At 46.3% G+C, this 288,358-nt stretch overlaps 1 protein-coding gene and 1 long non-coding RNA gene across 4 annotated transcripts; one reads left to right on the forward strand and one right to left on the reverse strand.

The window, feature by feature from the left end:
• The first annotated feature begins 26,759 nt into the window (after positions 1 to 26,759).
• Sorl1 (sortilin related receptor 1) lies at positions 26,760 to 195,359 on the forward strand. 2 transcript variants are annotated; one of them, XM_028866304.2, is made up of 48 exons: positions 26,765 to 27,171; positions 44,284 to 44,400; positions 52,705 to 52,830; positions 59,320 to 59,481; positions 61,437 to 61,504; positions 68,073 to 68,253; positions 80,317 to 80,418; positions 81,405 to 81,574; positions 84,642 to 84,834; positions 88,251 to 88,368; positions 88,583 to 88,656; positions 94,911 to 94,999; positions 108,221 to 108,399; positions 110,555 to 110,741; positions 113,430 to 113,558; positions 114,024 to 114,109; positions 118,338 to 118,510; positions 119,973 to 120,104; positions 122,453 to 122,544; positions 124,176 to 124,422; positions 125,435 to 125,573; positions 131,953 to 132,126; positions 134,042 to 134,155; positions 137,446 to 137,568; positions 140,694 to 140,813; positions 146,514 to 146,639; positions 149,232 to 149,339; positions 150,868 to 150,999; positions 152,428 to 152,559; positions 153,883 to 154,017; positions 154,998 to 155,153; positions 159,157 to 159,306; positions 165,932 to 166,063; positions 166,594 to 166,720; positions 166,884 to 167,053; positions 171,178 to 171,290; positions 171,940 to 172,044; positions 172,778 to 172,850; positions 175,387 to 175,469; positions 176,480 to 176,576; positions 178,016 to 178,200; positions 180,488 to 180,607; positions 181,770 to 181,934; positions 183,674 to 183,848; positions 184,769 to 184,875; positions 187,083 to 187,275; positions 189,918 to 190,130; positions 191,301 to 195,359. In XM_028866304.2, exons 1-48 carry the CDS (start codon positions 26,887 to 26,889, stop codon positions 191,366 to 191,368), a joined length of 6,645 nt encoding a protein of 2,214 aa, XP_028722137.1. In that variant the 5' UTR covers positions 26,765 to 26,886; the 3' UTR covers positions 191,369 to 195,359. The 2 variants fall into 2 exon arrangements, with proteins under 2 accessions (XP_037063481.1, XP_028722137.1); XM_037207586.1 differs by lacking the exons at positions 178,016 to 178,200; positions 180,488 to 180,607; positions 181,770 to 181,934; ... (3 more) ...; positions 189,918 to 190,130; positions 191,301 to 195,359 and adding an exon at positions 176,773 to 176,873 and having other exon boundaries at positions 26,760 to 27,171.
• A 34,607-nt stretch (positions 195,360 to 229,966) lies between these two features.
• On the reverse strand, positions 229,967 to 231,751 carry LOC119088419. 2 transcript variants are annotated; one of them, XR_005092090.1, is made up of 4 exons: positions 231,653 to 231,751; positions 230,850 to 231,106; positions 230,610 to 230,714; positions 229,967 to 230,417 (listed from the first exon to the last, which is right to left on the reverse strand). It is a non-coding gene; the product is annotated as an uncharacterized LOC119088419 (long non-coding RNA). The 2 variants fall into 2 exon arrangements; XR_005092089.1 differs by having other exon boundaries at positions 230,850 to 231,751.
• Between the last annotated feature and the right edge of the window lie 56,607 nt (positions 231,752 to 288,358).

The raw sequence follows: 288,358 nt of genomic DNA on the forward strand, positions 1-288,358 counted from the left end.
ATTGGGAAGGATTAGGAGGTGTGGCCTTGCTAGAGTAGGTGTGTCCTTGTTGGAGGAGGTGTGATACTGGGGGTGGGCTTTGAGGTTTCAAAAGCCCACACCAGGCTTCGTTCCTCTCTCTGTCTGCAACGTAGGGGTCAGATGTGAGCGCTCAGCATCTGCTCCAGTGTCATGCCAGCCTGCCATCATGCTTCCCACCATGATGGTCATGGACTAATGCTCTGAAACCCTAAGCAAGCCTCCAGTTACCTTCTTCTTCTTCTTCTTCTTCTTCTTCTTCTTCTTCTTCTTCTTCTTCTTCTTCTTCATCATCATCATCATCATCATTATTATTTTTTTTTTGAGAGTTGCTTTGGTAATGGTGTCTCTTCACAGCAATAGAACAGTAACCAAGACAGCATCAGTTATGGTCTGAAAATGGAATGTCTCTGTTAAAATTTAAATATAAAATGCCCCTTACAGGTTCCCAGGTTCCCAGCTGGTAACACTACTTTTAGGAGATTTAGAAATTTCCGCAGGAAGTGATCACTATGGGGACACCTTTGAAGGTCATCCCTGGCCTCCAGTGTCTCCTCCTTTGCTTCCCTCCTGCAGGAAGGGAGGAAGTTTTGCTGTACCACCGTCCTTGCCGCCGTGATGTTCTGCCTAAGTGCATGGGGCCAACCAACAGTGAAATGGACCCTTCAGAACCAGGAGCTGAATGAGCCCCGCCCCTCTTTAGGTGGTCTGGGTTGGGTATTTGTCACTGTGACCAGAAATCTAAGAGAAGCATTCCATAACCTCTAGTGTAGCGTAGCTTCACCCTGCTCTTCCTTCCTTCTTTCCTTCCTTCTTTCCTTCCTTCCTTCCTTCCTTCCTTCCTTCCTTCCTTCCTTCCTTCCTTCCTCCCTCCCTCCCTCCCTCCCTCCCTCCCTCTCTTCCTTCCTTCCTTCATTCTTCCTTCCTCTTTTTATTCTTTCTTTCTTTCTTTCTTCTGTTTTTCTTCAAGACAGGGTTCCTCTGTATAGCCTTAGCTGTCCTGGAACTCAGTCTGTAGACCACACTGGCCTCGAACTCACAGAGATCGGCCTGCTTCTGCAGCCAAGTGCTGGGATTAAAGGTGTGCCCCACCAAACACCCAGCCCTCTTTATTCTCTCTGTTTTCCTCCCTTCTTTCAGTCTTTTTCTTTCTCTTTTCTTTTCCTTCCTTTGTTTTTATTTTCCTTATCAAAATTTATTTTATTTTCTGTCGTTGGGCATTTTTCTTTCACTAACGTGGCCATTTTAAATGATGTCTTTAGACAGCATCTACTGTGTGCCTCTTACTCTGGTATGATTGTTTCCCTAGGATGGCCCTAGAGAGAGAATTGCGAGTAGAGATGGCACATTTTTGTGGCTTTAAGGGGTTGTCCTTAATCCGCATCTATTTTTCATGTTTCTACACACATTGCTATGTGTCTGGGCTTTGGCATTCAGCACAGGTGAAGAAGTCAGTGGTCCCCAGTGAATCCCCCTCACAGGCTGCCAGGGAGTTCAGCCACTCAGGTACTACCCAGAATTCAGGTTCTCTTGGCATCCCGGGAGTGATCTGCAACATCCTCCCCTTGATGAATATTTTCACCAGGAATCCAGATGGGGCCAGTCCCTTGGCTGTTAGCTGAGAGTCTGTTCTGGTTCAAGGGCTATTTGATCTTTAAATTTCTAGAAAATTGGGTTTTACCTGGGTTCATATTTTATCCTCCTCAAGTGCCTTTGCTTACTGTGATCTCAGAGTACTCTTCCTTCTCCCCTTCAGGTATAATCTCTCACTCTATTTCTATTATGGCTTCATGCTCTGCAGAGAATGGTATGATCTACATTACCCAACTGTGCACAAGCTTGCTTCCAAACTCCCAGTGAGCCTCTGATGCCTCTCACTAGATAATGTACCTTGTGGTCCCTCAGCTCTGAACAGCCTCACACCATAGAGACTTAAGAGCAGACTTAAACTGGGGACATGTGGGATCTCATTTCTGGGAGAAAAAGTTGTCTAGAGGAGTGAAGCAGAATGGGTGCTGGTGCAAGGTGTGGGTGCAGCCTTTGTTGTGGGTGGGTGCTATGAACAAATGCAGCGGGAAGCAACCTGACACGTAGTCCATAGGCTGGGTCCTCACGAGCCACATCCCAGGGCCTGGGTCCTTCACTATGCTTGTTACCTGGCCACCTTGCTGGGAACTCCCATCAGCCTGGAGCCCTTGGCCCAGTTCCACACTGCAAGGGCCTTAGCGGGTGTTCCAGGACATGGGTTTGCAGACACCACCCTCCACAGTCTGTGTCTGCCTGCCATTTTCTACCCCACCACCCTGTTTGTGTCTTCAGGAACTTCACAACCAGTAATTAGCATACTTAGTTGCCTACCTGCCTACTGTCTGTTCCCACAAGGAGGGTGTAGGCCCCTAAAGTGGTGTTTACATCTCATTGTTTGTTAGGATAGGCTAAAATCTTAGATATTACTCATACTTATATGTTTATAAACAATAAAGTGAATAGGCAGACAGATTGATGGATGAATCAATGAGTGAAGAATTATTTGTGTGTATGCAGTCAACTCTATGTCTTATCTTGGTATGGGTTGAGTACTTCTTGTTCAAAAAACTTAGGGCCATCGTATTTGAGATTTTAGACTTTTTAATATAGGTAATGAGATTATTTTCGACACAAGTCTAAACAGAAGATTCATATGTAACTTTTACATAGAGCCAGAGGGTAATTTTACATAATAGTTTTAGTGATTTTTTTGGCATGAAACTTATTTTCATAATATGTAATTTTCCATTAACACTGTCATTTTGTCACTCAAAAAGTTTCAGATATTGGAGCATTTTGGGTTTCAGATTCTTGCATTAGGGTCACTCAACCTGTGGCATCTGCTGTTGAACCCGATAAGAATGAGGTGAAAACAAAAGGCAGGCATAACTATTGAGATCGGAAGCCCTGTACCACTTCACATGGTGCCCACTCCCCGGCATCTTGTTCATTCTTTCCAGAAAAGCACAGAATTAGCAGGGGCTGTGAAGATGATCTGCACTCCTTCAGTTTCTCTCCTTGTTCAGAACAGAAAAACAAGTCGAGCAGAGGACGTGTGCGCGTGGACACACACAGTTGAATGACAGGTAAGTTGTAACTGGACTGTAAGAACTTCCCCTAACCAGCAGCATCCCTAAAAGAGTTTGTGATGACATCACTGTGTTTAACTTACTGCTCCTTGAACAGCCTTTTCTAGGTTGGTAAACAAAACAAGGAGGCTCACAATTTTAGTCCGTGGGAGTCCCACTCCAGGCAGGCTGTGCTTCATATCCCCTTTGCCTGAGAACGTTTTATGAAACCCTGAATGTCCAGGTGTATAAAATAGGTATGCAAATTAAACATTTGCTGACAATAATGACAACAAATCACAACAAAGTGTATTTTAAAAACATTCTGTGATACATGATTTTATCATTAAAATCAAGATAATAATGAGATACATAGGCTTGCTTTATTTATACACAAAGAATGAAATCTTGGCTGAACATTTGACACTGCAGGATGCAGGACATCATCAACATTTGTCAGAGCTGATCAATATTGTGATATAATTATTGCCAGTGATGAGAACACCACTTTGAAAAATACATAGTACAAAAAACAGAAATGTGTTTAGGGCCACTTCAGAAACTGTCGGAAATTCCATCCTAATCTGAAGCTAAAATTCATTTAATATTTTTTCTTATGAAATTCATGTCATCAATTTTTAGTACCAAGCAATCTAACTCAAACAACCAGAGAGGTACCAATTTGATACATCTTGAGGAATGATCGTAGGAAAGTATTAAAAGTCTTTGTTTTCAGTAGTTAAGCCATTAGGTTTCTATGACAACAGAAAATCTGACATGTTCAGTAAAAAGATTGCCATTCACAACAGAAAATAATCTTGGATCTGAGCTTGGGTGTTTCGGGCATCATTCTTTGGTGTACACCATATGAGGGCCGGCACAGTGCAGAGTCAGTGTGTCGTGTGGGAACCAAGGCGACAGTGACATCATGTGATGCAGCCCAGCCAATGTAACACCCGGAAGCATTATAGATTGGATTTTGAATTAAATTTTTGTGTCTGAGCATAGCAAAACCTTTTACTGTTGCCAAAGTTTTACGACCCCCCACCTCTGTTCAATTTGTGACCCCATATAGGATTAAGGGCCTACAGTTTAAGAAGTGGGAGCCCACAGGATCAGTGCATAAGGAGGAAAGCTCCCAGGACTTCCCATGAGGTTACTCGGGCAACCAGTTGTGGGTAGTCAATCCAGAAGGGGGAACTGAGTGGAAGAAGAGAGGTTGATGTTAGGAGCATGAAGCCACAGAGTCTCAGAAGGTCTTGAACATGATTTAATTCCTTTCTCCTTTCCAAACTAGGAAATGCATGCACCTTGGGGGAGATAGACAGATTGACATCTACAAAGAAAGAAAGGAAGACATACAATTCAAGACTGGGTGAAGAAGCGTGCCTGTGGGTCAGTCATTTCAATCGGGACTGTGGAAGAATGAAAGCCTCTATGTGTAGTAGCAGTAGCTTATAAAAGAGGAGGCTAGGGAATTTGTCCTCTCTTCCACAGCCAGCAATAATTGCTTCTTGTTTCTCCTCCTCTAATCCTTCAATCTTATCCTTTAATCAGACTCTGTTCTTTGGGGACAAAAAAGTCAATGCCAGTCTGGGAATAGTGGTGGATATTTATAATCCCAGCACTCAAGAAGTTGAGGCAGGAGGATCATTGTGAGGTCAAGGCCAGCCTAGGATATTATATAGTGGGTACTAGGCCAGTCAGTACTGAATATCAAAATTCCATTTCACACACACACAAATTAGCCACAACATAATGAAATGATGGAAGGAAGGAGGGAAGGAAGGAAGGAAGGAAGGAAGGAAGGAAGGAAGGAAGGAAGGAAGGAAAGAAATATCTGTCCTGTATGTCTTAGCACAGACAGAACAAAAAGGACTTTATGCCACCTCTCACATCCCAGTTAATTTTCATTGTGTGTTTAGAGCCCTGTGTGGATAGTTCTGAAACATACCCCAGGCTGAGTGGGGATGACCAATTAACACTGTCAATCATGGATAAGGGATGCCTAGTTAGCACTGTCAATCACAGGTAAAGGCAGGAGCCATGACTAAATGGTGCACCAAATATCTATGGCATGAGGCAGAGTGAATCCATTTCAATTCTTCAGCACTTGCTTCAGTATCATTTGCAGCTTCAGTTTTATTTCTAATTTCGAATGGAGGGCTCTGTCTTCTGGAAAACAATTTCAGATGTCAACAAAATGAGAAAGATATTTCATAGACTCAATAGTTTCTACAATTATGTCACTCAGCAAACAAATATGCTTCAAAGGCTTGGCTAGCATCCTTAAGAGGTCTGAACACATATTTCTCTTCCTTCCATGGTTCCTTCCTTCTTTTATTTTCTTTTTGTTTTGTTCTTTGAATATTTTTTTAAAATAGGGTTTTGCTGGGCATGGTGGCTCATACTTTTAATACCAGGATTTTGGAGATGGTGGCTCATACTTTTAATACCAGGACTTTGGAGACAGAGGCATTAGGAGACAGAGGTATATGGGTCTTTCTGAGTTCAAGGCCAGCCTGGTGTAGATAGCAACATCTAGGACATCCAGGGCTACATAGAGAGAACCTGTCTCAAAAACCAAAGCAGTAAATAAATAAATAAAAACAGAGTCTTTTTAGGTATGATAGAATGACCTGCAAATTATGACCCTCCTGACTCCTCTTCTGAGTGCGGGGATAACCAGTGTGCATTATTACCATGCCCAGGAAGAATTCTCTGTTTATCTTTTACCCACAGATCCTGTTTATATGTAAGAGAAGCTAGGCTTTTAAAAGTGAACTTGCTCCCTGATAGCTAGTAAACAGTGGTACCAGAATTACGCAGTGACAAATTTCAGGAACTCGCAGTACACTAAGGATGCAGGGATGCATCCTTTGTGCCCTGCCCACTTTCTCTCATCTGTGATGCTAATGTACAGCCCACATGGTAACACATGCCAGATAAATGCTCACCACTGGAAAACACCTTTGGCCCATCTTTTGTCTTTTCTTTTGAGATAGAAGAATCTTGACATGAAAATCAAGGGTGCAGAGACACATTCATATCCTAAGACTCACGAAACTTCCATTTGTGAACCCGAGTGAAACTGTATCCACAGCTCTTGCGTATATGATGAAAAAATGCACAATCAGATCTAGGAGGGACTGGTCAAGAAAGACCTCCTGAAAGGACTAATTCCAAATTAGGTTCCTGAACGATCCAACGGGAGTTGGGGAAAGATTCTGAGAATAGGAACATGAGATTCTCATTCACAAGTGCAGTTGTTCTAGCTTTTCAGATGAACTGAGTATGTAAATGTCTTTGAACCTGAGAAGCCATATAAAGAAATCACTTTTCATTTCCTGAAGAAATTCTATTATGCTCTGTTTAAATGACCAAAACTCCAGGGGGCCTGCAAAAGATTATTAAAGAGAAATTGGTCATTAAATTGAAGCTCTCTCGTAGATGAATTTAAAAATCGAGCTGTCATACCCCTCACTGAAAACTAAAGGGTTGTCATAGAATCATCACAGAGGAATTCTGACTACTACAGTGCGGCTTCTTTTTCTTCTGTCTTTGTGGTTTTGCCCTCGAACAGATTGGGGAACTGAGAGTATGAACAAACACATATGGCAAACGCCACGATGTGACTTCTGGTGAAACACTGTGTCTCACAGGTGTCTCTTTAGCCACCAGCTGAGAAGGCAGAAAGGCAGGCTGGTGAGGCGCAATTGAGTTACCCATTTTTCAAAATAATTTTTCATTTATTCTTTGACATTTTTATACGTATATACAACATATTTTGATCTCACCCTCACCCCCTAGTATTCCCTTCAGCTCTCCCAGCAACTTCATTTTCTATTACTATTGCTGTTGCTAATTAACCCCCTGAGTTCAGTTAGTTCTGACCACATGTGCATGGGTATAGAACCACCATGGGGTCATGGGCAACCTCCCAAAGAAAAGTGACTTTCCCTCCCCCCAATAGCTACCAACTGCCAAGAGCTCCTCCAAAAGGGGTGGGGTCTTGGGACCTCCTTGTCCATTCATACTGGGATTTTGACCAACTTGATCTTGTCCAAGTCTTATTTAGGCAACTATACCTGCTGTGTGTTTATGCGTGCATCAGCCATACCACATCTGGAAGACAGCATTTTGCAGCTCTCCTCTCCATCTTCCATCCCTTCTATTCTTTCCATCAACTTTTCCTCCATGTTCCCTGAGCCTTGGATGGGAAGATGGGAGGAGATTGATACAGATGACTCATCTGGACTGAGCACTCGCTCACTTATTCTTAGTATTTTGACCAGTTATGATTCTGGATTAACCATTACTCACTGCAAAAAAGAGCTTCTCTGGCCAACTGGCCAAGGCTGAGATCAGACAAATCTATGAATATCAGACAAACATAAATATTAAGAATATAGTTTGGCGATGTGTCCATTTAGTAAAACAACATCAGGAGGCTTCTCCCTGGGACCTATGAGTCCCCCATGTCATGTGCGTTTGTCGTGGGTTTATGATACTAGGTATAAAATCCCTCCCTTTGGAGAAGACTTCAAGTCCCAGCAGAAAGCACTTGGTTGCTCTCCTAGCAGGCATGCCTCTGCTATCTCAGCAGGCTCCTCTTTCCTGGCAGATTGGTGTTGTAGCCTGCAGAGTCCAGTGCTGGTTAAGATCACTGCTGTTTTTCTCCCTCGGCGGTCTGCACAGCACCTTCCAGCACTATGAAAGCTAGACGTCAGGGAGAGAACTTCCCAGTCAGTTTGAGATTCCATCCTTAAACATTTAAATCTAGATTGCAGCATCTAGGTGGATCATCATCATTCACTATGAAGTGCAGAGAGTTTTGAAAGGATGATCCCCAACCTATCCATAATGCCCAAGATGATGTTGAACTCCTTTCCCAAACAGACCTATACCAGACTTCACAGATGTGAAAATGGTTCAGTTGAAGAGTTTAGAAAAGTACTCTGCTCAGACAGAGCTGTTTGTTAAGTCTTCCTGTTCGGGGGGTGGGGTGGGAAATGCCTTCTGCCCACACCCTGTGGTAGCCTGAGCATTGGTCTCCAGCTGACCAATCAGAACATGTCATCCTACTGGAAGTAGAAAGATGGACATGCAGCACCAGCAGAGTCTCCTTTGGGGGTTGATAAGTAGAGCAATGGCTGGGGATAGAAGGCTCTCTGTTTTTCTATTTCTCTAAAGATGCCACAAGCCAGGAATAACCTGGGATCATCCGTGATGGCATATGGAAAAAAATCTCTGTGGAGCAACAGAATTAGGTGTTTATGTGACCAAGAGGTGATAGTTTTGTGTTATACTTTGAACCTCTGGATGCAGCCGAGCCTGAAGTCAGTCACTTCTGAGGCCTCTTGATGATTTAAGCTGACAAACTCCCTTTATCCCTTAACCTAGTCTTAGTCCTAGTTTTCCTATCTGAAGGACTAATACCGAGGGAAGGGAATGGGAGAAATCAAGCCTTGTGCCTATTCAAGGTCATGTGTTTCTGAGGACCATCTAAACGCGGTTGGTAGATTGCTGAGGCATTCAGGGGGCATTGCTCATGGACACTCAGTCCTGTGTTTCTAGCCACTTATCTTCCATCTTATTTTTGTTAGACTTCTTCCTTTAACCTTGCCTTCTTCAGCTTCCTCATCCAATCCTTTTTTCTCTTGGAATCCATCATCCTCCCTAGAGAAATAATCCGACTTCAGTCCTGTGGTTTGCTCCTGTAGAGTAGACATCACACCACCAACCTTCATGGGATGGCAGGGGCTTTACTCAAACACCCAGAATGCTTCTCTGCAGCTCCAACAAAGGCCCTAGTATCGGGGTCTCTTGACTCCCCAGCATAGGAGGCAATTAGGTATCTCTTCTAAGGAACGGGAAGTGACTGGTAAGAGAGAAATCCTTCACTATGTACCACAGAAGCCCTCTGTTCTGTAACCAGCCACAGGCCTCAAAATCAAAGATTAATTCAGTCATGAAAACATTTATCTGATCTAAATAAGAAATTCATATTCTCTATTATCGTGAATTTGACACCAGAGAACAGTAATTCTGACTCATTTTTAAAAGAAAACATTTATGCCTTCACTGTCCTGAGTTATCATCCAATCAAATGGACATTAAATCTCTAAATTAACAGAGAATCAAGAGCTCCAGGCTCACTTCTGCTTTCTGTCTCTGAGGTGGGGCGAAGGGGAGAGGCTGGATTAGGAAGCATGGCTTCAGCTGCTCTTCCACTGTGCTTTAAAGATAGGGATGCTCCCATGTAAGAGTGTAAGAAATAAAATATTTAGGGAAAGTTACTTAAAATAGCGTCTGGTCATAAGCTGACCTGATGCTAAAAATCAGAAATTAAACCAGGCATGTACTCAGGAAGGTTTTCCCACAAAACATCCAAGAGGAAATCAGAAGGTAGTTTGAGAAGTGACTAAGAATCAAGAATCATTTTTTAATTAGGTAGAAATGGATCAAATTGGGTATTTATACTGACATATTACTTGTATATTAACTGACACCCATGCAGCTTGTAACTATGTGCCAGCAACTTTTTTAGATCCTTTAAAATATTAACCCACTAAATCTATGAGATAATTCAGAGTATGCTATTATTTTAAGCATTTTGCTAGTAGCAACACCATCAAGAGCATCAGATGCTGAGCCAAAGGGTAGACAGGAACATGTTATTTGTAAAGGACATATCTGATATCGTATGGTTGTCCAAACACTGCAAAGAATTTGTAGACTCGATAAAAATGTCAAGAGCTCAACTAAAAAATGGGCAAAAGATCTGAACAGACACCTTACCAAAGCTGATAAGCAGATGGCAGATGTGCTTGAAAAGGTGCCCATGTTACCAGGAGGCTGTAAATTAAAACTAACAGCAATAATGACAGGTAACACTTTTCAAACGCTTACTGTATTCACAGTGTATGAATCTCATTTAGCCTCCACAACACAGAAAACAAGGAGGTGCTATTGTACCACCTGAACAGTCTGTGTCTCCGATGTATTCAGTTGTTTGTTCCTGGATATTTATACTAAAACTAAAACCCAAAGTCAAAACATCATTGTTAGTTGTCATACATGTATGAAACTGACAAGAAACAAGTAAGTAATGGGGGAAGGGAATTGAGAGCCTTATTTAGAAATCAATTACACTAATAAACTCAGGCAAACGTGAGCTCAGCACATCTCATGGCCTCCTGTTCAGATCTTGCAATTTGTTTTACCCTGTGTTCCAATAAGACTTGGTGCTTGGGAAGTGCATGCCAAGAGGCAAATGCATTGCAAGCCAGGATCATCGCAGTTAACCCAAGCATGTTAGAAACTAAGAAGGGGCTGAACGTTATCTGGGGATTGTGCATTAGACAGGACAAACTGTTTGTTGCAAAGTAGTCATCAAAGCTTGGGCAGATATGACTAACAATTTCTAAATGATCACTTGCTGGATGATGGTTAGGATGTATGGTATCATAAGACCATAAATCCCTCCTGGGAGAACAATGTCAATCATCCTTGGTTTGGGGAGAATGGCCCTACTACCATGCTGTGTGCTGTTCAAAGCAATGCTTGTACACTGTATGACAGAAATCACAGGTACCAATCACAGCAGGGCCCAAATCCCAGTAGCAATAGTAATTGCTTTCCCTGTGACTTCTGAAGTCTGTAAGAACAGCAGACAGAAGAATCAATAGCAGCGACAAACTGTTCAGTTGATCCCAGGTACATGACTATTTTATGGAGAAGAAAAACCAAGACTTGAAGAGATTAAGTAACTTTCCAGGGCGCACAGTTAAGATTTGTGTCTCCATGTGTCTAAGCTAAAAGCCTGTGCTCTGAATTACTGCACTCTAATCTATTAATATTTAGTTACTTTCAATAATTCACTATTTCAATACAGCTTTCGTTTTACATTCTTACACAATGGAGCAAAAAAGCAAGTGTGTCTAATAGCTATGTATATTTAACAAGGGTATTATCCAGGTACCACCATCCATGTAAGAGAGCTTATTCACACTGGAGACAGAGAACCCAGGGACAACCAAAGAGCTTGTGAAAGTTCCCTTTGCAACAGTTCACACCGATGAAGCTGTGGGGCAAGGTCATAGCCAGGATAGAAACTTGTTTTTAGGGACAGTTACTCAGATTTTAACTTTAATGCTGTCAGTCTTGCAGGTGACTATTATTGAAGCGTTCTGAGGGCTGGTGACGTAGTTCAGTTGGTAGAGTGCTTGCCTACATAAAACTGGGTAGGGTTAGTGGCACATTCCTGGAATCTCAGCAATAAGGAGGTGGAGGTTAGAGGATCAGAAGTTCAAGGTCGTTCTTGGCTACATAGTAATTTGAGGCCAGTCATTGCTACATGAAATCCCACCTCAAAAAGAAGGTGTTCCTCAATCGCGTGTACAATCAGATATTTTAGGAAGCATTTGATGGGCATGGTGATGCACACTTGAAATCTCAGCATTTAGGAGGTAGAAGCAGGAAGATCAGGACTTCATTACTGCTTTTGGCTATGTTGGGAGTTTAAGGTCATCTTGGGCTACATGATACTCTGCATCCAAAGAACATAGAAAATATACAATGACCGGGCACTATTCAGAGCCAGTCATTAGAGCTAAGAGGGGATATTTGTCCAGAGGAGCATAACCCAAGAGAAGTTGAAGCCATTAGAAAGGGGACTTAGCTAATCTCTGACCATCTGAAAGGAAGGAAGCTAGGGAAAGAACCACCCTGCTCTCCTGGTCACACTATGGCTCCCTACCAGTGCCTCCAATAGACCACAGTCAACCAGAAGTCAGTGCTCCTGGGATCCCAGTGATGCAGCTGGTTCAGCCTCCTCCAACACAGGTGGTGACGGAAAAGGATAAAGACCATGTTACAGGCAAATGGGCAATGCCCATGGAATTGATGGTAGCTCAAGTAGTTAGATCTAGCTCATTGTTCTGGCAAGCCTCTCCAAGTGTAGTCCAGTACCAGCTTAAGCATTTGATCAGTGGGACTCTTGTAATTCTCTCTCAATCCCTCTCTGTCCATGATATTGAAAGAGGCCTCTTAAGCAAATGGACCAGCCCACAGGTTCGGTCTCCTCTATGTTCTTGCTTTGACGGCCTCTCCCAGTCCAAACTCAAGTTCAGCATTTGTACCTGGCCCTGACTTCTAGGGTTGTTCTGCTGTTTAAGCAGAACATTCTGCGGCAGGCTCACCGAAGTTACAGACAATGGCCATATGACAGGGTTCCTGTTTCTGGGCTTTTGCAAGCTTAGGTGGTTGTTGTGTAAGAAACGGGAAGAGATGATTGAGCCTGTGTGTTTATTCAGAGCACCAGGTGAGGAGAAGTGTCAGCATGTTGGCCAAGTTCACAGTTCTCTTTAATTCCTTCTAAAACCCTTGACACTTCAGTTAGGCACAAACGCCTTCACCTGCATAGAGTCGCATGGGTCTCACCTTGATTAAAACATGCCATGGCAATGCTTTGCCCATCCACGTGCTTCCAGAAAACAGCCCGTGAACCACTTCTTGACTCTAGCAAAATAAACTTCTCCCTGTTCTTCTTCTGTACCTGTGACTGTCTTACTGGACAACCACTAAATACAGAAACACGAAAACCCACAACACAGGCCCTTCTTGTCCAAAAGCCTGACCCTCATCCTAGAGAAGAGACAGGGAGAAAGGAGAAATGAGTTTCTGCAAGTTCTCAATATACTAGATGTGGTTTTCGTCTTTTTTAAAATCCAAAACGTTGGAGACTACTCTGAAAATTCAGCTAATGTTTCCAGCTCCTATTTCTCATGTTGTTCTGATCTGTCCCTTGGGTTTTCCTTGGCTAGGACCACAACTTCATGCTACGGTATGCCCTGTGGGCTGCTGTGTTGGCTCCTTAATGAGGATATATCTCTTTAAGGAACCATTGCTTCTTATCTTCTCCTCTCCCCTCATTAATATTCCACCAAACTACAGGCTATAGAGACCTGACTGACCTTGGACAATCAGAAGATGTGCTGGAATGTGTCAAATTTGTATGTGGTCATTTGGCATGCTCCTCCTGCCACTGAAATGGTTAGGTACCAAGGTTGAAGTTGATCACCAGTGATAACACAGGATTAAGCAGGAAGAATGCCCTTGCTGAAGATGTGAGAAACACTGGCAGGTCACTGCAAGGGCTATGGAAAGGAGTGTTGGAGCTTGGGCTGCTTGACCAACCTCAAACCAAGAGATAGGGCACAGTGCCTTTGCTAATTTCTTTTTGAGACAGGGAATAGCCTAGTGATTCTGGTTGTGGAGTTTGGAGTTAAACACACATGGAAATGGGACTCAGTTCTATCACTCACTAGGTAGGAAATACTGAGCACTCTAGTTAACCTCTTACAGAGTTCTAATGTAGATTAAGTAAGATTAATGAACACAAAGTATTTAGCATAGAATATGACGTGATAGGAAGCCTTCAGTAAATACATGCCTCTCCATTTAGTCCTGAGTTTTATCCACTCTATTCTTTCAAGCCTCATGTCCATGAAATCCACACAAATCCATTCTCTAGCAATGATTGACTGAGCAAAGTTCCATCCCATCCAGTCCCAGGGTTGCAAGATTCCAACTCTATACAAATTGGACAGTCTCAACTCTTTCTTCTTCTGTCTGCTGGAAATAGGATTTTCAACTTTATTCTAAGTAACAGGATTTCCACAGGAGAATGCCATAACTCAGACCCTGTCATTGGTTGCATCTTGTGTAGAAGTAGACGTAGATGCTACTACTGGTGGCTTGAATGTTTGCATTCCTTCTTCAAGCCTGGAGTTACTTGCTCAAAGAGCTAGCATCTCTGAGTTTGAGGGACTCTTAGCATCATTTAGCCGAAGATCAATGCTGGGCACACAGATAAACCTAGCATGGGGTAGAACTCCAATTTAACCAGAGGAGTATATAGGGAAATGTATGGGTGCCCATGACTTTTCCTTAGAGCCTTCAGGGAAGGGCAGAAATTAATGTAAAGTGGGGGTGAGAGGATGTTGACAATGGAAATGTGCAAACATCCTATGTTCTAAGATATGGGAACAAAGAAGGGCTAAGGGCCTGGGCTTCAGAGGGGAAATAATGTAATTTTAAACAAGAAAGCTTCAGATGGGGCTGGAGAGATGGCTCAGTGGTTAAGAGCATGCACTGCTCTTCCAAAGGGCCAGAGTTTGGTTCCTGGCACCCACATCAGGTGGCTCACAACTACCTGTAGCTTCAACTCCAGGGGATCCAGGTCCTCTAGCTCCAAGGACTTCTGCACATACCCCCACAACAGTCACACATAATTAAAAACAGTCCCCTCTATAAAAAAAGAAAACTTCAGGCGAAAAAAAGAAATATATTTTAAAATAGTTGTAAGTTTGTGTGTATGTATATATGAGTATGCATATGTGAGTATGTATGTATAATGAGGTGGGCACTTGTATGCAGGCACTTGGGTCAAAGTTACACATACATATTGATGTATGTGGTGGAAAGAGGTAAACTCTGATGTCTTCCTCAATCATTTCTGTAGGTGGACTCTTCTTTCCCGCCTAACAGTTCCCAAATAAACAAAAGGGGGACTTAATTATAAATGCTTGGCCAATAGCTCAGGCTTGTTACTAGCTAACTCTCATATTTTAAATTAACCCGTTTCTATTCATGTATGTGCTACCATGTGGCTCATGGCTTGTTAACTCATTTTGTACATGCCCTTCTCCCTCTGTATCTGGCTGGCAACTCCTGAGCCCTTCTTCTTCCCAGTGCCCTTCTAGACTGGCTCTCATGCCCAATCTCTTCCTGCCCAGCTATAGGCCAGTCAGCTCTTTATCAACCAATACATATTTACAGTGTATGAAGATCATTCCTCAGCACATTTATCGTCTTACTTATTTATCTATCCATCTCTCCATTTATCTATTTATTTATCTATGAGACAGGGTCTTTCACTGAATCAGGAGCTCACCAATTGGCAAGACAGGCTGGTCAGCAAGCCCCAGGGACCCTCCTGTCTTCGTGTCCCTGGTGCCATACGATAAACATGAGCTTCCACACCAGCTTTTGACATGGGAGCTGAAGAGCCAAGTTCAGGCTCTTTGGCTGCTCTAGCAAGCACTTTAACAACTGAGCCATCTCCCCATCTCCCATTTCAAGGGTTTGGTAACACAAAGTTCCCCCTGTGAGAGCTGAGTTCTCTGAAGCAGAAGGCAGCTTTGTTTTGTTAGTTCAGGATCCTGCATATTTAAAATCTCAAAAGTCCTGGTGTTTTCAGTTACTTAATGTGAACTTTCAATCTGAGCCTCCCAACAATATTTCTGAGAAGCATTAACTTAGTCCAGAAGCTTACGTGCTTAGGGACAAGATGGCATAAGCGGCCACTCCTTTTATTCTTTTATCTATTTTAAATTAACTTTTAGCTGAAATGTGATGACACACAGGGAGATACACAGACCTGAAGTATATCGTTCTTTGAGTTGAATGATAGACTAGTGTTTCCAATGGCATAATCAGAAGGTAGAAAATTGGGCTGGTGAAGTGACCAGGTCGGTAGAGACACCTGCTACCAAGCCTGAGGACCTGAGTTTGATCCCCAAGCCGCACGTGGTTGAAGGAGAGATCCAGCTCTTGCAAGCTATCTTTGGACCTTCACGTGCATACCATGCCTGCCCCCATACACATACTAGATAAATAAATAAATAAATGTTTTTAAAACTACATCATCCAGAAAATTCTTCCACAGCATTCTCTGGTTAGTAGGCCTCCCTCCACCCTCTGCCAGGCAGCTGTGATTCTGATTTTTCATTCCCATAGATGAGATCTGCATGTTGGATTTCACATAAATGAAGTGATTGGTATGTGTTCTCTTATGTGTCTGTTTTTTTAATTTTTTTTTTATAAATACACTAAACATAGTATTTCTGAGATTCATCTATGTTGCATATTTAAATAATTTGTTCCTTTTGTGGTTGGACAATGTCTCTTTGTATGAAAATACCTCAGTTTGTTTTTCCATTCTCCTCTTGTGAATGAACATTTGTCTTGTTTCCAAAGCTGAGCTTTGGGAAAGAGAGCTACAGTGGACATTCTTATGCAGGATTTTTGGTAGACATACGATTTCATTTATCGTATAAATCCTGAATCATAAAGTAGACTAATAATATTTATATGAAAATGCCGGTTTGGGCCTGGAGCTGCAGCTCAGTTGGTGGAGTGATTGCTTAATGCATGACAAGTTTTGATCCTCAGCTCTGCTTAAGTCAGAACGGTGGTCCAAGCCTGTGGTTCCCAGTCATCCTTGGCCACAGGAGACCCTGTCTCAAAAGAACCAAAAAGAAAAAAAGTTAAGTAAGAAAGAAAGGAAAGAAGGAAGGGAAAGGAAAAAAAAGAAAGGAAAAAAAGGAGGGCAGAAAATGCAAGCTTTCCAAGTGCCTGAACAATTCTGTGTTTTTCACCATCAGTGTATGAAGATCAGCTGCTCTTCGGCTCCTCCAACATTTGGCATTGTCGAGTTTTCAAGTTCTATTGTTACCCGTCCAGTGGGTGTGTAGCAACAGCCTTTGTGGTTTTAACTTGCATTTCCCTGATAACCAACAATGCTGAGCATCATTTTTATGCACTGTTTGGCTGAGTGAGCCTTCTCCTTTGTAAAGTGTTTACTTGGTTCTTTTGCCTATTAAAAAACACTTTGTAGGTTATTCAAACGTTCTGTTTGTGAGTATGCTGGTACTATGAAGACAGTTTCCAGCTTGAAGTCAGACATGTGGAGATGTGTGTATTGACTCTGTGTGTGCATGGGGTGTGTGCAAGCCAGAGGTCAGTGTAGGGTATTTCCCATAGTCATTCGACCTCATTTTTTTGAGACTGGGTTTTTCTCTTAATCCGGAACTCACTTACTGGCTAGACTGACTGGCTACTGAGTTTCAGAGATGCACTTGTCTCTTCCTCTCCAGTTTTCAGATGCCAACACACCTGCCTGGACTTTCCTGGGGGGCTGTGCTTTTGAACGCACAGCCTCATGCTTGCGTGGCAAGCACTTCCCTGAGTCTCTCCAGCCCTATCTGTATGTCTTTTACAAACAGCCCAATGTCTCTGATCTTCAGCAACTTTGCTCATGAATGAAAATAATTCCTATCACGCAGGCTTGCTTTGAGAGTCTAAGAGAACATATAGGAAGCACTGACCCCAATTCAGGTGTCTGCACGTTGTTGATATTTAAAAGAAACTTTCTTTTAAACTTAGAGTCAGTGGTTTTTATGAATGATTAAATGGGACAGTGGAGTTGTCTCTGCCTCCTCTACTCTTAGGTTAAAAGTCTCAAGTTCTTCAAGAGTGTCATACATTCTTATTTCTAGACATTGCTGCCATCTTATGTAGTATAGGCTGGTCTCAAACTCATTACGATCCTCCTACCTCATCCTTCCAAGTGCTGGGATGACAGGCAGGAGCCAGCATTTCCAGTCTAGTTCTTATCTCTGAGGCTAGGGGAGTTGTGCTATTTTACACATGTCCATGCAATAGAACAGTGTGTCTTCACTACGATTTTGACAGGCATTAAGCTTTGAATACTTCTGAATTTACTGAGAGCTCGTTTCTAATGTTCACCCAGCCAATTAGCTAGCCCCTAATGAAGATCATTCTCTATATTGTTATGCCGATTGTAAAAAAAAAAATCGCTTGTATTGATTGAGATTAGGATACCCAAAGCACTTGTAATAGCTACTTAGGAGTGTGGGCTGTCTTATCTAGCTGACCACAGTGGAGGCATGAATTCCTTATTTGGCTAAATGGCTCCTTTAGGGTGATGCCTAAACTAACACAATGTTATCTGACTGTCGGTGTTAAAGTAGATTCTGGGTATCAGAACTGAAGGCATGAATAATCCCATTCTGGGAACGCCCACTTTCCCACTCATTTTCCAGTTTCAGTGATGCTGGAAGCCTTTCCTTGTTCACAGTTGCCCTACTGTCTGTGATTGACTTTTAAATGCTTCGCTCTAAGCAGTACTGCGTGCATGTGTATAAATTCTCTGTAACCCACACTGAGGGCAGACAACTAACAAGTAAAGGCCCTCATGAGGAATGCATGTTCTTAGGTGTGATCAGCGTGTGAAGCATCTTGGACAGGAATCCGTGCTGGACAGGAGAACATCGGCTTTCACAAACCAAGCCTGAACTGTGATTAGTATAAAGGATACCAGGAATTTTCTTTCCATTGGTGAAATCAATGCTGTTTAAGAAGTGTGGCTACCAGGAATGGGTTTGCATGAGTGAAGCCCACGATTCTAAGGAGTAGGGCTGGAGGATGGGATGGCTCAGTGGTTAAGAGCACTGACTGCTTTTCTAGAGGACCTGGATTTGATTCCTAGCACCCACATGGCAGCTCACAGATATCTGTAACTCCAGTTCGAGGGGATCTGATACCCTCTTCCGGCCTCTGAAAATATCAGAAATGGATGTGACACACAGCCATACATTCAGGCAAAATGCCCATATATATATATAAAATAAATAAAATAAGAATAAACCAAATTTATTCAGCAGGCCTGGCAGGCTCAGTCCTTTAGAGCGTACTCACAGGGTAGAGTTCTTCCGGTCTTTTGTCCCATGCTTAATAAGAAACTGAGGCTGGTTTGTCTTAAAGTTCCAGGAATCCTGTTCTTGGAGCATTATTGCATCTGCCTGCAACCCAGGTTTTCCTAAGAAACATGAAGAAGAGAGTTAATCTGTTTTACACAGACTGTGGTGTTCATGCCTGTGTCTGTTTGCTGGTGTGTGTGTGTGTGTGTGTGTGTGTGCCCCTGTTTAAAACTAGTTTTCTCCTTTGTGTGTGTGTGTGTGGCCGGGGGCAGGGTGTTATTAAAGGAAGTGCTGGGAATCGAGCTCAGGGCCTTGTGAATGGATGTTAGGCATGTCTTCTACTACTGAATTGCACTCCTTTGCCCCTCCATTAGATTTCCTTTTTGTTCTTTTTGTTTACAGAAACCTAGTGCCTGGTATTGAGGTTGAAGAAAACACAAACAAACCCAACTAAAAATCTGCCAGTCACTGAATGGTCAAATTGATGTAACAACTATATCTAAACTGAACTTCGCAACCAACCCTAGGTATTATTTGTTGAACAAGTCGTCTATGCAAGGCTTAGATTTAAACCTCAAGGTGTCTAATCTCATGTAATCTTTTAAAACTGCAGAGGTAGTTTATTCGTTTTCCAGATGAAGAAAAGTAGGGTCCTGGGATGAGACAGCTGGTCCAGAGAGAACTGGGATAAAGTCCAGGTGACCTGCCTCCTGGATGTCAGGCCTCTAATATCCTGTAATACCATTGCTCTTACAGATTAAGTCCTCTCGACCTCTTGTTCTGTTTTCAGTGAGGAAATGATCCTTGGAAGATGAAATTATAAGGAGGAAGAGGGGAGGATGTGTGGATTATATCTGATTGACGTTAGTGGGCAAGAAAAAAAATGAGGACACAGTGGGTGTCCCCCTGCTGGGAGTCTCACAGGGCAGATGGGGGAGCAGGAACCACACACCGTGCTGTGCTCGGCAGACTGTGAAGTGTTCCATGGCGTCATTATCACAGAATAGCAGCCTTTTAGAATTAAGAATAGTCCTAATTTGCACTTCGTTGGGTTTTTCATTTACATAATGTTAGAATGCAAAGAAAATTCATACACAAAACCCACTGCTAATTTAGCACCGAAGTTCTTGTTTAAATACACGCTAAAAAGGAATGCATTTTTTTCACTTACCCATCAACGGAGAAGGCCGGCCAGTTTGCTCGTCCGGGTGTGGCAGTCAAACCCCAAATGAGATTATATATGCCTCTGAGCTGGACTGTTGGTACGATCCAAACCCTAATCGCTGTTTCAATAATTTATTTGGCATAGAGGACTTAATGTCATTTATTTAAGGGCTCTGAGGAAATGTATTCTTTTCTGCAGGTCCTCATTAGCGGCGCTTGCAGCTTTCAGTCTAGTGGGATGACGGGTCTTAACAGGTGTTAATTCAGCTGATGACACCGTGTAAAATTGCCAGCGTGATGGATTTGGAGATGGCAGATGTCTGATCAGTCTGCAGCACACTCTGGTAGATTATGTGCAAGGTAAACCGGTGACACCCTGTGTTCCAGCTGAGGAGGGACTGGAGCGGCATCATGGGGAGGGTGCTGGTGCCCCCGGCAGCAGGCCCCACTCTAGCTAATTTCTTTCTTCCCCTTCCTCACCCACACCCTCCACTCCTAAAAACTTTCCTTATTCTTTTCAGAAGCCAAAAATAGCTTCCTGTTTCCTCTTGGAGTATTGCAGGGCTCCCTCCCCGCCTCCCCGCCATGATACACCTGAAATCCCTACTCCAAGGTCGCATGCATCAGGGATAGGCATTGAATTCAGGGCTTTGCTTTGCACACACTGGACAAGCACCACGACCAATGAGATATGGCCCCAGCCCTTTGTATATCTTTTGTTTTGAGATGACACCTCACTAAAATTGCCCAGGCCGACCTTGAATTTGCAATCTAAGATCTTAGAGCTCTGGAACCTGGGGGTGTAACTCGGTCAGCTGAGAGCATTTGCCCATCATGCACCAGGCTCTAGATTTAATACTCAGTACTTCAAGACTCATAGTAGAGCTCTTTCTGGTTTCACATATTTCTGTTAGTCTTGTATTTATCTCTCTTTAAGTCCCTTGCAGGTGCTGTCTATATATATCTGTGTGGACATTTGTACCTTATCAAGTGGCAGATAATGTGTAGGACATACATGGAAGTATCTTGCAGCAAAAAAACTCATCTTTGACCAGGCTGACTCACTCTGCTCAGGAAAAAGCAAACGCTTCCTCTTTTTAAAAGGTCGAGAGGTTGCATGGTGGCACAAACACGCTTGTGATGCAGGGCTGGAGAGGCTGAGGCAGGAGGATCTCAAGTTCAAAGCCACACTGCAAGACCTTATCTCAGGAAAAAGAAAATTTTCAAAAATCTAGTTCTTGGATGAATAAGAACAAAGCGTAATGTCATATGTGTATGGAAATGTCAGAACCAAACCTGTCAATTAACTGAAAAAGTCAAGCCAAAAAAAAAAAAAAAAACAGTTGATTTTTCTAACTGAGCCATCTCTCTAGAGGAAGGCCAGCACTCAGTGGCAGCTTTCATAACCCGGGTACTCCCTCACAGGGCTTGAACACCGGAGAACAAATCCCCCCTTAAATGAGTCCTCTAGAAAGTTGGAGAAAACAGGATTGGACAGATGGATCTCTCAGGATTGAACATGGGAGCATGAGAGGGCCAAATGACTCAGCATTGCACCTGAGGTGACAGCTGGGATCTGCACAGGAGACCTTGCTGAGGACTGAGAGGACGGGGGATACTCACTGGCTCGTTCTGCCGTGGTGGTTTTGCTGCTACTGCAGTGGATGGTAAGGAAGGCAGTAGAGCTGATGGCCTCTGGCTCACGGTGCTCAATATCTTGTGACTCTCAGAGAAAGACTTCAGTTCTGGCTGGTGTCTCAGGAACCAACGTTAAGGGAGGGGAGGCTTACTCAAGTAAGGAGGGGAAAGGCAGGAAATCCTATGAATGGTAAGAATTTTCCTGGACTAGCATTGACTCCCATTTTCTGGCTTTTCTGGAGGTGTCGCATGCATCACACCCGCAGGCAATTTTGCAAGGCTAATGACATGGAAATGTTATTATAATGAAGCTGAGGGCAGTTAGCTGGCTTGACATGAGCTTGTGTCTTCACTGGCGAACAGTCACGTGACACTTCGCTGCAGTACAGCCCTGTGGTGGTGGCCTCAGCCCCTCGATACTGTGCTCTTAGCTTGAATTTTTCCCTGTGCCTATGTAGCCGCCCTCTGTTTCCTGTGTCCTTTTTTCTAGGACTTGAAATCCCAGCTCTTCCCTTGGTAAGGAGGCTCTCAGCCTTGTTTGTAAACCCCAGAGAACCTGGGTTTGAATCTGTTCCCTAGTACATGTGCGTTAATAGCCCCGTGTAATTGTAAATCAAGTGCTCTGTCCTCTCCTTTCTTTCTAAAATGGGAGTGGCCTTAATACCGGCTTTGACTCTGTTGAAAGAGTTACAGTGGGTTACAATGGACTGCATCCTCATGCCAATGTGAACTACTGCTATGCAAAGGCGAGTTACCTCTATTTCCAGAAGCCTCTTTATGAACTTAGTGTATTCAAAGATGAGAACTTAAGCTGCTCACTGTGTTCTAAGTGTTTCTGTATCCTAAACGTTGTCAATTATCCTGGGCTTCGCCTCTTTATGTGTTTGCGTCTTTATTTAATTTTGCTTGCTTATTTTGAGACAGGGTCTCCCTGCGTAGCTCAGGCTTGCCTCTGAAGCAGAGGTGCTGGGATTACAGGCATGTGCCATCAAGCCCAGCAACACTGGCCACATACCCCGCCATCACCACCAAAGGTGGACGGTGGTGTCATTTCTGCATGGGTCTGTTGGAGAGCAGAATAGGAAACTCTCAATATGGTAACCAGGCATGCCGAGTGCTTTGGACGGGAAGGCTGAAAAAGCCTGAGAAGCAGCCTGAGCACCAAGGTCTTGCTGACTTCTGTCCCCAGCCCCCACTTTATTTACAGAAGCTAGAAAGGAGCCTTCAGTGAAGTTCCCATATCTGACCGAGGGAAGTTACTCAATAAGAACTCAAGCACTTGTCTTTAGCACCCTTGCTGGAGTCTCACCAAGCAATAACCACACAAGAACAGTCCATCAGTCCATTGCACCAGTTCTGGGAAATGCTAGCTAGGGCTCTAGCGCTGCAGAACAAGAACTTCCTTGGCTGTCTGCTTCCTCCACCCCTCTTTCATATAACCTTGGCCATCACCTCCCAGAGTCTACAGGCCCCTGTTCTCTTCCGAAGCTCAGAAGCTCAGAGGGGTGGGCTAGACAGACATCGACTCCGCCCCTTCCTTGAGTCTTGGATTTTGTGTGGCTCCCATGGCAAGTGCACACTGTGAGTCTGTGTAGCTTTTCTCCTGCTACTTGGACCATTGTCAGTTCCTTTCTTAGGCCTTCAACACTGAACCTTCACAGGGTAAAAGGGCAGCTCTCTCTGCCTCCGTAAGTTCTAGGTCACTGAGCACATCCTTCCCACCATGTGCCAGGAGTTTGCTGGACGCCGACTGTAGACGTGATTAACATGGTCTGATGCCACACCTCCTGCTGCTTGAGTCTTAAGACAAAAATGGAGTAAAGTAACCTGACCAGAGAGAAAATGACAAAACCTACATACAGGAGAAGAGAATGGAGCCCTAGAGGCAGGGACACTACTCGCCTAGGCACAGAGGGGGGCTTCTCTGAAAAGTAAAGGATGGATAAAGCAGGCTAGCCTGGGTCCAGGGGGGGAGAGAGGGCACTCACAAAGGCCACCAGGTAGGAAAGGCATCAAATATATTTTCAGGGTTCCCACCCCCGCCTTTGTCTTTACAGCTGTCATTATTGCTGTTTTAAAATTCCTCCTTTCCTGTCTTCCTTCCCTTCTTCCTTTCCCCCCTGGGGAGTCTGGGTCTTGTGCATTTTAGTGAACTCTCAATCCACGTGGATATCAGAGAACAACTTGTCGGAGGAGTTTGGTTGTTTCTATCTGCCAGCTGGGTCCTAGGGATTGAACTCAGATCCCCAGGCTTGGCTGCAAGCACCTTTCCCTGCTGCACCATCTTGAAGGCCCCATGCACATTGATGCTGTCTAGCACCAGAGCAAGTCCATGGTTAGGGCAGAGGGCCTAGAATACTGCCTCCCCTCTATCCATCGTCCTGAAGGGATGGAGGACAGAGCAAGTCCATGGTTAGGGCAGAGGGCCTAGAATACTGCCTCCCTCAGCGATAGCCCTACAGGGATGGAGGAAGTGGAGGCTCATTTTCAACCTAGATCTGTTTCTGAAGTTAGGAGTAACACCCTCCTCATATTGCACAATTCAGCTCTGACTCCTGTTTTGGGTGAACTTGCTGTATGGCTGTTCCTGTCTCACATTCTCACAGGGGTCTGGAAGGTAGAGTGGTCAGGATTAGAGCGTCTCTTTGACTGGGACAAAAAAAAAAAAAAAAAATCCAAAAACCAAAACCATGTAGTAATTTTCTGCTATGCCAGAGCCCCAATGCAGGCCTCTCATGCTGCCTGAACAGTCTTTTCTCTGTGGGGATTTCACAGCTATTTAACACAGCCGATCTCATCTAGTACTGTAACTGTTTGGAGAGGTAGGTAAGAATTAAGATCTTTATTTTATAGAAGAGAAAAACGGAAGCTCCAGGGAGGGCGTTCAGCCCAGTTCCCATAGCTAGAAAGTTGGACCTTTGACTCGAAATTCAGTCTGCTTTCTCTCCGCGGTGCCCTGTGGCTCTGCCGCCCACAGTCTCTCAGGGTGCCGATTATCCACCTGAGAATGGCGAGGGATGTAGATAATGACTGGAGAGGAGGGCGTTCAAGGAGTAAATCAACTGTGCTTGAGCATTCTTGCCAGTTTTATAGCATTGAAATTACAAACCCAAATTACAACGAGCAAGTAGCTGGCCCTGCCTTACTAATCCTTCCATGCAAACGGCCACCTGAAGCTCAAAGCCAGCAGCAGTTCACAGGAACGGACCGTGTCTCCCTCTTCCACACAACACTGAGAAGACACCTGTCTTTGTTTTCTGTGGAGATGCTAGCTCACAGAAGACTCTTCTCATCAAATATAGGTTGGAAAACAGCTAGCAATGAAATCACACGCAGGGTGTTCTAACTGTAGGCCGTTCCCTTAGCTTTCTACCGGGAGTCAAAGGGGGCAGAAGTGCTGAAGACCCTTGGGTGGGTTCACATCTGGTGACGTGATACTGAGGAGGTAGGACTGGTTTTAATGGGCCATGGGAGGTGGCCATGGTTCAGTGGCTTTGTGGGGCAGGCTAGGTGGCTCAATGAAGATGTCAAGTTGTATAATAGAAGGACAAACATCTGACCAGGGGCGAGAGGGGAGAGCAGGTGATTGGAAGGCTGCAGAGCCTGAGCCGGAAGGTCTCAGCAAGTCTCCTATAGAATGCAGTAGGGCAGTGGAACGCTGGATTTATGGAGGTGAAGAAACGTTGGCCTTCTTTCATTTTTCTCTGCTCCTGTAACAGAGGCTAGGAGACATAGAAACAGCTGAGTTTGGGGCTCATGGTTATGGAGGCTGGCAAGACCATGAACATGGTGCTGGTACCTGTTCAGCTTCTGTGACTTTCTGCGCCTTTAACTCACATGGGAAGCAGGACTAGCCACTGCTTGGGGAAGAGCCCAAACAAGAAGCTGGCCTTGTTTTTTGAGGACTGACTTAAGCTTAAATCTCAACCGCTCTACCAACTGCTCTTGGGAGAATAAACTGAGTCCACTGAGAAGCGGCAAATCCCTCTCAGTGGGATAACCGACCCTTCAAGGCACCACCTCCTGCTGCCATCACCGTGCCAATACACTTCAACCTGGGGACAAACCCAGTTCATCTCGTGACAGGTTCTGGCAGGTTGTCAACGGAGGCTTTGGTAGGAGGAAGGGGCTAGACTAAGCTAACTAGAAGGAATTTGAGTGACAGGTGAATGAGCGACAGAGCCAAGCTGCTGGCTCGTTGAAGTTAGGAGTGGGAGCTGAGAGACCATTGGTTTCAGCCGCTCTGCTCTGCCTTCGGTCACCTCAATAACCAGAACCTGAGTCCAGAGAGACATGGGATGAAATACAGGGTAATACTTAGCTGCTCCCACCAAGTGGAAAACAAAAACAAAAACAAAACAAAACAAAACAAAAAAAAACAGTACAAAAGCAGTCACAGAAAATCCGGCTCTTGAAGCTGCTTTTAGGGTGCATTGAAAGGGGACCTCTTCTCCTCCTCGGGCATCTGCCCCCTCCTGAACAGGTATAATCTTTACAGCCTTTACAATTAGCAGTGTTGGCTGAAGGGACTGGTAGAGAGTGCCTCAGTGCTGGGACACCTTGGGGGACTCAGAGCAGGAGTCTGTGGTGGGGCCCTGGGCGATGCCTAGGCATCCATGCATGCAGGGCCATACTGCATAACTGTGTAATAGTTCAGCTGGGGCAAGTTCCTGGTGGGGTGCAGCCCAGGTTTCACTGCTGTGCAGGGTGTTTGTCTGTTATGCTCTGCTGGATGCAGGGACAGTTTAGCTTGATCAAGGGCGGTCTGAGCTGCGGCCACTTCAAGTACATTTCTGTGCCATAGTTGAAACCCTGTAAGTTTCACAACCGGGCAGGTTCATCTCGACTCTTGGTGGCGGTGTGCTCGGGGCTAATTCTGTGATTTGCTGCTCGCCATTGGAGGTGGGCATGGAGCCAAGGCCCAGGAAGGTGGTCCAGTGGCTGCACAGGGGGCGGAGACTGGAGGCGGTTTAGGGTGCTTAGGGTACCCCCAGGAATCCGTGGAGTAGCTAACTCACTCCGAGAAAATGGAGCACAGCGTCCACACAATTCTTCACTGCGGCAGGGAGGGCGAGGTGTGCTCGGGGACCACGGTGCCCGGAGGCCGGCGTTCCCTGCCTTGACTTCCCCATCCCAGGGGGCGGGGCCGCAGTCGCAGGGAGCGAAGAAAGTGCGCGAAGGGGACGCGCTGCGAGCGCACACGTGACGGCGCGGCGCCGAGCGAGCGGGACCCGGCGGCGGCGGTGGCCGTGGCAGCGGTGGCGGGCGCAGCAAAGCGGCCCGGGCGGCTTGGAGCCCCGGGAGCGGCGCGCGCGGCCCCGGCTCTGGCCCGGCGCTGTCCCGGCGCGCGCTGCACATTCTCTCCTGGCGGCGGCGCCACCTGCGGGAGCGTTCGCCTGAACATGGCGACACGGAGCAGCAGGAGGGAGTCGCGACTCCCTTTCCTATTTGCCCTGGTCGCGCTGCTGCCCCCCGGAGCTCTCGGCGGGGGCTGGACGCAGAGATTGTACGGTGGCCGCGTGCCCTTGCCCCAGGACCGGGGCTTCTTCGTGGTGCAGGGCGACCCGCGCGAGCTGCGGCTGGGGACGCACGGGGATGCCTGGGGGGCGAGCCCCGCGGCCGGGAAGCCACTCAGGACGCGGCGGAGCGCTGCTCAGCAGCCCCAGCCCATCCAGGTGTATGGACAGGTGAGCACTTCTGCAAGCCGCCTCCTTCCAGCCCTTTCCTCTCCCAGCACTTCCTCGCCCCCGCACCCATCCTTTGCAGCCGCTTCCCAGGTGCAGGCGCCGCTTGGGGACTTCCCGGCTGGCATGTGTTTCTTTCTCTCTCTCTCTCTTTCCTTTTTCTTCTCTTTCCCCCCTACATCACATGAGTACATCCGTCAACACTCGGGTCGCACAGACCTTTTCCTTCTTCCTGTCGATTTTCACAAACATATTCCAGGTAACTCGAAGAGTGCAGCGCCTCTTTCCCCCAGGCTGTATGCAGACAGAGCAGTGTAGTTTCCAGCAGGTATGGAAGGGGTACAGCATCGTTTTTACATCTGGTTAAAAACGGGCACCCCCCCTCCACACACACACACACACACACACACACACACACACACACACACACACACACACACCATCCTTTGGCAAGGGGGACGAGAACCTGCAGTTGTAAAGCACTTACACAGGATTGCAGAGGAGGGCTTTCCGTGTTTACCCGTGTGAACCCCAATAAAGGTGGGCAACTCTCAAAGCCCCACGATTGTTCCCTGTGTACCAGGTAGTTATGTGCGTGTGTGCTTGTGCATGTGTGTGTGTAAGGCTCGTGGGAGTGTGGCTTACCATCCTACCCCCTTTCTTTCCCACCACTAAAGGTTATGACTTTATTTTAGATAAGAATTATCCCTTACGACACTCGGGGATTTGAAAGGGCTGAAATTTGGTGGACTTTTTATTATTCGTTAAAGGATTAATTTCTGTCCAGTCAATGGGTTTGTTAGGTCATAAGTAACATACATTTCACTCTTACGGCCCCCACTGACTGCTAGGGATGGCAAGCCAAGAGTTTGTCCATTAGTATTAGCAGTGGCAGAATTAATTTGCCGGGCGTTATTGTCTCCCGAGAAATTCCCAGTCCTGCGGTTAAGATTGACATCAGCAAAACTAGAAGGTCGGTGGGAGAGAAAAGGTGGACCCAGTGGAGGTGATAAACACGGTCACTTCCCAGAGTGATTGTACCTTTCTAAAGTACGAATTAAAAGATTAGCCTGGGTTCTGTCCTTCTCCACTGATTTTTGGCCCTGGCAAAGTCTTCCTTCAGGCTATACGTAGAGTTAAACGATCAACTCCCGGAGCCAGAAAGCATCTCATAAAACATGCCACCCTATGGTGTCATGTTTTGGGTGAAGAAATCCAAGCTGGTAAAGGCACTGTGACTAATCCAAGGTCACACAGGCAAGGGCTGCTGGGTGCTTTAGTTCTTGCCTACATGGTCTCACTGACCTTTGGGTGTTGGGAGTCACCTTGCCAGTATTCAGTGCTTCCTAAACATCCTCCTTCCAAAATAAAAATGTATATGGCTCTGTGGATAGAGAGGTGGTGGTGTGTGGGTGGGAGCAGCAGACATCCACCCACCACCAGCCCCTGGGCAGGAATGTATACCAGATGACCTGTAACTGCTTGGGGGTGGGGGTGCCAGGCTCAGGCTACTGAAGTCCACCTGCCCTGTTCCTCTTGGGCCCAGATCCTTGTCCCCCCTCTTCAACCCCATCTAAACTTCCTTTTTTTTTTGTCAGCAAGATTGCTCTTAGCAGGCATGCATGCCAGCATGGAGCTGATGAGGATGGGTCTCCCCAGCCTGCCTAGCTAGCTAGCTCTACAGTGCTCTTGAGTCAGCAGGCTGAGGGTGGGGGCGGCTCTAGGGGACCGTCCCTCCAGGAGCTCGGGTCCTCGGCAGCCTAGTCTTCTTAGTTGAAAGAGGCACTTTCTGGTCGATATAATATTCATGTAGGTAGGTGCTGTTTATTTCTTCTTTTCTCTGGGTTTGGTGTGTGAAAATCTCCCCGGGATTTGGAGCAAGCTAGAGATGAATTCTGTTCTTGTTGGGAGCGACTCCAAAGTCCTCCTTTTCTTTCATGTCTCCAGGCCAGCCAGACTGGTTCCATTGAAGGGTGCAGATCCAGCCAGCCAGCAGTTGAACTCAGAGTGAGGAATTCCCACAGAGCGGCAGGGCAAGGATCCCTCACTGTGCTCCTCCTCTGCTGTGGCTGCCTTCCTATGCCCTTGTTCCCTGTTGCCCCAGGTTAATGAAATACAGCATTAACTTTAATTGTTGAGGAGTTGAGTCAGACAGAAGGAAGAACTTCATGGTGTGGGATTTCTTATCACAAGTTCTAACCTGGTTCAGGAGGCCCTTCGGACTGTAAGCACAGGAGACAGTGGTGGGTGGCTTGGGGCTCTTCTCTGGGTCTCTGGACTAACTCACATCTATGCGGACTCACCTTTGTAGCAAAGGTGGCTATGTGCCTCCTTTTTTTTTCTGGGGCAGATCCAGTTACAAATAGTACCTCTGCCACCCCCAAATGCATCAGGATGCAGCTGTGCTATTAATTCATAATGCTCTTTTTTTTTTTTTTTTTTTTTTTTTTGGTTGTTTGAGACAGGGTTTCTCTCTGTAGTTTTGGTTCCTGTCCTGGATCTTGCTCTATAGACCAGGCTGGCCTCAAACTCACAGAGATCCTCCTGGCTCTGCCTCCCAAGCGCTGGGATTGAAGGCATGGGCCACCACCGCCCGACCATATGCTCATTTTAACTCTTTCTCTGCACTAAGTTTTATAAATTCCCTTCAATTTTTAAACCCAAACAATTACAGTGAGCGGTTGTCTGAAGGGAGTGTGTTTCTCAAAAACAAACAAACAAACAAATAAACAAACAACAACAAATCCATCTGAAGGAGGCAGGAGAGAGCATTGTAAATGGACAGGTGGGGACCAGTACACCTGCACCAGCCTTGACCCTGTGGTTGCTGTGTGAGCGAGGCTCTGGAGGCGAAGTGTTAGCTGGGGCAGGGGGACTTAGATGCTCGGCAGCTCCTTGTCCTTGGACCTTGGTGAGGGTCCGGGGTTACCCAGGAACACTTGTCAGGATCGGAAAGCAGAAGCCAGAGAGGTGGCGGGAAGGCCACTAGCCTCAGGGAGGAGAGAAGGAAGGCCTTAGCCAGGCAAAGTTTGCCTGAGAAAGAGTTGCGTTGCCATATCACATTGGAGTGTCTCTCCCTTTGCCCTCCTGACTCAGGAACTAAAAGGATTTTGTAATTTTGACCATATTCCTTCTTCTTAGGAAGTGTTTCTAATATGGAGTACTGGTTCTGCCATGATCTCCCAGAAACACATTTGTAATACTGGAGACCAATGGACCAGATATTAGGGCTTCTCTACATGAATTCAAAATGTACAAGGAAAGCCTCCCCCCCCCCCCAGTGGCGCATGCCTTTAATCCCAGCACTTGGGAGGCAGAGGCAGGTGAATCTCTTGAGTTCGAGGCCAGCCTGGGCTACAGAGTGAGCACAACAAGGGCTTACACAGAGAAACCCTGTCTTGAAAAACAAAAACAAAAACAAAACAAAAACACAAAACAAAACAAAAAAGGTCAAATTAAAGGAGGAAACTATAGCTTTTAAATTTAAGAATATATAAAAATATATATTTAATTAATTAATTACTTAAAACATGTTTTGAGGAGAGTCTGGCCGTTTAGCCCCAGCTGGCCTGAAACTTACCATGAAGCTCAGGCTGGCCCTTAACTGGTGATCCTCCTGCCCCTGCCTCCAGAGTGCTGACATTGCAGGTGTGGGTTGCCAAGCCCAGCTTAGTCCATAGTTCTTGCCACACTGACTTCTTATTTATTTATTTATTTATTTATTTATTTATTTATTTATTTATTTATTTTCTTTCCCTGAGACAGAGTTTCTCTGTGTAGCCCAGGCTGTTCCAGAATTCACTCTGTAGACCAGGTGGAACTTGGAGATCCACCTGCCTCCTCTGCCTCCCAAGTGCTGGGATTAAAGGCATCTGACACCACTCATGTCTCCACCCCCTACGCCTCACCCCCCACCCCTGGTGCCCCGCTGCCTTCTTGCCTGCTCTTTGCCATCACGCTAGTTTTGCCCCCTTCCTCAAAAATCTTCCTCAACTCTTCTCTTTGCTCAGAGAATGCTTTTTCAGTTCCCCAATACTCCAGAGTCCCTAGTATTCCCAGCCCTGTGGGAACAGTTCTAAGCTTGCTCCCAGCCCTGCCTTGGGCTCTAATTAATGCTTCATCTTCCTGTGTGCTCCTTTTAAGGCCTGGAGTTGGTCCTTCTCTGTGTTTCACTGCATGGGAGCTCCTTAATAACTATCTGTGGATCAGCGTTCTACCCAGAAGAAGTGGCATAGAGGGTAGGGAGCACATTAAGTTATATAAAGTTGTGTGTAAGGAGGACCACGGGGATCCCACAGACAGACAAACTGCTTTGGTTCACTCCATGGTGCCTAAGCAAATGGCCCTCGGGAGTGTAGCCCTGGTTTTCCTGTGCTATCTGGGAGCTAGTTCGAATAAAGACTTAGGATTCTATTTTTATAGCATCCTCCCTTTTAGGACTCTCATATTGGTTTTTGCTACTGGTATTTTTATTTTTCAGAGGTGGGTGGTGGTGGTGGTGGTGGTGATCCTTTGGAATGAAGCACAAAGCCTAACAAGAGTTACAGGTTTATTTTGCTTGCAACAAGCTCTCTGTTCATACTTCTTGCATTTGAGAGGACAGAGAGGATACAGTGTCCTGATTTGAGACTAAAAACAAAGTGTCCATTACAAAGCAGGGACCTTGGACAAAGGGCCTCCTTTGGGGAGAGAATGCTGTTTGGCTTCAGATCACTCTGGTGTTGATTCTGACACGATGGGCTTCGCTTGGGAAAGAATTGGCTGGCTGATTCTGAAGTTAGGATGCTTGACCTGTGGATGCTTCCAGATAACGTTGAGAAGGGGGCAGCACGTTGGCTGTTACCAGCCGAGTTCTGCGCATGCGAAGACGCGGTTGGCCTCTCGGGTCGGTGAGGGATGTGACCTTGAAAAACCCCTCCTGGTTGTGCCTGTGTCTCTTGCGTCCAGTTCCGGGCTGTGTCTGGCACTGTTTGGCTATTAGTAGCTTGGAGCCTGGAACAGTAGAGGCTTTGAGATGGAAGGAATGGAGGGAAGGAGCCCATGAGGAGAGGCACTGAGGACTGAGGGATGAGACCTCACCGTTTCCTTAGCGTAATGCACGCTAACAGCGCCATTTATAAGAAGGAATGAGTGGTGTCAGGTGAATTCTTTCAAGTTCTCATGTGTCACGAGCGAGCCCCTTCTCAGTGGGTAACTATTGTCACCAGGTTTTTGTATATCCTTACAGCAACAGTCTATGTCTATATAACGTGGCTGTACACAGAATCAAGTTATCAGCAGCCTTTTGTTACCTGTAGCCCTTGGTGTCATGAATAATGGGACTAATTTAAACTCTAAAAATATTTGTGGTGTGGTGACCATGGGTAGTCAGATGTTTCCTGAAGTGTCACATATAAAACAGATTGTTATTCTTTTTCTAGGTCAGGTGTAAGGACAGCCCCACCCCCTTTCTCCAGTGTGGGCCAGGAGGGCAGCACTGGGGGGCCCCCTCCAAGCTGGCAGACCATTCTGCAGCCCCTAGAGAAGTGGAACCCCACTTTGTGAAGACATCAGAATATAGGGACCACATTCCAGATCCTAGCTTTGTACCATCTTTTCTCCATATTCTGTAAAATGCAGTTAATGGTATGCTTAATAAATTGAGTTAAAACCTGGATCCATGGGGCAGAGCCTAACAACACCGCGTATCCCAAGGCAAAGAGCAGATGCTGTAGGAACATTGCATCGTCAATTCGGGTCTCTCCCTCCTTAGAGATCTCAGGCATCTTTGTGGCGTCACTGTTTAATCCCAAGGCAGCTATAGATCAAGCCAGCCCTGTCCAGTCCATTGTAGAGGGATACGGGGCAGACCGGTATTCTGGAAATCACGAAACACCCGAACTAATTTATTTGCCTTTGTATATATTTATCTAGTCTCTCTCTTTCTCTTCCAAAGCATCAGTTTACCTTCTTAATTAAATTTTGCCCAGGTAAATATTAAATGACTTTGCATTTTTTGAGTTGCTGATAGGGGAAATGGATATATAAATGTATTCAGGGAAAGCCAGTGTGGAGTTTAGAATATTTGACAGTTATGGATAACTGATGGTTGACTACACAGAACTGTATTAAATCTGGGGTGTTATGTGGACCATTCCTTCATTTTTTTTTTTTCAGGCTTAAATAAATGGATGGACAGGAGAGTTCACTCTCTTTTGGTTTGAACATGTGGGGATTGATACTTCTCTGGAAATTGTCTGGGGTTTCGGGGAGGAGGTGTTTTCTTTGCTAATGAGAACAGGGCCTTCCTGTGTATTCTCCAGGTAGGCCAGGATCTGCTGGCAGATGGCATATTCAGTCCAGCCACGTACGTTCAGAAATCAATTTCCTCAGTTTAAAATGAGTCACAGTTAATTTCGACCTAATTTATTGGTTTATCGACTTGGGAACCTTAGGCCTTCGAAGAAGTGGCCTGGGTGGCCTTTTAGCATCAAAGCAGCTGATGACGCCAAAAAAGTAAGAAAAGCAGGGTGGGCTGCTGGTCAGGGTCAAGGTGTGGCCTGTCTCCTGTTACTGTAAGATGCTCGGAACAGAACTACAAAGACAGGAATTCTCCCTCAACAGTGGAGCAGACTCCGTGAGAGTGGGACTCGGTAACAGCCGTAACTACAATTGTGAATTAAAGAGTAATTACAAAACGCAGGTATCCACCGGGTGATTGGTAATCGTGTGTGTGTGTGTGTGTGTGTGTGTGTGTGTGTGTGTGTGTGCAGAGTGGTGCTGAGGATTGAACCCAGTGCCTTGTGCACGCCAAGCACATGCTTCTCCGTGAGCTACACCCGCAGCCCTGAGCAGCTGTGAAATACAGTGGTGACTCCCTGCCCGGTCAGTGCTGTCAGCAGAGAGCGGTCTGATCCGGTGTGCTGGCCTTGTAACCGATCTTCCAGTGGAACATTGCTGGATAGGCGATTCTGCGGTGCTGATCCTCATCTGTGTGTGCAGTACGTCTGCGAGGCGTGTGTGGCCACTGAACACTTGCACGGAGGCTGGTGTGACCCAAGCACTGAATGTCTTGTCACCTGATCCTAATGAATTGAAAGCTTAGGAGCCACATGTAGGTCCTGGTTGTGGCTGTCCTTCCTGCCAGCACACCTCTACTGAGTGGAAGGAGGCCTTAGATATCCCAGCGTCTGCTTCACCTGGGAGAGGCGTCGCATAAACAGGGGAAGTGAAAACCAGAACGGAGGCCTTTGAGCGAACCCTCAGTCTTGGAGTTGCAGTGGCTAGAGGGGGCTGCATGGGGCACTGTGGAGGACAGGTGGGTGCTGTGTTCATTTTGGGGGCTTGCCTCTGCACAGCTGCCTCCTGCGATCAGGCCCTTGGAAGGCTGGCCCTCCAGAAGGACTCCCCAGACGTGTGTTCCTTCTCTTGTGCTATGCTTATGCAAAGAGCCCGGGGCTGTCCAGGCTGTGCAGAGGTGTGCAGATCTGACACGTCCTACGTAGCAGTGAAATGTAAACAGTGCCTTAACAGTCAGGCTGTCTCTTCGCCCCGCCCTCTGCTTCCTGTACTCTTGTTGACTTACCTCAATGGATCCGGGCCTGTCTTTCATCCCTTCCGCCCTTCAGGCTGGCACAAAGACAAACAATAGAGGCGTGTGGTCTTCATCACTGCGTCTAAAGCTGGCCCTCCTTCCTCGCTGGCCCTTTAACTTAGCATGCCATTGCTGTTGCTGCCGCTGCAGGCTCTTGGCTTGGAAAATCGGGACCCTTCAGGATGATTTATCTCCAGGCCCCTGAATTAGATTAAAAACACAGCTACGAATTCTCAGAAAGGCAGGCTGATGTGATTATATCCCAAATCTGAGTGGCAGACAAGGGCAATAAAAAGATGTACAGATATCAAATACATTTTGTGCCATGTAGAGACCAATGCACTCTGTTACCCCTCTGTTTAAAAAACAAACAAACAAAATGAACAACAACAAAACAAACCCGAAGCTGACTACTAGGGCTTTATTTATTGTCAAAGAAGACTTATCTGGTGTGGAGAGCTTTCCTCCTCAGACTGCTGATGGGTGACTAGAGTAAATTTTTATGTGGAGTAAATGGCTAAGGACCAATGAGGGCTACAGGATGCTAAGGGTCCTGGTGTCTTTCATTTGTAAGCTGAGGAATAGCCCTGATAATGCACACACCCTCTCAGGAGCCTTTGAACAAAAGCCGCTTAGGAAAGAAATTGGCGCCAAGTCTCTGACTCTGGATGCTGTTTGGGCCCAGACCCCACAGAACCTGGTCTGTTCACTGAGGTGTTCATGGCAGCTCAGGCTTGACAATCCCGAGAACCGGGAAGGTCAAAGCTGACCTGCGGGGTCCAGGTCCTAGGATTTCAGAAGAAGAAGAAGAAGAAGAAGAAGAAGAAGAAGAAGAAGAAGAAGAAGAAGAAGAAGAAGAAGAAGAAGAAGAAGAAGAAGAAGAAGAAGAAGAAGAAGAAGGGAACCTTGATTCTAGGAAGTGGGGACAGAGCAGAGCTGGGCCAACTATCTGGAATCCAAGGCTGTTTAAAGGAAGCTGAATATTGGAAACCTGTGCCCAATTAATTGAGTAACGTGACACCATCCCTAAAATTTACCTCATTGGTGTATATTTAGTTTCCCGGAAGTCGTTATAAACATCTATCTTGGAGTTAACCGTGCATGGGGTTGAAGTTGGCAAGGTGTGCTAGGGTGGAGGTGACCAAGCTAGAGAAGCATTAGGTGTGGCTGGGCAAAGTTGGGGAGGGGTGACCAGGCTATTAGAACAGCATTAGTCAGGCAAGCAGGAGAGAGTTGCTGCTAGCTCCTGTCACCAGGCCGAGTCTTTGTTAGTGCCCAGGCCAGCTCCTGTTACTGAGAACTTGGCCTTCCTTGGCTTTCGGGGTTGAGATGCATGTGCCTTGTGGATGAACCATCTTGTTTTCAGTTCTTTTCCAGTGTGGAAAAGCAGCTGCTGGGGAGGCCTTAGGATCTGTTTTCTGCTCTGGGATGAAAGGTTTACATGCTGGTGCCTTTGGGGTGAGGACAGTGTTAGGGATTAGTGTCATCTTAGTGGGAACATCTTGGGACCTAGACTGTGGGCTTCCCCCAGCTTTCTGAGCACTGGTGTCAAGCATGGGGGAGGCTGCCTGAAGGTGTCATTGGCCATCCGTTCAAGGGTCAGTGAGGTGTGTGCTGTCTTCCTGCTTGACGTGTGTCATGTCTTGCTCTTGGGTTTCTCTTCCAAGCCTGGCGATGCCGATGTTAAGTGTCTACGTGGAGCCATGCTTGTGAAGAATGGCTGGTTTGGGCAGCAAGTCATTTGGACCTGAAAGTAAGTGAGGTTTATGGATGTTGAAGTTTATGAAACACATCCATGGTTTCTATCTTGTTTCTTGCAACAGTCCTGTGGACTTGGGGAGCGTTACTATTCATCTCCATTCCCAGATGAATATCTTGTAGCTCAGAAAGAGAAGCTGCTTCCCCCAGCTTAGACGGCCAGAAAATTGTGGAGGCAAGACCCACAGCAAGCCTCTGACTTGGTTCAAATTTATGGGTCACCGTTGCCCCTCATACATAGGTGGGGGTCTTCTTGGGTGGGGATCCTCAGCTTGCTTCCTCTCTCTTTCCCCCTCCTTCCCTTTGTCCCTCCCTCCCTCCCTCCCTCCCTCCCTCCTTTCCTCTTTTTCTCTCTTTCTATGAAATCCTTCTGCCTCCTTCCCTAGAACCCGTAGTTCTCATATATAAGCCTCCCTTCCCCTCGGCTTTTCTGGCTACCCTGCTGTTTTAACATTTCAGACACGGCGGAGTTTGGGGCTCTTCAATCCCTGGCTCTTATTCTTCCCTAGGTCTCCGTGTCTCTCTCCTGTCCAAGCCCTCCGTCCCTAATCGCTCCTGTGCCATCTCTGTTTTATTAGCTCTTCCAGGAGGTGCCATTCTCCTCTCCACATGAAGTCAGGGCCCGTGTGACAACTGAGGTTTAAGCACCCATTAAATTTGTTACATGGTGCTTCTTTCCTGGACTAATTTAAGAGAAGCGAGGGAAGACCAACAGGTCCTGCACTTTCCCCGCACCTAGAGTAGCATCTGGTTTACAGTAAATGCTCAATAAACATTTATTGAATGAACAAAGAAAGCAGCTGTTTATAGCAAAGCTGCAGAGTCAAACAGGAGAGTTGGGGAAAGTGGGTGCTGTGGAAGTCCCCCACCCCCCACCAGAGCAGTAGAAGAGTGTAGAAGTGCCTTTAGGGGAAGTGGAAGCAGCAGGATTGAGAGTTCAAGGTCAGCCTGAGCTTCATGGTAGGTTCTAGGGCAGCCTGGGTCTCACCGCTAGACTCTTATCTCTAAAGGAGTGACTGAATGGCTCTGGGTTTTACAGGGAAATCCTCACAGAAGGCAGGAGAGCATTAGCTTCTGCTCTATAATGCTGGGGACGCTTACCGTGTTTGTGTGCCTGACACAGGGGATCCTGTCAGGTCCAAAGGCAGTGTGGAATGTTCCCGTAAGTCTCTCAGAGCAGGGCTTCTCCAGTCAGCTGTTGTTAGATGTTCTCCAAGCTTCCTTCTGGTTTTGATGTTTCCGTTTTTTGTTTTTGTTTTTTTTTTTTTTCCTTACACACTATTAAAGAAAGGAACAGATTGTTTTCCCAGGCTCCTTTTACTCTGGAGCCCTCCTGGAACAAGACATGCCATTATCAGGTGACAGGGTTTGCCTGGAGGGTGTGGCATTTGGCAGTGAATGACAGGTAGGGCTGACCTGCAAGCCAGTGAGAATGTGGCTATTATCTTTCTGGCCTGGTAGGAAGAAAAGCTATCCTTTCTTCCCGCCTTCCCTTCCTCAATCTTCCCTTCCTCCCTCCCTCCATCGCTCCGTCCCATCCATCTATGGCAACCTCATGGCTCTAGTGAGGATGGTTATGAAATGCCAGATTTCAGTTCAAGGTCATTATTTGTTTCCTCATCTACAAAATGGGCAGCATGAATTTGTCAGCTGAGTGGTTAGCAAGTTCTCCTAGTACAGGCTGCATATGGAGCCAGCTTCAAGGTCAAGTGAGTGTGCTGAACCCATGACCGGGCTGTCTTCAGGGAGCACTCATAAACTGGATTTCAGTTCTCCTGAGGTAGGGAGTCCAGGGAGGGTAATAAGCTTTCTAAATATAGTGGGGACTTGGTCTGGAAAGGGGACACTGGGACCTGATTTGCATACCTCACATTTAGGTCGCCTGGTTGGAAAAGCTTGTTGTTGGACATGGGCTGTCCATCTTTGGTTTCCAAGCGCGCCCCCCCCCCCACATCAGGTACTCGGTGGGGGGAGTTTTAGCTGCTGACTCTATCCTCAGAGTTGAAGGATAAGGTATTTGTTTTATACGTCACTGTTGAATTTTTAAAAATGCTTCTCTGTATTTCACGGTCAGCGAGGCAGAGAACTGAACCAAGGTGCCTTGCTTGTAACACCTTGCAATGCGTTCTAGAAAGGAGCCGTGTAGGAGGCATGAGGATGTCAAGCTGGGGTGTCTAGGACATCTTGAGCTTTGTGTTTGGCCAGTGTGAAGGAGGTGATAATGGCGGCAGAAATGAGTGGAGAGAGGTGTGGGGCCGTTCCATGAAGGGGCCCCCACCCTCCCGAGGAAGCATCAAAGACCACACAGAATTTAGTGGCTTTCTTGGGAATTCCACATCCTCCCTTCAGACCTGCAACCCCAATTTCTCCCAGAAGCCCTTGGTATGCTCTCAGGTAAGACATGATTAAAGAGTCCACAGGGTGCCTGGCAGCTAACGACCTCAGTGTGTGCTTCCTGGGGATGCTCATCACTCCCTTCATGTAACAGGCCCTTTGCCTCCTCCCTTCTCTTTGTAACAACTCAGAGCCTGAGGAGTGGATAGCAGCAGATTCTCCCCCTACTCTGAATAGTAAGTGAATAATGCGAAGCGAGCCATTGCGTACCTCTGTGGATCACTAGGGCATGGTGGGGGACCAAGGGACAGCCAGAGGGGTGGTGATGTTTGGTAAAGACTTTGAGCTCTGTCAAGGGGTGGGTGGTGACGAGTGCTGGGTGGCTGCTGTGCCAGCCGGGGACGGCAAGGTGGATGAGGATGCTGTGACTCTGCAGATGCTCTTGTGCGGCTTTGAAGGATTGCTCTGGCCCGAGACCCAGACTCCAGCCTGCCTCCTTGATGCCTCATTCTAGCTGCATATTTTGGTAGCATGAGGGTTCACGGTGAGCTGAAAGGAAGTAAGTACTGCTTAGGAGCAGGAGCTCCAAGGTCTTGGATCTGCACTTGAGACTGGAATGTTCTACACAGGTCACAGAAATGCTTTCTTTCAAAAATGAGGTGGAATTTGCATGACAACCCCTGACAATGTAGTGGCCTTTGGTACATTCCATGCATTGTGTATCCACTGCCTCTGCTCAGGCCCATAACCTTCTCAGTAAGTCCCAGAGAAAAATCAGTTACTCCCTTTTCTCCTCTTCCTCGGCCCCCTGGCAGCCACCCATCTGCTTTCTGTCTTTGGGACTTTACCTGCCTAGGATATTTTATCTGACTTGAGTCATGCAGTATGTGACCTTTGTGTCTGGCATTGTTTTTAAGATTCATCTTTATTAAAGCCTCGAGTTAGCGTCACACGAAGTCCTCATTAACAACTATGCCAAATCCCCAAAGACAGCTCTCCCCCCATGTCCCTATCAAAGACTGTGTAGATCTCTCCTCAACTCCCTAAAAGCAGTATTTTCTTGGCCTCTTACTATCTGGAAGAAAGAGAATAGACCAGATTCATCATCTCCTAAATGAGCTATATGAGACTCTTAGGAGGTTTTCCAAATGCTCATTCATGGGTTACCTCCCGAGGACTTCTGAATAAGTATTTATGGGATGGGGCAGGTGCTTCTGATCTTGGGCCAGTGGATCTTTAGGTCTCTATTTTTCAACCAGGTGAGTTCTGGGGTCCTGATCTTGGGCCAGGTGGCCTCTGGGTTTAAATCCAACAGAGAGTGACCTCTGGAGGTCTAATTCTGTATGGGTGACCTCCAGGGCTCTCATCTTGGACCGGGTGGGCTCTGGGGCTCTCTTAACGCCTTGCCTGTGAGCCTAACAGAGGTCTGACAGGCCTACCTGCTTTTGTTTGTCACTTAAGATGCAGTTTTTTGTTCAGAGATCCCTGTAGCATGCAATTTTTCGCCCCTGCCTTCTGAGCAGAGGCATGGGGGGGGGGCGCTCCCTGCTGCCTTTACGGCCTCAATTAATTGTGTCTCATTTATCAGGCTCCAGCTACGGCCTGTGAGCCAGAGACAAGAGAAAAGGGAGGTTTGTTCATACCCTGGGGTTATGGTTATGACTGACTACATATCAAGGTTATGTTCCTGGAAAGGTCACACTCCCACCTCCTCCCACCCCCTGGCAGGCCAATGTCTCTCCGATCAGTGTGTGGAACTAAGTGGGAGAGACTGGTGGAACCAATCTGCCGGCCTGCAGCTGCCCTAGAGGGCTGCTGTTAGGGAGAGCTGGTTATAGAGAAGGGCAAAAGACCCAGAGAGAAACCACCACTAAGGGGATCCAGCCATGGCAATCTGTGGGTTCTTGATGTTGGGGGCTGTCGGTTTCTTGGTCACAGTCCTTGGAGGATGGCAAGAGAGTCTTTTGGGGACTGCTTCCTGCTTTTCCCTGTAGGGCTGGCATGGAGAGGAGGAAAATAGACCACGTGTCTTGACCTTAATAAAATTTATGGCTTGCTTACCTCGCTCTCCTGGCTTCCTTGTCCTTGGGCTGCATCGATTCCTGCTACTGATTCTGGTCCTAGGCTTTGGGGGGATGGGCATCTGGGCTGCCTTGAAGATTAGTAGTGACTCACCAGGGAGTTATTCTCATGACTGGATATGCGTGCCGGCTCTGCCAAGGCTAGGAGTGGAACTGTTTGTGTGAGTGCCAGGTGACCCTTGGGCAAGCCTTCGCTTGCCAGAGAGCTTTCTCCTTCCCTCCGCTGGGCTGCCCTTTTCCAGTCTGCTCTCAGACATAAAGGGGACATCAGATAGAAAAGGCTAAAAAAAAAAAAAAAAAAAAAAAAAGTCTACCACCAGGCTTGCCCTCCAGAGGCTTTCTTTAAAAGAACACCCTGGAATATTTTGATGCCTCCCTTTTGTGTCCATTTCATCCCTCATCCCTTAGGATCAGTTAACAAAACCTACGCCCTCTGCTACAAAGACCTCAGCGAGTGGTGTCAGACCTCTTCTCCACTCTGATCCCTTCCCACTTTGTAGCCTGTTCAAAGTGTCCTCTGATCATTAACCTGCCAGAGGGTTGGCTTTGAGGATGGCCAGGTTGAATATGGGAGGGTCTTTTCATCTCAGACCCCATGTGAACTTCAGGTGATGCTCCTGAGTTCCTCACCCCCTTCCCTAGTGCTGTTCACATAGTTCTTCTCCCTTTGTTCCCCTCTGGTTCCTAGGGTGCAGCTGGCTTTGTAGGAGAGAAGATTTCAGCCTGAATGCCTGAGGTGCCTGTGCTGGTGGGTCCCCGATCCATTAGTATTTCCAGTTTCTTCTTGGAAGCCTAGCTTGGAAGGGAGAAACGGAAGAGGAAGTTAGACGAAGGTCTGAGCTGCTGGGGAGAGTCCCTTAGCAGCTTTTTGAGTTAAATAATTTATTTCTAGTTTTTGATTTGCACGTTTCTGTTGATGCTTGCCTGGACCTATCTTCTGGGAGTGAAAAGTGGAGTTTTGGAATGACATATTTTTCTAAAACAATATCAAGGGTCCTTTTTATTTGAAGTGGTCTCACTTCAAATTCTTTTTTTTTTTTTTTTTAAACGGTTGGTTCTTGGATCAAATTAGATGCAGGTGCTTAAAACCCAAAGCAGGGCCGTTACAGATTAGCTCTTCTGTGGAGCTGGCTGCCAAGTCTGAGGCCCAGGTGTTTCTCTTCTCCCTGGTGACATCCGAGAGCACCCCCAAGGATTGGGCGGGGCACATCAAGATGGAGCAGGAAGGGACAGGAAGAGGGAGGGGCTGTGGAGGGGGGTGGGTTCGCTCAACTTGAAACTCTTTATTAAAGTCTAAGAGTTGGCGTTGGCCAGGTAGGGTGAGCTCTTCAGGCTCAGAGGCAGGTGCTCTGGGATGGGTTGGTCTTTAGATGGCTGGCCGAGCAGGCTTATTCCAGACACTACTCAGCAGGCACGGTGGGAGGGGACGGCTTTGGGTTTGGGGAGGCCTCATCTTGCTTCTCAGTGAGGCACCTGGAGCTTGTTGGTGTCCCCACAGGTCCAGTGTTCTGAAAAGTCAGTCTCGGAGCTGGTGCCTGGCCATGCATGGTGAACGAAGCTGAGAACACAGGCGTTCAGAATGCTCCAGCCAGAGGCAGAGAAGGAAAGGGGAAAACCAAAGCCACACGGCTAGTTTTTCTGGGAGGCAAAAGTGACCTGAAAGAATGGCTCCTTACTCAGGAGTTTATATCCTTCCTCAGCTTTAACAAACAAACCGGAAAGCTTAGTGTCAATCTCACTCGCTCGCAATTCTGAGAAGTTCAAAGTGAGTGTTCCTTATCAGCGTTAGGTCTGCCCATCAGGAACCCAGGCTCTTCCTATCCTGTTAACTCTGTTTGCCTGTAGGGCATTGAGATCTGAGTTGCCACCCATGGATAGGGAAAGAAAACAGGCCTGTGTGGTCTGGGGCTGGAATGGTCCTTAGGATGTCTTTCAGAGCCTCTGCCTGGAGTCGGTCACAGGGATATGCCTTGCTGTCTCAGTCAGGACAGGAGTCGATGGTGTCTTCAGGAAGCAGACAGAGACAGTAGCTGGTCACGCTGTGACCTGGTGGCTTATCTATGTCCTCACCAGACAACATAGACATGGCCACTCGGACCTCGACTGGCCTGTTTATTCTGGTTTTATTTTGCTAGTCTGCGAAACTGAAAGGCTGGGGGGTGGGGAGAACTTCTGCAGTAATCTAAGGGCTACTTCCTTTAGAACCGGGGAGCGTTTCCGTCTGTGAGACACTTCAAAAATAAACGTGAAGGCCAGGTGACACACTCGGCTGCCTCAGCTCTGAGGCTGGGGCAGGCGGAGCATGAGCGCTAAGGCTCCTTACTCAATGAGACCCTGTCTCAAAAGACCCCAAAGGGCAACCAAAAGTAGAGAAATTGCGTGAGGAAGCCGTCCTTTCGTCTTTCATCCTTACCTGAAGCCGAGTCACGATGTCCCTTCCCCGACACACTTGTTTAGAGGGAAGTTCAAAAAGCATGTGGCCTTTTGGCCTGTGGGTTTAAAAACACATTTTAAAAATAATTTTAACATACTGGTCCATGTTCCTGAGGCGCAGTCTGATGATGCTTCAGTGTGTGTGTGTGTGTGTCCTGGTCAGATAGCGACACATCCCGGTAATGGTCAGGGAACCGGGCGGTCCATCATCACCCTAGAGTATTTAAAATCTTCTCTGTTTTGAATACAACAGACTGTCGTTGTCAACCACCGTTAGTCTACGGTGCTGTAGAACATTAGAAGTTGTTCCTTCTGATTGGTGAGGTGACTCAGGGGGTAAAGGTACTCATGGCCAAGACACACAACCTAAGTTCAATTCCCGGAGCCCACGTGGTGAGGGGAGAGGCCTGACTCCAGAAAGCTGTCTGTTCTCTGACCTCCGCACATGCTCTGTAGTGCGCGCGCGCGCACACACACACACACACACACACACACACACTACATGTAAATATGAAAAAAGCTATTCCTTCCTTCCATCCATTCCCATTAGCTACCTCCTTTCCATGCCGCTATTCCTAGCCGATGGTGAATTTTTTTTGAATGAATGGGAAGTTTCCGGGTTTGGTTTACAGTCTCACAAGTGCACATCACACATACGGAGTGATGTCACCAGGCATGAAATGAAGCGAAGGAGTCGCTTGTGCAGTCACATCTCAGGGAGATACATCCACAGTGTAACTGAATGTGGGGAGGGTTGGTGTTTCTTCTTGGGGAAGGTGCTAATGGGCGAGTTTGTAGAGCAGTGAGAGGAGGCTGTCCTGACTCCCTACCCCATATCTCAGCCTCTGAGTGACAGAGGTGGACGAGGAGTCTTGGTTTGGAATGTGGGTGGCTCTCCCTCACCATGGGTCTTGATTTCCTTTTGCTCTCTTTTAGGTCAGCCTGAATGATTCCCACAATCAGATGGTGGTGCATTGGGCCGGGGAGAAGAGCAACGTGATCGTGGCATTAGCCCGAGACAGCCTGGCGCTGGCGAGGCCCAAGAGCAGTGATGTAAGTATCTCTGTAGTGCTGAGCCCTCCTGGGTGCCATTGACGTATCCTTCTGATCCTCCAGGTTGTCGTGCCAGAGGGGGAAAAATAGCGGGTAATTAGAGAATGGATGGTCTGAGCTCTATGACAGTGAAGAGATAAGGAAAATAATGCATGTGACCCTTGCATACCACACAGGGTGGAGCCGTCCAAACAGATGTGCACAGTGTGGGATGGCTTTTGTGATGTCACAGGTGGTCTGCATTGATAGCTACAAAACTCACAGGTAGTCTGCACTGATAGCTCCACAAAGTGCCAAAGAGCACTCCAGGGCAGAGCAACTTGGAGCTGGTCCAGATCCAGTTAAACTGGTCTGTCTTTTCCATTTGCCAACAAGGTTGATGAGCTGTTGACAAATTCAGTCTCTTTCTCCTTTACTTATATATTATCCCTTTATCAGTATGTATATTTATGCTCTACCTATATGTCTTCTATATATCTGTGTATCTATCAATCATCTATCTTATATCATCTATCTTCTCTTTATCATCCTCTATCATCTATCTATCTATCTATCTATCTATCTATCTATCTATCTATCTATCTATCTATCTATCTTCTATGTCTCTGTATCTATGTATCTGTCTATCTGTTGTGTGTGTGTTGTTGTTGTTGTTACAGGGTCACACTCTCCAGCATAATCTATAGTTTCTGTAGCTGTCTCTTGGCTGGCTTTGAACTCATAGCAGTCCTAAAGCCCCAGTCCCTTCAGTGCTGAGATTATGAGCATGAACTACCATGGCCAGCTGACACAAATTCTCTTACACTCTTAATTTCCACTGTTTCTGTTGATGATGTTGTTTTGGTTAGATGCTTTGAAGAACTGAAAGAACTCCAGATCCAGGATGAGAGGGAAGCCACCCCCAGGGTTTGTTTGTTTGTTTTTGAGACAGGTCTCACAATGTAGCTCTGGCTAGTCTGGAGCTTCCACTGTAGACCAGGCTGGCTTTGAACCCACAGAGATCTACCTTAAACCCACAGAGCTCCACCTGCCCCTGCCTCCCGAGCCTTGGTATTAAAGGCATGCACTATTATGTTGAGCACTTCCAAGTTCTTTATAAGGAAAATAATGTCTTTTCCATTTTTCTTAAGTCTGTGGCCTTGGGCAGTAGGCCATTTCTGCACCTTTGAAAGAGACAAAGGCTCAGGAAAGACCGTCTGTCTCTGACTGATGCTTGGTCAGGGGTAGAGAGGCACTAGGAAGCTGCAGAAATACTTCTCAGGGCTGTGGTGAACAGGTCCTTGTTCCTGGAGGTCATGCAGGTTACTGGACCAGTATAGCCAGATCTCCTGACTTCAGCAGAAGGTTATAGGTCTTCTGTTTTATGCTGTGATGCTGGGGATGGAACTCTGGGCTTGGCACATGCTAGGCAACCTCTCTACCATTGAGCCTTTACCCCTCAGCCCAGAGGTCTCTTTGTGTAAAGTTGCTAAGTCTTACCAGTTAGCAGCTAAAGTATAGTTCTTACAAATACCATGTGGCCAAATAAAAATCTAAGACTAGGGTCAGAGCTGGTCCTTGGCTTCAAAGTCTGTGGTCCAGGTATCTCTTTGTGGGTAAAGCAACAGCCTCGGAGTGGGTGTCTACCTTCTTCATAAGGGTGAGGCTATGGCTAGAACAAGCTGTATTCCGCTCCCCCCTTCCCCTGCATTCTGGTCAGAAGATCCCTATACACTTGTTTTAAAGGTACACTTATGATTCATGGATGTATATTTGGTGTTTGAGAGCCCCCTGTCTATGTATGTACTGCCTGGGTTGGATGTATTCAGAGGGAGTTTTGGGATGTTTTCTAGAGAAGTTGATTAGGGCAGCCATAGTCAGGGAGGCTTGAAGAAAGGCTGGCCATCCGCTGCAGAGCTCTGCCTAGGGAGCATTCTGAGCCATGGAGCATGAGATAATGCAGATAATGGCTAGTCTTGGTGTTTTGCTTTTGAACAAGGCTGGACTTGTTTGGGGCAACAACTTAGGCTGATTTATAAATAAATATATTCAAGGTTTGCAAGCAGTAGCTGTGGTCACACATGGGTGGCTGTGTGTGAATGCCTGCTGGCCTTGGGATGCTCTGTAGCTACCTGTGTACGTGTTTAGTCTAGTACTCGTTACTAGGAGTCCCTTTTAGACACAGAAGCCACCTCTGTGCTATTCTATGTTGAGAAATCTCTAGGATATTTATGCATAAAAATAATCCCTTTCCCAGGAAATATTTGTCATTGCAAAATAGGTAAACATATTTAAGCAATGTTTTGTATATTGAAGGACATGTGAAAGGGCTGAGGGGCACAAATGAATTCACAACAGGTCACTTAACATGTCAGTGATGGACTGGGGACGTGTAATGAAAATGCAGGCCCAATCATGACTTAGAATTACCAGAAGGACCCATTTTTTTCTGTGTTAAGCACTGAAAGGTCACATCTCAGACCCCCTCAGTCTTGTGTGAACCAGGAGCGTTGACCACCCAAGTACTACTGGCCTATCCAACTCAGCTCTCACTTTGTAGAAATGTTGGACTACGTGTTTTGAAGAGCTTGTTGGCCGTTTGAAACCATTATTCTGGAATGACGTATGTATGAGAGAAGACTAAATGGAAAGGAAACTTCATGTCCAGAGTTAATAAATAGAGATGGCAGAATTTTCCTCCATCCGTGTACAAACCGCATTAAAGAATTGGCAGCCGAAACTGAGATGTTCGGATGTGAAAAGTTAGTGCAAAAATAAACTGTGACTCAGAGGCAGAGTCAGTGTCGCTGGTGAGGGAACAATCCAAATGTTCCTTAAAGAGGACTGGAAGCGTGGTTCAGAAAGCCCCCGTCTGAAGGGAAAGAGCTTGCATACAGGTAAGGGCCTGTGTGAAGGGCAAAGAATGACTGAGGTCATGAGTATTCTGTATGTAAACAAGGGTGGGCCTGGACACTGAGATCCCAGATGGCTTGCTCTTAAGCCAAACCAAACCAAACCACCTGTCATCAGTAACCAGCAGCTGAGGACTGTCTCCTGCAAAGGCCATCTATTCCTGCCATGGGTTGATGAACCGCACCAGAGGATGTGGTTTATCTTGACTCGTCCCGGATCTCTATTTCTGCTTTCTGATGATGCCTTTTAGAAAGTACTCATGTGCCACCTAGTACGGCGGTGACACAGGCTTGTGATACTAGCACTCAAGAGGCTGAGGCAGGGAGATTGTGAGGTCAAGCCTAATGGGGGCTACAGAGTGAGTTCTGGTCTCAAAACTAGCCCCACCCCCAAAAGCCCCAGACAGTCAATCAACTACCTGCAGGAATAATGAAGTATTCAGGTGCAACATAATTAACCAAAAATGCTACCGAGGGACAATGTCCACCAGAGGATCAGAATCAATCAAGATGCCGCGAGTAAGAAGACTCATTCTTCTTGTCCCTACACTAGTGTGATATTGTGATTGGTTCTCTTCTGGATCAATGAGGTGGCAGGACTCCTATTCTTGCTAATAGCACAGAGAGCCTCTGACATCCCAATGCTTGGGTTCGAACCCTGGCTCTGCCCCTTTATAAATAATCTGACTTTGAGCTACATAATTTATATTATCTTAGTCATTTTTTTTTTGGTTACTATAACAAAATACTTGTGGCAATTAGCTTGTAAGGAGAAAAAAAATTACGTTGATTCACAGCTTTAGAGGTTCTAGTTCATGATTATTGATCCCAACTGATTCAATTCTCTGATTGGGGTACAGTGTGCAGCTCAGTTAGGTGTAGTGCAGTGGTTAATTAAACAATTGCTTGGGCGTACAAGGTCCTGGGTTTGATTCTCAGTACTGCAAAGCAAACACCCCCCTATTCCCAAACTTTGCTATCTGTGCTGGTTAGATTTTTCGGGAACTTGACATAAGCTAGAGTCATTTGGAAAGAGGGAACCTCAATTGAGAAAATGTTCCCGTCAGATTGGCTTGAAGGTTCATCTGTGGGTGCATTTTCTTGGTTAAAAATTGATGTGGGAGGGCCAGAACTCCGGGCTGGTGGTCCTAGGTTGTATGAAAGGCAGGCTGAGGGGAACCATGGGAAGCAAGCCAGTAAGCAGCATTCCTCCATGGCCTCTGCTTCAGTCTCTGCCTCCAGGTTCTTGCCTTAAATTCCTGCTTTGAAACCCTAACCCTAATTCTTCATCCCTAAGTTGCTTTTGGTCAGTGTTTTTCTCACGCCAACAGAAAGCAAAGGAGAATGGTGCCCAAAGTATGGTATGTAGGTCATCCACAGGAGTGTTTTCTGGGAGCTGCTTAGAAATTCAGAGCATCAGGTACCATCCCAGATTCTGTTTTTAATTTTTTAAATTTATTTTTTATTTTTTTCATTTCTTTTGCTTTTTTTTTCCTTTGGGGCATGCTCTCACATTGTGGTCCAGGCTGGCCTGGGACTTTCTATGCAGCCCAGGTTGGTCTTGAACATTTTCCTTCTTCTTGCCTCCGCCTCCCTAGTCCTGGGATTATAGTGTGAGCTACCATGCCAGGTTTAAACTTCTCTCAGAAACTGCGTTTGGCCCATGTCTTGCTTGGGCATTTGTTAAGCCTGCTAAGATTATAGGAATACTATAAAAGGCTTGAGACAGTGCCAGGGGAGGGGATGCCTTCTGACATTTCCCTGTTTTCTCCTCCTACCCTCCATCATTATTATATAATTTTGAACTACATGGAACTTCACTTCAAAGGACCGTCCTTATGGGTAAGGAAATGATCTAATTGGGACCCTGGGGCAGTTGAGTAACCCTCCCACATTAGATTTTTTTTTTTTTTTATTGTTGTTCTTTAAGGAATAGTGTCATATTGAGGTCAGAGAGGACTAATTAGTGGAGAAACCGAGGTCTGGAAGAAAGCAGACTGTGCAGGCAGCAGACATCGAGCTCAGAGTGTCTGCTCCAGTTTACCTGGGGATGACAGTGGGCAGTGAGTCAGCAGCAGCGTGCTGCTGAGAGCAACAGTCAGCCCCAAATAGAATTTGTAATTGGGGTGCAGAATAGAGACTGCAAAGCCAACAGCGCTCCTTAGAGTTAACTGAGCCCTCGGAGGCTTCCGGTGTGCCGTCAGTGTGGAGGGGTAACTGTGCCCCAGCCCTGAGCGTAGTCTGGGCCTGCCGAAGAGAAGTAAGAAATTGCAAGGACGGGATAAAAATAGCTTGTTGGAATTGTTCAACCTGGACAAGGCAAGGCAGGTCGATGAGTGATCCGTGAGATCTGTGATAGGCTTCAGGCATAGGATGGGTCCTTGTCAACCCCCTCTTAACCTCTATTAAGTGTCAGACCCATGAGACAGTCGGGCTTGTTTGCAGGTGTCATGAGGAAGAGGTTTTATTGCCACCTGCGCCGCGGCAGCCCCGCGGCTGAGACTCTCAGGAAGTCTGTGTATTCTGCCTGCCTAGGACTTTTCTCCCCGCTGGCTAGAACGCCCGACATTAAGTGTGGAGAAGTGGACCATCTCCGTGAGGTTTTCACGACTTGCAGAGTGAAAAGACCAGCAGGCTTGGAATCTCAAGAGACTGGCAAGGCCTGAGCACTTACTACCCATGTGACCCTGGACTAGTCATTTCCTGCTGTGAAGCGTAGCTTTTATTATCGCAAAAGGAAACGGTTGCAGCAGATCCTCTGTGTCTGCAAGCGCTACATCCACGATCCTACCAACTGTGAGCTGAAAATGGGAGGGCAGAAGGTTGCATCCATTCTGAACATGAACAGACATTTTTTTTCCCATTGTCATTGCTAAAACAATGCAGTACAAACAAGTATTCATCCACATATTATAAGACATGTTGTCTTAATTATTATAAGCCGTTTAGAGATAGCATAGAGCATATGGGAGAATGCATGTAGGTTCTATGCTATTTTTTTCTCAGAGACTTGAGTGTTCCTGGATTTTAGTATCCATGGGGACTCTGGAACCAATCCAGTGTAGCTACTGAGAACTGTCTTCTCCATGGCTCACCAATGAATTCAGTTCACTCTCTTTGTTCCTTGATTCGGCTCATTCATTTACTCGCTCTTTGGTTTATAATCCTATTTATTCATTACAGATGTCTTTGTTGACTAACTGGCATGCTCTAGGTACCCTGAAGCTGAGATTTCCTTACCAGATTTATAAGGAGGAAGAGGACCAGTGTGTAGGAGGTAATATTACATACCAAAAAATCCCACTTTGATGTAAATGTAGGATCCCATTTGTGCCTCTCACAGTGGATTATCACATCACAGGATTTGGGAGTTGGAAGAGGCCTTGCTTAGGTTCCTTTTAAAGAAGCCATTAGTTTGCACTGTACGACTCCTGAACTTTCCTGGGAAACTCGTGTCTATACTTGGCAAACAGAATGCAAGAAGTTCTACTTGGTCTTTAACCCACTCAGGATAACTATCAACCTGCTAGCTGGTCACAACCGCCTCTGTGGCAGCACCTTCCTGTGAATAGCTTTTTTCTGAGATGACCCAGTTAGAGGCAGAGACACCCTGCCTCCGTTAGCCTTGACATGTATTAAATGGTAGTGGCCCCTCCCTCTCTGTTCCCTGTGTACAGCCTCCTGTTCTTTACATTTTGCTCATGGCCTCATTAACAAGCAAGCATTCACACATTTACAGGCCCATCCTTGTCTGATGACCATGTCTTTTGTTAGTCTCTGGTGCCCAGTGCTCGACTTGGCTCCTGTTAAACCCTCAAGGCTTATTTGCAGTTGAACCAAATGGGTGGAGAGGGCAACTCAAAAGTCGAGATGGATTCAACTCTGGGTTGAGTCCAGCCAGTCTCTCCTTGGAAATTACCTGCTGTTTTTCTTCCATACTTTCCTCCATTATCTTTCCCATAAATAATTGGAAAAAAGTAGCAGTGTGATACTCACCTATCATGTTTGTTTTTCATCCTTTGATTATATTGATACTCCATATCTATCAGGTAGTAAAGTCTAGGTTGAAAATACCCTACAGTGTCCATCTTATGACGTGAGATAATAGTAGTTTTGAGATTGCTAGCTTGAGGGCAGGCAACCTGGGTCAGGGTCCTGCTCCTCAGGTTTCTTTTTGTATTTTTCATTTAGATTTATTTTATTACTTATTTATGTGTATGCACATGCATGTGCAGGTCCTTGTGGAGGCCAGAAGAGGGTGCTGGAGTTCCAAGGGGTTGAAAGTGAGCTCCCTGATGTGGATGCTGGGAACTGAACTTCCATTCCTCTGGAAGAGCAGCCAAGTGCTCTTGACCATTGTGCTCTCTTCAGCCCCTTCCCTTGATGACTTTCTAGGCGGTTTCCTTGGCAAGTCCCTAATCCAATGAGCCCCATGGTCTTCTTTGTGAAATGACTTTGCAATGGCGCTCTCCAGGTAGGGTTGATGTGCAGGTGACCCAAGCTCATTCCCGTGATGGGATCGGCATCATCTCTGTGCATATAGATGGAAGCTATTTTCACATGGTGTCTCTGTGGTCACTCTACCACCAGGAGCTAGGAGGCTGTGGAGAAGCAAATCCGCTGGCAGGGTCCAGGATCTTGCTGCTGCTGCTGCTGTGGTCTCACAATGCTGTAGAATCACAGAACCCTTGAGTAGGAATGGGCTTCTGCTACTGATTGTGTGCATATACATAAATATGTATGTGTATACACTTGTGCTCGGGGTTGAACTAGGACTAGTGTATACTAGACAAGCGCTGCACCACTGAGCCTCCCCCTCCCAGCCTGCTGGCATTTTAACCTCGCTGCACATTTTCTCACTCAGCACCTTCCCCTTTTCATCTCACCGGAGGCCGTGGATGGGTTGCACTCTTCAGGTACAGAATGCCATCTTCCTGGTGGAAGGAGGGAGAATTCAATTATCCTGATTACCTTTTGGGGGACATTTCAACAGATGCCGAAAACAGATTTTCAGCCCTTTCCTTCTCAGAGTGCATTCTGTCCGCGTCTGGACCAGACCACTCCAGCCAGCAGGAGGAGGATGTTTCAGTGCTGGCCAACTGCTCTGGGGCTTGCTCCTACCTCAGAAGTGAGCAGACTTTGTGCTCCAGGCGCAGGGGTGGCTGCCTGCAGAGTTCTCATGCTTTCTACCTCCCCGGCGTGCCCCAACTTTGAGGACAGTCACAGAAGTCCCCTGCTTCCTCTTGGTGGGTCATGTGATGTGAATCAGAAGTTCACGATAGCATGGACTCCTGGGGAACCATGGTCTTTCAGGATCAGGAGTGGGAAGCTGGGATGTGGAGGTGTGGTTAGAGGCCGTTCTGTTCAGCATCTCATTGACCCTTTTCTTCTCTTTTCCTTTTGTGTGTTCCAGGTGTACGTGTCTTATGACTACGGAAAATCATTCAGTAGGATTTCAGGGAAGCTGAACTTTGGCGTGGGAAACAACAGTGAGGCAGTGATCTCCCAGTTCTACCACAGCCCTGCCGACAACAAGCGGGTAAGGAGAGCCTCTGGCTTCTGGACACTGCATTCTGGGAAGATGGCGACACTGGAGGGGGCTGGGCCTTGGAGCCCTTTCCCCTGGCTGTAGCACACATGGGTTGCCAGCTACTGTTCTCTGTCTGACCTGGGACAGAATGCAGTTCTCAAGGTGGATCTTTTGCATAATCAGATCAAATTCTGGTCAGGCAGGATTTCTGGACAAACAAGGTCAGGTTCAACCATAGAAAATCTGCCAGCCAATAAATTGCCTGACACACTGGTGGCTGGAGCATTTCTCAGGTACATGGTGCTGATCCTGGGCCTCCAGGAGGGGCTGCTGACCTTTTGATTTTGTTGGCGTTATCAACGTCTTCCTGCCTTGGTGTGTGCATGTGCTCATGCACGGGCATTCCTCTTTCCCTCTTTTCTGAACCTGCATGGATCTAGAAAAGAAACTCCAGGAAGCAGGGATGGCTGTGCCTCTGTTGTCCTCCCAATTAGCTGTCTTGCTTCCTTGCTTCTCTGACCCGCGCCCCCAGACAGTTGTGTTTGGAGAGAGTGTTGACCTTACTCCTGGGCTACAGGCAGGTGGAGCTGGCAGAGCCTGAAGGGAGCCTGGCAGCCTGCTGGTCTTTCTTGCTGTTTGGTAGCTCTTTGCTCTGGGGCTTCGATTGGACCCTGTGTTTCCAGGGGTGGAGACCTCATAGGTAGAAAAACCCCTCAGCAGTAAGAGCTTCCCGAGGCGAGGGAAGCTGCAGCATTCTGCTTATTCGGAAAAGACCCACTGGGCCCAAACTGGATCTTCCCAAGGTCTTGGTGTTGGTTTCTCAGGTTGCCGTGGGTCTCCCAGCTGAGACTGCATTAAAAATATTAAGCAACCCATGTGGTTACCCTGACCAGTGGGGTGGTCTCTTTAGTTGCTGGATTTGTGGAGACGGTGTCCTGTCATTCTCTACCTTCCCAAGTCCCTCCCCTCCATGTCCCTTCCCCTCCTCCGTGAGGGCATAGCCACTAGTGCTTTAGGAGAAAGCACTTGGATGTTTCCAGGCAGTGGCTGTTTACCAGCTGGTACAGACCACTAAAACCAAAAACCCAAAGACTAGTAGAGTCGCTACTGCTACCTGCTGGGTAAATAATCAGTCCTATCTGATGACCTATATATACACTTCCCAAGGGCAAAGCAAGGAGAAACTGCAGGAACTGCACCCAGTCTCAACTTCCTCTGGCCTTTATTTCTCTCCTCCTACCGCTGCCTTGTGACCAGTCAGATTGGTCTTGAGGGCTCCCAGAGGTTCAGAGCAGCCACTTTCTTATGAGATTATAAGAGGAACTGGCCTGCTGGGGAGCTGGCTGCTTCTTCCAGCGAGTTCTCCGTGTTCCATGCTCCCTGAGAATCAAACTACGTTTAGAATTGCTCGTGTTACCAGGGTGTGCTTACCCGGTGGTGGCGATTGTCACCACGAGCTTTCCACCGCATCTCAGAGAGGACTCTGGCCCAAGTCTTGGCCTGGAAGCCTCCTTCACTGCCCTGGACTCTCTCATTTTTTCAGTCTTCCCCTTGCAGCTCAGGGCCCAGATGTAGGCAAGTTGTGCCTTCCTACCCTTTCCAGGTTATGTACAGCTGCGTAGACCAAAAGGCTGAAGACAGGAAGGGGGCTTTGGGCTCCTGTGAGCACAGTTAGAGCAGGCCGGAGACCTGAGCTTTGCAGCATTTGGGTCTGCAGAAGGTGTAGAGCACCTGCCACATTGGGGCAAGAAGGAGGGAGGGAGACCTGAATGACCACAATAAAGAGATTTAGGCATTGCCTGGAAGGGCGTGTTAACAGCTCAGGGGCATGGTGTACATCTTAGGTTTCTCGTGGTGAGCTGGCCATGCGGGCTCTGGAGTTGGCCAGGATATGGACCCAGGAAGTGAAGCAGCTGCCTTTTTGGAGAACGTAATGGCAGTTGGAGGTGAGGTTCATAACATGTCTACTCCCCCAGATGAAGCCGTCAACCTCCCCAGACATCTCCGGAAGGACATGATGACACTGATTGTGCTGGTGGCCCTGTGTACTTTTACCTTTGTTCTCTGGAAGGCAAATATCGCCCTGCAAGACTCACCACTTCCTGAGGAAAGTCATGCAAGGCTGGGCGTCTTGCTGTCAAGAGTGCCATGCTGGGCCCAGACTCATCGCTGGGCCACTGAAGCGCCCTTGGGCTTCACATCCTAATCTTAGCAGGAGTGCAGATGAATCCTGACCTTCTCCAGGCTGAGACGGGACCTAGAGAAATAGCCAACAGTTTGTTTCCCTTCTTTCCCTGTTTGCCTTCTCTGCTTCTAACTCATCCATCATACCTGGGCTCCTGCATCAAAGCTGGAGAAAGTCCGGTGTGTAGATAATTCTGTAACTGACTGTCTCAGCTAGGGTTTCTATGGCTGTGATGAAACCCCACGACCAAAGCTACTAGGGAGGAAAGGCTTTATTTCACTCACAGTTCCAGACAACAGCTCATCATCAAAAGCAGCGAGAGCAGCAACTCAAGCAGGGCAGGAACGTGGAGGCAGGAGCCGATGCAGAGCCCATGGAGGGGTACTGCGTACTGGCTTGCTTCCCATGGCTTGCTCAGCCTGCTTCCTTATAGAACCCAGGACCACCAGCCCAGGGATGGCACCACCCACCATGGGCCGGGCCCTCTCCCACCAATCACTAATTAAAAAGTGCCCTACAGGCTTGCCCACATCTTACGGAGGGAGACATTTTCTCAACTGAGGCTCCCTCCTCTCTGATGACTCCAGCTTGTGACAAGTTGACATAAAACTAGCCAGTACCCTTACTTTATCTTGCCGGAAGTACCCCTGGGATATCAAGTGATTACAAACAGGCTGCTGAAGGTAGTCAGGGATGCTCCTGAGACCTCGCTTTAGGAAGCACCTAGTAGGTCAGGCCTGGGAGCCAATCCATGGGGTTGGCCACCAGGTGCCACAACAGCCAGGCATTTAGAGCAAGGTAGTCTTTTTTTCCTACCTACGTGTGTGTGACGTGTGAGCTATCACATGTATGAGGTGCTGGGTGATGAGTGAACCCTGTCTCTAAACGGAGCAGAGGGATTAAGTGTTGTATGAGGCCCTTCTGAAGCACTGGGGTTTAGGGATGGGGTTCAAGGATGGATATTTGCTGTCAGCAGGGGAGTAGCGTTGGTAGGAGCCTGCAGACAGGAGGAAGGCCTGGGTAGGGGGAGACTCCAGGGAACTGGCTTATGGCATCTGTGCAGGACGGCTGCTCCGCATTGCCACCCTGACTGCCATCTGGAGGTGGAGGAGACTGACTTTGACCTTGAGGACTGTGGGGGGCCCCGAGAGAATCTTTGAGTTGGGGAGCAGTGAGCAGGAACGTTTTTGGGAAACGGAGCTCCTTCCAATATAGAGGAGAAAGAACAGAGAAAGGCCTGGAAAATGAAGCATTGTCAGGTCCCAATGGTGGGATTGGAGGGAGGAACCATGACACCTAGCTTTTTCTGTGGCTGCCGAGGATCTGAACTCAGTTCCTCATGCTTGCACAAGTCCTTTACTGACCGAGGCGTCTCTCCAGTCTCATCACTTAACTCAAGCTTCTAATTTGTAAACCTTTGAGGGACCAAGCACATCCAAACTGTAGCAGGCAGTGTTCATTCTTAAAGGCAGGGGCCGAGGCTGTGTGGAAGAAATACAACATTAGTAGAGGACACAAGACTAAGTTCCAAGGTGCATGTGTGTGTGTGTGTAGATGAGGAATCTGCACAGAATCAAGGTCTGAGATTGTCATGGGAGGAGAGCATGGAGGCCTCAGAGGGATGTTGCAGAAGGTGAAGGAAAACACATTTTCAGGGAGAGACTGAGAACCATCTGAGGAGAGGAGGCACACACGTGAGTTAAATCGCACCGTGCAAGGCTTTCAGATCAGGAAGTGCTGCCTTTGCTTTGGAGAGCACTGAGGATTGATGGGCTGTTAAAAATTGGACTCTGCACCAGCTGGATATGACTCTGCTCCTGCGTCATCTGGAGCATTTAACTGCCGTGAGCTTCAGTGTCCTCGTTATTAAAAGGGGGTGTGACAGGATGGCCCAAAACACTGAGTCACTGTGAATGAGGAACAGCCTGAACAAGACACAGCCTGAGAAACTTCTAGCTCCCTGCTAGTGTTCTTAAAATACAACCAAGCCAAGCCAACCAGACAAACACACCAACAAAAAACATTTGGCCTTATCATAATCATGGCTAGCTGTATGGTATTTTAGATTCACAACTGTGATCCCGTAGAAAGAAAGGCATGAAACAGATTTCCGGAGCAGTCCTTTCTAATGAAAGCACCACCTTCCCGAGGAGCCAAGATGGGTTGAGAGCAGGAAGGCAGGCTGTTTCTAAGGGAGACATCCATGGCGAAAATTATGATGCTCTTGCTAGGATCATAATTGTTTTTATTGCATTGAGTTTGCTTAGAGTAGTTCTTGCTTTCAAAACATTTACTACCTTTTCCTTAGACTTAATTAGGCTTCTGCAGAGTGTGAGATCTACATTAGATGCTGGGGGAGGAAGTACGGGAGGAACAACACAGGAGAGCCGTGCAAAGGAGAAGAAGGAGGGACAGCCGAGAGCCAGCTGGGAACCAGTGCAGGGGAGCGGCTCCCGTGCAGGCCGACGAGAAGGGTTTGGAGCAGGAAGCTCATCTGTCGTGTAGGAAAATGTCCTTGGACTGATTCCCTTGAATGGGCTGCCTTCTAGGACGTGAAGGATTGGTTGTGGGTGGTGCTGGGTCCCCGTTACTCTAGCTCTGATTCATTGCCTGGTTCCCTGGGCCACTCTTGTTCTTCGGGGAGCATGGCTTTCCCCACCCGCACCCCCGCACCCCAGGTCCCATCTCATTTGAGCTTCCTAGGCTTGTTCTTTTCTTAGGCCTCGGAGCCTGTCATCAAACCTGTATGGTCCCTAGTCCCCTACTTTCTGCCCAGAGTTGCATTTCCCTAGGCATGGGATGTTCTTTCCTTGTGGATGTTATGCCTGCTGTGCTGGGTAGTCGTTGGCAACTCGACACAAACTAGAGTTGTCTGGGAAGGGGGAACCTCAGCTGAGAAATCGCCTCTGTCAGACCGGCCAGTAGTCAACGTCTATGGGGACGTTTTCTTGATTAATAAATTGATATGGGAGGGCCCAGCCCACCGTGGGTGGTGCCACACCTAGGCAGGTGGTCCTGGGTTGTAGAAGAAAGCAAATGGAACAAGCCATGGGGAGCGAGCCAGCCGCCATGCTTCCTGCCTCTCATCCTGCTTGAGTTTCTGCCCTGACTTTCCTCAGTGATGAGCTAATAAATCCTTCCCTGCCTGAGTTGGTTTTGGTTGGTGTTTTATCACAGCAACAGAAAGCAAACCAATATACGCACCCTTCAGTGACCACCTCTTATATGAAGTAATCTCTGACACCTCGGACTGGACAGGTTCTCACAGGGCTCTGCCTGTGTCACTGGCCATTTACCTTCATCTGTGGCTGGCGGTGGGCATGCCTACCTCTCATACTAGGCTGCTGGGGGCATGCCTACCTCTCATACTAGGCTGCTGGAGGCATGCCGACCTCTCATACTAGGCTGCTCTGCCTAGGGGAGGATTCTTGCTGTGGTACTCCTTGCATATGACTGATGCTGTCTGCAGTATTCCATGTTAAACTGTACTACCTTGTCTGGTCCCCAAGAAACCTTGAGGTGGCTGCTGCTGCCGTCCCAGTGGAACTTGTTTGAAGTCAGTGGCCTATTAGGAAGTAAAATGAGGCATGGCCCCTGCTTCTCACAGCCACTTCCAGCTGTGTCTCAAGAGTTGCCTGGCATAATAGCAAAGAGGGGCCACCTATCTTAGATGTAGAGATTTGAATGATTTTCCAGGAAAGGCATGACCCGTGGCTGCTCGGAGGATGGATGGAGTGATGGTACCCCCATCTGGGTTCAGACAATCTGAAGGGCAGGATATCTCTGTCCTGGCTGCCGGGAGCCGCCTTCTGACTGTGATGGAATGGCCTGCCAGTGAGCAAAAATGGCCAAGTCAATTGGAAGGAATAAAAAAACACCAGAAAAGCTGGCCAGCCTTTTGACTTGGTAAACAAGCTCCCTTCGTGGCCTCACTGGACCTGTCTCTTCACTTGTTTCTTTGTGTGTGTGTCACGCGAGGACTAGAGAACCTCTGGTATTGGTCCTCAGGTGTGGCTCTACTTCTTTTTTTCAAGACCAGTCCTAATGTGTGCAAGGCAAAAACCTTCCAACTGAGCCCCACACCCCTGTCTTAATTGAACCTGGTTTGCTTTATATTTATTTATATATATTTATATTTAAATATATTTATATTTATATATTCAGCCTCTTTTGGTTGCCAGGAGATGTAGAGGAAGAGGATGAGACCCTGTTAGTGCCATGCCCCACAACCAGGGGCACTTGCACATGGTTTAGGGACCTGGCGGATGGCTCTGGCCAGACGGTGCTCTGAGCTTGCCTATTCTCTCTTGCAGTACATCTTTGTAGATGCTTATGCCCAGTACCTCTGGATCACGTTTGACTTCTGCAGCACTATCCATGGCTTCTCCATCCCATTCCGGGCTGCTGACCTCCTCCTCCATAGCAAGGCCTCCAACCTCCTCTTAGGCTTTGACAGATCTCACCCCAACAAGCAGGTAAGAGTTCTCTGGAGCACAGACGTGTGTGTGTGTGTGTGTGTGTGTGTGTGTGTGTGTGTGTGTGTGTGTGTGTGTGTGTTTCTTTTGGAATTTTCTGCTCTGCTTGGGTGGATGTGTGTCCTTTTCATGACCTCACCTCCTCCCTCTTCCTCCTCTTCCCTCAGGCTTAGCCTTTGTAGCTACTGTTTCACCTACCACAGCTAAGGAAAAGTATAGTCCTCTTGGCACCCTCTCCCTATCTCCCTGCCGTCACTTAGCACCCAACACTTGGCAGGTCCTGTGACTTCAACACTGGGCCTTTCTTGGTGCTCATGCATTTTTTTTTTTTTTTTTTTTTTTTTTTTTGCAAGCCTGTGGGGTAAGTTGAGGCCCTGAAATTTGACTAGAGAGAGCCACATGAGAAGTCTGGAGCCTGAACTCGGCAGTGACTTCGTGGCGTATGTCTGTGTGACTTCTCTATCCTCTACTATATTTATTTTGTTTGACTCTTGCCAAGCCGGGATCGAACCCAGGCCCTTGCGCCTGCTAGGCCAGAGTGCTTCCACTCAGCTTCATCCTGCCCCGCCGTAAGCACGTCGCACTTACACGTCTTCGCTGTTGTTGTAGAGGTGAATACTCTTCGTTTGTGTTTGTGCATGCCTCTGAGTTATAAAGCGCATGGTGTGCATACTTCCCATTTTGAATCAAGTTTGGAGGAAACTAAGAAGCGAGGGAGAGCCTGCAGAGGATTTCTGTCTCCAGGCTCAAATGTGTCAAGTTGTGAAGACTGCTAGGGCATAAACATGTGAACTCCGCAGGTCCTTCCATGAGTCCTGGCTGGGGAGACTTGAATGCTTTTGCTCAAAAGGGCCTTGAAACGATTCATCTGCTCTGTGGTTGTTTAACCAAAACAGAGATCTATCTGTTTACCCTGGCAAGCCCGAGGGAGTAACCTAAGCTGAGGAGCAGGGTCAGTTTACCAGGAGAGGTGGACTATTGTTAGTTTTGGTCTCAGGCTTCTTAATCTTTTTGGCTGGGGCCTGTGGAAGCCTCTGGTGTCTACAGGTTGTGGGGCTTTGGTAAAGAGCTGGGAAATCACTCACCAGCCAAGTTCATGCATTCAGTTGATCCCTTTTGCTCTGGGCTTAGGCAGTGCCCTCTGCAGCCAGCTGAAATGACCACTGTGTATTTCTTTATTTAGTGCTGGGTAGCAGACGTAGAGGGCAGATGAGCATTCTGCCACCACCCAGCTATTCCCACAGTCTGCAGATACTGTATTTTTATTCTCTTTTTAGTATACTTTTCTTTTTTAACAACATTTTACCACTGTAACGTTTTGTGTGTTTAGTTGATTGATATCGTTACGTTTAAATTGTCTAATATCACCACCATCCAGCTCCAGAACTTTCGTTCTGTCTTGTGGAACTGAAACCTTGTGTGTGTTAAACCCAGACTCCCCATCTCTCCCTCCCCAAACCCCTGCTGACACCATTGTGTTCAGCCTCTGATCTTGCCTCCGCTGGGTCCCTCCTGTAAGTATAATCACATGCTTTGTCTTTTTTCACGAAGAACAGTGTTTTCAGTGTCCTGGGCTTCAGTGTGTTCCAGGATCGCTTTCCTTTTGCAAGGGGATCATCCACTGTGGAATGGATGCCCTGCATTCTTTCCCCATTTTTGCTTTGTTTTTTTGCAGTGCTAGGGAGAGACCCTGGGTGCTGTACTTGCTAGGCAAATACTCTCTGCTGACACCTCCTCACTCAAGTGGTGAGACAGCCCACAGATGGAAGGCAGGTTGCCCTCATCTTTCTTCCAGTTGCTGTAGAGAGGTCTGTCCTGCCCTCTCTTTCTGTTTGCTATGGTGTGTCGGAGTGCCTGTCTCACAGTGCCCTGTGGAGGGCGGGGTTTCAGTCATATGCTGGCATACACATCTCTTCTCATGTCGTGGCTGGTTCTTGTCTTTTTGGTCTCTGCAGCTATGGAAGTCAGATGATTTTGGCCAGACCTGGATCATGATTCAGGAGCATGTCAAGTCCTTCTCTTGGTAAGTTGAGCCACAAGGCAAATCCTTGCAACAAAGAAAGCCTCCTGTCTCCCAGCTCCTTCAGCTTGGATTGGTGACTTTGGCATGACTGGGACCCAAACAGGAATGAGTTAAGTGAGGATCATTTTAGCTCATGGTGTCCTAGGCTTGTCATGCTGGGAAAAGGTGTTGGTCCAGCCCATGGCTGGATGAGGCTGTCCACATCACAGTAGACCAGGAAACAGAATGAGAAGGACCCAGGAGCAGGCTATGACTTTTGAAGACCTGACTCTCTTCACCTACTTCTGCTAGCCTGGCCCTACCTCCTATAGGTTCCACAGCTTCCAGCTGGGACCAGATGTTCAGACTATGACCCCACGGGGAAAATGGCAGACTCAAACAGTCATAATAGACAGTGGGTGGATATTTTTCTCTCATGTGGAATGTGAGCCATTTGGCTCAAGAAATATGCTGTCCTGATCTGAGAAGCAGAATTGCACAGGGAACATGCTCACCAGTTGGCGGGGAGAAAGGGAGTGTTTTTCTGTTGGTTAGAGGACCTGGGGGAACCTTAAAGCTCCTACATGTCCTCGAGCCCCGAATACCTCCATGTTCAGGGCATTGTATCACAAATGGGATTTCCCTTGGTATAGAAACTCTGGTACATCCATTACATGTTTTTCTTTCTTTCAATGCCAGCTAAACAAAATCTGTGGAGACTGTTACAGAGGAGAATGTAGTGTAGGGAGCCAGAAAAGACATTTTGTATACATGCCACACATGTTGTGGGAAATACGAAGTGCCAAAACAGCTTCTGCTGGCCCTTGATCCAGGCTGTGCATGGCAGGTGGGAACAGGAAATGGCATGCTGTAGAGAGTTGTAGAGGACAGGACTTCCCTACAGGACCTGGATGGCCAGAGGCAGCTGTGTATTATTGTGGTACCCGGGTGGGGAAAACTGAGTTTAATGTCTGGACAGTGTCGTGTTGGAAATTTGTGAAGGGAAATTGTGTAAGAATCTGCAGTGTCGAGGGACAGTGAGGTGACGCAGTTGGTACAGGCACTTGTCACCAAGTCTGTTGACCTGAGTTCAGTTGCCAGAAGCCACAGGTGGAGGGAGAAAACCATAAGTTGTCCTTTGACCTCCATACAGTGCTTGCATTGTGGTCTGCACATGAATGCATACACGTGTGCATACACACACACACACACACACACACACACACACACACACACACACACACATTTAAAGAATCTACAGTGTTTGTGGAAGGCATTTGGACTGAATTCTGAGAGCATTGGGGAGCCACTATAGGTTGGGAGGTTGATGCTGGCTGTCTTCTTCAATCAGGGGCCACTGTATTTTTAAGACAGGGTCTCTCAATGAACCTGGAGCTTATTAATCTGACTAGACTTGCTGGCCAGTGAGTCCCTGGGATCGACCGGTCTCCCTGCCCTCCATTAGCATTAGTATTCCAGACAGTAGTCTCCACTCCCATGTTTTACATGGGTCCTCAGTCTTGTATAGGAAGCACCTTACCCACTGCGCCGTCTCCCCAGCCCTCCTTTGAACCATTGAATGCATCATCGTTTACTCAGATGATGTGTATGTGGACCACAGGGCCCAGGGCCTTTGCGCTTGCTCTGTCCTCTGGCTAGAATATTTCTTAGCTTGCACTTACTACCTTCCCTCTTACCTCACTGGTCCTTGAGACTTGCCCGTCAGATCTTACTTATGTACTTCAATGTTATTGGAGTATACACTAGGTTGTTACAGGAGAGAGCTAGGAAAGTGGCACCCACAGTGAAGCTAGTTATGAGCATCGTCACACACGGCTCTCCTTGTGTGTGCGACAAGAGCAGCTGCAATCTATTCATTTAGCAAAAACCCCAAACACAAGCTACAATTATGATGTCTAATCCTGTTAGCTCTCGAGACTTCTTCATCCTCGACGCCCTCTACTTTTATTTCCTTTTGCTTTCCTCTCCTATACCCACTCCCCATTTGATTTTTTAAAATTGTAAATGGAAGTGAGAACATATGCTTTTTTGTGCGTCTGGCCTGTTTGACTTAACATAGTCTTCGAGGTGTCTCCATGTTGTCACACAATAGCTCCATTTCAAAGGTCGGTTAATATTTCATTGTATCTATGTGTCAGTTTCCGATGCATTTCGTTTTCTGTCAATGAACGCTTAGTTATCTCGGCTCTTGTAAATCGTGCCACAGTAAACATGGGAGCGCAGATCTCAGAGGCAATGATTTCATTTCCTTTGGGGTTTATATCCAGAAAAGAGACTGCTCAGTCATATGGTGGTTCTATTTTTAATTTCCTCAGGATCCTCCCCAGTTCTGGTTCACACAGCGTGCCACACACGGATTCTCCCTTTCTCCACATCCTCCCAACACCCCTGACTATTGTCTTTTAAGTAATAGCCAGTCTTCTGTGGGGAGCCATCCTTCTAAAGGTTCGACTTAGAATTACAGCTGTTACTCTGTTCGTTCAGCTATGTGCTGTCGTTTTTTGTGTGCAATCCTGTATTACCTTGTAGCATACTGTTGTTTGGTGTATTAACTGTTTGTCTTCAATAGGATGAAGGCATCAAAGGGAAGAGATTTTGTTAGTCTTGCACACTGCTGAGTCCCCAGGGAAACTGTAACGTGGGTAGACATTGCCAAATTTTCCATGGACATTGTCAAATTTGCTTTCATCTCAGTAGCACAGAATAGTGTCTTTCTCTACAGCTAAGGGCACATTGTCTCATTTAGCTTTAATTTGCATTTTCTCATTATGAATGAATATGACTGTCTTTAATCAAGAACTTTTTTTTTAAAGACAGGACTCATGTAAAGATGGATGGCCTGGAACTCTGTATATATTTGGCAATGATCTTGAACTCCTAGTCAAACATGATTTAAAAAAAAATGCTTTTCTTAGCAAGTCTGAGGACAGCTGTGGCTATACAGAGAAACCCTGTCTTAAAAAAATGCTCCTTTTTTTGGACATGTCTTCTAATGCCCCTTTCTTTTTTTTTGATTGTTAGTCTTCTTATTGATTTCTGGGAACTCTTTATATAGTTGAGATTGGTCCTTTTCAGTGTGATATAAGACAGGTTGTAAGTGTATGCTTGTTTGCCAGTTATTATTTGTCTGCTGAGTTTTATGTTTAGTTTTAGTCTACATTAAATATAGTGGGGCAGTAGGTTGTAGATACTGCCTGTGTTTATTTTAGCTGTTTGTGTGAACTGAATTTTTTTGAGTTGATATTACTTCCTTAGTAACGAAGGATGCTGAAGAAGGAGTAAGGGCAGTAAGGGGCCCTACAGCTAAACATCTTCTAAATCACATCCACTTCCTTTGCATAGCAAGCAGTTTTTCTGATCCTTTGATTATTTTCCTTGGGCAGAGGCTGTGGGTGTCTTAAGAAAATTGTAACCATACTATCGTGTAAGGACAGTCTCCATCCAGGTAGTACCATCATAACTTTCCTTTGCCTTATGGGGACAAATTGATTGTTTTTTTAAAGATTTATTTTATTTTGTATGTATGAGTGTTTTACCTGCATTGATATTTATGCATCACAAGTGTACCTGGTATGTACAGATGTCAGAAGAAGGCACTGGATTACTGGAGTTGCAGATGGTTGTGAGCTACCATGTGGGTGCTAGGAAATGGACCCTGGTCCTCTGCAAGAGCAGCCAGCACTCTTAACCACTGAGCCACCCCTCCAACCCCCAAATTGACCTTTTATTACTTTAATGAAGAGCATACTGAGAGGGCCAGCCAGCAGGACTTCTGAATGCAGGAGTGTTTAACTTAGAACTTTGTTCTGTAACTTCTGCAGGCACACAGGTGTGTTGGAGAGGTTGGCTCACTTTATTTCAGATGCTTGGACATTTAGGATTGATTGGGATTTTGTGTTGCTTGGGGGCGGGGGATTTCTCCCTAAATTTCCTCCATAGTAAGAGTACTAGCTGATCTTTCAGAGAGTAAATAAGACGGTCTTGATCCACCATGCCTGTCAACCTGGGAGCATCAGCAGGGGAAGTAGGGCCAAGGCAGAGAAAGCAAGAAAACACATGTCCAGAGCGAGAGACTGGCAAGGCAGGGCAGGGCAGGAAAAGACCTGTAAAGGGGGTGGGAGTATTCAAGGGTGTCCCACACAGCTTCTCTGCAGGGCTGTGGGTGAGGCAGGTGGGGCCTAGTGGATGACTATGATTAGACGGAACCAATGGATGGAATTTCTCCATGGAAGACAGAATACGAAGTGTCTAAGAGCCGGGTAGTGGTGGCGCATGCCTTTAATCCCAGCACTCAGGAGGCAGAAGCAGGTGGATCTCTGAGTTTGAGGCCAGCCTGGTCTACAAAGTGAGTTCCTGATCTACAGAGGCAGGTAGATCTCTGAGTTCAAGGGCTAAACAGAGAAACCCTGTCTTTTTTCTTTGAAAAAAAAAAAAAAGAAAAGAAAGGAAAAAAAAAAAAAAAAAAGGAAAAGCTGGAAGGTGAGGAGAGGAGATGCCAGAGTATAGGAGCCTGTAGATGGAGCCAATCCCAGGATGAGGAGGTCCAAATATGGATGAGGGAAGACAGAGGGTTGAGATGAGAGGTATGAGGTGTTCTGACTCTAGACCTTGGCTTCCTCTTTTGGCTGGAGAAAGGGATAATAGAAATGAGCTCATCTCAAAATATGTCAAGGAGGGTTTCTTCCTCTCTGCCTTTTAAAAATACCCAGCAGCCTTCTTTTCATTTGCATATCCTCTAGGCTAGAGGAAGTACTTTAATCAGTACTTCTAATTGTGGAGAAGAGAACATGTCACCAGCCGCCCCCACACGAGCATCTGATCAGGAAGAATGGATTTCTCCCACGCTGGGCCCAGGCTGCCGGCTTCTCCACCACTCTGCTCAGAGTCCAGATTGTAGGGTCGACACAAAGTCTTCCTGAAGTGTGAAATGAGACTCTCTCTTTTCTAGTTCTTGTCTTCTTTCTGTATGTGTTCACACAAGCATGTGTGTATGGAGGCCAGTGGTTGACGTGGGGTATCTTCCTCCGCCTCTGTCTTATGTTTTGGAGATAGGGTCTTTCATTGAACTTGGAACTCACTGGCTAGACTTCCCCTCCACCTTCCCCGAGCTGGTAAAAGAAGATACTGCGCCCCACTTTTCACATGGCCACTTCAGCTTCAGGTTCTCCTGCTTGTACTACACCCGCTTAATCAAGTGGACGTCTCCCGAGTTCTGTTTCTTCCTTTGAAAAGAACCTATTTTCTTTGATGAATGTGGCCTTGACACTCTATCTCAGGAGCAATTAGAAATGATCCTCACCTTCATTATGCTAAGTGCCACAGGGCATGTAGAACTGTGTACAGGCAGCCACATAAATGACACCCTCGGCTCAATGCCAGAGTCATCTCGGCATGGCTACCGTGGGGTTCTTTCTTGACTTCCCAATTAATTTTCCATTTGCGGATTCATCAGCTTTGGTGTTTATTTTTGAGCGTCAGGAAACTGGGGCAGATCAGTGGTCTTCTCAGCTTCTGAGTGGTGCTGCTGTATTTGAGGGCGCTAGCTCAGACCTTCTCCACTGCAATCTGATCTTACCCGGAATTGGCAATTGGGGTTAGTATCTAGAGTTGTGGTCCATGCATCCAATGCAGTGAGCATCTCTTCAGCCAGGGATTCTGTTATCTCAGCCTCCCCAGGCCAGTGTGACATGCCCAAGAAGATTGTACAAAACCATGTGATGCAGTGGATAAGAGGCACTATTCTAGTATAATGAGACTGACCCCAAAATTCACCTAGCCTCAGCATGTTCATACCTGAATTTAAATGAAAACTCCTACAAAAACGTTGATAATAAGTGTTGCAGAGATGTGTGGCTAACATTGGGAGAAGAGAGAGGAGCACCGGGGAAGGCATCTTGGGGGACAGTGATTTGAACTTGATCTCAGAGGAGAGTAGGATTTAGGTGGAATTTGTACAGAGAGATGTTCACAGAAGCATGGAGAGACAAGTGTGCCTACCCTCTCTGGAGGACGCCTAGCATGTCGGCAAAGCAGGTATCTCATGGGAGATGAAATGTCTTGCCAGGATGACTCCAGATGGCATGGGTTAGTGATGTCAGTGGGGACAGGCAGGGAAAGAGCTGAGGGATAGGCCACTTGTCTCAGAAGGTCCTAATGTGCCCTGTCTACTGCTGTACTTTGTAGGCTACAGCACCTGGGAAAAATGCCTCTCCCCTCTGAGGTTCTGAGCATGGGGCTAGGAACCTACCTAGTGTCTCTGGCTCTCATTTTATTCAGAACCACCCTGCCTTTTGCTTTTTCTGCTCTTTGAAAGTAGGACCAGAGATTGCCTTGAGTTAATCCCAGGATGCTTTGGAAACAGCCGTGGCCGAGTAAAACACTTGACAAGTGGCAGTTCCCCAGCTTCTGTCCCTAGCTAGGGAACAAGCAAAGCCGTATGCTTGAGGCAGGGTGCCATTTGTAACTGGCCCCATGGGGTCTTTAGATCCTGGGCAGTTGTCCACACCGCGAAATGTCCGTGACTCTAGTGATGAAATAGGAAATGGTAACAGTTGCTTCTTCTTTTCAGGGGAATCGACCCCTATGACCAGCCAAACACGATCTACATTGAGCGGCACGAACCCCTAGGGTTCTCCACAGTGTTCCGCAGTACGGACTTCTTCCAGTCCCGGGAAAACCAGGAAGTGATCCTGGAGGAAGTGAGGGACTTTCAGCTTCGGGACAAGTACATGTTTGCTACAAAGGTGGCGGTAAGTTGAGGATGCTCGGCAGTACACTGCTCCAGCGGTTCCTTTGCTCTGTCTGACATTCACCTGGGTGAGTTTGCGTGACGTCTACTTGAGGTAGCTTAACTGAAGGATCCTGGTTGTCAGTGGACATGCCTGAAGGGCATGGAAAGTGTTGGATCAGAATAGAGAAATCCAGAGGAAGCAGTCAATGTGTCAGAAGACCTAGGGATCTGCTTGTCTCCTGGTAACCAAGCATCCCAGACAAAGATTTCACTTTTGGTGTATGTGGTTGTATGTGTGTGTGTGTGTGTGTGTGTGTGTGTGTGTGCGCGCATGTGCATGTGTGTATAGGCCAAAGGTTGACCTCAGGAGGTTTTCTCCCTCTCTCCACCTTATTTTTTGAGACGGGCTGAGCCTGTAGCTTACCAATTCAGCTAGGCTTGCTGGCCAGTGAGCTACCTTCTGTCACAGCTGTCCCAGAGCCGCTGTGACTGGTTCCTCACCCCACAGTGGGTACTGGGGATTGAACTCAGGTCTGCATGCTTGCCCAGCAAGTGTTTTACCAACTGAGCCATCTCCCTAGCTCCTAAAACCAAATGTCTTCGTAATCTCAATAAAAAGAATACAGATGGGAACCGCTGCTCTTGGGAACTATTTTTCTTTGAATCCCATAGCCTGATTGGTTTCTTTTCATTTAGAATCATCTCTTTCTTTGAGATTTTGGGGCACTTTTCATTTACATGGCTAATAGGATGAGTAGTCATTGGCTAGTGGGAGTTGATGCTCAAAGACAAGCAGCAATTAAGCTTCCAGCTATCAGTAAGTCACTCAATGCTCAGCCTCCCCGAAGTTTGAGGTCCAAGAGCCAGGTGCTGAAATGGAGGCTTGCTCGTTTCAAACCAGAGCGGATCACTTAACAAGGACTCTGTGACCCTGTTCAAAGGGACAAAGCGGGCTCTGGGAAGAGCGTCCTGGATCCCTGCTCCTGGGAGCTGCAGCTTTGCTCACTGACTGTGGAAAGTCTCTGGTCCCCGGGAGGGAGATTGTCCTGCTTTCTGTCCCTGCTAAGTGAGGGACTGAAGCCAGATGGAGGGTTTGTCTCCAGGTTCTCATTTATTTCTGCAGTTGGTAGCAGATGGGGCAGACGCAGGCAGGCCAAGCTCCCCGATAGACTCCTAGGGTACTCGCCTGTGGGAAAAGCAGAGTGGAAGGGTGGAGGAAGACTACAGGAGGCCAATGGCTGTAGACGTCCCCATTATGGACTTTGCAAAACTGTGTTTTCTGATTTTATCAAGATTTGTATTACATTTATTTATTTAGTGTGTGTGTGTGTGTGTGTGTGTGTGTGTGTGTGTGTGTGTGTGTCTGTGGCGGGGTGGGGGAGGACGTGTATGGAGGTCAGAGGACAACTTGTGGGCACTGGTTCTTTCCTCCCACCGTTCCTGTCCCGGGGTTTGAACTTCTGTCATCTGGCTTGACCAGAAGCACCTTTACTCCTGAGCCATCTCACTGGCCCACACGTTTTATTTTTAAAGGTTGTTTTAGGACTAGAGAGATGGCTCTGCAGTTAAGAGCACTGGCTGCTCTTCTAGTTCAATTCCTGGACCTGGGTTCAATTCCCAGCACCCCCATGGCAGCTCACACTGTCTGTAATTCCAGTTCTAGGGGATCCGACACCCTCACACAGACACCCATGCAGGCAAAAACACCAATGCACGTAAATGAAAAAGATGTTTTAAAAAGTGTTTTTACATTTTTAATCTATCTGTGTCCCTGTGTGGGTATGTGCTCCTGAGTGCAGGTGCCGGTGGAGGCCAGAGCCGTTCAGGCCCCTGGAGCTGGAGTGCTGGGTTAGTGGTGAACTGCTGCTTGACATGAATACTGGCATCGAGCCTATGTCCTCTGAAAGAGCAGTGCACGCTCTTAACCTCAGAGCCATCTTTTCAGCCCCCACAAATAATCTTCTTCTTCTTCTTCTTCTTCTTCTTCTTCTTCTTCTTCTTCTTCTTCTTCTTCTTCTTCTTCTTCTTCTCCTTCTCCTTCTCCTTCTCCTTCTCCTTCTCCTTCTCCTTCTCCTTCTCCTTCTCCTTCTCCTTCTCCTTCTCCTTCTCCTTCTCCTTCTCCTTCTCCTTCTCCTTCTCCTTCTCCTTCTCCTTCTCCTTCTCCGTCTCCGTCTTTCTTCTTCTTCTTCCTTCTTCCTCCTCCTCCTCCTCCTCTTCTTCTTTTGCTTTTTCGAGACATAGTTTCTCTGTGTAGTTTTGGTGCCTGTCCTGGATCTCACTCTGTAGCCCAGGCTGGCCTCGAACTCACAGAGATCCACCTGGTTCTGTCTCCTGAGTGCTGGGATTAAAGGCCACCGCCTGGCTCCCACAAATGTTTTTTTTTAAAACCACTGAATTGTGGCCATTTTTTTTTCCGTGCTTGCATTAACCCCTAGATCATCCCTTTCTTGCTTTGCTTGGCTTTTTCTTATCCATACCCGTGTACACACCGGTACACACATACACATGTGCACACATGCACACACACACATGCTTTCAGGGTAGCTCAAGAACACACCTGCCCTAGTAGCCTTGCACATGAGTAGGGGGGTAGAAAACAGGTACAAATGACAATCAGGCCCCAGCATGGATGCTTTGCGACCCAAATTGGATAAGCCTGAGTTCTTTTGCAGCCTGCCACCTCATCTCTGGCTCCCCAGCGGCTGTGGGCCTTTTCAGTTCGAAGTCGTTGGCTTGGAGTTCCTGTGTGGCTTTAATTTCTCAATTCTCACACACACTGATGATGTCCTGGCTTGTCCTCGCTTTTGCCTCACTGGGGCCTGAGGTGGACGGCTGTTGTTCCTTCTCTGTCTGTAATTCCTGGATCTCGTGCCGGGGCGTTTAAGGGACAAGAGTGGGAACTGTCTGTGTTCCACTCCAGGCCAACAATAGGCGCAGCTACTCTCCAGAGCATCTGTGGAGTTTCTCTTACCCCTGGGGCCATGTCTGTTTTGATGGTCACGGATGTGACACCCTGTAGCGATATGGGGTAGAGTTGAATGTATGCTGCCGTGGACCCACCTGATTGAAAAAAGACCCAGACAAGTTCATTTTTAAATTTTGGAAGGATGTGTGATGGTTGCTCTTGCCATGTTGATTGCATGGAGAAGTACAGGGGGTTAGTGAAGCACACTTCTGGCTGTGTCTGGAAGGGTCTTTCCATAGCGGACTGATTAATTGGGGGAGAAGATACCCAGAAAGTGGGGGCCGCCATCCTACCCACAGGCTGGGGACCTGGAGGGAATAAAAGTGGAAGAAACATCAAGTTTGGCATTCTCTTTCCTTTTCTGTCCTCTGATGACGTGACCTGCTCTTCTCTGCCATGCTTTTCCTGCGGCTGTAGACCAGACCTCTAAAACTGTGAGCCAAAATTAGTTATTTCTTCCTTCAAGTGGTTGATCTTAGTATTTGCCACAGTGAGAGAAAGTCAAACTGATAACAGTTAGTATTGCTGTCTTGAGCCTCTCTCTACCCAAGATCCTAGTGAGAGGGTGCCTCCTAGTCAAATGGTATTCATACTTTCTCGTGCGCACGAGTACGTGCGTATGTGTGTGTGTGTGTGTGTGTGTGTGTGGTGTGTGTGTGTGTGTGTGTGTGTGTGTGTGTGTGTGTGTGTGTGTGTGTATGCGTGCGCGCACGTGTACAGGTCTCTGGGTTCCCAGGCCAGTGGATGTGGCTTGCATCTGTGGTTCTAGGTAAGCTGTGCCAGGCCCACACTCTTCTCTGAGGAGCATCTGCAGCATCATCGCTCCGGAGCAGATGTTACCAGTACACATTGCAGGGCCCAAGTGCCCTCTGCCCCCGAGCCCCAAAGAGACTCATCAGAAAGGGGCTAGAGAGATGGCTCAGCAGTTAGGGGTGTTTGCTGCTCTTCCGTAGGATTTCAGTTCCCAGCAACCTAAAGAGAGAACTCGCAACTCCCTGTAACTCCAGCTCTTAGGGAATCTGATGCTTTCCTTTGGCCTCTGTGGGCAGGGTACCTGCATGCTTGTGGCAAGAATGCACACATCTGAAAACTGAGCTATCAGTTATCTCATTGCTCTTGACTCCATTACTCTCTGCAGAGTCTCGATGTATAAGTCGTGGACCCTCTGCCATCCTGCCCGGCTGTCATTTCACTTCCCTATTTATGTCCTTTTCAGCAAAAGATATTTTAATGTTGATGAAAGCTAATATATCTACTGTTCACTTATTTCATTTGCTGCTGGTATTTCCTTCCTCTTTCTTCCTCTCCTCCATTTTTGTGCTCCTAGGGACTGAACCCAGGGTCTTGGGCATGGCAGGCGGTACCTTGCCATTGATCTTACAGTTACCTTAGTGCTTACAATTGATGCAGTCATTTTAAGAGATGACTGCTGCCTCTTTTCTGCCCGTGAAGATCCACGGTTAATGCCTGAACTGCAGTTTTCTTTTCAGTCGGAATACTTTTGTGGAGGTGTGCGCTGGTTTGAACGAGAAACGTTCCGGTAGTCTCGGGCATCTGAACGCTTGGTCCCCGGCTGGTATCATGACTTAGGTGGTGCAGCTTGCTGGAGGAAAGAAGTCCCTAGGGGGCGTGGGCTTTGAGATGGACAGCCCCATGGCATCTCCAGTTTTCACCCTCTGCTTCATGCTTGCAGTTGAGGATGTGCCCTCTCAGACTCCTGCTTCTGCAGGACTCCAGTCTGCTGTTGGCCTCCATGTCATGGTGGACTCTTGCCCTGCCTTGGTCATGGTATTTTATCACAGCAACTGGAAAGTGACTCCCAGGGTCACATGAATGCCCGCCTGTATGCTAAGGATGGAAGCCAGGGCTTCCTACAGGCCATGCAAGTCATCTTACCTGAGTTTTGACCGAAGAACACTGCTTGCTCGCTTCACTGTTCACAGGCTTGTGCTTAGCAGCTTTCTTATGTAGCCCAGGGGATGGTGCCACCCACAGTGGGCTGGGCCCTCCTGTGTCAGTTCACAGTCAAGACAGTTCCTCATAGACAGGCTCACAGGCCAGTGAGATTGAGGCTGTTCCACAACCTAGGCTTTCGGGTGACTCTAGAGGACACCAAGTTGACAGTTAAAGGTCACCAGGACATTTTGTTGTTGAAGATCACACAGTTGCTGTGAGGCAGTGGCTCTTGATCCCTACCCCTGGGTCTATGTTGTTCTTTGTTGTTGCTGTTTGCTCACCAAGTTTCGTGCGCTGTTTCCGTAAAGACTGTTCTTTATTGTGCATATACCGAATTGTCTGTGGTTTAGTTTAGCAGACAGCCAGTGATGGTTAGAAATTTCCTTGGGTGCTTTGAAGAGGCCAGTCTCTGCCCTTCCTGATGGACTCTGGTGTGGGGTGTGTTGGGGTAAAACTTCCTGTTCTCCGCCTGGTGAGTTGCAGAGCCGTCTTCACCCTCCACTCCTGCCTGATGCGGAGCCCTCCAGGTTAGTTGGAGGTGAGCCAGGCACTGTTTTATTCTTCCTAGGGTGCAGTCATAGCTATTATGTGCTCGGCCTTAAAGATTCCTAGAAATCCTTTCAGAGTTTTTCAAACAATGCCTCTTAGGGCAATTTTCTTTCTGGGTTTTTCTTTTGAAGCTTTGGTTAGCCCTGGCTGTGGATGCTGCCTCTGGCAATCTCGATGTTAAACAGCCTATTGTCAGTTGCTGTCCCTCAGGCACACCCTGACTGGCTATTGCTCTCTCTCTCTCTCTCTCTCTCTCTCTCTCTCTCTCTCTCTCTCTCTCTCTCTCTCTCTCTCTCGTGTGCGTGCGTGCGTGTGTGTGTGTGTGTGTGTGTGTGTGTGTGTGTGTGTGTGTGTGTGTAGGGTCAAGTGTAAGGAAGATAAGTCACCAGGCAGGTGAATTACAGACAGTTTTCTAACTGCATGTTTTTTATGGAGGGGTGGCCTGTTCTGTCCTGCCCAGTAGCCCCTCAGCTATCATGGCTGTGAGGTTGTGTGCTTCCAAGGCTACTTCAGAGTTAGAGAGCGAGGGGTGAAGCAGGGCGAGTGAAATGCAGCGAAGTCCGCCATGCTTGCTTGCCAAGGTCCAGCTGCTGTTCTTCAATAAATGTGCTTGGAGTTTTGCCAAACTTTCTGTGGTTCTCAGAAACCTGGGAAAGTTGGTTTTTGAGAGTGTTTGTGGTTTTTTGTTTTTTATTTTATTTTTTCTTTCATGGGGGAGTTCTAGAGCTCCTTACCTTGTCATTCTGGAAATGTCTCCAATTAACATTAACTTTGTAAACTTTATCCTGGTCTTTTTCTGATCTACACAAAGGAACGGTTTCTACTGATATGATCTCTGAATTGCCCTCATCGTCTTCAGCATCCCTTGTAGATGCCAGCCCCACTAACTGTCTATCTACCATTTGTTTAATTGATCTCCCCTAGGATAGTTTTTCACTTCTTAAAAATTGTATATTTTGCCGGGCGGTGGTGGCTCACGCCTTTAATCCCAGCACTTGGGAGGCAGAGGCAGGCGGATCTCTGTGAGTTCGAGGCCAGCCTGGGCTACCAAGTGAGTTCCAGGAAAGGCGCAAAGCTACACAGAGAAACCCTGTCTCGAAAAACAAACAAACAAAAAAAAATTGTATATTTTTGTTAATGCTCTTATATTTTATACATATAGACAATGTATTTTGATCATAGTCTCCCCCAACTCCTCCTGGATCCATCCGCCCACCTCCACACTCTTTATAACATCATGACCTTTTTTCGTATGTTTTGTTTTAATTTATAATCCGCTGAGACCAACCTGTGATACTCCTGGGTGTGGGATCATCTGCTGGAGCATGGTTGATCCACCAGGGACTGCACTCTTGGAGAAACCCAGCTCTCTCTTCCGGAAGCCATCCACCTCAGTAGCTGATCCACTAGAGGTGGAGGCTGTGAGCCCTCCACCCCGGTGCTGGAGTGTCGACTGACTTGTACAGCTCTTGTGCAGGCAGTCATAGCTAGGCGGGTTCGTGTTCTTTGGTCCTAGCATGTCCGGAAGCCATTGTTTTGCCCAGGTCCTTCCTGACTGCTGGCTCTTAGAATCTTTCTGCTCCTCCTCTGTGATGTTCCCTGAGCCTTGGGAGGATGGGTACGATCCAGATGTCCCAGTCATGACTGACATTTATTCTCTGCACTTGGACCGATTGCGAGTTTCTGCGTAGACCACTGTCTGCTCCATGCAGAAGCTGCTCTGGCGGAAGTCAGAGCTGCACTCATCTGTGGGTGTGGAAATGCCCATTTGGAGGACAGTTCGATACTCTGTCCACTTAGCAAAGCAATAGTGGCAGGTTTGTACCTGTGCCTACACCCCTGCTGTGGGTTCTCGGTCAGGTTTACAGTGCCAGGCAAGTGTTTCCTCTATGGTACAGTCTTCTTGAATCCAAACAGAAGCAATTGGTTACTCCCGTAACATTCATCCCACCATTTGGCATTTCTTGCCATGCTGGTCATTTTGTAGCTCACGGAGTTCACAGCTGGGTTAGTCTGTTGGTGACTTTTCCTCCTTCGTAGCCTGCATAGTTCCTCCCGGTACTGGGAAAGCTAGCCAGCTAGTCATAGTTTATCTGTGTTTTTATCATGGTCATTTGTTTTTTCTTAGATGAGGTGTTGCTCTGTCACCCAGATTGGTCTCTGATTCCTAGGCTCAAGTGAGTTGCTTGCCTCGGCCTCCTCAGTAGCTAGGATGTAATAATCAGATTAATGTTGTCACTGGGACAAAATATCTGAAGGAAGGAAGGAATTTAAAAGAGAAAGGTTTGTTTTATCCCACAATTTCAGAGTTTTCAGTGCAGAAGAGTGAGGAGGGGAGGGGTGGGCGTGGCAGCTCACTTCCCGGTGCCCAGAAGCAGAGAGAAGCCTACACCAGCTGCCTTGCTCCTTTCTCTCTTTTTTTTCCACCTAGCCAGCCTGGGGACAGTGCCTTCCTGTGCTCAGAGCAGGTCATTTCCCGTTTGTTAACCCTCTCTGGAAATGCTCCATAGATACGCCCAGAGCGTGCTTTCCTAATCCCTAGGTGTTTTCTTTTTTCTTTTTCATTCTTTTTGGCTTTTCAAGACAGGGTTTCTCTGTGTAGCCCTGGCTATCCTGTAACTCTGTCTGTAGACCAGGCTGACCTCAAACTCAACAGAGGTCCATCTGCTTCTGCCTCCTGAGTGCTAGGATTAAAGGTGTGCACCACCACCTCTGGCTCTAGGTGTTTCTTAGTGCCATCAAATTGTCAAGATTAATCATCCACAGCAGGAGATGCCTGGGCCGCTGGGTTAGGTTTCTGTGTTTTATGACTGATGCTCCGCGCAAGGAGCCGTACATAGTGAAGATTCGCTGAAGCATTGTCATCGTTCCAGAGGGGAATGTGACATTGACTGCTGCAGCTGAAACTCAGGAGCCTCTTAGCGCTTGTCCTCATGTCACCACACACCTTGGGAGGCCTCCTGCTGTCCAGCAGTCTTTTCCAGCTGAACTGCTAGAAATTTAGAGTTGAAGAGTGCACTGCCGCATCCTTTGGCCTTTGTGGCTAAGAATATGTCATTTCTTAGTTCCTCCTTGATTGTCCATTACTTTGCTTTGACATCATCTCAGATATAAGCTGAAACCCACACCATTTGATCATCAGAACTGAAAACACAAAATTAAAAAAAAAAGAGATAACACTCTTCATAAAGTATCAAATTCTGTACCATTCACCGAGATGAATGCATTTAAAGAATTCCTAGTTGTTGTATATGCTGGTGGGTCTAGTAATGGACACAGCCTTTCAGGATATCAATCCAAAATGAAAATTCTGCAAGCTGAGTATGGTGGCTCATGCCTGTAACTCTAGCACTTAGGAGGTAATAGCAGGAGGGTCAGGGGGGCTATCCTCAACTATACAGTATGTTCAAGGCCAGCCTGGGCTACATGAGATCTTGCTTCAGAAAAAAAAATCTGCTTTTTAAAAAAAACTTTTTAATTTTCTTAGAATGTACTCTACAGATGGTATACAATTGTAAAAGAGGTAGTATGTACTCATGTCTTTAATTAGAGAGTGCTCTGGAAATCACCTCAGTACCCACCATCAGCTGCGAAATGGAAAGATGTCTGAGATACATGATTAATGAAGAAAGACTAAATTGTGGCTTGGCGAGATTTACACCCTGTCTTTATGAATAAGTTGTTCAGTCATTTCTCAATTGTGACCCAGTTTGTGTGCAAAACACTGGACTGTACACATCATATTAGAATTGTATTGGGCCACTGATAAGAGACTAGAAATCGAAGTGACAGTCTCCCATGCTGCTTCAGGTAGACAAGCAAGCTAAGGCTAGGGTTCTAGCTAAGCTAAGGATCGTGTCTTTCCATTCCACTATCCTATGGAGTTATTCCTATTCTTTTGTTTTGTTTTGTTCTGTTTTATTTTTGTTTGTTTGTTTTTTGAGACAGGGTTTCTCTGTGTAGCTTTGGCGCCTTTCCTGGAACTCACTCTTTAGCCCAGGCTGGCCTTGAACTCACAGAGATCCATCTGGCTCTACCTCCCAAGTGCTTGCACCACCACCACCCAGCTCCTATTCTTAATTCAAATGCCTTCACTGGCCTTTGAGTCTTTACCCAGCTCAGAAGCTGAAGGAAAACCAGAATGGCCAAATGGTTGCAGTACCAGCTGATTTGTACCTTTAAAGTAACTTCCCCCGAAGCCAACATGGTATGTCTCTTTGCATCTCATTACCCAGAGCTTGACTATGTGACTACACATGACGAAGAAAACATAAAGAATTGAGGAGATCTTTCCTCTGGGCGGTAGTCAGGCCCTGTTATTCAGGAGGGAAGAGAGGCTGGGTATTGGGGGAAGGTAGTGCTGTCCTCACTGTATCAAGATGCTTGTGTGTGATAGTGCAGGTGCATAGAGCTGTCTGCCAGTGGACACCCTGGAAGGTGGAATGGGTGGTCAGGGCAGTGGTAGCAGAACTCTTCATTTTATCTTACACTGATTTGTACTGTTCAATCTTTCCATGGGGCTTACTAATAACAGTTAAAAAAAAAAAAAAGACCAACTCACAAAACCCTGTGGTTTATTAAGAAGAGCATCAGAGCCTGACAATGCCCTGCACAGTCAGTGGTGTGTCATGATTTAATTGCTAATATTTTTCTTGATGACCAAAAAACAATACAGTGGTCCTGTCAGAATACCTTAGGGTGAACCAGAATTATCTCACTTTAGGAATAATTCTCTCAGAAGCAGAGAAAGGGCACCTTTCGAGACTTTGAAGAAATTGATACAGTGGTCTGTGATGTTGTATTTATGGGGTAAGAGTGGCATGCATATATATGTGTGTATGTGTGTGTATTTGTATGTTTGTATGTATAATATATATGTCTATATTCCCCCAGATTCCTAGGCCACTTTGCAAATAATTGTTGAAAGTGTTTTCCAGCTTCTTTTTCTTTATTTTTTAAAGTTCAAGTGTCTTCCCCTCCCCAGTTCTTAAGCTCTCTTATCTTCTTTCTATTTTCATGACTACACACAGGTGCATGCATGTGTGTGCATGGGTGTGTGTGTATACACACACACACACACACACACACACACTTTACTTCAGACTGTACATATGAGAGAAAAACATGGTATTTGTCATTCTGAGTCAGGCTTATCTCCAGTTGTATGTATTTCCCTACAAATATGATGTCAATTGTTTTATAGGGCTGAATGAAATTCCATGTGTACATGTATAACATTTTCTGTATCTGTTCCTTTGCTGATGAGCATCTAGCCTGGTTCCATTTCTTAGCTATTGTGGTTTAAACTTGGTTGTGCAAGGATCGCTGTGGTATGCTGACTTAGAGTCCATTGAATATATCCCCAGGAGTGGCTTAGCTGGGCCAGAGCAGGTGTTATGTTCAGACCTCCACACTGACTTCCACAGGTGGCTGTCCAGTTGACATTTCTCCAGTTAGGTGAGCTCTTTCTCCACACACTCGCCAGCATTTGTTGTCATGGGTTTCCTTGGTGATAGCCATTTTGACTGGTGTGAGATGGAATCTCAAAGGTGTTTTAATTCTCACTTCCCTGATGGCTAAGGACATGGGGCACTTTTTAATATATTCTTTGGCCTTTGTATTTCTTCTGTTGAAACTTTTAGCTAATGTTGGGTCTTTGGTACTGCTGGGAAATATCTTCTTTTAGGGAACAGAGTTTGGAGCAGTGAAAAAAATATAACATGCAATGTATTTCATGGATGTTGTCTTCATTGGTAGTCATGAAGATCTTTGCATACATAGGATACCTTAACGTTTTCATGGCCCCAGCAATGGCTTAAAATCTCCCCAATGCAACATGGGATACTCAGCATTATGCTGAGTGTTCTGTTCTATCAGAGAGTATGTATTCTAGCAAAAAATCCTACTTGAAGGGAAGCAGCCAGAGATTGGCTCATGGAAAAACCGAGGAGTCTGTCGAGTCTTGCAAATTGAAGCCTTGAGACTGAATAGCTTTGTGAGCTTTGAATGATGGGCGGCTGGTCTAACCTGTGCTAGCTGAAAGCTGCAGGTTCTGCTCTGTCTATATTCCACAGCTTGCTTGCTTGCTTTCTTTCTTTCTTTCTTTCTTTCTTTCTTTCTTTCTTTCTTTCTTTCTTTCTTTCTCTTTTTCTTTCTTTCTCTCTTTCTCTCTCTCTTTCTTTCTCTCTTTCTTTCTTTCTTTCTTTCTTTCTTTCTTTCTTTCTTTCTTTCTTTCTTTCTTTCTTTCTTTCTTTCTTCCTTCCTTCCTTCCTTCCTTCCTTCCTTCCTTCCTTCCTTCCTTCCTTCCTTTCTTTCTTTCTTCGGCTCTTCTTTACGCATTGGTGGCCTCCACTGCCATCCCCATGTTCAAGCTCTCCTGTCACACCGCTGTCCCTCCTCATCTGACATCCACAGAGTGTCCGTAGGAGCTGTAGACCGGGTGTCCTGTACGAAGCAGCTCAGCTCAGGGCTGACACTGTCAATTAGGAACCGAGTCACAGTCTGCTTTCTGTTCTCAGTGGAATCAGACGGGTCCGACTTGTCTCCTTTCCCCGTGTGCTTTGAGGGACCGTCATCTGGCAGAGTTAATTTGTCTCTCCTTTTCCTTGGCAGCATCTTCCGGGCAGCCAGCAGCAGTCATCTGTCCAGCTCTGGGTCTCCTTTGGCCGGAAGCCTATGAGAGCAGCCCAGTTTGTCACAAAGCATCCTATTAATGTGAGTGAAGTCTGCTGGGAGGAGGGAGGGGCAGGGCGCTCGTCTCCAAGCATCATGGGAATGTCCTGCTGGCGTGAGCATTTCACATTCTCCCTTGTGGGCACCCTCCAGAGAGGCCTCTGAAGAGACCTGTTATACTCTGGGTCTGTTGGTCTGCTGCTGTGCACTTCACTGTTTGAAGTGGAGCTGAATGGGAGTCCTTTTTCCTGCTTTAAGTGGAGTAGGATTGGCAGAGGGGTTAGTGCCGGTCAGTGGCCTTGTATGCCAGTCCTCAAGCAGTGGGAAACTTGTGCATGGCACTTGCTTATTAACCACGTGCTATATTCCCTGGAGAGGGCTAAGGTCCCAAAAGGGGGTTGCATTCAGGCTCTACTTTGTAGAAACAGACAGGTTAGAAAGACCGAGAACTGAGTGGAGAAAGTGTACCTAGTCTGTGCTCCAATGCCTTCAATATCAGGGTACACAGACAGCTAGGGAGGAGCAGTCTGGGTCCCCAGCATAGCGCCTGCAGTGCGGAGGTCTCCTTGGAAGGCTTTGCCGTCAGCAGTTGGTTGATAGCTCAGTGGGGTATGTAACAGGAATGATGATCAGTTCTTTCTGGTTTCTAAAGGGTCTCGTAGTCTCCTTAGGGAAAAGATGAGGAAATGAAATACGTGTTAATCTATGTTGTGCCTTGTGCTAATAAAAGATCTGCTGGGGAAAATGGGGAAGCATCATTACCATAAAGAGGTTTTGGGGTCACTTATGGAGGTCAGAGGCCCGTTCTTTTCTTGTATCTTACCAGCAAGCTCCATGTGTAGACCAGCCATGGACACTTGGAAGGGAGAATCATTTCAGGTTCTTTGTTCAGGATGGGCCCTGGCTGCTGCCTTTCTGTGCCTTTTCATCACGGGGACACTTGGAGTCATTGCTTTCATGTGTGTGTAAGAAGCTCCCAGGGACAACTGTGATTTTGACTGTTTGTTTCCTGACTTTGGCTTCCAAAGGAGTATTACATCGCGGATGCCTCAGAGGACCAGGTGTTCGTGTGTGTGAGTCACAGCAACAACAGTACCAACTTATACATCTCGGAGGCGGAGGGACTGAAGTTCTCCTTGTCCCTGGAGAACGTGCTGTATTATAGCCCCGGAGGGGTCGGCAGTGACACTCTGGTGAGGTAAGGAGACCATGGGCTCCCCCCTCCCCCATCTTCCTGGGTCAGCAAAGGCCACCAGCCTCTCCCTACCTCAGTGGTGTGCAATGTCACTTTGCACACCCAGCCTTGCTTGGGGTGCTTTCCAAGTGTGCCCCACACCCACCCCTGGATCAGGTGTCCTCGGATTGCAATTGAATTGGCCTGGGGTGTGGTTCTGGCTGTCCCCAAGGGTTTTCGTGTGCAGCCATGGCTGAGTGCTGCTGTTCTAGGTGACATTTAGGACCTCAGGCACTCTGTTAACCACTCCCTTGGGTTTTCTGGGCCAATGGGCAAGGCCAGTTGGAAGATACCATCACTTCAGGGAACACAGGGGCCCTGCTTCCAAGTGACTGATGGACAGCCTCTTTTAGAGCTCATTATAAGGTGGCATGTGATAGCAAAGTCCCAGGGTCACTGCCCCTTTAACTGGTAGTCACAAGTGTAGGATGGTTTTGTACCCCTAGTACTGGGTGTTTTTTGAGTACTGCTTTCATTGAGGGCTTTGGGAGCAGCTGAGGACTCTGCATTTACCTTTTCTGGATATTTGCTATACATGGAATCATGCTGCAATGGTATTTGGCCTTCTGTGTCTGGCTTCTAACATGTATTCAAGGTTCATCCCCATGGGCTGTGTTAGTACCTCATTTCTTTTTGTGGGTGAATAGTAGAGTTTACTTGTTTTAATAATTAAAATTCATGAACCATGGTCCCTCATGTCTTTCACTGACTTTAACAGCAACCCCTCACCTCGCCGCCAACACCTTGGAGACCCCCATGGCTATGGAGTGAATAACATACAGCTTGCTAATGACTTTTCATCTTTCTCATTGGTCAGATACTAGATGAATTTCTTATGGTAAGACAGAGTGGGAACCCAACCTGGAGAGGACTACCAAGGAAGTGGTGACCTCGGTTATGTCACCACGGGGTCTTCACACACACATAGACTGCCTTTTCTGTGTGACAGTTTCCTATGGTGATGTCTGAGTGTCTCATATCCTGTGGAGACATTGAAAATAAATTCATGTTAAGAGGGGTAGGCCAGCATCCTGTTCAGCTTTCTTCTTATTCTCACATTTTTATCTCAGGGTGACAGGGCTTCAGATGTGCCCAGTTCAGTGACCTGTTGTCACCTGGGGCTCAGTCTCAGCCAGATGAAATGGGATAAGGGTGAGTTATCAGATGACGTGGGCAGGCTGGTTTAGAATAAACTTCTCTGAACTGAGTAAGTAGGGCAATGTGGTGTAGAGGAACCGGCTCTCATTTCCTTAAAGAAACCGTGTGAGCACTCTTAATAGGGGTCACTCTGGCATTTGGGGGTTGTGCTTGGAGGGATCTTATGGAAAGCCCAGCTAATTGTAGGACTTTCTTGTAGGAACTAACGTGCTAACCACGTGGCAGACCCATTGGGGCAACTAAAGAAGGAACACTTGGCTTAGTCCGTGGGGGTGGCTGCCAGGATGTAGATTTTTGCATGGGAAATGGCTGAAGGGGGAACCTGGTGAACTGCCTGGCAAGTTTCAGCCCAGGAAAGAAGGAAGGGGAGAAGTGCTTTGGAGTGGGCTGGTGAGGGTGAGATGGGAGAAAGTGGGTTCTCAGAAGAGAATACCAACATGAAATCTATTGTTCTTGTGCAAACCAAAGAGGGAAATGAGGCATGGATTGGACCTGGAGCGGAGGAATTGTGAGGTAAAAGCCGACAGGAACTAAATGCTAAAACTCTAGGAAGGTGGGCAGGGAAAAGAACCCGGGTTTGTCTGAGAGAAACCCAGGCCTCCCAGGTGAGCATCACAAGCAGTGAGCCTCAGGCCGGCAGCTTTCAGAGGCGAGAGAATGGAGGGAAGCAGCGGAGAAGGCCAGGGCCCATTCCCTAGTAGAGACCCAAAGAATCCCACGACCGAGGGTTTGGTCTATACTCCAGTATGGTTTGGGTGCCTTTGCTCATTCTGCCAACCAAGAACATCTTCACTAGTACTACTAATTTTTTTTTTAATCCTTTCCTGCAGCCGTGGTTGCTCTGTGTGTCTCCCTGTCTGAAGTGGCCCAATCAGCATCCAGTTCAGGGCCATACAATGGGGTAACATAATCAATCTTCCACTTTATTTGCAGCCCATAGCTAAGAACCCCTGCAGTAAAGGGCACACTTCAAATTTTAAAAGCCACTCATGAAGCACGGTGACCTTTCCTTCACAGATGTTACATTTGGAATGGGTGTGCCATGTTAGTGGAAAGCTCCCCTCCCGTGGGCTCTTAGCACAGCAGGTAAAACTTGGGAGATCCTTGTTCTCATGTTAACAAGTGTGGCCTCGGGCTTTGGAGAGCCATCCTGGCTGTCTGTGACGTTGTACTGCAAGGCTGCAATAGATGCTTCTGGAACTCCTGCCAGGTAACCCTGTGGGGTTTAATACTCACTCGTATTTCTTCATATCAGATCAGGCTGTGAGCCACACCCTTGTCACTAGTGTCTTGCATGTCTGGCTCAAGGCTTCCCACTTGTCCAGGCTTCTTAAAGGGTTTGGACCAGTGTTCATAGTGAAGAAATGGATGTAGCTCCGTCAACTTCTTCATGGCATCTTCTCCACCCTCCGTGTCTTTTTAGGAGTTGTTGGTTGGCTGAGCATCCTCACCCTTGAAAATACTTTTTATTTATTTTTTTAAGAGCAGGTTATTTAACTATAAAGAAATGAGGTATGGTACATGGTACATGGGTGAACCTTGTAAACATGTAGGCGAAAGTAACAAGATATAAAGGGTATTGCATGATTCAATTTGTAGGGAATAGCCAGACCAGGCAATCCATACAGGCAGATCCATAGAAACAGAAAGCAGATTTGTGGTTGCCAAGGCCTGGGAACTGAAGGGAAAACAGACAGTGCCTGCCAATAATGAAAATGCTCTGGAACTCACGTTGCCCAGCATCGTGGACATACTTAATGCTGCGGTATTGTGTACTTTACTACGGCGGTTCAATATTGTGCCGCACACAATGCGAAATGGCAAGCAAACCCCAGTCCTGGTGACGGCTGCTGCTGCTTTTCTCTGACTGCAGGTATTTTGCAAACGAGCCGTTTGCTGACTTTCACCGTGTGGAAGGCTTACAAGGAGTCTACATCGCCACCCTGATTAATGGTTCTATGAATGAGGAGAACATGAGGTCGGTCATCACCTTTGACAAAGGGGGAACCTGGGAATTTCTTCAGGCCCCGGCCTTCACAGGATATGGAGAGAAAATCAATTGTGAGGTACAGTTGCTTTAATCGTGTTTGGCTTTTTTTGATACAAAGCAGAGAGCTGTGCTCTGGAGCAGTTTCCTATATTCAATATTTACAGGGAGCATGCAAGATGATAGAACACCCTGGTAACGCCACACGGAACAAACTTCCATATGCACATCTGTCTTTGCAGGTCCCCCGCTCCACGCCTAGGCATGGTGGGGGCTGTGATACACGCAGAGAGGGGCACCATGGGATATTGAAGAATTTTTCTTGTGGTGTTTCAGAGATTGAACCCAGGGCCTCATACTGGCTAAACAGGTGTTTAACTACTGAACTACACCTTTAGCCCAGTATCTCAAGTTTTGTTGTGTTATGAGATGGACTCTTGCTATGTAGCCCAGGCTGGCCTGGAATTTATTTTGTGGCCCTGGTTGGTCTTGAACTTGCAGTCTTTCTATATTAGGCCCTTAAGTACTTAGAGTGCTGGGATTATGTCCTCTGCGGCCACACCCAGCTTCATTTAAAAGTTTTGAAGCAAGCACATGATCCATAACATCTGCTAGACATTACGTTAATTGCTTGAGTAATGAGCGTGGGTGAGTTCAGGGCTACAACACGAGGGTAGATCATATTTCTTTTGAGGACATCACATCTTTGGGAAGCTGGAGTTTTGTGAGTCAATTTGATGAAAGAGTCAGTGGGAAAATCAGGGTGGGACAGAAAATGCAAGTGACAGTGTCATATAGGTTTCCAAAATCTGAGAGGCCGTGCCGTGCCGGCAAAGGCAGTTATTCCATTAGTAGGGCTTGTGATTATTGAAACATGGGACCAGAACGGACATGTTTCCTTCCAGCTTACGTGTACTATTGTTTCTAAATGATGCTCTGTTGGTAGTGCACACACGCACATACACACACACACACACACGCACGCACGCACGCACGCACGCACGCACACACTCTTTAGACTTAACTCTAAAAGACACATGATGGTATTGTATTTCTTCTGGCCTGGAACTACTATAAAAATGACAATACCAATTTCATTTGAAGCCTGCAGGGTTTAAGAAGGAGTATAGTGTTCCCTGCCTCTGTGCCCATGTGAAAAGCTAAGCATTTTAAGCCATGTCTTGGTCCCAGTAAGAGTTCTCATGAGTTGATTCTTGTGCTCCGTGGTCTCCTGTGATGCCCCCCACACTTTTATTTCTTTTTTACCTGAGGGCTCCAGCAGGCAGAAAGAAACTAGAAAAAGAAATTAGGGTTAATTTTTGGTGCAACCATATTTAGTCAGTCACGTAATGTTTTGTATTTTTGAATTGCTTGTTCATGGTAAGCTATGGTGTCTCCCTGCGTTTCTTATCTGTATTCCTCCTTTTGGGAAAATTCTTTGGGAAACTCTTGACTTAGCATGTACTTCCAAATTTTTCTTCTTTTTTGGCCACAAGTCTTGATATACTATATGAAATCTAACTCTAGGAAGAGGACGGCTATGAACAGACATGATTAAACACCTAGCCAGTTGCCTCTTCCTCAGTATTTGGGGCCTCAGAAGCTTGGCCTATCTTGATTGGAATTTGTCTAGCAGTTTTGAACGCGCCATTGGAGGGGCGGGAGGGGAAGGAGCTTGGTTAAGCACATTCAGTGGCATTGTTATTTCTCAGACTTGTAACTGTAGGATTATCAATCCATCTTAGTTTCTGATTCTTAGTTTAGGTGTTGGTTGGGTCCCTCTCCCTTTGCTATGACCAAATAGCTAATAAGAAACAACGTAAGGAAGAAAGGGATTATAAATTGGCTCAAGAGTCTAAGGCTGCACTCATCGTGGTAGGAAAGGCTCACCGCTGGTGCTGAGTTTGCTTTCGCCTTTATCCCTTTTCTTTCAGACAGGGTTCTTAGACCATGGCGTGGTGTTGCCTCAGTCACGGTGGGTCCTCCCTCCTCATCTTCACCTCTCTGGGAACACCCTCACAGGCACACCCAGAGGGGTGTCTTCTAGGTGATTTTAGATCCAATCAAATTGACAATGAACATTCACCATCATAGATGGTAGATTAGCTTCCTGTCATCATTGCAAAGTGACTGAGGATATCAGTTTGTGAGACAGAAAGACTGACTTTTGGCCCACGGTTTCAGAGGTATCAGTGGTTTGTGTTGGAGCTAGCCTGATTCTGTTGTTTTGGGCCAGTGGTGAGGCTGAATGTCGTGGTGGGAGTGTGTGATGGAATAAGTTTGCTTGATCATAGCAGACAGGAAATGAAAAGGGACCCAAAGAGGAAGGGGCCAACATCCCCCTGTCCCCTTCAAAGGCACACCTAATGACATGATTTCCTTGCACTAGGTCTCACCTCCTAAAGATTCTACCACTTCCCAGAAGTACCAAAAGCCTGTGACCAAATCCTTAGAACAGGACCCCTGGGGGGACATTTCAATCCAAACCACTACAGGGGGAGAAAAGACTATGTAGTAATATATATGATTAAAATTTGGACACAAGGGTCCAGAAACACTTCTAAGGATCAACCTCCTTGTAGGCGAAGTAACAGGTGTGAGAAGAAGAATTAGGTAAGGAAAAACTCTTTGAGCCAACCTGATTTCCTCCTGATTTTAATTGACACCAAACTGGGAAGCTAGCAAGATTAGTTTTCTAGAAGGATCTTTTGTGTGTGTGTGTGTGTGTGTGTGTGTGTGTGTGTGTGTGTGTGTGTGTGATAAAAGGAGGTAGATTGAATATCCCTGTCATCAATTTCACCTGTGCTAGAACACAGAGGTCCCTTGTTTTGATCACTGATACATCTGAAATCTTTTCTGGCCTGGCGAGCGAGGGAGGCAGAGCATTGTGGTGGTCTGCAGCTCTGTCAGCATCTGTGCACAGCGAGGAAGCCAGCCTCCATGACATGAAGCCTGTATCTTTGTTCCAGTGTGGGAGGGGCCTTTAAAGATTCCATGTGACCTCTCGGCCATTCCTATCTCACATGCCATACATCTGGCCACGTGCCGAGGAAACTTTTCGATTACTGATTTTGCTTTTTCTTCTAATGGAACTTCCAGAGTCGTATTTGAGGCACATCTTCACTGACTCAGAAAGTCAAGGCATCATGATACTTCTCTTTGTTTCTGAGCCCCTGGGACGGGTCTCTGGGTGACAGCAGCAGTGGAATTGTCTTCCTTCTCTGTCTGAGTTGCCGTTGGTTTGTAACTGTTATTCCTGGGAGTCTTGGGGCTTTTAAGTTATTTTTCTCTTTCCTTCAGTGGTAGACATTTATGTTGGTTCAGAAGATGCGCTCTGTCTAGGGAGATTTGGAGACCACTGGGTTGTAAGTCCATTTTCTCCGGGGCCAGACCTTCTTCTGGGTCTTACTATGGGGTCCTCGGATAGACTTCTGCATTTGAGGGAGTCCTAGGCATGAGCTGTTGCTGATCCCCTCTGGAAATTTCCTTCTTAAGCTTTCCCAGGGCTGTTCCCTCCACCTGGCCCAGCGTCTGAGTCAGCTGCTCAACCTCCAGCTCCGGAGGATGCCTATCCTGTCCAAGGAGTCAGCCCCCGGCCTCATCATTGCCACCGGTAAGTGGACATTGCCTGCTGCCACAGGCGCTTTGGTAGGCTGGTTATGTACAACCAGATAAATGGTGATCCTCCACACCTCCAGCAGTGACTACTCCTCATGGCTTTAAGACATTATCTCGGTAATTAGCTACTACTTGGGATGTCTGGTGGGACCAGATGTATTTCTGGCGTGTTCTTGAATGTGTAGTGATTCTTCCCTTTTGTGTTTCAGGCTCAGTGGGAAAGAACTTGGCCAGCAAGACCAATGTGTACATCTCGAGCAGCGCTGGAGCCAGGTGGAGAGAGGTCAGTTCCTGGTCCCAGGGTTCTTCTAAGTGTGAGCATGTGGACTGTGCACCAACATTTCAGGAGCACACTGGTCCCTGGTAGAGGTCTGTGGTGCTGCATATGATCCGTACATTTATCCAGAAACCCAGGGCCCCACAGAAGAGCTAGCCACATTCCTGTGTATTCACACCCTATAATGTGCTCATGATTTTTTTTTGCCAAAATATCACTTTAAATAAAAAACAGTCTTTTTCAGATTTTATTAGAAACAACTGTGAATTTGACCAAGTTTTCCAGGATGGTGCATTCCATAGGAGGAAATACAGTATCTGTTTTGGTTACTACTTCAGCCCTGGGCGGTAACAGTGTCTGGCCTAGAGAGCATGCCCAGTAATATTTGGTGAATGTGTCAGAAATTACAATGCACATGTGGTGGATCTGACACTGCTGATTTCTGAGCCATGCTGGCTGCGTAATTTCATCTTCCCCATGCTCCGAGAGGAGACCATTTTCCTGTCTTAACGCTGTACAACCTGTTTGAATCTTGAGTGCTGACCATGCCCAATTCTCAATGGTCAGCTAGTTCTCCAGCACAAGTCACTACTTAAGCTCGGGCCTCGGGTGCTAGAGAGTTCTGAAACTTGGAAAAAAGTCTTTTGGCCTCCCATGACTTAGAGAGCCAGAGGGAGTCCATGTGGTCTTACTCTGTAGGGACAGGGAGTCCATGCTGACCCTGGGGATGGTTTCTGACCTCCTCAACAGATCACTGCACAGGAATTTGTGGAGCATCAGGTCAGAGTCGTATGGCTGGTTTCAAGAGTCAGCAGCAGCCAGCTTCCATCCTCACAGTGCTTCCTATGGAGAATGAAGTAGGCATGCTTCCACATTTAAATCTGCAAGATGCAAAGCAATAATGTTACATTCTGGCTCTGGGTCATTTGTAAACATTGCTCTATATGTTTGCTCATATGTGACCCAGGCTTTATCATCCCACTACATGAGAGATGGAGGGACATAGACACTCTGTGCGTGTGTGCATGCGTGCGTGCGTGCGTGCGTGCGTGCGTGCGTGTGTGTGTGTGTGTGTGTGTGTGTGTGTATGCATCCATGTGCACAATTTAAGGCTTCTACCCAGGATGATAGAAAATACAAGCCCCCACATTCAGATCAGGACATAGGGAGAGGTCAAACAAGCCTTCCAGGTTTGGAATTTTTGGGTCGTCCTTGTCTATCCCATGGGAAAGATGGAACAGCTGCTTCCTCGGGCCACAGAGCTGTTGCTTCCTTTGGAGTGGGATGTCCTCTCATCGGCAGAGAGGCCTGCAGGCTTTGAGTACCTTCTGCTGCTGGTGACAACAGGGACTGAACATCTGCAAGTGATTTCCTTGGGGTAGAGAGCCGGGCCTGGCTCCTCCTCCAGTGGAAGCGCGTTGCCTGGCTGTTGCCAGGGCAGCTGTCTGAGGCTCCAGGCATACGTCATACCTGCCAGGAAGTAGTCAGCACCCAAGGGACCTTGTTTTGGGAACTAGCAGAGGAGTAACCGGGGGCGGGAGGCAGAGACTACCTGTGAGGAAGCCTCAGAGTCCCTGTGGGTGACCTTCACTCCAGAGGCCCCATGTGGGATATGCATCCGTCATCCCCTACACAGGTGACAGATGGCTGCAGGGAACAGAGTGACCATGATCCTGATTGCCCTCCAACTAGCTGGTTATGCAAATTCTCTGATCCCCACAATTCCTTCTTACTGTCTTCTCTAACAGCTTCACCGAGAGCTGTGAACGACAGCAAATCTGTTAAAGTCTTCCGTTCGATAAGATCCATCCCTCATCTCTACAAATTCAAATATCAAACATCCCCCAAGTACTCTAGCATCTACTTGTAATATACATCCTCTCTCCACCCTCATCACCGTCTGCAACCACCGCTCCATACTGTTACCATGTCTAGAATTCTATCTAAGTGCTGTTCTATATCAATACAGTGTTTATCCCGTCTTCCTGGATTCTGTCACTCAGGAGAATGTGAAGCCCATCGGCTAGGCTTCCTTGCCTGTGGCCTGTTCCTGTTTTACTGTGGACTTTCGTCCCCACCCCAGGGATAACGGTGGCTTTTGTTTATCCAATCAGATCTTCATTGTTCGGCCCACTTGTCGAGCCGTTTTAATTTCCGACACTTTATTTTCCCGTATTGTGTGTGTGTGTTCTATAGTTTTAAGCTGTGTTTGCACATGTGATTCATTTAGAGCAAACTTCTAAATGTGTCATAAGAGAAAGGTTGCCGCCCCACTTTTTCATATTTTAATCTGGTTGAACGACTTTGTCATCTCCTTTACTATCCATTTTATGCATTTGTTGAGAAGACTGCTTTCTCCTGTTCAGTTGCCCTGGTCCCTCCTTGAAAATCAATTTGTCATGTGTACGTGGGTATATTTTAGGGCTTTCTGTTTTCTTCCATTGAGCTAAGTGTCTGTTTTTCACCACTACCATATTGTCTTGATTACCAAAGCCTTATAGCAAGTGTTGGAATCAATTAGGATAAGTCCTTTGCTTATTTTCAAAATTGCGCTCATTATTCAAAGTCCTTTGTGCTTCCGCATACCCTGTCAGTTCTGCTAGGACTTTCCCTGGGAGTGCATTAAATTTGTAGCTCGGTTTCAGGGTAAATAGACCTCTTAATAACATGGAATCTTTTGATCTATAATTGTAGTCTATTTCTCCATGTCTTCTTTAATTTCTCTTGGTATCTTTAAGTTTCTAATGTAAAAGTCTCGTATGTCATTTCTTTAGGTTGCTGAGGCTGGAACTCACGGTCTTACAGTCTCTGCCTCCTGAGTGCTGGGCTTATGAGCACATGCCACCACGCCTGACTTGAATTCCTTTTTTTTTTTTTCTTTCTTAATTCAATGGGGATTGAATCCAGGGTCTTATACATACTAAACAAGTGCTCCACTGAGCTACAGCCCCAGCAATATCAGTGTGTGTGTGTGTGTGTGTTATTCTTGGATATTTAAGCTTGGTATTACTACAAATAGAATTTTTCTTTAAGTTTATTCCTAGATTTTTGTTGTTGTTGATTTTTTTTTTCTTGAGGTAGGGTCTCTCTGTGTAGCCCTGGTGGTCCTGACTTGTTATATAGAACAGAGTGACTTTGAACTCAGAGATCCATTTGCCTCTGACTCCTGAGTGCTGGGATTAAAGGCATGTACCACCATACCTGGCTTCATTCCTAGATTTTTATACTAATGTATAACAATGCTTTCTGCCTTCTATGTATGGCTTTGCCAAAGGCATGAATTGATTTGAGTTAGTTATCTTGTATGTGGATTTATTATCAACAGTCATACCAGATGCAGAGGAAGGCAGTTATATTTCTCCCTTTCTGATCTTTTATTAAGTTATTTTCTTTTCCTCCCCTCTGTGCTGTGTTCATTCTTTCTCCTCCTCTCTCTCCTCTTATTATGGTGACTCTGACCTCCATGTAGTGTTAAATAGATGTAGGAGGAGTGAGTATTCCAGTTTGTTCTCTGTCTCGAGGAGAAACATTTTATCTACATTTTTTTTTTAAGGCAGAGTCTCTCTTTGTAATCCAGGCAAGCTAGTCTTTTTGTTCTCTGTCTCAGCCTCATGAATAGTGACATTACAGGTGTGCACCTGTTCAAACAATAGGACTTGATTGTATATGATGTATATGTTTATGTGGATATGTATTTTTTTCCACCAAAATGGAGAAAAATCCCTGTTGTTCATAGTCTATTTATAACTCTTAAAAAATCAGGAACAGGTATTGAATTTTTTCAAATGTCACTTTTATATCAATAGAATAATATGGATTTTCTTTGTTACTGTGGTGGATTATATTAATTGATGCTTGCATAGTCAGCTAACTTTTGGTTACAGAATAAATCCCACATGGCCATAATACATTATCCTATTCAAATAGAGCTAGGTTTGATGTGCTAAAAATGGAGAGGATCTCTTTCTGAGAAATACTAGTATGTAATATTCCATTTGCAGTGCCTTTGGCAAGTTTTGGTGTTGGTCTGGCTGGCCTCATAAAATAAGCTGATTGGCCGTCCTTCCTTCGTTTCTGGCTGCCTGTGTTAAGGTTGGTGTTACATCTTGTGCAGTTCACCACTGGGCTGGAATTTTCTTCTTAGAATATTTTTTGGCAAGAAACTCAATTTCTCCAGTTGGTGCCTAACTATTTAGATTTCCAAATCTAAATAGTTAGAACAAGAGTTTTTCTTGTTACCTTCTTAACATTTGTAGAGTCTGTGGTGATAATTTCATTCCTCATATCAATGATTTGTGTGTTTACTATATTATTAAAACTTTCCTTATTTATTGCTCTTTCTGTGTTTTGGTAGGCTATACATTTTAGACATTTAAAAAAATACAAACATGTAAGACTTCAGGTTTCCTCTGGATACATCTACTACTTTTCATTTACTTACTACTTACCTGTGGTTTTGTATTTAAAGAATTTCATGTAGACAACGTGTAGATTCTTGCTTTTTTTTTATAAAGTAATTTTTTAAAAAACTTTTGAGGAGCTTGGTAGGTGCTTGTGTAGAGGTCAGAGGACAGCTTGTCGGGGCTGGTTCTCTCCTCTGCCATGTGGGTCCTGAGGCGCAAACTCAAGTTGTCAGGCTTGGAGGTAAGCACCCTTCCCTCTGAGATATCTCACTGGCCCAGGTTTTGCTTGTTTAGTTATTTATTTAATGGAATTAAGACTTTAATGTAATATATTTTTGTTACTCATTTCTTTTATATTCGTTTGGCTCTTTTTTTCTCCCGTGTGTGTGTGTGTGTGTGTGTGTGTGTGTGTGTGTCTGTGTCTGTGTCTGTGTCTGTGTCTGTCTGTCTATCTTTTTGTGTTATTTTGATTTTTGTGTTTTGGCAGTGCTGAGGATTGAACTCAGGGCCTTTTGCATGCTTGTGAGGTGCTCTACCTTTAAGCTTTCTCCTCACCCACCAAATACGGTAGACTCTGTCTTTTGGTGTTTCTCTCTTATTTTATTTTCTTTCAGCGCTTTCCCTGAGGGTTAGAACATACATATCTAGTCTTTCATAGTCTTCACTGATTTCACACTGAACTGGTTTAGAAGAGAAAGTTTGCATCACGTGACCTCCCCCCCCATCTTTCTGCTTTTGTTATATGTGTCATGTCTATATACTTTGAAAACACTCATTTACTTTTGGTAAAATTCTATTTCTGATTTTAAATAACAGCAAAAAATTTTAAAAAAGCAGTTTTGGATTTACCCTCAGGTATTTGCCATTTCCTCTTGGTTGTCTATAGTTTCTGAAGATCTCAGTTTATTCCTGAGTTGATACCCCTCATTTCCTGTCTTTGAGGCGGCGATCCACTGGCTATGGGATCCCTTGGCCTTCCTTCATCTGGGAATCCTTCATTTCACCTTTATTCCCAGCATTGTGTTTGCTCTGTTGCTCAAATCTGGGCCGGTGGTCATCTGGGTTGACAGGACTTTGAATATGTTTTGTTGGCCTCTGTTTCCCCAGGTTCTGATGAGCAATCTGTGGTCACTTCACTTATATCATTTGTACATATAATAGCCCATTTTCACAAAGTGTATTTTTTTCATGTATGTATATAAAACTGTTTTTCTCAAGATGCTTTCAAGATCCCTTCATTTGAATGTAATTTGGGGGTTAGGGAGAGAGGTACATTCCAATTAAGTGATTTACACTCTTCGATTCCTCCCACACTATCCCCAGCCTGCAAGGGGCCATTTCCCAGTACCTTTTGTAGAAACAGTTTCTATGGATGTTTGAGTTCCCTGCCTGGAACTGAGGGGCTCCACGAATGGGGGCTTTCCTCTGGGGTGAGGCTGCATCAGGAAACTGTAACTGTGCGGGTTACAGGCATGAAGTCCCCTCCGACAGGCTTCAGGGAACTTACATGGTTCAAGTTGAGCAGGATCTCTGGTTGGCTGGCTGTTTATTTATTCCGCAGTGTGGGGATGAACCTAAGGCTTCATGCATCTTAGGCAGTGTTCCCTGTCTCTGAGATAATCTCAAGTCTGGAGTATGGGAGTTCAGCTCTGCTGGATTCTAGGATTGTGTCTGGCGTGAGTGAGAGCATGGAGAAGGACCTGTTCTGAAAACTGGAAGCTGCAGTCTAGTGGATGTCATTGCTGTGTGTGTGTGTGTGTGTGTGTGTGTGTGTGTGTGTGTGTGTGCACGTGCACATGGTTTCTACTTTCACCTCTGCAGCAGTGTGTCACTTTTGTTTTTCCTTTTCCTCTTCAGGCCCTTCCTGGACCCCATTACTATACGTGGGGGGACCATGGAGGCATCATCATGGCGATCGCCCAGGGCATGGAGACCAACGAACTGAAGTAAGTGCTTCTGATTTCCCCTCTCTCTCCTCTTCTTTTTTATAAAACAAAATCTTTCCTACCCTTCTCTCTACTCCTTCTTTCCCTCCCTCCCTCCTTTTTTTTTCAGATAAGTTCTCACCATGTAGATCTTGAAACGTACTTTGTAGCTCCGGTTGGTGTAGACCTCGAAATCCTCCTGCTTCAGCCTAAGTGCTGGGATTAGAGGCATAGTTACTGGGCCTGCCTCGTCCTTTTCTTTTGACATCAAACTGTTCTCTCAGGCTGGTGTCTATGTTGACCATTGGGTTCTCTCCGCAGCACAAGGTTCTTGACATAGAACTTGAGACCTCTGGACATCACTTCAATGTTTCATGTCTATGAAATAACTGGTCCCTTCTGTCAGGGGGGCAGGCTATGAGAAACAAGTGATATGATATTTATTCCTTTGAATGATGACTTAAAAACTGCCTACATTCCTTCTCTTAACAAATTGTTTTGGGTTAACATGCACAGTCAAGGGTCTCATTGTGGTTTTTTATTTATTGATCTATGTTTAACATATGTGACATTATTCCTTTTGCTCAACTCTTTCCTTCCTCCTGCCTTCTCTGCGGTTCCCTTCCCCTTTCTGGCTGCTTCTCTTCTTTCCCCCAGGTAGTTCCCTCTTCTGCATTCTCATCACATGTAACTAGGGAGTTTTGAACATGTCTTTGCTTTGTAGAAGTGGCGGATCCAAAGGTTTGTAGGAAGAATGACTGAGAGTTAGATGATAAAAAGCAGTAACAGGAGAATAGAAGTAGTAACAGGAGGACAGTGATTGCCAAATGCACGTCACGTGGTAACCAGGTAACTTCTGCTGTGCTGCATTTAGTCTTGGGGTTGTCATAGATGGAGCTGGGATGTTAGGGGTAAACTGCTTCATTTTACAGATGGGGAAACTGAGGCTCAGCAAGGTGAAATAACCGTTAGCTGATGATAGAGTCTTTGTTGATAGTCTTGGATCATGTCTAAGAAAAAAAAGCGAAGTGTCAGGAGTTTGTAACTTCTTCCCCCGTAAGGCTTGGTTTTACCCAGGATCATTTCTCTGCTTGCTTTCATGAAGCTATTGAACCAGAGTTCCCACTGGGAAGGACCGACTGGCCCTCATTTCTGCTTGTTTTTGACCTGAACCCTTTAGCTAGATGGTTGCAGGAGGCAGAGAGGGTTTCTGTAGTCACATTGTGCAGTGGAAGGAAGCAGACTTCCCTTGCCTTTGCTACTTTTAGAACTGGCCAGTAACAAGAAGTGGGTGCTTTGAAAAGGAGATTTTAACAGATGGTTTGCCCCTGGGCTTAAGTGGACATGTCCTGAGCCTCCAGGAATCAGAGAAACAGAGCTCTGGTCTTGGCTTTCCTCTTGGCTGCTCTTGGCCTTGGGTGGCATGGGGCAGCTGTTGCTCTATAGGAGAAGTTCTCAACCTGTGGGTCACGACCCCTTTGGGGGAATCGAATGACCCTTTCCCAGGGGTTACCTAAGACCATTGGAAAACACAGATATTTACATTATGATTTGTAACAGTAGCAAAATTACAGTTATGAAGTGGCAATGAAAATAATTTTATGGGTTTTTTTGGGGGGGGTCACCACAACTTGGGGAACTGTATTAAGAGTTGCAGCATTAGGAAGGTTGGGAACCACTGTTTTAGAGACTAGCGTCAAGGGGTGCTGTGCTTGTACATGACACCTCACATCCATGTTCAGATTCGCTTTTGCTCAGAGGATGACATCCACAGAGCACACATCCCACGTATCTGCTGGTGTTTGTGTGTCTAGTCATTTAACTCACACCTCACACACTGAGCAAGGGATAGCTGTGCCAGGTGCTGTACATCCAAAGATGAACAGGATGTTGTGGTTCCCCCCCCACCCCCACCCCCACCAGCATTTCCTCCTCTAGCTGTAAGGTAGGCGAGGAAGTTCATTGCCGTGGTTAGTAAACTGCTATGTGAGGAAGGCATGCCGGGGCCAGGGCATGGTTTCCTGGGCATAGATGGCATTCTTTGTATAGTTTTAGTGTTCAGGTTTTGGAGTCGGTTCTCAATTTCCCTTGTTTAACTTCTCCGCAGATCGCATTAGCATTCCAAGCTGGCTCCTCTGAAGGAGGAGCCAAGTGTGATTTTAGTCCTCTGACACCATCTGTCGGTGCATATGTGCCCAGGGAACGCAGTGTCATTCGGCACTAGCTGCAACAAAACATGGCCAGAAAAATAAACCTGCGGACAGAAAACCATCATGCCCTCCCCAGGCATCCCATAATGGCTTTGGGGTTTGTAGATGGTGGGCATCGTGGACACAATAGTGTTCTTCTATTGGTGCGGGTCATTTGGAAGTGTCTGCAACGCATGGTTCAGATAAAGCATATGCAAACCGGAAAATATGGACTGGCCTCCTTTTGACAGGTACATGCATTCCAAGTGCCAGCTCGAGCTTGGCCCAGATCTCTGTGGCCACGTGGCGTTTACTGGGTGCGTTGTTCTCAGAGGCGTTGGCTCCTCCTTGGGTGGTTCTGAAAAGCAGGGGATGATAGTGAAGGTTGTCTGCAGCCTCCAGAGACCACAGGGATTCCTTGTGCTGCAGACGAGAGTGAGGCCACATGCTAGTGAAAAAAATACCCCTAAGAAACAAGGTGAAGAAGGATGAGTTTGTTTTGGGTTCATGGTGGTGTCACAGGTTTCAGCCCCACTTGGCTGCTGCGTTGCCTTGGGGAGGCACATGGCTGAGCAGAGCTGCCCCACAGGAAGGGCATACCAACGAGGTATAGCTTCCCAGGGCGTGCCCTCAGGGGATCTCTTTCCTCCAACCAAGCTCCGTTCCCCACTTTCTGCAACCCCCCCATAAGGCTGTCATGGTCCGAACCCATCAAGGGATTACAGATAGATGGGTTCCATCCTCAGGGCACCGAGCCATCCCACCCACACTGACAAAACTGGCCTAGGGATCTAGGCCTCTGCTCAGCCTGAGCTCCTCAGCCATAGCAACCTCGCTGTCCTTTGAGCCTCAGAATTTCTAGGCTGTCCTGTTAATTTGGATTGATTGCGTCCCTGACTTGCTGTGTGTTTTAGTTCCTTTTCACTCTACGCCTGGATTCTTGAGCTCATTAGTGAGGCTTTTGAAGGCCTCTTTTCCTACTCTATACAAGTCAGTGGGCACTTCGCAAATATTTGATTGATCAATAAATAGGTCATGCAGACTTGGGCATCTGAGATTGCTTTCTTCTTTCTTTTTTTAAACACTGATGTACAAAATGGGAAGGGATCTGGGTAGGGTGCTATTTGCACAGCTCCCAGGGAGAACGCCGTTGCTGTGTTCTTTGTAAATGACAGCCCCTGAGCAGCAGCGGGGGCTTCCTGAAATGTGTGGAGCCTGGCAGCCAGAGAGAAGAGTCAATCCGCCCTCCTTATCTTCCACATGAGGACGTGGTATGATTTGTGGGAGTTAGCACCCACACTGGAACATGAACAGATTTCTGCGAGAAATCATTTCGGGTCAATTACACAAACATTTGTTGAACATCTACGGTGAACCAGATGTTGTGCTAGACACCAAGGATGGGAGGCGAGCGAGGCCTGGATCAGGATCGGCCTGTGCCCATGGGAGGATGTCTGAGTCAGTCGGAGGGAGCCTGGGAGGAGGGGCCTGTTTTGAGTTGAGGAAAGGAGGCACCATGTATCTAAAGATGAATAGGATGTGGTCCCTCACCTTTAAACATGCTCCTCTTTAGTTGTAATAGAGTGGAGTGGAGTCTGGAGCTCCAGTCAGAGGGCAGAGGTAGTGGAGATAGGAACACTGGTTAAAGACAGAAAGACGGTGTTGGGGGTATTTGTTGCCCTATCCTGGGTGGTTCATTTACTGCTTTCGTGGTGTTCTTTCTCGGGCCTGGCACAATAACGAAGGTTCTTCCACTTGCCTTCTGCCTCGCTTCTCCATCGAGACTCTTGCTTTTGTTGGTGTTAATTGAAATGGAGAGCAAGAAGTGGACCGCTTTGCTTGGCCATCGTGTCTGCGTGTCTGAAGGGAGCAGGTTAAGATTCCAGGGGCTGGGCATTCACTTAGGCAGCCAGCCGTTCACCACGCTTCCCCAGGAACCTGCCTGCAGGATGCCAAGGAGTGGTTTCCACTTCTTAAGGATGCACAGCCTCATGCAGAGAACGGGCTATTGGATTTTGTACCCCTAACCAGAGAAGATCCAAGCACAAGTTTGTTGGCTGGATCCCGAGGGACAAGATCGATTGCCGTTTCTTCTTGGCTGTTCGCCTGTCAGTGTGATGAGAGGTTGATAGTCATTAATATTTTGGACTTGCCCCAGAGCATCTTTTCCGTGAGGAGATCTCCAGTTTCACAGGGCTTCCCTCTGGGAATCCCCCAAACCTCTGCAGAGGCTACGTGCAGCAGCGGAGCTGACTTTTCTGGACCTGCGTTCTGGAGGCAGCCTCATGGCCGCAGAGCGTAGGAAGCTGCGGTGGCTTCTTCCTCGGCTTCTAACCTGATGGCTGAATAGTACCACTATGGTGCAGCTGCAGAGACCCACCCCCGCCTCATTCTCACCTTTCCCCCTGCTCCCCAGGCCTGGGTAACAGATGCCCCTGTCACTTTTTAACTCTTACAAAGCTGGGACAGGCAAAAAAAAAAAAAAAAAAAAAAAAAAAAAAAAAAAAAAAAAAAAAAAAAAAAAAAAAAAAGAAAGAAAGAAAGAAAAAAAGAAAAAGAAAATTCGGTGTGGGTTGTTTAATTTCCTGCAGCAGATGTTGACTACTCTTCTTTCTGGTGGTAGAAGAGGTGTGAGGTGCAGAGATAAGGGAGGTGGGTGGAGGTTTTATTATTGATGAACCTCGGTATAGAAGACACGGATCTGGTCATGTAAACACGGTAGGGGGAGGCGTGACATCTGAAGCAGGGCCTAGTCTGAGCTGGAGTAAGGCAGAACCCCTGGGAGGCTGGGAAAGGCTTCTCAGAGGAGATGAAACTTGAGGTGAGCTAAAGAGGGAGGTTGGTATACAGTCTCTGTGGTAGGAAGAGCTTAGGGGGCTGGAGAGATGGCTCAGTAGTAAAGAGCGCTTGCTGCTCTTCCAGAGGACCTGGGTTCAGTTCCCAGCATTGGGATCAGGTGGCTCACAACTGCCTACAACTCCAGCTCCAGGGGATCTGATGTCTTCATCTAGCTTTGGGGGCGGGGGGGGGGCGGGGTGTGTGTGTGTGGTGGCGCCCTTACACACCTGGCGTCCATTCACACATACACGTAAAAAAGAGAGATACAGCTTGAGCAAAGGTGGTAGTGTGAATCTGTGATCCCCCGGCCTCCGTGCGAGCAGAGTGTGTGTTAGAAGGTGTAGTGATGAGAAATGAGGGTTGGTTGAGGTGGGCATTTGGCAAGCACCAGTCCCCTGGGCCTTTCCTCACTCTCACTGAACAGACTTTTTTTTTTTTTTTTGATTTTTTGAGACAGGGTTTCTCTGTGTAGCTTTGCGCCTTTCCTGGGACTCACTTGGTAGCCCAGGCTGGCCTCGAACTCACAGAGATCCGCCTGCCTCTGCCTCCCGAGTGCTGGGATTAAAGGTGTGCACCGCCACCACCGCCCAGCTGAACAGACTTTTTTAAATAAAGTTTTATTTTTCTCTGACAATTTCATGTATATGTACACATACATATGTAATGACACTTGACTGTTTTTATCCCCATTACACTCCCACCCCCTCCCAACCCCACTAAATTGTTCTTTCCATCAAATTCTCCTATTCACCTGTCTTTTTGTTTCTTTGCTTTTTTTTTTTTTCCTGAGTTCCATTAAAGTTGATGACAGGAACAGAGGTGTGGGAGTTATCTGCTAGAGAATGGGCAGCCCAGTAGCGAAGACACCACTAAAGAGAAAAATGACATTGACTGCCAATAGCTCCTTCAGGAGGGGCGGGGCCTCACTAGTCCCACCCCCACTCGTGATGAGATATTGACAGGCCCAGTCTCGGGAAGGTAACCACAGCAGTGTGGAGTTCAAGTGAAATGGCCGAGTATGTCTAGAAGGTAGCTTTCACAGCAGTCCTCGTCATCTCTGGCTCCTACATTCTTTTGCCCCCTTCTTTGGTGGTGTTCCCTGGACCTTAGAGGGGGTGATAGAGATGCTGGACACTCTCAGCGATCTGACTACTTATTATTCATTATATTGATTGCTGCCCACAGCGAAGAGAAGCTTCTCTGCCCAAGGCTGAGAGCAGCACTAACCTATGGATGTGAGCATCGATATTTATAAAGCAGTTTTGACATCATGTCCATTTAGCAAGGCAACAACAGTAGGCTTCTTCCTAGTGCATGACCATGTTTGTAGTACCAGGCAGGAATCCCCTCCTGTGGAAGTGGCCTGGTACCTAATCAGAAGGCAACTGGTTCCTCTCCTAAGAGGCATGCCCTTACTGCACTGGTGGGCATATCTTGCCCTGTAGATCAGAACTTTAGCTTGAAGGGTTTCTAGTAGGGTAAGACTGAAACTTTGTTTTTGAGGCCTTGAACTAGAGGAATGGTATGGCTTTCTGTGGAAGAATGAAGAGGATAAATGTACTTCAGAGAAGATGGTGAGTGAAGGCTCATGGGTTTGAGGACTCATCCTGGGTGAAAAGGATGTGCTTTCTGGTTAACTGGAAGGTGACACTCACAGAAAACAGAGGCATAGAAGGACTGGAGCAGGGCCATGCCATGATGGCAGATTTGGTCAGAGTGAACCAGGTGGCTGTTTCAAGTTCCAAGGTTGAGGCCAGCAGTCATCTGATGGTGCTGCGTCGTGTGGTTCTGCCTTCTGTCACCTGTGATGAATAATCTTCCAGTCTTTCAACCACTGTGGCAATGGGGAACTTGCCATTTCCTTCTGGGACAGTTTGATTCATTTCTTTGCTCATTTACTCATTCATTTGTTTGTGTATTCATTTGTTCATTTGTGAGCATAGTTCTCTGGTAAGAGAAAGTTTGAGTTCTCTGCACTCCAGGTTCCATTCCATGGGTTAGGGTTCTGTTCCCTGGAATCACATGGCAGGTACTTCCTTTTATCTGAAAACCTCAGACATTTGAGGACCCGCCCTTGTAATCCTGAGTGTCTTTTATCCTCTGGGAAATACCCCCATTTCCTTTCCTTGTCTACTGTTGGACCCTGAGTCTTCACATAGACTTTTCTCATCTACTTTATGATATCATTACATTAAGATGTGGGTCTCAGATCTGACTTTCATAGTGTGAACCATGTAGAAGGATTAATACCTACTGATTCTGGACACTTTCTACAAAAAAAAAAAAAAAAAAAAAAAAATGGAGCTTAAGACCAAATTTATACTTTTTTTTGATACTGTTTCTTGATGTGTAACCCATGCTGTCCTCCAACTTGAGAATCCCCTGCCTCAGCCTCTCCAGTGCTGAGATGACAGATGTGCACCAACGTTCCTGGAACCTTAAAACTGGTGACTCTCACTCATATTTTTGTTTATTGAGAAACCATGTATATACCACAGTATCTTTGGATCTTAACCAGTTCTTAGTGACTCATATCAAAATGCTTCTCCACACCCCAAAGGTGCCCATGCGGCACCTCCCTTCAGTGCTTCGCTCCATCCCTCCTGCCTGTTACATGCAGCCGCTGGCTTATTATTGCCCTAAGGCTAGTTTTCAGAGTTGCATCTATTCATTTTTTATAGGGTATATGTATATGTGTGTTCCCATGTGTGAAGTGTGTTTGTGTGTGCAGGCATGTGTGAACCTGTGTGTATGTGCATGTGAAGGCTCAAGGTCAATATCAGGAATTTTCGTTGTGCTTTTACTGAGTTCTTTGAGGCAAGGTCTCTCAACCCAGCTCAGAGCTTGCTGACACAGCTTATCTCCTTAGCCATTTTGCCCCATGGATCCCATTTCTCTGCTTGCATTCTGAGGTTAGGATTACAGGAGGGACACCATGCCAACATGCCATTGACATGGATTCTCTGGATCTAAACTCTGGTCCTCTTGCTTGGATGGCATGAGCGTTAACTGCTGACTCCCCCTCACCCAGCATTTCATTTTTAGGATTTGTTCACCATATAACTTTTGTCAGTAGCCAAATTCAGGTCAACTAAACCTCCAGATCTTACTAAAGGGCAGATGTCCAAGTGTCTCCTCTAGTAAATTAGAACAGGTGAGTCTTGAGAACTTCATGTGGAAGTTAATTTTCTCTTTTTGCTTATTCTTTGGATGCCTGAAAGCATTTGAAATTAATTTTAGCACTTTAAAAAATATATTTGTACAATTGGCCTTTTGCCCTTTGCCAGTCCTGTAGAATCACATTCAAGTTCCCTGTCTAAACTGCTGACCAGAGTGTGGAGCTCTGTGAGAAACTGAAATCTTATTTTGGTTTGTGATGAAATATATGTATCAGCCCACTTCAGATTATTCCACCAGCAATGAATGAATGTTATCTGTGTGGTCCACACAGATCTCCTTAAAAAAATTATTGTTCTCACATCATCATCCTTGTTATGGTTGGTTTTGATTATTAACTTGATGGGATTTGGAATCACCATGGAAACAAATCTCTGAGCATGTAAGAAGGATTAGCTCAATTAGGTTAATTGATGTGGGAGGTACCAGCTCATCGGCTAGAGTCTTGGACTGAATGAAGAGGAGAAAGTGAGCTGAGGCCCACGTTCATCGCTCCATGTTGATGCAATGTGACCAGGTGCCCCCAGGTTCTACCACCCGACCTCCCTTCAGACTGAGCCACAACAAACCCACCCTTGGGTTGCTTCTGTTTGGTGTTGCTTTGTCATAGCAACAAGATCAGTAACTGATAACTATTCTTTTGCTCAAATCAAGAAGAATTGGAAGGAAAGGAAATGGTTTGCTGGTTGTGACAAGAAATCATTGAGTTCTGAGCTGTGGCTTCCTTTTGCCTAAGCGCTTTTATAATCCTTCTCCAAACTTCCTTTTCTTCTTCTGCCTTTTTTTCTTCTTCTTCTTTTTTTTTTTTGGTGTTTTGAGACAGGGTTTCTCTCTGTAGCTTCAGAGCCTGTTCTGGACTTGACCTGTAGACCAAGCTGGCCTTGAACTCAGAGAACTCAGAGATCAGCCTACCTCTGCCTCCCATGTGCTGGGATTAAAGGCGTTCGCCACCACCGCCAGCCTACCTTTTTTTTAAGTAGACAGAGTGTTCCTCTTCCATCTTTAGGGTCTATTCTGCCTGACTCTTGTAGAAATTATTGAAAAGAACTCTGATTGTTTTCTCTTGATCTCTCCTTGTTCCCTAGTAGGTGTTCATTTTGTTCCTTTTCCTTTAGAAATACAAATTCTTTGTAAAATCTTTTTTAGTTTGTACTATTGGCCGTGAGAACAATGATCTTGTTCCTTTATAATCCTCTATAGAAGTTAACTAGCCTTCCAACCAGCCCACTACCCCACCAGTCTTCTGCCCCTCTGGCCCACTGACCCACCAGCCTCTGGCCTTCCAGCCCACTGACAATAATCTACTAGGTATTTCAGTAATTTGAATCATGAGTTCTGACTCTTGAACTATCTGGTTTCTCTTCCAATAGACTTTTAACTGTCCAGCATCACAGCAGTAGTGAACTTCCAGGAAGTTGACTTCTGTTAAATCTTCTCATAAATCTTTTGATCGTGATGATATATGTCTCTTTTCATCTTAATTGAACATGTTAACGACATACAATTACATACATACAATTACATGCTAGTTACATACAAACCTTTTTCTTTCACTTTTCCTAGAATTTAGGGATTTCAGTTTTACTCCCCCAGGACTCAAAACTTTGACATGAATCTTTTGACAACCTCACTCAATCCCAACACCTCCTCTCATATTGAGATTTGTGAACTGATCTCTCTACACCTGGAGACTAAACCAAGTGATGGGGTCTGCAGCCGCCTGGGTCACTGGAGGACTAAGTAATCTGGCTCTTTCTGTTAACCACATGATAATATCATGTGTTTAGTAATTACCTTTGCTTCCCCCTTTAACGTATGTAGTTACATGTTCTGTTTTATACTGATGTATATCTGACATTCCTATCCTCTTGGGAGTTTTTAGCCATGTGCCAATTTTTTTTTTCTAAACAGTTTGTATTCTTCATTAATAAGTAGAATAAGGATCATGATGCAGCATAATCATTTGTAACTTAAAAATATAAAGAGAGAGGCTTGGGAGATGACTCAGTGGGTACAGGGGTTGTTGTACAAGTGTGAAGACCTGAATTTGGATCCCCAGCATCCATGTAGAATGGCAGGCATGGTGGTGCACCCCTGTAACTTCAGCCCTCTGAAGCCGGGCAGAGATAGAGGATGATCTCATTAGACAGCTAGGCTAGCCCGTTGGTGAGCTCCAGGGTCAGTAAGAAAGTGTCCCTGTGTCAAAAAATAAGGTGGGGAGTAATGGAGACACATGACATCTTCAAGTTGACCTCTTGCCTCCACACATATATGCATGTGTATGTGCAGCTCTGCACACACACACACACACACACACACACACACACACACACACACACACACACACAAAGAAAAAAAAGGGAAGAAAAAAGATCCGTAATTTTTTTCCTTGCCTCTTGTCATTTTAATTTCACTGGTAAGCCCTGTCTTTGGTATGAGAACGTTGCGATCAGTCTGACCTAGATGTTCCCTTAGCTGTTGCTGTTGTTAGATGACCTCCATTTCTTCAACATCCTGAAAAACGCCATGTTCTGGACGTGGTTGTGCTTGGCCACACACCTTCTGGTTTGTCTCCTTCATGACTTACTGTCTGCATCTTCTGGGAATCTATAAAGAAATGATTCATTTCTTGGGGTTGTCTTTGGTTGGAAGAGCTCTTAAATGGAGCTAACTTGGCCATGTTGAAATAATACATGGACTTCCTATGTCATCATTGAACAGGTGGATGACTCCAAGCATGTCTGATTAATGGTCCGACTCTGAAGGTAGCTTTAGGAGTGGTACTGAGCCTGCATCACTAACATTAGTAAAAAAGCAAGGGATGAATGAGTTAACCATATCTGATTAAACCTCACTTAAACTCCAAGCACGACAGCTGGATGAGAATTTACTCTCACATATGACCTGTGCTGGATGGGGGGGGGCACTTAGTTCCCCAGTGACCCGGGTGGCTGCAGACCCCGTCACTTGGTTTAGCTTCCAGGTATAGAGAGATCAGTTCATAAATCTCAATATGAGAGGAGGTGTTGGGATTGAGTGAGGTTGTCAAAAGATTCATGTCAAAGTTTTGAGTCCTGGGGGAGTAAAACTGAAATCCCTAAATTCTAGGAAAAGTGAAAGAAAAAGGTTTGTATGTAACTAGAATTTTGTGGAAACCTGGTAGCCTCTGGGTTCTAAAGAAAACTTGAATCCAGTGGTTATCACAGCTCATTGACTAACAAAGGATATTTAAAGTTTGGGGCAAGGGTTCTGGGCTTCTGAATGATACCCTATGCTCTATGAGACAGTTTAAAGGTAGTGCAATTACTCAAGTGTTGGTTTTTTTTTTTTTTTTTTCTTTTATTTGTGGGCTTGTCTTTTTCTGACTCACTACCTGTTTTCCTACTGCCTTTTTAAATTTTTGCAAACCCAGGGAAGCTGGGAACAATGTAAAGAATACTCTGGTGATCTTTACTAAATGCCAGCTTGCTAAGTTTCCTTTATCTGTGTATTTATCTGTCTTCTCCATTATCTTCTTTGAGCTTGAATCATTTGAAGAGCAGTTATAGACACCCGTCCTTCCATGGCTTACTGTGTACATAAACATCTCCGATAAGTAAAGACGTTTTCCTATTTGATCACATTTAAGAAAACTAAGATGGGCTAAATACCTCTCAGTGGCTATTTGCTCAGTTGTCTGGGATTGCTAATGATGATGGCTTCAGGGTTCAATCGTTGTACAACTACACCCTAGGCTGGATTTACACATTGCGCTGTGACAAGCCCTCGCTGCTATTTTATTTGCTTGGCTTTGATCATATTGAAAATTTGGGGGAAAAAAATGAATCGTGTGTGTCTGTGTGTCTGTGTGTGCGCGCGCATGCTTGGGTAGTCATATGTAAGTGGTGCATGCATGTCACAGCATGTGTGGAGGTCAGAAGACAAGCTCTGGAGCTGGCCCTCGCCTTTCACCTTGTTAGAAGCGGGGTCTCCTTGTTGTTCACCAGGCTAGCTGGCCCACGAGCTTCCTGGGATTCTCTTGTCTCCACCTCCTAAGCTGCTGTAGGAGTGCCGGGATTGCAGAAGTGTGCTACTGTGTCCAGCTGAGTTTGGGGGATCTGAACTGAGAGCTGTATATTTGCATGTCAAGGGCTTTTCCCCACTGCGCCATCTCCTCAGCCCTGGTAGATGTGTATCTAAGCGTACAAAAGCAGTTGTCATCGGCGCTGTCTCACGTCCTGGTTTTGTTCCGTTGCACTGAATGTCACTGAGAGGTTATGCTCAGTAAGGATGCGTGTGGCATCTGATGGCCACTGTTGGTGGTGCTAAGTGTGGGTAAGGGAGTGGCTCGTTGCTCTCTGTGAAGTTGCATTTCCCCCAGCAGTGAATGGTTAGTTTGGGGGGTGATATCTTTAGACCACATGGGCATCCCAGTCCCCTGAGATTTCACACGGTGATTTTAGCATCCAGTGATGATCCTTGTCTGATTTGATGATCCCAGTGGCGATTACAGAAGGATAACACTATACATTCTGTTGTTACTTTTTAATGATATTAGGGGATGTACCAATATAAGAAAAAAATCTTTCTTCCCCTCCTTCCCTTCTTCCCTCCCTTCCTCCTTCTCTCCCCTTTCTGTCTCTGTCTCTATCTGTCTCTCTGTCTCTCAGCATTGGTAGAGATACATGCCATACTGTTATTCACTATGTCACATTACCAGCATCTTTCTCTTCTGTGTTAAAATTGTCCTAAATTTGACTGTTCACAGTTCTATCAGCTAGTTCCTGTGTCTTTTTTTTGGGGGGGGGGCAGGTGGGCATATTGGAGATTGAACCCACCACTGAGTGACACCCCAGTTCTTGTATTCTTTTTAGGCGACGGAATTTGTCCCTAACACTTAACTTGTCTTTCTGGCACAGCCATAAACTTACTCTGAGGTGACCAGGTGGTCATTTCCTCTTAGTGGAGTGCTGGTTATGATCACTAATGATGTGTGTGGAAACTGAGGCCTGCCTTCCAGGAATGTAACCTCAAGCCTTCTCTTGCTTGCGTTGGGCAGGTACAGCACCAATGAAGGGGAGACCTGGAAGACATTTGTCTTCTCCGAGAAGCCTGTGTTTGTGTATGGTCTTCTCACAGAACCCGGAGAGAAAAGTACCGTCTTCACCATCTTTGGCTCCAATAAGGAGAATGTCCACAGCTGGCTCATCCTGCAGGTCAATGCCACTGATGCCTTGGGTAAGCCATTCATTGCCTCCCGGGCTCTGGTCACAGACGTAATGACTGACTGTTGGGAGCATACAGAGCAGCAGCGTAGATACAGTATCTTCGGTTTGTGATTCACCAGGGGTGTTGTGCCCAAGTGAGTGAGTGAAAGACGCTGGGCACAGGTGCTTGCTGGTTTATTCAATTCTAAGGGACTGTTCATGATTCTCTGTGTCTTGATTTCCTTGTGTAGTACCTGGCATGTAGTATGTCTAAATACACACACACACACACACACACACACACACATATATCTGTTAAAAGTGTGGATGGATGGATGGAAATGAGTTTTCCAAACCTATCCAGTGGGTATGTCTATATTAGCTCTCTATTGGGGAAAAGGCAGAAAACATTATTTTGGCTTGTGGTTTTGGTCCATAGTTCCTTGACATTTTCATTTAGGATGTGCTAGGAGAAGTCTTCTTATCTCATAGTGTCCGGAAGCAGAGAAAGAGAGAGGAGAGGAGGGAGAGGCTGGGGTGCCAATGCATTCGTTAAGATCACACTCCTGATGACCTTACTTCTCTCCTCTAGGCCTCATTTCCTAACAGTCCCACCACTTACCCATAGTGCCATGGGCCAGGGTCTTCAGGAGCATTCATGATGCACAAATAGTACTGGTTTGATTCAGGGTCTTTTGAAGGCTGTTTGGGGTCTAGTTAGATTGGCTGGTGCCCATGAGATCCTTAAGCAGGGAGGACTGATGGATGGATGCTCTTTCATATTGCCTCATCGACCTCTGCCCTTCCTCACCTCCTCTTAGCTGATATTACTCTAGCTGTCCAGAAAGCCTTCTGTGTCTTCTTCCTGCCATTCATCCTCGGCCTCAGGATCTAGCCCCTGTGCTGATAGCATCTCAGTCAGAAGATGCCTCTCTTCCTGATGCTCCGACATAAACATATCCACCACATCTAGAGTTATATATCTGCACCTGCAATCATGTGCCATGTTCCATCACCTAGTTATAAGGCTCTTCAAAACACGGACTTTTCCTGTGCACATTTTTATTTCACCCACCGAGTTTCTTTATTGCCGTACAGACGGTAGGGTTTTTAATAATTCCTTGCTAATTTGAATGGCAATGTATTGACAGGTATGCATCAGCTTTGGGTAATATTTAACCTGACACACGTATAAAAAAGATATGAGGCACCAATCTAGACATAAGCATAGAACTCCCATAGGCACACGACTGACATTTTAAATGGATGTGGGCTGGCGGAGTAAGTGTGAAGTTATCTTGTCATTCCCAGTCTGTCTACATAAAGATCTGTACCATCGAGCATGGCAAACACATTCTTCAGTGCTCGCAGCCCATGCTACCAGATGCGCCTTCATCCTAAGGAAGCAGGATGGGCCAGCAGTACCCCTACATCACCTATCCGAGTGTCCCTTTCCCTAGGAGAGAGCTCGGCCCCACCCTCACCCCGGCACCTATTTATAAACTTGGCTAAGTATTGGTGTATTCCAGAATCCCAGGACTGGGGAGGTCAAGGCGTGGGGATCAGGAGTCTGCAGTTTACCCAGACTCTCTCGATAGAGCCTCTCTTTAATAAAGCACGCAAGTAAGCCGGCAAGCCACCCCAAACTCTGGGCCGGTGAGATGGTTCGGCAGGTAAACGTGCTTGCTGTGCAGGCCTGGGGAACTGAGTTCGATCCTGGGAGCCCATGGAAAGGTGGAAGGAGAGATCTGACTCCACATGTACACCAGGGCACACATACACAGAATGAATAAGTTTAAAATAATCCCCAGAACACACCACACACACACACACACACACACACACACACACACACACACACACACTGCACAAATCAACCAAAATAAATAGCAATCACCCATCCCCCTCTCAAGTGCCTCAAATGTTATGGTTCAGCAGTTTGGATAGTGTCAGATGTGACTCACATCTTCACAGCTTTCTCAGGAGCACCTCGGTGATAGTGGTGTTGCCTTAACTCAGGGCTACTGCCCCCCCTCAGCACACGGTGACTAGAAATGGGTAGCTTTGAGCTCCGCACTTGCTGGGTGGCCACAGAGACACCAGAAGTGGAGGGCTGAACGGTGGGGAGACGGGAAACCCTGCACAGCCTGGATCTGATGCTGTGCTCTACCCTTTTCTGTTCTCAGGGGTTCCCTGCACCGAAAACGACTACAAGCTGTGGTCGCCCTCTGATGAGCGGGGAAATGAGTGTTTGCTGGGACACAAGACAGTTTTCAAAAGGAGGACGCCCCACGCAACATGCTTTAATGGGGAAGACTTTGACCGGCCGGTGGTCGTGTCCAACTGCTCCTGTACCCGGGAGGACTATGAATGGTTTGTTCCTCCTCCGTGGCCGGGACCTTGTGTTGTGCCGTCTCTGCTCTGCAGTGAGAGGCTAAAGGAGGGAGAGCATGCTTTCTTTCTCTGAGGAAGGGAATAGCATTCACTGAGCATGCTTTCCGAGCCAGGAACTGTGTGAGGCACTTTTTGCTTACGTTGTCTTCTAATTATACAGCCGTGCAGTTCTGTAGAGGTGTGGGTTCCCAAACCTTCAGTCATTTCTGTAGGGACTCTTAGTCAGGGTTTGTTTCTAGGAGGATCCCTAAAGACCTGTTTTGGGGAACTTGTTTTCTATATAGATCTCCTTATCTGAAATGGGGGTGGTGGTGTTTGTATGTATCATTTTTGCCTCATTTAATATTGCTTGAGGACACTCTCCGAGGCCTGTCTGGGAATTGTTAAATGGAGGTGACATCTGCACGAGTCACTGTGACAGGTGGTGAGAAGCCACCTTAGCGCGGGAGTAACTGCCTTCAGTGTGGAAGGAAAGAGAAGATTGTGATTTGCAGCAGGAAAATCGGGATTTCTGGAGATGTTGAGCTGGGCTTCAGGGAAGCATCAGGCTATGTGGAGAGGGCAGCATCAGGCCGTGCAGCAGCAGGGTGGTGAGGTGGGGGAAGAGAGCGCCTGTGATTGTCAGTCTGTTTCGGATGACTGGGTCGGGTGTGTGGAGGTGGCGTCAGGGAGTGGAGATGAGGTGGGAAGGATGACAGGCAGCAGCGGGAGGAAGTGGGGGCCCTGCAGGAGAGGGACCTCATTCTGTAGGCAGGAGGAGCCTCGAAGGCCTCTGGAGAGAGTTGCGCTGAGCAGAGCTTTGCTGTAGACGGTTCCTGCTGTTGAGTCACAGTATCCCATCCCTTCTGTCAGGTGCGGCTAGAGTGTGGGCTTTCCGCCCACTCCCGGTGTTTGTTTCCATGGTGGTGGAGGCACTAACTACGTTTTACCTTTGGCGTCATTGTACTTGGCCAGCCAAAGCCAGAGCCCTCTGGTATGTGCTAGACCAGAGGTTGGAAGAGGGCCCCACGATGAATGTTCTAGGCTTTGTAAGCCATATGGTTCCACGGATGCTACTCAGCTGTGCCTCTGGTAGTGCCTACAGAGGAAAGAAAGACATCCCTGATGAAGGGCTCTGGTTGTGATCCAGAAAACCCTGGTTTCGTTAAAAACAGCCAACTAGATTTGGCCAAGAACATGTGGGTCTTGATAAAATACAAATGCTGCCCCCAGGGTTCAAGCAGGCTCCAGGTGCTAGACCCTACTCCTTTGCGTTCACTCTTAGTTCAGGTTTCAACAGGGGTGCCACCTGCATCTGGAATCCGTAGGGTGTTTTGGAGCTAGCCTCCTCCAGACACGAAGGGTGACTGTACCAAGAAATGAAATTAAGACTAAGTAAAAAGAACCAGTAGCTTGAATCAAGCCTTGGAAAACACAGTACAGCCGTAAAACTCTCCAAGTTGGGAGTATAGACTGGAGAAGCCATGGAGATGGCGGAAGACTTAGAATTCAGCTAGCATTTGCCTGCTTCGCCCACCAGGCTGTGAGTTTGGCTGATGTGGTCTCCAGATCACAGGATGAACTAAACTGTCATCTCCCAAAGTTCAGGGTGAGACATCCAGGTGATTTAGACAGTATGGGAACAGGGTCTTAAGTGACACGGAATTCTTAGTCACAATGATTTTTAAGGCTAGGAAGTTATAGATCACTTACCTGGCATGGACAAGGTCCTGAGTTTGATCCCCAGCACTTCAAAAAAAATTTTTTTAAAGGTTTTTCTTTTTAAATTCTTCTTTTAATTCTCCCAGTGAACCAAGGAGGAAGTATCGAGGTCTTTAAATATTGGCTAATCTACTGTGTGTGTGTGTGTGTGTGTGTGTGTGTGTGTGTGTGTGTGTGTGTGTGTGTGTATGTGGTGTGCACCTGTCATGGCACATATGTGGGAAGTCAGAAGACAACTTCTGGGAGCTGATTCTCTCCTACCTTGGTTCCGAGGCAGAGTCTCTTGGCTCTGCTCAGGGTATGCCCGGCTGGCTAGCTCTAAGCTTGTAGCCAATTCTCCTGGCTCCTCCCTTCTTGGAGTAGGAGTGCTGGGATTACAGACAGGCACCACTGTGGCCTGCATTTTACACGGCGCCCCGCTTGTGTTCAGGAGCTTTTACTGCCGTCACCCTGTCTCCATTTTATTTATCTATTTGGAAATACAGTCTTGTATTCCAGACTGGCTTCAAGTCTACTTCAAACCAACTTCTGATTGTCTTGCCTCTACTTCCCAGGTTTGTACCCTCACATCTAGGGCTGGTATTGAACTCAAGGCCTTGTGTATGCTAGGCAAGCACTCTACCAACAGAGCTATGGCTTCAGTCCCACTGTTCCCTTTTAACCAAGAACAAACAGGCCCTGAGTCTGGATAGGCAGCTGAAAGTGGATGAGATTTTCCTTCGGCATGATGGCTTGCATCCTTTTTGTCTGCTTAGGCTATGTAGCAGTGGCTCTTTGGATGGGGCTCTTATACACTTTTTTTTTTATGCAGATGTAGCTTAGTATAACAAAGTGGATGTTCTTTAAAGGGCCTGTTGAGTAGTCCATATAATGTAAGTACTAGATGGAGTGTAGAGGTGGCAGGGTTGGTTCTGAAGTGCCTGAAGGTGTATCCATGGCCTTAATGAACTCCACTTGCCTTTTCAGTGACTTTGGCTTCAAGATGAGTGAAGATCTCTCCTTAGAGGTTTGTGTTCCAGACCCTGAGTTTTCTGGGAAGCCCTACAGCCCTCCTATGCCTTGTCCCGTGGGTTCTACATACAGAAGAACGAGAGGGTATGTACCACACAGTTGGCTGAGTCAGGCTCTCAAGGGCCTGCCAGGGGAAGGAGGGGGGCTTTGAGGGTCACGTGACTCTGCCCGCACCCCAAATTCTCAAACCCCAAGTTACAGACTGCAGGTGGCCGGACAACTTTGTAAACCAATGGTGTCTGCAGAGTCTCCTATTCCCAGCGAGAGAACACAGTCTGCAAGCTTTCCTCAGCATCCTCAGCTGGGGAAACATCTTCAGAGGCATTTATAGAAGAGAGATATTTTTAAGTGTTTCCCCAAGCAGTGCATTAAATTGTGTGGGTCTGCCCACTCTAAATAATTACAAACAAAACTGACTCAGAGCAACTAAACACCATCCATCTAACTTTGTGGTTCATGGCCAGGAGTATGAGCTCAGTTGGGGGACCTCCATGACCCATATGTAGCCTCTGTGTTTCTGACTTCTTGCTTTGGTGGTGGGGGTAACAGCTATCGGAAGATTTCTGGGGACACCTGCAGTGGAGGAGATGTCGAAGCGCGGCTGGAAGGGGAGCTGGTCCCCTGTCCCCTGGCAGGTAAGACGGGCAGCCTCTTCTCTTTGCCTTCTTGAGTGCTGGTTGGGTCATTCTGGTCTCACCCACCTAGGCATGCGGCTCCTCTTAGAATTCAAGCCTCATGGGAGCGCCTTCCCTAAGCTTCACGTGAAACGCATGTGTAGTCTCCCACCTTGAAAGAGGGGAGCATTTGGTGGCAGGTCAGGTTTTTTTTGGGTAGTCTGTTTAGTGTCTGTTGTATGTTGAACTCTGGGAATTGGGGAGCGGTCACAGGCCTTGGTGTGTCTTTTAGTTTGTCGAAGTTGAATGTAAAGAGACTGAAGCTCCTTCTAAGCTAGCTAAGTGGTCTATTATAATTTTATAACAAATCTTAGTTTTATTAGAATTTTCCACATTTCAATTCCTTTGTCCCTGGGTTGACAGTTGAATCCTCTCTGCAGCCCAGTGACACAGAGGTCACTGGCTCCGTTGAAAACTACTGCATGTGTGACTAAGAGGAAGCAAGCAGGTTGAGAGGAAAAGATGTTCCTAGAGTCATATATCCAGTCATTGACAGTGGTAAAATTCAGACCTGAAGGTCCAGGATCCAAATGGTATCTAAGTGTTAGTCCTATTTCCCATGGTCACTGTGCCTAAAGATTATGAAGATATAAGTGTATTTCAAACACATTTTAAGCTGTTTAGTGGTGAAATAACATGAGCTATTTATAATATAGACACACAATTTGATACATTAAAAAGGAGATTGGGCTGGGGACATGGCTCAGTGGACAAGAGCACTTGCTATATCGGCATGAGGACCTGGGTTCAAGTTCCCTAAATAAAAGCCAGGCATGATTGTGTGTGTGCTTGTAAGCTCAGTGTTGTAGACGGGTGGAAACAGGAGGCTTGCTGGAGACCAGCTTAGTTCCAGGCTGAGTAAGAAACTCTGTTTAGGGAGTAAGGCTTCGAGAGATGGAACGGGATATGTGATCTTCAGCTGAGCACATAAACACATGCTTATGTGCACCACACAGACGCATACATGCACATACACAGACACACAGACAGACATACAGACAGACACACACACAGACACACACACACACACACAGACAGACATACAGACACACACACAGACACACAGACAGACATACAGACAGACACACACAGACACAGACACACACACACACACACACACACACACACACACCCCACAGGAAGTAAAAAGGGGATTGCTTGCCCTCTTTTCTTCCTTCACTGTTTCCAAGTCTTATTCACTCAGGGCTTCCTTACTCCCTCAGAGGCTCCATCAGGCTCCTCCTTGTCAGTGAGGTCAGGTGAGCGGCCCTGGCTTTCGTCAGCAGCGCTGTTGTGATGGCAGCGCCATGGGCACCCAGTGAATCATGCCGCGGACACGCCATCTTCCTTCCACCGGCCGGCAGGGCAGGGCAGCCTCTTGCCAGCTTCCTGCTCCTCGGCTTGCCCTGATGTTTTCATGCTAGGCTCATTAGTCCCGTAATTTAATCTTCCATCATTACCAGGGTAATTAGCATACCTCACCGTGGAGACGTAAAAAGAACCACTAATTCAGCAGATTCCTACAAATGAGCAGATAATATTCGAGCGTTTCCTTCACGAGCGGCTGTGCTGAGGGCTTGGGTGAGGAGGCTTTGAGTGGTCCCTCTTAAGGGCCTGGAGTACATGGTTTTGTCATCAACACTTCCAGGGATCATTCAGCAAGGGACACACTTGTTTGTTTAAAGCCATCAGGGTTGGCAAGAAAGCTATTTTCTCTACCCAGAGAAGAGGAGGGAGCCAGGGATAAAGTAAAAAAGTCTCATTTTAGGGTAGGTCATTCCCGAAATACAAGCAAGGACGTACTCAGAGGGGAAAAAAAAAGATGTTTTCTAGGCCTAATGGGAACCATAACATCTTCGCAAAGATGAGGTAGTGTGTGCATCTGGAAGGATTTTTAAAATGCAGCAATTTTTCTTCTTTATGATTACGGGGACAGTGGATGTTTCTAGGCTGTGCTTATGTGTGGCTGCACCAGCCAAAGCCGCTATTCCATTTCAGGGTTAGGACTCCTCACGTGTGAGACACTGCACTGTGTGCTACTCCAGGCCTGCTTGCATCCTAAGCGATTTTTTTTCGGTCTTCGGCCATGCCGAAAGGGCACCGGTTTCTTAGAAGAAGCAGAGGAGCAGTGAGGGTTCTGGGTGATGGAGAGGGACGTGGGTTGGAAATCTCAGGGCTGGGCATGTGGCTTTCGTCTTGTGACCTATGTCCTCCTGCCCGCTTCTTGGAATGAATGTCAGCCAAAAGGAGGCATTAGTTACCATGTGGCGGTGCCTTGGGTATTTTTGAGGCAAAGTGAAAATAAAGAAAAAGAGGCCAACGTACCTTATTCAATATCTAGATGGATATATTTATTATCTAAAACTTTTGGGGGGGCCTGTGCTAGGGATCAGCCGAGAACTTTCCACATACTAGACAAGTGCTCTACCTATCCTCACTTAGTGGATTTATGTTTTCACTGGGTAATCAATATTGAACTTTTTTTTTTTTAAGTCACATTGATTTGTGTGTGTGTGTGTGTGTGTGTGTGTGTGTGTGTGTGTGTGTGTGTGTGGTGGAGAGGGGGCTTGTGTCCCCGAGTGGGTGAGTCGAGGTCAGAGGACATGTTCCAGGAGTTGGTTCTCTTCTTCCTCTGTGTAGGCTCCTGGGGATCGAACACAGGTCACTAGGCTTGGCAGCAGGTACCTTTTCCTGCTGAGCCATCTTGCCGGCCCAATATTGAGGCTTTGATAAAGCAGGTGATTCTACGGGTGTGTGAGGTCATTGAGCTAACAGGATGAGAGAAAGACAAGGAGGGAGACAGCCGATTCAAGCGTGTAGCCGAGAAGCCATGTCCGCATCTTGGTCCCACATGTAGCCTAGCATCAGTGGATGCTTTGAATTTGTTTTGTTTTTCTAAAGAGATATTTTTATTATTGGTCTATCTGGAGAGATGACAAGAGTAACAAATATTTGGACAGGCTCAGACTCAAGAAACCGCATCTGAGTGCTGTCCTTGGTTTTGCCCGAGGACCCACGCGGGCCGGGCTTCTTCTCATCCCTTCTTCTGAGTGGCATGGTGGTGGTTCCTCTGGTGTTTACCCCAGTGTTTTATTCTCCCCAGCACCTCTAGATTGGGTTTTCAAACAAATCGACTCGCTACACAAGGTATTATAAAGGATACGGGTGAACAGCCAGCTGGCAGAGCTGTGTAAGATGCTGAGGGTGAGGGGTGGCTGAAGGGCACTGACTAGCTTGCACGTGCTTCCTGGTCTTGCCACCCTCAGGCATCTCACTGTGTTCAGCTATCCAGGGGTTCCATGTGTGCTTTCCATAGGGATGCTCCTTGCTCTGCACTCCCGTGGAAGAGTCCTGGTGACTTCTGGGCTATGTTCTAAGTAGAAAAGGAGGGTATTGGGCCTTCAGTACTGATCGTCTGACAGTAGCTAACACTCTGAAGCACATTGTCCCTCTGTCCGCCTTAAAAAAGAATCATCGTGCGGATCTACACCATTAAAGGCAGCATGGGGTAAAGGCTAAAACACAGACTGCTTGCCTCCTAGCTGTGTGTCCTTGGGTGAATTAATGCTTATTCTTCAATCTCCTGGGTGTTTTGAGGATTAAACGATGCCTGGTACATAGTAAGTACATTGTGCAAGCATTTGCTGAGCAGAAACAGAACCTTTTGTAATTACTCTGTAGAACATTTTGTAATCATTCCCGAACAAATGCATTATTGCTTCAGAAACTAAACAGGTCGACCTAAAGCATAACAGGCCATTGCGAATAGTATGTATGAGTGAACAAATCGGGTGGGGAACTTGGTTAGAAGGCTTTAGGGGTTACCACGTTGTCGTCGCCAAAGATAATGGTGCTACGTGGCTGGCAGATGGTATGATATGGAATGACCCGTCTGTCACTTATGTTGATGAATGTGACCAAAGACTGTTAGGCAGAGCTCGGAAATAGGGATGCTGAAATATTTTGTTGTTGCTGTTTTTTGCATTGTAGCAAAACATAGTTAAAGAAATGCACTCACTGGGTTGGAAGTGTGATTTTGTGCTGTGTCCTGAGTCCAGATTCCTAAGTTCTTGCACTTGATCTATCCTTGTGACAATGAGGTCGGGGTTTGTATGTGAGAAGGACGTAGGCCAGGCCTGCTAGGCAGTCTCCAGCATCCCGGGCTATCACGGTTGCTTTGTGTCTGCAGAGGAGAATGAGTTCATCCTCTACGCCGTGCGGAAGTCCATCTACCGCTATGACCTGGCCTCGGGAGCCACGGAGCAGCTGCCTCTCTCAGGGCTGCGGGCAGCTGTGGCCCTGGACTTCGACTATGAACACAACTGCCTGTACTGGTCTGACCTGGCGCTGGACACTATCCAGGTGAGTCTGTCAGCCGTTGGTTAAGTCTTGAGGCTGTGGCTTCTGACTGCCCAGTCCTGACAGGTTTCAAGAGAGGCTTAAGTAGGTGAGCAGCGAGAGGTTTGCACCTGGTAACCCATTCCTGGGTTGCTACACGAAACTGCGGTTTTCTGTCATAATTTTCTTTCACTGCATGGCTCTGCCTCTATGAGAGTGATAAAGGATGCCCTCAATCCGCATCCTTGACCGCTCACTCTTCCTGCTGGGAAGGTTCCGGGGCCAGTGATGTGGGACTGTCAGTTGCCGGCTTTAGCATCCTTCCCTCCAAGACAAAGTGCAGTGACACTCCAGTTATCTTCGGTTCATGTAACTACCCACTCCAGGTCTCCTGAACTCAGACAAGAACCAGGAAGGAGCGGGGCGTGGTGGGAGGCTAGGGTGGGAGATTGGCTTCAGCCCAGAGACTCAGGGGAGATACAGCTCAGTGCTTAAGTGTTTGCCTAGTGTACACAAGATCCCAGGCTCAATTTTCAGGACCACAAACTAAAACAACTATCTCTCTCTCTCTCTCTCTCTGAAGGATATAGGTATTAAAGATCTCTTGGTAGGCCAGACACTTGGCCATAGACTCATATGCTCAAATGAGTCTATGCCTTTTAAAGATTTATTTTTTTATTTCACTTTATGTGTAGGGGTGTTTTGTCTGCATGCATGTCTGTGCACCATTGCATGCGTGGTTCCAGGGAAGGCCAGGTGAAGGAGCCCCTGGAACCCTGGTTACAGACTCTTGGCTAGCGGTCATGTGCATGCTGAGAACTGGAATTTCTTCTGTAAGAGCAGGAAGCACTTTAAACTGCTGAACCATCTCTCCATCCCCAAATGAACCTGAGACTGTAGCTCAGTGGTAGATCACTTACCTAGCAAGCAGGCCATAGGCTCAAAAAAGGCAAAAAGAGAGCTATATTCTTTTGACTCATTGCCGGCAGCCCTGGTTCCCAAGTCCTGACCTAATGTAATTTTTACATTATGAGGGTTGAGGTTAGGGAAGACCACTGAGTGTAATTGTCCCAACAATGATACCTGATGTCCAAGAGCCTTGCAAAGGATAAAAGACTGTAAAAGGAGACAGGAGAATTAGAAAGTAGCGGAAGTCTGTTTCCCATTTATTTTAAAAGCAGCAGATTCCTTTGTCTCAGTGAAAAGATCATTATTCCGAGACAGGCCATAGTTTAGCAATCTGTGTTTACAATAATAGCAGGCAGTGATAGAAACGATTAAATTCTGCCTGTCATTATGTTTAAAGCAGGGTCTTGAAGATTCTCTTACCTAACCCGGCTTCTTCTATCTGCAAATTTCCTCCTATAAAACCTCGTGCCCTTGGCAAACCCGCTAGCTGAAGGCAGGGTTACTGTCCATGGGGCTGACTGGCTGGCCTGAGCCAGCTGCGGAGTTCACAGTGTTGATTACCGCTTTCTCTCCCCAGCGCCTCTGCTTGAATGGGAGCACGGGGCAAGAGGTGATCATCAATTCCGGCCTGGAGACTGTGGAGGCTTTGGCCTTCGAACCCCTCAGCCAATTACTCTACTGGGTGGATGCCGGCTTTAAAAAGATCGAGGTACAAGCATTCCTATGCTCTTCATTAAGCAAACAGGTGGAGGAGCTGGGCTCTGAGCCAGACCTGACACAGAGAGAAAGCAGTGTGTCACGGAACTCTGGAAATTCCCCAGAGCCTAAGCTTCCTGCACCTCTGAAGAGATGAAAGGGGGTCCTCGTGTGAGGACACAAAGCCCGAGGTGCCATTTAAGATACATGAGAGTTTGTATTTTGGCTAGCAGAAGCATCATATAATAACGGTAGTGATGATGATTTCAAAATGTTGCCATCATCATAACAATAACAGTCCATTATTTTCTAAAGCAACAATGACTCCGTCATTATCTCTGTCATTATTGATCTCTACCTATCTATTACTTAGCCGCCCAGAAACCTGTTCCACCTTGTATAGCCTCGGTTACATGAGGGTGATGAAGGGCCTGTAAACTGCCCAGAGTAGTGTGTTGAGGAATCATATGTGCGCCCTGCCCAGCAGGTTCCTGCTGAGACCCTGGAATACTGGCCCAGCAGCTCTTTGTAGTGGCACCCACCGCAGGGAGGTGTCACGTGCAGGTTAAAGGAGAAAAACCAAGTAGGGAGACACAGAGGGCTAAGTGACATGGTGAGAAGGAGACCCATGGTGAGAGGCTGCCCTGGGCTATTCATGTGTCAACCTGCCCACTCTGGGACATGCAGTAAGGGGCTTCCCGAAACTTACTTTTCTTAATGGTGAGAGTGTAATTCTTCATTTGCTCGGCTGGTGAATGAATGCTCCTTGGTGCAGGTTATGCACCAGGCCTGGTCTTAAAGTTTGATGCTGCAGTGAGCAGGGGGTGGGAAGGACACCCACATTCTTTCTGGTTGGCTTTCAGTTTAACGGAGCCGGTATGATGGTGCATACCTGTAATCCCAGCTGAGGTAGGAGCATCAAGATTTTGAGGCCAGCCTGGGCTACATAGTAATGGCCAGCCCGAGACACACAGAGATCTTGTCTTAAAACAGCTGGACACCCCTGAAAACCATGCAAACAAACCAGCGTAGTGGAAGAAGCAAAGTGATAAGGAGATGCAGAAACCTGTCCTGATGACGGGTTCTGCTTAGAGCATGAGTCATGTGACTGTGTGGTCAGGGAGGGGATGGTGTGAAGAGAGAAGAAGTGAATGGGGAAGCTTCCACCCCCTGAGCTGAACCTGATGCTGGAGGGGAGTCTCTTCTGGACACTGGCAGAAGAATTAATATCGAGTAGTGATGGCAGTTGGGTACAGCCAGCCCTCCAAATCTATAGTTTCACATCCATGAATTGGAAATACTCAAAAAAAAAAAAAAAAAAAAAAAAAAAAAAAAAAAAAAACAAGACCAAAATGGTACTGAGTGTGTGAGTGTGCAGGCTTCTTTCCTCGCCATCCATTCCAGAACAACTCGGTCACACCTATTTACTCAGCACCAGCACTGCTGTGGGAACTATAAATGGTCTAGGGACGGTTTAAAGTGTGCAGGAAAATGTGGGGGGGTGGTGTTGCAAGTACTGAAGAACGATGTATATGGGGCTTCACGGACTTGGAGGGAGCACATCATTTACCTTTGTGCAAGTTGTCCTCCCCGGGGGTTGGGGTCAGGAAACACACAGTTCTAGCCTCCCCTTCAGCCCACGTGAAGTTTTTCTTAGCCAGGGACATGATCTGTGTCTTTGGGAATCAAGGCAGGCTTCCCGGCGGTTCTAGAATGGTACTCAGGCACAGAATTGAGTGTGGAGGTGTGTCTGTAGATGGGGCACAGAGGGGGTGTGCAGGGTGTGTCTGTAGGCGGGGCACAGAGGGGGTGTGCAGGGTGTGTCTGTAGGCGGGGCACAGAGGGGGTGTGCAGGGTGTGTCTGTAGATGGGGCACAGAGGGGGTGTGCAGGGTGTGTCTGTAGGCGGGGCACAGAGGGGGTGTGCAGGGTGTGTCTGTAGGCGGGGCACAGAGGGGGTGTGCAGGGTGTGTCTGTAGATGGGGCACAGAGGGGGTGTGCAGGGGGTGTCTGTAGACAGGGCACAGAGGGGGTGTGCAGGGGGTGTCTGTAGACAGGGCACAGAGGGGGTGTGCAGGGTGTGTCTGTAGGCGGGGCACAGAGGGGGTGTGCAGGGTGTGTCTGTAGATGGGGCACAGAGGGGGTGTGCAGGGTGTGTCTGTAGGCGGGGCACAGAGGGGGTGTGCAGGGTGTGTCTGTAGATGGGGCACAGAGGGGGTGTGCAGGGTGTGTCTGTAGGCGGGGCACAGAGGGGGTGTGCAGGGTGTGTCCGTAGGCGGGGCTCGATGGGGGGCTTTTGCAACTTGGGCTTTGTAAGGGACTCAGATCGCTCTCTCCACCCCCCCCACCTCTGTTTCGTCAGGTAGCCAATCCAGATGGTGACTTCCGGCTGACAATCATCAATTCTTCTGTGCTTGATCGGCCCAGGGCTCTAGTCCTTGTGCCCCAAGAGGGGTAAGTGTGTCCCCTCTGGGAAGTCAGTGTTGTGCTTACTGCTACAACAGATGCTCATGAATGTGCAAACTGGGGGCAAAGTTTCGGCTTCTCAAGATCATGGCGGAAGTAACCGGTTGACTGAGGCTTTTGAAGCCATAGCTTGGTGGTTGTGGTCTGGTAACTCTATGTGGATTTGATTAGCAAGAACCCACCTCTCCTAAGGGCTGCGGATGTGTCCCATCTGTGTGGTGTTTCTACAGGAAAGGTAATGTTGAAGAGCGTCTTTGTAAACCAGGCAGGCCACTGATACATTGTGAGGATTTTTTTTTTTAATTTTGAGTTTCATGCATCTCACAAACATTTAATCAATCAGTCTTTCTCACAAACCCGACTCCCAGCACGTGAGTGTTTTCTTATTTAAATTTAATATGCACTCGGGGTATGTATGACTGCCTTTTATTAGCTCCTTAGTCACAGGAAACATGGCTAAGAAGGAGATGCTGTGTTAACTTTCTCTCGGTATACTTACGATTGAGAATTTACACTATTTTTAACAGTAGAGTCTAAAAGAAATGCATGGGCTTGGTTAAAGTTATTAAGAGAGAGCAGGAGATCTTGAAAGGAAACTCCTGTTTGCTCCATTCTCATTCTTCACCCTTCAATCTCCTCCTCCGTCCCAGGGATGCAATCACATCACTATGACGTAACAGTCACCGTTAGTCATACATAATAGCCGCCGTTAAGTTTTTCCTTGTATTAGTCCGAGTAGCTTCTACTGGTGTTCATTCATGATCTTTAAATAAAGCTAGCGCCCCTTAGTGACCCACACGACACATCACATCAGATAGAATCAGGGTACTTGTATTTCCTGCCTGTCAAAGGACATGCGGATCGGACAACGATAGTTTATCAGAGCACATGTAGTATTTTAGTTTACTTTCTGTTGCTGGGACTAAAAACACGAATCAGAACTAACCTGGTGGGAGGAAGGAGTTTATTTTGCTTATAGTCCGTCACGGAGGGAAGCCACGGCAGGAACTGAAGCAGAGACCCTACTTTCTGGTTTGCCCTCTGTGCCTTTCTCAGCCTGCTTTTTTATATAACCCAGGACCACCTGCCCAGGGCTGGCACTGCCCACAGTGGTCTGGACCCTCCTGCATCCATCACCAATCGAGATGATCCCCACAGACACTCCCACAGGCCAGTCTGATGGAGGCAATTCCTCAATTGCGGTGGCTTTTTCTGGGGTGACTAGTTTGTGTCATAGACGGACGCTAGCTAGCACATACAAATATGTAGGTTTCAAGGTACTTTGTATGCAACATTTTAGGGGCATTGCAATAGGTATATTCTGTTGTGTAATACTATATCACACTTCCTCTACCAATTAGCATTTGGATACATATATGTCCATTTCTTTGTATTGTATTAGAATAATGTGATTATGGATGGACTTCAAGAGGTGAATTTTTTGAGTTAAGTTCAACTATTTTAGATTTCTGAATGAAATCTCAAATGGTGTAATGAAGGATCACAGTAATACGATCTGAGGTTGATTTTTCTAATGATAATTCTACTACCTCACGGAAATAGAATCAAGACTCTCCTGTGTCATTCTGATGGGACCATGTGACCCCTCTATTGACTAGGGTGATGTTCTGGACTGACTGGGGAGACTTGAAGCCTGGAATTTACCGGAGCAATATGGATGGCTCTGCTCCCTACCGCCTTGTGTCGGAGGATGTCAAGTGGCCCAACGGCATCTCTGTGGATGGCCAGTGGATCTACTGGACAGACGCGTACCTGGACTGCATCGAGCGCATCACTTTCAGTGGCCAGCAGCGTTCAGTCATCCTGGACAATCTCCCACACCCTTATGCCATTGCTGTCTTTAAGGTGAATCCTTCGTGCCCTGTCATGTGCCCACGTGCTGTAGTCTGCCAGGGTAGGGGAAGACAGTGGTGAGGTGCAGATCTGGGGCCTGTTGGGCTTCTGCAGAGAGTCCGTGTGATGTCTTGGAAAGTGACTCTTCTGTCCGCACTAACTTGTCTCCAGCCTTCATGGATGGATGCTAGGCTTCTACCACTGCTCACGTTTTTCAAAAGGGTGAGAGTTCAGGTTCCTTCCTATGAGTGTTGCTTTCTTTTCACTGCCGGCGGCCATGTTTCAGTTATGTGTCTTCCTCTCTTGCTTCACTCTCTGCTGACGGAAGATGAGCTGTGTACCACCTACATTACCTTCCGGTTGTCCTCATCTTGGGGAGCAAATGCTTCTGTGCAGCGTGGGAAAACATATTTCAAAACCGAGGCACCTCACTGTGGTCCAGCTAAACATGCCCTGGATAGTCTCTTCTAGGCCATTATTTTTCCCCAGTGGGCGGTTGGTGAGATGTCAATAAAGCCTTTGACAGTTGGACTTAAGTGAAATTTTGACCAGGCCTCTTATTCAGTAATTATCTGTAGTGCTCACAGAGTGGTGGTGTAGAGTAGCCCTTTTCCTTGTAAAGTCTCCTGAGAGAAGGACCACTGATGTGGTGATATTTTATTTGTGCTTTAATAAAGTTTGCCTGGAGATCAGAGGAAATAGCAAGCCATTTTACGTAAACATAGAAGTCAGGCAGTGGTAGCACATGCCTTTATTCTAATCACTTAGCAGGCAGGGTTTCTCTGTGTTGTTTTGGTGCCTGTCCTGGATCTCGCTCTGTAGACCAGGCTGGTTTCGAACTCACAGAGATCCGCCTGGCTCTGCCTCCCGAGTGCTGGGATTAAAAGCGTGTGCCACCGCCACCACCACCACCACCACCACCACCGCCGCCCGGCTCCCTTTTCTCTTTGCAGAGTAGATTCCATGATCTACCCTTTATTCTGTCACACTGAACTAGACTAACAGGCAAAGGTTTTCTCTTTAGAATGAAATCTACTGGGATGACTGGTCTCAGCTTAGCATCTTCAGAGCTTCGAAATACAGCGGATCCCAGATGGAGATTCTAGCAAGCCAGCTCACCGGCCTGATGGACATGAAGATTTTCTACAAAGGGAAAAATTCTGGTGAGGCAGTCTCCTCTTCGATCTCCCCCGACTTGGTCTCCAGAAAGGGGCTGCATGTGGGCAATCTCAGCTCAGTGCAAGATCTGGCAGTTTGCCTCTCTGTTGTCACGACAACATGCACATTATTTAATTTCTTCCTAATGACATCTTAATTCCTTTTCTAATGATACACAAACAGCTGGAAGACAGCATGTTCTGCCTGCCTGGAGTGCTGGTGCTCGGTGGGTGATTACACCCCTTTCCTGCCCTCGGCTCCTCGCTGATGGGTGGTAGGGGCTTCTGGTTGCAGCTGTGAGAGGGCCAGCATGTGCTTAATCCCTGTTTGACACATTCACAAGGAGGGGTGCCTGCTGGGTGCTCAGATTCGTGGTCGCCCAGATGCTTGACTGCCCACTGAACATACCTACCTCTGTGGCCATGCTTTGTGCGGCTGTGTTGGTTTTCGTTCATAGCGCCACCTTGAACGTCTAAACCTCAGGAAATGAATGTCTTATCTCCTCTCCTCGGTGTTTTACCAGTGCATAAGCACTTAGTAGGTGCTCAGTTCTCATTTGTGGAAAGAAGGGAGGAGCAGAGAGGGAACAACTTCCATTTTCATTTTACTTATTTTTATTTAGAGACAAATTCTCACATCGCAGCTCAGGCTAGCCTGAAACTCACTATGGAGTCCGGGCTGGCCATCCCCCTGCCTCAGCCTTCTAACTGCTGGAATTACAGGCATGAACTGTCATGTCTGCTTCTTTCTGTTGTTTTCTTCTTGAGACAGAGTCTTGTTGCACAAATCTTAAAAGGTCTTCTTAATATAAACACATCCAGAGCCAGGTATGGGGGTGAATGCTGGAAGATCGGAAAAGCAGAACAAGCCACAGCTACCTCACCTCTCCAGTTCCTCAGCTGATCCTGTTTCCTCAGACTGGAAACCTCTGAGTCCTCACCCGAATAGATCTCAGCTGAACTGTTGCTCAAAAGCCTAAAAGCTTAACCAGGCTCTAGTTCCTGGTCTTCACACCTTACATACCTTTCTGCTTTCTGCCATTACTTCCTGGGATTAAAGGCATGAGTCACCATGCCTGGCTGTTTCCAGTGTGGCTTTGAACTCACAGAGATCCGGGTGGATCTCTGCCTCCAGAAGGCTAGGATATGTCTGTCTAGTGGCTGTTCTGTTCTCTGACCCCAGATAAGTTTATTAGGGTACATGATATATTGGGGAACACATTATCACCACAGAGTCTCATTATGTCACCTGGGTTTTCCTGGAACTCTCAATCCTCCTGCCTCAGCTCACTGAGAACGGGGTTTCCAGGTATGCACCACACCCTCCTGGCTGTGCTTCTTCTTTTAGAATTATTGGCTCAGGGTTGCAGAACCTCCCACCAGGCTTTGCCAGGCTGGTTCTGCAGGCTGAGATTGAGATTGTGGAAGCTTCCGTTCTTCCTTGGCTGCCTTCCTGCTTATCTTGAAGGAGACTCCTGATTCTCCAGGAGAAAGTTGAGGCTTTGCCAGGAATAGTCCCTTTAAGCTTGCCTTTGCTGTCTCCACGGGATTAAGTAGCTTCCCGGGTCTGCTGACTTGCCTCTATTGACACGCTACTGGGTTCCCTGTTTTGAACTATAGGGTTGATAGATACTGTTTTGTGCTTCTTGGCTCGCCACATGAGGAGAAAATTGACAAGGAAAATAATAGTTATAGATAACCACTGTTATCTCTTGGGAACTAAGGAAGATTGCGTGAGAACTCCCTTCAAAGACTATGAAGCATTGTACAAATATAAGTCAGTATTGTTTATGTGGCTTCACGACTGGTGAGGGGTTGCTATTATGGTCTGTGGTTTGTAGAGCAAAGAAAGAAATCATAGATATCAATTAGTCTTTCCAAAAGTTCTCACCAGTGTGAGAGCTGTCGCTAAATGGAGAAGCCACCTTTTTCTTTTCATTTCTTTCTTTTTTTTCCTCCTTTTTTTAAAGAGGAGGCATCGGTTTTTACGGTTTTCGGTTTTCAGTGTTCTGAGGCAGGATATTATACAGCTCCAGCTCATCTTGAGAGACATCTGATTTAAAGCAGGATGAGCTGATGAGGCCCTGCTTACCAGCCTCAGCGCCATTCTCTCTAGGCCTGTGACGACGGACACCACCCCCTCCTCTGTTCCACTTTGCAAGCCACAGATTGTTCTGTAAGGAGCCACCTAGTCCAGCATGGTTCCATTTGTATGAGTGCTCACAGCCTGCTGGGTGTGTACCCAGCAGTTTCTACGGCACTGTTCAGTGAAGTTGAGGGTCTCAGGTTCCCCACTTCCCATCTTGGCTGCCTCGTAGCCCAGCAACCCAAGCACAGCCGAGGGGCAGTCACATCCAGCCCTGCCTGGGGAGCAGTGGGAGTCTGAACCCCTGTACTGAACCCTGGCCGGGTCTCAGCATAGTTATCATTTTCCCTTCATGTCCTAAAGAGTGACTGTCACTTAAACTAGCTGGAGAAGTGTAGTTCAAGGGGCTGGGCTAATGTCTATACCCGAGGAAGGTCTGGTTTGAAAGAGAGGTGCTTGTGGGAAGGACACAGACAGGGATGTAAGATCAGTTGTGACTGTCACTTTGACCTGGGGGCACTTAATGCATCTCTTTGCTCTCCATTTGGGATTCTCTTATATCATTCCTTAATACTTTTTCCAGGGCCAAAAGTTCAAGCTCCCAGCCTTTCAAAGACTTGGAGTTAATGCGTCAGTCTGGCTACCAGTGCTGGGCAAGCCCCTGAGCCATAAGCTTGTTCATTTTGACCTCCCTGCCTCTGTAGCTCCCTGAGAGGGTATCTCAGTGCAGGATGCACACAGCCCTGACTGCCAAGCCATCCTTTATTTATTTATTTATTTATTTATTTATTTATTTATTTATTTGTTTATTTATTTATTATTCACTCCTAACACATGTAGGACTTTCTATTAGCCAAGCATAACGTAGGTGCATTTTTAGGGGATAGCTCTGTCACTCACACCACACTAATGCATTTCACAGGTTTGTGTCACCATCCTTGGCCTTTTCCCAAATCTGCATGCCTTCACATACCCCCCTTGTCTCCGCTGCCTATGTGAAAGCTGGGTTCAGTAACCTGTCTGGTGAGAATTTGAGCCAAGCTGCCTCAGAAACTTCAACTTCAGGGAAGCCATCGAGCTTTGCGCCCTCTGCCAGCCATGGCTTGAATGGCAGCGCCCTGGTGATGTGACAACAGTATAGACTGTTGTCATTTGACGGATGCTGATCTGTAACAAAAATTTAGTTTACCTGGAACGCTCACGGGTTTGAGATCCTTGGTGGCTAGTGAAGAAGGTGTTTCTGGTCTTGATACCTGGCTGGTTTTTAGGTAGAACCACTGCTGTTTCTCCTGGTAGGAAGTTTCTCTTTCATCTTTTAAAGAGGTTGTTTTGCAAGATTATGGGCCTCTTTAGGTGATGCTACCATGGCTTGAAGCATTTTAGAGTCCTTTTAATTCTTCTCCAGGGCCTGCCAAAAATACAGACTTCCAAGCGTTTGCATTGAGAGTGGATAGCTGTTATTCGAGGCAACATGAATTTGGTAATTCCCAAGTATTTAGATACTTAAGTGAGATGCTGGCAGTTTTTGGCTCCTAAACCTATTCTGGAGGAATTTTCCAAAGAGAGAATCTGAAAATGTCCTGAGTATGCCTTGTGAAGACATGCTGGACTCAGTCTTCAGAAGGGGCCTTTGTCTGTTATTTACTTGGCTTGGTGGGCATGTTACTGCACATTGTTGGCATCCAGTGTAAAGGATCTGTGGTGGATTCTCCCTCCACCTCCATCGGGACTCTCTCATGTGGCACTCCTGTGTTCTGTGCCCACTGGAATGCTCTGCCCTGCCCAGTTCCTGTCCTCAGACCTGGTGGCTTACTTAGTCTTGCCCTGCATGACCTCTCATATTGCAGAGCCGTCCAGCTTTGCCTGGGACCAGCATCTATAAATAGGACCCACACGTTTGCTTGTTTGTCTGGGGACGTTCATTCTGCATGTGAAAATGTGTGCCATGTCATTTTATGGACACAGTCCATGTGGAAATGCCATCCTGCAATTGAGCATGTTTAGAGGACTTATTCTGTCAGCCCTCCTTTTCTTGGAACAGAAACAACAGCACATCCCATACCTGTTTTGAGTTGTTTGTCGTTAGGAGTGGCCCTGTGTCGATTCCTATAGTGAGGGACATGGGTAGTTGAGGTCTAGGAATCCCTGGATTCCCACAGATGTCGGAGAAAGACGGTGTCTAGGGCTTCTGATCTGGTCGGCTAGCAGTTCTGCACTGGCGATGAGGTTGTTATGGTGGATTGAGTCATTTGCTAGAGTCTTTGAATGTTTTATCATGTGGATTAAACATTTCTCTTTCTGTGTGCACATGTGTATGTGTGTGTGCACATATATTCTTGCATATATGTGTGTGTGTATACTACCTCATATTCTCTTTTTCTTAGCATCAAGATGATGTCATTGTTAAATCACTTTACTTTTTATTTGTAATGCCACTTAAAACTGTCAAGTTGCCAGCACCCCCAAAACCTTGTCAATACTAATGGTCATCTGTTGTGGTGGTTAGTACTAACTGTCATCCTGACAGAGTCTAGAATCACTATCCAGATGGGCCTGTAGGCGTCTCTGTTGGGAATTATCTCCATCACGTTAGTTGAGATGGGAAGATCTGCACACTATGGGTTTCACCATACCCTAGATCCTGGACTGTGTAGATAAACAGAGGGAGCGGAACATCAATGCTACCTCATTCCTCCTCTGCTCCTTGGCTGTGAATGCAAAAGGCCCAGCTCCTCACGTTCGTTCTTCCCTGACGGCCTGTACCCTGTGGCCGGGAGCAGAACCAATCCTTTCTCCTTGAAGTTGCTTTTGTCAGCAACAGGAAAAGAAGCTAAAATATCTACGAGTCCTGTTTCCCAGTCTGTCGGCAGGGCTTGGCCCAGCTTAGCTCAAGTCTTGGGTGCGTGGGAAGAGATCACATGGATTTCTGGGAGGGGTGGGAGGAGATAGGTCTATGAAATGATTCAGCCGAAGAACCAGCAGTTCGAGTGTTACAAAAGGTTTTAGTATGTGTTTCCCCCAGTTTCGTGATTAAAAGCTACGAGCGGAAGAAAACAATGCATTCGCCGTATGACTTCGGCGCCTTGTGCCGCTCCATAGCTGTGTCCTGCCTCTAGTTGTTACAAAATAGGTGGTGGCCCCCTCCCCTGCCACTGGCAGAAGGGTGAGGGAGGGCAGGGAAGCAATTTGCCCATGTCTGTCCATCTGTGAGAGCCCAAGAGTGTGATGTAGTGTTTTGGACATCTTCTCTGGCATTTTTTTTTTTTTTTTTTGCCAAGCTGACCCAAGGGAAGGATCAGCATAGTGGTTAGATCAGTATAGTGCCTGGCCCTTCTGTGGATTTATTGCAGGATAGTGGCTAATCAGTTCCATGTGTGGTTTCTCACTCAGCCATTAGCTGTTCTGTGGCACACAGGCTTGAGAAGGGGAGACCATTATCTATTTCAGTGATATATTTCAATGAAGGGCATTTGCGCAGAAACCCATTCAGGCTGAAGCAGGTAAAAAATGTTACTGAAAGATAAGGGAGGTCGTAAGGAACCCAAAGATGGGAGATCTGCCCAAACCTTCAGGTGACTGTAGACCGGCATATCAAACCACCTTTCCTTTCGCTGGGGCTGTGAAGAAGAGAGAGGAAAGAGTCTCCATGTCTCCTTCAGCATCCCGACTTTTTAGACGGTACCTGCAGGTCTGCCCCAGCTGCGGTTTACACACTGGTTAGGCTTCTGTGCACCGCCTTAGATCCTGATGCCCTGCAACCCTTCTCCTTGCTCCAACTTCCTGGCTGGTTTCTCAGCCTACAGTTGCACACCACCAGGAGGAACATCAGCTTCCCTTGAGCCCCAGCCATCTTTTAAATGTTATGTGTATGAGTGTTTGCCTGCATGTAAGTGTGGTGCACCACACATGTGCCTGTGGCACTGACAGAGGCCAGAAGAAGACAGCAGAACATTAGAACTGGAGTCACAGGTGGTTGTGGACCATCTGTGAACCATGTCGGTGCTGGGAATGGAACCCGGGTCTTCTACAGGAGCAACAAGTAATCTTAATCTCTGAGCCATCTTCGCCAGCTCCATGGGCCCAAGCACTTATGGGAACAAGTCATTGAGAAGCTCTCACTGTGAGGAGTAGGCCCCTACGTAGGGCTCGGAACGGAGGTTTATCTCTGTGATTGATACTTCAGAGCTTTTCTAGGCTCCTCGCTGCGCTGCGTCATCCTGTAAGGAGACCTTGGCTCATGTTCTCTGGCTCCCCTATGACACTATTAACCCAAGCCTGACTTTTGTGTTTTCTCTCCAGGAAGCAATGCCTGTGTACCTCAGCCCTGCAGCCTGCTGTGTCTCCCGAAGGCCAACAACAGCAAAAGCTGCAGGTGTCCAGAAGGGGTGACCAGCAGTGTCCTCCCCTCCGGGGACCTGATGTGTGACTGCCCTCAGGGCTATCAGAGGAAGGACAACACCTGTGTCAAAGAAGGTGTGTCCCTGTCCTTAGCCCCCTCCTTCCCCCTCCCTTCTGAGCTCTGTGTTCACACCTCTGTCCCATGTGGAAATGATACCTGTGAGATACTGAGAAGTTCAGGGGTGGGCTCTAAGGCCCCCGGCGCTTCAGTCCCAGTCACAAGAATCCTGGGTTCTTTATATAAAGGCCATCGCTGTGCCCCTTGGTTTAATGGCAAATGACATGAGCGTTCTTCACGGCCAGCTTCCTTTGGTTCTGTATATTCCTCTACTCACCCACCCCTCTCATACAAGTTCTCCATCACGTGCCTTTAACACACTGGGCCGGCTTGCCCCCCAGTCATACCTGGGTAAACTCCGCCAGAGCGGACTGCTCCCTATCTGCTGTCGCAGAGCTGGGAATGGCCCAGATGTTCAGATTAATGTTGGCCGGGGTCTAGAAGTCTTGACTTCCAAACTGTGAGCAAGTCAACGACAGGAGAAGCTTCGTCTTTAGCCAGTGTGAATTGAAATCAATGGTTTTCCAGTCTTTTCCTCTGAGTCTGACTGCCCCCTGACACCTCACTCCCGTCTCGTTGCCCATTGCCACCGCCTCAGCCCCTAGTGTCATATTCTTACCAGCCAGAGCCCGGGAAAGGTTCTTGCCATGAAGGACTTGGACTGCTGGCTGAATTCCTGGGTTTCCTTATTCTCTGGGTCATATTTGCTTTGTAATCTAACCACACTTGTCTGAGGCCAGGGCAGGCGAGTGTACAATGGGAGCCTTATCGTCCAGCTTCCTTAAAAAAATACAAGTGGAGAAGAGATGACTCTCCTCCCTCAGAAACAGGAGACTTCCTTTCATGCTCTGAATGGTGTCTTAAAGCTACTTGGAAAGAAAGTCAACAGTAAATTATAAGAAGAGGGCAAAAAGGTTTCTCCAGTCACCATTGGAATGCTTTTGATGGTCCACGCAGGCCACCGGTGTCCTTGGCCCAGTGTGCTAAACAATGCTTTTATGTCTTATAGAAGTCCTTGCTTTGAAGAAGCCATGGAACTGAAAAAAAAAAAAAAAAAAAAGAAGAAAGAAAGAAAAAGAAAAAAGAAGGAATATCATATTAGTAAAATCTTAGTAAATGGCTCAGTTATTAGATTAATGCATACATGGATATATAACTGTATTCAACTACATAAAATCACCCCTTCCTAACCCAAGATCCACAACTTCTATGGATTGTAAATTCCGTGGATCCTCAAGTCCTTTATATAAAAGAGCATAGCACTTGCATGTAACCTATATCCAACTTGCTGTCTACATCCAGCCATGTCCAGGTTGCTAATAATACTTTTACTTGCTAATGATAACAATAATATTGCTAATAACAGTAGTTCAGGGAATGATAACCAAGGAGAGCAATGTTTGTTGTATTCAGCACAGACACTATTTCCGCTAAATAGTTCTGGTGTTTGGGTAGCTGAACCTTGAATATGGAAGCCATGAGTGCAGAGAGCCAATAGGTGTGTATTATAGCTGCAGCTGTATCACCTGGGTGTGTCTGATACTCTGTAGACACAGCCTCTTGAAGGCTTGTGTGTGTAATTTGTATTTCATTTTTTGCTAATGGTGAGATCTCCCCCCCCCCAGACCTGGGTGATGTCAGCATTTTCCATTTCTTCATGGCAATCACCTCTAACCCTCCCATCCTGCCTCCTCTTCAGTTTTAAAGGAGAAAGAGAGAGACTCCGGTGGGGTGGGGTGGGGTGGGGTGGGATGGCGTGGGGTGTTTCCTGCCTCCTATGTATGTGTGCTCAGCTGGGCCTTCCCTCTCCACTCCATCCCATCGGCAGCAGGATGGTGTTGGGGGAAGAACACGGAAACTGAAAAGAGAAAGTTTCGTGGCCCAGTGGTGAGAATAACGCTGGTTTCTCCCCGCCCCCCACCCCTTGTTTAGAGAACACCTGTCTTCGCAACCAGTACCGCTGTAGCAACGGGAACTGTATCAACAGCATTTGGTGGTGTGATTTTGACAATGACTGTGGAGACATGAGTGACGAGAGGAACTGCCGTGAGTCGCCAGGCGTGGGGGAGTGCCCAGGGGGAGTGCCCAGGGGGAGTGAGTGCCCAGGCTATTGAGCATGCACCATTGCTCAGGAGGCCGGCTACTCTTTCTGGGTTGTGGCCTGTGCTTTAGGATACCGGCTGGTCACTTTTATGGTATTTATCTAAATGGGATGGGATTTGGGCGACAGAAAAAAAAAAAAAAACACATGTAAATGTATGTTAGATGTATGGTGTTATTTTATATTACATGTGTAAATCGAAGTCATGTGGCTACTTATATGTAAGCTTTCAAGGCTGAAATGGAGCTGACTTAACAATGTGGCTCATGATCTTGGTGTGTGCACTGTGATACACCTGGTAGCTTATTTGATGTGTAAATTCAGCACTCAGACATGTCAAAGCCAGGCAATAGGTCCTCCTGTGGTGCTTCAGGTAGCTGGTGCCAGCTGCGGGCCAGGCTGAAGGGAGATTGTTAGAACCCATCGGTAGTGCCAGTTAGCCCGGAATGTGGGCCTTTGTATTGCTTAGCTTCTAAGGTCCAACTCCATTTCACAGGGCCTAGAGGCAGACGTCTGCTGAGCCTTCTTAGCTCTCCTTTCCTGGCTTAAGCTGTAACAGCTTTGATATCTCTTTATAAAGACATATGCTACCAAGTGTTTATTTAACACCTCTGTCTCAGGCTCTTTGCTGAGCCGGATGTAGGTAGGGAATTTCGTGTCTTGAGAAGATACTGGATGGGGCAGCAGAGTGATGGGCGCTGTGATGGACAGGCCTGATCATCCAGGAAAGACACCCAAATCAACTCCGTTAGGGCACCAATGAGGAGTTCTAAGGAGCATGGGGAACGCTGAACAGAGGTGGGGGGAAGAAAGTGATGGGTAAGGGAGCCGCCTACTCCCCACTCCTGTAGATGGTAGGGGAGGTAGTGTGGGTGCATAACCCTGATCAGCAGTTTTATGGGTCTTATTGGAATAGCAGATGAGAGTCACCCATCTGACATGGTAAGAGTTACCTTTGGAAGGATAAATAGTGGGCAGAGTGAACTGGATGAGAGAGAAGCTGACTGTAAGCAGGGAAGCCAGAGACCAAGTCAGGCCTGTCTTTCAAACTGATTACCCCTGGCTACTGAGAGTCTCTCTCCCCTGTGAACTGTAAGAATGGTTGAAGAGAGAGAGAAGTCTGTAGGCCCTGGCAGATGGATTTAGGCCTTCCATGGAGCACATGCTGGGGGCCCCACGTGCCTTCACCTAGGTAACGACTTTAGAGCGAGGTGATCTGGTTTACGTCTAGCCTAACTCATCAGGTTCACCTTCCCCGCTCCTTTTGTATGAGCCCCTGTTACACACTTGCTTTGCCTTGGCCTTGGTGCACGCTTTTCCCATCCAGGAAAGGGGTGTCTTGAATGGCAGGCTGGGAGAGGCTTGGGCCTCTGGTGGTCGTTTTGCTTACCAGGCCTTTTTTCTTTTATCCAAGTTGTTGCAGGAGGGTGTGGTGCTTGTGAGGGGATAGGCAAGGCTCTTCTCCAACACTAGTAAATATTCTGAAGTACACAGAGGAGAGAATGGGAAGGAATTATTCCACACAGGGCTATGGGAAATAGCTCAGACATTAGGCACGGCAGAAGTAAAGAGATGCAAGCTGGTTGCTCGCATGTGTGAGACACGAGGCAGCAGGCCTTCCCTGTGCCCTGGGCTCAGGGTCTGACTTGTGTGTTTGCGCAGGTGGCTAATGGCCTCAGCACTGCCCTCCCACAGTCCCACCCGAATGGCCGCTCTCCCCCTTTCTCCACAGTTGGAACCCCTGAAGTGCGTGAAATATGGGGATGGCCCTGCCCTCCTCCTGGTTTGATGTGACTATCAGCTGAGGTTGACAGCCCACCCCACCCCCAATCTCGCCCCTAGGCAAGCTTTCTGCTCCCCTCGCTCTCACACGTGTGAACCCACTTGGCTTAGGTCTCCACGCGTCAGATGTGACGGGGTGGGGCTGGGGGTGGGGGGTGTGAGACGATAAGGCATGTAAAGCCTCCGTCCTGGGACTCAGACCGAGGGGCCAGATCCGTCCCTCACCGCCCCTCCCTAGCAGGAGTGACCTGCCTATCCAGATGGTGAGCAAAGCCCTGTCCGCAGGCCAGGTTGCAGAACGAGGCTGGTGTGGCAGGGTGCTGTGGCCTGGGGGGACTACAGAGACGTCCCCAGGGGGCGTTGCAGGCGACTTGGGAGGGATCCTGTCAGTCACTTGCCTCCCGTGAAACAGACTCCTCCAGCTGGGTGGATGTCAGACGCTCAGGTTTTGACGTGAATCCCCTGTAGTCTTGTCATTTCGTATTCATCCCCGGCCTCCTACCACGAGCTCAATTACAGGGAAGAAATGGAACCTCGAATAAGAGCTGCTGGGATGTCTAGCAGCAGCGTTGCCATTTGGAGTTTCATTTTACTGCGCGCCTCCAAGCCTCGGTGCCGGGACTCTGTCCCGCTCTTTGGGTCGGCCCCTCAGCAGCTCGGGAGAGCAGCCTTCCTCCCCTGCGTGGCTCCTGAGGGACTTTCCACATTTCCGGATCTGCCGGGACATTTCTGCTTAGGAGAGGGAGTTAATCTATTTCCCTACCCATCGCTATGATGAGGGAGAAAAGAGACACTTATTAGGATCCATTATCTCTACAGTCTGCTTGATGGGGTGTGGCCGTAACCCTGTATCCTTCGTACTACCGCCAGGTAGCAGGGCTTGGCATGCTTTTCCTTACGTTCACTTTACTGCAGAGGAAAAGGGCACCTGAGGGGGCTTAAAGTTACTTGCTCGAGGAAGAGTTAGAGCTAGGATTCGAACCCCCGCTTTCACTGAGTGCAGATACACTGGTTTCTGCGGTGGGAGTCTAGCCATACTTTCCTTTCCCTGGGGTGGTGTGCCAGCTGCTGGTGTCGGGTTGGGCTTCCCTTGTGGTAGTTCCGTAGACAACGTTGTTTACGTCACCCACTTGGGAAGAGTGCCTCACAGCCTTGAAGGATTTTAGGGGCCGCTTCCGCCCTTCGCTCCTCTCCCAGCCAGACAGCAGTCTCGCTTTCAAGGCCCTGTTTCTCTCTCCAGCTGGCCCTGGAAACACATGCCCTTACTTAACTCGCATGTGAGTTTCAGGTTCCTGTGCCATGGTTTCTGTCCTGAGGTCTGGGCTTGGTTCTTATGGTTACTAATGAAAGTCTGTCTCCCTCCAGCTTTAGCTGCTTGCTGTTCTGGTGGGAGGTTTGTGGGGGGACAGGATGAACCGGATGTAACGAACGTGTCCCCTCTTTCCCTCTGTAGCCACCACAGTCTGTGATGCAGACACTCAGTTCCGGTGCCAGGAGTCGGGGACTTGTATTCCGCTCTCTTATAAGTGCGACCTTGAAGATGACTGTGGCGATAACAGCGACGAGAGTCACTGTGGTAAGGGGGTGCTCTGGGGGAGGGTCCTCTCACTGTGGTCAGGGGTGCTCTGGGGGAGGGTCCTCACGCTGTGGTCAGGGGTGCTCTAGGGGAGGGTCCTCTCACTGTAGTAAGGGGGTGCTCTGGGGGAGGGTCCTCTCACTGTGGTCAGGGGGTGCTCTGGGGGAGGGTCCTCTCACTGTGGTCAGGGGTGCTCTGGGGGAGGGTCCTCTCACTGTGGTCAGGGGTGCTCTGGGGGAGGGTCCTTTCACTGTGGTCAGGGGTGCTCTGGGGGAGGGTCCTCTCACTGTGGTCAGGGGTGTTCTGGGGGAGGGTCCTCTCACTGTGGTCAGGAGTGCTCTGGGGGAGGGTCCTCACGCTGTGGTCAGGGGTGCTCTGGGGGAGGGTCCTCACGCTGTGGTAAGGGGGTGCTCTGGGGGAGGGTCCTCTCACTGTGGTAAGGGGGTGCTCTGGGGGAGGGTCCTCTCACTGTAGTAAGGGGGTGCTCTGGGGGAGGGTCCTCACGCTGTGGTAAGGGGTGTTCTGGGGGAGGGTCCCCTTTTGACCAAGTGGGATGATGGCCCCAGGATCTTACCTTTGTGACCGTTAATTTCCATTTTCTGGAGACAGTTTCTCTATATAGTCTATGGTGGCTTAGAACTCCAGGGTAATCCTCCTGCCCCGGGCTCCTGAGTGCTGGGAGTACAGATCCCTGCCTCTGTGCCCAGCGGCACAGATTCACCGTTGTTCTTTTTAAATCAAGCTAAGGTCATAAACTCTGTTAGAGGTCGGCTGGCAGCGTTGATTCAGCATGGGCTTTCTAAATGGAGGTTTTTGTATTTGGAAGAACAACATGCTGCCATCACTGGGACTGGGAGGGCTTGTCATCTACTCTCTGACTGGGGTCTATCTTAATGGCCTCCTCTGTGGGATTATTCAAGATGACGGGGTCATCTCATGTCAGAATGGGGACCTGGGGCTCACGCCTCCTCTTTTGTAATGTCTTTCTGTGGCGTGGCACTGCCGTGCTCATTCTATGAGCCCTGTCTTAGCAGGCACTGGTCCCGAGCTGTTACTGTAGAAGGAGATTTTATGCAGTGTGTGTGTGTCGTGCACCAGCCTGGGAACCTACCAGACTGGAAGGGAAGTGAGAACGGAGGCCAGACGCCAACCCAGACATGGTGATGAGTTGCTGGGGCCTCGCTGGCCCTCCCTTCTGTCCGCAAGGTCAGGTCCAGCCACGCTGTGTGTGCGCACATGGACAAGGCCTGCTTTGTTTGCTAGGAGCAGGTGGCTTGACTCACAGGGACAAGATCTAGTGGAGCAGGGGCTGACCACAAATCATCTTAACACATGCAGATTAGTGGACACATTCAGGGCCACTTTTGCATAGAGTGTACCCTGGCCTGCCTAGAGGAGGAATGGGGATTTTTGTTTTATTTTTGTTCCGTGATATTCTTTCAGCAAATGCATTTAAAAACAACCTTCAGGTCTACAGTTTTTTTTTTTCTTCATCCTTTCATTTCTCCCCCCAGAACTCAGAAGGCTAAAGCGTGTGGGTAGGGTAGAAATGTACCTTCCTTAGAAGAAATATAACCCCACGTGGTTCCAAGTCTCTGTTGTTGTCTAGCTCCCTCTCTGGGCAAACTGCTGAGCATTCAAAAGCTTCAGCATCTGTCTTCTCCATCCCATGAACCAGTCTGGGTTCATGGCCCAGTCCTGCCCCATCACAGGATCCTACTTATTGTAGTTCTCTGTTGCTGGTCCACGTCACGAGTCTCAGCCTCTTTCTTCATGAACGCCTCCTTCACCGCCTGTGCTGCTAACCTGCCTTTGAGGAAGGCAGCTTGGACAGCTGCCCTGGGTCCCGTGTAGTGTGTGTGTGTGTGTGTGTGTGTGTGTGTACATGTGTATAGGCACCATGGTACACATGTGGAGGTCAGAAGACAACTTTGGGGAGTTGATTCTCTCCTTCCATTTTTACACGGGTTCTGAGGATGGAACCAAGGGTGTTAGGCTTACACGGCAAGTACCTTCATCTACTGTGCTGAGCGGGTAACCTACTCTCCCACTCCTGTTGTTTTGAGGCTTAAGACAATTCCTCTTCGAAGTTCTGTGTCTCAGTCCTTTGGGGATTCTGTAAACAAACAAACAAACAAACAAATAAATAAATAAATAAATAAATAAATAAATAAATAAATAAAATGAGACCATATGACTTATAAACAATAGAGATTAAATTTTCCTTGTCTTGGAGTCTGGGAATTCCCAGGTCAAGGTCCCAGCAGATTTGCTATCTCGTGAGGACCTGGCCTATCCTGTGGTGTCTTCTCTGTGTCCCTAGATGGCAGAAGTAGTGAAGGGTGCCTGCTCCTGCAGTGAGGTCACAGATCCCACTCTTAATCACCTTCTAAAGGTCCAGTCTCATTCTGCTGCCTCGGAGATGGTTCCCATGTAGGGATGTGGGGGTGGGGGCATGTTCAGGCCTCGGTGGGATTTCATGATTTTCCCCAGGACCTAGAAAAGGTATTATAGGGAATCCTTGGTGAAACTGTGCTTCATCATTGTCCTCGGGAACCTTTCCTTCTAAAGAGCAAAGCCACGAGCATCCCGGAGGAAAGTCCTGAGCTGTGTCTCCTCCGTCAGAGATCTCAGCACTACACCCACTTGCCTTGAGGCGAGCATCTCCCAGTGATCAGCCCACGTGGCCTCTTCCTCAACAGTGTATCTCTGGGATCTTCTGTTTCTTGGAACTTCTGCCCTCTGGCCTCCCTGCTTCCTGCATCCCAACTTTCTTTCCATTGCCGTAGCAGGTGAAGAAATATTTGTGGAGTAGGCTAAGTGGATGCCATGATAAATGAGCGAGGTTTCTTTTTCCCCCTCAGAGTCCCAAGGTGTCAGTATCGTAGCACACCTAGAACCCATTTCCAGCATGCATGATAGGAATTATTCTAGATGGCCTTGTTTTGAGGCCTCTCTATCCAGTGTCTGTGGATGATCCATGATGGATGGCTCCTGGCAAAGGTCTCTGGGTCCACGCTCTCTGAAGGATCAGTGGCATGTGTCTGACTTCTTATGTGCATTGCCCCAGTGGCAGACTTCTGAGTGCGCCCTCCCTGATTCCCCCTGTGCTCTCTCCCCTGCAGAGATGCATCAATGCCGCAGCGACGAGTTCAACTGCAGCTCCGGGATGTGCATCCGCTCCTCCTGGGTTTGTGACGGAGACAACGACTGCAGGGACTGGTCTGATGAAGCCAACTGTACTGGTCAGTACTTCCTAGACCTAGTCAACAGTGCTCACCTACTTGTGTACTAGTTAGCATTGAGACCTTAAGTTGGCGTAGAAATTAGACGCTGAGAATTAGCATCTAGAGCAGCCCTCCTCAGAGCTGGTGTGTGATGAGATTATGAGCTAGGAGCAGAACTCACAGTGTCCTGAGGGATTTATATTCTGGATCCATCTTCTTGGTTCTTAGGATCAGTAAGTAGCAAATCATTCACACAGACTGACTGCAGATCTAGGAACCATGTTTTTTTTTTTTTTTTTTTAAGATTTCCTTTTATTTTATGGGTATTGGGATTTGCCTGCATGTATATATTTGTGCCATGTGCATGCAGTGCCCTCAGAGGAGGTCAGAGAAGGGTGTCAGATCCCCTAGAACTGGAGTTACAGGTGGATGTGAACCGCTAAGTCCATGGTTTGAGTAGCACTAACCCAGGTCATGTCGGTAAAATGGAGCATCCAAGTGTTCACTGAAACAGTTAAAGTGCAAACGGGGCTTGCATTTCTTCGAGGTAAGAGTTCATCAGAAATGAGATTGGAGACCTCATGAGTGGGAAATGAGTGCTCAGTGGTGTAAGGTAGGGGTTAGGTTCGGATTCCTCTCTTGGTTTCAGTCATGTCTACGTTTATTTTTGTGAACGAATGCATGGTAGAGTTTATATTATAGTGTGTGTTACTGGGAACTTGGAGTGGCGAACACTGGGTAGTTCAAGGAGTTGGGAAGATTGTGAGAAATAAACACATTTTTTTTATTACTCTTGTTTTGACCCTATGTTTTTATATGACTATAATTTTTCAAAAACTAAAATCATGAGATAGGAAATTTCCTGAATTCCTGGATTCCTCTAAAAGCTGGAATTCTATTTGGTCTTACACACTCCAGAACAATGGCTCTGTGCATCATTGGGATGCTCTACAATGTCCCCAATCTCAGCCCCGTGAAGGCCACATGTGTTTTGGGTGTGGTCTCGGTGTCTGTGCCTCTGCCCTGAGAACGGTGTAGGACAGTGCTCCTGCGCAGCACGTGTGGCCCATTGAAGAGGAAAACAAGGCTGTCGAGTGAGCTTGCTGGGAGCCCAGAAGCATGTGGGTGCTGTCTGTTGGTCTGAGTTTAGATAGATAATTAGTTAATGTGTTAGAAGGGTGCACCTGGGCATTCAGTATGTAAATTACAGTGTGATGGAACACCTTGTTAGTACTGCCATGTTAGACCAACCCAGCTTCCAGAAGTTTGTACCAGGCTTGCAGAATGAATCAATAGCACTTCAGTGCTACGGGGGAGCGTGTCATAGACTCCAGGCTTTATCTCTGGTTTCCTGTAGGCAGGGCTCACTGGTGGAACTCCAGTTTTGCCATTTAACAGCAACCTTGTGCCAATGGTTCACCAAATCCTTTTAAGGTTGATTCTCCTTCTTACCATCTCGGAATAGTCGGAGGATGAACCTGAGCTCATTATGCTGTGGCGTGACACTTCATTTCCTGACCTGTTGAGTTAAGAAGATGGGTCGGGGTGGGCTGCCCTGCTGGTGGTCTCAGCTCACTGCCCTCTCTGTGTCGTGATACTCCTCATCTGACCCCCTGTGTTGCTACCCAGGCTCTGTTTGAAGTCTTTATTCCTTCCAACACACCTTAATTGTTTGGATGTTCGCTTTAGACGTATTTTTTTTTTTTTTTGGACTCTTAATATCTTTCCTCTCTCAGCACTTTAAATCCCTGCCCACAATTTCTAAATTAAAATGCATAAATTTTAAGCTATTGAGTACTTAAAAATCACTGAATGGTTAATATTTTAACTTTATCTTTTAAAAATTTGAACATTAGGGCTGGGAGTGTAGGTCAGCGACAGAGCATTTGCCCAGCATGCTTGAAACCCTGGGTTTGCGCCCCATCACCTCTAAATAAACAAATAATAAATAAATAAATAAATGCCCAAATTAGTCATTATTACCTGTTTCTACCTATTATCTGCCTGCCTGCCTGTCTGTCCATCCATCATGTATCTATCTATCTGTATATCTATCTGTCTGTCTGTCTATCTATTGTGTGTGCAGCATTAGTGCACACACCTGTGGAGACACCTGAGAAGGTCAGAGGACAACTTTCAGGAGTCACTTCTTTCCTTCTACCGTGTCAATCCCAGGGATTGAACTCAGGTCATCAGGATTGACAGCAAGTGTCTTCATCTGCTGAACCCTTTTGCCTGATTCCATTTTATTACTTTTAATGACCAAATTTATTTGTCAGTATGTTGCTTTATCAGCTATCATCTTGTATCCAGTGCCTCCTTCCATGTATGGACCTTCAGGGTCCTTACAACAGAAGACTGAGAGTGTTAAACGTTCTCAGGCTTTGTGAGTCTAGTATGTTCCTAGGCCTTAGTCTCGGATTCAAATGAGTCTAGATTTCTAAGTTTATAGTATTTTTCTGTAATTTTATTGATGGTATTATTGTAGTTCTTATAGACTCTTGTGCTGATTTTAATTCTCTTCTCAGATTATCTGTAATAATACTATACTTGTTTCTCTAGTTTTCATTGTTATAAAATTTCACCTACTTTATTTTGAAACTTGTTTTCTTTTTAAGATCTGAGAATTTGTGCTCTTCATCTGTTCTGGGGCCTTACAGTTAGGTAGTTCATCAAGGCCCCTGGTCCTCAGCAGTTACTTTCAGCCCTCTGTTGGACAACATCCTTCTGTGCTCCCTCTTCCTTTTTTTATATTCACTCATTTGGACTCTTTACTGGACTCTGAGTTAACTTCTTTGGAGCTACCTTCCAGTTCATCAGTTCTCTTTTCAGCTAAATCTAATTCTTATTTCCAAGGCTATAGGTATTTCTTTTTTTGTATCTAGGACATCTATTTAGTAATTTTTTTTCAGAGATAACCTGTAATTCTTTCTAGTTCTCTTTATGCTTTTTTAATATCATTAATTATTCAAATTTAGTTCTAGTAACATGTCTGTCTCCTGATGCACTCCCTAGTAGTTCAGTGCTTTGTAAGAAATAAGACAGTGGTCTTCCTCCTTAGATTTCTGTATTAATCTGTTTAGGCCCACTTACCTTAGGGTAATGATTTTACCAGGTGTTCCAACAGATGTTGATAAGTTGAGGAAAATCAAAGTCAGAGGGCAAGTGGTAGGATGCTTACCTCACTAACTCCATAGTTACAGTGAATCCCATCATGCAACGAGTCCTTAAGTCCCCCAAATCCTGCAGCCCAAATCAATCATTCTCCGCAACTTGGTAATTGAAGGATTATTTTTGAGCACACATTGTTTCTCAAACACTTAAAACCAGAGGACTAGTCAGTGACTCAGAAGATTTTTGTTTTTTAATCCAGAAAAGGAAAGTTATACATTCCAGACGTGCCTGGTCACTTGAGTAAAACTACACAAACTGATGAATCTTGCTGGTCTCAGCATCTGGCTAAAGACCAGAGATCTCAGACATGCCTTCCGGGGTTGTCATTTGGAAACACCCCCAGCACTTTGAAATTGTTTTCAATTAAAAACAAAGCATACAGGGTGAATAACAAGCAGATTCTTGTGGTAATAGCTTTAGACGACTTTGTGCCAGTGAGCCAGGCTGAAGCTTGTTAGAGGAGGTCAGACTCTCGACATCAATAAATCAAAGAGTCTAGGTAATGGCTGTGACTGGACAAAAACTCAGGTAACACACCCAAGTATATTTTTAAAGATGTTTAATGGATTCTAAGTGCCTGGGCTTGCAAACATCAAAAATCCCCATAGACTTACGTGTGTGCTTCTTCCATCTTCAAAGAGATAAAAAGACAGATAATGGATTGTACTTATTTTAAAGTGGTTTGAAGAACCAGGTTCTGGGTACTTCTTGCCATTACAAAAGAATAGCTTTCCATTCAGTAGAAATTCTGGAGGACACTGTAAACCAATTTTTCCAACCTTTCAACAACATATCCCCAGTCATCTCGATTGGATAAAAGTCTATAGCTTGTTTTCCACAGCCCGATCTTACTTGTGTCCTCCTCTAGGGAGGACATCTGTTTACAGAGATGGACCAACAAGGAGCCAGTCTAGGCTGTAGTAGTTCCTTGCCCATGTTTTTGCTCTCTGTGATTTGACTTTGAGTTTTATGTCATATTGTTATGGTTGTTCTATTTTATTATTAGCTATTGTTTATGGTTGCTATTTCTGTGGGTAAACATCATGGGTGTGTATACACTAGAACATATGTGTGTAGTGTTGAGTAGCATCTGAAGTTCTAGACATCCATGCAGTGTCTTGGAGTGTGTCCCCTGTAAATCAGGGAAACTGATGTATTTCTTTATGTCAGTTGTGAACAAGGTCTGGCTTTTCTTCAGCAGGGAACAGATAAAAACAAACAAACAAACAAAGAAACCCAGCTCCCCCTTTCTTCATGAGGGGATGGAAAAGCCCGTTACACTGTTGGCATAGGTAGATTGCAGCTATTATCTACTTGAACTGATCTTTGAGATTTGAAGATGTGATTAATGACTTGTGCACAAATGAGGCTATTAGTATCTAAGAACACCTCTAGGGCCTGGTGTTGTGCATACCTTTAATCCTAGCTTTCAATCCCAGGGAAGAAGAGGCAAGAACATCTCTGCAAGTTCAAAGTCAGCCTGGTCTACATAGTGAGTTCCAAGGCAGCCAGGGCTATGTAGAGAGACCCTAAATCAAACTAAAACAAATAAATAAATGGGTAAACCAAAACCAAATAAAGTACTGCATCTCTTTGTCTCACTGGCTTCTTTTTAGATGTTTGTGCTGGCTGCTGAGTGTGGCAGATGTTGCTCTTGCCTTGATGGAAGATTTAGATCATTCCACATTCCAGGCTTACTTTCTTTGAGATTCTGGAAGAATTCATTGTGTTCTGTGGCCCTGAAGGTTTCCACATTCAAACCTGGGTAGTGATACTTAGAATTACATGAAGCCATGTCACGTTGTAACTTAGCAGAAGCCAGGGTAATGAGATGAAATTGAGGCCTCCACACAGCTGCTGAGGATGGTTTAGAACCTTCCCTCCAGGACACACAGCACCTCTTAGCTCATGGGGTCGGTAGGAAGGGGCCTTACATAAGGGTGGGAAGTAGCAGCACAGCCTGCTACTGTTACACATCAGTGTCTGTTTCCTAATCTCTCCCAGCAGCTTCCCATTTGTGAAATGCTCCATCCATTGTTTTAAAGGGTGAGTCTTTTCTGTGGGTGCCCAGGCCTGTCTACTGGTTTACATAACCCGGCGTAACCCGCAGGTGCCTGTGGACACATTCTCGGTTGACTTCGTGGTGATCTTGCCCTTGTACAAAGGAGCTATTTTTATATCATGCAGTGACTGTTTCTCTAGCACGGCCTCCTCTTTTCTCTTTCCAAGTGGTCGTGGTGGACATGATTCTGTGTGTCAATGGCTGGTAGATATTGATGGAGGGTGATAGTGCTCCTACGCTCAGTGGCTCCCCGGTCTCCTGTCCCCTGCCCTCACCCGTCTCTTTAGCAGCAAAGAAATTACTTGTATCAGGGAAAACTACTTGTACCTCAAGTTCAGCCCTAGGTATCTAACTCTCCACCAAGGCGAAACTCAGCTGCTCCCAAAGTCTCCACCTTGAGATCTGGTGTAGAACGTTCTTCTGGGACTTGATGGGGGAGGCGGGACAGGAAGAATGACCTTGTTCCTCTTTTCTGTTGACAGCCATCTATCACACCTGTGAGGCCTCCAACTTCCAGTGTCAGAACGGCCACTGCATCCCCCAGCGGTGGGCGTGTGATGGGGATGCAGATTGCCAGGATGGTTCTGATGAGGATCCGGTCAACTGTGGTAAATGCAAATTCCCTGGCCCCTGCTTGGCCCTTCCCGGAGGTGGGGGGGGGAGTCTGTCATTCAGGGGAGGGTCAGCCGATGAGCCAGGCAGATGAAACTGTTTTCCCACAGTAGCAGTCTCTCTCTCTCTCTCTCTCTCTCTCTCTCTCTCTCTCTCTCTCTCTCACACACACACACACACACACACACACACACACACACACACACACACACACACGCACATACCCTGCCACTACAGTAATAAAACAACAAATGCAGCACTTTTCTACTTGACTGTTAATATTCCTTTTGCTGACATTCTGAATTTTCATAGGAGTGGAGTTCTTGTGGACAAATGTCATTATTTAAGTCCTACACAATCTTCTTTCATTTCCCACAGTTTAAAATTAGCTATTTCCATATACCTGCGTTTCTTGTGGTGAGCATTTTTCTGAGAGATGCATATTTATTTTGTATTAATTATGGTCTTCTGGTTTATCTAATTGATCTGCTGGACATTTGAGAGCTCCCCATTCTTATTGTTAAGCCAGCATAACCCTCCATGTCCTTCGAAGGCTGGCTTTGCCTTTGAGCTGTGTCCTGGGACACTTTACACAGTGTGGACTTCTGGTGGCAGAAGTCCCCATCCTTCCCCATGGTTCCCTTCACCCTAGATTACACCAAGTGCCCGCTGCCCATCCTATGCTGCGTCCTCTCCCTGTGGTCTCCCTTGATATTAGACTTCATCATCCTGGCTATTTTTAGGACTTAATGACTCTGCCTATTTTATTTTACCTCTTTTCAAAACTGTTTTTCCTTAGCAGCATTAGCATTTTCATGAGACCCATGGACCTTTTCTGTGTCTGAACGACGCTTTTTGACTAATTTTCTAGGGATGGTGACTTTTTGCCAGATTGCAACACATTCCCTTGCCTTAGAGCTAGTCTTTGTAACGTGAACTGCGAGCACTGGGCTCCCAAAGCCTCCCCCTACCCCGGTAGATCTGGATGCCTTCTTTTTGGCTTCATTTCCACTGGAAATGGCTGTGAACCCCAGGCTCTCAACAGCTCTAAGCAAGTGTACTCCAAAAGGGCTCTGCCTTAGGATACCTGAAGAATAAGAATTAAGTGTCTTGTAGAGCATTAAGAATCCAGGATATGCTGGGCAGTGGTGGCACACGCCTTTAATTCCAGCGCTTGGGAGGCAGAGGCAGGCGGATTTCTGTGAGTTCGAGGCCAGCCTGGGCTATCAAGTGAGTTCCAGGAAAGGTGCAAAGCTACACAGAGAAACCCTGTCTTGAAAAACCAAAAAAACAAACAAACAAACAAACAAAAAAACAGGATTTAATAACTAGGATTTTGCATCCTTTTTTCCCCTGTTCACCAAAGCTTTTGCTTTTTCTTATAAAAATATAATGAATTTTTAATAGTACAGTCAGGGAGTTGAAAACAGGAAGAGCATAAATGGGTTTAGAGTAAACGTTGCCCCCCATCTACATGCTTTCTCCCTTGTCCCTGTAGGAAACCCTAATCTAATGGCTTTACATATTGGTTAATATCTTTAAATGTGTGAGAATATTTCTGTGAGTGTATAGCTATGTGCTGAGTAAGGACGTTCCGGTCAGTGATGGGCTGTGTTTACCATGGTCCCGTAAGGTGACATGGGAGTTGTAGAGATGTGAAGTTGCTGTCAGGTAATGAGCCTGTAGCCTTCCTAACACCATGATGGGTTGTGTCATTTGTGGGTTTGTAGTGGTGTTGGAGAAATGAGCCTATAAGACTGCCAGCCATATACACACGTAGCACACACAATTACATGATGTATGTGATACTCGGATAGTGATAGCAAACACCTTGCTGTTGTTTGTGTTTACTGTGTGATCTTCATCCTTTTTATCATTGTGCTAGGCCAACATCTCCTCACGGAAGTCAGCCAGCAGGGCCCACCACTGTGGCAGTGTCTGTCACACCTCTGTTATTTACCTCATCTCTTGGTTGCATCAAGAGAGCATGTGAAGTGAGGGACCCGCACCATGCCATCTAGGTCTGTCTAACTGTGCTCTCAGGATGTTCACACAGCAGCCGCTTCGACTACTGACACACTTCTCAGTACTACACACCCTGTTGTTATATAAATATGGATATAAATTCAAAGGCACCATGTGTTAGGCCTCTCGTATACACACAATATGCCATGGATTTTTTTTTTGTACCTTTTTTTTTTTTCATTATATAGTTATATATCCTGGATGAAATTTTTCATAGTCATCTTTTTCAGGGTCTTTATAGCCATCTTCTACCCACACTGTTCAGCCCTTTATTGAGGAGTCCCTACATGCAGATGACTTGCCCCGGTACAAAGTGTAACATTTGTACTTACACTAAGTTCGGCTACAGTTGTGTTCCTATATTATTTTTTGAGTTGTGTAAATAGAACATACACCTGCTTTGGATATTGCAAGGTCAAAAATACATATCAGTTTGTAGCTTTGCTAACCATTAGCAAACTACCCTCGAGGCGATATGGGGTTGGCACCCTGCCAACAACAAGTGTGAGTGCCTGCCTGCTTTTCCAACTCTGTCGTTCCTCTGTGACCGACTTCAATTTCAGAGAAGAAGTGCAATGGATTCCACTGCCCGAACGGTACTTGCATCCCATCCAGCAAACACTGTGACGGCCTGCGGGACTGCCCCGATGGCTCGGACGAGCAGCACTGTGGTGAGTCCGGTCCCTGCCCTGCTGGCTGCTCCCATCTGCTCATCTCTTCAGGACCTGGCCCCAGCGTTCTTGACCCAGAGGATGAGTTCGGCAAGAAGACAAGGCATGGGGAGAGGGAAGTCTTAAGATAAGCAGGGTGATTGTGGGGTTAGAGCATCCTTAGGTAAACCTTGCCATTTGATTGGCGGGTGTGCTGCCAGCCACCTGACTGGTTTCATTAATATTTATTACTCTGAATATCACTTGAGGAGTATTGTAGGCCAGATGACCCTTTTTCTATCCCCCTTTTCAGTCCTAAAAAGATTGTCAGTGGTACACGTATGTGGAGAACACTGGAAATAGCTGGGGACTTATAAAAGTCATGGCATCTGGGAGCTGCCCCAGACATTCTGAGTTAGTCGGTCTAGAGTGTGACTTCTGTGTTGAGGTCTTCCTTACAGTGTTCCGCGCTATTCTGTTGTACAGCCCAGGGTGAGAGCAAATGTGTTTGTGCAGGTGCCATGCTCTGCCCCCTGGGTGGGATCCAGCCCATCACTCAAAAGCAGATATGTTAATACAGGCATGGCCGACTGGCCCGTGACCAAATTCATCCTGTGACCAGTTCTTGTGAATGAAGTCCCGATGAACACACCGAGTATCGTTTGTTTATGTGTTGCATGCGACTATTCTTTCTATCGTGGTGAAACTGAGTAGGCAAAAAAGCGCTGTACTTTTAGGCTTCTGTGAAACAAAGCTGAATGGTGTGGGGTTGTCATGGGAACAACATCTTAGGTTAGACATGTTTGTATACACACACACACACACACACACACACACACATTTGGGGAGAGGGAGGGCATAGTATAAGGAATTGGCTCACAAGATTATAAAGGCTATCAAAGGCAGTTACTACTCAAATCCAGGTTCCTTCTTGCTGTGGGTTCGCATGGTCTCTTCTTTGCATGCATCTCCGATGTCTGTTCTTACAGGGACATCTACCCTATCGTGACTTCTTTCATCCTGGTGACCTCTTTAACCTGAGTGGCTTTGCCAAAGGACCTGTTGTCTGCAGATACAGTTAGTTACCTTGGTCTTAGGGCTTCAACAGAGGGGCTGAAGGCAGGGGTGCAGTCCAGCCTGTAACACTGGTTCCTTGTAGAAAATAATCGCTAACCTCCAAATCAGACAGTCAGTGTCGTGCTATTCATGGCTACGGTGTGGTCTTTGTGCCAGGAAGCGCTGGGTTGTAGTGTGGTCTTCTCCCTCGTTAGCCATGTGCCCTTGGCGGAAACAGTACTTGGTGTTGCCATCCTTATTTTCTTGTTCCCTATGCAGAGACAATGAAGTGTCTTCGAACGTTGCCTCAGGGGTTTAACGGTGCACTTTATGGCAGGTGCTTTAGCTCAGGACCCTGCGTAGACAGGTCCTCCGTCCACAGTGGCTGTCATAGCAGCGGGAATGGTCCGTGTGCCTTTGTTCAGGACGGTAGAGCACCCCTGCCAGCCGCAGGTGCTCATGGCCCTTCCTCCTCACCGTCGCTCTCTTCCAGAGCCCTTCTGCACGCGCTTCATGGACTTCGTGTGTAAAAACCGCCAGCAGTGTCTCTTCCACTCCATGGTGTGCGACGGCATCGTCCAGTGCCGAGACGGCTCCGACGAGGATGCCGCTTTCGCTGGATGCTGTGAGTGAATGGTGGGGAGCTGGGCCACTCTGTGGGACCCCCTAAGACTTGGGTGCAGGTCACGTCTGAGTGCCCCGGCCTGCTCTTTGCTGTTCCTCTTCTCACATAAGCATGGATGCCTCGTCTCTATCACTACACAAATGTGAGGGGCTGCTGAGTGACTAGGACCTTCGATCCGTGTTGAAGAGCCAGTCTCTCTGTAGCACAGCTTCGCTCCAGCGGTCTTCATGGCATAGATCCCCATGCTGTGTACTTGATTGTACAGTCAACCTCTCCTGCTGCAAAATGTCCCTGGTCCTTACGTTTGTGTCACTGTGGCTGAACAGCTGTCAGAAACAGCTTTAAAGAGGGGGACTCTCCTTGGCTTCCTAGGGTTTGGTCCGTGGTTGGTTGGCCTTCTGTACTTGTGGTGGCAGGAGTGTGGTGGGGAGAGCATTTTACCTCATGGTACACAGGGAGCAGAGTGAAAAGGATGCCGAGGACCCAGGGCAACCTTCAAAGGCCGAGCCCCACTGACTACTGTCCCAAGTTAAGTCCCACTTCCGAGGTGCCATAGCCTCCCCAAATAGTGGCACTTGGTAGGGGCCAAGTGTTCACACAAAAGCCTGTTGGGGACGTTTCATATTCAAAGCACAGCACTAGGTCTGTCTGTGTGTGTCGTGAACTCATAGCACAGGGCTGTAGACTGGTGACGGGGTGGTTCAGCCGACAGAAACGCTGTCCTTCACTCCTGAGGTGTTGGTGGCACTGTCTAGGGCCTCCTCTCTCCCTGGTAGATGCCATCTTTACCAGTGTCTTCCATGATCTTTCTCCTCTAAGGATCTGTCTAAACTTCGACTTTCAGTTTTTTGAGACAGGGTTTCTCTGTGTAGCTTTGGTGCCTGTCCTGGAACTCAATCTGTAGCCCAGGCTGGCCTTGAACTCACAGAGATCCGCCTCGCTCTGCCTCCCAAGTGCTGGGATTAAACGTGTGTACCACTGCCGCCCGTCCTAAACTTCTACTTTTGTTGTATTTATTTATTTAGAGAAACAAGGTCCTACTATGTTGCCCGGGTTGGCACTGAAACCCTGGGTTTAAGTGGCAGTCTTTGCCCAGCCTGCTGACGAGGAGGGACTTTCCTTTCTAAGGACACTGCTCATACTAGATCAGGGCCCACGTTGATGAGCCTATTTTAATTTACATTTCCTCATTGAAAGCATTGTCTCCGAAGGCTGAGGGGTCCAGCCCTGTTTACGGTCCCTGTGAGTGTGTGGAGCAGGTTAGTTAGCACCGTGCGCTCTGCTGAGACGAGTCTGGCCTCCATCTCTCAAGGCTCCCTTAGCTCTGTAGTCTCACAGCAGAGGACCTTCGCTTCCAGGCAGCCCTGCTGCTCCCAACCCGCTGGCATGGACGTGACCTGGGCTTGACCGATGTCTATCACCCTCTAGCTCAAGACCCTGAGTTCCACAAGGAGTGTGATGAGTTCGGCTTCCAGTGTCAGAATGGAGTGTGCATCAGCCTGATTTGGAAATGTGATGGGATGGACGATTGCGGCGATTACTCCGACGAAGCCAACTGTGGTAAGAAGCTAGTAGACCCGCCTCCCTCAGGCAGCCTTCCAGTTACAGGGAGACCTGTAGGCCGGGGATGCAGATCGTGGACATCTCACCTGGATGTCACATTGCCTTTGCCCTCCCCTTCCTCAGCAGCACATGCGGCTAGTTCTGAAATCCCCACAGGAGGGCTGGAGTGAAGAGGGAACCCGGCATGCAGTAGATGCTAGGGGGATGTTTATCCCGCTTCTCTTCCTTCCCCAGTGGGGAGGGCCACATTACAAGTCAGGACTGCCGTGGGTAAGGAGTCATGGTGTCTGAGGTACTTTTTCTTGTGGCAACATACACAACAAAAGCACCTTCAGGAAGGAAAGTGTGTTTTGTTACATAGTGTGAGAGGATATGTAGTCCACCACAGCAAGGGAGCCATGGCAAGAGCAACCTGAGACAGCCGGTCACGTCGTGTAGCCCGTTAGGAAGCTGCATGCAATGAAGGCTGCCACTCAGTTCACAAAGGAGAACCTTTGTGTTCAGTCCATGGCTGCAGCCCCTGGGATCTGCTCCCCCGACTCAGGGTGGGTCTTTCCTGCTCTGTTAAATCCTTTTGGGAGCACCCTAATAGGCACACCCCGAGCTACATTTCCATGGTGACTCTAAGTCCTACTGTATGTTGACAGTGAAGATTAGCCATGGTGATGGTAAATGCCGCGGAGTGTACCTCCCTCTGAAAGTTACAGATGACACCGTCATTCTTGGACTGTCATCACGAGTTATGTCTTTGGTAAAGTCTCATGATTAAACTCAGAGTGACCGTTCTCAGGGTACCAGAGTAAGTCAGAAAACTAGGAGTTGGGGCCTAAGAAGATGGGGTGCCTATTGGTGAAACTATTAAGGCCACACCACATAGTTCAAAGGATATTTATTTAATGGCGTAACTCACAAATTAAGGGATAGGTAGGTCGCGGGGTCTGGGGAAGGTGTATCGCAGTCCAGCAGGGTGTTCTCTGGAGCTCTCCACCATTCAGGGTCCCAGCACAGAGAGAGCGCTGGCCCATCCAGCTCTCTGGTCTCCAGGCGCCTCCCCTCGCCCCGCCTCGTAGGCGTGACAGTTGCCAGAGTCCCAATGGGGGTTGGAATTTCCAGATCCAAGCTGGAATGGCTACCCACTACAGGTGCCATTGAGTTTGCAGATGTTATTCGTCCCTCCTGGGATCCACGAGCATGCCTTGTCTTCTCTGGGAGAGTAGTGCAGACGTCCCTGGACTTGACCTTTGGGGAGATGGACAGAGGGGAAGGGCCGCATTCACATGGGTGCCGGGACGTGACCGGTGGTGTGTTTGCTCTCTGCAGAAAACCCCACGGAAGCCCCAAACTGCTCTCGCTACTTCCAGTTCCGCTGTGAGAATGGCCGCTGCATCCCCAACAGGTGGAAATGTGACCGAGAGAACGACTGTGAGGACTGGTCTGACGAGAAGGACTGTGGAGGTGAGAGCCCTGGGAACGGGGTCAGCCCCCAGCCTGGGCGCCAGGACAGCGATGGGGGGCGCAGACTCGCCACCTCTGGGCTGCCTGGCTCAGTCCTCACTGTTTGGGCTTACGATGCTGAGTTCTTCTGGGTCATTGTCTCCTTTATTTCCTTTTCATTTTTATTGTATGTTGCTTATGGAGGCCAGAGGCCAACTCCTGCCTCTTTCCAGGCCCTCTCCACCGTGGTTTTTGAGACAATCTCTTACTCGGGGACCTGCGGCTCACCAGTTAAGCGAAGCTGGCTGGCTGGCCAGTGAACGCCAGAGACTCGTGTCTTCTCGCCTGCCGTGGCGTGAATTTCCATGATCTGTGTAAAGGGTCTCCACGGTCTCCAGGGTTCCCCATTCCTGACTCTGAAGGACTTGGTGACAGTGAGGCGCCTAGGGCCTTGCATCTCAGAGTTTAGTCTGCAGACCCCCACACCTATGTCCGTCTGCAGAGTATCCTAGGCATGTCCGGGGACCCCCGTACCAGGGGCACTTTAATAAGTTCCCAGGTCCCGGTGTGGGACACATGCTTTCTGTTGCCTTTTGCCTGCTCATCCTGGGTCACTGGGATGTTTCAGCTGCAGCTGCAGCTTTAGTGAGAATTCTCCAGCCACGGTGTGCCCCTCCCTGGTCATCAGCCCACCTGCTTCCTCCGGCAGCAGCCAGCAGCCCTTGAGAGGGCAAACTCGTGGGACCGTGACTCTCTTTCAGGTGTTGCAGTGCATTAAAGCTGCTAAGCAGGAGGGAAAGACTGCTACCTCTTTGGAAACCCCTTACATGCTCCTTATAAATGCTAATTAAGGGGGCTGATATTCAGGCCCATGTCTGCCACTGGTCTCCTTGGGCTGCTGCAACAGGGACATCAGCATAGGTTTGGGACACTTTTTTTTAATCTGAGATCTCGCTTCTGCTAACACTTGGGATCCATCTCCTTGCTTGCTTTTCCTTCAGATGCCCACGTTTTCCCCTCCCCCACCCCCGGACCCTCCACGTGTCTGCCCAACTACTTCCGCTGCAGCAGCGGGGCCTGTGTGATGGACACCTGGGTGTGTGATGGCTACAGAGACTGTGCTGATGGCTCGGACGAGGAAGCATGCCCCTCTCTGGGTGAGTACTAGCCATGGTTTGCTCAGTGGCATTTACTGGCTTTGTGGGCACGGCGCCCCAGAATCGTGTGGGGACTCCTAGCTTTTAAACTGCCCTGTGTGAATCCTGCCAGAAAAGTCCAGCTACTCTCTGCCTTCTACCTCTGCCTCCCTGTCAGTGAGGAATCACAGCTGGGATAATAAGGAAGGGTTTTGTGTGTGTACAAGAGGACCCAGTTTTTCTGCTTGCTGACTGGCCGGCATTCCCTCTAAAAGAAGGGTGACCACTGCCATCTAGTGGCTGAACACAGAAACAGCTGAAGGTCTGTGCAACCACCGCGATGCTGCCGGAGGCCAGAGGTCCACCTTTGAGACGTCTGTCCCACAGGCAGAACGGGGTTGAGGGGGCTGGGTTCTTCGCTGAAGAGGGAGGCATTTTCAAGCTTGCTTTTAAGAGGAGAGCCGACACTCGTTTGTCACGCTTCCCACAGCCCTTTCCAGAGCCCACTCTTAGGTCTGCGGTGAGATCTTCCTCCGTGTGCACCCAACCACTTCTCTGCTTAAAAGTCACCAGTGGCTTCTTGCCTGGAAAATAGAAGGGGCCTTAGGGAATCAGTGGTGGAGGGGTCTGTGATTATTAAACAAATATCCTAACAAGTGGGGCACTTTTAACTGGCGGTTTGCTCATTCATATTTTTTTTTTTATTATTTTGGTTCTTAAAAATCATTAGTGTATATTCATTGTATAAGATAGTAGTTTTGGTTAGGACATTTTCCTTCATGTATACCTGTGCTTTGCTAACAACTATCCACATTATCTTCCCTTTTCCCTGTGGTCTTATAGAAGGTCAATCATTTTTTTAAACCCCCTGTGTGTGTATCTGAGTTTGCATGCATGCATGCACGCACGCACATGTGCGTGTGCTTTGCCTGTGGATATGTGGAGGTCAGAGGGCAACCACAGCATTGGTCCTCACATTCTGCCTCCTTCGAGACAGGGTCTCTTGCTGCGTATTGCTCCATATGCCAGTCTGGCTGGCCCCAAGCTTCTGGGAATTCCCCATCTTCATGTTACCCTAGGAACACTGGGATTTCAGGTCCTCAGGCCTGTGAGGCAAGCGCTTTACCCACTGAGCCATCTTCCCGTCCTACGAGACCAATTCTTAACACTCCGTCCTTCCCGTTCCCTTCCTTCTCTCTCTCCTTTCCTTACTCTCCCCATCCCTTTCCTCTTCTCCATTCCTCTCCCTTCCCTTTGCCTTTCCCCTCCTCCCTCTGTTTTTCCCCCTTTTCCTCTTTGCTCATTCCCCTCTCTTCTCCCCCTGCTTCTATTCCCTCTCAGTTATTCTTGAGAGAGGCTCTCTGTATATATCCCAGGCTGGCCCGGGAGCTGTTGGTGCTCACCCTGTAGTGGATCAGATGCTGGGGGCAGGCCGTGGCTGAGCGAGGAGAGCACAGTGGAGTGTCTCTCAGCGTGTTCCTTTCCTGCTGTGTTACTGTGGTTTTTACCAGCTGCCCTTGATCCTCCCGTACAGTCGTCTCTGTGAAGCTATCCACGGTTATCTCTCCCGGTTTCTCTCCTTTCTCTTCTTCGCTGTCATGGTTGGTATAGCACAGTCTAGAAAGTTCCCGGAAGAGAATATTTAGGAAGGGTATCTGGGGAAACTGACTTGTTTGAAACTGTTTATGTCCCATCTTCAGGCCTGATTGACATCTGAGCTGGATTTAGAACGCCAGCTTATCCATAGCTTCTCTTTAGAATTGGAAGGTATCTGCTGTTGTTCTTCGAGTAGCTCTTAGGAAAGCCATGGCCAGCTTGAGCTGCTAGTCTGTATGTGATCACATTTCACTTTAAATTTTCTACAAGCTTATCAGATCTTCCCCTTGGCTCCAGTGTCTGGACTTTTGACTACCACGTACATTCTTTTCCATCTAATGTGGGAATCTGTGTTTTAGTTTGAGGGAATTTTTTTGAAACGTTTAGTTAATGATGTGCACCTCCATCTTCTTCTTGTGATCCTGTCTGTCATGTCTATTGATCGGATCCTCCTTATACTTTCTTTGTTATTTTGTCTTTTTTTTTTCCCCAGAGCTGAGGACCGAACCCAGGGCTAAATTCCCAACCCCACACTCTCTTTGTTTCAAGCAGACTCTTGTGATGGAGCCCTGCAATCATCTGTGGAGAACAGACTGGCCTCGCACTTCTGTACTCCTCCTGCCTCTGTCTCCTGAGTTGCTGGGTATTCAGACCTGAGTCACCACATCTGACCCCCTTATTCTTGCTTTAAAAAAAAAAATCTCGGCCGGGCGGTGGTGGCGCACGCCTTTAATCCCAGCACTTGGGAGGCAGAGCCAGGCGGATCTCTGTGAGTTCGAGGCCAGCCTGGACTACCAAGTGAGTTCCAGGAAAGGCACAAAGCTACACAGAGAAACCCTGTCTCAACCCCCCCCCAAAAAAAAAAAAATAAAATAAAAAATAAAATAAAAAAAAAAATCTCTTTTAGATTTAAAGATTTGCCATTTTCTTCTCACTTTCTGTGACACTTGCTTTACTTTGCCAGCTCTTCCTCCGAGTTTCGTCATTTCTGTTATATGGGATTCAGTCGTTTCTCACTTTTATTACTGTCCCCTTTAGTACTACGCCTGTTCTTATACGTTCTCTGTGAGCATACTAAGGACGTTTGGCTTTGAAGTTCGCTTCTTTGTATGTGTTTGGTGCTGGGGTGTGTATGTACAGGATGTGTGTGTACGTACAAGTTGTGTGCCTATGGGTGTGCGTGCCGAGGCCACAGCAGGACATTAGCATTGGGCAGCTTCCTCTATTACTTTTCAGCTTAATGTTTTGAAACAATCCCTCACTGACTCTGTGTGTCTTTTTTTTTTTCTTTTACAAAGGGGCTGGGAATTCGAACTCAGGTCCTCATAGTTGCAGAGCAGTGGCTGTTAGCCACTAAGCCATCCCCAGGCTCCTGTTATTGGCTTCTTACCAAGTCTCTGTTTCTTCCAAACGACCTTTCTTGGAGGCGTGTGTGTGTGTGTGTGTGTGTGTGTGTGTGTGTGTGTGTGTGATATTTCATTTTGTTTTAAGGCTAGAGGTTTTTCTTAGATAATTCTTTGCTGCCGCTTATGTACCAGGATGGGAACTAAAACGCTGCCCAGTGAATTCTGAGTACACGGGTGAGTGTGCCAGCTGCGTGCTTTGTGCTAGCCTGTTTGCTGGGAAACCCCAGGCCTTGGTAATCTCATTGTTTGTCCCTGAAGCTGGTCAGTGTCCTGAGAGATAATTCTAGGCCCCCTGCCTAAACTGTCAGGGTCTCTTGTCAGGAAGTTACCTGACTTCTCATTGGCTGGCTGTAAGTTCAGTGCCTCTGATTTCATTAGCATCTTCTTGCTCAGTTATCATTAGCATCTTCTTGCTCAGTTATGGCTGCTTAAACTGTCCCTTGGTTTTGATTCTTTGCAAACCATGATCAACCAGGCTTCTGACCCTGCTCATGTACAGGGCAATTGTCTCCTGGGCTGGGGCCAGAAGGGAATATGAGGCTGCTTTTGAAACTTCTTCTGGTCCTATCCCCCTTGCCTGACCCTTCCTCAGTCTTCTCTCTCAGGTGAGAGAGACGATTTCTGAGCCTTTGGGGGATCCTGTGATCCTGAGCTGGCTGGCTCAGAGTTTTCTCTTCCAATAGCTTAGGGTAGGATACAGCCTCCTCTGGCTCCCTTAATCGCTTGGCCTTGCCAGCCTGCTCTCCTTTCTCCTTACCCACACCCATGTCTTTAAAGAGAATCTCTCAAGTGAGTCGGTGGTGGGGCCCTGCGAGGAGCAGCATAAGGCACAGTGTCCTACCTGCTTTCTCTCCATAGCTGGCAGGTGCCTGGGCACCGCCCCCCCCCCCCCCCCCCCCCCCCCCCGCTGCCCTGCAGTTCTACAGGCCTGCACTCCCCTAGCACATCCAACAGTTGAAAGGTTGCCCTTTCTGGCAAACTCCCTCCATACCAAAAAGTTATATATATATATGTTTTTCTAGCAAACACCACGGCTGCCTCCACCCCCACCCAGCGTGGACGCTGTGACCGGTTTGAGTTTGAGTGCCACCAACCAAAGAAATGTATCCCGAACTGGAAGCGCTGTGACGGCCACCAGGATTGCCAGGATGGCCAGGATGAAGCCAACTGCCGTGAGTATCTTCCAAGGCCACTTTCCAGATCTCTGAGTTCCATTCTTCTGCTTCCATCTCTGGGCAGCTGGCTCCCGTGTGTCTCTGTGTAACCGTGTTTACAGTATTCTCTGTGAGGGCATTGCTGAGTGGACAGAGAGCATAGTCTATGATAGTGATGCTGGATTTAATAAGCTGGCTAAATGTTAAATAATAGGAGCATCCCCACTGGAAAGATTTCTCAATGGAAGAAAATACTTTAAATGAGTTTTTTGTTGTTTGTTTGTTTTTTGCTAAAGATGTTTAATTCCCGAAAGCACCGGATGGTAAAGCCATGGCCTTGTGGAAGTATTCAGCAAGCATCGTCAAGGCATTTAGAGTATACTATTGGGAAGATCACCAAGATTAAGAACCAGGGGCTTTGCTCCTGGAATAATTATACTTAGGGAGAAACAATAAGCCACACAGGCACCCCAAGTGCCATATGAGGTGACAGCTGCATGGTGGCTGTGTTCTGAACCATTGTCTGCTCCCCTGATGGACCCAGGGAAGCCCCTTGGAGTAGGTGATGGATGGACACACAGCTGTCCTGCTGACTGACGCTCAGGGGCCAGGAGAGAAAGCAGGCAGCCTGGATGGGGGAAGACAGAGATCCTAAGGTCACTTGTCTAAGCCTCAGCACCCAGTCAGCACCTGTAGTCGCTGTCTGTGCTCGGAAACTTTGACCTGTGAAGGGGGAGGGGCTAGAAAGATGCCACTCTCCCTGCCCTCAGCCTGCCTCTCTGATGGTGGGGGGTGCTGCTCCTGCTTGGGGATTTGCCTTACAGGATCCCCTCCATTGGTCACCTGCTCACTGCAGACACTGATGCCCTTCCCTGTCACATGCTTAGTAGGACCAGGAAGAAAATTTTTTTTCATGCATGCTTCATTTTGCACAGTGAACATATAGTGGAGTGTCCGAGTCTCTTCCACTTCTCCAGCCAGCCTTCAGCTCTAAAGGCTAGCAGGAATCTCCACTCCTCATCTGTCACTATTCTGTTCTCTCTCTCCCCTCTCTCTCTCTCTCTCTTTCTCTCTCTCTCTCTCTCTCTCTCTCTCTCTCTCTCTCCCTCTCTCTCTCTCTTCTCGTCTGTCTGTCAGTTGCTTAAAGATTCTTAAGAAAGGGGAAGACTGGAACCCTACCAAATGTTGCCATTTCCTGATGAACTGGGTCAAAGGCAGTAGAGGAAATAGATGTCACCTAGAAGGATCAAGTTACTTCTCTTTCTTATTTTCATTTGTGAGTTGGTTTTTTTTTCTTTAAATATATACTTTCTGTCCATTTTTAAAATGTCCTCAGCACCTTGGATAAAAACATAAAGGCATACATGTCACCCTTGCAGGTGACATGGAGCCAACAAAGTAGCTGTGTTTCTGATGAAATAATCAAGACTCAGGAACGTTAGCACTGAGATTTGGCTCAGTTAGCAATGTGCTTGCCCTGTAGGCACCATGACCCAAGTTCAGTCCCCAGAACCCTCTGAGAAATGAAAGGGGAGGGAGCCTGAGCTTCTGCTCCTGGCAGTGGGGAGCCAGAGACAGGAGGATCACTGGGGCGGGCTCGTGGACCAGCCAGCTTAGGTCAGTTGGTGACCTCTAGGCCTGTGAAAGCCCCTATCTCAAAGGATGATATTTAAGTTTGTCCTCTGACCTCTGTACTCACACCCATACATCTGCACCCATGTAACAAGGACGGTAAATTAGCGTTTGTTTTGTGGTGAGTTTTAATGTGTCATTAAACAGTGTCACTGTTCCCAAGTCCTACACTTACGTTCCTTCGGTCTCCAAATCTGCTTGCGATTTTGGTATTATCTCCCTTTTATTAAAAGGAAGATCAAGCTTCCAGGAGGATACCAGACCCCTCACTCCTCACCCCTCACCCCACCCCTAGTCAGTAACACTGCAACAGTTAGTTCCTCAGATAGAAAGCTGCAGCCTTGCTGCCCTGCTGCATGGAAGGTTCCTCTCAGAGGAGATTATACCAAGCCCAACCCAGAGAGATTAAATACTGGTTAGTGTAAAAGCCTACATCTATGTGGAGAGAATGAAGAAGGTGCCCCTCCCTCACCCCCACCCCCATACTGACATTGTTAGCCGGACAGATTCACCTCACACTCACACTCACCAAAACCACAGTGGGGTCATCTTAGCCAAGAGCGAGCCACTACATCAGGTGAATATTAAAAATAGTTAACAGGAAAGAAAAGACACAGAACCTCCCACCTGGGTGATTGATGGGAACTCGCTAATTGGCATCCTTTCAATCGCTGTTTTGAACCCGGTTCAAATCCAGCTCACTCACAGGGCTGTTGTTTAGCTAAGGGTCTTAAAATCAAGATGTGCTATTACCCACAATTCCCTTTGGTCCATTTTTTTGTGATTATCAAACAGAAAATGTGTTTCTAGCACCCCACGTTCTGTGCTCAGTACCCATGAGTCACATGTTTTGTTAATCGGTTTAAATGTTGATGACAGTCTTACCAGTTTTAAAATATTATGTTTTCTTGTTTCCAAAGTGTTAAGACGTGTTTCACAGAGCGGCCTCAGATGCCCAGCTGCCCTACAAGTTGCTTCTGTTGTTGCTTCGAGTTATTACCAACCCGGAGATTTCTGTGTCGGGAATCTTGTGTTTTTCAAGACAATCCCCTTCAGAACAGCTTGACGCCTTCCTGTGTTAAGGGGTGTCACCCACCCTGCCATTCAGTACCCCCTCCATACACATAACACTTGGGATGTCCCTCTCTGTCTCCCACACTCCCAGAGTGACGGATGTTTGCAGTTCCTCTTGGTGGAGAATACATCGTGCAGGCAATCCTCTACACTCATGTTGCATGTCTCCATCATAGACAGCAGCGCCTCTATCACGGGATGCCCATGCGTAGAAGCATGGCGTCCATCTTTGACTTGCAAGATGATGGCAGCAGTGGTTCTCAACCCCCTTTTTAATATACCTTCACATGCCGCACAGTCCTTGCTCTTCCGCTTCCCAAGACAAATCAATTTCTGTGCAGAATATAATAGATACCCGTAATATCATGCTCTCCCTGGAGAAGGGGGATTTAGTTGTAAAAATCTTCCTAAGAGTTGCAGGAGAGATGGCTTCCTGCCTGGGTAAGGCACTTGCCATGCAAGTGGGAGTGAGGACGAGAATTTGGATCCGCTGCACCCACATGAAAGCTGGGCAGATGTGGACGCCTCATCTGTAATTTCAGTATTTGCAAGGTAGAGACAGGGATCTGGAAGCACGCTGGCTAGCCGGACTCAACCGATCAGTGAACTGAGAGACTGGACTTAATGAAGAAAGTGGAGAATGATCAAAGAAGACACTCAAGGCCAACCTCGGGCCTTCACGCACAAGCACAAACTCATGCAAACGTGCATACACACCACGCCACACACACACACACACACACACACACACACACACACACACGCACGCACGCACGCACGCACGCACGCAACTTCTTCTTAAACGGTTTTGGCCATTCCCGTTTCCTTGTGTGTCTATGGATTCTGTGCCCGTGTATTTTACTAGCCGCGGCTGGAAGTACTCGAAACTGTGCTTGAGCTGAACATGTAAAGACTCTTTGCTTTCATTATTTCCTAAACAAAACAGTGTCCTGCTTATTTACATAGAGATTATGCCCAGTCGGGGAACGTAAGTCATCTAGAAATAATGTAAAGTATGTGGGCAGAGGTGCAGAGGTCATGTTTATTTACCTTCACTATGTTATTTCACCGTTTCGTGTGAGAGAGCTTGGTGTCCCCAGGGAAACTGGAACCTGGTACAGAGATACAGGAACTAGCCTATTCCCTGTCAGCTCATTTTCTTCAAGTCCCCAACAAACCTGCTCCTGTATCCTAGACACCCTTGCAAAGAGGCCTCAGATCTTCCCCGTGAAAAGCCCGTGCTGGAACATGGTTGTTGTAACACTCCTCAACCCCGCCTGCTACTTCCTTCCTTCCTGGCCAATCCTGTGTGTTTTCCCATCTGGAAACATTTCCGGTATTCTTTATGCCTTCCCTTTGAGCATCTTGACTGCTCCTGAGAACACCACCCATTTTCCTCCCGGCTCTCACACTATGCTGTCAGTCCAAGTGATGCTCTAGGTGGAAGACAGGATTGTAGCAGTGCTCATTCTAAAGCAGAGACGCTTGGTCCTGTCTGCATCCCGGCGGGAGTCACTTAGAGACGGAAAACGGCACACACCCCACTGCAGGGCATTTGGAGAAGTCCCAAGAATCTGATTTTTAAGAGAGTGTCATCAGTCAACTGTGGAGAAACAAAATTGTGAATTTGCTATTTTTAGATTGTTCCGCTAGCTAATCTCTCTTGGTGACGTTTTTTCAGTGTTGAAATCCTAGCACGGATTAAATCAAACAATTTACTGAAAGTATTTTAGATTAAGGTTGGATTTTTTTTTTAACGCCGAATTCTGTATGCCTGAATGACATTGTGTAGTTACGGAGTGGAAAATGATGTTTTTGTGCACAGGGCGAGGCTCAAGAGCTGGCAGAGGCTTCGCTCTTGGGCCCCATTGGAGAACTTACAGTCTGAGCTCATAAAAACAAGAAAGAGAACCTCCCACACAGGAGCTGAGCAGATACCAAGTTTAGAGCGCATGCTAGTCTTCTCTGGCCACTGTGATGTGTGGCCCCACGTGTGATGGCTTGAAATAATACATATTCTGAGTCAGAGCTGACTTGGGTGTCACTAGGCTAAAACCTAGGTGTGGGTGAGACTCCTGGGGTAGTCTGATTCTTTGCTTTCTCCAGCGTCTGGGGGGCCTGTCCTCCAGAAGGTCAGAGCTCCTCCCCCACCTTCAAAGCCAGCAACTTGGCATCTGTCTGTCCTTCTGCCTCTGGCTGTCTCTGACAGCAACAGGGAAGGTCTCTGCTCTGAAGGATCCATGGAGTTAGCTGGGGCTTACTTGGTTAGCATAGGTTGAACTTTCTCCATCACGGTCCTTAACTCAGTTCCATCTTCCAGGTCTCCTGTTGCTATGGAAGGCAACATAGCAACAGCTTCCATGGGTTAGGATGTGGGAGTCTTTGTCTTAGAGGTTCACAGTTGCCTTCAGAGCCTACTCAGAGGCATGATGTCTCTGACATAGCCCTTTCTTATTCATGATTGGGTAGGTAGACGTGAGTTTGTATAAGGCAGACCCAAGCCCAGACTACCCTGAGACAGGAGAGTTGGGTTCTGTAGCCACCCTCTTCTCTCTTTAGGGTCATTTCCAATGACATTGTCACTCTTCCCTTTTTGACCCTCCTCTAAGATGGAGATCATGTACTTTTGGCTAATAACCTTCTTTGAATTGAGTCACATAACTCTTAGCTCACCCCTTCCTTCCCCTGGCAAAATACTTGGAAGACTCATGCAATTAAAAATGCCATGTGAGCATGCATGCCTCTTCACATTATTGCCATCCATCCAATTATTTTTATTGTCCAACGCAGGAAACATAGCTTCTTCCTAGATTGCAAACCAATCAATACTAGGAACAGAACTGTCATCGGTGCAGGGAAATAGCTACAATGTATCAGTGTTGGCCAAGGCCAGGCCTCTTTGCAGGTACTTGAACTCATTAGATCCTCACATATAGGTAGCAGTGAGAATGTTACCCAGCCTTCCAGAGTGGTGTTGAACTTTGGGAGGTGCTTGAGATCACACTGAATAAGGGTTTCAGGCCGTATGTAGGCTGGGAATGGAGTAGATTTGGTATAGTACTTGCCTACCTGCCTGCTATCTTAGTTATGGTTTCTACTGCTGTGATAAATACCATGACCAAAGCAGCTTGGGTGGGGAAAAAATGTATTTCAACATACAGTTCTGTATCACAGTATGTCCTCAAAGGAAGTCAGGGCAGGAACTCAAGCAGGGAGGAGCCTGGTAGCAGGAAGGAACCTGGAGGCAGGAACTGAAGCGGAAGCCACGGAGGAGTGCTGCTTCCTGGTTTGCTCAGCCTGCTTTCTCACAGTGCCCAGGACCACAAGCCCAGGGATGGCACTGCTTATGGTGAGCTGGGTCCTCCTACCTCCGTCATCAATCGAGAAAATGCATCATAAACTTTCCCACGGGCTGATCTGATGATGGCATTTTCTCGACTGAGGTTCCGTCTTTCCAAATGATTCTAACTTTTGTAAAGTTGGCATAAAATTAGCCAGCTCACGTTGCATGCACGAAGCCCTGGGTTTGATCTCTGGCAGTGCATAAACTGGGACATAGTTATACATGCCTGTAATCCTAGCATGTATGGAGGCAGGAGGATCAGAAGTCCAGAGTCATCCTCTGGTATATACCCAGTTGGAAGCAAGAAGTAGTTTTTGAGATTCTGTCTCAAACATAAGCATAAACAAAACCTTCATTGAGTCTTTTTGACCCCAAAGCTTCCAGTCTTCCTGAAGGGAGATTCTCGTTAATGTTAAGTACAATGCTACCACGCGGCTAGCATCATTCTACTTCCCCTTCCAGAGAGTTTTGGAGCAGAAATCAATAGTTTAAAGAAGCCAGCCTACTTTTCTTACGCATGGTGAACCGGGGCCCAGCCACACCATGCAGCATTTCCTTTTCCCTCTGGGTTCAAGGAGGCCCTTTCTATTTCAGCCACCCACAGCACCTTGACCTGTATGAGCAGGGAGTTCAAGTGTGAGGATGGAGAGGCCTGCATTGTGCTCTCCGAACGCTGTGATGGCTTCCTGGACTGCTCAGACGAGAGCGACGAGAAGGCCTGCAGTGGTGAGTGACAGCCCCACTCTCCAGTTACTGTGGGGGCTTCTAGCGAGGACCTTTGGAACTTTGTCTCCGCTGGAAAATGTGCTCAACCTGGGAGTGCCACGTGAGGAGAGGTGTGGTCCAGTTTTGATGGACCCGCACAGCCAGCTCTTCCCCGGGAGTGAAAGGCCTCCTCGGGGTATGTTCCCCATGATCTCTACCCTTGCTGATGTACACACCCTTGCTCTCACAGAGCCTCACGCGGCAGGTGGGGTTAGCTCATGCACTGTCTAGAGTGCATGCCGTCCTTCGACCTGCAGCCTCTTCTACTGAGGATCAAGTTTAAACTGATCAGGCGCGGGGGAGGCAAAATGCATGTCATTATGGTAGGAAATTTGGAAAGGGGGTCTAGTCACATTTTCTGGGAAATCTTTCCGTATCATGATTGTGTCCTCTTAACAATTTAGACCGTAGTGGTTCTACCTCAAAGGAGTCCTTTGAAATTCAAGGATCTGTAAGGCAGAACTTTGATTTCTCTCTCTGTATCTCTGTAGATGAGTTAACGGTATACAAAGTACAGAATCTTCAGTGGACAGCCGACTTCTCTGGGGATGTGACTTTGACCTGGATGCGACCCAAGAAAATGCCCTCTGCTTCTTGTGTATACAATGTCTACTACAGGTGGGTCCCAATTCAGCCGCAGTCGCGGTCGACATGGGATGGATGCCCTGTGAGTTCTCCTGTGCTGTGCATGGAGAACTCCTCTGTAGTTGGCTTCTGCATCTCTCTCATCCCCCCCACCCTCACCTCCTCTCTGTGACACTGTCTTCCTTGCTTTGGCCAGGGTGGTTGGAGAGAGCATATGGAAGACCCTGGAGACTCACAGCAATAAAACAAGTACTGTCCTGAAAGTCTTGAAGCCAGATACCACGTACCATGTCAAAGTCCAGGTCCACTGCCTCAGCAAAGTGCATAACACCAATGACTTTGTGACCCTGAGGACTCCAGAGGGGTGTAAGTATGGTAGCTGATTTGTTCATGTGTATGTATGTGTGATCCTGGAGGCTGAGCCCAGGGCCCTGCACATGCCTGAAGGCACCCTACCACTGAGCTACACCCTGAGTCCTTCTTAATTTTTTTTTTTGAGAAACTCAACTAATTTGTAGCTGGCCTCAAACTTGCTCTGAAGCCCAAGCAGGCCTAGAATTTGCCATCTTCCTGTCTCTCTTTCCCAGGTAGCTGGGATGACAGATGTGCACTGTCACACCAGTTTATAATGTATTTTTAGGTGTTGTGTATTTGGTGGGTGTGTGGGTATGCACACCCATGTGTGTACACACTTTATATGCTTATGTGGAGACCAGATGCCAATGCTGGATCTCTCTGTCATGTTCTCCATCTTAGTTTTTGAGATAGGCTCTCTCACTGAACGTGGACCTCACTGTTTGGGCTGCCTGGCTGCAGACACTTGCCACCACGGCCAGCTTTACATGGGTGCTGGGCATCTGAACTCGGGTCTTCAAGCCTGTGCAGGAAACATTTTAGCCAGTGAACTGTTTCCTAAGGATGCTGTGGACTGAGAATGTGCTTATCCACACTTTACATGTGTTTGGAGGAGCGTGCCTGATCCATACATGTGTGGACATGCTGGTCTGAGGTGCTGAAGTTAATCTTCCTTACCATGGTCCAGAATGTTCTTCTTCTTTTTTTAATGTCTTGTCTAGTTTCTGCTTCTGTTTTCCTTTTCTGAGTACTTCCTGATACCCAATACTTAGGATGTCCTTATCACTTTAATATGAGGCATGTCAGCGTTTTGTTGCTAAGTTTTAAAGAATTCACCAAATGGCTAAGTTTTTAAAAACTTAAATTCTAAGAGGGTTTCCCACCTGCTCCTCCCTTCAGAGCGGATGGCACAGGTCTGCTCTTTCTCCTCAAATTCCCCACTGCCAGAGCATTTTGAACATACAGTCACCGAACTCATGAAGGAGTCTGCTTTAAGTGATCACATTCAGCTGGATGTAAGATTTCTGCGATGGGAAATTCGTCTCCTTCCTTAGTAGTCACACCCTTGATCCCTTGCTTTGTGGTTTGAGAGTTAGGACACACACGCACACGATGACTCAGCCTGCCTAAGCAATCTATCTTGCAGCCTGGGAGAGCCACAGATTTACAGTCTATGAGACATTCTGGGAAAAGAGGAGTGTCCAATCAATGCGAAGGCCCAGCTGCCAGCGTTTTTAACAGAAGGGCTCCAGTGTCCTCCAGCATCCTTTCTTGTCCTTGCTTTAAGCTCGGGAAATTGTCCTGAGTTGGATACTGCGCAGACGGATTTTAACTGTCTGGTTGGTTCCTTTAAATTTTTAAAATATGCTTTTAATTTTTACCTATCATAAAGATTGTACACATGTGTGGAGTACAGTCTGACAGTCTACCATATGTGTACAACGTATAATGATTAGATCATGGTTACTAGGCTATCTGATCACTCCACTTGCTTTATATTTCTTTGCATAAGGGTTGTGCAACCTCCTCTCTGCAATCTATTTAAGATATTCACCTAATCTTTGCCAACTCTTGTCCTGTGCTCTTGAACGTCAGGCCTTCTTCCATGTCCACCCCCGCCCCTCTTCTCTCCAGCCCTCCCCCAGCCCTCCACTCTTGCAGGCTTGGGAATTACTGGTCTCTGCACACCTGTGAGATCATTCTGCCATTTCAGCGTGTACGTGAGAACAGTCAGTATTCATCCCTTGTAACTAGACTTATTTCCCTCAATAGAATGACCTCCAGGTTCATCCATGTTGCCACAAATGGCGGGATATCATTCTTTATGGTTGAGTAATATTACACTGTATGTATGTACCACATTTTCTTTTTTTGTTTGATCCTCTGATGGGTGTCTGTGTTGATCTCACACCATGGCTGCTGTGAAACATGGAATGTAGGAATATGGATCTCCTTGGCTATGTGTACCCAGTAGCGCTAATGCCAGAGTTTGAGAAACCACAATGCTGTAGCAGGTGATGTTCACCGGTGGTGGGTTCTGCCATCTCTGCTTCGGTTGATGACTTCTTGTCCTTCAGATGCTCGGCTGCCATTACTGGACTGAAGGATATCTCACCTCCCTGTGTTTGCACCCCCTCCCCTCCATGAGTAGTGACGTTTTTTTCATAAACTTTTTGGCCATTTGTGCATCAACTCTGGAAATCATTTCTGTGGCGCTCTTGGTGCATTTAAAGCCAGGCTGTTGTTATTGCTATTGTTCTGCAGTTCTCTCTTCACCCTGTTGCCTGTTCTTCTCTGTAAGGAAACCTCTAAGTGTGCTGCGGTCTCGTTACACAACTTTTGGTTTTGTTGTCTGTGTTGTTGGGGCCACATATAAAGCCAGCCTTTCCCCAGATGAGTGTCTTGAAGCATTTACCCCAGGTTTTTACATTTTAAAAAAAATTGAGTGCTTTCCTAGTTTGGGGTGGTTTACATTTTAAGGCTTTGATCTGTTATGAGTTGATTTTTGTACACGGCGAATCAATAGGCTGCAGTTTTCTTCTTCTGTAGACGAGTCTCCAGGTTTCCCAGAACCATTTGGTGAAGAGGGTCCTCTCTCTCCCTTGTGTGTTCTGGTTGCCTCCATCCACAGTCTGTGGGCTGCAAACCCGTGGACACGTTTCTGACTTCTTGGTTCTGTTCCGTTGCTTCAGGTCTCTTTGGCTTCTCTGTCTGTGTGGTGTATTTTGAGGTGAGACAATGTGCTGTCTCCAGCCTTGCACTGTTTTCTCAGGATTGCTTTGACTTTTGGGGTGTAGATGTGTGTATGTATGTGTGGGAGGAGGTGTCTTAGGATTCTGTGCAGTTCAAAAAAAGTATTCTTCCAAGTCCCTACATGAATACAATGTATCTTGATTTTATCCACTCCTTACCCCTTGCACTCTCCAACTCCCGCCCCCTGCCTGCCCAGTGACCATCACGCATTACTTTTTTTCTTTCTTTTTTTAAGTTGAAAATAGATTTTTTTTCATACAACATATTCTGATTTTGATTTCCTCTCCCCTAACTCCTCCCATTTCCTCCCGACTTCTCCACCCACCCAAATCACCTCTCTCTCTCATTATAATACAAACAGGCATCTAAAATAATAATAATGATAATAATAATAATAGAAGCTAAAATAACAAACCAGAATAGGACAAATGAACAAAAAGAAAGCCAACAAAAAAGCACAAGAAACACATATAGATACAGAGACACACATTTACACACACAGAAATCCCATAAAACACAAAAATGGAAACCATAATGCTTACGTAAAAAGCCTCTAGGGTACAAAGAACAAAGCCCCAAGAAAGCATTAGGAGACAAAGAACCTCCCCAAATGGCACGGAGTTCATTTTGTGTTGCCATCTATACTGGGCCTGGGGCCTGGCCTTTCAGTGGTTTGTATGGTCTGTTAGAGAAAGCTAATTTTTTATCTGTGAGAGCTTATCAGTGGGAGATGGCTGATGGGTTAGGAATGGGGGCTTGTGTCCACTTCTCCTCCCAGTGCTGGGACCCCACCTGATGCAGACCTGTGCAGGCCCTGTGCATGCCGCACGGTCTCCGTGAGTACGTTCATATGTGTGTCAGCCCTGCTGTGGTTAGAAGGCCTCGTCTCCTTGATGTCCACCATCTCCTCTGACTCTTGCAATCTTTCTGCTTCCTCTTCTGTACCTCACTTCTAATTAAGAGTGACTTTTTTCTATTCCTGTGGAGAATGTTATTGCTATTCTGGTAGGGATTGCATCAGATATGTGGATTGCTTTGGGTAACAAAACTATATGGATAATAATTTCTTCCTATCCAGTTTCTGGTCTTTTCTTCAACCTCTCTCACCTGTGTTTCAAATGTTTTCATCATAGAAATCATATACCTCCTTGATTAAATTAATCCTAGCATATTTGGGAACAATTTTAAGCAGGGTTTCTTTTAAACTACTTAGTTGTTGGGAGATAGGTTTGCTTTATTTATCTGTTGATTCTTATACAATTTAATTTGACTAAATTCATATATCAGTCCCAACTGCTTCTTGGTAGAGTCTTTCTCTTTTGTATGCATATGATCAAATGATTTAAATGCAGGGAGAACTTGACTTTTGACTTGTTTTCCAGTGCCGGATGCCCCTCGGAACCTCCAGCTGTCACTCAACAATGAAGAGGAAGGTGTGATCATTGGGCATTGGGCTCCTCCCATGCATACCCATGGCCTCATTCGTGAGTACATTGTAAGTACTGTCCAGACACTGTATGTGTGTGTGTGTGTGTGTGTGTGTGTGTGTGTGTGTGTGAGAGAGAGAGAGAGAGAGAGAGAGAGAGAGAGAGAGAGAGAGAGAGAGAGAGAGGGAGGAGAGAGAAAGCTAGAGTTTTCTGGGTCCCTTTTGTCACCAGGAGGTGATCTGGTGTTGTGGAAAATGACCCATCCAATGGGACACTGCACATCTGTCCAATTTTTTCCCCCTGTCGCTGTGGTAAAATATTCCAACAAAGGCAACTTAAGGGACCAAGCTTTACTCACAGTTCAAGTGTATAGTCCACAATGGCAGGGAATTCAAGGTCGTAAGAGCTGACATGGCTGCTCCCATTGCATCCACAGTCAGGAAGCAGCAATGGGTGCCTGTGTTCAGCACTTCCTCCATTTATACAGCATCCAGCCCAGGAGAATGCTGTTCCGTCTGTGCCTTAGTTAACCTAATCCAGATACTCATGCACGGGGATGCCCACAGCCTCATCTCCCAGGGGATTCTAGGTCCTCTCAAGTTGACAATTAATGCTAGCCATCCCAGTGCCCTATCATTCCCTGTGTGCATCTTTGCAAGGTATTAGAGGGGCCCAAGCTCTCGTTCCCCTCTACTCAGGCTGAGCTTCCTCCTGTAGGTGGAATGCAGCAGGAGCGGCTCCAAGATGTGGGCCTCCCAGAGAGCCGCCAGCAACTCTACAGAAATAAAGAACTTACTGCCCAACGCCCTCTATACCATCAGAGTGAGTGTCGACACCCTCGTCAGCCACTGGCCAGTCTTAGAACACAGAGAGATGGCTCCCGCTTGTCACCTCCATGTTTACATTTAAGAAAGGAGTGTTGGTGTTCCTCGAAACACCCAGTGCCTGGTCTTAAAGAGGGAAGTTCAGCTTCCCCCTCAGATGGCCATAACTTGCCGTGATGCAGCTCTAACTTCTGCTTCTGGGGTCTGTCTTTTCATGCACACCTCTTTTCTGCTTAATATTACCTGCAGGATGCTACCAGTGCTAAGGGCATTTATAAACTGATTCCATGAGGTTCTTATGAAATGGAGTATTAATATGTTCAGCAGAAAAGAAATAGATTTTGTACAAAGGATGTTTATTAAAGCCGTTCAGACACATCTCCTGGAGACTCCCTTGCACTGATAATTTCTCTAGGACTCCTTTTATATATGTGTATCTGTATATGGATATAGAGCTTAGAGATCACACACACGCACACACTCACACCTGCTCTTTAGAAGAATCTGGGTAACAATAGATCAATAGAAATTTTATATTCGTAGGGCTATTATAATCCTTCTTGCCTCTTGGTTCTCTTATTTCATTTGCTGGGGCCTCTGAATGTCCTGGGTCACTCTCTCTATATATTCTGCCCTCACTGCTGATGCCTTAGCCGTTTAGCTCATTCAGAATTCTTACTATATGGTGCATTACTTTTATTTCCTATTAACTCACACTCTGATTTGAAAAGGTGGCTGCAGTGACTAGTCGCGGGATAGGAAACTGGAGCGATTCTAAATCCATCACCACCATAAAAGGAAAAGGTAAATGATTCAGTGCTTGCGCATTTAGAGAAGATAGAAGCCCTTTGGAAATGACCTTCACTGAGCTGGAAAGGGGAGGCATAGGTTAGAAAGCTTTTCCGAGCCTCCTCTTCCCCAGCACAGGCACCCTTTGGTGTTACAAAGATGTGAAGTCTTTATGGGCGGCCACTGAGTATATTCTTCCTCCAAGCATTGGTTTCCGAAGGTCATTATGCCAGTCCCTTTGTGCGCTCATGCGCAGACATCTTGCCCCTCTCCCTTGGTTACATTGACAAGCTATGTCAGAGTTAGGGAGTGGCACATGGCACCACAGCTGACCCTTGGAGTTTGTAATTCACTGCTCTACACACATGAGCTTATCCAATTGGTCCCTCAGAATAGCTGCAAGACAAGGGAGAGGAAAGTGGTGTGTTCCTTGCCCTAGAACACACATACATGGCAAAGCTGGGACTAGAACCTCACATACTTGACTCGAGAGCCTCCGCTCCTAGCCATCCTGCTGCACATCTCCCCTGGCCTGAGATCCCTGTACTGGGCTGCTCTGCCTCTCAGGAGGATGCTCCACATCCTGCATGTGTGTCTCCTGGGGCTGAGAACTTTTGCCATTTGCTTTCACTCCATCCTTAGTATCTAGTGGGAACGAAACGCTCAGATGGAGGGTGGGTAAATTGAAGCATCTTCATGAAGGGTCCTGACCCCCACTGAGCATTGGATGGAAGTCCATCTTTCTGAGTGGTCTCCTCAGCACAGCTCTGACTCCAGAGACTTTCACCCCATGGCCTGACAGATATTAAAACCAATTGATTGCTGTGGCGTGGGATGCGATTGGGTGACTCTGCTTTCTTTCATCTGAGTCTGGGAGGAGCTCTCTGCGATGAAGATTCGCTTCAGTTACTCTTAACTTCTGTGGGATTGTGGCGGTCAGGGTAGGAGGCAGCCAGAGTTAATGCTGCCCGCCAGTCAGTGGGCAGATGCCAGCAGGTAGTGAAGAGGTTGTGAATTCACTCCCCTTGAGACCCTATTGTCTTACCATTTCTCTCTACAAAAATGTGGGCCAAAGTATACAAGCCATCCAAATCCAAAAAGGAGGGACTTTGGAAATCCCCAATTCAGTAGGCGCAAGTCAAACCTGCATTTGAAAATGACCTTGAGTCTAGTTCCCTTCATTCTCTTCCCTGTGATTTTGCCGAGTCTCAGCTCCTCTCCCGTGTTTTGGTCAGGCTGTGCGCAGAAGGTAGCGCTGTGACCCAGGGTCTTAGTGACTTTGGAGGAAAGATAAAAGACAAAGGCAGCCATGATGCCCCCCAGGTTCATTCACGATGAAGACAGCAGGTTGGTTAATGTTGGCTCCTGTGAGAAGGCCGCCCTGTGTGTGTGGAGTGCTTCTTGTGTGCCACACACACTGTGCTTTTGGTTTTATGTGAATCCTGTGAGTGAAGAAGTACTGCTGTCCTCATTTTGTACCTGAGGGAACTGGGCTCTGGAGAGTCATGAGCTGCCCATGGTCACCATGATTATAGTCCATGCTGGCTTTCCTCCAGCACTGTCTGGCTCTGAGCTGACTGCCCGAAGCTTCCCAGAGCCTTCCTCCTGGTCCTTGTGTTTTTGTTTTTGTTTTCCAAGCCTGGTTTTATAACACGCTTGATCATCTGATGGGGCCTCCCTAGATTTCAACACGTCTTTTACCCGAACCCCCTCGCTTTGCCTTTAGAAGGGCTGTGTCCTGAGAGTTAAATACCCAGTTGTCACGTGTCTTCTGATCGTGTTGGATTCTGGGGCTCCTTTAGATGACACTAGGCTAAGCACCGTCACCTTTCTTGTGGGCAGGCGTTCCAGCTGCTGGCTGAGGCTCCTCAGGAGGTCACGGGGGCTTTCCTCTTGGGGCCATGCTCTCCTGTGCCCCCAGCTGTCCGCTTGAGCTCCCATGTGTGGAGCATGCTAATTGCTCAGGAAGCAAGACTTGACTGAAGAGGGCAAGGAAGGGGACAGCAGCTGTGCACTTGGCACTGTTACCTTCCCCAGCTCTAGGCTGCAGGAATGGTTTTCCAGTTAGTGTGTGCCAGGGAACAAGAACTCGAACTCAGGTTTGCCAAATTCCAGAGGCCCCCTTCCTTCCCAGGCTGCAGCACACACATTTACAACTTACAGTTTCTCCTTCAACAAGTCCCATCCTTCAGTAGGACGTGGGGGAGGCTGGAACTTCGTTCCTCGTAAAGACATCACTGACAGGGGTCCTGACCCTTCATGAGCCAGGTGGAAGCTGGCCTATGTGGGGACATTGGCACAGTGAAACTTTTCTGTTCAGCCTAATTGCCAGGTCAGCCGACCAGCTTGCCAAGATTGTGTCTTCAGCAAGCAAGGGCGGGCCCGGCCTCAGTCGGGGAAATGGTGGTAGAGGGATGGCTGGATAAAGATAGCCAAGTGCTCTTTATTCTCTGGCTGCAAGGCCACTTTGTCTGTTGAGATGACAGCTGCGAGGTCCCGCCTTCCTCACTCTCCATGGTGTCGTTTCTCTTCCACCCCCTTTTCTTTTCAGTGATCCAAGCCCCGCATATCCACATTGACAGCTACGATGAAAATTCTCTGAGCTTTACCCTGACCATGGACGGCGACATCAAGGTAATATGGAGTTCTCAGACTGGCAGCTGGGTGGGGCTTTCCTTTGTGTGGGAACTCATGTGTCTTAGTGCAGGGAGATTAGGAGGCGTGAAGGACCTGATCTAGTGGAGCTGAAATACCAGACCCGGGTTGTTTCCTTTCCCCCCATGAAGAACAACTTGAGTCTCCACATGTAATTACTCTGCCTCGGCCTGGTGCCTTTCTTCTTTAACCATATAATTAAACTATTCACGGCTCCCAGTGTGCAGAAAGACTTGATGTGAACAGACTATGTGTGCCCTATCATTTTCAGCTTTATTGGATTTCCTGGTACTCGGTGCTAATGTTGAAGTTCCCATTGTGGTAGAGCAGGTTTCTTGGGAGAATCAGATGCCTTGGAAACCCATCTGTCATGTATTTCTTATGTCTCCCCAGTCACTCCCCCTCTGCCACCACTGGTCCCTCTGAGCACCCGTCTGCATAGCCTGCTTATCCGTCCCTGTGATCTTTCCAATTGAAATCCACTTCCATAATTTTGTTTCCCATCTGCTGGTTTCTCATCCCATCCCTCTCCATCTATGATGTTGTGGCAGAGTGGTCTTCAGGGTCCTTGTGCCTTTCACCTAAGTACATTTACTATCGTGTTCTTAGCTTCAAAGAGAAGTATGGAACTTTGTCGGCAGTGTTAGTCATGAAGACATTTTTTGTTGTTGTTGTCCCACATGTGATGGTTTTTAGTTCAGAACGTTCTCTAACGGAGAACTCTCGGAGATGGTAGTCTTTCCTAATTCTGTGGGCCTTTGTATTGACCTCTTGACCTTGACTAAGAGGTGAACCTGAGCTGAGGTGTTCCCCCTAACTGGCATTTACTATAAACAACTGAATGTATTTAACGGTAGCACAAACAGAAGCTGATGAAAACTCAGAAGGAACACCTGTCCACCGAAAGAGACGAGGAGGCTGTGTCTGGTGTGCCAGGGCGTCCCCTGACTATCAGCTGATCATGTCACACGCTTCCTGGTTCTTGGCAGGTCAATGGCTATGTCGTGAACCTTTTCTGGTCATTTGATGCCCACAAGCAAGAAAAGAAAACCTTGAACTTCCCAGGAAGCTCTCTGTCTCACAAAGGTAACGCCTTGGAACCGCGCCGGTCTGTGAGCAGGGAGGAGTAACCCAGATCGGTGCTTTCCTGGGACCAGGGCTTTGGGGGTGAGGGTGGGGCAGAGGCGCTGGGGGACTGGGAATGGGTGGGGTCCTCTCTAGAGGACATGTGCATGGACAGTCTTTGTCCATTGAGGATGCTGCCTGCATCCTCCTACCTCAGGCAGAGAGAGTCTTTACTTGCTGGCTCCTTCTACACCTGGTGGCCCTCAATGGAAGCTGGGGCAAGAGAGGAGGAGGAGGCTGTAAGGAGCCAGTGTAACTGTAATGTGGTAAGTGTCAACTGTAGATGATTTTACACTGTGTAAAAACCCGTCCAGACTCCCATTACCTGCGTTCTTTCTGGTTTTACTCTCCCTCAGCTAGTAAGAGGTAGGGCAAACCCGGGTGTGTATTGGCGTTCAGTAAAGATTTGTTAACGGCACAGACGAGCAAGCGGATGAGAAGAGGAGGTGGTCCAGTCCTCACTTAGGTCTGTGCAGACTGTGAGAGCCATTAAAATTCTTTTCTCTGAAGTCGGTCTTACAGGAAGATGTTAATGTATTTCTAAGAGAAAACCTTCAATATCAAGAGCTGCTTGTGAGTGCTGTGAGCGGCTTGGGAGCTTCCTCCTTTCCTCTCCTTCCGGCCTGTGTGAAAAGGACAGTCCATCAGAGTTTTAGTCCCTCCTTGTTAGTCTCGTGAGACAGAAACCACAGACATGCTCTTGTCATCCCGGCCATCATCCTCTTCTATTATTATTTCCTTTTGTCAGTGCTGGAGATTGAACCCAGGGCCTTGTGCATGCTAGGCAGACTCTCTGTAACTGAACTAGATCGTAGCCCTTGGTTTTTCATATACCATATAGCCCAGGTTGGCCTGGCACTCACTTTGTAGCTCAGGCTGACCTCATGCTGGCAGCCCTCCCGCCTTAAGCCAGCGGAGTGCTTGGCTTGCAGCTATGAGTTCAGTTGGGGTTGATTATATACTGGGGCAATTTACCAGTGACCGCACCACTGAAGAAAATGACTCCCAGCCCCCAGCACCATTACCTGCCAGCGTTTCCTGTAGTAGACACAGAAATGGGTGTCCTCGTTCCCAGACTTTGAGACCCTCTCTGGTTTCCTGCAGTGGTGGGACTGATGGGTGTGAGCCTCAGGCCTCCTGTCACACAAGGCCAAACAAATGCAGGAGTGCTTTGCCAATTGTACACCCACACAGTCAGCTTTAGAAGTTACCTAGTCTCTAAGAGTCACATGCGCTAAACAGCAGTAAAATATTAAATGAGTTTGCAAACTATTGAAAGGTAGGGTGTGCAAACCCAAGCAAATTCTTGGCTGTCACACACACACACACACACACACACACACACACACACACACACCACATATACACATCCCTGACACTCCCCTTCCTTCTTTTCACAGTTAGCAATCTGACAGCCCACACGTCCTATGAGATTTCCACCTGGGCCAAGACAGACTTGGGGGACAGTCCTCTGGCATTTGAGCACGTCTTGACCAGAGGCGTCCGTCCACCTGCTCCTAGTCTCAAAGCCAAGGCCATCAACCAGACTGCCGTGGAGTGCACCTGGACTGGCCCCAAGAATGTGGTAAGTGGACAAGAACGACCACCCCAAGTTTGTCTGAACCCTCCCTACGTTGAAGCCCCTGGACATCCACGGGGCTTTCTTCCGCGTCTCTGCTCTTGCTTCTCCTCTCTCCCCAAACACAAGCCACCTGCCAGCTCAGGGTTACCTTCTGAAGGGACCTGGGGTCCCAGCTAGCCCTGCATCCCTGACCTGGCTCTGCTGGCCTCGGAGATAGCTCCTTGATGTTTGCCATTGGGGTGCTGTATTCATGCACTAAGGAACTCATCCTGGGTGGTGAGCTTGATTGAATTCTTTAATATAATACGGTTCTGCTCTTTCACATGCCCCACAATGTGATGCTGAGCAAGAGGCAGGGACAAAAGCCCAAGCCTTAGCACTCCCTTTTACCTTGAAGGAGAGTATGCATACGCACAAGGAGACATTCATTCTCTGTTAATAGGCTCAACTTGGTGCAGGCCCCCTTGGCCCGCTGAGCAGTCCTCCATAGTGAGGTGTGGTCTGCAGAACAATGGCGCGCCACACAATACTAGAGCCTCTCTTTGCACGCCAGTTTGTAAGCGCCCCCTTGCTTGTGCCGCGCCCTGGCTCATGCGTTCACTGGTCACACAGCCAGCTTTCATATGTGATGAGTCCAATGAGGCCCACTGGGGGTGGCCGTCACCTGCTCCTGTCTCTTCACTGTGTACTCTGGCAGCACTCACGGTTGGCTTCTTCACCATCTCTGAGGGGCTCCTCTTGTCTCCTGACTCCCATGGGCTCTGGGAGCCCTTTCCCATCACTAGCTACCCTACCCTGTGTACCATGGGCTCTGTTATAATGAGATAGTCCTACTGAGCACCAAGCCCCTACTGGGACCATGGCCTCCCATTTAAGCCTCGTGTCTCCCTTGTTCCTTCCTTGCTATCCCATGTGCACTTGCTTTCCAACCTTGGATCCCCTCAACTTCTCTCTTCCCGCCTCCCAGTTAACTGGCCCCAGGAGGCCACCTTTCCTCTTTCACTGTCCAAGCTCCTCCTTTTCCAGACCTTCTTCTGAGCAGAGTTACAGGAAGTGGCATTGTTGCTGGACACTGACATCCCCAGGCAGCCCCCTCTCTATGCCCAGGGTACCTGCAGATGTTACCTTCAGGGACCGGGCCTCCTGCACATATACCCGGGGGAAGAAGTACTCTAATCCTACTTTATCTTCTTCAGTGTGTTCCTTCCCATTTGAACTCACTTGGCTGTCATTCCTTGTTTAGTCCAGCTCCCTGGTTTGAGATCCCCTCAGCTTCCTACATGGACCCCTAGAGTGTGCTTTAAACATGCCCTTGGTCAAGTCAAGTTTAGGGCCTCTATTGCAGCAACACACTTTTCACCCTGGAGAGGACACAGGCCTTGTCATCTCCAGCCAATGGTGTGCATCTGTAAGGTCATCTGGGCAGACAGCCTGCTGGAGCTGCAGTCATGGTCTGAATGCTAGGCTGCAGGAGGGCAAAAATTTAGGCTGTCCCGCCTTTAAAAGAGCCTGCTGTACCCTCCCACTGGGCACTTCTGCTTACATCTCATTGGCTGACACCTGCTTACATCTCATTGGCTGACACCTGCTTACATCACACTGGCTGACACCTGCTTACATCTCATTGGCTGACACCTGCTTACATCACACTGGCTGACACCTGCTTACATCTCACTGGCTGATACCTGATTGCATCTCATTGGCTGACACCTTGTTTCTGGTTCTTTCAGCTTCCACAGTGGTAGGGAATGCAGACTTCTTCCCACTAGGGTTCCACTAAAGGAAAACCGGGAGGGTTGGGGAACCTGGCTGCGCTGTCCGCCTGTGTCCACTCCACAGGCTGCTGAGACTCCCACACTCACTCGACAACTCCCACCACAGCTTCTGACCCCTCAGTGTAGCCGCTCAGCTCCCCTGTCACTGCCGTTGGGTTGTAGAATGTCACCCCTCTTTGGTAAGCCCTCCTTGCTCTGACCCTTCCTATGGAGCTTGGAATGGCAGCCAGCGCTTCTCATTTGCTCTCATGACCGAATTGGTGCTTTTTTCCTTCCCTGGAGCTGCTCATGCTCACCTTTGCAGGTGCGCGCGCGCATGCGCGCGCACACACACACACACACACACACACACACACACACACATGCCCGTTCCCAAGTGTGACCGACATAGTAAAGGTTAAAGGAAGATTTCTCTGGGCACTTTAGAACCGCTTCCAAGGTCTCAAGTCGGCAATTTCAACTTGAGGGCATTGACCCATAAGCTGATCGCCTTTTCCCTTCTCTGCCTTTACCAGGTTTATGGCATTTTCTATGCTACGTCCTTCCTTGACCTCTACCGAAACCCTAGGAGCTTAACCACTTCACTCCACAATAAGACAGTCATTGTCAGCAAGGATGAGCAGTATTTGTTTCTGGTAAGCTTTCTGCACCAGGGAGACAGGGGTTCCTGTCTTTAAAGGGGATTTCTTAAGTGTTGGGTCTTCTGAGCACAGCCCTAGTAGAATGGGGACCTGGGGACCTAGAGTCATCGTCTTTATAAGTTTCCACAGTCAGTTTCTCAAATGCAGCTCAGTGGCAGAGCATGGGTCCCTTGGCAAATGAATCACAATGCCTTTGTCAGAGTCCACTCCTAGCAATTCAGTGTCTGTATTGTTACACAATACAGTGTGTGTGCCAAGACGTGGAAGAAGGTATGTGGGCTGCCACACTTTGCTTTCTGCTACGGAGATAAACTCCACGTCCAAAAGCAACCTGGAGCAGAAAAGGCTGATTTCATCCTGCAGGTTAAAGTCCATCACTACAGGAAGTCAGAGCAGGAACCTGGAGATGGGAGCTGATGCAGAGGCCACAGGGGAGTGCTGCTTGCTGGCTTGCCTCCCAAGGCTTCCTTAGGCTGCTTTCTTATAGAACCCAGGACCACCTGCCTGGGCTGGCACCGCCCACAATGGGCTGGGCCTTACCACATCAGTCATCAATCAAGAAAATGCCCCACAGACTCTCCCACAGGCCAGTCTGATGGAGGCAGTTCCTCAACTGAGGTTCCCTCTTCCCAGATGGCTCTAGTTTGTGTCCGATTGACAAAAGAAAAAAGAAATAGAAAAGTAGCTAGCACATAAGCCAGTATTATGTGTGAGAACAAAAGATTTGATATAACCTAAATCTTTCGAGAAAAGACTGGTAAAATAAATTATGACTTATCCATGGAGTAGAATATAGAACTGTCCAAAAGAAGGCAATGCTGAATGTTCCCATATGGAAAAAAATCTGAACCCATCTTATGAATTTTTAGGAGGGGAAGCATAGTTGTGTGAAAAAGATTTTTGAAAGATAGGCTGCGTGTGTGTGTGTGTGTGTGTGTGTGTGTGTGTGTGTGTGTGTGTGTATGCTTACATATGTCTAAGGCATTTCTGGATAAACAGGAAAACGGTCTAGGTCAGGCAGGGAACTATTTCATATTATTCTGTGCTAACTGAATTTTAATTGTGGTCATGTGTCATTAGCTTATTGAAAAACAGTATGGCGGAGGTTGCATGAGCCCGTGTGGTATTGTTTTTCCTCTGTGTGCTTGGACCCTAGGTCCGGGTGTTGATCCCTTACCTAGGGCCTTCTTCTGACTACGTCGTAGTGAAGATGATCCCAGACAGCAGACTTCCACCTCGTCACCTGCACGCGGTCCAGATAGGCAAAACCTCAGCAGTCATCAAGTGGGAATCGCCCTACGACTCTCCTGACCAGGACCTGGTGAGTGGGAAGGCATGCAGTTTGCAGCGTTTACACTTAGCATGCTTTGGGTGAATGGAGTGCAGTGGAAGGGGTCAGGTCATGTGACAGGTGACACAGGTAGGAGCTGAGCTCAGCAGGCCTTGTCCCCTTTTCTGTGTGGTCAAAGACAGATCTTCACGGGCACCCCTTCAGATCTGCCCCCCTCCATTGTTCCCCTGCCACCCTATTTCTTTGTCCTTCCTCAGCTATCCCAATTCTCCTCTATCAACCAGAGCTCAGCACTTGAAGACCTGCAGGCCAAATCCAGCCTGTGGATAATTTTTTAAACTATTGTTTAATTGGAACCACGGCCACCCCCACCTGCATACATATGGCCTGTGTCTGTTTTTGTGTGATAGAATTATTTGTGGTTGAGATCCTAAGACCCTCAAAGCCTAAAAACAGCTACCATCTCGACTTCTTCAGAGTTTTCTATCCCTTGCCAAAAATTAGGACAGGACGTTGATCCTGGAAATACCCTGCTCTTCCTTGCTCCAGACCGCTTAGACCTCTGTCCCTCCCCACTACACCTCGGCATGTGGTTTTCTTTTGGCTGCTCTTGATTCTCAGATTCTCCCTGGTGATCAGGTTTCCTGTGTGTCCTTCGTGTCCCCTTCCTTCTGTACTCCTTATATAAGAAGCAGCCTAGGAGAGCAGGTGGGGCTGTTTGTGCTTTAGAGCTGGAGCTGAGCGTCTTCATCCATGTCTCCTCTCTGTCGGTATCCAGACACTGTTGTCATGGTGGAGAGACGGAAGCCTGGCTGCTGATGTTACAGTTGGTGTGGCTTTTCCTAGAGTGTTTTGGTTTCCTCCTCTGCTTTCATCCCCTCATCTCCCTTTTCTGCATTCCTGCTTCCCCTTTCTCCCCTTTCTTTCCCTTTTCTTCTCTTCTCTTCTCCTCTCCTTCTTTCCCTTTTCCTTTTCCTCCCTTCCCATCCCTTCTCTACCTGACACTTGTGCATGCAGTTCTGGGAATGTATACTTGTTATAAGATAGACCCTAGCTGCCCTGAAGACTTTCTGAAGGACGTGAGTCAGACTTGGAGGCTCAGAAAAGTCAGCCCCGTGCCTGAGTTCCATATCTGTGTGTTCAACCAACTGCACATTGAACATACCTGAAAAAGGATCGTGTCTGTATGGAACATGCACACACATTGTCTCTTGTCATTACTCTCTGAACAAGATGGTATGCTCACTGTTACATGACTGTGGTGCTTTGAATAAAGATGGCCCCCATAGTCTCATAGATTTGAATGCTCAGTTATCAGGGAGAGGAACTGTTCAAAAAGGATTAGAAGGATTAGAAGGTATGGCCTTGTTGGAATGGGTGTGGCCTTGTTGGCATGGGCATGGCCTTGTTGGCAGTGTATCACTTCAGGTGAGCTTTGAGGTGTCCATTCCAGGCCTAGGCTTTCTCTCTCTCTGCCTGTGGATCAGGATGTAAAGCTCTCAGCTAGTGTTCCAGTGCCATGCATACAGCCATGCTTCCTACTATGATGATGTTAATGGACTAACCCTCTGAAACTGTAAGCAAGGCTCCTCCAATTAAATGCTTTCTTTTGTAAGAGTGGCCTTGGCCCGGGTGTCTCTTCACAACAATAGAACGGTGACTAAGACAATGGCACTTACACTGTGTAAGGCATTAATAATCAGGAGCTGATTTCACGCCACAGGCCTTGCCTCTGACCACTACTCAGATCCTCCCTCTGTCTGTCGTAGTTCTACGCCATCGCAGTGAAAGATCTGATCAGAAAGACGGATAGGAGCTACAAAGTCAAATCTCGCAACAGTACTGTGGAGTACAGCCTTAACAAGCTGGAGCCTGGAGGAAAATACCACGTTATTGTCCAGCTGGGGAACATGAGCAAGGATTCCAGCATAAAAATCACCACAGGTAAGTGAAAAGAAGAAAGGCCTTCCTGCACACCGAGCAACCTCCTGCCGCAGACCTCGGCACAGAGGAAGGCCGTAGCATCTTTGTAGGACATTCAAGCACGGCTCTTCTCTCTCCATGCTACAGCAGACCAAAGCAGAGATGTGGGGTTCCCTGGGTTTGGGTGAGGGGGCCACGACTCAGTCGTCTGAACAAGACTCTTATTTTCTGTATTCTCGAAGTTCCTTTGTTTGCTTGTTTTTTATAATGCAATTCAGGGGCTTGAACTCAGGGTGTCTTCGAGTGCTAGGCAAGCACTCTACCACTGAGCTGCACCCAGTCTCTGTGAGTCTTGTTTCACACTACCCTCCCTTAGTGTGTCCTACCATGGCTAGGGGAGGAAAGGAGGAGTGCTCAAGAGAGTTAAGAAACGCCACAGTATTTCCCAGTGAGGATCTGTACTGTGTCACGGTGGCCCTCTTGGTGATCAGGCAGATAGAATGGGAGGAGACCATAAGACCGTGGGCTAGAGGATTGGTTAGTCTTCTGTCCAGTGAGTGAGTCATGACTCCACTGCCTAGAATCCAGCAAACAATGTCAACAGTTGCAGGTGGGGGTTCAGACCCATTAAGGCTGGTGATGCATGTCATGGACCTGGGCCACTCTCCACGCTCTTTGGGGCCCTGTGTTCAGACATAACTTGTTATCTCTCCTTGATCCTTGCTGCCTCTGCCTTATGTCCAGATATCATGGTTAAAGGTCTAATAACAACCACCACTAGTACTTTACTGAGCGGTGTTCATGTTTTGTTTTGTTTTGTTTTCATTATCCCATCGTTATTGCAGCCCTTGGAGGCTGGGAGCATTTTTTTTTTCAGCCTCTTTTTCTAGATGAGGAAGCAAAGGCTCAGATCTGTGTCTACTAACTGTATCTATTTTCAGTTTCATTATCAGCACCCGACGCCTTAAAAATCATCACAGAAAATGACCACGTTCTTCTCTTTTGGAAAAGCCTCGCCTTAAAAGAAAAGCAGTTCAGTGAAACCAGGGTAAGTGCCTCGTGCATCCTCAATGACTTTGGAACTCTAGCTGAGAAGCTGTTTTAGCCATGAGTTCATTAACAGCAGGCTGGCAGACAGCGTGAAGAAGGAAGGCAGGAAAGCAGCGGGCATGGGCATGAACTTGAGAACTAGAGGACCATTTGCTGATTAGTGAAATGCTCATGCTGCCCATTAAGTGTGAGAACCTCTGTCTTCAGCACTCACGGCCACACGCTTGTCCTTGGAAGAGAGAGACGGGTGGGAGACTGGTGTGCTTCCTGCTGGACCGTGCTCAGCCTGGGGACCAAGCGCCCCGCCCTCCCTTCCCCGACCCTTTGACAGCTAGGCTGTGGTTCCAGTGCCAGGAAGCTGAGCCACACTCTCCATCTAGTACCTTGTCAGCATCCCCTTAGAGTCATTAGAAGGGGCAAGAAGTCCCTGAAGAGACTTTGTTGACAGATGAAAGAAACACCTTTGTTTGGCTATTGGCAGGCCAGTACTCTGACACCATGGGAAGGAAGGGAGAGTGAGATCCAAGAGGTTTGCCCAGGAGGGTGGACTCATTATTCACTGGAACTGGCTTAGTCCCCTTGAAAGCAAAGTAGGGCTGTGGTGGTCCAGCTGCGGTCACCTGGAGGAACAGCATAGGCAGAGAGCCCAAGGGTTTTCTGCAGTGATGTAAGAGCCAGGCTCAGGTACACTTTGAGCCTCCTCACAGCAACCATAGCTGTGATATCTGCATGTTGAATGTCCTTAAGAATATGAAATCTACCCAGGAACACGCCAGTGTTGACAAGGTACTGAACAGTAAAGCACTCTAGCAGCTGGGAGCAGGAAAAGAAAGGCTCCTAGCAAGCTAATGGCAAAGACATCAAGCCTGCAAAGGACTCTGGGAGAGTAATGCCAGTGTGGGAAGTGGCTGGGGAATGACACTGAGAATATAAGTTGGCTCAAAGTTCTGGGAGGCTTTTTGATAATACTTATAAAAAAAAATACATTGAAATGTTCACATTCCCTGATTTAGTTATTCTAAGATTTTACTTTGAGAGAGCAATGCATTAAAGTTGCATATACTCTGCTTCATGATAGAAAGAAAGAGGAAACATAAATGCCTAACAGGAGGACTATGGAAGGAAAGTATTGGTGGTTGATGGTTGTGTACATTGTTTTATTTGTGTCTTTACGTATGTGACAGATGTTCTACACTGGATTTACATGATAATAAATAATCATTACTACTTAGAAGGGGTATGGAGGTGGGATGCCAGGCATGTGTTGGGGTGCCAGGCTTGTTAGCCATTTGCCACTAGGGGAGCCTGTATGGACAGCAGGAGCCCAGCTTTAGGTTGAGAGTACAGGCCGATATTCCATTTCTAGTGAAGGATGCTGGCATGGATGTAGCGTGCTCTCCTCTCCTCCTCCTGGCTTAGCATTAGAGACATGTCAGTGGGGTAGGAGACAAGAGGCTGATTGCCCGATGGGCTCAAATGTGGACAGAGATTGACACTGGGGTGTTGGAGGGCAGCAGAGAAGCTGGCCACCAGTCTGTTCCCAGCCAGCATCTTGGATCTGGCCTGTCCATTTCTTAGCACAACAGTCTGGGACTTCCTGAGGCAGTGGGAGAAGAGATTATCTCATACCGTCCTCTTGTGAATAGAGCCACCGAGCTGCTTATACGTGCTTCTCTGTCTATACCAGGCTGTTCGGCTCAGGGACCAGCCTGCAAAGAGCTAGAAAGCTAGGAGACAGGAAGTGAATGGCAGTGGCCTTCCACAGTTTGTCCTAGGGAGACACATGTCTCCTTTCCTGATGGCGTGTTCTCTAGTCTTGCCTGTGTCCACTGCCACCAAGAGGTGCCACTAGTCAAATCCCGTACTGCAAAGTATTAGTCAAGTGCCAGGTTCTTTGAGGCACTGGTATTGCTGGACACAAGCGGCTGCTGCCTGGACCTTTGAGCATGTGACGGTTGTGACGGTTCTCCTGCAGGCCATGCCTCGCACTTCCTTCTCTGCACGTTGTCAGCAGGGAAAATCCTGTTTTCTGAGTTTAGTATCTCCGTCACATAATCAAAAGAGCTAGCAAGAAACAGCATGGATCAGCATCCATACCCCCCCCCCCCCCGCAGTGAGGACTCCCCTATCACTGGAGCCAGTAACAGAAACGGTCAGGCCCCCTGTTCAAGCCTCTGAACGGTCCACTGGGTGCTTCGCTTGCAGGGCTATGAGATCCACATGTTTGACAGTGCTATGAATCTCACCGCGTACCTTGGGAACACGACTGACAATTTCTTTAAAGTGTCTAACCTGAAGATGGGTCACAACTACACGTTCACGGTCCAAGCGCGGTGTCTCTTCGGCAGCCAGATCTGCGGGGAGCCCGCGGTGCTGCTGTACGATGAACTGAACTCAGGTGAGCTGCGGTGGGGCCATCTTGTGTGTGTCCTGCTCCAAGGAAGGAGAGGGATGCGATGGTTTTTCCCGATGATCTTTCTAAGATACATTTCAAGTACTGTCTGTGTGCCTAAGAAAATCACTTAGGTACCAATTCAGGGGCGTGCTGATGGAGTTAATAAATACTTCCTGACCGGCCATGGGACTAGTACAGAAAGCACTGTGATTGCAAGGTGCCACGTTGAGTGTACAGTTCAGGAAAGGGCAAGAAGGAGACTGTATTTAGGAAACTCAGTAGGTCTATTAGTTGCTTTTTTTTCTTGTGACTGTGACCAGCTACATAGCAAGAAGCAGATTGAGAGTGGGAGATTGATTTTGCCTGGCTGTTTGAGGAGATAGAGCCCATCATGGAGGAGAAGGCATGGCAGCAGGGATCTGGGGCAGCTGCTTAGGCTTCATTAGCAATTAGGAAGCCGAAGTAGAGGAATATTGGTCCTTAGCCCTCTCCGTCTCCTCCTTCACTACATCCAAGCCCCAAGCCCATGGGGATGGTGCCGCCCACATTGAAGGGTGGGTCTTTACCCCTACTTATTCCCTCGGAAAGGCCCTCACATACACACACCCAGAAATATGCCTCGGTCTTTCACATGATTAAATCCAGTCAAGCTCATGGTGATGATTAACCATCAGGGGCTAGACAAACAGGAGTTTTGGCGGTTTTCATGAGACTGGTCAGAGCCTTGAACGTGCTAATAGACCTGTAACTCTCCATGTCATTAGCTCATCCCACCATCTACAGCTAGCACTTTCTGTGATGACCTGGGATCTCTGTCTTTGGGACACACAGATACTAGCATTAGGTCACATTGCTGCTTTATAAGGAAAGTACTTGCATTGTGGTAGCTTGTCCAGGATTTCAACAAATATTTTACCACTAGGCTTTGCAAGAGCCAGGCAGGGTTGCTGTTAAGTGTTCCCTCACAATCCTTCCTGGGTTGGGGTAGGGGTAGGGCCTCTGCAGAATAAGCAGTCTCTTAGAGCAGTGGTTCTCAACCAGTGGGTCTGGACCCCTTCAAAAACACTCTATCTCCAAAATTATTACGATTCACAACAGTAGCAAAATTATAGTTATGAAGGAGCAGCAAAAATAATTTTATGGTTGGGGTCACTACAATATGAGGAACTGTATTAAAGGGTCACAACGTTAGGAAGGTTGAGAACCACTGTCTTTGAGGATGAACACTTCCTTCTTCTACCTCCCCTTAGAGAGTCATGGTGTAGTCAAAGCTCCGGGAAGGTTCTATGGAAAGCAAGCAGCAAAACTCGTGATAATATACTTTTTCCTTAATAACCCTGGTTTAAACAAAACCAGTTATTAGTCTGTGAAATACACCTTGGGAGAAACTGTCTGTCATGAGGCCCCTCCCTGGCAGCTGCTTTTAGGGAATCAGGCTGATTAAACCCTCAGAAGTCCAGCCAGGAAGTAGTTCTTTAATTTGCCACCTCACCATTGGGGTAGGCTGGGAACTATTCTTTTTTCCTGTTCAGAAAAATGAAAGAAATTTAAATAGAGTCATACACACTGAATTGGAGATTACACCCACAAGAAATGGCTGTTCTCTGGCCCATTTTCATGGCTACTGTGTCTGCTTGACTCTCTCTGGGTAGCTATGATGCTTTCTCTGTGAGAGGGGAGCTTGCTCATGCCATCTCCCCCGACACCAGGGAGCAACTCCAAGGTCTATAGTAACTATGCGTAAGGAAAGGTCACTCGGCCTCCTTTGCTAAAAACTGACTGCATAGCTCCATTTTCCTGCCCCTAAGTTCAGGCTAGCTCCAAGATTTATAATGTGAAAATTTTCCTCACTCTCCAGAGGATGACCCCGAGTTGAAGGATGGAGAATGGCCTTTCCCCAGAGCCCCAGTGAGGACCTATCTATCCGTAAGCCATCTAGAGTCATCATTTGCTTATGACCATGAGAAGGCAGCATCTTTGTCAGGTTATAGACAGCCAAGAGGCCTAGCAATGAGCTTTTACAAATGTCAAATGTATATAGAAAGGTTGTTTCTCTTTTTAACTTAAGTGAAAGAGAGGGAGAAAAAAAAGCCCATAAAACTTGGTGAGCTGTCGAGTCAGTGTTTCAGTGAAGGAATCCGGTTTGCGGAGCTTCAGGTAATTGCAGTGCGGAGTGACTTTGGTGCCAAGTAGGGGGAAATAATTGCAATCTCGCTAATTAGTGGTCTGATTTCACATCCTCTTATGTAGGCAAGCAAGCGGCCTTAAGTAATAATGCTAATGAAATCAGTGTTGATGTCCCAACAAAGGTCTCCCTTCCAAGAGATTATCTAAATAACCAACAAGGCAGTGATTAGGAATCTAATGTAATTACTGTATTTGCATGCGCAAGGCCCACGGTCTAGGGGCTCACGGCAAGCACTTGGAAAACATCAGGCTTCACGCGTGTGCTGGAACATGTCACACCAGACAAGCAAGCTGGTTGTGTTGGAACCCTTGCAAACTCTGGGCTGGTTTTCTCTCTCTCTCTCTCTCTCTCTCTCTCTCTCTCTCTCTCTCTCTCGTCGGCCTGGAGAAGTTGCCAGGGCCATCCTTTTCGGGCCCTCAGGTAGGAGGCTCACTGGCAGGACATGTTGCCTCTGCAGGTGGAGACACAGCCGCGGTCCAGGCTGCCAGGTCTACGGACGTTGCCGCTGTGGTGGTTCCCATCTTGTTCCTGATCCTGCTGAGCCTGGGTGTCGGCTTTGCCGTCCTCTACACGAAGCACCGCCGCCTACAAAGCAGCTTTACTGCTTTCGCCAACAGCCACTACAGCTCCAGGCTGGGCTCGGCCATCTTCTCCTCTGGGGATGACCTGGGTAAGTAGGCAGGGGTCCCAGGGGCAAACACCGTAGAGCCAGAGATGGGATCAGGAAGATTCTGTCAGCCCAGCCTTTCAGGACAGGTGTCACCCCAGTGTCCCCACTGTCTGGGACCTTTCCTTAATCAAAACACCACAGTCTCTTTAATTGTGCAGTTCTGGCTCTAACAGGGAGAAGTGGAAGGGTCCCCTTGGGACAGAGAACACCAGGGCCTAGGTTCGGATGCTCCCCAAATTTCAAAAACAATCCTCAAGTGTGATCGACCGACCCTGGTCTAATTCCCCCCTCTGGAGGGCTTCAAGATGAAAGGGTCACATCTCCAGTCAGTGTCTGTGTGAAGCCCTCCAGTCAGTCACACCTCTTTCCATTGCGGGGCGCAGCCTCCTCTTACTCTGTGTGGGGGTGATGGACAGTAAGAGGAAGGGAAACCTTCTGATCCCCGTGAGAAGCCTTGCGTGCTGCAAAGCCCTAAACCGAGAGAGCTGGCAGCCAGGTCATGTCATAAAGTGAGTGTGGGAAAGGCTTCCCCAAACTCAAGGCACCAGATGTGAGTTTCCTATAGACCGCTGATGCTGCTTTTCTCTTTATGAAGCGGTGTGTTTTCCTCCCCAGTCAGTGGCCCTGTGAGATCACCTGTGTCCCCTCGCCTTCTCTGATTTTGTTTTTGCTAATCAGCAAGCACCTGGAGTGCCTTGCATGCGTGGCTCCCTTTGGTTGCCCTGTTAGGGTTGCTTTTCAAGCGTCACTAAATGCCAAGCAACAGGAACCTCAAAGGGACAGCCGTGAAATCTGGGAAGTTGCCCTCAAAATTCTTAAGCACCACCCACCTACCCATTTCTATGTCCTCAGAGCAGTTCAGATTCAAAAGAGAAAGGGGACAGATAATTCAAGTAGGAGAAACCAACCCACCCATTTAGCTCTACGGGAGGAGATTTACCTTGCTACAGATCTTACTTCAAAATATTAAGTTGGGTCACTTAGGGAAGGGAAGATGGTGACCTGAGCAGAAGAAAGCCAAGCTGGGTTCAGGACTAGTTAGTGTTGATTCAGGACTAGTTAGTGTTGGTTTAGCTGGGGGGGTGTTGTAAGGCTGTGGGCATGGGCAGAGCAGTGGGGTCATATAAAACTCCGCTGGAACTCACCAAGGCCTGACTGTTTTGTCTTCAGGAGAGGACGATGAAGACGCTCCTATGATAACTGGATTCTCAGACGATGTCCCCATGGTGATAGCGTGAAGGAGCTTCTCATTAGAAACCAAATGGTGTAAATATTTTATTTGATAAAGATAGTCGATGGTTTATTTTAAAAGATGCACTTTGAGTTGCAACATGTTATTTTTATATGGGCCAAAACCACCACCACAACAAAACAAAACAAAAACAAAAACAAAAAAAAAAGAGAGAAAGGAATGAATAAACTTTGTAGTATCAACTGTGAACTTGAGACCAGGTTGATTTTAGTGACCACGTTGCTTTGATCTGACACTGATGTCGTCTTACAGAGCTGTGCTTGCTGGGCATGCTTTTAAGTCTGTGAGATCATTTTGGTTCATTAAATTGACCATTCTTTTTATTTTTCTAAGACGCAGAAATGTATTTAATAAAAACTTCAAGAGAGAGAGAGTGATGGGCAGAATCACATTTCTCCTTGAAAACTGCTCAGATTTTACCTTTTGTTTGGATTTAGTTTACATAAGTGTGTGGGTATCTTGTGGGGGAAGGTCCTGTTCTGTTGTTTTTGTTAATTTATTGGGACTCTGTATGAGGCCATATTTTAGTGGTCTTTGAAACCCCCGGTGTGAAGGGCCCCTTGCCCATGGCAGGGGACGCAAGAGCAGTTCGTTTCAGTTTGCTCATGTCAGGGACAGGTCTTTGGCAGGAGAGAGTTCTGGGTCAGTGCTAGATTCCAATTCAGTGGAACTATAGCCTAGAAAGCCCTGCAAGCCACACCCCCTGTCTTCTAGGAATCTGTGGGCTTTTACTGTGCATGTCTCTGTAGAAAGTGTACCTCTGGAAGCTGCCAAGTGTTGACACTGCTTTCTTATACACTGGGATCATTGTCACTTGAAAAAAAAAATTACTGTGGTTGTGGGAGAAAGTTCTAGATCTGTGCCATGATAGATATACATTGCAAATATAATATGCCATGTCTCCATTTTTTTTAATTTGAGTTTTCCTTTTGTTTTTACTCACCACCAAAGAATTTCAAATGTAAAATTTTATATTGGGTTTAAGCCACTGACTTGTCCTCAAACGTCCACACTGATATATGCAGTCATACTGAATTTGGTCAGTGCCTTCTCTGGATCCCCACTCCACCCCTCCTCTGCCCCCCCACCCCCCACTTCCCTAGCCTGTGCCCCCACCCATCCTTAGAGAGTGTTGTAGGTATTGCCAGGGATGGAGGTGATCTAAACATTTGCCTTCTCCATCAGCAGATTTGTTCATTTGCTTTCTCTGTGAAACACCATGTGTGTCTAGACACAGCACCCCACCCCCACTGCCATGTTTCATGTCACCGGCCACTTGAAAGTTCTGTGGACTTCTTTGTGGCCTCAACCCACCCATCCGTCCAGCGTGTAGGCACCGATGTCCAGCTTGTCGTGACTTGTGATGTATGAACAAACTCACTGAGGATTTCCTCCCAGCGGAAGAGCAGCAAGCTCTGCGAATATTCCAAAGTTATGCCTCTGAACACGTTTTCTATATGCAAGTTTTGTGAGACCTGCCTCCCCTTCCATGCAACGTGTCCCCCCTCACAAGTGCTTGGTTTCTTTTTAACTAAAAGTATCATTCTTTGGTGGGAATAGAGTCTCAATTTACCTGAGGATTGTTTGGAAAATAAGAGCCATTTTTTTTAGGATATATATGTGCATTAAATGAGCATTTTGACCTGTAGATGACACATAGTATGCTGTGTGGCTGTAGATCCTGGTATCAAATGCTAGGAAAAAGGAGTCAGCTGTCTTACAACTTTTTTTTTTTTCTCTTCTTTCCGCTCACCCCCTTTTTCATTATTTTTCCCCCAGACTGGAATTTCTTCTGCTTTGTCTTGTCTTGCTTTGAAGTTTTGCTCAATGTTCCTCCAGCCCCACCACCTCCGCTTAAATGAAGTCTTTAAGTAGCTGAAAGATTAACAGTCTGGTGGGAGGCAAGCCATTGAATTGAACTGCTAGGAAAGTATATTTTCTCCTTTTCTTTTCCTGCCAAGTTTTTGGTGGCATTTGTAGAAGCTGGTGTAAAAGGCTCTGAGGCATTATTGTCTATTATTCTGCAGGCAAGCCTTTCCACAGAGCATATGTCTCCTGCAGGCAACGTGAGCTGTTGCCAAGCATTGAGGCCAGTCTCCAGGGCCTCCCGATGCTGAACCATAGTACTGTACAGACCCACCACAACCCCTCTCCTCGGAAGATGCACTGTGCTGTTTGAAAACATGTAGCCATTTAAGGCTAGGATATTTTATATAAATAGCAGAGCTGAGGTCCCGAAGACGAAGCCAGATAGATGCAGCTATGTGTAAATTGTATATTTTTGTGAACTTTTCAAGCACGCACTCCCGTTTCCCCTCTGCTTAGCTTTGTGGAGGTTTTTGATGTATTCACATCATCTGCAAGAGTCCAGAGGTTGGAGTGACAATAGGAAATTAAAACTAAGCTATGTGTCGTCTTGGAAAGTTTCCACCTCACAGGGAATGGAATACACCGGAACACCATGTACTTGGTTTCCTGTGGGCTGTGTGGGAACTGATTTTTTTCTCCTTCCTGTATTGACTACCCTTTGAGCTTTGTGGGATGTAGGTCTATGTGGATGCAGTGACAGAGGAGAGTTCCTCCAAGGGCTGTGGAGAGGCCACATCTGAGCAGACAGGTGAGACTCTCTATGACTGCTTGATGCCTAGTGAGCCGGAGAGCTTGGCCTGCTGCCGGGCAACTGACTGGCACTCTGGCTTTTGGAGGAATGGCTCTTCAGGCCTACCTCTGATTGCATCACTAGGTATGTTTGCAAGCTGGCAGGAGACAGTCGCTTGCCTATTCTCTCCTCTCCAGATAAGTGGCCTGCTAGATTAAACTATGCTCTCCAGCTTCTAGAACAGGCCCTTCAGAAGACACTAGATGTCTAGAAGGGAGCTAGGAAGGCCAGTGGTAATGCCGAGCCCCTTCCAGCTAAGCACTAGTGTCTCCTTGGTGGATCCTGCCTTCATATGGCCCCCAGTGGTCAGCACAATTAGTAAGACTATTCCCTGGACCCATCTCGTAGGTCAGTTCTCTGTCCCTTGAAGAGGGCCATGGTGAGTTCCTGAGATTTCTCTTCCTTCAGCAGAGAGGTGAGGAGAGGTTCCCCCCAGGAGAAATTCAGACACATAATGAAATTGAATTCCATCCCCATTGCCGCTGTAAGAATCGACTCTGAACTCTGCAGGCACTTCCTTGTGTTGGGATTGTATTTCAACATTCCAACAATGTTTTTCTTAGCTGGAGTGTGTGCTGCTTTTCAGGTACAACTTTTGTGTAATACAAGCCAGAGCATTAAGTTTATATAGACTACTTCCTATGCAAGACTGGGATACAGGATAAGTCGCAGGAGACGTGCCCTGTGGGCTAGATAGTCGAGAAGTGCGTCCTCAGTTGGCATGCCACCGCTGAATGCGGCTGAGGGAGGATCGGTTGCATGTGTTTCTGCCCATATTGTTTTGAGCAGCCATATTATAAATTTAATCATCAGAGCTGAGTGATTTCCCAAGAATGGCACTGGTTTCATGTGTAATAACTTCAGTGGGCTGCGCATGAATGCCGAAGTGGAGCATTATTACCCTCAGATATCCCATGTCACTCCTCATTTAAAGACTCTTGTTAAGACTTATTAGACACTTTAGGCAAAGTCAGAAGTATCTGCAGCAAAATAAAGGCCTGTTCTGCTCTTACTTAAAGTGAAACACTGTGTACTTGTTTCTCTCCAAAGTAAAATTAGGTATTTATAACTTCAATTGCCTTGCTAGGTTTCCAAGTCACTGATTTCTGCTGAAGATTTTACTACATTGTCGCACAATTTTAAGATAATTTTTTTTTGTCTTGGTGTCAACTTTTTTCACTGAATAAAAATTTAACTGAATTAAAAAGAATTAAAAACAAAAGCAGAAAACGCACCGCCACCACCACCCATTTGAATATCCACTGTGTGTGTCTTAAGTTGTTCTTTTGAGTGCAATAAAGATGGCTAACACAGTCTCTAAGCAGCAGCTGATTTGTCTCTTTGAAAAAAGATATTTATGTCATAGAAGAAAGAACATTAGGACCCGGGATAATGCCGTTAAGGACCTGGTCTCAGATGGCGGATCCTCAGAGAACACAATGTCTGTGTGCTGGCTGGTGAGTGGGGAGGTGTGGTGGTGACTGTTTTGAACAGAATTATCCCGTAGGGACGTCAACTCAAGTGCTTCCCTGAGCACTGTGACTATGTATGAGACAGTTGGTTAAGAGGGTGAGATTTGGAACCCGAGAGAAGAAAGCACAGCGGTGCGGATGTCCTCTTCTTGAAACACAGGGAGCCCAAGTGGGAAGTGTCACGTTGATCCCTCAAAGGCCATTGAGGGCAAGCATCATAAATTTAGATAAGAATATGGCTGGGGATGAGTTGCTTTCTAAATTTTAGCAAGTCTAGCATGTTGCTTTTGTTTGGACTTTGAGCGAAAGTCTGAAGTAGTTTCAGTTTCACGGATGAGAAAAAAGAGGCACAGAGATGTTGCTTACAGTGTTTCTCAACTAACCTGTGAGACGAACCCTTTTGGGGGCGGGGTCAAATGACCCTTTCACAGGGGTCACCTAAAACCATCGGAAAACACAGATCTTTATATCACGATTTGTTTGTTTGTTTGTTTTAGGAGAGAGGAGACAGGGTTTCTTTCTTTGTGTGTAGTCTTGGTTGTCCTGGAACTCCCTTTGTAGAGCTGGCTGGCCTCGAGTTCACAGAGATCCGCCTGCCTCTGCCTCCTGATTGCTAGGATTAAAGGCATGCGCCACCGCCACACATTATGATTCATAACGGTAGCAAAATGACAGTTATGAAGTAGCAATGAAAATAGTTTTGCCTGGTGGTAGTGGTGCACACTTGAGAGGCAGAGGCAGGAGGATCTCTGAGAGCTTAAGGCCAGGCTGGTCTACATAGTGAGCTCCAGGACAGTCAGGGCTACACAGAGAAACCCTCTCTTAAAATAATAATAATAATAATAATAGTCATGGTTGGGGTCACCACAACATAAGGAACTTATTCAAGTTGCAGTATCTGGAAGGTGGAGAGCCACTGGTTTAGAGGAAAGCAGACAATGAAAGGCAAAGCCAGCCTCAACATTACATCCTTCTGACCCTGGGTCAGAATCTGTAATCCTGTGCCAACAGTGTCATGCTGTCATTCAGTGTCAGAATGAGCACAACGTTTCAACACACTGTACCAAGAAATCTCAAGGGGAATCCTGTTACCTGGGTGAATTTACCTGGCTATGGCCTAAACTTGGGTTTTCAAGCCTACATAACATGCTTGTGTATTCTTTTCTCGTAGCTAAACACGTCCTAACCTCCCGAGGCTGGCATGCAACATCACACTGTCTAGCTAATGACTAGCCGTGGAAAACTTGTCACAGAAGATCACAAAGCCAATATATCTTCCCACTGTGCGGAGAGCTGCCTAGGAAGCCCATCATAGACAGGTCATGACTTACTGGGCGGGTGAAGAACAAAGGGAGTAGGAAGGACCTGAGCTTGACTCATGGGTGCCCAATAAACAGTGTACGAGTTATTGACACTATACCAAGAATCACCTCACGCCATTTGGACCCTTCAGGTTGCAGCTTCTTGTAGCCATTTCTTTTGGGAAGGTCCTGCCAGTGGGGTCTGAACCTGAAAGTCCATGTGTGATGGGACTGGGAAGCCATCAGTCCTACTTTGACTCACGTGTTTTGGTTTGTTCAGTTCGTCCCTCCCATATAACACTGTAGATGGTACTAATACATCCAGACCAGGTTAGAATCGAAAGTTCATGCTTGAGAGTCGTTTCCTCTCTAGATTATCTCGCCTGCTATGCATTGATTCCCAAATTTAACTCTGAGGAGACACTCAGTGTGTCTCTGAATCCTAGGACACATCTCTACCTACTCCTGACCTGTTCTGACTTCATCTGTCTGCTTGTGGTCATGTGATGCTGGCCTCCCACCACCACTGAGCCTACAGCAAATTAAAACCAAGAAGTGCTGAAGGCAAGAACCCCAACAATAATAGAAGGGCCAAGAGCCTTAGAATTCTATGACCAGAATATAGAAGGGCATTCCAGTCAACACAGCTTATTGGGGCAATTTAGCACTGGATGGACAGTCTCAGACATTAAGTAGCCCATCTATTTATAATAGTTTTATTAAGATGTAATTGTATGTGTGTGGGTGTTTTGACTGTGTTTATGTCTGTGTACCATGTCCATTCAGTGTCTGAGGAAACCAAAAGAACAAATCAGATCCCTTGGAACTGGACTTATTGATGGTTATAAGTTGGCATGCTAGGGATTGAACCTGGGTCCTCTGGAAAAGCAGCCAGTGCTACTAACAGCTGAGACATCTCTCCAGGGTGGTTCTCTTCATTTGAATCTGTATTTGTTAGTCATTATACTAAACTATGAAAAGGATTTTAATTCTGAAAATGATCCTTCGATTTAGGTATGAATCTGTGTTTTAAAGAGGACAGTCTTGGCTGGAGAGATGGCTTAGTAACTAAGAACACTGGCCACTCTTCCAGAGTACCTGGGTTCAGTTCCCAATATCCACATGGCAGCTCATAACTGTCTATAACTACATTTCCATAGGATCTGACACCCTCACAGACATACATGCAGGCAAAACCCCAGTGCACGTAAAATAAAAAGAAATTTTTTAAAAAGAGGATAATCCAAATTAGCTCCCCCAAGCTGTCACATGCAGTAACATGACAGAGTCAGGATGAACTAGCTGAACTCCCTTGAACTGTGATGTTAACGGCCATGATGTTTTGTCCCATCTACAAGGGTGATGCTGTTTATTTAGGTACTCGAAGAACACAGGTCATACGTTTTTAGAAACATTCCAACTAGAAAAAATTTTAAAATTCAGAGGCATAAATCAACAAACACACCCAGATTCTTTGAAAGCTGTTTAGGCAGTCCACAGTCTTTCTTATTGATGGTAGAACAATGAAGCCTTTTTAAAAATTGGTATTTTTGTAGAGATTTTTCATGATTAGAAAACAAAAAGATTTTTTTGCTTTGCATGCACGGAGTAAAATTTTATCAAAACCCCTTGCATTGTGGGAGGTTTTCAGTGTCTATTTCATTCACTAGTGTGGGTACAGTGGTGCACAGGGCTGTTGTATGTCCCATTAGGGCAGGGACAGTGCTAGCATGAGACCATTCGTGTCCCGGACAAAGGACAACTACCCTTCTCATCATTCAGCCCACTGGCTTTGATGCTAGCACCCCATTCATTTTTTTTTTTTTAAAGATTCTTTGGAGGGTAATATGAGCTGCAACAATTCAGAAGAACAATGGTGATAGGCTTTTGAAAATGCTAATGTTGCCATTGTAATATCATAACCCCATTGAATGCCAAAATGACAACTGGTAACGCTTGGTAATATCTGTATGAAAACAATGACATTTCATATTTAAAACTTGGCACCAGCAAACTTTGAGGAGAGGGGAAAAAAGACTTGGATTTAAATGTGAATCAGACTTTTCTGAATTTGCCCTTTGGCTGTACTCAGTTCCTTAAAGCCTTCAGGGATGACCAAGGGAAGACGATTCATAATTTCAACCTCTTTGTGGTTGAGACAGAGCCAATTAGTTACCCAGGGTTGAATCCGTCCTGGTTTCAGCTGAGCTGTCTGGATGTGTGTGAGCATGTGTGTTTTTCATGGACAGCCAATAAACACACCACCATGCTGTTGGCTTCAGAAGGACACTGAAGGCCTAAACTGCTTGTCTGCTTCCAAGAACCAGCACAATGGAGGAAATTGGGTTCATGGATATTCATGTATAGTTAACAAGATGTGTTTAAGACTGAAAAGAATTCTCCTCTAACATGGGCCAGAAATTTTTTGATCAATGGCAATGCTGCTACAGTGAGCAACAGCATTAAACATGTAATTGCTATCGGCCTGACATTCTTCTGAGGGGGCTTATTTAAAGTCATTTAATTCTCACAACCTTCTACAGAGGGTATTGATATCATCATGGAGAAGAACTCTGAAGCAAGGAATGATCAGGGCATTTGCTATGGTCACATCAGGGAAGAAGAAGAAGGGGAAGGGAAAGATGAAGAGAAAGAAGAGGAAGAAGGAGGAGGAGAAGGAAAGAAGAAGAAGGAGAAGAAGGAGGAAGAGGAGAAGGAGAAGAAGGAGAAGGAGAAGGAGAAGAAAGAATAATAATAATAATTATTATTACTACTACTACTACTACTACTACTACTACTACTACTACTATTATTATTATTATTATTATTATTATTATTATTATTATTATTATTGAGATAGGAGGCCAGGAAGCCTGCTTCCAGACTCCATGTCATTCCTTACTACAAACCCCTCCCCCCATGACCCTTTTGATAACAGATTTGGGTGTGCACATCAGGAATTTATTTACCAGCTGGTTTACCTTTTTAAATAATGCTCCTCTGTGAGAAGGGGATTAGACAAGGAATTTGTATCCATTATAGAAATTGGGTGGGGGGGATAAAAGCACCAAGAAGAAAATGAGATTTCCTAGTAATCCAAGAGACAAGCATTGGGAACATCTGGTGTGTGTGTGTGTGTGTGTGTGTGTGTGTGTGTGTGTGCGCGCGCGCGCGTGCGCGCGCGTGCGCGCGCGCTTCTATCACTTTGTTCTCTAGCAGTGACTACATGCACTGGTGGTTTTGCTGGGAATACATCCATGTGGGGGAGAGGACCAAACCACAGCTACTTCTCTTATTCTTGGTTCAACCAAAAGTCAAGTCTGAGGTCAGATGTCAGAAGCAGAACCACAGCATCTCCCCCTTGGTTTCCATAAGTAGTTTTGATACAGACTTACTTTGAAGACAAGAGGAACCAGGGAACTCTCAGTCATTACGTAGCTAGCTGCTTTACCCTTCTGTCAGTGTAGTCAAGGGCTTAGAGTCAACATCCACACTGAGGGAGCTCACAGGAGGAATTTTTTAGTCCCTTCCTTTCTAGCTTTACAAACTTTCATTTTGTTTCTCAGGAGATAGGAGGGTCAGCTATGAATGCCTGTCATCAAAGGGAATGGAGAACATTGGCAGTCATAAGGGAGTACGTACAATGTGGGCACACGCGTAGGACAGGTCACAGAATTGGTGGTCACATTCACTATTTAGTAAAAGGGAATCTGTACTCCCCAGCTGTGGTTGTATCAGAGTTCTAGACAAAAGAAGCAAACTGCCTAAAAGTTACTGGCAGCTGGGTGGGGACCCTTCTCCATGGGTCTATGTGATGGAATGGGAGGAGGAGATGGGAGGAGCTTGGTGGGTACTTAGTGATGGCTGGTGAATATGCTCTCCATCAACTGCACAGGGACTGTCCATGGTTTTCCTGAGTATTACAGTGTGGTGCAGAGCTTCTCCTGCCAGAGCTAGAGGGAGAATGTGGAATCCACTTGAGTAGATACTGAATCTCTTATAGGTCTACAGTTTCTAAGACATAGAGGTATTAAGCAAAAGGGAGGGAAAATCCAAGGATTGTGGTAGCCACTAGGGAAATGAAAGATGAAAGTCATCTCTAATTGCCAAGATACTAGACTTTTCTGGATGACGGAGTCCCTGGGCATGGATCCCATGGCAACATTCATCTAAGAACTTAGGAGCACTCTTCTCTATCCAGTACCTGCTTAACCACTAAGAATATAATGCAAACAAAACTGGCATGATTCCTGCTCCCTGGGACAACTTAAAGCAAATCCTCAGGGCTGAGAGGCCATTGTGAATTCCCTGCAATTCTGTAAAAGAGGAAATGGAGATTAAAGATTTTAAGTGACTTGCATAAGAGCTCAGCTAATGAGCGAATGCATATTCTGATTCCTAAAGGCCTAAAGTCAAGGCTGTGCTTGTGGGTCCTGATTCTGTCTAGTGAGGAGGTTGGCTCCAGTGTGATGCCCTGGGAAGGCACAGGCTCCAACTCTACCTCAGTCTCAGGGCAGAAGAGTTTGTTATTTGCTATTTAACCCAAACCCTGATACTCTTTTCCATCAGCCATTTTATTGTATGGTAGTTTTTCTCAACTGGAAGGAGGGGTAAGCACAAGAGCCCCAGTGCCCCAATAAACCCTATAGCCTATATGTTTTGCTCAGGAATGGAAAACTGATTTAATAATCTCAACAAAGTGTACAAAGCTAGAGAATCTTTGTTTATAAAATACACAAAGCGTAGCTGCCCCCGGGATTGATCAGCCCTTTCCCACCTTTTGGTTACAGGGTCTTGTGATATTAAGGTAACGCTGTCCTACTGTATTATACCCTCAGACTTCTGGTTCTCTTCCTAAGGGTCTATGGCATGTCTGCCTTAGTCTTCACACCTGGAAATCTGCAGCTCCCACGCAACACAAGCTCTAAAGCATAAATTAACAAATTGCTTTTTGCTTCTTGCTCTGTATCCCACAGTAAGATTGTTTTCCCTCCTTGCCTCTTCTTTGACATAGTTCTGGAAATATTGGTACCAAGAGCTGTCTCCTGTGTTGGCACGGCTTGAATAGGCGCTGGTGGGCCTCTGGGGGCTTACTCTCCTTTAAAAGGCATGACAAGCTCATCTGAGAAAGTGCTTCATGCAGGAGCTACAAGTGGTTCTGATAGCTGCTGGTGGGCGAATGTTAGCTTGTTTTTTTTTCTGTTACTGTGACAAAATAACTGAGATAAGCGACTTCAAAGAAAGGTTTGAGTCACAGTCTCAGATGCTGCAGTCCATGATCAATTGACCCCGATACTTTAACCCTGTAGCAGCTCTGTATGTCAAGGCTGCAGCATGTGGCATGAGGAGAAAGCTCAGCTAGAAGTCAAGAGAGAAAAGGGGCTGAGCTCTCAATACCTCCTCAAAGGATCTTTCCCCACCCCACCCCTACCCACAACGAACCAATCCTTTTAACAGGATCTGCTTCTCATAGGTTTATCACCTTCCGATAACACCACAGGCTAAGGAGCAACTTCTTAATACAGGGACCCTTGGGAGAATAGATTTAAACCAGCAGGACACTTTTCATTTCAAGAGTGTAAGTCATCTCAACCGTGATGTTGGCAAGCCTGGTAAAGACAACACAAAAGCGAAGATCCATGAACTCACCAAAAGTGGGATGCTGTTGTAAAACGAAACCTGTCGTTTATCATCCCTGGATCCCGAGGGAAGGAGTAGAAAATGTGGGTCCTTCTCATAGAGTTCTCTGGTTGTTAGATTCCCACAGAGCTTACGATAGCCTTCGACACTTCGTGAAGTTGTTGAATAAATGAAGGCATGGGTTATCGTGATTTTTATATACTTTAAACATTTTTTGAGATTATACTATAATTACATTTCTCCCTTTCCTTCCCCTTTCTCCTTCCAAATCCTCCCATACACCCTTCCCCATTGTCCTTCAAATTCATGGCCTCTTTTATTATTATTATTAATTGTTACCGTATTCTTACGTGTATAACCTGCTCTTCAGAAATGAACCAGTTAGTGTGAAGTTACCTTCATATAACCCCAAACTCATCCTCCACAGCTGTGGAGGCAAGGTCTGTGTGTTGCTTTCATTGAAAAGTTGTCCTAGGCTAGACCCTGAGCGTTCAGGTTTTCCCATCTTTCTGCTCCACTGTCCAGCACTATTTTCTGCCTTTAGCTTTCTAGCCCGAAGCCCACATGGAGCTCCCATTCCATCCTTCAAGTCTGAGGGCCCAGTATCAAGGAGGAAAAGATGAGGTACCACATCCTGCACAGCTTGGTCCTGAAAAGCTGACTGGGCCAGTAACAGAGTGAAGAAAGGACAAACCCACAGACATGTGTAAAGAGAAGCTAGGATCAGGTGGGCTGTGCTCTCTCTGAAGAGACATGCCTAACACACAAGCCAGAACCACAGCGTTTATTATGTACAACAAAGCTGGTCTCAGGTGGAGGTCTTAGGAAGCAGTCTAAGGTCGCAGCCATCTGGGAGAAGGAAGCCATGCTTGCTAGGTTTGCACACACTGGTCAATGGTTCAGAAAAGAAAATCTTGCACACACACACACACACACACACACACACTGAGTGTTCACACTTGGACCTGAAGGAGGCTTTGCCATGCCTTTGAGCGTCACTCTGGGGAAAGGCTTGGCTACTCTCATGAGTCTGAGGCTTTGGGTCCTTGACATTGCTGTACCCATGTCAAACACACACACTCACTTCTCAGGACGTCATCAACTCTTCTTAGAATTTCAGCTGCTCTTTACACAGTCACTCAGTGCTTGCTGGGATCCCCAGAGTGAGTGGAAAAGAGAATCTCACAGCAGTGGCACCTCCCTTTTAAAGAGTTCCCCCAGACCATCTAACAGCTTCTGTCCATGTTTCACTGGCCACCTCTTTGTCCAAGAACCTGTTGAATGTAGTTCATTTGGCCTGTATCTCCATCCCTGGGAGAAAGGGGTAGAGGTATGTATCACATATCAGTCAGGCAAGTAGTGACTTCTGCTGCCCAGAGTCCTTGGCAGGCAAAACGAAAAGTTGGGAAACGAAGCGAGAACTCATACAGCATGCACACTGGACAGACCCCACTTTGAGAGAGAAATAGTAGAGAGAGGCTAGGCAAAGGCTGATGTTTATGGCTATATGATAATTTGCCAAGTATCTCATGGGTTTATCCTCTTGTCTTTGAAGTGGGATAATTGAAGTGACTCTAGAGAGTGGTGGGAATGCCTGATAGAGACAGATCTGCAGGAGTTTCCACATGGGAGGATGCTCCGTGGCTGTAGCTTCCAAAGGTTCCCAGCAGCCAACACCATAGTCCACGTCCCTTCCTCCTGCTGGGCTTCACTGCACTGTTTTCCTTTCTGGTCCTGGCACTATTTTAATTCAGCAGTCTCCACTTGTTTCATGGAGGAAGAGTCTCCCCACAAGGTGAGAGAGACGGGGCAAAGATTGTTTTTGCAGAATCCTAGGGACAAAAGCTCAAGTAGCCCCCAGGGCCCCCAGAGGGTGACACGGAGGGCTGGAGAGGTGACATAGTAAAGTCCTTGCCAGGCAAGCCCGAGGACCTGAGTTTGATGCCTAGAACCCATTTTGAAAAGCTCATTATCCCTGCTCTGGGGGAGGGGAAGGATTGGGGACAAGAGAACCCCTACAGATCACTGGCCAGCCATTCTAGCTAATCAGAAAGCTCCGGAGTCAATGAGAGAAACTGTCTCAAAAGAATAAGGCTTGGGAGATACCAAAGAAGACTCCTGACTTGGACTTCTGGCCTCCACATGTATTACAAACATGTGCACATCACACACATTTACACACACTTCAATGTGTGCATACACCAGACACACTTATGTACATACATCTCCCTATGCGCCCTGCCCCAACAGAGGAAGTGATACAGGGCCAGAATAATTCCAATATCCCTGGCCTTTAAGATGGAGTGGGTGACTGATATTGTTAACCTGGGTATGAAGGGAGAGAATAGGACAGGTGTGGAAAGGGTAGTGAATTCTCTTTAGGACATGTGAAAGGCTGGTGGCATAGCCCAGCAGGTGGGACCATGTGAAAGCTGGCTTCTTTCATTTAGCAAACTTTGACTGGGTACTCTCCAGGTCTTGAAGATGCTTTATTCGTCAAACCAAAAAAAAAAAAAAAAAAAACCCTGTCACAAGGAGGCATAGCCTGAGGCTGAGAGAACAACATAATGAACATAAGAAATGGCTAAATGTATGTGGAGTTCAAAACTTACCGGGCTGGAACTGTGTACTGGAAGTTTCTGTCCAGAGTTACTTGTAGCATGAATCTTAGAAGGTCTTATTAATAAAAAATAAACCCAGGGCCAGGTATCGGGGCGAATACTGGAAGATCAGAGAAACAGAACAAGTCACAGGTAACCACACCTCGCCAGTCCCCCAGCTGGTCTTGTTTCTTCAGACTGGAAGCCTCTGAGTCCTTATCTGGAATGAATCTCAGCTGAACTGCTGCTAAAAGCCTAAAAGCTTAACCAGCTCTAGTTCCTGGTCCTCACGCCTTATATACCTTTCTGCTTTCTGCCATTACTTCCTGTGATTAAAGGCTCACTTCCTGGGATTATGTATGAGTCACCATGCCTGGCTGTTTCCAGTGTGGTTCTAAACTTACAGAGATCCAAATGGATCTCTGCCTCCCAAGTAACAGGATTAAAGGCGTGTGTGCCACCATTTTCTGGCCTCTATATCTAGTGGCTGTTCTGTTCTCTTACCCCAGATAAGTTTATTAGGGTGCACAATATTTTGGGGAACACAATATCACACACATTCAGTTAAATCAGAAACATTTGTTGAAGATGCTTTGATTTTTCCATTGTGTATTTCTGACTTTTTTTTTAAATAAAGAATCAGGTGTATCCAAAAGTGTGTGGATTTATGTGTGTGTCTCTGATTTGATTCCATTAATCAACCTGTGTGTTTTTATGTCAATACCATGCAGTTTTTATTATTACAGCTTCATAATACAGCTTAAAATCAGGGATAGTAATATCTCTGGCAGTTTTTTCTTGTATAAGATTGTTTTAGCTGTCCCGGTTCTTTGCTTGTTTAGATATCACCACAGTTACTGGGACAGGGGCAGGCACAACATCTGAAGAGAGATTTCAGAAAGATAGAGACTCAAAGTAATACATTTTGGGGAGATTCTTCTGAAGTTAAAAAGCCTTAGAATGCTCTGCTTTGGAGAGGTCCAAGTGGTGAGTGGGAATCGGGAGCACATGGGTACTCAGGGCCCAGAGAAAAGAGGATCTACTGGTTCAATACCCAAGCAAGCTCAGGAATGAGGGCCGTGAGCTCAGCTGTGGGCCTTCTGTGCTTCTCCATGGTCCTCTTGTGGAATCATGAGGTTTGGGGTCTGGGCTCCGGGGAAGAATCCTGGCTCAGGAGCCTTGTGATAGCGTGCCTCTTAACACGTTACCCACTATTGTCTCCTCCCTGTCAACACAGGTGGGGTAGCATCTAACCCACTGGCTGTGGTGAGGATGCCAGCAGACCATGACATACACAAAACAGTGCATCTCACTCACTACAACTATGGGTGTCACCCATGGGTGTCTTCCTTCCCCTGTAGCCCTGGGTGAGATACGCTTCCTCTCCACAGAGGAGGAAGTCATAGGTGTCCCTGATGTTCAGGATGCAATAGGCATGGAGACTAGTTTGATACAGGATGAACAGAAAAATGGGAAAGGAGAAGTGACTTCAGCTCTCCCCAGCCCCGACACACACACACAAATGTCTGAAAAGATGGAGAAGTCGGACAGTATGCACAAAACAGATCAAAAGAAGACTGTGCTAGTCTGGAAAGGCTGGAGTGGGACAGTGGAAGTGGCCAAAGGAGAGTGGCTGTACTTAGAGAGCAGGTTGTGACCTTGTGCCTGGTCTGTGGTCCTTTGCCACCTGAGAATTTGTGGTCCTGCTTCTACACACTCGTCTGCCATAGAGCACTTCATCTTTACACATGTCCTTTCTCCGGAGCTTGATGGACTTGGACCAGCTCTTGCCCAGCTTCCAGACAGACACTGGCTCCTTGCTTCAGCTAAGTGTGCAAAACAAACAAATCCAATTGCTGCACTGGTCAGGGTGGTTGTAACACAATGCTACAAAGTAGGTGGTTTTTAAACCACATTGTTTCTCAGACTTGAAGGCTGGAAGTTCAAGACAGGGGCTCTGGAGATTATGGCTGGCAAGGGCTCCTCCTTCCTTGGGCTCTTGCTCTCTCCTTGAATGGAGAAAGGGGAAGGCAGGTCTCTGGCATATCGTCCATGAGTGAACTAATCCTGTTCATGAGGCTCTGATCTCATGACCCAAAGACGCCATCTCCCAATACTATCCCTGTGTGGGAGCATGATCTCTATACATTTGTGGGGACACAGATATTGGTCCTGAGCACACACCATGGTGGCATGAAGGAGATTTGACAGCAGTGCCTGAGGGAGCAGAGGGTGGGGAGGGTAAGCTCCATTCTCTCCACCCCTGCCTCACCTCTGCTTCTCCCAGCATCCTGCAGGGATTCAGAATGACTCAGGACTGAAGGGACTTCATGGAAAGAATTCTCCCTCCCCTCTTTCTGCTGTGCTTCCAGGTAACAAAGGTCGTTACAGTAACTAGGGAGCAACACTTCCTAGAAGTCTGTGTTTGGCTCCTGTTGTCTACCCTTCCTTTGTTACGCCAGAAGAAACTGAGAGGCATGCCTGCCTGGGTGACATGATGCACTAACTTGTCACCCATCTAGAACTCTTTCTGGAAAACTGGAAGGCTGTCAGGTCCAGAGGAACCATCTGCTTTTTTGAAGCCCTCCAAAAAGTCTCTCTGGGCTCAGATGACTTTGAACTTGCCCCTTCTCTTCTTACCTCACCTCTAAGGACCCTGACCTCCATTTACTTCTGTCTCTCAAGGTCATAGTACTTAGGAGGTTTGCCCAGGTAGAAGGAAAGGTCAGTGGGGGGTCAAGTAGAGCAAGCTCAAGTGCACCCTGTTAGGCTTCACAGATGCATTCTAGAAATTTGCACCCCCACCCCCACCCCCCGTTCAATAGAATCTTTAAAAAAAATAGAGGGAGTTATCGGTTAAAGGAGTTCAAACCTGCCCCTCTTTTATCTCATGAAGGATTCTTTTGTCATGCAAATAACGTCAGCATCCTTCAAGTTGAGATTCTGTCTTGGCTTCCCTTAAGTGAGACACACCTCCATGGAGCAAAATGTGGGCATCCTACTCTGCAGGATTTTCCACACAGGCTGGGGACCACCCTTCTGTCTTTGTTGCAGCACTGGCTTTGGTGCCCTTTGTTTATGGCAGCTATTATTTTGGCCACTGGAGGGCTCTCCAGCTAGCTAGAGAATTCCAGTTCCCGGAGCCCAGTCTGCATGCAGTTCACACCCAGATTTTTGAGCAGGCAGCTTTTCAGCAAAAATCGGATTTAATTGGAAAAACTAGCAGTAGCGGTCGACATTCCTTTTATTTAGGAATTTAAGCATAAAAGAAACCTCTGTTTAAAAGAACGGTGTTTGGATTATGGGTTGTTTGGAGCTGGAAGGGAGACGCTAAGCTTGTGTGTGTAGGGTGATCTTGCAGAATTCTGCCCAGCTTAGGAGAGTAGAGCTTGGAACAAAGGTTTTTCCTCTCTGTGAGGAGAATCACATCAAGATGGGTGGAGAAAAGTAGGAAACAAATTATTTTTATGTTAGGAAAAGAGAGTCTTGGCCAGGACTAAATGAATGTTTGGGAGGTATGACACTTCCCATGGAGGGGGGCACTGTCACCCCTGTTTTTTGTTTTTGTTTTTTTACATTGCTGCTCTTCTTCTTCTCTCTGTCTTATTATTGGAACCTCTTTCAGAGATTTTGGTTTTTCTGATGTTGCTAAAAACATCCTCCATCTGAGTTCTGAGATGACAACATCGTGTAAGTTTCATATCCTGATCTCTGTGCATCGAAGCACAGACCTGTTGCAGAACCAGGTAGAAATAAAAAAAGAGATCAAGAGACCAGAAAAGAAACAGGAGACAGTAAGCATTAGGTTCTCTCTGTGAGAAAACAAAGACAATTCAACAAAACTCTCTGTGCTGGGCCAATATTAAGTCAGACTAAAAGGAAGTTTCATGTTCTAACATTTTACAGCCTGAAACAAGAAAAGAACTTGACTGTACTGGTGGGAAGGCTCCCTGGGAACTGGTAATGTTCCAACACCAGACCTGAGTGCTGCCGGGCACAGGGGAGCCTGCAGGGACTCGGAGGTTAGCTTGGGCCCCAGCAATATAAGAACTTGGTACCATGGAAACAGATATGGTCAGTAGGGATATGGCTACTCTGCTGAGGATGGGGTTGCTTTTGAGGAAATTTGTGCAACTGTAAAAGTGAGGTGTCTTTTTCTGAAATCCATTAGAGAGGACACAGATTACTGACCCATACAAAAGACAGCTCTTTCTATACTTGTTTGGGACAGGGGTGGGAAAGGGAGACAGCCTCTGTTTCCTTTTTAAACCTGCAAGTTTGTAGGTTAGAAGACAGTCAGGCTGCACAAACAGACTTACTTCGGGGAATGTTGCCTCAGCGCTGAGGGTGTGCTCAGCAGCCCAGTCTCAAGGGACACAGAAGCCCCTGTCAAGTCTGCATCTTCTTGGCTGCTCTTTTTATCAACACTTTGTCACCTGTGGTCAGCACTGTTCATACAGTTCCACAGTAAAGCCTTAGGAGCTGCATCTGGAAAGGAAGAGAAGCTCGGGAATGGAGTCTGAGCCCCAGACCAGTTCTGACATGGAGTAGTGGGCTGCCACTGATGGTCCTCTGAGATTGTCCTCCCAGCACTGCTGAGAAGGGTGTCTGTGGAAGAGACTGGAGGCCAGGCCGGAAGAGGGCTGAGGGAAGGAATTCTGCACCGAGATGACTGCCTTGAGAGCAAAGGTGGATTCCACATCCTGTCTGCATCTGTAATCCCCTCCTTGCCTCCGAGGTCCCAGATGCCATTGTGTGCAACACTGATTTGACACAGAGCACACATTTTCCCATGACGTATTTGATATATATATCATGACAAACAATTGTGCTGAGTGAGACCTGGTAGGCAAGCAATGAATAACCCGGGAAACACTGAAAAACAACAACAACAAAACAAAAAAGAAAAAGAAAAAAAACGCTAAGGTGGCATGTCATGGCTGCCAGTGTGGCTTCTGTTCAGAGCTTGGATCCAGCACCGGCTTCTTGAGGTTGGGCGAATTACACATAAAGGGTGGACAAGCTCTGCCTGACCAGAATAGTATTCTCTGAATTCTGGAGCATTCTCAGACTTACTGTACAAAACCACCATACCAGGAAAGAGAGCTGGTTGGTGGAAGTGCAGGGCGGGAGCTGGGAAGTGGTTTCTTTGTTCTAGGAGATTTCAGCCGGCAGGAACAGCAAATTTTACTGTCTGCAAACCAAGAGCCCCTCCCCTCCCCCCCTTACCTCTTTTCTTTCCAACCTGGCAATTCATTCGCTGCCTCCCTCGGCCTCTTCCTCTGCCCTAGAGCAGTCTCTAGGGACAGATCTTTTTGTTGAGAACACTTTGAGACAATTCAAAGTTGCAAAGTTCCCGAGACACAGCCAGGGTTGTCCTCTGAAGAGTATGGTCTCCCGGGGAAAGACCCCCACCTGTTGATCTGTCCCTTCCCTGGGGGTGAGCAACCTGCATTGTGCCCGGGACACACGCGTTTCCCGCGTAGGCTCGGCAGATGGCGCGCGTGAGCAAAGCCATCTCGGTCCCTTCCCTGCCCCTCCCCACCGTCGGGACCTCGCTGGGCTAAAGCAAAAACAGATGTTTTCATCATTTCTGGATCTGGCACGTGACTTGCAGTTCAGCAATGTGCCGACAGAACCCAGAGTTGTGCGTTTCCTTCATCCCCCGCAAAATAAAACATTCTTTCTTAAATGAGCCTTCCTCTAAGTGAGCCGGCGACACACGATCCCCTTTTAGTACAAGGGTTGTGTGCTTAATGGAGCTCCGACTAGTCGCGAGTGCCCTGCTAGCCAAGCCTGGCACTATAATTGGGAAATGGCCCTTTTTCAGAGAAGACAGTGAGCAGTCAGACTGGCTATCTTTATCTTAAGGGCTGGGGACAGGCGCTAGCCTTTTAAAATAGCCCTGGTCTGGCTGGCGAGGAACCTGTCTTGCTGTCTTGCGTGGGTGCAGAGGGGTCGGGAACAAAACAGGAAGGCCGGGGCGGCGCGCCCTGTTCCCCGCGCCCACGGCAGGTGGCAGCATTGGCCCGAGCTGGCCTCTGTCTCTGGCCAGGCCCAAAGCGGGGGCCCTTTTACTTTCGGTGGCCTCAAAATTATTAGTTCCAGATGAGTTCTTGCGATTGTAATATTTGGTTTAACCCAATAGGCCCGATTACGTCAGTGCACGCTCACATACAGCCGTCTGAAGTCTAACCAGACATCAGAGGCATGTTTCAAGGGTGTCAACATTCCTCATCCTTTGAAAGAATTAAAACAGAAACGCAAACGGAGGCTGATTTATCCCCAGAGGAAAGGAGGGCTGAACAGGCATGGGGCTAGGGTGCCACGGGGGAGTGAACAGTTGAACTTTAGTCTGCTAGAGTAGAATTGGATTTATTTATCGAGCTAGGCAGGGACCTCTGGGTTCTTTGAAGGTTAGGGCCAATAAGCCGAACTGGTTTGTGAAAGACTAGCGGCCTGGAGTCCTGTAGATGGCTATTGTCAGGCGCAGAACAGTCGAGGCCTCTGTTTAACCCTTGGCCTGGCTGCTCCTACCAGAGCCAGACACAGGCTCCTGACAGCTTTCGGGGATTTCTGAACCTCCCTTAAGGATGCAAACTGTGTTTCCTAAGGACAGCAGCCCACGCCCCAGAGGACCTCTTGAAAAGATGAGGCCTCCAGCAGACTTTGCTGAGTGGACGCGCTGGAGTGATCATATGTCTTGTATAAACAGCCCTGTCACGGTGTCACACGCCCCACGGGGACACTGGGAACCCACTCTAGTGGCCTTGGTTTTACAGGTATTATTCCACAAAGTTAAAAGACTCTGTGCCCAGGGTCACTAGCTAAAACTGCAAATGCAGCCCCAAATCCAGCTCCATCCGCCAGAGGGGAAAGGGTGCCTGGCCTCCCCTGACTGGAATGACTTGACCTCAGAAAAAAAAGGTCCGGTCTTTGCTATGCAGCCCCCATCCACCCATGTTCCCGGTCTGTGCTCAAATTCTTCAAGTAACTCGCTCGAGGAAGCTAGGAAGACTCCTGCTAGCCAGTTCCAGGGAGCCTGCCGGCTTCCCTGCAGGTCTCTGGCTTGACACAGTTCTGATCAAAAGCCAGCACCCGTCTGGCAGATGCTTCAAGTCCTGCATGTGGAGAGCTGGTGGTGGCTGGCTGGGACTGGAATCTGCCAGGCAGGCAGGCTGAGCGGCCATCTTGTTCTTTTTCCCACCTCAGTGGTCGCCCAGCTCTGTGAATCGAGCATGGAAAGAAAAAAAAAATGGTGGTGAGTGAACATCTCCAGAATGCTGCGATCTTGGCTTCCCGGTATCTTCCATTCTCTCTGGAAAACGCATGCCTCTCCACAGTACGCTGCCTCGGCAGCCACTGTTCGGTAATAACGGTGCTCAGCCTGGGGAGAGGAGGAGGGGAACGAGCTAGTTTGGAGACACTGGAGCACACTGCTAGCAACACTCCTCGGGATGGTAGAAGGATTCCAGTGTACTTTTCTGCTGGCTCACTAACTTGATTCCTTTCTGAGAATCAGCTTTTGAACTTCTTATCGTACCCAGGTTCTCAGTCCTGCCTGCTTAAGATCAGTTTGAACCAGCTGCGCTCATCCACACTGGCAATCCCCAAATTCCTGAGCATCAGAAGTTCAAGGGCATCCGCAGCTACTTAATAAATTCAAGGTCGGCGTAGGCTCCAAGTGACCCTGTAGGGGGTGGGGGCAGAAAGCCAACACACACACACACACACACACACACACACACACACGCACGCACGCACGCGCACGCACGCACGCACGCACGCATGCACGCACGCACGCACGCGCCTCCCACTCAGAGCTGCTTCCATCACGGTGGAAAAGGAATGGGTTAAAAAGGCACAGTTGTAAGGCTCCTCCTCGCAAGGTGGTTGTAATATACAGACAGAAGTTTATTTTTATTCTTATTTTAAGTAACTGCGATTTAATTCTAACCCAACTTCCTCTGCTTTACCAAGTTCCTGACAGTTAAGCAGCTCAGCCAAGGTCATACAAGTTCAAGTCCATGCCTGGACTCTCTGTGTAAGTCTCTGGCTCCTCAGAAACGGCTAAAGCTCTCTTTTCCTTGTCTGTACTCTGACTGAGCCTGCCTCTTCCCTTTGTGTCATGAGGCCCTTCAATACCTGTGCTGCTATTGTCTGTGAGAAATTAGGGGGGAACACTACAGCTCTTGAGGGCTTTCAACAAATGCCCACGTCCAGAAAGTTTGATGAGAATCACCCTGTACCCTCGATTTCTCTAATTTATGGGTTATGGTTTCAAAAGGACTTCAGTGCCCACACATGGTCACCATGGTGGTCATTGCCCTGTAGTGATCTGTTTTTATGGAACACAGCCCTAGAAAAGTTCAGTGTAGCGTGAAGTAGGTGATTGTAGAGGACAGTAGGAGGCATCCCATCTCCTAGACAGTTGCCCTTATTCTCACCACCTTCCCCTAAGGCTTTTCTAGATCAGTGGTTCTCAACCCTCCTAATGCTGCGACCCTTTAATACAGTTCCTCATGGTATGGTGATACCCCAACCATAACATTATTTCATTGCCACTTCATAAGTATACTTTTGCTACTGTTATGAACTGTAATATAAATATCTGATATGCAACCCTTATATGTAATATAAAAACTCTGACATGTAATATAAATATCTGATATGTCATGACCCGTAGGTTGAGAACCACTGCTCTAGCTGATAGCAGTGACTGTCTTTCTCCATTGGAGGCAGCCAGCATCTTCAGAAATAATCCATGCTTCCTGATCCAGGAAACTTGACTAGCTCATCTCTGTTTCCGGTAGTAGGTTTTCCTGGAGTTCTTTAAGATTTTTGACACCCAAAGGTTGAGGAAACATTTGACCATCTTAATGTCTTAATAAAAGCAAAAATGGACCAACTAACACAATGTATCAGTTTGATCGCATCTCCAATCTAAAGAGGGAAGGTTATGATAGACATCTGGGACACTACTGGGGAACTTGTCGATCCCAGGAGATAATTAGATTTGAGAAAATGGCTGTGGTTTTATAGGAAGAAGTCCATATGCTGAAGTATTCGGGCGGCCGGGTATCAGGGTGCTTGCTTGCAACTCAGTTGCAAATGATTCAGAAAAACAAACAAACAAACAACAACAAAAAAAAACTAGTAAACTTACTGGAAGGCCAGCAGTTGGCGAACCAAGGATGTGTGTATCCAAAGTTCACCAGGTACCAACTCAGCTCTTCGCAGTTGGCACCTTTGTAGTCAAAAGGCTAGGCAAACAGAATGTGCCCCTGTCCACAGATAGCTTACCACAATCATCACTTATCAAACAGATTTCCAAGCATTGTGTTTGGTCGAAGTCAGGAGAGAAGCTTGGCCAGTCGGGACCTTGAAGAAATCTTAAGAATGGCTCCTTTTCCCTGGGGCATTGGTAATGTGAGAGGAACCCTTCCAAGATGGACTAATATTTGGGCTAGAGGGTGAAAAAAAAATGCACAGTTAGCTGGGTGATGGCGGCACGCACCTTTAATCCCAGCACTTGGGAGACAGAGGTGAGTGGATCTAAGACAACCAGGGCTATACAGAGAAATCCTCAAAAAATCAAAAAGAAAATAAAAATAGAAAATAAAGAGACAAATGCACAGTTTTAATCAGAAGAAGGCAAGGCATTTGGGGGCAGGGTGACAAAAATAAGTTAAAGAATCGGAGACTACTTGGGGAGCAAAGATGAGCCCCATGTATGTAAATGTGGTGGAGAATGTGCTGGGATGGAAACTTAGGTTGGTGTCTGGGGACAGGTAGCCTTGAATGCCAGGCGAATAGTATTGTGAAGAGGTACATGGAACGATCAACACTCAATTCCATGGAATTTTCTCTGCCAGAAACTCCTGCACAGATTTCAAAATCAGCACACATGATACCTCTCCAAGGTTTCCCCAGCATCTACCAATAGGATTATTCAGCTGGGTCTTTTCTGTTTCTGTCCTGAGCTCATTCACACTCATTGCTGATGTCACAGGGCATCCACGAGGACAGTCACAACAGCTGACTCTGAGCAGGTTTCTAAGAATTAACTACCACAATTCCATTCTCTGATCCTCTTTGCTTTTCCATGCCCTCCGCTTGACAACTCAGCTCCCACACTTGCCTCAGGCTCTGCTTTGGACCAACCATTGGTCACAGGGTTCTTTGCTTCATGGTAGTTTGCTTTGCTAGTGTCCTGGCTGTAGAGCCACAGGTAAGAGTCTTGGCTTCTGCTCTGTCTATACTGAGAATTCACATCAGCTAAATGGCTGTCAGTGAGACTTTACCAGCGTAGAACTAGTGTTCCCCTCTGTTCTCTGAGAACTTTGTGCTCATATTTTTGCTGTATCATTTAGTATCTTCTGTCATGTCTTAGTTAGGGTTTCTAGCACTGTGAAGAGACACCATGACCATGGCAACTCCTATAAAGGGAAACATTTAATTGGGTGGCTTACAGTTTCCGAGGTCTAATTTCATTATCATCATGGTGTGAAACATGGCAGGAAACATGACAGCATGCAGGCAGACATGGTGCTGGAGAAGGAGCTGAGAGTCTTACATCTTGACTCACAGGCAACAGGAAGTGATCTGTCTCACTGGGCATGGCTTGAGCATCTATGAGACCTCAAAGCCTGCCTCCACAATGACACACTTTCTCCAATGAGGCCTCACCTCCTAATAGTGCCATTCCCTTTGGGGGCCATTTTCTTTCAACCCACCACGTCATAACCACTTGCCTTGTTCATTTTGCCTACTTGTCTATGACACTGTCACTGCAGTAGTCAGCTCTAAGTCTCCAGGACTCAGCATACCATGTGGTCCACCGTGGGTGCTTCATGAATACTTCCAGAAAGAATGAGTGGACCAATGAATGGGGCAGAAAGAGGAGCTGATATCTATATAGATATCTGCACATAGTTTCCACCTGAGTACATAGATGAGAATTTGCTATTTGGGTAGAAAGCAACAGCTAAAAGTGGGTCCCAGAGTTTCTGTTATTGGGAATCTATCTCTGCAGTTTTCCTCTTTCTCTCTCTCTCTGTCTCTCTCTCTCTGTCTCTCTGTCTCTGTCTCTGTCTCTGTCTCTCTCTCTCTCTCTCTCTCTCTCTCTCTCTCTCTCTCTCTCTCTGTGTGTGTGTGTGTGTGTGTGTGTGTTCACATATGTGTTCAGGTGCATGTCCATCCATACAGAAGCCAGAGGTTGACACTTATCCACTCTCCCTCTTATTTGATTGCTTGGTTGGTTGGTTTGTTGGTTGGTTGAGAAAAGGATCTCTCACTGAGCCTGGAGTTCTCTGATTTGGCTAGACAGGCTGGTCAGCAAGCCCTAGGGATCCTCTTGTCTCCAAGACCCAAGTGATGGGATTGTAGACATGCAGTGGGTGCTAGGACTCAAACTTAGGTCCCCTTTCTCCTCCTCCTCCTCTCCCTCCTTCTCTTCCTCCTTCTCTTCCTTCTATTTTGTTTGTTTTGAGACAAAGTCTCATCTTGAAGCCCTTATTGACCTGGAACTTGCTAAGACCAGGCTGGCCTTGAAAGTCACAGAGATCTGCCTGCCTCTGTTCCCCATACCCCAAATGCTGGGTTTTAAGTCGTGTGCCACCATGCCTGGCCTTAGGAACCCTTCTTGCACTGAAAGAAGTTTACAAATGAAGCTTTCTCCACAGCCCTGTCTCAGTTGTTTGTGTGAATGTTTTAAAAAAGTGCAGCTCTCTAAGACCATGAGAAGCTCTGGTGGTTCCTCTTAGAACAGTGGTTCTCAACCCAGATGTTATGACCCACCTGAGTGTAACATATCAGATATCCTGCATGTCAGGTAATTATATTACAATTCATAACAGTAGTGATATTATAGTTATGAAGTAGCAATGAAAATAATTTTATGGTTGGGGGTCACCACCACGTGAGGAACTGTACTAAAGGGTTGTAGCATTAGGACGTTGGGAACCACTGTCTTAGAAGATTATAAACAATGTGCAATCGATCAACACTGCCTTTGAAGCTGCAGTGAGATTTTGAAATGTGTCAATGAAGAGCTGGAAAGAGCCATAACCCATAATAACAATGTTCTTCACCTTGTGCTGCCTAGTTTTATGTTAACTTGACACAAGCTAGAGTCATCAGTGAGGAGGGAGCCTCAATTGAGAAAAAGCCTCCATTTCCTCAAATGTAGGGTATTTTCTTCATTAATGACTGATGTGGGAGGGCCCAGCCCATTGTGGTTGAAGCCACCCCTGTGTCAGTCCTGAGTTCTATAAGAAAGCAGACTGAGCAAACCATGAGAAGCAAGCCAGTAAGCAGCACCTCTCCATGTCCTCTGCATCAGCTCCCGTCTCCAGATTTCTACCCTGCTTGAGTTTGTCCTCATTTCTTTTGGTGATGAACTCTTCTACAGAACTGTGAGTGAAATAAATTCTTTCCTCCCCAAGTTCCTTTTTTTTTTTGGCATGGTGTTTCATCACAGTGACATTAACCCTAACTAAGACCAATTGGTACCAGGATCTGTTGTGACAGACCTGTGTTGTTTCGGGGAGGATTGTGGATGGATTTTGGAACTTTGGACTAGAAAATCTGTTGAGTGTTCAAAGTTTGGTCATATTTTCTGAGGGAGCTTGAAAGATAAGAATGTTGATGTCAATGCAGATTATGGAAGCCTGGCTTGTGGAGTTCCAGAGGGAAGTTTAAGAGTCACTTAAAGACTCTATTAGGTCCCTTGCTATTTTGGGTCAAGAATCTGTGGTTCTGGTCAGCTGGGGCTGATGAATCAGTTGCGATTCACAAGAGAACAGAGCCACTGTAGTAAACCTTTGCTTTGCTGGGGTACACGATGCTGGTCAGGTGGAGCTGAGAAATTAGTGATTTAAAAGATACCAGTATCATTGCAGTGAAATCTTCTGGAAAGTGTTTCCTCAGAATCAGCACACACAAGCTGTGTTCCGGAGGCAGTCAAAGTTGTACTTTGCATTGGTAGCTGAGCTTGGTAGTGTAGGAATCACTCAGGTGGTACTGGTTTTGAAGGCATGAGGGGGTCATGAGAAGCAGCTGGGCCTGGCACTGTAAGATATCAGGATAAGCCACAAAAGAAGGTGTGGCCACAGTAGCAGTGACATCCCCATGATCCAGAGGTCATGGGGAGAAGTTGAGGATTGGTACCATGAGGTGAGCCCAGAAAAGGCTATTGGCAAAAGTGTAGCCCACTTGCAGCAGAGACTTCAGCATTTTGGAGATGCCAGTACCATGGGATGACCACCAAGAACGGTAGCAGCAGTGGAGTGGAGCCACCAGAACCTGGAAGACTGACTGTAGGTCCTGCAGAGGGCAGAGGTGGAGAAGTGACCTAAGACCCTTGGAGGATCCCAGAAGATCTTGAATGAATCCCAGATATGGGACATTGAGTTATATACGCTCTTGGAGTTCAGTTTTGCTTTGTTCAGATTGTGACTATGCCCTGGTTCTTCCCTCTTGAAATAAGAAAATATTTAACCTAATTTTGATTTTTATAGGAGCCCACAGTTGAGAGACTTTGAACTTTTAAAAGAGATGTTGGATTTTTAAAGTGACTGGATATTTTAAAGAGACTTCACCACTCTTTAGAATGTGTTTGAATTGATAAAGACTGCAGAACTTTTAACGTTATTTGTATTTTATATTGTGGTATTAATATTAAAAGGCTATCTTGAGGATGAATGAGAAAGGAAAGATTCTAGTTGAAAAGTGGCATGTTTGTAGGTAGCTTTACCAAGGGCTCATTTGGGATGGGTAGTTTTTTTTTTTTTTTTTTTTTTTTTTTTTTTTTTTTTTCAGCTTTGAATTTATTTTAATGATATGTACAAGAGTTTAGCAAATTACAATTAAAACGGAATCAGTTATGTTAATTCCACATAACTTAAAATCATGCAATACTGCATGGTAAAAACAGCTTCATTCATATACAAAAAATATTACCTTGAGACTCATGACAGTGCCTGGAAATTTTTGACATAAGCTTTCTGAAAAGAATACTTTATAAAAATTTAAAGATCTGATTAACCAATTAATGCATTATTAGGAAAGATAATAAACATTATTAGTAAAGTGAGGTTACAGTGATTAATTTTAAAATTATAGGGATGGGTAGTTTTATGTGAGTGAAATAAGCTCTTTGCTCCCCAAGTTGCTTTGGTCATGGGGTTTCATCACAGCAATAGTAACCTTAACCAGGACACACCTTGATGTGGCCCTTTTACTAGAAGGTCCCCCCAAATATGCAGCAAATACTCATCAAGTCAAAAGATTTTCCAGAGGCCCACTCCAGTCTGGTCTGAGCAGAAAATGCATTTTTGCCACGTCCACAGGGGCATGGCCACTCTATCTCTGAATCCACATGATGAGAGACAGTAGAACTAACTCCAGAGCTCAGAGCTGTTGCCATGAAGATCCCAGGCCAGGAACCATGGGGTCTGTTCTGATCACTAAAAAACACCTCTCATTCATAAAACAGACACTGTGTAATTGGATTGGCTGTGTGTTTTGTCCTGGCACTACTTTCTTGATTACTAATTTCCAATATTTTCTCTGTCCCTGATCCCCTTATTCATATTAGAAGAATAAGAAGTCTGTGGTTTAATGGTTCGGGGCCAAGCTAGCCACATCTGTCAGATGCTTGTAAAAATTAAAAGTTCCAGACAGACTCAAATCATAGTTTAAATCCCACTCAGGGTAAATTGAAGGGGTTTGGTAACTGATTCTTCTACCCAAGAATGGACATATGTTAAGCTGACTGATATAGGGACTTTATCCAATGTGAGGTAGGACTTATCATCCCTTTATTCCAGATCCTCAAATTAGAAGCACCGAGATCCTCCCCACTACAGGTAACCAAGCCTTGGACCAAGAACTCACACAGCATACCCTCTTTGAAGTATTACTCACACAGCCATTTTGGTTCATCTCAACTTGTAAAATTCAGTGACTCTTTATTGAGCAGACTCATAAGTGGGGCCCTTAGCTAGGTGCTATGTACCATGACAATTATGTGTGCTCAAAACTGCCTTGGTCTATACCACCTCTGCTCCCAGCTTCTTGTAGGGCATAGAATTGCCTTTACCTGCAGATTCATTGTGAGATTCTGTGTAACAAATTGGATATAGAGGGGTGAGAGTCATCCTCTTCATTGGGGAGGTTTAGAGAAGCCAGGAAAATAATGCATGGTAAAGTGTTTTGTCGAAGACCTGGGAGTGTAGTTCAGCGAGTGGTCGACTTTCAGTCACCATAAGCAAATATTCCTTGGGTTCAGTGCCTGCACTTGCAAAAGATTTGTACTGCAATGATGATAGCCATAATTATGAGTCACTCTCGAAGGGATTTCTTCTTGCTAAGAAGCATAACAGATGCCTGGGAAAGCACTTACACATACACAGAGCATGAGTAAGTACCTGAGTACCCCACATCCTCTGTTAGCATTCTGATGTCCCACTGCCTGCAAAGGGGCTTGATAGAACCATTTCCCACCGGCAACATGAAAACAGTAGTAAAAGAGGATTCCTGGAACCTCTCAATGGTTCATGGATTCTGAATGGTGTTGAATTGTCCCACCTGCTAGTGTCTGAGGTGAGGTATGGCTTGAATGCTAATTCCACTACTTTTAATCTCCTGACCTTGGCGGCTACAAAGCCTTTCTAAGACCTCTCAGAGAGTCCTTACATTTCAACAACTCATCTTTACTTCATTCATCTCTCCATCCTTGCTGGACTCTGAAGCTGGAACTCCAACATCCCTTCCTGTCTCTGCTACTCTGTGATTGGTTAGCTTCCTCTTTCTGTTCTATCCAAGTCTTTGTATTTCCCACGAACACCAGCACAGGGTCCTGCACATGGTATGTGTTCAATAAATATTTATTGGATGAATGGTTCATTTTCTTCTCCATATGATATTCAAAAAGACTTAATTAAGGGATTAAGTATATGAGGCTCCATGCCAGGTGCCCTACAGAGATAATTACATGGAGGAGCCCTGTCCCTAAGTAGCTTAACATCTAAAACTATTAAACAGATATAAACACTCATTTATAGCAGCCAATGACCTGGGTTGTTAATCTAGAATCTATTGACATGCCCCTCCCCCAATGGTTGAGTCTATGAAGCCTCTGAGTTTGTGTGGAATCTGTTACATGCGAAACAGGAGCCACAGTCACGGAGAGAATTAGAACTAAAAACTTGGTAAGAAGCAGGTGATGCTTATTTCCCTTCAGATCAGATGTGTTGGTTGGTTGGATGAAGGCTATGAGAGTCAAGATGGAAGCATGGATAATTCTTGTATTTACCATGGGAGCCATTGACCCTGCTGTGGAGTGGGAGGGAGGTAGCTTGGTGGTGACATGACAGAAGACAGAAGGAGAGGGGAGTCAGAAGGCAGGTGCTAAGTGAGTATGGGGTGTCTACCAGGCGTAAATCTCAGGGAGCAGGTGGTAAATGACTTAGAGCTAAGGAGAGAAGTAGGCTGGGGATGTAAAATTGGGAAACTGCTATGTATTTTCATATTTGTATTTTGATATTTGATACTTAAAGCCAGCGGCCGACCAGTGTGGTACCCTCACATGCAGAGTTGACTGTGGTAAGAAGAAAACAGTGGTCGGTTATGTGAAGTTTTACCCCTAGGAGCTGTATCATTTCAGCGTGCTGATACAGTGTGTCATTGTCTAAACTGAATTGGAATATAGGAATCATGCCTTATTAATCTTAGAATTTCCAGGGTGCACAATCTTGAGTACAGTAAGCAATAGTCACTCTTATAAGTGCAAAGAAAAGGAAGAAAAAAGAAAGGAAGGAAGGAGGGAAAGAAAATAGAGGGGAAAGGAGAGGAGATGAGAGAAGAGGGGAGGGGAGGGGAGGGGAGGGGAGGGAAGGAGAGGGAAAGAGAGAGGAGAGGAGAGGAAAATCTCAAAGGCTGAGCAGGAGAATAAAATATCCCCAAATCTGAGGCTTCTGTGGCTAAGATCAGCACTGTCTCCACCAACCTCGGGGTAAAGGGTCCGAATGGGTGTGCCACCATATGTCTCCATCGGGAGCAGGATAGCTGCACTGCTGTGTCAAAGATCTGGAGTCCTTGGTAGGACACGCACCCAACAATGACATCTGTGCACAAGGGCACTTGGCTGGGGAGCAACTGCACTTCCACCTCCACCATCTGCTTAGTGAATTCCCAGCCCACTGGCTACAGTGTTGCTTACCTCTTAATTACCGGCCTTGGCTCCCACCTGGCTCCAGAGAGCAGCCCTGCTTCCCTCCTGCATTTTAAACAGTGACCTGACAAAGCCTGTGTCTCTCGGCTGAGATTGCCTTTGGTCAACTCCAGCCAGCCTTTTCCCCCTTGGATATCCTGACCTTGCCCATTTAGTGCTTTGGAACAGCCTGACATCCTGGTTGCCCTGGCATCTCTGAGCTGATTCTGCTACTCTGAGGCAGTGCCCCACAGGGCGAATTGGCATTTAGAACTCCTAACAATAGCTGGCAAAGAGAAAACCAATTAAGAGGGCAGTTGAGAGGTGCCTGGACCTATGGCACAATTACCATTGGTAGATTGTCCAAGTGGCCGTGATAGTGATTATCTGATGCTCCCATGCTCTCTTTAAGACTCTGAAATCTTAGGAAAGAACCCAGTTTAATCAGTTTACCTTACTCCAGATGAGGTGTGAGTATGTACTAGCCTCCTAAAAATGCTTGGCCATTTTTCCTCTTTTGAGGCTAGGGTCTTGAGGTTAGGGATCCTAGTTCAGAGCAAATACCACAGCTGGAGAGTTCCTCCAGCTTCATTCACCCAACCCGCCACCCTTTCGCCCTCTTTGGCTCTTTCTTAAATCCCAATCCCTAGAGAAAGTTCCCAGGTTCAGCCTACCCCTTCTTCAGTGAGTTGCTTTTACCTCTGTGTCAGCTTCCTTGACCATCACAGTGAATGGAGCACAATGCCTCAATTCTGAGATGCCTCTTCTCACCAGCAGTTAGGGCATATCCTAGGTGCTTGCAGAAAAGCATAGGTATTTGCATAAGCATTCTAGGGTCTGAGCTTTTCTTAAGAGGCCAGAAGGAAAATGTTGGTGAATTTTTTTTTCAAAGCATTTTTTTTTTCCATTGTATCCCAATTAGTGTTTACTACAGTAAACCTTTTGGGAATAAAGGCGAGAAAAACAGCTCCCTATCTCCTACAGATGGAAGAAAGGCAAAAGCTTCTTGCAGATGGCTAACCAGACAGGAAGATCTATTTTCTCACTAGGAGGAGCTCTACTTGAACTTGGGTTTTCGGGTTCTGACTACAGGAAGAGTTTCTCTGGAGTGGAAGGCCTTGCATGCATCACCTAGTTCATCCATCTGGGATGAAGATGGCAGAATATTGCTCTAAGAACTGCCCTTCAACTCTGCCCTTACCCGTTTGGTGTCTCATGGTAGTGGGTAGCCATTCCAGCTTTGAGCTGGAAGTTCCAACCCCCAGTGAGGCTTCAGTAACTGTCACGCCTACAAGGCGGGGCTGAGAGAGGACCTTGAAGACCCGAGATCCGAGAGCGCTGGCTCTCTTGGTTCCAGGACCCTGGACGCTGGAGGTAGACCGAGCAGAGTTCTCCAGAGAACACCACTGGACTGCGCTACACCTTTCCCAGACCCTGTAACCTATCCCTTCACTTGTAAGTTACCCCACAAAATAAACCTCCCTTTTAATTATGTGGAGTTGCCTTAATAATTTCACCAATATCTCAAAGTATCTTTAGAGTCAGCAAGGGAGGGGAATGTTCAAGTTCAAGTTTAGAAATATGTTCATTATATTTTCTTCTTTATAAGAGAGATACTACCCAATGAAAGCTCTGATACAATCAGGGCCAATGAATACTACTTGAAGTATTAAAAATGCAGTTCTATCTTTTCAGTCCTCTGTCTTCATCAAGAAACTGTGGAGTCCGAGCTGGGATGGCCACTGTACCATGTGATCAGCATCAGACTACACCCCGCTGACTGATGGAGTCAGGAGTAGCTGCTGGGAATCCTTCAGATGGCATTCTCCCTGGGCCTTAGATGGAGTAGTCTCTGGTACACTAGTCAACTGAGAATGAATCTTCATTTATCAACAGGTCTGACTAAGTGCATGCCCAGGGCTGCTCGATATGGCTCCTTGAACAACTGAGAAAACCCATGAGAGATTTCTATAGCTCAACACTATAGTTCAACAGTCAAAAGCAAATGCTTGAAATTGAGTTGGGCAACATATGTAATCATACGTGTTAGTAAGAGAGTCAGTTATTGAGAGGCAGAGATCTATGGGGCTTCCTGGCTAGCCTATTTGGTGAGGTTAGTGAAAGGTACTGTTTCAAAAAAAATGTATTTTAATCTCTTGAGGAATAATATCGGAGGTTTTGTACATCACCTATTCATCATTTGAATATAAGATACTTCCTATGCTCTAAGTTTCCCCCTCACTGTAAAGTTGGCTATTACATCAATAGAAACAAGATTATGCTAAAGTAATAAAAGTCTACACTTAAAACATTAGCACAGTGAATGCTTATTTCTTGCTCAAGGAGCACATTCAGAAAAATGTTGGGACTTGTCCATTCCATGTGTCACTTGGAACCCATACTCAGGAATGCTTGCCACCTTAGATCTGAGCTTTGCTGTGTGAGCTCCACAGTTCCTATGGAAGGGAAGACAAGGCTGGACAAGGAACACCGACTCACAAACTGTTACCGCTGCTCACAGGACATTCATCAATCTAAACTAGTCACGTGACTCCAAGACCATGTAGCGGAAGTTGGATAATATATAACACAACTGCTTTCTGCTACAAATGTGAAGTGGATAAAAGGGGAGATGTGCCCTCTTCCCCCCATACCATCAAAACCACAATGCGAAACACAGGGCACTGGTGATCTTCAGGGAGATGGAGACAAGATGCTGAGGAGGGGCTGGGTAGATCAGCAGGGCTGAGTCTGGGAAAGGATTTTGTAGATCATGATGTTTCAGTGAAGCCCGGAGGATTGGGAGGTTTTGATAGGCTTTTGAACAATGGCATATTGGTGGAGAAGCATCAACAAAACAGTGAGAAGTTTGCCTGATGGGCAGAGCACATGATAAGGAAAAACAGTCCTAAGATAGTGATGTCTGATGGAGAAGCGAGCACAAACCAGGCCCGGGTGCTCTTTGTGCGCACTAGCCCATTTAATTACATAGACAGTCTTTTGTCCAAATAAGTTTAGTAACCCAAAGCCATGATAACATATGACAGAGCCAGTGTTTTCTCCAGTGGGAACATTAAACACCCATTGGAGGATTAGGTGAGGGCAGATGTCAGAAGGCCACGGACACCATGTGCTCTGAAGACAGAGGACAAAGTAGAAGCTCTCAGAGCAGGGGAACTATAATTGGTCCTGGTCCAAGTGTGAACTCCTAGGAGAGTGGAGCAAAGGAGTTGGAATGGGTTCTCCCTGTGGCAGAAGCAGAGGCTATGCTCCATTAAGGAATCAAGTGTGCTTCAGCCAGGGCTGAGCCAAGTGAGAGAGAACATGGTTTGAAAGCAGACGGATGTGTCTGGAAGGCATAGGTTTCAGAGAGAGGGGGAAATAGGGGGCTGTGCAATATGGTGAGTGGTTGTGAGTCGGGCGTCAGTTCCGTTTTATTTAGCCAGAGAAACATGGACACTTTGAAGACACAACTGAGGAATGTTTTGAGCAATGTCTCTTTGTCCTTCACTGTCCTCAGCCTGGCTCTAGTCCTGGACCCACACACCTGTCCTTTCAAAGCCTGGAGACATTTTTAAAGCAAGCCCCAGAGACGCCTTGTCTTCTTTTCAAAAGATCTCCTCTTCTCTATGAGCAACAGAATAATTGAAATAGGGTTGTTGTTTCTCTTCTCTTTCCCCCCTTTTCTTTTTTACAAGAACTATTACAAAGGTGTGAAATATTAGACACTTACGCATCTGTGAATAAGATTGTAGGCTAAAACGTGTGAGTTCCTGTCTCAGCTAATGAACCAGAATATGGTTTTAATTTTTTGAGCAGCAAAAATGTTCTGCCTTTTTTTTTTTTTTTTTTTTTGGTCATCCTGCAGAAGACTTTATATTTTAATAATTCAGTGGAGTCTAATTACTTTAATTAATCACTTTCTTTTGAGAGATGTCAGTGGGCTTCATTATATTCTTGTTGCTGTAGGTACTGCTGGGAATTTTAAGAACATATATATATACATATATATATACACACATATATGTATGTATATTAACTCTTTCTTGAGGTCCTGCTAGGTTTGGCCTTTCCCTCAAAGTACTTGGTCACTCACAGATGATCTGTTCATAACTGCTGTTTCTCTTGTCGGATTTCTGCCCTATGACTAGTTAACAGAGCCATCTCTGGACATTCCGTGCCTTAAAAATTGCTGCCTAGAGAGAAAAGTAAAATGCTATTTTGAGCCAGTCAATATTTTTGCATCTTTCGGAGTCATGATGGATACACTGAGACTGACAATAGCTTTTATTGTACAATCAGTATAATTTGCTTCCCTTCCAACAAAGCGTAATTAGCTTGTAGTTCATGCAGTGGCAATGAAAACGTGTTCATTTCTGAAGTCTGTTGGTGGAGGCCCTTTCCTCATTCAAATGCAGTGTCCCTGTTCCGTCCTGACCCAGGCTCGCCAGTCATCACCAAATAGGTCTTTTAATTTGTGGGACTCTGTAAGTTCTTTGCACGGAGGAAAGACAGTGCTTTCATAAAGCATTAATCATGTACAAGTTGGATGTTTGGAGGCTCCATATTAGAGGCTGGCTTGGAATGAACCTGTGTGGTTCAAGTGCTAGATTTCTGATATTGCCTGTTCATCTGGCTTCGTGGCCCTTCTATTTACTTATTGATTCTTTTGAGATGGTCTCCTGTAGTTCAGTCTGACCTTGAACTTGCTGGGTAGCTGAGGATGGCCTTGAACTTCTGAATCTCCATTGTCCCCCCTCCCCATTGCTAGACTTGCAGGCTTGTGCCGCTACAATCAGTTTGTGAGACGGAACCTAGGGCTTCATACCTGCTAGGCAAGCACTCCACCAGGCTGCATCCGCAGACCTTTTATTTTTGAAACCATTAAAGAGAGCTCAGATCTTCTGATTTTTCAGTCATTTCCTGCAGTAAACATAAAATAATATCCAACTCATTAATGCACTGAAATATGAAAAGAGGGACAGCACGCTACCTTTTTTCCTTTAGGGGACCCCGTTCCTCCTCTTAGCAGCTGCATGGCTCTGAACTTCCCACTGCAGGCTGTAATATCTTTCCTATGCATGTTACACTTCTGGCCCTGGTCCTGGGGGCTCTGCTCAGTTGGGAGGGGACAGCCAGCTCTGCTAGGCAGTCAGGTTTTATGAGAACTAAGAACAATGTGCAGTGTACAGCCAGCCTGCCTGCCTGCGCCGTATCAGATTCCTGCAGACTGCAGGGGGACTTCCATTTGAGGCTCAGACTGAATACTTTTATTTTGAAATGCCGACTGTCTGAAATCAGATTTATTCAACCCTGACTTTGGCTTTGAAATGAGGCTCACATGGTACCTGTCACCTGAAGGGTGCAATTAGGGTCCACACATGGAGCTGTGTTTTCCGTCAATGCTGTGGGGTGGACATGAACAGAGCCTCGGCTTTGTTTGGCTGAGAGAAAAAGGAGGCCTGTTTAGAAAGCTTTTTGTCTCACCTTTTCCTATTTTCTGCTACTGCCCCACCCTCCGTCCTCCCAAATCTGCAGCAACTTGGGAGGACCCAGCAATTGACAAGGAAAAAAAAAAATCAATAATCAGATCAATTCCTGCTATGGATCCAGAAAGACTTGTGGTCGAAACCAGTCCCAGTCCCAGTCCTTTTGAGTCCCCTAAAATTTTTGCATTGCGTCCAGAGATGGTAATTGATTGAAACTGCCTGTGGTTTTAGGAAGTGCTCCGGTTACAAGGAAATATCCTTTTATGTTGCTGGACGCCAGCCACAAAATCTCTGAAGTCAGGGATCTGGCAGAGGCTGAGCCTCCTCCAGGGTGTAAATAAACCAGCCTGGTCTATAACCCAATAGAAGTCAATTTATGGTGTGTGTTTTAAATCACTCAGCTCAAAGCCCTGCCCAGTTATTAAAGAAAAGGTGTGGGATACAGCCACAGCTCAGACAATAGGTGAGAGCAAGCTGCAATGTTTGTAAGGTCTGTAGACTTTGTGGAGGAGCAGAGGGGCCCTGTAGGGGTACATCTCTCCCCCGCCCCTAGTTTTAAAGAACTGCTGGGAACCAAGCGACTAAGCATGATTGGCACCCAGAACTGCTTACTATGCTAGCTGGGAGCCTGGGGCTCAAAAAGCTTCAGTGGGTGACCCTTTTATAACGCTGGTCTGGAAACCCAGTGACATTTTTTTTTTTTTCCGCTGCTGCGTTTTGCCACGTGAAAGGCATTAGAACTGGAGATTTGGCTGGGCCCGGTCTTACGACCCACTGAGACGCCCATGGCAACATTGGGATGGGAGCCTACTCAAATGCCTTGGGCAGGGAACATGTTGAGTTCCAGTTTACACAGAGAGCCGGCTCACTCACACGGCAGTAGGTTATTTGGGGTTCGGCTCAAGACTAGAGGAAGAACCCCAGCACCACCACCGCAACAGCATTCCCGCCTCGAGGTTTAGCACAATTACGGTCCTCAAACGGTGTGAGGCAGCGGGTTAAGGGTGTTAAATGTTCCCAGCCTTGCTTGCATCTTGTTCCAGACTGGCAATGACAGTGAATTATTAGAGAAACCCAGGGCAGTCTGCACAAAGCTGTCTCTTAATTGCTTATTCTCTTCAGCCCTGGTCCGTCGAGTACCACTGCCCATTGACACCCTAAAACACGCTAAAAGAGACCCCACCATAACTTCACAATATTCCCCTTCACTTTAACGTAGCAAAGCATTAATAGTCTGGCTGGAGCCTTTTTTTTTTTTTTTTTTTTTTTTTTTTTTGGTGGTGGTGGTGGCCTCCCTCCCAACTCCATCCCCTTCATTCTCATTGGCTCCTGCCAAGTACCAGGGAGCCAATGAGATTCTTCTTCTTCATTCATGTCCTAGCAACAAGCCCAGTTCCAATCTTTCTCTGCCAAACTAACACCTGAAAAATTACATCATGAATAATGGCAAAAAGCAGCAAGGGCCAGAGAAGGGCTTTTTTTTTTCTTCATCTGTCTGCTGCAGAGTTCATTTAAGGTGTTTTTGTCTAGATTCTTAAAGCAACAATGTCCTAGTTTTGTGCTGATCTTTTTCAGCACACCAGTTAATATGTATATAAGTATACATACATACATAAAATAAGCAGTCACTAAACTCAGCAACAGCTTTTTAGGCTAAATAAAAGGAAAACATTTTAATGGGGTTCACTGCATAGATCTCACCCCGCCCCCGCCGCGAAAAGTCTGCATTCAGAGGAGCGGAGAAATAGATTGCTCTCGCTGTATCGTCTTTAGGAAAAAAAAAACTAAACTGGCCCAAACCTCACAAGCAGCCCACCCGCTCTTCAACAAAAATGCAGTCCCCTTCCTGGCGGTTTCTCCTGCTCTAGTTAAATATCCCCAAGGGCCATTTCATTCCTCTATTGGGATAAAGCCCATTCTTTATGGGGATCATGTAGGCGGGGAATGAGGTACCTGGAGAATCTCCCCCAGAAGTGGAGTTGTAGGGGTACAGGTCCCCAGGATAGGGGTGTTTTAGCACGTGTAGTTCCCTGCATGTTGGGGCAGAGAACGCAAAGCCACAGCTGGGGAACCGCAGCGACAATGACATCCAGATGACCTGGGCGGGGGTGGGTGGGAGAGGAAACAGAGAAAGCGAGGTGAGCTGATGGTGATTGGGCTTGCGCGGGGTGGGGTGGGGTGGGGTGGGGGGTGGTGATGGGGGTGGGAGTGGAGGCCCTGCAGGGGTCAGGGTTGTGAAAGAAAACGTCCACCCTTCTAGACATTTTTCAAGCCCCAGACGCCGCTTCCGGTTTCCCCCACCCCACCCAGTCTAGAGCAGACGCCCGCTCGAGGAGACTCAGACACAAAGGACCGCAGCCCTGCGCAGGCATCGAGGGGGAGGGGAGGGACACCTGCCTGCGTGCACGTGCACGGATGCAGCCGGCGAAGCCCCAGCGCTCAGTGCCATCTAGGTCTCCCCTGCAGGCTCCGGGACCTGTGGATGGCACGAACCTGGCAAGGGCCCCCAGGAGCCGGCTCCAGGGGGTGGGTGCTTGGCTGAAGGAGCAGAGAATAGATCCACTGGGTGTCTGACTCCTAGGTGGGGTTTGCTGATCTCCTTCTTAGCCATCGACTTGGCAGCAGGGTAGTTGGTGTCTGTAGACTGTCAGCCTGGGTGCTTGTGAAAGCGAGTAACGGTATAAATCCCGGGCAGGAAAGAAAACCATGCCAGTCAAGGGACTGGGTAGAGGAGGGAGAGAGTGCTGGAGAGCCTGCTCTTGGGAAGGAGGTAGAGGCATGCACCCTTCACCACCCCACACACAGCGATAATTCAGGGGCTCCAGGCAATGCACACTTCTTTTCTACCTACCAGAGACTCAGCCTGTTCCTCAGTGGTCCAAGAAAGAGACCCAGACTCGGAAATCTCAAGCATCCCATCCTACTGTGCTGAGAAATTGACAATTATCCTCAGAGGCTGTTTGGAAGAAACAGGTGGTCACGCAGCTCAGTGGAAAAGCCACCAGGGGAGGGAGCACTACAGAAGGACTCAGTTCTTGTATTGCATCTGCCTTGGGCAGGGAGAGCTAGAGGGTGGGATCCTGTCTCTTACCCAGTGTCCCTGTTTAGTGACAGCAGGAGGTAAGGCTGGCAAAGTGGTAAGCGGAGTGAGGCTTCCACAGTATTCAGTCGTCACGGCAATGTCAGCATGGCATCCTCCTGGTGCTGTGCAGGAACCTCGTGTTAGGCTTGGTGTCCCCACCTACATTCTCCTTCCCGGCTTCTGTAGTTCACCTTCTTCCTGGGATTTTCCCCCATGGCCTGGATCCTTCTATTGTCCTTCATGGAACCTGCTTCTTCTGTCCAGACCTTAAGAGTTAGTTTTCTTGAGCTGAGGAGATGGCTGGGCAGGGATGTGTCTAATCCCAGAGGCAGAAGCATCCCTGGGAAGCTCCTGAACCAGCTAGCCTGTCACACATAGCAACAAGCAAAACAAGGTAGAAAGCACAAGCTGACATCCAAGGTTGTCCTCTAACTCCGCATGTGTTCCTCTATTCTAACATACGAACACACGTACCATAGTCACATTATACTACACATAGCGCACGCACGCGCATGCGCGCGTGCACACACACACAGAGGGAGGGAGGAAGAGAGAGAGTTAAAAAGTTGGTCCCCCCCCCCCCCGTTCTGTTCTGGGTCCCCTCCTTTCCTCCAGTCTCCGCTGCCCTCTCATCCTCCCAAAGGTTTTAATGACCCTTTCTATCCTGATGGCTGTTCTGCACAGTCCCTAAATTTCAGGACCCTGGCTACAGTGGTCTGGAACTTCCCCTTTCCGTGCCCCCTCCCCCAGCAAGTTGGACTCAATAGGCCCCTTATCTCCACCCCTCGGTTTAACTTCTTTGCCTGTCTTACGTGCCCAGTGAAGAATGCTTTTCGGAGCAGAGTTGTCCAGGGCGGAAGTTTGGACTGTCATTACAGACACATGGTGGCTGCCCCGTACCCTACCCCCTATCACCCCGGAAGAAGCTTCCTGTCACTGCTTATATTTCCGATGCCACCCCTCTCGCCCCTCCCCACTGCCAGCAGCCGAGGACAAGATGCAAGTTTCCTCAGGCAGCCTTGGCTCAGCCCATGCGGCTCCTGCTTAGGGCCCCTCTGTGGCCTGGACCTGGTTTCCTGCCTTTCATACTTTGTCTCAACTCATTTTTCTTAGGGCTCCAGCACGCTAAATTTCCTTCGGTTCCTTGAAAATTCCTTCCCTCTTCCACAGAGGCTTTGTAATGTGATACACATCCCTCCACCGGGTAAGTACCTCCCAAAGTCCCTCGATTCTTACTTGGACTCAGCCAAGCTCCCTTTCAGAGAATCTCAGGGCTGCCCAGATTCTTTCCCCTTAAGAGCGCACATTCTCCTGTTCAATAAACACTGTCTCCCATCAAGCATCGCTCTGCTGTGAGAACAAGACCCAGTGTCTCCTTTGTCATTATGGTCTCAGAGGCCTAGCACACAGTAGATGCAGAAACATTCGTCAGAATAACAACAGAACATCTTCCGTCCAACCATGGGCCACCAAATGTTTTGATGAGCAAGATTTATTGCTACATAAAAAACGTCGAATAAGGCAAAGTCAGTGTTCGAATCCAATTTCCACCCCCCCCTTGGTTATTTAAAGTCAATATTACTGAGATATGATTTGCACACACATAATGAACATTTAATGAACTCACTCAGGGCTGGGAGCATGGCTCATTTGGTAAAGCACTTGCCACGCAAGCATGAGGTCCTGAGTTTGATTCCTCAATATGACCACTGACCACGTACAAAAGCTGGGGACAGTGGAGCATGCCTGAAATCACAGCTCTTAGGGTGGGGGTGGGAGGAGAGAGGAGAGTCCTGGAGCTTGCTGGTCATTCAGTCTAAGTCATGAGTTCTAGGTTCAGTGAGAGACCTTATCTCATGAAAACAAGGTAGAGGATGGCTGTGGGGGTGCATGTTTTTAATCCCAGCACTCAGGAGGCAGAGGCAGGCAGATTTCTGTGAGTTCAAGGCTAACCTGGTCTACCTAGTGAGTTCTAGGACAACCAGGGCTTCATAGAGAAAGCTTGTCTCAGAAAAGTCCAAAAGCAAAACAAAACAAAACAAAAAGACAGAATGATTGAAGAAGACATGGGAAATGGATCTGTGACTTCCACATGTACATGTGTACACATACATTGGTACTTGCACACACATGCACATACTGGCAAAGAACTCACTTAAATGTATATTTTGATGAACTTTGATAAATGTGTGTACTCTAACAAACACTCAAAACTGAGACATGTCCATTCCTATCGCCTACCATACCCCTCTAAAAGCCACCAGTGTCCACCCTGGTCTGGGTGCTGTCACTTTGTGAGTACAATCATTACTACTGTGCTGGCCACTGTAAAATTTCATGTAAATGGCATCATACAGTTAGTACCATTTGTGTGGGACCTATTTCTACTCAGCATCACGTTTTTGAGATTTACTTAGGAAGTAAAATATTGAAGCTGTTCTCTTTAGTACTGAAAAATACTCAATTGTGGAGATTGCCCACGACCATCCACCCATGGAGAGATGTTTGGTTTCTCTCCAGTTGGGGGCTTTTGAGTCAGTATTACACATTTCTTCATGAGACCCTATGTAGACACACCTTTCATTCTGGGGTAAAGGTGCAAGCGTGGCACTGTTAGATCTTAAGGTAAGAGAATGTGTCCCTAATTTTATTAGGCGCCACCACATGCTTTCCTAAAGTTCCAGTCTACCCTCCTATAAGGAAGGGATACACATTCCTGGGGCCCTGTATACTCACCACGACTCAGCATGTATGCAGCAGTGGCTCATTGTGCAAATACCTTTTATTTCCACGTTTACTACTGAGGGGATCCTCATTTCCTGGATGTTGGCTTCTACTGCTTCTTTCTTCATCTTCCTCCTCCTTCTCTCTTTCCTCCCTCATCCCCAACACATAAAAGGTTTTTTACTTTGGGTACAAATCTTAAAAAAAAACAAAAACAAAAACCCAAAACTTTGCCCCCCCATCTCCATTCTGATTTACAGCTTTCCTTTCTTATTTTATTAACAGTGTCTTTCAAGGGACAGATCAGAAGATTTCAATTTGAATGGAATTTTTATCCTTTGGGTAAGTTTTCTTCTTCCAGGGGTTCTGTAGCTGTAAACTTTGGGTCAAAAACAATGACCCATCTTGAGTTGCCTTCTATGTGTGGTGTGGAGTGGAAGTTGAGATTTATAGTTGTCTCTCCTAGGAACCAGTGATTCTAGCACTGTGGTTTAAAATGACTTTCCCCGTCTTTAGTCCTTGGCAGTTCAATTGTCTGTTTAACTTTCTGAAATGCTGAAGCTCAACTGACCTGACCACACGTGGGGGGATCCTAAATTCTCCCCTGATTTGGATCACTGTCTGCACACCAACACCATGACCTGATGTTTAGTAAGCTGTCTAGTGAATGGAAAATCAGACGGCAGAGTCCTCCATCGTTGTTCTTTGTCAAAATGATGTGGCTATATTAAAAGCCCTTTGCATTTCCATGTGGATAGTTAAATTTGATTGTCAAGGGGCTGGAGAGATGGTTCAGCATTTAAGATCGCTTGCTGCTCTTTCAGAGAACCTAGTTTCAGTTCCCAAGACCCACAACCATCTGTACTTCCAGTTCCAGGTGATCTGACACCTTCTTCTGGCCTCCTCATATACCATGTAAGCACGTGGTACATACACAAACATACAACTACTCACACACAAAATAAAATTTAAAAATTTTTAATTAATTTGTTGAACCCACCGATAATTCATATTTTGAATTAGATTATATTGATAATAGAGATTAGTTTGAGAAGGGTCTTTTATTTTAGCATTTAGGTTTTCAGTCTACAGACCTGGTACATGTGAGTAGCTGCGTCTTTTGCACTGTCGTTGTTAATGTACAGGTCTCACACGTGTTTTTATACTTCTCCCCAACTACTTGATGATTTGGATACTATTGCAGTCATGGTATTTCTAATGTCCTCTCATTTTCATTGGTTCTGCATATAAATGAACTGATGGTGCACATTTGGTCTAGCGTGTTGTGATGAGCCAAATTCATTTCTCTTACATTAAAGCAATCATATCATTTTCTCCTGTGTTTTGTGGTTCTGGTGAGTACCAGCAGTCGATCTTTTGATGTTAAACTAATCATTACATTCTTGCTGTAAACAGTGTTTGATCACAATCCATTATCTTCTTTAGGCATTGCTAATCTTAATTTGCTAATGTGCATTTAAAGCTTTTGTATTCATATTTATGTAGGGTGTTGATTTGAAGTTTTGTCATTTGGTTTTGGTAGCGTAGCATTATCCTAGAAGATGTAGTGGCAAATGCTCATTTTTCTTTAAAAAGATGGTGAGAACAGTATTTTTCCTTCTTTAAAGTTTTGATAGAACTCAGAATTCCCAGCAATTTCTGAAAGTAGCCCAAAACTCCTGCCATTTTTGTATCAGGTATTCATGTGATAGGACATTCTCATCAACAACAATTTAACAATAAAATCGAAGTTCCCATCAACACTGGAAAACACCAAAGATGCTCTCCATCCTGTATCATCAAATACATGATCAAGATTTAATTCTCTGTGTAAAAATAAACAGCACAGATATGGATCTATTTGCAGCCTTCTACATGTTGATATCCAGTTATGCCAGCACCATTTGTTGAAGATGCTTTCTTTTTTCCATTGTACACTTTTGGCTTCTTTGTCAAAAATTATATGTTCATAGGTGTGTGGATTAATGTCAGGGTCTTCAATTCGATTCCATTGGTCCACATGCCGGTTTTTATGCCAATACCAAGCTGTTTTTATTACTGTAGCTTTATAGTAAAGCTTGAAGTCAGGGATTGTGATGCCTCCAGAGGTTGTTTTATTGTACAAGATTCTTTTGGCTATCCTGGGTTTTTTGTTTTTCCATATGAAGTTGAGTATTATTCTTTCCAGGTCTGTGAAGAATTGTGTTGGTATTTTGATGGGGATTGCATTGAATCTGTAGATTGCTTTTGGTAAAATTGCCATTTTTACTATGTTGGTCCTGCCTATCCATGAGCATGGGAGATCTTTCCATTTTATGACATCTTATTCAATTTCTTTTTTCAGGGACTTAAAGTTCTTGTCATATAGATCCTTCACTTGCTTGGTTAGTGTTACCCCAAGGTATTTTATGTCATTTGTGGCTATTGTAAAGGGTGATGTATCTCTGATTCCCTTCTCAGCTTCTTTGTCCATTGTATATAGGAGGGCTACTGATTTTTTTTAGTTGATCTTGTATCCTGCTATGTTGCTGAAGGTGTTTATAAGCTTTATCAGTTCCTGGGTGGAATCTTTGGGGTCACTCAAGTATACTATCATGTCATCTGCAAATAGGGAAAGCTTGACTTCTTCCTTTCCAATTTGTATCCCCTTAATCTCCTTATGTTGTCTTATTGCTCTGGCTAGAACTTCAAGTACTATATTGAATAAGTATGGGGAGAGTGGACAGCCTTGCCTCGTTCCTGGTTTTAGTGGAATTGCTTTGAGTTTCTCTCCATTTAATTTGGTGTTGGCTGTTGGCTTGCTGTAAATTGCCTTTATTATGTTTAGGTATGTTCCCTGTATTCCTGATCGCTCCAAGACTTTTATCATGAAGGGGTGTTGGATTTTGTCAAATGCCTTTTCTGCATCTAGTGAGATGATCATGTGATTTTTTTTCTGTCACCGTGCACAAAACTTAAGTCCAAGTGGATCAAGGACCTCAACATAAATCCAGCTACTCTGAACCTGCTAGAAGAGAAAGTAGGAAGTAGTCTTGAAAGCATTGGCATAGGAGATCACTTCCTAAATATAACACCAGTAGCACAGGCACTGAGAGAAACAGTCAATCAATGGGACCTCTTGAAACTGAGAAGCTTTTGTAGAGCAAAGAATACAGTCAACAAGGCAAAACGACAGCCTACAGAATGGGAAAAGATCTTCACCAATCCCACATCTGACAGAGGACTGATATCCAGAATATATAAGGAACTCAAGAAATTAGACATCAAAAAGACCAACAGTCCAATTAAGAAATGGGCTATAGAACTAAACAGAGAATTCTCAACAGAGGAAACTCAAATGGCTGAAAGACATTTAAGGAATTGCTCAACATCCCTATTCATCAGGGAAATGCAAATCCAAACAACTCTGAGATACCACCTTACGCCTGTCAGAATGGTTAAGATCACAAACACTGAGGACACTTTATGCTGGAGAGGATGTGGAACTCGGGGAACTCTCCTCCACTGCTGGGAATGCAAGCTTGTACAACCACTTTGGAAATCAATATGGTGCTTTCTTAGAAAATTGGCAATCAATCTCCCCCAAGATCCAGCTATACCACTCTTGGGCATATACCCAAGAAATGCTCAATCATACCACAAGAGCACTTGCTCAGCTATGTTTATATCAGCATTGTTTGTAATAGCCCAAACCTGGAAATAACCTAGATGCCCTTCAACCGAAGAATGGATAAATAAATTGTGGCACATAAACACAATGGAATACTACTCAGCAGAGAAAAACAATGACATAATGAGGTTTGCAGGCAAATGGATGGATCTAGAAAAAAATCATCCTGAGTGAGGTAACCCAGACTCAGAAAGACAAATATGGTATGTACTCACTCATAGGAGGATACCAGATGTGGAACAAGGATGACTGGACTGCTACTCACATCACCAGTGAGGCTACCTGTAAAACAGGACCCCAAGAAAGACACGGGGATCACCCAATGACGGAGAAATGGATGAGATCTACATGAACAGCCTGGACATGAGTGGGAGCAATGAACGGCGAGGGTCGAGGGAAAGATAGTGGGAGATCCCACCTGGATCAAGAACAGAGAGGGAAAACAAGGAATAGGAGACCATGGTAAATGAAGACCACACGTGAAAAGGAAGAAACAAAGTGCTAAAGAGGCCCACAGAAATCCACAAAGATACCCCCACAAAAGACTGCTGACAATGGCCGAGAGACAGCCGGGACTGACCTACTCTGGTGATGGGATGGCCAAACACCCTAATAGTTGTGCCAGAAATCCCATCCAAGGACTGAGGAATCTGGATGCAGACATCCACGGCTAGGCCCCTGGTGGAGTGCTGGGAGTCTAATTAGCGAGAAAGAGGAGGGTTTATATGAGCGAGAATTGTTGAAACCAAGGTTGGATAAAGCACAGAGGCAAATAGCCAAGCGAATGGAAACACATGAACTATGAACCAAAGGCTGAGGGGCCCCCAAATGGATCAGGCCCTCTGAATAGGTGAGACAGTTGATTGGCTTGATCTGTTTGGGATGCATCTAGGCAGTGGTACCAGGTCCTGGGCTCGCTGCATGAGATAGCTGTTTGAAACCTGGGACTTATGCAGGGATGTTTGGCTCAATCTGGGAGGAGGGGACTGGACCTGCCTGGACTGAGTCTATCAGGTCAATCTCAGTCCTCGGGGGTGGCCTTGATCTGGAGGGGTGAGAATAGGGGGTGGGCTGGGGGAAGGGGAAGGGGGCAGGAAGGGGAGAACAAGGAATCTGTGGCTGTTATGTAGAACTGAATACTATTATAAAATAAAAGAAAAAAATAAGTTAAAAAAACCCCAGCACAATAATTTCATTGGCATGCAAATTTACCTTAATATTTAATAAGTAAAATTATAGGTATAGGGATTTAAAAAATAAATTTCTTTATGATTTATTACCAGCAAACATTTGATTTGTGTGCTTATTTTATGATAGCTGTGTATCTAGGGTTTTCTAAAAATGTCTTGAACAAAAAGAGGTTGCAGGTGGATGATGTTTCAGGAGTCTAGCTCCCTTCTGTACTCCTGGCTGTCTGGACCTGCTCAGATTTTGATCTCGGCCTCCAGTGCATCAGGACTTCTGTGCTTCGTTTAGACCTCTTCTCCCCTGGCTTACAGACAGAACGCACAGTCTGCTGCAGCAGCCTCCTAATATGTGCATTCTTTCACTGACAACACAGTTCAGCCCTGTTTGTTCTTCTCTTTGTCCAGCTTTTTGACAGTAGTTATTTATTATAGGCAGGCAAATCTGGAATCAAGGCCATTGGTGTGTTCACTGGTAAGACAAATCTATACATAATCTATTTACCAACTCTTACATGCAAAGTTTTTACTTTGTCCACAGTTTTACAGAGAAATCACCAAGAGTAAAAGAAAAAAATCTAATAAAAATTGAAGATGTGTGGCCTCAATACATTAACCTGCCTGTCTAATAATCCTTGCCAAACATGGAACAAGATTGGTGCCTCTGACTTGGTGATAGTGAAGCTATGCCAGCTAAAGGAACGCATTACCCTTCCTGAGCCAGCCATTGGGGGGCATTCTTCAGGATTCTACCTTTGTAAAGATATGTTCACCGTTAAGTAGTTTTCAGAATTTGATTTTTTTAAAGATATATAAACACATTGGTCTATTTCTTGTACTTTGACATAGAACTTACTAATGGCATTTATTGACATACATAGGTCTATCACACACTAATACTGTGCACCATGCCAAGTATTTTATGGATCATCTTTTTTGAGCCTTTATGATGCTGTGGTAGGTGCAGAAAATAGGAATTAGAAATAGAAAATAATATGCCCGAGGCCACTCAACCAGAAAGAGAAGGAGCCAAAATTGGAGTCAAGTCACTTGGACTTTACCACTGGGCTCTCCACAGCCTCTCCTCTCTCGGCCACCATAACTTTTCCCAATTTGTATCATAACTAAACATCTCAGCTCTCTCTTTTTTTAAAAAAGATTCCGAAATGCCATTTGAAGTATTCAAAACATGGTAGATGTGGATCAAATACCATGGGGCTGTAGCAACGTGAGAATGGAACAGCAGCCTGTTATTTCAGCCACAATGCAGAGATGTTCCATAGCGACCTCACATGGATGCTGTGAGGGTAGCAAGATGGGAGCTCATGTCAGATGCCTAAGGTACTAGTGATGGAAATGTGCACTGAAAGTTCAGAGTTATATTTGCTATAGCACTGACCACAGCACCTGCCTAGAGCTCTCCAATGCTTTGCCAGTGAGGAACATGAAATGTTGCATATACTGCAGAGTATGGCCATCAACGCTCTTCAGGGTGAGTTACTCAGCAAATAATACATGTAAGAAGCCCACGAGATTAAGAGTGAGTATAGAGAGGACTCCAAGGCAGGCCAGGCGAGACTCCTTTTGCCTGACAGATGGAAGCAATGGGAGCAGAAAAAAGGCATCGTAGACAAATATAACAATGTGTACAACATCATGGAGGCATGAAACCAACCACAGTCTCTTTGATCAGTTGTTTGACATGCATGTGCCATGTGTGTGGACCATTTGAATACATTCACGATCCTGGTTTCCTCTTCCAAAGAGTTCCCAATATAATGTAGCAGAGAAGGCACAATTACAGGAAGACAATGTTAATATATTACAGGTACCTGGTACATTCTGTGTGAAATGAAGGGATGTCAGGTAGTGCTTATGTCTGAGTCAGACCTGCAGGAGGGCAGAGAATGTCCCTCTTTGCATGCTGACATTTACAGAGCCCTTGAAGGAAAAGTGGGGTTGGCAGATTGGTATAAGTTAGATACATGGAAGGGGGTAGATGTGCCAAGGGTGTGAAGAACAGCCATCAATAGTCTAAATAGGAGACAGGCATATTCTTCCTTCTGGAGAGCTGAGGCATTGAACCCAGGCTCTTGAACATTCTTCACAAGTGCTCTACCCCTGAGCTGTATCCCTAAGATACATCTCCAAGGCAGGAGGAGATGAGCAGGAGGAATAAAAAGGCGGGCGCCAATACTTCGTGCTGCATTTAGACACCTCAATTTTGACTTTTGCATCTGAGTCTACCTAGAAGTTTTGGGGGGAATTCTTAAAGGGCTATCAGCTGGAACTGACAGGATTGATGTGACCTTCTACATTTGTAAACTTGGGAAGTAACCTCCTGAATTTGTAAACTCGGGTGAGTTATAAAGAACTGGACATGTTAAAGCAACACTTCTCACAACTCCCAGGCACCTAAGTATGTGTGCTGTACAGAGGGTGTGGCATATACATATGACCTACTGTGTGCCATGCATAGGGTGTGGCATATACATATGACCTATTGTGTGCCATACATAGAGTATGGCATATACATAAGACCCACTCCTGGCTCTGAAGAGACTTCAAAATGTAAGGTAATTGTTGGGAAAGAATGATTTGACAGTGACCAACAGAATGGTTGTGTGATGGCTGGTCTTGATTGTCAACTTGACGGGATTTAAAATCGCCCTCCAACCATGAGGCAAAATAAAACCCCTCTTTCTCAAATTGCTTCTGTCAGGTATTCCGTCACAGCAAGACGAGTAACAAGGAGTAAAAGAAACGAGAAAAGGCAGGGTCAGGGAGCAGCTTATGAAGCAAGTAAGTTAGTTTAGGAGCTAAGACCTGGGAATGCGGGCTTTGTTGAGGCAGAAGTCATGGGGGATGAAGGATGGGTTTTAGAGTTCTTGCATGCACAGCATGGCAGCTGTTGGGACCGATCAAAGATGGCAGACAGGAACAGAAGGAGCACCAAGCTTGACCAGAATGTCAATGGCAGCAATTTAAGTGCACATTCTTGAGTGTCCACTGTGCACCAGACACTGTTCTACTACAGGTGTGAGGAGGCATCAGTTGGACAGAAGCCAGCTTCCATGTGCACGGAGCTTATTCTGGTAGAAGATAGCCCACCTTCACTCGAATGTTACATTATTGATCCACCCATAGGTTGCAATCGGTAGGTTATCAGGTAGAAAACTGGATGCTCCCATTTTTACAGATAGAGAAACCGAGGCTCAGATAGTGAAGAACAGTGTCCAGTTTTCTGAAAGGAATCAGGGTAAAGACGTGAAGGCCAGGTGGATGCCAGTCTGTCCAGTATGGTTCTCAGGTTATAACGCTAGCACAATTCTCTGTGGCAATCTCCCTTTTCATCTTCCATACTGATATGAGTTAGGGCATGAGGTGGTGTCACAAAATGGCTCTGCTTTTATTTTCTTCCATGTTTAGTTGCTTTCTCTGAATATATCAACATTTCTTAGCCTCACAGAAAATGGGGAATTTGCAAAAACCAAATTGGTGCTCAGTCATACCCCATTGTTGACAGAAACCGGGTTCCTTCACAATCGCTGGCTTAGTGAGCCCATAAGCAGCTTTGACAGTTTAAATTTGAGATGTTTTTTAACCCCTTCAGAAAGCTGTTGAACTAGCCAGAAACCTTGGAGCCTTTGAGAAACATCACAAACTAAGGACACAGAGGTGGCCTGGAAGGAGCCCAGTAGTGCTCAGGACCCAGGTGCGGGGATGGGGAGGGTTGGGAGATGGGGATTGGGGGTTGGGGGTGGGAGGAGCAGGAGAGTTGTAGCACCCCAGATTCTAGGGCTCCCCACTTTTGACTCAGCCTTTCCCAGCTTCCACTCACCTTCCTACCTCTTCCTGGTCAGTGGGTCTTTAGAACTTAGACAGTTTCAGAGCGAGCCAAGAGAAAAATGCAGAGGTATTTTGCTGTCTTGTGAGAGATGCACTTGCTTGTCACTTAGGGAGGTACAAGAGCCCATGCAAGACACAGAATGTACAGAGGGATCAGAAATAGCTCCCAGGGCAGCAGAAAGCGTCTTTACCTCTTTTGTAGGCACATGGCAAGCTCAGAGTGCTGCTGCAGTGAGCCAGACTAGAGATACTGGAGTAAACCCAGGTGCTCAATTCTGATAGTCTGCCCCCCCCCCCGCCTTTGTTCATATTTACAGTTAGCTGTTTCTAACCAGCAGGACCCAGGCTTCCAGTCTGCGAAGGGGATAGAGTCAACAACTCCACCTAAGAAGGTAGGAAACAGATGCAGCTCACATTTCCACACAAGGTTCCTTTCCCGGTCTCTAGGCTTTTTACAGCCCGACTTTAGTTCTGGGCTGTTTCTCTAGTCTTCTTGCCAGGAATCAAATGCTGGAACCCATTTTATTAGAGTTGGCTCCTGAAGAGGAGGCATTCGTCTGGCCACTCTCTGAAACACATCTACAGTCACCAGAGAGGAAAAACGGAAGGTATCAGCCATCCAGTAGGTTAGCGTTGGTTGCCTGTAGGGCTTGTCTCCAGGTACTTGCCCTAGAACGGATGTGACCGTAACCTAGAACTCTGTTGCTATGATGGGCTGGACTGTCCAGAATACCCATGGACTCTGTGAACCTCCATTTTTAAAACAAATGAATAAGCAAACAACCCCCAAACTCTTTAGGAGCAGCTTCCAAAGAGTTCAAGTTTTAGGTTTCACTGGGGGATGCATTGGGGTGGTGGGAGGGGGGAGGGGAGGCAGTGCAGGGGGTGGGGGTGTGTGGGGAAGGGGCTGGGTGGAAGGGGATGTGGAGTTGTCCTGGGTGCCGCTTTAATGAGCCTGGTTTGCTAGGCCAGCTGTGCGGCTCACTGTGGTTGAGAATGATTACAGAACCCGACTTCTTATTGACAGAGGCTTTCTAAGCCTCCAAGATGTCTGCTCATGCCTCCATCTTAGAGGCGAGATTCTCCATAACCTCCCTGAGCCTTGTTGGCTGTTAAGGACAACCAGATGCTGGCTCCTGACCCACTAGGCCTCTGTTCTGACAGAACCTCAAGATCTGGCTCTGGGGTTCAATGCAGGGTCTGAGTGGGTGTTCTCTGCTGCATTTCCAGTGAGACACATCTGTAACAGTTTCCTTTTCTGAAGGTGATATCACCTTGTGGATGCTACTTATAACCTTGTTCTCCTATCTCTAGTCTACCAGCCTCAATGGCTACTTCTTGAGATGAGGTCAGTCCTGGGTCATATTTCTTCTGTGTGCCCATGTATGAAGTGCACATCAAGTCTTGAAGAAGACGAAATATCATATTTAAAAATTTTATCTGAATGGCTCAATGAAATGAGTATATTTAAATATGCTGTAAGCAAAAAATAAAAATGTGAAGTTATAAGACTATCTCTGCCAGCCAGGGAATAGTACCACCCACAGTGGGCAGATCTCCATACCCATAATCAAGATAATGCCCCATAGGAACGCGCAGAGCCTGATCCCGGAGGGGATCCAGGATTCTGTCAAGGTGACAGCACTATCCCAGGCCTATTTGGGAACGTGTCCTAGAAGGATAAACCTTGTGCTGCCTCATACACACCATGCGTCCCAGTTGCCAGGAGGTGGACAACGTTGGTCAATGTACACTCGTGCTGCCATGGTGTCCTGCTTTGCCACAGGCCGGAAGCAGTGAAGCAGGCTAACCCCTCCGAACTGAACTCCCCTGAAACCATAAACCCAAACACGCATTTCCTCCCCTCAAGTGGGCTTCTCTTGAGTATTTGTCCCAGTGTCAAAGACTAAAACAGCAATAATCTTTGACAACCTGTTTTCTCTAAAACACCGGCTCATCGTTGACAAGTTACTGCACTGTGCTTCCGACCTCCGTCAGTGTGTTCTTTATCTTTACTGGAAATCCATAGATGGAAGGAGGCATTTTGAAGCTTGTGTCACTGACGATAGGGGACTGTGGTTAGCTGTTAGTGGCTGTCACTCACCATTGAGTCCTGGGGATGCCTGGGTGGTTAAAATGCTAGTGATATAAAAGTGAGGACCAGAGTTCATATCCTCAGAAACCCACATAAAGCACCAGGTGGGTGTGGTAACCCCCACTGTCATTTCTGCCTCAGAAGAAGGAAACAAGAGGTCCCCAGAACAAGCAGACTAGCAAGAGAGCTCTCTGGTTTTGGCTGAGAAACCTGCCTCAATGAATCAGGTAGGAGAGCTGCGGCAGAGGATTTCCAGTTTCAACCTCAGACCTCCACATTTGTGAGCACACCCACACACATGTGCAGGTACACATATCCAAACACACTCGAGCGAGTGCGCACGCTCACGCACAAACACACACACACACACACACACACACACACACACACACATGAAACAGATGAACAAGGAAATTCAGTATGCGCAGATTTATTCTTCATCCTTCACTCGGTGTTGAAAGACACTCTGTCCTCTGGCTACTGGCTCCTGGAATAGATTTGAGTAGGCGAAGACATAAAGGCGTGGTGGAGCTGGATGAGAGCAGGCTGAAAGCTGCTGGCTGCTCACTTCTTTTGTTCTCTTTTGGTCTTTGGAACAGACACTGATGGGCAGTCGCTGGAGTGGACAGCACCACAAAGTGGCCTGATCAGATTCCTCAGCCTCTAGGTCACCAGGCAGGACGGCGCCTGGCCGGAGTCTCGGTTCCTCTCATGTGACCTTGAGAGGTGTAACAAGTGGAGCCCTACTTGTGACTCTGGAAGCCTGCGTCGTGGGTGTCTGTGACATGCTGCACACGGGCAAAGTACATGCTGGACATTCACCAACAACTGGACAAACTAGCAGCAAGTGTGCCCATGAATACTAACCCCTTCCTGTCTCTCTCCCTCTCTCTCTCCCTCTCTCTCTCTCTCTTTCTTTCTTCAGAGACCTTGGTATTTGTGTTCCTCTGGGAAAGAAGAGATGGATGGGTGAGTGAGTTGCTTGTATCAAAATGGAAAATAACCACTTTTAAAATAAAGCTACTTTGGCCATTATGATTTATCTAAGTTCCTCGACAAGCTGCTGAGGTGTTAAGGATTAGTCTGCAGCAAAGAAATTAAAAAAAAAAAAAAAAAAAAACACCTCAGTGGCTTAACAGCAAGTTAACATTGTTAATGTCACAGCAGACCCACTCTGTATTTATCTATGTTATAGATCTTTCTTTTGCAACCAAAAACCACAATTTTATCTCAACCCCAGCAGAGGTATCTTTTGTTGCTGATGAGTGGTCTTGCTTCTGTTTCTATATGGCTCCTTCCGACTTTCAGGTTCTTCTCCATCAGTTTCACCTCCTCCTCTGAAGGAACTGTGAACCTCTTTCTATATCTCTTTCCCTGTGCTCATTTAATTATGCCCTCACACCATTAAGTACAAATCACATAAGATCTTAGCACATCTTAATTAAGTGGACCACAGTTGCATAACGTTCCTGCTGCTTTCATCATTTAATGGCACTAACTGGAAATCTCACAAAGACATATTCTGGAACACTGGCCCATCCTTTTTCCCCACTGTATAATGTTCCACTGTGTGGAATATTCCCATTTTCCAACCATCTTCTTAACAAACAGGCATTCTCTGTGTCTCTTTTGTATACTATAAATAATGCCTGCCTGCCCATCTGTTCTTTTGTTGTGGTTGGGCTTTTTTGTTTGTTTGGTTTTATTCTGCTTTTTTTTTTCTTTTTGGTGTCAATATTTTCACAGATATAAGCTAAGTATCCAGGAGTAAATTATATATATATATATTTGTATTGCTTTCTAAAAAGGCCATGAATTTTTTACTTGAGTAAGATCTGCAAGGACACATTTCCTTACTTCCTTCCTGCATCTTCTTATAGAAATATCTTGCCAGTATAATAGATACACATTGAAAACACATGACTCTAGACACCAGGTTCCTAACCTGTTTGGGAGGCCAGAGAGACATTCTCCTAAGTATGTTTTTTTTTTTTTTTTTTTTTTTTTAATGAACAAAATAGGCTACATAACACTTCAAAGTAGAATCAATTGTACTACATGTAATCATCAAATATTAAAAAAAAACGATTTTATATAGAAATGTGTATGTGTCTATTAAGATAATAACTACATCTATTACAGGCTTGATGGCTACCATAAATTCACAGGAGTGCTGACTATAATCCATACTTTAAGACACATACAGCAGCTATAACATACTGTGGTTGGTCACATCCGTTCCTAATTCAAGACTTCATCTCAGTTAGACATTAATGGAAATAAGATGCCACATGCGAATTGGTCACAATGCTAAGTAACTCAGCTAGGGGCGGTCATGTCTGTGATCCTGGCGGATCCCAGCTGGGGGAGGACCAGTGGCCTGCTTTTCCTATGGCAGGCTCCCATCCTCTTCCAATATCCTGTGGTGTGTTTTCAATCTGCCGTGGCCAGGGATGGAGCTCTCACTGTCCTTCATCGCACCAGAGACACCGCATCTCTCTCAGCAAGGCCCCTCAGTGCTGTGCAGCTCCCGGGAGGGCTGGAGAGCTGAGCTGCACATTGTCTCAGTCTTGAAATGAGAAGAATGGCTGACATCTCACGGGGCACGTCAGCCTTGCTTTTTCCAGGGCCCAGGACATGCTGGGTGTGCTCACTGGGTCCTCTCTCTACCACCCTTGATCTTCAGCTAGCTTTTCTCAGAAAGGTCATTCAGCAGACCTCCTCTGATGTGTTCATTCATCACAGGGAGTCTCTCTTTCCCAGCCCCCCGCCACACTTATCCAGTCTGTATTCTCACTTTTCCTTGACTCCAGTTTCCCTTTCTCAAGGGTAGATACTGATCTCCTGAGGTGATTTGGCCTTGACCTCTCTGTGTTTCCTCTTTCAGGGCGGCCAGCCCACCTGAGTCTGGATCTTTTGACTCCTCAGGTCACACGTCAGTCTAGCCTGTTGGGTTGTATAAATGACCTGTACATAAAGATGGAACCCTACGCTAAAGCAACGCTTGGAGCATATCAGGTTAGGGAAATTTTGTAAGTAACATACACTTCCCAGCCCACAGGGTGACTACAAATCCTTTCCTTTCTAGAAAGTGCCACCAGCCCGGAGACAGACTGGGGGGAATACTTGGCCTCAGGCAATGCTGGAGCCCAGGGAAAGCTTCTCTCGCAATGTGTGTTTTCTCACAGAATTGTAAAGCTGGGCAGCTCTCCGTGCCAGAGGCTGCGGAGTTTGTGTGTTTCTGGACTATTCATTAGTGATTACATACCCCCCGAACACCTGCAAGACCAATTCATAAAGCCAGCATTCATGGGCTTTGGCAAGGGTTTCATGGGAACTGCAGGGTACGGGGTACAGTCATTGTATCTGCAGATAAAACACATTCTCTTACCAAGGAGGCCTCTGAAAACAGGAGCAGGCTGCAATTCCAGTTCGACACCACGGGGTATTCAAAAGCAAAGTGCTACTTCACCTCCGCTCTTTGGGAAGCCAGGTAGCTGCCGGGCTGTGGCATTCCTGGACAGATTCTCTTTCAGGACCCTCTCAGGGTTAGAAGAGAGGAGCTGTGGGCACCGTGTGGACTGTGACGGGGGAGTGCCAGGCCATCGGGGCAGGGTGGCATGCTCCTCTGCAAGTCACACTGATTTACCTAGGAACAATAGAAAGCACGGAGCCTGGGTGGCCTGCTGTGTAATTCTGGGTGACAGATTGCTGCTTCCATGTATAAAAATGGCATCATAATTAATCCAAAAAAAAAGACCAAGGATAATAAAAAAATAACACACACACACACACACACACACACACACACACACACACACAGCATCTTTACACAAAACGCAGTAGCAGTCTGCAGTGCTTGAGGAAAGTCCTGAAGTGCCCAGCTCTTTGAGTTTTGCAGTACTGTTTCATCTCCATGCTTCCGCACAGATATCATCACATACTGAAGCTGGGAAGGGCTTTTAATGGGTCCATCTATCTCTCTCCCACGACTCGGGTGAGGTAGGCTTGCTTGCTGCTACCCTCCCACAGTCGAAAGGAGAGCCAGAGTCTGGGGTTACACAGAAAAGAGCCATCTTGGGGGTGCCTCTTGTGATTGAGTGCACTAGAACAGATGATCAAAAATCAAACAATCCCCACTACGCATGTATCACTGTGGAGTTGATCTGTGGCATTGTCCTGAAGGCTGGGGATGCTGAAATCCTGGGCCACCGAGGCAGCCAGGGCCAACGATGTACAACTGAGGGTGATGTGGCGGTGATGGGACAGTGTGGCATTGCAGTGGCCACCTTGCTCTGCTGGGGAGTGGAAGGGGGCGGTGGCTGAGATGGTGGATTCTGAAGCTAGAGGTCTTGGGTTCAAGTCACAGCTCTCCTACTCACTGCTGTATGACCTCAGACCCCTTCCTTTCAACCTCTGCCTTTTTTCAGAGTGGAGGAAATCTCTCCCCTTTGAATGCTGCAATAATAGCTGCTCATACCAGAGTATGATTACAAATATTAATTAGACCCATTAACAGGTACAAAGCATTTTTTAACAGTGCCCAGCTAGATTAATGTTAACTGTATCCAGATCGCTGGCCATTGATGAAGAATCGTGTACATCATTCATCCAGCTTCTCATAATGGCAACCCTGCTCCATGTTTAGTGCTCATGACAGGAGAGATAATATGCACGCCTCAACTGTTTTAAAGCAACCCTTCACTTTACAGTGGAGAATACAGATTAGAGAGTCATTAGCTGCACACCACTAAAGGTCACGCTACTGAAAAGCAGCAGATCTAGACTCTGATTCAGGTTGACTCCCTCGACCATGGCTTCCCAATCAGCGAGCCAGCTTCCTCTTGAAGAGTTAGAAGTGATCGCAAATTTTGTGTTTTGTCCTTCTGTAATGTTCTTAGTATCTTGATTTATAATCTTAAGAAAAAGTGGTGTGTGTGGTGGTGTATTATATACATGTGTGTGTTAGTCGCTTGTGGAGGCCAGAGGTTGGAGCTGTGTGTCTGCCTCAATCATGACTTATCTTTTGTTATAGGCTCTCTCCCTAAACCCAGAGCTCATTGATTGTCCAGAATTGCTGGTCAGTAAACTCAGTAGATCTGTCTCTACCCCACCCCTCAAGCACTGGGGTTACAGACATGTCTAGCTTTTATGTGGGTCCCAGGGATCCGAACTCATGCTTGTGCATGCAGCACACGCTTTACCCAGTGAGCCGTGCCCTCAGCCCTCCTGATGGATACTTTTGTTTATTGGTTTTCACTTTTTTTTTCTTTTTCCTTTTTTTTTCTCCGAGACAGGGTTTCTCTGTGTAGTTTTGGTGCCTTTCCTGGAACTCACTCTGTAGCCCAGGCTGGCCTCGAACTCACAGAGATCCGCCTGGCTCTTCCTCCCAAGTGCTGGGATTAAAGGCATGCGCCACTGCCGCCTGGCCTGATTAATAATTTTGAAACAGTGATGCTGTTTCGAAATAGATAATGCTGGTAATGAGATTCATGTGTGCACAGTGACTCTATGGGGCTGTCCAGAGCGGCATGTGGAGGAGCTCCATTTGGGATTTATCCCAACCTAAGCCAGGGCCTGATACTGGCCCTCATGGCCCCATGGATGCTCAAAACTGTAGCCTTCCCACCAGAAACAGGGGAATAACAAAGTCTTCTCGGAGGAGCTTTTTCTGTGTTAAAATGACAATGGTCAAGGACCAGGCAACTGCTGGACACTAAGCATCTTCTGTTATTATCAGCAGTGGCTAGCTCCTCAAAGAGGTCAATGGATTGTTCTGAGGAAGTGGACATTGATAATCGAAACAGAGAGTTTCATCAGTAACCATTTCAATAGCAACAATCATGGCAGCATACACATAAAAGCATGATTTCGGCCAGTCACTATTGAAATCACTCAATCTATGAAAAAAAATCCACCAAATCAGGGGTTCACCCTTTCTAGTCTCTTTTCCTGGTAGGAGTTTTTGTTTCCTGTGGACAGCTCTTTCAGCCTCCTCTGGGCTGTGTGTGGAGGTGCAGGGCTTAAAAAGAGCAACCATGTGAAGAAATTCTCCATGGTCCCCCTCTCATCACCTGTTAGCTCAAGGTTTGATTCAGCCCCATCCAGCACATAAACCTCACATGGTAAGAGCAGGGGAAGGTTGTCAGTTACCTAATAATGATGAAAGTCTGGATAATTTGGGCAGGATAAAGAGCTTGCTCTTTTCTGGCTGATCTGGTTCATTATCTGGTTAAATTAGGTTATAAAACCTTTTTTGTCGGGGTCTCTAATGAACTGGAAAAGCAGGTAACTGTGCCTTTTTAAGAGCTTTTCGCCTTGAATTATTCATTGGCCCAGCTCCGGTACCCTGGGAAGATTCCCAATTCTTCACCTGCCTTTTTGTGCAGAGCCTTGGAGTCTGACTCTCAGGATGGCCTAGTCACAGTTTCCTACGGATGCAAAATATTCAAACCATCTCCGTATTTTTGTTTTTCCTTCGACAAATGAGAGGACCAAGTTGGAGCCGTGGGGGATGGTGGTGCCTGACTGGAAGATGGGTAGCCCATTTCCCTGGGAGACACAAACAAACCCCCGCACATAACTAGAACAGCAAGCAAGGGGCCTTTTTAGAGGCAACACATTAAAATGCAAGGCAGGAGATAATGAGATAATCGGCAACTTACAGGTTTCTTAATTCTGGCGTGAAAGGAGGGAGGGGGACAGAACTGAAAGCCTCCCCAAGGAGCTTAGCAGGGGATCAACAGAGCTCCCCATCAAGTTTGCTGGGGGGGAGGATGCTGGGGGGGGGGAGAGTTCTCTCCAGTGACCCCAGTGACATAAATGGAAGTGGAAAAACTCATCTGGGAGGTGACAGGGGGATATGGAATCCACACACAAAAGTCTTTTCCTCAGCTCCTTGTTTATGCGTTTCTCACTTCAACTGGAATCTGCATGAGACAAATACAGGGCACCTCAGATCAGCTTCTGCCTAACTCTCTCTCTCTCCCTCTGTCTCGTCTCTGTCTCTGTCTCTCTCTCTTTCCTCTCTCTCCACCCCTGCCACCTCTCTCTCTGTTTCTTTATTTCTATTTAATGTGTAATGAGTGTTTTTGCCTGTATATATGTATGTGTACCATATGCGTGCAATGCCTGAGGAAGCCAGAAGAGAGCATCTGATCCTCTAGCTACAGTCAGTTATTAGCTGCCATGTGGGTTCTGGGAGCTGCACTCTGGTCCTCTGAAAGAGCAGCAAGTGCTTGCTCTTAGCTGCTGAGCCATCTCTTCAGCCCTGTGGTTACTATTTCTTCAGAATAGACTTGAACCAGACAAGACACTGGGGGCTTTGATCTCATTTTACACTTCTCAGTACCCTGTGGGTTGGTCATGCTGTCACCCTCTAGTGACCGATGAAGAGGCTGAAGCTGCAGGGTGTGTCTGTGGTGCTTGGTGACAGTTCCTGTCCTTCTTTGCATGCCTGTTCCTGTCGGGCTGCTTTTCATGGGTCCCTTTCATTGAACTACTTGCAATTTCAATGTGAATCGTAAGCTGGCCTGCTTTCAGGCCTTTGTGCAGGCCAGTGTGGAACCTGTGGGGGAAAATTTATATTCAAACCACAATGGGTACACTTTCTGTGGTTTGGTTTAGCAGACAAGCATTGTCTCAGGACTTGAGCATTCCCTAAACTCCACCTTCAAGAAGCTAATGTTTGGTACTCTTATCGTCTCTACATGTTAGGACGTAATTGGCTTTAAAACAGTCATTTCCATGGATCACCCCAGTGCTGGAGACATCCCCAAGGCCTTGGTCTCATTCCCGTGGCCTCCAATTGGTTTGGAGTACAAGGTTCCTGCTAAAGGGCTGGAAAGACAGCTCATCAGGGAAGAGTGCCTACCGTGCAAGCATGAAGACCCCAGTTTGCATTCTCGACACCCATGTGAGAAACTGTGCATGCCTGTAACCCCAGCACTGGGGGCAGAGACAAACAGACACTGAGAGCTTGATGCCAGGCTGCCCAGCTGAAATGATAGAGCTTCTAGCTCTGTGAGAGACCCTGACTCATAGCAATAAAGTGGACAGTAATAAAGGAGGGCAGGAACCTTTTGTCCTCTGGTCCCTAAATCTGAGTGCAGGCTCACAAATGTGTGCATTTGTGTACATGTATTTCACATACACACACTACACACACACACACACAAACACACACGAGCACACTGCACACACATACACATATTGCACACACACATGCATACTGCACCCATGTGTATACACACTGCACACACTACACAAATACACACTGCACACACATACACACATTGCACACATGTATACATACACATGCATACACTGTACATGCTGCACACACACATGCACACACTGTACACAAATATACACACTGCATACACATATTGCATACACACACACACACACACACACACACACACACACACACACACACACACACTTTTTTCTTTAAAAAAAAAGGGTGCTGGGACTTTCTCAATATCTTCCAGTGATCTCAGCATACAGCCTTGGCTTCCATGGTTTTCCAGTGGTTCATAGGAGATGTTAGCTTTCTTCTGCCCAGGTAGCTGTTCTGAAGCCATATGGAGAAAATCAAAATCAGAACAAAGAGAAAAGAATCTGAGCCATGAGAGAATATGCATTATTACCTAAACCCAGCAAAGTGGGGAGGGGAAATATTTTCATTTCTGCAAAGGCCATGTGTGAGTGCCTGCAGGGAAATCGTATCCACAGCCTTGTGACTGAACCAATAACTCATATCTGATTCAGAAGCCGACTTTGTTGGATTACTGTGCTACAGCTGTTCTCAGTCTACGTCCAGCCTCTCCCAATGGGACCGATTGTAGCAACACGTCTCATTTATAGATCTCATGTGCAGGGGGATGGAGACCCAAATTAAAACCTCATGGATGTTGCATTAGTGAATCCAACTCCACAGCATTTTGGCTCATCTGAATAGGTCGTTCTCAATGCAGAGGGGTTCTGGAACACAATGGAAAGGACACATCTTTTGTACTTAGCCTTTCTACTTGGGGATGCGATCTGACATAAAATTAATAGTGGAATCTATTCTAATGGAGCGTTGGGCTGTGGTCAGGCTTAGTAGGGGTTGTACAGAGAAAGGGGAGGAGGGAGAAGTGAGCAGATGGGGAAATGAGATGGGTAGAACCCGGAAACTCAGGTATTGTTCCTTGGGGAACATCTAGCAGGGACCAGGACAGCAGGACTTATTCTTCAAGGATGTTTTCTAAGGCACTAAGACCCAAAGATGGGAAACATCTCGACCAAAGTTACTCCGTGTGCAACAGAGGTGGGACAAAGCACCCCATCTGGATTCATCACTTAACTACACGATCTAAAATTGCCTTGAAGCTGCTATGGCAACTTTAGGAAAACGCAAGGGGAAAAAAACACTCTGTACTGGCTTCCGAGAGAGCGTTCAGGATCGCAGGTCAAGGGAAGTCTTTCAGTTTGTCCCAGGCCAGACATATTCTAGTCAGACATGGCTTAGCCATGGTAGGAAGATGGGAGCAGGTGTGAGGGATGTCTTAGAGAGAGAAAGACCAGGGTGGACTAGATTCTGTAGAAGAGGAAAAGGACACTGAGTGAGAAGCCTAGGTTCATTCTAGAAAATACTGTCTTTGTCAATGTTTAGTGTTTGTCTCAACTACTTCCTTTTCATTAATCTCTCATTCCTTGTGATGCACTAGGGGGAACTACAAGGAGGCAGATCTAGCTGCCTCAGAGCTTAAGGGAGGGAAGACTGAGGTTTGAACAGCTTCAACTTACTACAGATGTGTACAAACCTTGTGTGTCTAGTCTCCACCTCTTCAGGGAATAGGTAGGAGACACGGAATGTATGCAAGTCATTGTGGGCCTCTGTGAGGAAACTGAGGAAGGATCCAGAGCATCAAGCTAGAGCAATGGTTGAAGAAGTTTCTAGAGCAAGAGGTCATTTTTTAATTTTATTTTTATGTGTCTGGGTACCACATACATACCTGGTGCCCACGGAGGCCAGAAGAGGGTGTTGGGTCTTCTGGCACTGGAATTACAGATGGTTGGGAACTGCCACATGAGTGCTAAGAATTGAACCTGAGTCTTCTGGAAGAGCAATCTCTTAACTGCTGAGTTGTCTCTCTAGTCCCAACTAAGAAAGGACCTTTAAGCTGGTTTAAACTGGACTTTAGGAGAATGAATGGGAGGTAGCAAATCATGGAGGGCAGATGGCAAAGACAAGACCACATGGAAAAATGTGTATATTTGTGTTTTTATCCAGTTAGACATGTCTAGAGATTGGAATACGAGGGTCCACCAGGAGAAAATCAAATGGAGATGTGGTCTGTGGCCAAGCTAGAAGACCATGCTGAGCCCAGACTCAATCCTTGAGGTAATGGCAGGGAAGTGGGGGATGTCATGACATAGTAAACCAAGGGATGAGATGCTCAGGTGAACATCTTATGAAGCCCCTGCCAGCATAGACCAGATTCACTAAAGAAGGGGACAGGCCTGAGGCACAGAGACAAGATAAGAGATACTTGTCATCGTGTAGATCTTCATTCGATCTAAAAGTGGGAGAGGGTTTGGAGGGAGAAGCAACGAGACCTGCTTTTGGAGAAGAGGAACGGGACTGAGTTGGGAGAAGATTATTCCATTTGTCAAAAGCCCCCGTCTAGCTTGTGTGCTCTGTGATGATCTTTTTGAGCAAGCCCTTCATTTCCATGGCCTCTTTTTCTCACTGGGAGAGACAAAGGCTTTTGTTTTGCCAAGTACTATTAGGAATTCAAGAATTAGCCCATTTATTCTTTTCCTTCTCTAGGTACTTCTACCATTCCCACCATTAATTTTTTAAGTGTGTGTGTGTGTGTGTGTGTGTGTGTGTGTGTGTGTGTGTGTGTACATATGCCATGACACACCGGTAGAAGTCAGAAGACAGACAACTTTTAGGAATGGGTGCTTTCCTTCGCCTATATGATTCAGTTCTAGGGAGTGAACCCAAGTCCCCAAGTTCCTTTACCCACTGAGCCATCTTGCTGGCCCCATTCCTGCCATCTGTGGTTTTTCTGCTTAGGAGATAAAATATTTATATGCCAAGTAGATAATCCCAAATAAAAGTTTTAGGCTGTTCTTTCTAGTCATAGTTACTTTCATCCTATGTAACTGGAATTAACTCCTGAAATATGCATTTTAAAGGATTTTATTCTGTACCAAGTTCTGCACCAAGTTCAAGGGTATGGTTCTGAGGACTTAAATAAAAGGCTTTATGAGTGTGCCAGGCATCCAGATGATGGGGATACCAGGAGGGTTGGGACACCAGGAATGGCCTCATAGAGGAAGCAGCAGCTTGGATTTAAGTCTTAAAAAAAAGGAAAAGGTGAAATGGAAGGCGAAAGGGTCTGGGGCAGGAGAGCTTGAGAATCTGTTATCCAGTGCCTTCTGCAGAGTGGATTACTGTGGCAGAGAGGGGGAGAAATAGGGACCTGCTTCCTAAGCATCCGCATTTAGTGTTGTTTAGACTAAGCCATGTACACCTTGTTCTGAGCTGTCTAGTGATTCATGATGTGAGCCAACCAAATGAATGAATGGGATTTTATAGCTTTCTTCGACTAGATTTTTTTTTGGTGGGGTCTGTGAATGAATGGTTAGGGTTAGGGCTAGTAACCAATTCAAATATGCTCCTCAGCCTTTTCCCTGGGACCCATCCAGTATAGTAGATCCTCATACATAAAAAGACTTTCTTGGCATAGCTGTAGCTAAAGGAACCATTTTGAGATCAGACATATCTCTTATTTGCTTCTATGTTCTCCACTTGGGGATTAGTTCTCTAACTGGTGTACCCCTATCATCACTTCAGGGAGGGGATACAATCAGACAACCATCTTCTCTTTCCATAAGGCACTCTACAGTTTAACAGCCATGGCTAATGTCAATGAGGAGAGTATACTGGTGAAGAGTACAGAGTCTAGGTGGTCTTTGATTGTGGCATCCCAAATGATTCTAAACTGAATCTCCAGGATATGATGGTAGTCGGTTCCTATTCTCCACCAATTTCACCACGTTCTGACTACAAAGAAATTCTGACCTCAGATGCCCTCCCCTAGTAGGCTAGAAGGTTTCTGAATCCTATTCCCTCATGCCTTCTCTTGGCTCAGGTCAGGATTTGGGTCAACTTCAGGGATATCTTATGCTATGTTCATTCTACTCGTCGCTGCTATTGTCTGAATGTGACTCTCAAGAGTTCATGTATTGAGAAGTCAATCCATCAGCAAAGTCACATGGTAATAGTCTTTGGAAGTGAGCTATTGAGATTAGATGAGCTCTCCAGGTACCCTTGATGAATTGTTGGTTCTATAAGCAAGAAAGAGAGACCCCAGCCACTTGCTCTCATCACCTTGTGATGCCCTTTGCCAGGTTATGACACAGCTAGACGGCCATCAGCAGCCACCATGATCTTGGACTTTCCAATCTCCAGAACCATGAGCCAGAGCAACTGTGTCTTTCTTCATGACCCCATCTTCTGTGTGGTTCTGTCAGCAACAGAAAATGGGCCAAGCCAGCTTCCCAAATCAGATCCCGTGTGTCTTCCATGCACATCACTCCAGCTCACTGAGGTTGCTACCAGGTTTAAAGTCATAAATCTCAAAGTCCATACCCTTCACTTGCGGGGTAATTACACATTATCTTGTCAAATCGCTGGTAGTGTTATCTTTCCCATAATTTAACTCTTGTACTGGTGCTTAAATTTGATATGTTTATGCTTTAAGCTCCTTATACAAGAGAGCCACAGCCAAACCTTCCTCGAATAACAATGATACTTGGCATTTCTTTAGCATTTACTGCTTATAAATCCTCTCCACATGTGTTACCTTCTTGGCGCGTCACAATAATTCACAGTCTGGCAAAGCCAGTGTTACAGTGTCCAGATATCTTAGATGGGGTTGTGGGGGGAAATCCCAGAGTAAGAAATATGAAGGGATTTGCATAAGTTACATTGTGCTATGTGTTCTGCAGCTCTGGGAACACTAGAGGTACTCAATCAGCATCACTGATTTATCTGTTCATTACATCTCAGCTCGATCCCACAGCTGGCCCCGTGATTTGAGCAATAGGATTTGTGGTTTAGGGGAGATGAACGGCTATAAAGACATGCTGAACTCTACTTAACATGCAGCCTTCCACCTTTCCCCATCAGACGCGCACTAGGCAAATCTCCTTCCTCCAAAGGAGGTTTCAGGCCTCTCCTTGCCAATTCACCTCTCCCTTCACTGCTGCCTATAAAGACACAGGTGGGGGAAATGAAACCGCGGGCTTTTAATTCTCCCTTCCAGATGTCACCCATTTGGCTCTGGTGGTATTACTTGGCAGCCATATTTGATTCTGGAAGTGGGGGGCTTACTTGAAACCATATGATTTTTTTTTTCCTTGCGGAAAAGGGCTTTTGGTTGTCAAAGTGACACAACAAACATGTAATTCATGAGGAGAGATTGTTCCTAGTTCCCGGAGTCTGACAACCTGGTGAGGACAATCGGACTGTCCTCAGTGTGCAGGGAGCCGCTTTCTGCTCAAGTCTGTAACACAAAGTGAGTCTGAAGGTTGAGTCCCTTAGCTGTACCCACCCCTCTGCTCCTACTCCACCTTCAGTGCATTTCGACTAAAGTAAAGTTTTCAATTTGTCTGAATTACCTGAGAAGTTGTAAGGACAAATGAAGTGTGAAAGGCCTTTGAAAGGAGGCACTCTCTTTGATGAGCTCAAACCCAATCTAAACAGAATCCTCTGCATTCCACCATCTAAGGAGACAGAGAGATGGCAGCAATTAAAGTCACACTGAGAAAGAGGAAAATGGGATTTGGACACACCCTGGGTCAAGGACAGCTCTGGACTTTGGAGGTCTTAAACACAACTGTCCCTTGCTGGTGAGGCAATGAGGGAGGATTCATTAGATTAAAAAAAAAAGTTTCCTTATCGTTGAAATGGTGGCGACATGGCCTGTCTCCCAGGGTGGCTCTGAAGAGCAGTGAGATAAGCCACAGAGAAAACCTTTGTAAATTGAAAGGCACAATTCGATGATGAGGGATTACAGTTGTCTAAAACAGTGTGTACAAGCCTTTGACAAGGGTTTGTGGAGTGTGCTGTGGTTTGTAGTGTTTCAACAAGTGAGCCAAGCACCACAAATGTCTGCAGTAACGAGGAAAGACTTAGTCATGACTGTTATTTACTGACTTAAGAGAACGAATTAATGCCCTTGAGAAAACATGCCACTTCTTCCCCAGACCACCTTTCATTCTCTGTGCCCAGGAAATGCCAACACTTCTTCTTCCCTGGCCAATGGCTTCTTTCTACCTTGTTCTGCTTGACTGGAATGGGAGTTGTAACTAAGTCCACTTTCGTAAGCCTTCCTTTTCTCTTGTTTCCCTGGGGCCTTTTTTGAGCTCTCCAGGAAAAATCCCATCTCCTGTGAGCTTGCCACAGGACTAGTTTGAAGGGTGATCCTAATTAGTTTTATTAAATAAAAACCCAGAGTCAGATATCAAGGGTGAAAGCTGAAAGATCAGAGAAGCAGAGCAGCCAGCCACTAGAGACTTCTTACCTCTACAAATCCTCAGACCCAATGGGGGGCTGAGATCCTGTCTCCACCACCTTATATTCCTGTCTCCACCTCCCTAGTGCTGGGATTAAAGACATGTACCACTACCACCTGACTCTGTTTCTCTTTTAGACTGGTTCAGTCTCATGTAGGCCAGGGTGGCCTTGAACTCCAGATCTTCCTGCTTCCTCCTCCCAAGTGCTGGGATTAAAGGCATGAGCCACCACTGTCTGGCCTCTATGGTTAACTAGTGGCTAGCTCTGCCTTCTGATCTTTAGGCACACTTTATTTATGAGAACACAAACAAAATATCACACAAAACTGGGTTCCTTAGTTTAACATTTACACTTCTGTTTCAAGGCTTGATTCCCATTAGGACTGTGATTTTCATGCAGCATCATTACTGCCTGATATCACATGGTTGCTGTTTGTAATCCCTGTGAGGTACTTTGGTCTGGCCTGGATGACAAGAGTCTCTAGACCTCTGAGTGAAGTTATGTGGCAGGTTCATAGAAGCAACTGTTGGCTGATTGCTCTCCAGCAATAACATTGAGCAAGGAATCCTGATTTAATCTTGTCTGTCACAGCACCAAGTCCGTCAGACCATTTCCCCCTCAGAACATTCTGGTCACTGCTGGTCTCACAATACCGAGAATCTCTCATTGTAGAGTACAATAGAAATCTCTGTGGATACTCATTTTCTGATTTGGAAACTAGAAATAGCCTAAGAAGAAACCATAGGATGATATTAAGATCCTTTGTCCTATTTTTACTGCTATGTAATTTCTGAGATTAAATTTCGGTGCACAATTTAATGATATCTTCACTTAGTAAAACACCAGAAGCATTTTTTGATGTTATTAAAAATCTTAGCAAAATGTATTTTTAGTGACTATATACTGTTCCATCTTGTAGATAGACTGTAATTTACCAAGCCATTTATATTGGATTCAATTTTCTTTTATTATAAATGATTTATACTGGAAGATCTTTATTTATATATTTAAAAAGCCCTTGCATTTCAGGTATTTTCCTTAGGATAATAGAAAAGGGATATCAAAAGCATACATATTTTAAATCTTCTGAGAAAGATTATATCAATTATATATATTTCCCATTTAAACTCATTTTCACTGACCTCGACTCTACATTTTATAACCTAACACTGTTTTGTTTACTTCATTTGCTTTTTTTTAAAAAAGAAGTTATTCTTGGATCAATTTCATTTTGATCCATGATACTCATGTAGTATTTATAATTTGACTTTAGGGCATTTTTATTAAATTATACAAGTTATCTTCTAAAGTGGTGGCCAAATGTCACTAATCTAAAACAGTTTGGTGGCCTTCGTGCTGTGACAGGCAAGATTACCCAGGGCTCCCTCACTCCATGTTGTTGCTGAAAAGTAATCGTCCAACAGTCGCTTCTGAGAACCTGCTGCATCACTGTGAGGGCATTCAGAGGTCTGGAGACTCTTGCTGTATATGACATCAAATTTAAATAATACAACGTGTAAAGTGGTGGACAAGTGTGAGCTATTGCTGTTGTATTATTTCCCAAGGAACAATAGGTTAAGACAATCGACAAGGGTGAGGTAAGTCTAAGAGAACGAATTAACAAAGAGCTAGCAGGGTACAGTCATGTAAGGCAGCTGCCTGAGGCTGAAGGACAGGCCATTGGAAAATGGAAGAAGACAGTAACCCACAGCTGGGGTCCAACCCATGTCAAAACATTTCCTTCGTAAAGTTAAGCAGACACAACCAGGCATGCTTGGCCCTTACGTCTGCCCCCCTTGGTTTTTCTGGGTGAGAAAATAGCTCTAATCCTCATTGAGGAGGCTTCAAGTTTGTCAACTGCCCATCTAGTCAGAGGAAGGGAGGGAGATGCTACTATTTTCCTTTTGTACATCTTACCTGACTTAATTCATGATTAAACTGGATGATTCCCCCCCCCCCATCCCTCCTCCACTGCTAGGCTGACCATTCAGAAGTTCGTCTCCCTCGGCTGCCAGCTTATCCCAACCCTAGAAGAACAAGGTCAGGCCTAACCTCCCTTCTTCTGCATTTCTTAGGAGTACCAGGTAATCACTCAAATGAGAAAGGACAGATAGAGAAAAACAATACTGAAAATGAGTTATGATGCAAAAGAGAAGCCTTGCTATTACATTTTATCAAAGGCGGCCACTAACAAGCGTAATGTAATTCACAGTACTTAACCAGGGTGGCTTTAATTGCGGTAGTCATTAAGCTCACAGGATCATTAAATACATTAAAAGAGGGAGCCAACGTGTTATCATGAATAAAATAAGGCCCCTACTCACCCTCTTCACATATTTAACTGGAATTGAACTCAGTCTGGGTCTCTGACACAGTCACAGCCCTTTGCCATCATTTCTATACTAAGCCAGTGACAAACAGTTTACAGGTAGCATCCAAGAGCAAACAAGGGCAGACAGAAGTATCAACCAGCCACAGGTTAGATTAACTCCCTGATTAAATACTGTCTGGTGGGTGCAGGTGGGGTCATGTTTCATAGCACGAAATTTAGAGTCTAGCTACTTCATTTCACTTTTGACGTGTTTATTGTGTTCAGAAAAATCCATATTAAAAAAAAATATTGGTGTCCAAAAAATTTGGTTGCCCCAATACAACTTAACAAATTGGCAAGAATAGAAGAAAAACTATTTTATCTGTTGATGGAAAATATGTAAAGAAATAAATACTTTCCTATATACCAAACTTTTAAAATGCTGCTGATATACATTGAATTAGAAATTCTGTAACTAAGAAGTTATTGAAAACTGTTAAGAGTAAGAAGATTGGGGAGTGGAGAAATGGGTCAGTGGGACCCACACCTGGCAGACAAGTGTGAGGAACTGAGTTCAGATCCCCAGAACCCCATGGTAAGCGAGACACTGGCAGCATGCCTCTACAACCCCAGCATTCTTGGGAGATGGAGACAGCAGAATCTTTGGCCAGAGAGCTTAGGGGACATAGGAGTAAACAGGAAGAGACACAAACAAAGATGAGTGAAACCTTAGGTTGTCCTCAGACTTCCACATGGGCATGGGGCTATGTGCTTGCCTTACTCAAGCATGTAAACAACCACACACACACACACACACACACACACACACATACACACACACATACACACACACATACACGGAGACTCAAACAAACAAACAAAAACCCAAGGAATCCAGACTACCCTAATATTCCACAGTAAGGGGCTGGTGTGTTTAATATGGTTGTTAAGCAGTGTGTTTATTAAGTTGGAAAAATGTGAGCAACATAGAGTGATAATAAATGGATAATAAACTCCATGAACGGCATGAACCCTCTTGTGCAATTGTTTTAAATGAACATTCACCTTAACATAGAAGGTTGGTGGTTTACGTGCCAGCCTACTCTTTCCTCTTCCACTCAGCTGTGTGGTGTTCACACCCATTCACTCTACTTTTCACACAGACTGAAAGGATTTCGGGCTTGGGGGGCAGGTACTCCTTTCTTCTTTTTCTGAGCCATTTAGTCTATATTATTTGTCCATTTTAGGGTTGTCTTTTTTCTTCCCTTGCCCACTATAGCCTCAAGCACCACCCAGGGTTATGTAGAATAATACATACTCTCGAAATCATGTCGACTGCTCTTTACATTGACTACACATTTCTGGGTTGGGCTCTCCTTAACATGCTTCTGTCTCATGGTACACCTCTTCCATTTGTATTGCTTGTTCTTTCTGTCAGAACAGAGGCCAGGTATAGGTCCTGTAGCCTGGGGTGTGGTGGCTTTTCTTCTACATGTCCTCTACCATGTCTTTAATTTGCCTTAGTCTGCATGGAAAGGTGGAATCCAGGTATCCCTTTCCCTTGGGTCTGGACAGGTCTTAATGGAACACTTTGATCTATGGAATGTGGCAGGAGTCATGATGTTCAACATCTTCCAAGGTTTCTACTCAGGTTTCTGGGAATATTTACTGTGAGGAAGTAGTCATCCTGTAAGAAATAGGGCCATGGTGAGAAGACCAGGTTGTGAGGAGTCCAAATGGAGAGTGGAAACTGTGGATGATGAGATACCCTGTGTGTGTGTGTGTGTGTGTGTGTGTGTGTGTGTGAGAGAGAGAGAGAGAGAGAGAGAGAGAGAGAGAGAGAGAGAGAGAGAGAGAGAGAGGGGGGATTCTAGAGAGGAGACCAAAGATGCCTTTAAGGGCTTATCTTCTAACGTATCAGACGTCAAATGGACCCAGCTGGGCCATTTCCAAATTCTTGACCCACAAAACCACAAACGCATACATTAGTTGTTTCAGCCACTGTATTATTGGGCCATTTGTCACCTAGTAATAAGTAACCAAAATATCAGTGTGGCATATAGTGTGCCCTCAGGAAGTTTCTGTGAGAGGGATGCATGGTGGGAGTTTCATTTTCTTTTTCTTGCTGCTTTTGATGTTTCTATAATGTTTGCCAACATTAAGCCACACACACACACACACACACACACACACACACACACAAACCTTATACAAATGAGATAAGTCACCAGAAATTCAAACCAAAAAAAAAAAAAAAAAAAAGTCATGAGAAATTCAGATCTTCTTACTCAGGAACATCTCTGACACCGTGTTCTGAAAGCATGACTCTCCATGGTGGCTTCTGTCTGGATGGGAGAAATCAGCAGCTGTCTCAAGATCCAATCATCAGACAGAGAAATACAAGTATAGCATTGAATTTTGAATACCAGTTTCTAAAGCTTCGAGTGATCACAGATGGCCTCCTCCTGTACAGCTCAGCCCCCTCTGAAGTGGATACCTCTGTATCTGGAGGGGAATAAAAACATGTTGGTGTCCTCTTTCCCTTTTTAGAACAGCCTTGGGTTCTAAAGGTTAAGAGCACCCAAAGCCTTCATTTTTCTTTTAATGGAATTTCCATCAGTTGATGGTGGAAATGCACATTGTCTGATTGTGATGTGGTGGGGGCAGTGAGCAAGCGTCTCTCATATGAGAATTTGTATCCAGACTGAGCCGTGCCTAAGTTTCTCTTATGAAGTGTAGGGAGGATGATTGCTGTCAGTGATGTGTCTAGGATGAATTTGGTGTCATGGACAAATGGAGTGCAATGGTCTCTAGTGACAAGTAGGGAATTAACTAGGTCATAGCTTTTAGTCCAGTAGTTCTCTGGTGTTATGGAATTCCACTTGGGATGCTGAGTGCACAGAGCCCGGTTCCAAGCTTAGCAGCTTTGACCTCATCAAATACGGGTATGTTTATACAGCCTAGGTTTTCTTTTGAGTCTGAAGTGGAATAAATGGTGAGCAAATAGATGCACAATGAATAATGAGTTAGATTCATAGACTTTTGCTTTATTTTCAATTCCACCATGGTAGACTGCCTACAGTAAGTGGTACAGCCTGTGATATTTAGCACATTCACAGGGTTGTACATCCTCACCTCCATTTCTCAATTCCTCATAACTCTAGCTTAAATTATATAACACACACTTACTTGAAACCTATTCTTTTGAATTCATAGGTTTTAAATGATGGATGTTGTCAAATGACTGACCTTGATATAAGGATCGATTGCCAGAGTCCCGCCAGCATGGATGGAGCTTTCCACTAGAAGAGTGGCATTGGTGACTTCTCCTTGCAGTAGTTGGGTAGTTGTACCAGTGTTTAGAATACCCCGGGGGGCCAATGGGATAGCTCAAGGCGTGAAAGTGCCTACTTCCAAGCCTGACCTGGGTTCATTCCCTGGGACCTGCTCAGTGGAAGCAGAAAATCAGTTCCTGCAAAATGTCCTCTGACCTCCACATGTGGGTCAAGGTGCACAAGCACGTACATGATCATGCACACACACACACACACACACACACACACACACACACACACACACACACACTTGCATGCATGTGTGCAGACATGTGGATGTCCCCTCCCACACACTGAATAAGCAAATAAAACGCAATGAAAGTTTTTAAAGAGAGAGAATGCCATGAGATTCCCTTCTGCCAGTCTGGATGGACAGGAAACAGGAGGCACTGTTGGAGTTATAGACATCTTAACAAGAAGAAGGAGGCCATGTCCGATGTTTTCCCTACTGTCCTTAAGCACCAAGAAAGTAGTCTATAAGGAAATATGAACACCAAGACAGAAAATCCCAAAATCTCCACAGCTTTCCTCATGAGTGCCACTGGCAGAGGCCAAGATATGGTCCTCACCTGATCCTGCTTGCCACCCTTGTGAGGCTATAGAAATGGAGGCCATGTTGAAGTAGGGAAAATAAACAGTTATCAGAACTTGGGTAGAATAATCTAGCTGTATATGTCTAAACCTGACCCATGAAGTGAGTTTTTGGTACCTTGTCTTAGTGTGACAAGACACCAGAGACAATTAAGTGGACATCTTATTGTGGCTCACAGTTCTAGTGCCTTATGTCTATGGCTGGCTGACTCTGTTGCTACGGACCTAAAGTGAGGTTGAATGTTTTGGCGGAGGGGACAGGGACTACAGCCAAGATGTACACTTTAAAGACATATTGCCTTTGACATCCACCCTCCTCTTGTTTTCCCGATGGTCCATTCAACTATGACCACATTAAATCAGAGTCCTCATTATCCTACCGTGTCTCAAGCTGTCACCTCTGAGCATTGATGCACTGAGGACTGATCTTAATACGAGTCTTTGGAGGAACATTTCATAATTCAGACACCAACCATCGCTTTAAGACAAAGGAAGGAGATGATGTATTTGGGAAGGGTGGAGTGCTGTAGGAGAGACCAAAGGCCGTTTTACTTAGGAAGAACCCCAAGTATGTGGGGACACAGAGTGGGGTAGAAAAACCTCAAGAAGGTTCTTCTAGGTTTTGCTCAATATCTGGAAGGCTCTCTGGTGTTGGATAAAAGGCATGGGCAGGAGAAGGAAGCTTCTAGTCAGAAATGTGGGAAGCCTGAGCTGTTGTGGAGTAACTTCTTCACCCCTGGAAGGACCAGTCATTGTTTTCAGCACCAGATAACACATGTGGGAAACCTTGTTGTGTGGAATACTAGAGACTTAATTGTGAATTCATTACGGATTCATTTACTTTTGGAGACATGTTTAAAAATTATTTCAGTGGGAGATGGAGGGGAATGAGAAGGAGGAATGGAGGTGGAAATGACTGAAACTTGTTACACACATGTATGAAACTGTCAGAGAATTAAAAAAAATATAAGGAAAAGGGGATGCCACAGGTATGGTCAGTAGTACAGCACGTAGTCTGCATGCTTGAGACCCTGGATTCAATCTACAGCATCAAAAATGAATAAATAAATAATCCAACAGTAGGCTTCTCCCACTTAGCGGATCCCAGGGCTTTCCCTTTGCACTTGGATCCCAGTTGATCCAGGCCTATAAGGTGCCTGCTGATGTGGTCCTTTGATGTTTCTCTGCAAGGCTCTTTATCTCCTGACTCACTCCCTGGCTCATCCTGCTTTTACCCCACCACCTTCTGTGAGCTCCTCTAATATTCTACCTGGAGTCCTCCTCAGGGCTTTTGCATGCCTAGTTCAGTCTACCAGAAGGATCTTTTCAATCTCTGGAGCTTTGTGGAAATCTCACCTTTCGTGACCATGCTCCCTAGGTAGACAGTCTGTTCTTCTCCATTAATTCTTCAGGTGCTTTGAATGCTGTAATTACTCGTTCATTCATTTATTGTCTGGCTCCCAATTCAGCATGTAAGCTTTGTGAATTAAAACAGAACACTACGTATACATAACCAACACTTCTAAAAAGGCATCTAGTCTAGTCTGTGTTATTTGATAAGTAAAGAACTCTAAAATAAAATGAAAAAAATCACAAAAGTGTTGAAAAGAAAATAAATATAGCATATTCTTTTAATTTTTTTTTTAGGAATTTGAGACTGTTTTTTTAAGTGTGGCATGAAACCTCAAAACTATAAACAAAAAGACTGGCAAATTCGACTATGTTAGGCATTTTCATAATTAAAAGAAGATGAACTGAAGGGAAAAAGCTTCACAAATTACAAAAGAAATTTCTTCAAATCAGTAAAAATAGATGAACAAACTGATCGAAAAAATGGGGGAAAAGACAATAATTCACAGAGTAAAAACAAGTGAACACTAAACATATTTAAAAGTAGATGCTGAAACTCATTATTGAAGATGTTGGGTTTTTCTAGGGCACGGTGGTATATTTCTGGACTATTAACACTTAGGAGGCTGAGGCAGGATAAGTTACAGGCCAGCCAGGGATGCGTAGTAAGACCCTGCTTCAAAACAAACAAATAAACACAACCCAGACAGACAGACAGACAGACACCTCATCAGATTGTCTCCTGGTTGAACAGCAAACACTGGCAGTCTGATGCAGAAGTAGTCAGATATTCATACATCATCATATAGTAACAGTTAACTTTCTTGAATGTACTGCAAATTGGTGTAGCTTTTTTTTTTTTTTTTTTTTGCTCTGTGATTTAGCCAAGTCTATTGGAATTTAAAATGTGCCTTCCCTTTGACCCAACACTGTTTTGAATTGTTAATTTTAGGAATTCATCCTAAAATAATACTTTCTCAGAGTGCAATATATATAAATCTCCAAGTCTGAAAGTTTGGCATTGTTTTAGTAAGCAAAAACTGGAAACATCTGATGATTCAATCACATCCATACCAGAAATGCAAACATACTATGCCACTATTTAAAAGAACTTGGGTCCAGGTCTATGTGCTTTATTTAGGATGGAGATGTTTTTGGTATGTGACTAAAAGTAATGAAGTTCTATTAAGTATGAAGATTTGTGTATTCATAAATCACGTGGAGGTGTCCAGATAGAAATGGGAAAATAAAATGATGGCTGAAATGATGACTGAAATGATGAACTATGGATGTATTTGGGAAATTGGATTTGGAAAAAAAAAATTCCTTTTCATGGCAGACATTGTGCACCATTTATTTTTTGCATTTGTTTAACCATTGGGGGGGGAAGAGAAGGAGAGAGAGAGGGAGGGAGGGAGGGAGGGAGGGAGGGAGAGAGAGAGAGAGAGAGAGAGAGAGAGAGAGAGAGAGAGAGAGAGAGAGAGAGAGAGAGAGAGAGAGAGAATATGAGATATTTCTGTGGAAGAAAAATGATGACTGTTTTCTGAGTGCCACTACAAGCCTGATGGGAACTCTCCCACCGGGCCTCAAGACAGAGCAGACACTCCGTCAAGGGTTCAGGGGCTCCCTCCCCTTTTCTCTTTCCCAAGCCCTAGAAGGGAAGACACCTGAGCATCACAGGATTTTGCAAGTGTCAAATGGAATCAGGGTTGGGACACGCCTTTATCAACTTTAAAACCTTTCAAACACAGAAGATTGCCATCTTAATCAACGTCCGCTTCACATGTCAGACAGGATTACTGGGTACAGAAAGTCCTCTCATGTGCATTCCTTGCCAAAGCCCAGCAGTCCACTTTATCCCAAACAGCTCTGGCTTGGAGTCCCCCTCCTTCTGACTCTCAGGGAGGGAGTCCGCCGGCCACCCGCTCCATTGCTCCATCCCGGCCCTGGCCCCCGCCACTTCCCAGCAGAGCTTGGCTGTTCCTTGAACTTTCAACGCTGGTTTGATTTCCTCCTGGGGTACCACATGCTGCTGTGCAAACAGAACACGTGGTCCTGCTAAACAAAGGAACAAGTGTGCTTGCAAACCATCCCCCCCACCACCCCCATCGCGCCGGCTGCACCAGGAGAGGGCCAGGCCTTGCTTGCGCTGCCATTTGTCACCGCAGCCCGCACACCCCGCCAGGCCTCCGGGCGCCCGCAGGGATGGAGGGTGAATAGGGGCCCCAGCCTCTGCTGCTCCCATCACAGCCCTGGAAATAGCATCGGAGCTTGCACACCCCCCAACCCCCCAAGCTGCTAAGATTTCATTTCACCTCCGACAGGCTTCATGGGGACTCGCTGTGAAAAGATCACTCTCCCGGGACGCGGGCCGTGGGAGGGGGCCCGGGACTGTATACAGCTGTCAAAACGTCTCCGACAGGAGGCTGAGGCCCAGCTGCTCCAGCCTGGCTCAGACTGTGGGGCACGCGGGGAGCATCGTGGACCTATCAGTGCAGCGCCGAGCGGTAATTGCATTAGGATTAGTTATCTCCCGCGCCTCGCTCATTAGCCCGGAGGATGGCTCGCATCCAGCACAAGGGTGGCACCGGGAGAGGGTGTGCGTGGAACAGGTCGTGATAATGAAAGACTGCTCTCCTCCTCCCCACACGGCCCCCTACTCTCCGCCTCCTTCTTCCTGGAAAGCTCATTTCCTGACTTTTTCCTGATGGTCTTATGAAATGTGCAATTTAGGAGGATTACAATGAAAAAAAAAAAAAAAAAAAAAAAAAGACCACCGCATAGGTGGGGGAGGAGGGATGTTGCAAAGGGCGTGGGGTAGGGTTGCTGGAGTAAAGGCTAGGGAAGAAAGCGCTTGACATTCTCTGATGCCAGAGCTAGCGGCTGCAGAAAGCTTAGATTATCGGGAAAGACTGGTTCAGCCTAGGACCAGGCCGAAACAGAGATGATCATTTCCGGGGAGGACACCCACCCGAGGCTTTAGGAGGCTCTCACCACACCCACCCTGGCTGAGGTAGTCTCTCTTTGCTTAGAGACTCCACAAGGATTTAGCTGCTGGCTGATGGGACTCAGCCAGTCCTCTTTATCACACCTAGCATTGTCTGACATGCAGAGGTTGCTCAAAAGTGCACGTGGTGAATGATAATTGTGAAAAAGACAGGTGGGATGGATGAAATGGCTCAGCTGATAAAGCACTTGGCTCGCGAGCATAACACCAGAATCCAGATCCCACTGCATCCAAAAAGCTGGGGCCCGGTGGCATGCCTGAGATCCCAGCCATGGGGGGTGGGGTGGGGGAGGGGTGAAGACAGGAGGAACCCCTGTGCTGGATTGTCAGCTAGTCTTGCAGAATCAGCAGACTCCAGGTCCAGTGAGAAACCCTGTCTCAAAAACTACAGTGGAGAGAGAGAAAGGAAGACAGCTGACCCCCACCTTCAGCCCCCACATACACTGTGAGCACACATAGGAATACCACAGAAACACACATACACACAGAATTAAAACTAAGTGCAAACAGTCGTCGTCGTTGACTCAAGGGACACTAAGAACAAAACTCAATTTGTAATCAGACAGATTCACCACCATGTGACTAATGTCAGGTGATCTACCTTTTCTAAAGTAACTCTCCCCATCTGTAGAACAGGAGCCACACCTTTTCCGAGGGCTTATTTGCCCATGTGGAAATCACCCACCATAGACCCAAATTTATAGTAAGTGTTCAGTAGATGTTAGCTCCTGTTTGTTTTCTGATTCACCCCTAAAGTGGAATTAAACATACACACACATGCACACACACACACACACACACACACACACACACACACACACCGCTACCAAAAAACTCTTTGATGTCTCAGGAGGAGGTAATTAACATTCTCTTAACCCATCTGAAAGGGCCAATGGAGTACAAAGTTGTTTTATAATTAAGAAATGTATCAAACTCTGGGTAGGACTAATTGCTGTGCAAATTTGATTGAGGCCTGTGAGGACAGGATTGCCTTTAATGGTTGCAGCATAGGGGACCATTTAATATATTTCAGGAAAAGCCCAATACCCAAGTCACCACACTGGCGGCGATTGCATCACCAACCATTAGGAACACCACTCAATGGTTCAGAAAGAATACACCAGGGCTTTGCTTAAATAATTATTTTGAAACTGGGAGGTTTATGGAGAGTTCAGGGTTCAGATTTAGAAATGTCAGAAATAGAGTTTTTATTTGTTTCCATCGCACGTAATGAATTGCCCTTTAAATAATGAAGCAAGGAAAATGCCAAGTGTTACATACTCCGGTGGATTGCCAAATGTTGAATCAGTCCCCTCACCCCCACCCTACCCCTCCAACTCTCTCCTCTGGGACTGAGACTTCAAAGCCACACACATTAGAGAACCAGTGCATTTCAAATTTCCAAGGAGCTACTGAGAGATACATCCCTTCCTTAAGTCTACGGTCTGAACTTGTCCAACGTCTTGGCTCTCCCTTGTCATTGGGGATCTGCAATGATGTCTTAGTTAAGGTTTGTATTGCTGTGAAAAAACACCACAACCAAAAGCAACTCGGGGAGGAAAGGGTTTGTTTTAATTTGCAGCTTGTGATTTATCATCTAGAGAAGTCAGAGCACTAACTCAAGGCAGGAACTGAAGCCGAGGCCATGGAGGAGTGCTGCTTACTAACTTGCTCCTCATGATTTGCTCAGCCTTATACCATCCAGGACCAGGAGCCCAGGGGTGGTACCACCCACAGTGAACTGGGTCCTCCCACATCAGTCATCAATCAAGACAATGCAGCACAGGCTTTGCCCACAGTCCAATCTGGTGGGGGCATTTTATCAGCTCATGCTCCCTCTTCCAAAAATGACTCTAGGTTGCGTCAAATTGACATAAAGCTAGCTAGCACAAATGGCATTGATGGGAAGGGGCAATGGAGGGAAAGCCCTTAGAACAGCTCACTTGGTGTCTTAGTCACTTTTCTGTTGCTGTGAAGAGAAACTATGACCGAGGCGACTTATAAAATAAAGCATTTAATTGGGAGCTTGTTTATAGCTTCAGAGGGTGAACCCATGACCATGATGGTGGGAAGCATGGCAGTAGGCAGGCAGACATGGCGCTGGAGCTGTAGCTGGGAACACACATCTGATCCACAAGGAGGCAGAGAGAGTAAGAGAGTGAGAGACCAGGACATTGGGGGCAGGGGCTGATATGGGCTTTTGAAACCTCAAAGCCCACCCCCATGACACACCTCCTCCATCAAGACCACACCTCCTAATCCTTACCAAACAGTTCCACCATAACTCCATGAGGGTCGTTCTCATCTAAATCATTACACTTGGATTCTACTTATTTGTATGGGATACAACTATTGCTCCTTTGACAGAAAGTCCACATACATATGTTCAACTTTGTAGAAATAAGAGATCCTCCTTCTGCAGGCTGGTTTCCTGGCTCACCACTAGTGAATACTACTCACAGCCTAAAGAACTGGAGGTCTTAACAACTGGAGAACAGCCTGCTCTAAATGGGGCTGCCTTGTGTTTTGTCTTCCAAAACCAATAGCTTGCTCTTCCACTTCTGCAGTGTTGGCATGCCCTCAGTAGATGTTGTTAGCATGCTCTTAAGACTTCCCTGTTCCTAGAACTCTGTGTCCAAACAAGTCTCTATTCTTTAAAAGTCACCCAGCCTCAGGCGCTCTGCTGCAGTAACAGAAAACAAACGACATCAATGTTAAACCCCTGCCAGCACTCCCTGACACCGGAGTTAGTCTTCAGGAGCTGTTGCCCGAGATTGGTTTCTGATCTCACCGCTTGCTCCTCAGTCCTGCTCATGCAGCGGTCATGACGTTGTCACGTCCAGCAAATCTCATATCTTAAATGTACTGATTAGCTGTCCATCTTCACCTGCTTCCTTCAGTGCGCCCTGACTTCTGCAACGGCACCACCTATTGCCCAGCACTACTTGGGTGATATACCCCTAGACCACCCCCCTTAATCCTTTATCCCACATATTGTCTCCATCATGAATAGCCTTTAAAAATTCTGTTCTCTCTACTGCGTCGTTAGTGCTGACCCAGAAATAGGCTCTTGTTGGAAGGAACACAGTAAGTAACCTACTGTCCCTCCTACCCTGTTTTCTTGCCTTGGTTCCTCCCTATTTCCCCTGTTCATCAATGCCAGAAAGATCTTGAATCAATTTCTGATTCATGACTTTGTCTTGAGAGTCATGACCACTAAGTTGGTCATGTCTAACTTGTTATGTGAAGTCCTTTATGCTTTAGCTCCCCAAATTTGTGTCACCTTAATCCTTCTAACCAATCCCTTTGATCTGTTGAAATTAACAAATGAGTCACTGCCTTTCCTTTTGCTGCCTAAGAGCCCCAGTGCAATCGCCTTTGCTGGGACCTGGAGAGATGCCCTAAAGCTGTGGCTTGCAAATGCAGATATTGTATATACAACTAGATGCAAAGCTCCCCTCTGACTCCAAGCAAGTCCTTTAGTTGTCTACTGTCTTCTTCGTTTTCTTCTCTGTAAAGTGAGGAGTTGACTTGAAGTTTAAGTAAGGAAATGGCTGTAAGGTTGGAGGCAAAGAGATCTCCCATGAGTAATAGCTATTCATTTTAAAAAGTATCGTGCTGTGGTGTGGTGTGTTTGCTTGTGTACCACGGTGCATATGTGGGGGTCAGATGGCAATCTGTAGAATGAGTTCTTACTTTCCACCTTGTTTGAGACAGGGTCTCTTGATCTTTCCTGTGTACCCCAGGCTAGCTGGCCTGAAGGCTTCCAGAAACTCCCCTGTCTCCACCCATCTCACTGCAGGACTGCCGTAATTACAAATGCATGTTACCATGTCTGGCTTTACTTAGGTCCTAGCGATCTAAATTTATTTATGCTTGTGTGGCAAGTGCTTTTACTCACTGAGCTATTGTTATGAGTGTGCTATGCCAGAAACATAGAGGAAGATATTTGTGTCTTTCCACAAGGTCAGAATTTATTGAATAACAATAAGTTCACAAGGCTGAGTGGTTTAAATGACAGGAATTCGTTATACAGTATGCCCACCTTGGTAGCTCAGCAGAGGCAAATGCAAGTCCTTTATGCCTGTCTTAACCACTAACTCTTATATCGTACAGCACACAGTAACTACATCTATGTATTCCTCTCTCTATTTCTGTCTCGATGGAATACGGAATGAATACCTGGAAGAGGTTACAGCAGCACTCAAAAGGTTTCAGAAGTGGCCAGAGAAAGAGTCTGTATAGATAAGACAACAACTAGACCAGGGTTGGGGCAGAGCTGCTGCTGGTGGGGGTCAAGTCAGAGAGAGGGGCTGTAGAACTAATCCAGCTGTGAGGCCGAAAGGTTGAACTGGATCCTGAACAGAAGGCGAGTGGGTCAGACACAGGAAAGAGCAGGCAGACCGGTGGATGGGCAGGCAATTGAGGGGCTGAGTCAACAGCAGGGGACTGAGTCCAGTCAAGGAGTCCTTGGCACTTGACACACACACCATTATCAGATGATAGGTTAGTTTTGCACCATGCCGTATCAGTGTCCGGTGTTCATAACTTTATGGGTTCCAGGCAAGAGAGTTATTCCCTTCTCTGGGTCTGGTGTGTCTGGCCTGCTTTTGGGCCTGGTTTCCCTGATGGCATTTTAATGCTCTCAAAGTTTCATTTCTCCCCAGTGAAGTCACAGAGCGCCATCCGTTCTATTCCCAGGCTTCGGTCATCCTTCTCCCTCAAAATGCAGTCAGACACTGTCTATGAAATGGAGTCTCCCAGGGCAACGTTCAGCCCGAAAACTGTTTCATCACACAATACAAAGTAACTTAGAGCAAGGCATTGCCTGATCCCCACAGCCATCTCCTCAGCCTGCTGTTTTTAATGCTTTTTTTATTTGCCCAGTGCGCTCTACGCTTTTCTGCTTCTGTGCCGTTTGTTGTGGTCAAAATTCTCCCAGTTCTTCAAAGTACAGGGTTCTCATTGCCCCAGGGGATCCTCCTCCCTAGCTCCCCTAGGTGAGTTTTTCTAAATGAGTGTGGTACTTAGAACAGGTACCACGCAAATCAGATCATTCTGTCCGTCATACTCCATTTGCTTCAGGTCCATTTGCTTGTCCATGGATGCAACCAGTTCAGGTCTATCCTGGGGAACATCAAGCCTGGGATGAGGAAGAAGGGAACCTTGTGAGTTCTCAGTGAATGAAGAGTCAAGCTGGACATCAGGGAGAATGTCACGCATCTGCTGTCTTCCTTTCTTTCCCCATTCCTTCCTGGACAAAACAAGCAGTGAATTTAATTGGTGCCATCAACAAAAACAATGGAAGGATGCTATCAAAACAGAATTTCCACTATGAATTAAAAATGCATTTCCTAGGGATAAACTTTCCCTGCCCTTGGATGTGGGAGGGTCCCACTAATTAGATTTAAAAGAAGTTGTTTATTAGGATTCAACTTACATGCAATCATACACACAGACCCTAAGTGTTCAGTTTGATAAGTCTAGTAGTTACACGTGCATGTGAAACTGCTTCCCCAAACAAGATATTGTTTTTATTACCCCTCACACTGTCCATGGACTTCTTTCCAGTCACAACCCCACACTATTCGGCTATGGCTCTGCACACGAGGAACCACATACTCCGGGCCCCGAAGACTGTAAAAGAGATGGACGATTCCTATCATGTGGTGAGACAGGGATTGGAGTGAGATTCTCAAGAACTACTTCCCAGCCACCTACTCCCTCCATCTAGGTCCCATTTTCTACAGGTTCCACAGCCTTCCAAAACGGCACCATGGACTGGGGCCAAGGGTTCAAGTAGCGACCCCCTTTTACACCCCACCGTCGCCAAAGGTCTCACAGTTGCCGGGCTCATGGGTGTTCTGCGCAAGCGCACTGCGGGGTTTGCACAATGGCAGAATCACCTTGTGACCCATCCTCGGAGCATCCCCCTCCTTGAGTGACATGGGACTGTATTTACTTTCCCATCAATGGTGACCCCGTTTCTACTGCCTGGGATGCAGCTTCTGTTATAATGTCTCTCGTGACAGGATAGTTTCGTCTGCTCCCGAAGCGTACAGTTGGCGCTCTTTTGTATCTGTGTTCTGGTGTTCACCTGGCGTTTTTAGGACTCCTCCTTGTGGGGTGCATGTTTTAGTGCTTTGTTCTTTTTCTTCTTTGGCTGAATAGTACTCTATTACGTGAATATGCCACACTCTGCCCATCCGTTTACCTGGTATGTGAGACAAGTTATTTCTAGATTTTTATGAATACGGCTGCTATAAATACATTTGTGACAGCTTTTTCTGCTTTCGTTCCTCTTGACTAAGCAGACTTGCTGAGTCACAGAGATGTCGAAGCAACAGAGCATCTGCCAATAGGGCCTCGTGTTTCCATTACCACTGTCTGGCCGAATGGAATCACCGTACCGGACGTTCTGCCTGAGTCTTCATTTTCTATGCATCCTTTCCTTTCTAAACTCAACTCTGAATCCTCATGTTGCCAGCTATCAGTCTCTTTTTATTAAATATTTAAGGATCTAGGTGAGTAACACACTTGAAACTGTCTCTTACAGGGCAACTTTTTATTTGCTTATGGGGTGAAATTCAAAAGGTATGGGGTTGCTGCAGGGATCTGGGTATGTTTTTAACATCTGTATGTCCCAAAGACAGATCAACAGTGCTCATTTTACAGATGGAGAAGTTGCAATAGAGGGTGGCAGCGAGGACAGCAATGAGTTCTTTATAGAATAGAGCTATCCAAGTACCGCCATCTTGGTCTGCACCACGTAGACTGGGGTGTTCACTATGGAAGAGATGAATTGTCGCTTGGCTCAGCAGGCCACCAGGTCCCAGGTATGTATGGTCATTGTCACTTTTCTGTGTCCTCTCATTGCCCACCTCGTGCACTACAGGACCAGCACCTTCTTCTCAGGGTCACTTTGAGGCTACCACTTAGCCACCTTATGGTGATCTATTCCAAGTGCTGGGTCCTTGCTTGGAATATATCACACACGGGCTTCAGAGAACCACTGCTTTACTTTCACTGGTTTTACTTCCCTTTCTTACATCCAGTGGAACCTGGTCCTTTCCAGAGTTCGATGAGTAAGTCCATGGGAAGGTCACCAAATGGTTGGGAGAGGAAGATGGAAAATTCACAGGTGAGACAGAGACCAGCCATCAGGCCTCGGGAGGAGAAGAGGCACATCTGAATTGAAATACCTCTTGTGGTGGAATAGGATGCTGAGAATCATGGCCATTAAATGGGAATTATTGCTCTTTGAAGTTATTCATGGTCAGAAAGATGCTTTTTTCAAGTTGGTTAAATACCCCTGAGTCTTCAAAATGGTTACCTCCCTATGGTAGAGAGACGCTTGTGTTTGATTCTCTTTCTGTATGCTATATGTAGTTTAGATTTTTTCTAAAATTACCACGTGATACTTTTAAAAATCAAGCATTTTTTTTTTCTTAAAGTTTGAGATAATATAGTTGTAAGAAATGATATGCAGTCATCCCACATACTATTAGTCCACTTTCCCCAACTCAAACACCTTTTAAAACAACAGCACAATGTCACCACGGGGGAATTGACACTGATACAGTCAACACGCCCCGTGAGACTCTCAAGTTGCTCTTTGCAGTCACAGTCGCCATGTCCAGCTAGACTTCTCTTCAGTCCTGGAGACTGTGAGTCCATTCTTCACTTCTGACATTGATCATTTCGTGAATGTTCCATACATAACCTCACACAGTGTGTAAGTTTCAGCGTCTTCCATGGTGTTATAGGACAATAGTCATTCCTTGTTACTGCCAAATACTATTCCATAGTACGGATATTGCGTAGATTATTTAACCCTGGGGTCGCTTTTAGTTTCCTGCGGTTGTATGAAATGCTGCTGTAAACGTGTGTACACGTTTTGATGAGAATAGTAAATTTTCCTCTCTCTGGAAGAGATGCTTAGAAGTGCAGTTTCTGGGTCATATAAGAGCTGCTCCTTTATATTGTTAATCAGCTACCACACTTTCTCCGCGGTGGCTGAACTACTTTATATTCCTACCATCAAGGTATGAGCGGTGTCGCCTCTCCCCGTCACAGCAGCATTTGGCAAGGTGTACGGCGCTCCCTGATTATGGTTTCCCTGTGCATTTCCCCCATGGCTCACGTCTTTTTCATGTGCTTATTCGCCATCTGCAGGTTCCCTTTGATGAAATGTTTCTTCTCACTGCTTGTACGCTTTCTAATTGGAGTGTCTGTGTTTCCCTCTCGAGGTTTGAGAGTTCCTAGTCTGTACAGATCCTAACCCCTCATGAGTGTGCCTCCCAAATATTCTCTCCTGCTCTGCCATTTGGTGTCCTGTTCACATAACAGGCTCCTTCTTTTCCTCTCAAGGCAGGAGTTTACCATTTTGACGGAGTCAATCCTGTTTATGGATTGTGCTTTTGATGTCAAGTTTAGGATCTGTTTCCGAGCCTTAGGTTCTGAAGATTTTTCTCCATTTGAAAAAAAAAAAAAAATGTCCTCCTCTTCTCCCCTCCTCTCCCCTTCTCCCCTCCTCTCCCCTTCTCCCCGCTTCTCTCCTCTTCTCTCCCCTCCTCTCCCCTCCTCTTCCCTCCCCTCCCCTCCTCTCCTCTTCCTTCCTTCCTCTACCTCTCCTCCTTTCTCCTTTCCTCCTCCCTCCCTCCCTCCCTCCTCCCACCCAGGCCCAAGGACTTTGTGTCCCCCACACCAAGCATGCAGTCTACCACTAGACCACACCTCAACTTTCTAGTTTTACTTTTAATATTTCAGTTTGGGATCTCCTTGGACTTAATTTACATAACCTTGGTTAAAAGAGTGAAACTTAAGTTGACTTCCTCCTTTTTTTCCTATGAATTACATTAGGCTGTTTGAATGTTATTATAAACTCCTGTTTTTATTGAATTGTCATGTTTTAGATTTTTTTTGTTTTTAATTGTGTGTATGTACAGGTGCATCAAAATGTATGCATTTCCATGTCATTATATGTTTTAGAAGAGTTCCATTTATAGATGCAAAGGATCATTTGAGGATTGTGATGAATGCTGTATTAAATTTCCAAATATATTTGGGAAGAAGTGGCATCCTTACCCTGTTGGGTCTCTCATTTTGTGAAGACAGTCTGCGCCTATTTATTTAGATTCTCTTGGTTTCTCCCATCATTATTTATAGTTGTCCGCATACAAGATCTATATCTGTATTAATAGTTTCTTAGAGTAACCATAAGTGACAGTGGAATTACAACTCTTGTGCTCACATGTATATTGCTTGGGTGTAGAAATACAAAAATGTTCACATATATGAACACAAATAAATGCTAAAAATCAGAAACTATTTGTTGTTTATCTTGTATCCTGGAATTTTGCTAAACACACTTACTACTTAGAGGATGATTTTTTTGGGAGATGAGTTTCTTACAGAAGAAAGTAGTTAGGTGATCATATTTTTAGAGCTCACACTGTCAGTCTCTGGCTTTAAGTTGATATAGTTAGAGGACTTAGCTTTGAAATAACTTTTGACACTTTAGGGATAACTTCTACTTTGGGAAGGTATTACCTTGTGAGGTTTTCTTCTTTCTTTTCTATGTTCTCTGTTTTCTAGTTCTCCCATTTATTGTCTGTGAATTACATTAGGCTATTTGAATGTTGTTATAAACTTCTGTTTTTATTCAATTGTAATTTTTAGATTTATTTTGTTTTTAATTGTGTGTATGTACATGTGCACACGCACCTGTAGGTACTTGAAAAGACCAGAAGAAGGCATGAGACACCCTGCGGGGAGGTACAGGCTACTATGACCCGCCAAGTGGGTGTGGGGAACTGCACTCCGGCCCTCTGCAAGAACAACAAGTGCTCTTAACAGTTGAGTATCTCTCCATCCTTTGATCGCATCTTCTTTACACAACGTCTTATTTGTGGTGGTTGCAGTCATGGTAGCTTTATGCCCAACATACCACGGTGTACTGTCGATGTGATCATACCACGAGTTCACAGGGAGTATAAAATCTCACCTCCCTTTACTCTTCCTTGTCTATTAATTGTCTTAAACACTCTGGCACAGGCAACTGGAGCTGCATAGACAGGATTGCTGCTCTTGTTTTACCATCAAAGATAGTTTAGGAAACAGAGTTACAGTCTCCTTTACTTACTGGACAAGCATGCTTTCCTTGGTTGTACTTTTTTTTTTTCCCTGATGGTTCAAGAGTCACATCCACCCTCCCCTTCGAAAAACTTCACTTTCTATTTTTTTTTTAAAAGCTATTATTTTAAGGTGGATCTACCGGTAAGAAATAGGCTTAGTTTTTTTCTTGTGTTAGCACATCAATTCTTCTTTATCCGTGAAGGATATTTTCCCTGGGTTTAGAGTTTAAATTTGACAGTCGTATTCTTTTAGCCCTTGAAAAATGTGTCACTTCCTTCCATGCTCAAGTTTTTGAACAAAACTTGCTGCCATTCAACTGGTTTCCCCAGATTTCTGTGCCGTTATATCCATCCGCCATTACTTTCAGAGGCTTTACTGTGTCTTCCATTTGGGAAAGCCTGACTGTGCTGTGCTCAAGTGTGGATCTCTTCAGCTGGGTCTTATTTGATTTCTCTCAGCTTCTTGAATCCGTGTAATTTGTTGTCAAAGTTGGGAAGTTTCAGCCCATTATTTATTTGAGGACAAATTAAACCCCACCCAAGCTCTCCTCTCCCTCTGGAACTCTGATGACATCAATATTATGCTTTTGGTTTTGTATTTTTTTTTTTAAGCTCACAAGTCCCAAAAGCTATTTGTGTTTCTTTTGATCTATTTTCTCTCTATTCAGATTGAATAATTTCTATTGTTCCAATTTTCCAATTCAATGATTGTGTTTTCTATTCTGTCCTTGAATTTATCCACTAAGACTTTGCTTTTAATTATTTCCTTAATTTTTTAACAATAAATGTTTATTGTTGTAAATGATACAGGCCATAAATCTTACCACAGCCATCATGTTCAAGTGCACAGTTTAATGGCATCACATCTGTATTGATGTGCATCCATCTTCACCATCCATCTCCACAACTTGGGGAAATTAAACCCTTGCACTCTTCAGATGGTAACTGTTCTCTATGTTCCTCCTACTTCTTTAAGCCACCACCTATTTTCCATCTCGCTGACTGCTATAGGCATTTCTCATTTGCAGGATTTCACAGTACTTAGCTTATTTGTTAGGGGTTTATTTTGCTTAGCGTATCGTCAGTGTTCATCTATATTGTAGTGTGTATTAGTTGGCATACTGTCCTTATAATAGAATACCTGACATAATTGATGAGTAAAGAGAGAAGGTTTGGTTTGGTTCATGGTTGTGGAAGTTCTAGTCTAGATCGTGTGGGTCCATTGGTTTGAGGCATCTGGATGGTAATGATAGGAAGTATGTGGCAGAGCAAACCGTTTAGCTAATGGCCAGGAAGGTGAAAAAAAGGAGGTATGGGTCTGGTGTCACATAGTTTCCTTCTAGGGCTGGCTTTTTACATTTTCCATGGCTTCCCCTGATAGGCTGGTAGCCATGGCTAAACGGTCAAGGTTCTGACTTTACTTTTCTACTCTCATCTAGTGAGAGTAGTGGAGTGCCTCATGATAGCCTGGCATGAGCAGAAATCGAGGGGACTGGGGACATAGGTCAGTGGAAGAACACTGCCTAGCATGCCCGAGGCTGTGAGCATGGTCAGAGAGGGGGAGGGAGAGAGAGAGAGAGAGAGAGAGAGAGAGAGAGAGAGAGAGAGAGAGAGAGAGAGAGAGAGAGAGTCCTAGCTTATTCCTAGCCTTCACTGGTTCACTGGCATGGCCACAGTCTTGCTTGTGTCTCTTGGTGGCACAGAGTTGTTATCATATAAAAGCTGAATGTCCTGCCAGGCTGCTACTCCTCTTCCAGTCCTTTGGATGTTTGAGAACCAGCTTCTAGTAGTCTATTTTTTTATTTTAGGCCCTTTGGAATTTCCAGGTTGCTGTTTTCTCCAACTCCAAATCTGGGACATAAGAGGCACAAAAGGAACCTGAGGGAAGTCAGTGAACTTAAGTCTGTGCTGGTCTGTGAGTCTCTCCTGCTGGTTAGTCTTGTTCGCCCCGCCTGTGTCGGCTCAGCATCCAGAGCCTTTAGCTGCCCACAGTGGGAAGAGGGAAGGCAGTGCCCATGTTGTATTTGTGGGAGCAGAAGCACACCCATGCATTGCAATTGAAGAAAACAAAACAAGTCTGATATTACAGTCAGAGGTGTGTGAGTCAATAAAGACGCAAAAGGCGCAGACTTGTTTAGTTTAATCCAGGGACAATAAGATGGGTAACCAGGATAGTAATCATGGCTAGAAGTGATACCTATTCTGTGTTGAGTACATGCTGTGAGGTTCCGAGTGTCCTCAATTTGTATCCATCCTCACACAATGAGCATCAGTCCCACACTTATTCAGTGTGAGACAAATTGTCCAAAATGTGTGTGATGGCATATGCTTGTAACCTCAACACTAGGGAGCCTGATGCATGAAGATTGCAAGTTGAAGTCCAAACCTAGGCTACTTAGAGACCAGTCCGAGTTACAGAGAGACACTGTATCAAAAAGGGGGTGGTGGTGATGGGGAGCTGACTCGGTGGATACAGTGCTTGTTGTGCAAACATGAGGACCTGGGTTTGAATCCCGGGCAGCTATGTGAACTGGGAACTGTGGTGGTCATTTTGTAATCCTAGCACTAAGGTGTGTGTGTGTGTGTGTGTGTGTGTGTGTGTGTTGGGGGGCAGTGAAGACAGGTAGATTCTGGGAACATCTTAGCCAGCTAGCCTAACAGAAATGCCTAATTTTAGATTTAGTGAGAAACCTTGTGTGAATAAAGTGTGCTAGAGGAAGATACACCTGATGTCAATGCCAAGCTCTGGTTTGGTAAGGGCAAAAACATCTACACACAGATATACACATACCTACCTATGAGAGAGAGAGAGAGAGAGAGAGAGAGAGAGAGAGAGAGAGAGAGAGAGAGAGAGAGAGAAGAGAAGAGAAGAGAAGAGAAGAGAAGAGAAGAGAAGAGAAGAGAAGAGAAGAGAAGAGAAGAGAAGAGAAGAGAAGAGAAGAGAAGAGAAGAGAAAACCATGCAACTTAACACGGGTCACAGATTCTGTGCTTCTAACCTCTGTGGAAAGCGCCTTCGTGAAATTCATTTTAGAAGAAGAGAGACTGGTGGTATTTAGGGATGCCCTGTGGAGAACAGGAAATGTCCTCCGTGACCGAGCGAGCAGCCTCCATCATTTCTGCTTCTGCAGAACCCGCTCAGGGGCCTCTGGGAGGGAGTCCGTTTTCTTTAGACTCCTAATGACATCTCTCCAGAGCTTTTATTTTATATTACTTCCTTCAAACAACCTCCTGGTGTAGGTGGAAACCAGACTTCTTACAGCAGACAGGGACTCTGCAGTCTGGAGAGTCAGAGAGATTGTCCTAAGCCTGTATGGCCGCTGAGGTTGGAAGAGGCCTGGGAAGAAGGTCTTCCAGAGGCAGGAGCCGCCATGCTTCCCCCTAGCTCCCAGCACTACCTAGGGCTTGGTCTCTGCAGGATGGCTTTGTTCTTAACAAATGGAATTCTGCTTTAGCTCTGAGCCTGCTGAAGTGAGACCTGGGCCTCCCCTCTGACAGCCTCCTGGCTTGTCCAACTATGCAGACTCCAACTGATGGAAACCGTATGTGGAACAACGGAAAAAAAAAATCAACCTGAAAACCAGGCCCATCTCAGTATCTCCACCCGCTGGATAAACATCTCCAAGACAGACGCACAGGGAGGCCAAACTCTCTTGGCCAAGTTTTTAACTTAAAGTTTGGAAGTGGCTTGCGTTTTCCACAGAGCAGAAAAAGCTTTTCATTCCTGCCACAGTGAATGACTCCTTATGGGGTGGTAATTTACTTTTAACCTCTCTCTCAGGAACCCATAATTTTGCCTGTTTGCTTGAATGAAGTTATTAGTTAAGAGAAAAGGGCCACTTGAAGTTTTCTTGTTCCTCACCTTTCTTTCTTCCCTCTGGAAAGCCTATTATGTTTGTTTCGGACGTTTGGAGCCTTTGGAGTCTCGCCTCTTTCTTCAGAGAGAACTTGGCTCCTTCGTGGTGCCCCCATTCCTCGGCCGAATCTAATCTGACTGTTCTATTTATAATTCTTGAACCAGATGAATCTGGTCTTTGTATTTCTCTTCGAGCAGCGGCGTCCCCTCCCTAGGATTTGAGCCGTTTCACCTCTGCAAGAATCTCTTTAATTTCGCTGCAATTTGCCAGAAAGCCAGCAGCTGAAACCCTATCAGGTCCTGGATCATATCAGGCCTGCTTTAAACTGGCACCCTCCTCCACCCCCAGTCTCCTGGGAGTTGATTTAGGAGCAGGGTTATGCAGAAAAATTCCCAGCAGCACTTGGGCGACACCAGAAAAGTCTGAGAAGTTCAACAGGGAGGGGCCTGCCCTCTGGAGAACAGAAAAGCTCTGAGGCAGGAACATGGCCCACATCTGCTCCTGCCCCCACCCCTCTCTGGTTTATATATATGTTATATGCTGTTTGCCTTTAAAGTCAGATTAATCAAGGCAGTTTGCCAGGAATCCATCAAGCCCACAGCCCTTGTTTTATAGAGACGAACACAGAGACAGAGGAAAGGAGAAGGGACTAATGTAACATCAGGTAGTGGTGTGGTTTGAATGAGAAACGGCCTCCATGTGTCTGAGCACTGGGTCCCCTGTTGGTCAAGTTGTTTTGGAAGGCTGCGGGACCTTTAGGAGGTGCCATCAGAATGGAGGAAGTGGGTCACTCTTGGGGTTTTGTAGGCAACCCCACTTGCCCATTCTCTCTTTCTGATTGTAGGTGGAATATGACCACTTGCTTTCAGGGAGGAACCCACTACCAGGCCTGCCCTATCATGGCAAACAGCATCTTGAACTGTAAGTCAAAATAAGCCCTCTCTCCTTAAGTTTCTTCTGTCTAGGCATTCGGTCACAGCAAGCGGGGAGTGACTAAAGGCTATGTCAAGGTCACACTGTATCCTGGGTGTCCTTCCTCAAACCTCCATGAACTGGTGGAGGTGGCATTTACTTCGGTCGCATATACCCTAAACCACCCTGATCAAATGGTGTTTTTATGTGACCTTTCATGATTTCTTATTTCATTCTCTGCCTCTTGTTCCCTTTTGTCCCATGAAGGGCTCCTGCACTTAAACGTAGCATTTTCTGTCCTCAGGGCCTGGTCACAGACTCACTAGAGTATACCTTCTATACTATGGGTTTTTTGTTTGTTTGTTTGTTTGTGTGTTTATTTGTTTTGGGGGAGGTAGGGTCTCGTATAACCCAGGCTGTTCTTGAACTCACCACACAGTCAAGAATAACCTTGAACTTTTGAACCGCCTGCCTCTGACTCCTGTGTGCTGGCATTATAGGTGGACAGCCCAATGTTGGCAATACTGAGGATTGAACCCAGGGCTTCACACATGCTGACCACCACTGGACCAAATGAACCGTAGCCCCAGCTTATGAGTCTTAATTCCAGAGAAGACATTTCACTGAGTCCATAGTGACAGCTATAAATGGGCCTCTTCAAACCACACAGCAAGTTAGAGTTCTAGCTGGGACAAAAGTCTGTGATGTGATTCTTTTCACTCAATCCAGAACAGTCTCCTCTGTTCAAAGTTTAACTGGCTCCATGTGGTCCCCAAATTTGACCTTGGTGTGAAGTGCCTATTTAGACAATTCTTTTAATTAGGCCTCACCAGACCAACCTGATTCCCAACCTTAAACACATCTTTAATAGGAACACGTTCTACTGAACACGTTCAACCACATTTTAACCTTTTTTGCCACGAACATCCCTGTGAAATTAAATACGAAGGGATCAAAATGTTTCTTTTTGACCCCACTAACACACACTGGGCTTCTTTTGTAGCTAAACAGGCTAAGATGACCTTTAAGTTTTTAAGGACCAGGAATTAGTGTGTCACGCGGACATATAAAAGCACATTTAGCCTTCCAGGCTACCATACTCCCATTTGAATATGATCCAGATGCTATATTAAGTTGAGACTAACTCTCTATAACTCCTACTGGAATCCAGAGAGGAGCAAATGTGTGACCCATAACTTCCTAAGCTGGTGGTGGCCAGTGTTCCTTACTCACTCTTTCCATGAGACATCTTTTGCTTCTGGCTTTAAATTCTTTGGAGTGAAGGGAAGAGCATGGCATTTTTGGAAACTGAAGGATGAGAGGAAATGGAGACTTAGTTGCTTTTCTGGTTGACTCCCTTGTCTTGCAGTCAGGGGATCTCTTTCACTAGGCAGGCTATGAACACCTATTTAGAGCAAGGATTGGGAATAATGTTTTTTGAAGGTTTAGTAAGTGCTCAACATCATATTTCATCCTCCATGGACACTCTTCACTTGCACAGCACCTCTGGTGGACCTTTTGGTTATCTCCATTTTAATAGCGGCCACTCAGAACAAGTAGTTCAGATAAGATTTAGTGCAAGTCTTGGACCCTAAAGCCAGCTACAGTTTGAAATGCTCCTGTATGAGTTTCCTTGTGGGGAAAGTGTAAGAACTGTACAGTATGTGTGCATACCTGTGTGTATAGGGATGGAATAGGTGAGTCCTGAACAGTGTATATCTTCTCTGCTATAGAATATGTTTGCATGCTTTCCATAATGGCTCCACTTACTTATGCTTGTTCCCTGGATATGAAGAACACCGGTGCTCCATGACCGGTGTCATCAAATTTTTCATGATCTAGTGAAGCAGAATCAATGCTTCATCATGATTTTATTTTACATTTCCTATCTAGCGAGTTTACTGTCTTTAAATGTTTATTATTGATAGTTCAGGTTTTCTTTGTAAATTACTTATTTGTTATCTTTTGCCAATTCACCCTTAAACCTTTTCAGAATTTCTGTTTCTGGTTGAGTTGTGTGTGTAGTGTATACACATATATTCATAGCTAAATTCATTCTAGATTTTAATCTCTCTATAATTATATAAATTCCAAATACCTTCTTACCATGCACACAATGTGGTTTTTCACTTTTTAAATACCTTTAAAAATAGTGTCACTGTTAAAGAATTTCCATACTAAAATTTATTCAGTAAGTGGTACAGGTTGTTATATCTTAGTAAATTTATGTGACTGAACAGTCATTGCCAGAATCCCAAATGAGATTATTCTTAGCAATCTAACTTTCCCCCAGTTAAGTCAATCTTTACCGACTTCCAAGCCCATTAAATACCATTGTTTTGTGGCTGCTGTTGTTGTTTTTAATTTTGTATTTTCTTGAGATGTTGTATGACTGGAAGCATACAATATGTCATCTTTCATTATGCTTTCTTTCAGTTAACACAGTGTGCTCCAGATTTATCCTCAATGCTGCATGTCAGTGGTCCAATCCTTTGACTGCTGAACTCTATGCTACCATACAACTAGTTGTTCTGTGTACTGCTTATCCCCAGACCAATTGAAGACCATCTGGGTTGTTTCCAGATTTCATTACTATGAACAATTTTGCTATGAACATTTTTTGCACACATTTTGGGATTGATATGTCTTTATGATGTACTTTGAGTCAATACAGAAGAGCACAGCTGATAGTCTTTATGTTAATTCCAATGCTTAGTTCTTTTGAGACAAGGTTCCACTCTGCAGCCCTGGCTGGCTTGGAACTTACTATGTAGACCAGACCAGCTTCAAATTGTAACATTACTCCTGTTTGTCTTGCAGGTGCTGAGAATGCAGGTTTGTACCACCACATGTTTTTAACACCAAGAAAGTATTTTAATTCAATGATGGAAATAATGGTACAGGGTATTTACAAGCATGCACCATGCTTCTGGCATCCACAATTTATAAACGTGTTGCTGCTTTGCCCTTTTCTGTATTTTGAGTCCATACTTAAGTGCAGTTGGGCTTACTATTTGGGTTGAGGAAAGAGGTAGGAAAAGTGTATTCATCATCAGAAAGATATGCTCACAGTGTGTGCCATTCTTTATACACAAGGCCTAGACTGCAGAAGCCATGGCCAGGCATTTTAATAAGCCGGGCAGCCATTTATTTATGCATTACAAAGCATCAGTGCACGGGAGCCATCGTGGGAAAGCTCGACCCAGCCCACCCCAGCACAGCACATGCACAACTGGAGACCTTAACAGCAGCAAACCTGTGTCACTCAGTGGCTTCCCAGCTGTTTTTCCTGCACAAAACACATGACATTGAAGACGTTGGAATTGTGTTTGGTAAACAACCCTTCTAAAAATTAAGCATTTTCACCAAAAAAGTCTTTATATAAATTTGGTTCACATAACCATTTAGGCAGAGGGGTAAATAGTACACAGACACAAACAGGCTCCCACTAGCTTTTGTGGGTTTGGGTTTCAAGGAGTGAAGGCAGAGTCAAGCCTATCATCTGTTGGCAGCTTTAGGCTGAGTGAAATGGCTGCAAACATTTCTTGTTTGCTACGATACCACAAACTGGGTTATCAATCTTTTAAATTGTGTACAAAAAATTCATTACTATAATATGCAAAAAAAGAAAAGAAAATTGATGTTAAATATCCAATGCATGAAATCTGATGTTTTTCACACCACTAATTTACAAGAAATTTGAATAACAGCAACAAAACAGCATAAAATAAAATTTGCCCCTACAGGAAAAGATGAAAATACTATGCTTACCTTTTTTTTTTTCACAAACTGCCAAACTATTTTTTAGTTATTATATGTTTTACTGAATATATGTATTTTTATGAATATATGGATTTAAAATAACAGGCACATGATTTGAAAGAAAGTTCACCAAGACAGATAAATGAGTAACTAAT

This window comes from Peromyscus leucopus, chromosome 7, assembly GCF_004664715.2.
Source record: "Peromyscus leucopus breed LL Stock chromosome 7, UCI_PerLeu_2.1, whole genome shotgun sequence".
Lineage (NCBI taxonomy): Eukaryota > Metazoa > Chordata > Mammalia > Rodentia > Cricetidae > Peromyscus > Peromyscus leucopus.

Coding starts and splice junctions, on each gene's coding strand:
- Sorl1 (XM_028866304.2), top strand. CDS start 26,887: ATGGCGACACGGAGCAGCAGGAGGGAGTCGCGACTCCCTTTCCTATTT. Junction 108,400..110,554: donor CAATGCCACTGATGCCTTGG/GTAAGCCATTCA, acceptor TTCTGTTCTCAG/GGGTTCCCTGCACCGAAAAC. Junction 113,559..114,023: donor ACATACAGAAGAACGAGAGG/GTATGTACCACA, acceptor TGGGGGTAACAG/CTATCGGAAGATTTCTGGGG.